A 274354-nucleotide genomic window follows, 5' to 3' on the forward strand; every position below is an offset into this window, starting at 1 on the left:
TCGTCCGGGGCCGCCCAGCATCTGCCGCGTCATCGCACCTCCCGCCAGCGTCCTCGCCACGGCCCAGCTGCCCGCCCGGAGAGCCGCCCTGCCGAGCCAAGCCCGTGGGCACGCCGGCCTGTCCGCCCCAGAGGAGAATGGCCGCGGGTCAAGGGCAATTGAGGGGACCCCCTCATGGCATTCCAGGCGCCCGTAGCGGGAACCTGAACCACCTTCCCGGCCACCCCCAGCTCCCGCCCCGCCAGGGGAGGTCCCCGCCCCTCCAGGTCACCCGGTTTTCCGTGGTCCGCCGCCCCCGGGCAGTTCCTGGCTGGCTGCCGACATGGCACCACGCACGCTCCTGGGCCGGGCAGGCAGCGGGCACAGCCGCCCTGGCCTCCGCCCGGCGTGTCCCTCCCACAGCCGGAGCCTCTGGCCTTACCGCAGGGCAGGGTCCTGCTCCCGGCCAGCGGGCAGACACCTCTGCGCCCAGCAGCGTCCTGAGTGAGGGCCCCACGGGCCTGCAGAGGCGGCAGAGAGAGGCCGTCCTGCCGCTACCCTGCTGCCAGCCGTGTAACTGCCCGCTCGGGGCTGTGTGGTCGCCGCGCCTGCTCTCACACACACCTGGGGGGAGGCGTCATCCGGCCGAGAACGGGGTCACCTGCCAAGGCCGCCAGGCGGGGCCAGGCTGGTGGTGCTGGGCGGGGTGGACGCCACTGGGCCGAGCCCCTCCCTGGGCAGAGCCGCCACGTGGGCGTGGCCCTGGCGCCACCTTATGGGCGTCCCCAGAGGGACTGGGTTCGCAGCTTGGGGGGAGCTATTAAATAAACGCCTCTGAACTGCAGATTTTCATCTGAAAATTGAGGTGGAAACAGCACTCCTGGCCATCCTGCGTGAGGCGGCCTGAGGCGGCGCCAGCTCCCTCCAGGGGCCGGAGGAGAGGACCCCGGACGCGCTGGGCCCACGGCCCGCTGGTCTGTGAGGCGGGTGGGAGCTCCCCAGGGCTGGCTCCTCGGAGAGGACGGTCAAGCCTGGTGCCCAGGTGGGCAGGGGCGGGCAGACGCGGCTGTTCTTCACGGGGAGGGGCCCCTCTGGGCCCTGGCGCTCGCTGTCGGGCCCCCCCACCTGCCGCCCCCCACCGCCCCCCACATCCACCATCCACCCGCGTTGAGCTGTTTGCACGCTGAGCCCTGGTGCCCCCAGACGTGTCCACATGCAGGGCCAAATGACCCGGCCTTCCTCTCCCAAGCCAGGGTGTCCGGGGCCCAGAGATGCCAGGGGGCCGCTGGGGCAGCCCTGGGTCCAAAACAGGGGCCCTGCAGCCTGGGGTGCCGCCTCACCGCGCCCCGCGCCCCGCGTGACCACAGCCAGCAGGCGGGGGCCCCTCCGCCGTCGCGGCAGGCCGGGCTCGCGGCCTTGGCACAGCTGGCCGAGCGGCCACGGCCACGGGTGATAGCTGCCGACAGGCGCGCCGAGGCCTGGGCGCTGGCAGAGCTGCGAGGGCCGCGGGTGGGAAATGAGCAGCGGCAGAGCCTGATGTGCGATGCGGGGACGGAAACTCGCTCGGGGACAGACACCCCTCAGCCCGCCCGCGCCGGCCCGAAACCCGGGGCGCTCCCGGCCTGGGCCGCAGGGGCGGCAGCAGGGAGGGGCGCTGGGCTCCCCCACCCACGTGGGACCGTGACCTGCTGTCTGGCCCCCGACCCCACAGGCTGACCTTGGCGGGGAGAAAAGAAAACGAAGGAAAGACAGCGGCAGGTGGACGCTTCCCTCATCAGGGCGCCGCCCGACTGGGGCCAGTGCCTGCCGCCCGCCCCCGCCCCGGGGCCACCGGGCCCCCCGGGCCCCCCCACCCCCGACCCCAATGTCCCGCCCAGCGGGGTCCCGCGCCTGGCCCGCTGCGCCTCTGCCCCGCGGGGCAGCCTCCCTCCTCCACGCAGTTCCCCGCTTCCGAGCGAGCGCGTGGCCCCCGCACAGCTGACCCCGCAGGCAGGAAGCCCCGTAGGTGCCCCGGGCCCCACAGGCGGGCCTGGGCCGGCGCTGCAGCGTGTGAGCGATCGTCCAGGTCATCACGGGCCCACGGAGGGAGCAGAGGCCGCCGCTCTCTGCCCCGACGCCACCCGCGGGGCCCGGGGCCTCCCTGCTCACCAGCCACGGCGCCGGGCTTGGGCCTGGAGACACGGTCGGGCTCTGCGGCAGGCGGCCTCACCTCCAGGCTCCCGCCCTCAGCTCGACCCGTCCCACGGTCCTGCGGGGTCGTGCCATCGGGGGCAGGGGCTTGGGGTCCCCCATGGGCCAGGCCTGAGCGGGCGCAGGTCTCCCCCAGCCTGTGGCCAAAGCCCTCCAGCCCCCACCCTCTTTGCCAAAGAGGCGTGTGTGCTGCTCTGCGGGCGCCCCTCCGCGGGGCCTGCCCCGACCCAGGAGCTAATGGTATTGACATTAACCTGCTTTAACAGGTCTGAAGTATCAATAAATCATTTTTTAGTAGCTCTTCTTATTACAGCACTTTGTTAATGTATTGCCCTAGAAGTGACAAATAGCCGGGAATCACCGCTTTCCTGCGATAGCCTTTGTCTTTGTAAGGCTTTTCTCCCCTCCTGGTAGCTCAGATACTTGTAAAGTTGATTTACAGGAGAGTGAGAACCAAGGCCAGGCCGGTGCTGGGCCCTGGCCTCATCCTCCATCACCTGGACAGCAGTCCCGGGCAGGGCCCCGCACCCGCCGCCTGGCCACGAGCAGCCGGAACTGGGTAATCTCCTGCTCTTGGCTTGTTTGTAGGGCACCGGGGGCTGCGTAGCCACAGACTTCTGGAAAGAGCCGGAATGGGCTGTTCGGAAACCGCAAAATTCACAGATGAGCAAAGAGATAAAAGGTGAAAAACTTCTGCTAATGGGCAGCTCTGAGCTTCCTGGCAGCCAGGGCGAAAAGAGAAATGCCCTTTGTACTCAATTTGTATTTGGAATGGCAGCGGAGCGGCTGGCACTCAGGCTCGGCGAACTCCTCCACGGCCTGGGTTCCACAAGGCACTACCCTGGGGTCCTCATGCAGAGCACCCCAGGGTCACCAGCCCTAGAGCTTCCTCCACGGGGGGCCCTGGGCCTGCTTGCAGCCATTGCATCATCCCTTGAGGCCCGCCAGAAGGCCAGGCCCTGGAGTCGAAGGGGCTGCCCGTCCCAGGTCTTCTGGTGGTGCAGAGCTAGGGCTGGGCCTTGTGTCTGGGCACGAAGCAGGCGGCTGCCTGCCTGGCCCACAGCTGCAGAATGTCCCAGAAAACGCTTCAGAGTCTATAACGAGTGGATGATGGTGCCTTCAGCAGATGTGTGTGTGTCTGGGGTCCCTCAGATCTGAGATCCTTCCTTCAAATCCCCAAAGGACCGAAATTACTAAGGCCCACAAGACAAGGCTGTTTGCGCCGCAGGCAGCAGAGGCGTGGCCATGCAGCGTGACAACCCCGGAGCCCTGGGTGCGAGAGGAGAGGCCAGCTCTCGGGCCGAGGGACGCCAGGAGTCCCTGCTGCTTCGGGGCTGAACCTCCTTGACCAGCACAAGGCAGCACCTGCTGGACCGGGAACAGACGTGGCTCAGAGAGGTTGAATGCCTCGCCCAAGGTCACACCGCATGGAGGTGGTGCCAGGACGTGACCCCAGGTCTGACTGTCGGGACGTGACCCCAGGTCTGACTGTCGTCATGCAGCCACGACTTCCAAGCATCTGCCCACGCATTCTTCAAGGCCAGGTCTTGGGGCCTCTTGATCTCTGCCACAGCTGCCCAACGCTGCCATTCCAGAACGAAAGCAGCAGAGACCATATGCAATCAAATGAACAGGACTGTCCAATAAAACTTTATTGACAAAAGTAGACCGTGCTCGTCCCTCCACATGTGCGGCCTCTCTGGAAGAGTCCTGGCATGGGGCCCAGAGGACCTGAGTCAGGTGACAGGAGAGCCAGGAGCCATTTCAGGCCAGGTAGGCCAGGGAAGCCGCTCTGAGAAGTTGCTGGAATCCCCCGAAGGGGAACAGAAGCTAATGGCTCAGCCAGCAGATTTAATTTATAGACTAGAAGTATTGTTCGGGGCCCTTGTGGCTGTGCAGGGCAGAATTTCAAGTGAAACCAGACTCAACAGCAACCACAAACTGAGGATTCGCTGGCTCGTGTCTCTGGACCACTGATTCGGTGGGCGGCTTCAGGCATGGCTGGATCCAGCAGCTTGCCGACAGCGTGCCTCCCTTCTGCATCTCTCAGCCCCACTCCCCAGGGCCCACTGGGCTCTCTGCGTCGCAGTGACACTGACCGCCTGGAGCTACCTCGTCCCGTGAGCATTTTCAGTGACAGCAAATAGATTTTCGGGAACTGGGGTTTAAGAGGCCAGGGAACTTTCCACCCCTTTCAATGGTCCACCAAAATATCAATCGTGAGACATTTTAAGTTATAGGAGAACAGGAAAGCGATGGCACAGACAGTGTTGGAGCTGCAGAGCATCCGTGGCCAAATCTGAAGCCTGCAGCCTGAAAACTGGAGAACCGACCGGACTGAGAGTAGTGGCCGCACACTGAGGGAACGTTCTGGAACCTGAGCTGAGAGGAGGGATAACAGAAGTGCGGAGCACCAGGCAACAGCTGTGTGAAACGGGGAAACCCTGGCCGAGCGAGAGCACGAGGCTGGACCACGGCCTCACGCCGCGCGAGAGTTAACGCAGAGGGAACGCGGACGCTGAAGCCGCAGCCTCCCTGGAGGAAGACACGGGTGGGGGGCGCCCTCACATCCGCTCTGATGCTGCTGCTTTTGATCTGACGCCAAAGCGAAGGCAACAAAAGCAGAAATCAAGCAGGAGGCCCACACGAGCCGCCCGCGTCTCCGCCGCAGAGCAGGCAGCTGCCGGGGGCAGGAGCCTCTGCGAAGCCCGAGCCAGGGCAGAGTCCACGCCCCCAACGCCGAGAAGTCACAGGGCTCGGCAGCAGGACGCGTGCGCTCCGGTGTCCGTGGGCGGGTCTGGACAGACGCCTGCCCGAGGACGCCACCGCGGCGTGAGGCGCTGCCCGGCCCGCCCGTCACCCGGGCAGAGCAGACCCTCGCACCGCAGGACGCGCCTGTCCGGAGGTAGAGCCCAGGCCCGGGCCGCGCCGCTGGCGGGTGTGAGGCGGGGCCGCTGCTGTGGGGCGGGTACGGGGTCCCCGCACACGTCGGCCGCAGCGCGCCCCCACGGCGCCCGCGGGCCCTGGCCTGGGCGGGCTCCAGCCCCAGCTCACCCCGCGCCTCCTCCCGGGCGCGCGGGTGGACCCGAGGGCCGCTGCCCACCCAGAGCTGGCGGCCGCCTGACGGGACAGCCCTGGCCGCCCGCCTCCCCACGCGGCGTCCCGGCAGGAGCGCGCAGCACAGCGGGGCGGCCGGGCCGGTGGTTTCCGCCACGAAGCTGCCCGTTCAGGTCGTGTCTGTGTCCCGGCCCCTCACGAGCAGCCCCATGACGGGGCCCGAACGTCTCCAGGAATTCTGGTCCATTTCCAAATCAACAGATCCACGGCGGGGACCGGCCCGGGCCCTCGGCCACAGCCCGAAGCTCCTCCCCAGGAAAATCACTTCGGAAAACCAAGAATCACGATGACTCGAGGAAGAGGGTCCGATCTGTCATGACTGTCGATGGAATGCAAATGACGTGAAAATCTTAATGATGGCAACGTAACCAGGGACATCGCTGAAAGGCAGGCACGACGTGAATGTTCTGGGACCGCCGGGCGACTGTGCCCCCCTGCGCGCCGGCGCGGCCGTCCACCCGAGCGCTCCCGGGCCCTCCGCGAGCCGCCGGGCTGACGCCATCAGAGCGGAACCGGGTCTCCTTGGTAGTTTGCCAGCTTTCCAGATATCAACAGATAACCCGTCGTTCTATACATCTTCTCGGTTCTGCCGTTATGAAGGGGTGTTTGTCAAGGCAGGAGGTAGAGCATTGTTTACAGCTCACTCACTTGATTGGGAACTTACAAACATGTTGACGTGTGTTCCGGGTCTGCAGCCTCGCCCGGCCCGCCAGCGTGGTGGGGGCCCGGGGTGGGCGGGGCGGGGGCCGGGCCGGAGGGGCCCGGCGCCCGGGGCCGGGGTGTCCTGAGCGAGCGACAGGACGGAGGGGGTTTGTCTTGTTACTCTCCGCGACCGTCTTCCTCTACGCAGTTGAAAGTGCCCGCGACGGCAGCGACTAATCCACTTGAATTTCAGTTAGGGCCTGGGGAACGGGCTTCTCACCGAGCAGAGGTCATGGGGTACCAGAAAGGGGCGCGGGAGGGCGCCCCGCTGTGTCGGCGCTGGCCGGGGCCTCCCAGCTCAGCGGAGAGCAGGGGCTGGGGACGTGCCCCGCGCCCGGGTCTCACGCACGGTCGTGTGCGCCGGCTCAGCGCTGCCCGCCGCGAACCTCTGGAGACGAGGAACGCGAAGGTGCGCCCCGCTCTCCCCGCCCGGGGCCCTCGCGTGGAGCCAGCGGAGCCGCTTTTTTCTTTTTTAATGTCTCCGTCTTCCCATCCGTAATTTTGTGGGGTTGACATCAGCCTCTAAATATAATTTTTTACCTTGTTTTTCTCACTTAATATGCCAGACATTTCCCGTGTTACAACAAACTCATTGTAAGCATCTTTGGCTGCATAATTTACTTAATCATTTCCTCATTACAAGACATTTAGGCGGGCTCCAATTTTGCTCTCTCACAAATTACCCCAGATGAATAAACAGTGCTCGCCCGACTCGCTGCTCCCGTCTCTGCCCCGGGCGGCACCAGCCCGGCCTCGGGACTTCCAGGGCGGCAGACAGGGCCGAGGAGGGCCCCGTCCACACCCGCGCCTGGCCTGGGCAGGCCGGCCTCTCGCCAGCGAGTCGAAGGCCGTGTGCGGTGCGGGCAGACGGCGGGGCCCGGCCCACGCGCATGCAGGTCGCAGCCTCAGGACGCGCACGCCCGCCTGGGCCGCCAAGCCGTGACAAAGAGGAGGAGCCGCCACCGCAGACCCGGGGCTGGAGAACATACAGGCGACCGGAGGAGACGCCAGCGCCAGCCCAGGCCGCACACAAAATGGCGACCAGCTAGAGCGCCTCCTCCCTGTCAGCCCCGAGAAGCCCCCAGGGCCGCCTCCGATGGGCCAGCCAGGCCCGTGTGCCCGCCTTGGAGTCAGTGACCTTGGGCTCCGATTGGCCAGCCAGGTCTCTTCCAGGTCCCGAGGCGGGTGGACTTGGGGTCAGCCCTTCCTGGAGCACGAGGACTGAGCCCGTGTCCCTGGACTCTGCTCCCGAGGGGCCACAGGCGGTCAGACGGCCCTGGAGACTCGTCCCGGGGCGCTCGCGGGAGGGCAGGGCAGGACAGGTGCGGACACTGCGGGCTCGGAGAGGAGCTGGAGGCCAGCAGGGACCGTGGGCCCGGACGTCCTCCCAGCCTGGGAGGCTGCATGTACAGGCGGGTTTAGGAGCAGGTGCAGGTGCCCCCAAGGGGCCAGGGCCTTGATGCCAGGAACGTCGCTGCCCAGCAGCCCCCCGCCCGGCTCCCGGCCTCCATCACATCCCGGCACACCTGGGTGCTGAGCTGCACCTGCCGGGACAGGGCTGGTCACCTCTCGGGGACTGGAGTCTGCGCTCCCTTCAGCTCTGGTCAGACACTGTGGGAAGGTCCCACCCAGCCGGCCAAGGAGCGCCCCAAAGTTGAAGACTGTTGGGGGCGCTGGGGGCTCCTCCTGGGCCACACACGCTGGGCAGGGTCCTGGCACTCGGGTGGACCTGGCGACGGGTGGGCCAGCCCTCGGGGTTCGGGGCGTCGGAGAGCAGAGGGCAGGGCGGGCCCCTCCTGGCGGCCGCGGTGACTCCCGGGCGCCGTCCATTAAACGGCATTATTTAAACCCTGACAGTCACTCCGACTCGGAGCCGGCAGATTAATTTTATCTTAAATCTTAAGCCAGTGGGAATGTATCAAAATGCAGCTTTTTACAAGCAGACACAGTGACAAAACAGAAATTATATCTGTGTCTGCGCAGCGTCTGCAACGCGCCACCTGCCGAGGCCCTGCTGCGCCCTCCCTCTGCCGCCGCCCGGGGCGGGGGGCAGGGCCGGGCCGGCGCCTTGGCTGGGGACCGTGTGCTGGGGGGCAGGGGCCCGGTGAGGCAGGCGCCTGCCCGGTGCAACGACCGGGGTCTCAGGAGACGCTCAGGGACAGAGCCAAGCGAGAAGGTGGGACCCCCAGGCTGGGGGCAGTCGGGACGCCCCGGGCATCCTGGGGGTGCAGGGAGACACCTGACCGCAAACCCCCCGCTCCGGCCGTGCTGGGCCGGGCCCCAGGCCTCGCTCCTCCGTCTCGAGAAACCGCTGCATTCGGGAGGCGTCTGCACCTTCACCTCGAAATTCCAAAGTCCAGAGAGCTCCAAAGTCCAAAAGATCTTTCATAATTTATTTGGTAATAAAGCCTGAGCTGAATCTCGGGAGGCCGCTTCTCATCGCTGTTTACGGCCCGGTCAGCGCAGTCCCGGTTTGCTGCTAAAATAACCCATGTGATTCTGAAGAGCTTGCCCTGGCCCCGCCGCGGGCCGTGAACACGCAACCCCCGGCGCTGCCCACCCCGCGGAGCACCGAGGGGCTGCGCCCGGGGCTCCTGCCCGAGGGGCGGCCGGAGACGTCGCCGGGCGGTGACCCCGCTGGCCGCCCGGTGCCGGGCACAGAGCTGGCCTCCACCCCCGCGGCCTCTCTCCGCCCGGCCTGGCCCCAGGGCCCCGGTGGCCCGGCTGGGGCAGAGGGAGCCGCTGAGGAGGACCCGGGACACGGCTTCATCCCCGAGGGACGGGGGCGGACCCCCGGGCTGTCTCCCGGGACCTCAGCCCTGGGTCTCGCGGCCCCTCGAAGCGGCGCCCCAGGCGGGCGGCAGAGCCGGGGGGCGCTGACTCCTCGCTCACCGCCAAGTTTAGTGAAAAGCAGGCTGGGTCTGCGGGGCCCGGCTGGAGAGCGCGCGACAGCCGGAGCCGGAACCGGCACCGGCACCGGAGGTCACTGCATCCCACGCGGCCCTTCTGCCGGAGAGGTGGCGGCTGCGGCCCGGGCTCCCTGACTCAGCCGAGGGCAGGCCTGGCCGTGGGGCGGAGAGGGGGCGGCTCGGCCCACGCGGCCCGACCCCCCCCAGCAAGGCCGCTGGCCACGCTGCTCCCCAGCGACCAGAACCTCGGATGGGCCGGGACGCCGCGTCCTGGCCGGGTGGCCGGGTGGCCCTGACGCTCGGCCGGCCCGGGAGCACCGGCTGGGAGGACGGCCCTGCGGCAGCCTGCACCCCTCCGACCTCCTGCCACCTCTGGGGGCGCCCGAGTGGGGGCCTGGACGCATCTCCACTCTCCAGCCCCTCGGAGCTCAGTCCTCGTCACGGGGTGGGCCGGGGCTGCAGGGGCTCCAGGTTCAGGGGGGCCTCCCCCCCCAGCCCCGCCTCCCCGCCGTGGAGGCCCTCGCCAGCCCCGGCGCGCTCTCGTGTCCAAGGCGCAGGACACGCAGACGCCGGGCAGCTGGCTCCGTCGCCTGCCTGGGAAACCCCGCTCCCCACGCCGCTGCCCGCGCGGCCCCCCGCGAGGACAGGCTCCCTTGGCCCCGCAGGTAGAAATGAGGCTCCGGGACTATCAGGTGTTTTCAGTAAGACGCAAGCGGGCTCGGCGGGGCGTGATGAGCTCCAGGGCCCGCGGCTCCCGCTGGGCCTGCGCTCCCTGCAGGGGGAGGCCGGTGGGGTGCACGCGGGCCCCCTCAGCCCGACTCCTGCAGCACGAGTGGCCGTGACAGGAGGTGAGTCTGGGCGTCCCCTGGCCTCGCTGTGCTCGCAGAGCGTGTCCCGGCCACAGCCTCCCGGGCCGGAGGGGCCGGAGCTGGGGGGGGGGGGAGCTGTCTCCGTTGCCCCTCCCACCCCCCCAGGGGGCGCCACGCGCGTCCCTGCCCCTGGGTTTCCGCACCCGGGGCCCTGCTGGCGGCAGCTTCCAGGTCACCTCCTCTGAGGGTCAGCGGGCGTGTGTGCGAGTCCTCTCTCCACGCCTCTGAGGTCAAGCGGCTCTGGCAGCGCCCTAAGACACTGACTTGGCCCAGAGATGGAATCAAGGGAGCATTCGAGGAAGGCTTCCTGGAGGGGGTGGACCTGACCAAGGCGAGGGACGAGGAGGGAGGCACTCAAGAGGGTGCTTCTGGAAGAGCCGGCCTCGCAGGCGAGGCCCGGGGGGGAGGCGTGGGGGTGGCCATCACGCCCGGTTCAGGGAGGGCTGTTTTCCTGGGCCTGAGTTCTGAGAGGAGTGAGAAGTGACTGACCGGGGCTCCCGCGATGCCAGGGGCACATTTCCAAAGAAGCGGAGAGCCCCGGGGCTCCTGGGGGAGGCAGCGAGCAGGGAGGGGCTTCAGAGACTCATCAGAACAAAAGGTTTGAAAAGGTTTTGACTCTTAAAAAATAATGAGACTCGGCAAATAATGAGACTCGGCCTCCCCGGTGGCGCAGCGGTTGGGCGCTGGGCTGGGAAGCTGCCCGCAGCCTCTGCAGCGCCGGTTCGATCCCCGGCTGCCAGGCGAGGGTCCCACATGGCGCGCAGACCTCTCCTGCCGCCCGCTGCTCCCCTCAGCAGTGTCCTTCGGTCCTTCTGCCTGCTCTGCGCCCCGCTCTGGCTCTGGTGGATTTTCTCACCCTCCCGCGCCTCTGATCTGTACCCCGGCTCTTGTATAAATTAAAAAAAAAAAAATAATGAGACTCTAAGTGGAAACAATAATACGTCATTTCACATGAACTAAACCAGAGAACACTGGGGCCTGGTGCCAGCAGGTAGGGAGCAGGGCGCGGCCCGGGGCTCTGCTGTGGGGGATTCGCGGGCACTCGGCGGCTTGGCCTTGGCTGGAGACGGTCAGGACCCACCAGGGCCCTGATAAGCATCAGGCCTTCGTCGCAGGGCAACTCCCCCACCAGGGGCAAGGCTGGCCCGTCCCCAGCGGGATCCCAAACCAAACACGCCTAGAAGCAGCAGCGAGTCCACCCACAGGAGGGGACGCCCCACGAGCACCCTGCACCCTCCCAGGAACCCCACATCCCACCCAAGTCCTTTTCACACCCAGCGCGGGAAGGAACAGGACCATAAACCAAACCTCGCTCCTGGGGGTGCCACAAGAGGGGAGGGAGCCGGGCCGGCCCCTTCACCTGCGCTCCAGCCGCACCCCCTAAACACAGCTGGGCCCTGGATGTTTAACCAAAAAAAAAAACCGACAACAAAGAAAAAGGAACAAGAAAAACAGAATCATGGGGAGAGGGGCCGGGTCTCGAGCACGGTTTTGTTTCATGTGCGGGAACCTGCCTGGTGGGGAACCTGCCCGTGTCCGTGACTCCGCCCCTCCCGCCCAGATGCAAAACCGTGTCGCCCCACAGGGTTCCGCACACCCCAGGCTGGTGCCCGCCTGTGCTTGCCTCCCCCGGCTCTCCCTGTGAGAACCCCCCCCCCCGACAGCTGCCCTCGGAGGTGTGGGGTGCACACCCGATGCCCCCCACCCGGCGCCCCCCACCCGGCACAGCCAAGCTCTGCTCGGACTCGTCTCGCGGGATGGAATCTTGGGGATTCGGGGCTCAGTGGACAGAAAGGCGTGTTATTCAGTGTCACTCATGCTGTTCCTGGAAGGATTTGACGGCCCCCCAAACACACGAGCCAGCGCCGCCCTGTCCTTACCGGCCGCCCGGCCCGGAGGGGCTCAGGCTCTGGGGCTGCCCCGGCTTCCTCCAGGTCCCGCTGGGGTTCGAACTGCAGACACATGCACGAGCGTCAGATGTGTCCACGCCTGCGTGATTTAAACGTCAGCGGCATCCACTGACCGATAAATTGGCTTTATGATGTTTGTGGGCCTCAAAGGGGGTTATTCAAACGCTCTTATTAAAAATAAATTTTAATTAAAAACTGAAAACATCCACAGGCATTAGCGCAACACGCTAGGAGCCTTTACATTATTATGTAAACATTAAAAACGAAAGGAGAGTGATTATTCTCGGGACAGATCTCCACACTTCAGTCACTTCCTTCCTATAAAGACCTTCACACCGCGGCGTGGTATTTTTCAGAGGAACGTATTTTTAATATGATGACGTGATCTTCAATCCTCCTCACTCTGCTCGTAACGGCTCACGTCGCGTTCTTCAATTGCTCACACCGCGGCGGGCGCTGCTCGGAGGGCGCTGCCTTTCATCTAGAAAATAGCATCTCGGTGGGACCTCAAGGGCCAGGCACGCTCGCAGCAGATTCTGTTCACTGGAGAGCATTTTCGACGCGAGTGCCTCCGCCGCGAAGTGTGTAAATATTTCAGCAGCAGCCTTGTCGCGCCGTGGCCTCGAGTCACGGCTCCTTTTCTCCACACGGAGATTTTTTTCGCGACGAAACACGCCAAGCGCGTTCTCTCGGCTCGCGATCCTGTTGAGTATTTCGCTGAGGGGAGAAGCCGCCGGGCCCCGGGCGCCTCCACCCCGTCCCTCCACCCGTCCCCTCCTGCCAGCGCGGGACGGGCCCCGGAAGCACAGGCGCCTCCTCTGCGGATTCTCCGCCTGCGTCAAGACACCCCCAGGAGCAGGACGAAGCTCCCAGTGGGGGCTCCCGCGCTGCGCCCCGGAAGGTTCGGGTCCCGCCCCGCCCGGGAGGGACAAATCCCCGGCCTCTGCCTGCAAGTTCTGTTTTCAGTCATCGCAATTTGCCGAAGATGTTCACGGACACGCGCGGCCTCCCTCGTGGCGCGCCTCGGGGACCCACGGGCTGGCCGCGCACACCTCACGCAGCACGCGGGCGGCTTGTCCGGGGGAAGCTCAGCGCCTCAGCCCGGGGCCGCCGCGGAGGGTGAGGCCGCAGTGTCCGTGACGCCGGGAGTCTGCACCCCGCGGTGTTGGGGTGCGCTGGCGGGCGTGGCGTGCAGGCCCTGCGCCCCCCAATGCACAAAGCGCACGTTCTCGCTGCGAGGCCGACGTTGCCCAACTAACACGCGTGTTTCACGGCGACAGGACGCCAGCTGGACCTCACCTCCCTCAACGAGGTGCAGACGCGCCAGCTGCGCTGGAAGCAACTGGTTTTCCTCTTTTAAGCACTTGGTGAAAATAAGGCCGCCGCCGGCGGGGCGCTGCTTCCGACCGCTCCGAGCAGAGCCCGCGGGGCCGCCGCCCCGGCCCCCGCTGTCCAGGCGCAGGCAGGCCGGACGCGCACACGCAGGTGGGAGCCGCCGCCCGCCCGCCGCAGGAAGCCCCGGCCTGCCCCCCGGCCCAGCGCCCGGAGCAGCGGGAGTGGCCGGTCCAGCGCACCCGCCAGCCCCGCCCCAATGCCCCAGACAGAGGGTCCGAGGCCGCACCAGCCCCTCCCCTGAGCAGGAGGCGCCGCAGTGTCCACCCGAGACCCTTCTCCCGTGACACCAAAGAGAAGGCGCCTCGCTGCCCAGAAGGCGGCCGGGAAGGGCAGGACGTCCTCCACGACGGATCCATGAGGCAAAGCCTCGTGCCAGGACAGGGCCCCTCGCAGAGGGGGGACATCTCCACCCCGGGGGCGCTGGCCCTGGCCAACAGCCACCCGGGCAGTCAGCCCCCCGTGACGCAGCAGGAGCCACGGGACTGAGTGGGTGCCCAGGCCCCGCCTGGCAGGTGCGGCTCAGGCCCCCCGGAGAGGCCGGCCTTGGCCCGGCGGTGACCCCGTGACGCCCTCCTGCACCTCAGTTTGTCTCCTGCACACGCTGACATCACCGCCCCCAGAGCAGATGTGGGGACGGAACGGAAGCAGGACGCGGGCCCTGGCTGGCCGGCGGCCACGGGCTTGGCGGCGGGCTCGGCTTGGATGCCGCGCCGTGAGAGAAGATGCTGTTTCAGACAAGAAGGGGCTGGTCCTTAATTGGTGCTTTAGCAGCCGGGACCAGAACCTAATTAATCTGTGTATCCAGCCGACATAAACACTCGCCACCGATAAATCCAAACGCGCTGGAGGCGGCGGCGCTCTCAAGACCGTCTGGCGCTCAGCCCCCCGGAAGACGCGCACAGCCTGAAATGCCGCTGTCGGCCCAGCGTGTGGTGTGGGGTTGCCACACGCGTGCCGCCTCCTCCAGGAAGCCCTCCCTGGCCGTTCCTCCCCTAGACACGGCTTCAGCAGGACTCCGGCCCCGGTTTCACGTCCGGGGTGGGGTCAGGGACGGGGCGAGCCCTCGGGGAGTCCGGGCCGCTGTGCCAGGGAGACGGAGCCCGCCGGGAGCCTCCGGGAGGCGGCAGGAGAGTCAGGAGGACGCTGAGGGAGAGGGGAGGAAACTGGGAGGCGCGGGGCAGAGGGAGGGGAGGGCAGAGAGGGGACAGGACAAGAGGGGGTGTACGGGCAGGAAGGGGGGAGTAGAGGGGGCAGCAGGGAGGGTGGGGCTGGGCCCTGAGCCCCAGGCGCGCTGGCTGGGCCGGGGTGACCCTCCAGTCCCCTCTGCCGGACGGGGCTGCAGGCAGGGCCAGGGTTTGCGTCCTCAGCGCCCCCGGGGGCCGCGCGGCTCGGCCTGTGGGAACAGCGCGGAGCAGGCAGGCCCTGGCCCCCGGGCTGGTCACGTCTCACGCGCCTGGGCCCGCCCCACCGCGGGTCACATGCGCGCCCAACAAACACTCGAGGAGGAGGCTCGGGGCAGCCCACACGGCGCCCTCACACCGGGCGGCACCGGCAGCCCCAGCGGGAAGTAACCTCGAGGGCGCCCGGAGCCAGCGCGGAGCCCACGGGAGCCGGCCACGCGCTGATGCCCCCAGACAGCAGCCCAGCAGTGCTGGACCCCGTGGGCCGGAGGCTCTTCTGCTTGAGGTGAATGAGGCCGAGCGGCGCGGCTGATGGGAGCGTGGCCAGCAGGTTGAGGTCAAGCCGCGTCCAGCGCCCGGGTCACCCCGTGGGAGCCAGCACGGGCCACGCGGTGTCCGGCACGCCCGGGTCGCCCACGGGAGCCAGCACGGGCCACGCCGCTCAGCGGGAGCTGGGTTTGGCCGAGGCGCCGGCAGACGGACGAGCGCAGCCCCAGGTGTCTCCTCCAGCCCGGCCGCCTTAGTCCACGCAGAGGGGGCGTCCCGGCCGGGGCGTCTGCGCAGGACCCGGGTGCAGGGAGGTGTCCAGCGAGTCCAGCCACTGCCAGAGCCCGAGGCCCGGGTCCTCCCGCACCGCGAGGCCGGAAACCAGAGGCCACCTGGGCGGGTTGGACCAGACCCCCCAGCTGCCCGGTCTGCAGCAACATGACGTAACCCACGCTCTTTCCTGGGGAGCCTGTCCGTCTGCACCTGCTCACCTGTCCCTGCTCCTGCTCACCTGTCCCCGTCACCTGTACCTGCCTGAACAAGCCTTGCTTGGAGCCCCCGACTGCGGGTAACCCCAGCCGTGTGGGGCCCGGCCGCGCCGGTCCTGGAGCGCCCTCTGCAGGTCGGGGGCACGGCGGGCCCTGGGGCTCAGGCTGTCCCCACAGGAGTCACCCCAGCAGCTGGGCCACCCTCCCCCTTGGAAGCTGGCGGCTGGAGACGCTATTTTCGTGAACCCAGCTCTCCCCAACCCGGTGATCACTTCTTTTAAGTTTAAACAGCCATCATTTTCCCTTTATACCCTTGCATTTGTTTTCCGAGAAGATGATTACCCATTCACGGCGCATTAATGATCTATTAATATGGAAAGGCTGGGAGAGAGCTGGGTGGTGAGAGAACACATTTTTATTCAAATAAATTACATGGATTTTCGATTAAAATGCTCCACTTAGAACGGACACTTTGTCACAACCCTCGCTGGGCATCTGCCGCCCGCTCCCTCCTCATCACGGCCACGCTCAACAAAAGGCCTGTTCACACGCGAGCTATTTGCAAGCCCGGGATGCCCCCGCTCTCCGCGGTCTCCTGCTTGCTCATTTCGTACCTCTCGCCTCTCGAAGCTTCTCTGCAGAAATTGATCACCCTCGGCGCAGCCGGCAGGCTGGAGGAGACGCTCCTGCGCGGGTGCTGCCTCCCCACAGCCGCCCCCGAGGCCGGACTCCTGCCGCCAGCGGCCTGTGCTCCCTCCCCTCTCACCAGGACACCAGCGAGACTCCCGGTGGCCTCCACCTTGAGGGGGGCTGCTCCTCCCGGCCCTGCCTGGGCCACGCCCGCCGCGTCCTGCAGCGACAGTGCCACTGAAGCTGGCCAGGCCCCAGGGCCCACGGCTCCCCGGTCAGCTCAGGCCTCAGACTCGTCCAGCCCCTATGTCCTCCATACAGGGGACGCAGCCCCTGCGCAGCTGTGGTCGCCTCACAAGGAGCTGCGAGCACCACATAAAACCACAAAGGACACAGGGCCTTGTCCGTACTATCGTGGAAGTGTCAGGGCCAGGCGTCGCTTCTACTTCAGACCAGGGCAGAGGTGGCATCTCCCCGGGCGATGCGGACCCGGCGCCTGGAGACCACCCGGGCAGAGGAGGCTGGACGCCCCAGGGCCCCCAGGCTGCCGCTGGGCTGGGGGAGAGGGGGGACCCCAAGGGCAGGAAGGGGTGCAGGCGGTGCTTCCTCAGCACGTGCATCGTGCTAGACACAACGTGAGCCCCGGCTCGAGCAGAGGGGACCCCGGGTGTTGAGGGTCCCGGGACAGCGTCCTTGCGGGCCCCCCGCGGCTCCGCGCTTGCCTCTGCGTGGCCGGGCGGCTGCCACCCTGGCTGGGAGGGCCCTCGGCTCAGGTCAGCTCACCCGACGGGACTCGTCCCCTGGTCTCCAGTTCCCAAAGCCCCACCACGGAGGAGTGCCCTGCCCGGCGGGCCTGCTGCTGACCGCTCTGGGTCCACGAGGGCTGGTGAGGAGGGCGCCCCGCGGCAAGACGGGGGGGGCCGGTGAGATGGTGCGGGCAGGCGCGTCCCGAGGGAGGCTGTGTGTCCAGAGGCGTCTGCGGGCAGCAGGCCGGGCGCGTCCGTGGACTCCGAGAGCCCTGGTGCCAGGCCCAGCTGCCCCCTCAGCCCTCGGCTCACTTGCAGGAGACGAATGGCGGGTTGGGGCGGCTCCATGGGCCAAAAAGTGTTCAAATGTAAAAATTAGGTCCTTCCCCCTGGCAGCCTGAGCGAGAGGCAGGTGGGTCAGGAGGGGAAGGAGCGAGGCCTCAGGTTCAGCTTCCAGAGCGCTGCTGGCACGAGGGGCTCGGCGTCTCCTCCAGCGGCCGGGTCTGGGGTGAACTGAAACTGCTCGGCTGTCGCTGCGCCCAGGCCGGGCCCGCCGGGTGAGGTCCGGGGCGGCCCTCGTGGCGGAGGCTGCCCGGGCGGCGGGCGGGCGGGCGGGCGGAGCCTCCCGGGCTCGCGGGCGTGGGGATGGCCGAGCTGAACCAGGACCGGTCAGAAGCGAGGCCGGCGCAGCTCCGCCAGGCACCTGGCAGACAAGGTGGCCGGGGACAAGAGGAGGAGGTGGGGACCGAGGCGACACCCAGACGCCCGCGCCGGAGGAGCGAGCGGACAGCAGCTCTGAATCTTGATGGTCCGTTACTTAACGCACTTCGAGAAAACACGTCCGGGGATCCGAGCGCGGCGGACCCGGCGGCTTGTCCAGGTCATCGCATCCCGCGCGCTTGGAGGGCCCCGAGAGGGCAAGCCCGAGCCAAGCTGCGCGAGGGCACACCCCCGTCCCACCCCCGTCCCACCCCCGTCCCACCCCCGTCCCACCCCCACCCCACCCCCGCCCAGCCGCTGGCTCCCGAGGCCGAGCAGAAAGGCCGGCCAGGCGGGGACAGCGCTGCCCGGGCAGGGAGGAGCCGGAGGACGCGGCGTCCCCCCAGAGCCGTGGGGTGCGGAGACGGAGGATCGCGGCTTTGAGGTGCTGAAGGCGGAAGTGGCCGCCCACCTGGCCCCCGTTTCCGGCTTTCAAGACTGAGGGCAAAGTAAAGACACAGTCAGACCACGTCTGAGCCGACGCGTTGTCAGCGAACCCCCCTGGCCGGAGGGACGGGGCAGCCCCGTGGGGCGGGGGGAGATGCTCTGGGGAAGCCTCGGGTCCTCGGAAGTAACCGGTGACGCGGCGACCGCACAACAGAGCAAACCGAACCCGTCTCCGGAGGATGACCGGCCACTCCAAGCCGCGAGTGGCCCAGTCCGGGAGGCGCGACGTGCAGATGTGAACCCCGAGACAGCGGGACTGAGTTCACCAGACTCCCCTGGCCGTGATGTCCTCGCTGGGGCTGGCGCGGGAGGCTGCCACGCGAGGGGCCGGGGTCGCTGCCGGACGCCCCTGCCAGGCCGAGAGCAGCCGCTTCAAAGAAAAGAGGGGCCGAAAAGCCAGGAGGACACACGGCGGAAGACCAGAACAGAACAAAGCAGTCGGCCCGCGAGGCCGCCGTGAGACGGCGGAGCAGGTGGCGGCGGAGGGTGAAAAGCACAAAGTGGATTTAAACTCGACTCCATCCGTTGTGTATTTACATGGAAATGGAGTCGGCGAGCGGGCGGGCACATGCGATGGCGGCAAATTAAAGTGAGATCTCAGCCCGGCGCCCCCTGGACGCGTGGAGGGAGAACATGTTAACGAAGCAGGAGCAAATCAGCTCGGCGGCGCCTGCGGGTTAAGGCCACACGGCCTCGGCCCGGTGCGCGGGGGGCATCCGGCAAGCGCGGCGCCGCCCGAGAACAGCAGAGAGGAGAGAAATATTATCACCTCAGTAGAGGCGGAGAAAACATGTGAAAAACCTCAGCACCGTTCGTGATGGGAAAAGAAAGCTCTGAGCTAAATGGAATGGAAGAAACTTCCGGAATCTAATAAGGAGGCTCTACCCAGAACACCCTCCAGCTGGCGTCGGACTTAATGAGGAAATAGCGAGCCCTCGCTCGGGGGTGGCGGGCGGGCGGGCGGGGGGCCCAGCGGTGGGGGGCAGGGCAAAAGGAGCCTCAGCTCGGTGGGTGGACGCGACTGTCACGGAAATCCTAAGGGCCGACCAATTTTTTTCATTAGCCAGTGAATGCAGCAAAATTGCACACACGTCGCAAGGTACAGAATGACTTTATTCCTCTGTGTTAGTCACGAGCAGTTGGGACACGGGTCATTTAAGTACCACAGGGGACCGGACCGGACCCCATCAGACCCGGGGCCCAGCCGCCAGGACTCGTCGGACGCCGCCCCGAGAGCTGCGAGGTGCTGTTGAGGGAAATTAATTTTCAGGCGCGAGTCTAGACGCCACGTTCCCTGACCAGGAAACAGGGCCGCTGAGACGCCAGCTTTCTCCAAACGGACCCGCGGACCCCAAGCAACCCCTGCAGGCCTCCAGCAGAACTCGCGGAGCCGTTTCACCCGGACGTGCAGGCTCCGCACCAGCCAAGAAAACCTCAGACAAAATTAAGTTGGAGGGAGCCTGGTTCCAAGATGCTCCATGAGGAGCCGCGACGCTCGTGCGCAGACAGAGACGGGGGGCGGGAGCCCAGAAACCCACCCTCCCGCCCACGCACCAGGGGCCTCGACTGACAGGGAGAGGAAAGTGGGCGCCCGGGTGACCGTGTGGGAGTCGACCTTTGGCCCTTACCTGCCACCAGACCGAAATCTTAATTCAAGGTGCAGCATCAGCCAGAACATGGAAGATGGAGCAATGACTCTGGGGGGCCGGGAAATACCCTTCAGGAAGAACACGGAGAAGTGATTACACGAAAAGCCACCCACAGGCTCGGAGAAATGTGGAAGGTGCAGCACCTGGCAAAGAGCTCTCAGGTCCAATACAGAAAGAACCGCCAAGAATCAATAACAACAAGACAAGCTCATTAAAAATGGGCAAGAGTTAAATAGGCGATTCACCGAGGCAGACACTCAAGGGCACCCACCGCTCTTAAGCTGACCAGCCATCAGGGAAGCGAAAATGAAAGCACAACGAGGCCCGACTCACACTCCCGGAAGAGCCGCCGGGGGGTGCTGGTGGACCTGGGGTACAGGACCGTCACGTGCTGCAGCAGCAGCATGAAGTGGCCAGAGCGCGTCGGCGGGCGGGCCGGAGCATGTGCTAAAATCAAGTGCACGGGAGCTGCACGGTCCAGCAGCTCCACGCCTGGGATGTGCCAAGAGAAGGTCTGTGGCCACTGAAAAGAGAGAGAGTCACAGTAACTAGAATCTGGGAAAACCCGAACGTCTGTGGCGGGACGGGTAGGCCAAGCGCGGCGGGACGGGTAGGCCAAGCGCGGCGGGACGGGTAGGCCAAGCGCGGCGCGCCGTGCGTGCGGTAGAGACTGCGCCTGTGAACCGGACGCGCCTCCAGGGCTGGGCCCGGTCGTGCCTCCCAGACAGACCTAGAGCTCCGGCCCCGCGGCCGGGCGTGAGGCGAGTCACCGCCACTGAGCCCGGAGCACCAGCGCCCCCGGGGTTCAGGGGGCCGTTCGGAAGGAGGCCTCAGGCGCTGACCCTCTGCACATCGGACGTGGGGTCCAGAGCGGGGCTTGAGGTTCCGCTGCTGGCCCCGCCCTCAGCTTCCTGGAACTAAAAGCGAAAGAGGAGGCGGGGCAGGGACGAGGCCAAATGCCCTTTTGCCAACACCCCCTCGCACCTGCTCCGGCCCAGCCCCTAGACACCTAAGGACATTCTGGCGCTGCGCCCTGGGACTTGCCGTGAGCCCCGTCCTCACCCTCACCCCTGAGGCCCAGCTCACCCCGCGGCCCGTGCTGACCTGCAGCCCCATTTAACTGGCTCCGCCAGACCCGCACCCCCGGGCCCCGGGCCGTCTGGGTGGGAGCCAGCCCTGGTCCAAGCTGGGGGGCCTCGCTCCCGCCGTCCCGCCCAGCGCCCCGCGGCTCCCCAGGTCTCGGGCACTCCCGGACCTGGGGCTGCGATTCATCTTTCTTTCAAGAAAACGGATCTAAATGTATTTGCTGCTTGAAGGAGAAGGGGTGGGTGGGGCCGCTGGGGGAGGGGCGGGGCTGGAACAAAAGGAGAAGCAAAGCCTGATCAATTGTTTCAATTTAAAGAGGCTGCAGTAAAATGGACAGAAGACGGAGTTATCTGCCTCCTGAAAATGTGGCCATAAATAAGGGAAATCACCCAGAACAAATGGCGCCAGCTGCTCAGACGGGGCCGGGAGGTGTGACGGATGGACGTGCCCGGGACGGCCGCGGGAGGGGGCGAGAGACACCCCACAGGTGCCCCGGCCCAGCGGGGAGGCCGGGGCGCAGACACTCTGGGGAAAGAGCACCAGGGCCCTCCACTCCCCATGCTGGGGTGCCCTGGGGCGGAGGACCCCCCAAAGCCCCGAGCCACGAGGCCCCTTGGCCCTGCAGGGGTCTGCAGCCTGCCAGCCCCAGGGACGCTGAGGCGCCCCCCCCACCTGGCTCCTGGGGCGCTGTTGAAGCGATGCCCCGATGTGGAAGTGTGGGGGTGAGACGCGCTCCCACCCGGCTCTGGGCAGGGCCTTGGGGGATGGAGCCCCGGGGTTGGCACCCACCTGACTGTGGCCCCGGACAAGGTGCCTATTGGGCCTCGATTTCCCCGTCTGTGAAATGGAGACAAAGATGCCCCAGAAGGACAGGGCCACAGAGGCCCCCAAGCCCCGCCCCGGGACCGTGCCCCCGAGCCTTGACGGCACACCCCGGGCGGAAGCCCAGCCCACCCCGAGCCCTCGCCCAGAGCCGCCAACAAGGCTTTCTTCAAGTCAGGCCGACGGCCCCTACCCTGGCGCCGCCGCCCGCCCGCAGCCGCCCCCTGCACACGGCCCTGCACGTCCAGCCCCGGCGCGTGCCGAGGACACACATTCAAGAGTCAGGCCCCCACGCGAGCCCGGGCGCGGCCCGTCCCGAGGCCCAGCGGGTTTCCCCACCGTCCTCTGCCCTCAGCAGAGCCGCCGGCACGAGGAGGCGCAGGCGGGCGCCCGCCCTGTCCCCAACAAGCTACGGGCGCCGGACGAGCGCACCCGCCTCGCCACACCTCTCGCGGCGCCTTGACGGGGACTGAATGAGCTAATTAGGCGAAGTGCTTGGGTTGTGACTTGTGGAGAGTCGGCCCGTGGAACGGAGCCGTCGTCATCTTTACCTCCTGCACCTCCAGCACCACATCACCATCACCGCCACCAGCACCTGCACCTCCACCATGACCAGCACCTCCACCATGACCAGCACCTCCAGCACCACATACACCATCACCAGCACCTCCAGCCCCACGACCCCCAATACCACATTCCTGACGACCGCCAGTTCCTGCTGTCGTCTCTCGGCCCCTCACGCGGGGCGGGGCGGGGCGGGGCGGGGACCCTCTGGCACGGAGTTAGAGTCTCGGCCGCGCAGGTCGGCCACACGCTGCTGCCTCCAAGGGGTGCCCCGCTGCAGACCCCCGGCGCTCATCTGTCCGCAGCAGAATTGACCCAAACAGCCTTAATGAACTTGGCGCCTCCGGATCCCACCCTCGGGCTGGCCGGGCTGTTCCGGGCCTGCTCAGCCCTGACCCAACAGGAAGGAGTCAGTCAGGAGGGCGGCGACTCACGACCCGGGGGCAACATTGATTAGGGCCGCCCCGCCCCGCCCCGCGCTGCTGAACCCCGAGACCGCTGCCCATCGGCTCCGCGCCCACCCTGTGCAGACAGGACAGCGGCGTCGGCATCCGAGGTTTCCATGGCAACCACCTGCCCATGTGTCCCCTGGCTTTGCCAGATGTTCTTCTTCACAGCCCGGGGTCTGGCCCGGCACTGCCCAGTGCCCCCCCGGGGCCGCGCTCCTTTCTGGGCCACCATCACGCTGACGCCCCTGCACCTTCTAAGCCCCGGGGCGCCCCCAGCTCCACCCTCCACACTGCCGCCGTCCCAGCGCGTCACCAGAGGCAGAGGTGACCCGCGAGCCGGGAGGCCTCTCAGCACAGCGCCCAAGCCACTCCGTGCCAACCAGCAGCCCCACGGCCCCCGCCCCGCCGCCACCTCAGCCTCTGCGGGCCCTGCCAGGTCAGGCCCCTCCGCTCCCCTCTGACGGCCGGCGCGCTCCTCCCCGGCCCGCCACAGCCCGCACCCAGCGTCCCGCAAGGCCCGGACCGCACGGCTCTGGCCTCAGGCCTCTCCTGACCCTCCACGCCACACCGGACGCAGCGGCTGCCGTTCACGAGCGTCCGCGCTCAGGACACTGCGGAAGGCCCAGCGGCGAGCGGCGCGGCTGACCCCTCTCTGGACCCGGCGGCGCGGGTGCCCGGGAAGAAGGACGAGGCGGATGCACCGTGGCCGCGCGGACGGTGAGCGCGTGGTGGACGGCGCCGGGGGAGGAGGCGGGCGGGAGGACGGTCCCGCGTGGAGCGCGGGCGCCAGCACGGGTGGCCCAGCGGCGAGGAGTGGTCACGCTCGCCGCGCACACGGGGTGCGTCTTTAAAAGGGCCGGTGCTGGCGGGGGGTGGGGGGTGTTGGAGAGCGGGCAGCGGAGGGTGGGAGTGGGGGGGTTGTGTGGATGGACCGGCGGTGGGTGGACGTGCAGGGGACCCGGTTTCCCTTCCGGGGACCCAGTGGAGACGCGGGCTCCGCTCCGTCTCTGCTGACACCGCCTGGGCTTGCGCCTATTTCTGGGATGAGAAGTGCCGGGGAGATGCGCCCCCCACCGGGGCTTTCCTTCTTGAGCAGAGACTTGACAGTACCGAGCACATCCGCCTCCGCGTGGCCAGAGGCTTCAGCTCCTCGTCTCCGTGGGCTGCAGACCGCAGGAGCCTTTATCTTGACTCCTTCCTTCAGGACAAGGATTGAATTCGCCTCTTTGGGGGGCCCCCTCTGCTGGGGCGGGGGGACGCTGAGTGGCAGCGTCAGGCAGCCCAGGGCCCAGCCCAGCAGCCCACGTCCTGGGTCGGGGTGCACCGGCGCAGCCTCGGGCGCTGACACAGCAGCGGGTCTGCGGGCAGCAGACGCCCCTCGGCCGGGAAGGCCCCGCCGGCAGGTGAGCCTCGTTCCGGGCCGCCGGACTTCGCTATGGCAACGGCGCAAGCGGGACGCGCGCTGGGTAATTGGAGGCTGTTTTTCTCGCTGCTGAAGCAGAGCGGCCGCGTCGCTGTGCCGGGGGCGGGCGCGTCGGGGAGGAAGACCATGTTCTGCGAGACCAGCTCCGCCAGGAGCAGGGGCGCCTCAGGGGCCCCCCCGCCCCGGCCTCCTGCACACACGCCTGGCCACGCGGCCCCGCGGCCACCCACGGAGAGCAGGGAGCCCGTTCATGGGTGGGAGGCGGGAGGGAGGGACGCACCCCAACCACAGCTGTTAACCAGCACCGTTTAAGCCAACTGGACACCCCCCAAAGTGGGCTCGCACTTGCCGCTCCTCCCAGGGCTTGCCACCGTGTCCTCCCTCGGTCACCGGCCCGGGGGGCTCTGGTGTACGAGCCTCAGCAAGCCAGCGCCTCACAAGCCCCAGGGGCGCCTGACACCACCTGCCTCGCTGGGGGCCCGTCCTGCGCCTGCAACACTCCCGTCCCCTTCCAGGGCACCTGCGGGCCCCATGTTTGCGTTGATGGAATCAGAGCTGCTCAAAGCGCAGGCCTCAGAGGAAGACCCCCGAAGGGAGGGACCAGCCTCGCTTCTTTCTGTGCAGGCACCACTCACCTTGGGGGTCTGAGAGGCACAGGAAGTGGGCGCAGCACAGGGGTGCAGGTCCAAGGCAGGGAGGCGTGCTCGGGAGCCCTCCCTGCGGGCTGCTCTCGTCCCCAGCCGAGTCCCCATATCTGTGCTGGCTCTGGGAACCGGGGTGCAGAGCACACAGCTGTGGTCAGGGAGGGAGAGGAGGAATCTGGGAAAACAGAGGACGGGAAGGCAGAGCCAGGCCGGTTCCTGCTGGGATCCGGGCAGCAGAGCTTGGAGGCTGCGGGGTCCACCAGAAGGCTGGCCAGAGACGGAGCCTGGAGACTGCCCGGATCAAACTGAAGGCCAGACCCAGCCCCAAGTCCAGCCTGGAAGCTGCCGTGGTCGACCAGAAGGCTGGACCCAGCCCAAGCCCCAGCCTGGAGGCTGCTGGGGTCGACCAGAAAGCCAGACCCGGCCCAGCCTGGAGGCTCCTGGGGTCAACCAAGAGTCCAGCCCCATCTCCAGCAGGGAGGCTGCCAGAGTTGACCAGCAGTCCGGTCCCAGCACCAGCCTGGAGGCTGCCGGGGTCGACCAGAAGGCTGGCCCCAGCCCCAGCCTGGCAGTCCTGGGGTAGACCAGAAGTTTGCACCAGCCCCAGCCCTAGCCTGGAGGCTGCTAGGGTCGACTAGAAGGCCAGTCCCAGCTCCGGCCCCAGCCTGGAGGCTGCAGGGCCGACCAGAAGGCGGGGCCCATCACCAGCCCCAGCCTGGAAACTGCCAGGATAGAGCAGGAGGCTGGCCCCAGCTACAGCCTGGATGCTCCCGAGGCTAACGAGAGGTTGGCCCTGCATAAACCTGCGGTGAGCACACCTGAAAGCCGGCGACATGTCCCCTAACTAAACTGCACGCTCCTGAACAGGAAGGTCAGGACAGCTCTAGCTCACAGTGTGTCCTGGGCTCAGTAGCTGAAGGCCCTGGTCTCAGCAGCACACTGGGGAGTCCTACCGCCATCCCGGCACATTTACCAGCGAAAAGGCTGCCGAGGTTGAGGAGCACAAAAGACAGGCCTCAGTCTAGGGGTGCCGACGTCACCCTGAAGGCCGGTGCCAGCCCAAACCTGGAGGTAGCCGAGTTTGACCAGAAGTCCGGCCCCATCCCCAGCATGGAGGCTCCTGCTACCGATCAGAGACCGACCTTGCATAACCTTATGGTGCCCAAATTTGAACTGCCGGCGGGTCCTGCTCCCTAACCCAACTCGCGCTCCTGAACTGAAAGGGCAGGACGGCTCCATTCCACAGCGGGCTCCGGGCTCCAGGAGCTGGTGCTCCCGGGCTCAGCAGCACACTGGGGAGTTTGACCACCAGCCTGGCACAGGGATCAGCAAGGAGGCTGCCGAGGTTGACCAGCACCCAGCACTGGCCTCAGCTGCCAGGGTCGACCAGAAGGCTGGCTCAGTCTCAGCCTGGAGTATGCTGAGGCCAACCAGAAGGGTCACCCCTGCCCTGTGCTGAGGCTCCCCGTGTAGACCAGAAGGCTGGCCTCAGCCCAAGGCTGACACTGCTGGGGTAGCCCTGAAGGACAGCCCCAGGGCCAACCTGGAGGTTTCCAGGGTCAACCGGAAGGCCATCCCCAGCCCAGCACGGAGGCTTTTCCAGTGAGATTCACTGTGATACTGGGAATCGTGGGTATGAACACACACAATACGCAGCCTACCAGCCCACCATGGACACACACACCACATGCACACGCACAGGCTTGCAGGCTGTGGGACGTGTCCCGCTTGAAACGTGGACCTTCTGTCCCCTGGAAGTGGCCACTGCACTGCCCGCCCCCCATGCTACTCTCTGCTCCTGTGAAGCCTCCGGGAGGGGCTCAGACAGCATCTGCCTTTTGTTGTTGGCTGATGTCACCTTGCCAGGGCCAGCCCTGCCGTTGTGAATTACAGCATTTCCTTCCCTTTGGGGGCTGAACACTATTTCACTGCATGGGCACCCCGCATTTGGGTCATCAATTCACCGCTCAGTGGAAATCCACTGATTTCCTCTTGGCTTTGGTGTAGCACTGGCTGAGAGCGCGGGCGTGCGACGCCTCTTTGAGATCCTGACTTTCAGTACTTTAGGACAGACATGCCCAGGTAGGGCTGCTGAGTCCCAGGCTAGTTCTGTTTTTAAATTGTTAAGGAGGGCCTCCCGGGTGGCGCAGCAGTTGAGCGCTGGGTTGCGAAGCTGCCCGAAGCCTCTGCAGCGCCGGTTCGATCCCCGGCTGCTCCCCGGCCACCGGAGGAGGGTCCCGCATGGCGCGCAGACCTCTCCTGCCGCCCGCTGCTCCCCTCAGCAGTGTCCTTCGGTCCTTCTGCCTGCTCTGCTCCCCGCTCTGGCTCTGGTGGATCCTCTCACCCTCCCGTGCTTCTGACTGTGCCCAGTGCTTGTATAAATAAATAAATCTTTTTTAAAAATTAAATTAAATTAAAATAAAAGGTTCCCATTTTAAAAATAAATAAATAGATAGATACATTGTTGAGGAGCCACCCTACTGTTGTCCAAAGCAGTCGCACCGTCTTATAATCCACCAATAATCCTTGCCAAATCATTGTCATTTCCCCACCTCCTCGCCAACCCCTGGGCTTTCACCCTGTCTTTCAGCAGCCATCCCGGCGCCCGTAACTGGCGCCTCACTGCAGCCCGGCCTCGGGTCCCCAGCACTCGTGGTACTGAGCCTCTCAGCAACAATTTGTGGTTTTCAGCGTGCGAGTCCTCCGTCTCCTCGCCTAGGCTTAACAAATGTCATTTTTTGATCATGTGTAACGGAGCATGTCAATATTTGGATCATCTGCCTAACTTTGGGTCATTTTCCCAATGACAAATGCGTAGTGTTATAAAATCATAAGGGGGTAAAAAAATCCATCAAAATGCAAAATACACACATAAATGTTAAGGTAACGTCACACCAAAGAAGTCATCGGAATGGTTTGATTCCACAATGCAATTAACCTTTAAAAACTGCCAGAGAAGATCATCCACGATTATCTGAAAAGATTATTAAAGCTCGGAAATCTCCCTTGCCCGTGTGCGCATCCGCCGGCTTTCCTCAAATTTGAAACAAACAACAAGTGACAACAGATTGACTGCGGAAGCAGATAGGAGAGTCCATCTGTCTTCTTAAGTCGAATACTGAAAAGATTTGCAAAAATGTAAAACAATGCCATTCTTGTGACCAAATTTTTCTTTATTTTGGAAATAGAGTTATTTTTCATGACCACGTTACTGGCTCATGAAAGCATGTGATGGGTTCATGACTGCACTTTCAAATTAAACATACATATTCCCAAATCCATCACACGTTGCTTCTGACAGAGTAAGAATGGACGGGCGCAGCCCACGACACAGAAGCTTTTTGAGGTCCTTGATGATTTTAAGAGTTGAGGGGACCCAGAAACCAAACACAGCCGGCCTGAAGAAACGCAGCGTAATCATGAATAATCGCTAACCGCGTGCAGAGCCCGAGGCCGCAGTGAGCTCTGCACTGAGGCAGTTCTGTGCTGGCTGCAGCCGTGTGAATTTCACCTCAATTAAAAGAAATGCCCCTGGGCCTCCCCGGTGGCGCAGCGGTTGAGCGCTGGGCTGGGAAGCTGCCCGCAGCCTCTGCAGCGCTGGTTCCATCCCCGGCCGCCGGCGAGGGTCCCCCATGGCGCACAGACCTCTCCTGCCGCCCGCTGCTCCCCTCAGCAGTGTATGTCGTCGATCTGCCTGTTCTGCTCCCCGCTCTGGCTCTGGTGAATCCTCTCACCCTCCCGCGCTTCTGACTGTGCCCAGTGCTTGTGTGAATAAATAAATGAATCTTTAAAAATAAATAAATAAATAGGAAAGGCACGTACCCTGCAGCGCTCTCTTTCCAAATCATCAGAATGAGCAGACACAAGCCAGGGGTGGGGCTGCTCGCCCGTCGCGGGAGGCCCGAGGACCCCCCGGGAGGGCCTGAGGACGGCGCCCAAGGCCCAGAAGCCCCCGCCAGGCCAGGACGCTGCTCCCACCGCCATCCTGCCATTTTCTGCAGCTTCTGCGAATGTGTCAAATAAAAGAGCCCCGACCAGTGTCGTGGCCGGAAAGGACGCTGCGCCCAGGCTTCACCTGCACGGTGGGCGCCCGCCCGGGAAAACCAGGGTGCGCCGCCCAGGGAAGCAGCAGCCCCCCGCGCCGCGACAGGCTGGCCGAGAGCCCAGGTCAGGTGAACGCTTAGCAAGCGGCTGCTTCCAGGGCAGGCCGGGGAGGCGCCTCCAAACAGCGAGGGTGGGAAGGGGAACAGCTTCTCACGGGAAACACCCGCGGCCACGGCAGCCGCTGCCCGTGTGAGGACACGACGCCCGACAGAGAAACAGTCCCGGGGGACGTGCGCCCGCTCTTGGACTTCAAAGAGCCGGGCTAGTTCCTGCCCAAGCCCTGATTTGAAAGAAGGGGACTCGCGCCTGTTCTGAGGAGCAGCCCGGGTGCCAGCGGGAGAGGGAGGTCCGGGGGGCTGGGGATCAAGGGGGGGTGAGGAGGGGCCCCCCACCAGCGGCGGACGCGTGGCCACCCTCCCCAGCTGTGGCCTGTCGCGAGGGTGCGGAGTCGCGCCGCGGGGCCCGGGCTGCACGGCCGGCTGTGGGGGCTCGTGCGGGACGGGGAGACGCCGAAAGCGATCTCGGGGGTGACGGCTGCTGCACGCGGCGGCGAAATAACCGGGACACCGCGGGGAGCCCTAGAGCGAGTCGCGCCCTGAGCCCCACCTGCGCTGGGCGCTCAGGATGGCGCCGGCCCCCGCGGCTCGTCCCTCCCCAAAGCCGCGTCAGTGACTGAAAACACGAAAATAAGCCGGAGCCGGACACAGGACGATGCTTCGCAGCTGGAAGTTCTGGGGCAACCCAGACCGCAAGGGGGTTTCCAGCCCGGAGGACTTGGGCTGATGCAGAAATAGGGCCACCCCCGGATTCTGGGGAGGCCCCGCTGGAGCAGAGCGCTGCGGAAACAGGGGCTCGCTTCCCAGTAAGTCACCCAAACCCCGGGAGCGGGGAGCTCAAAGCTGGGGCCTCCAAGGCAGCGGAGAGAAGGCAGGTGCCGCCGTCCCCCAGGCTGGCAGCAGCTCCCGGCCCCCCCGGGGCCCTGGAGAGAAGCTGGGGTGTCCCCCAAGGGCTCCCTCCCCGGGCGGCCCAGGGTCAGACCCACGGCTAGTGGTGTGGGGTTTTGTGAGTTTCTCCGACATTGGCCACACCCCCGGTTCCCACTCTATGCCGCCTTCCGACACCGTCTACACCGCCTTCCGGCCGCGGCAGCAGAGGTGGAGGCGGCCGGGCCGCTCGCCCCACGAAGCCGAGAGTGTTTGCACAAAAGTGCGGAGCCCTGAGTGAAGCAGCAGCACGGATGACGGGGGGGGGGGAGCCAGCCCCCCAGACACACGGGGACACGCACGCATCCGCGGGAGAGCAGTTCCCGGCCCAGGCACACCCCATCAATCGCATGTGCAGAGTGACCCGCTGGTCGGCTAATCCTCCATGAAACAGGACTGTGCGGAGCAGAAGAGCTTTTCAAATTTCTAATTAGCATCCAGAGAGGCTCCCGGGGGGGATCCGTGCCCGAAAGTGGCCGCTGCTTTTCAAAGAGGGATTAAAGCAGAAGAAAGAGATCCTGGAATCTGAAGGCTCCAGGACGCGCACAATGACGCCCAGGAGGTGGGGAGGCACCCGCTGAGCCCCCGGCTGGGGAGGCACCAGCCCCCCAAGGCGCCTGAAGCTGGAGAGGGAGCTGGAAATCGCCAGCCCCGGGGGAGCAAGCGGCAGGAGGCGCAGGAGCTGGTCCCTCGGGGACCCCAGGCGAGGAGGAGAGAAGTCATTAAAGACATAAGAGAAGAAAATCGCCTCTGAGATGGGGAAGGCTGCGCCGGGACCCAGGGCGCCGCCGGAGAGAACAGGCGCGGCCACGGGGCGGACTCTCCTTAGTCCCACGAATTCTGGCCACGTTTATGACTCACGTGGCCTCAGAGAGCACGAAGGTCCCGCCCTGTGGCCACACTCATCTGCGGCTGAGAAGAAAAGAGCGGGGCCCACGCGTGCCGGCGCGAGGCTCTCATCCAACCAAACCGAGTTCTATTGTGAGGAAAATAAACGTATTTTCAAAATACTCAAAAATAAGCTATTTTCAAGGCCTTGGAGAGTAGGTCACTCCATTGTCCTTGCTGGGAAATAACGATGGTGGGGTGACAACTCCGTGGAAGGAAAGAAAAATAACCAAGAGTGGCGCTGGGCATAATGAGCAACGGTGAGCAAATAGATGATTAAAATTTACAGTTATGTGGAAACAATTACTGAGAAAATGAGGCTTAATGTCACTGTTGGAAAATAATTCCCCCCACAGACAGGACATGATGCTCCTAGAGTAACGGACGGGGTGTGAAAGGAAAGTAGTAACATTCTGGAACCGAAACTCGGAACGAGCGCAGCGAAAGGGCCTGCGTGTCCCCTGCCCGTCCAGTGCCGGCATGTGGCCCCGCCACGCCGTGGCGCGGACAGAGCGTGTTTTCATGGGACTGATGAGACGCGGCCCGTCCTGAGAGACCCGGAGAGGCTGCGCCGCAGCAGGTGCACGCTGGGCACCACCTGACGTCCGGCTGGCTGGAAGTGGGGTGTGGCTGTGCACCCGGTTTCGGACACCCCCTGCTAGTGGACACCGCCCAGAGGAGCCCCTGCAGCGGCCTCAGCAGAGGGGGGCGGCTAGCCTGGGGACCCAGGAGGAGGCACAGACCCCACCTGGGGATACAGAGATGTTGGGCAGGAGGCGGTGTCCTGAGCCCCTCCCAGGCAGGGTCCCCATAGTGGGACCTCTGGGGGGTGGAGAAGCTCCGGAGCTTCCCCTGTGCCCGGCCCACGACCCAGCTTGAGAGGCCCGTGAATGGGGCGCACTGCAGAATCGGGGCGGGTGGATGCACATGGGCCCTGCAGTCACCCTGGCAGCCACACGGCACGAGACAAAAGCCAGGACCGGAGAGACCCAGTGGGCACCATCCCTGCGGCCCCCCAGGAGCAGCCTCTGGAGGAGCAGCTGGACGCCCACGCACACCAGGCCCCCCGCCCCCCAACACCTCGACACTCACTGCCTCGGGCACAGTCCAGGGTACCCGGCTGGGGCCCCCGAGACCTCTGGTGCCTGACCTTGGCCCCCCCATGCAGCAGGCAGGACCAGGGAGGAGCCAGAGATGCCCACAGTGCGGGGGAGAGGCCACACCCAGCCACGCATGCACACCACACACACCCCACACACACCCCACACCACACACACTCCTCACACACCCCCCACACCACACACACACCCCCCCCACCACACACACCCCACACACCCCACACCCCACACCCACGGGGCGCGCCCCCGCCCCTGCTCCATGCCGACGCTCCAGGAGCGCAGGCGCAGCGCAGCGAGGCTGCAGGGGCGCTCACGTCGTGGCTCCGGGGAGCAGGGGCCAAGCCAGGCCATACGGCAGCAGCGGGCCCTCCCTGGACCCTACCCCGGGCGGGGGGCGGGGCACCAGGAGGGTCGGGGCCAGGCACTGGGGGCAGCCAGGGTCCCCAAGGAGGGCCCCGGAAAGTCCCCAGTGCCGGGCCCAGGCGGGGCTTTGCCAGCCCTCAGGCCGCAGCCCCCGCCCCCCGGCTCCCCCCGACCCGCGGGCTGGGGTGAGCAGACGCGCCACCCTTGGGGGGTCAGCGTCCCACCCGAGCCGAGCCTCGTCGCCACCGGTCACCGGCGCACGATGAGGTGATCGCACGTCAGGGTGACGAGGACCTCTCGTCGAGAGCGTGACGACCCCAGGAAGACGTCCTAGTCCCCCCAGCCTCGCGCCGGCGCAACGGCACCCCCGCGCCCGCCACGGGGCACGCAAGCAGTAACTTGGCAAATCCACGGGCTCTTTTGGGAGCGGGCAGCGGGCAGCGGGCAGCGGGCAGCGGGCGGGCAGCGCAGGGGTGAGTGGGGCAGCGGCCACGGCCAGCCAGGGGGTCACTGGCGGTCCCCCCAGCCAGTGGAGCCCCGTGGGGGGCACCCCAGGGGCCCGCACCCGCCCCTGGAGCACCCTACCACTGCCCCTCGCCGGTGGGTCCACCCTCGCGCCCAGCCAGCCTGGCCCGTGAGCCTGCCTGTCATGGACGCCCGCCCCTGCCACCACCCGGGACGAGGCGAGGGGCGTGGCGGACGCCCGCACCAGCTCGGGGTGCAGACGGGCCAGCCTGAGGGCCGCGTGGCCGGGGGCCCAGCCACGCTGGACGGACAGGCCGCGAGGGGGCGGTCAGCAGAGCCGGGAGGCGGCGGCTTCACGGGCACCGAGGGCGACACTGAGGCCCGGGGCGGCCAGGCCGGACAGCTCAGGAGCCAGCACGGCTGCGGGAAGGCGCCCCAGAGCCTGACCCTGAGGGGGGCCGGCGTCCCTGCCTGCCACCCGCTGGGCGGGGCGTCTGCAGGCCCCGGGGGAGGGCGAGGGCCCCAAGGCTGGGGGCTCCAGCGGGCAGGGGTGGCGGGGCTGAGGCCACGGCCCCCCACGCCGCCTCCCCCCCGCCCCTCCCCCCAGCCCCATCCCTGCGGGGCGCCCGGGTCATCAGTGGACTCACAAAATTAAATATCTGAAAGATGTTGGGAACGTGTCTCGGTTTCCATGGCAACGGGAGCATAATTCACATTCCGCAGCCGCCCGCAGCTCATCTCCCGGCGCGCGGGTGGCCAATTATTTCTAACAGCCAGTCTGGGCCGCCGGCCTGGGCCGTCCCCGCCAGCACCCGGGGGGGCCGTGCGGCCGGCCCCGAGAGGTAACGCAGACCCCCACCGGCGGGGTGCAGGGAGGCGCTCCCCCCGCTTGTCCCTCGGTGGGGGCGGGAGGTGCCCAGGCCAGCCGCTGAGGGGTCAGGCGGGAGGGGGAGGGGGCGGGGGACCCCGCAAGGTCCTGCTGGCTGGGGCGCGAGGGCCTCAGGCCTGGCCAACCCCTGTGCCTGTCCAGGGCCGGCCCCGTGGGCCCCGCACCTCGCTCCAGGCCGGGGGCACCGCGCCGGGTCAGGGCCGCGGGCGAGGCTGCTCCCCGGGTCAGCCCCTCCCCACGCACCCCGGCCGCGGCCCCGTCTTTGTGTGGAGATGACAGAAAAGAAACATGTGACAGTATCATAAACTGCGGGGAAATGTCATAGAAATAAAACTTTTGGAAACGGGGTGGGAGGCCGGTCGTGGCGCGGGGGCGTCCGGGGCAGCGCAGGGGGCAGCGGGGCAGCACGGGAGGCCGGGCCGGCGCCCACCGCTCTCCGAGGGCTTCAGGCGGGGCGAGCCTGGGGCTGGGGCCCGGCCCCCTCCCGGGAGCGTGGCCTGAGCAGCGCCCTCGGGTGCCCCAGGCATCTCTGGGCCTCGGGCTTCTCTCAGCCGCCGGGGGGCGCGGAGGCACCCGGGGGGCTCGGGACATCCCACCTCTGGCCCGCGCCATCTCCCCGCTGCGGGAGCAAAGCCCCCCCACCCAGCAGGGCCCCACCCCCGCACAGGCCTGGGCCTTCCCTGGACGGGGTTGCTGAGGAGGGCGGCTCTCCGGACTCCCCACCCCGGCGCCCACGTTCCGCCCCCGCCCGCCTCCTGCTCGCTCCCGCGCTCTGGCCCCCACGGCCCAGGCTGCCGGGACACCCTCACTCAGGTGTCCGTGAGGACGGATTTCCGCTCTCGGGGTGAACGCCGAGGAGCCGGATCGCGTGGTGAGAAGCCGCCGCCCTCCCGTCCACGCGTGGGGTGTCCCTGGGCCTCGGCCGCAGGCGTGTCCTGGCGTCCGGCTTGTCCCCATGGCCTCTGCCGGGCACTTGCCGCTGCCCGTCCTCCGGGTGAGGAGTTGCTTGGTCTTCGCCTTTTCTGCCGGGTTGCCCGTTGGCCTACGCGAGGCTGCAGTTTGGTGCGTTCTGGAAACAATCCTCTGCCGCGTGTCTCGCAAAAATGTCCTCCCCGGGCGGCTGCTCAAACGCTTGCTGTGGCATCTCTTCAGGGGCTCCCTGAGGCGCGGCAGGCTGAGCGCAGCGCCGTGAAGCCGTCCACAGCCTCCTCAGTGCGGGTTCGGTTCCCGGCCGGCCGGGAGCTCCCCACACGGCGCAGCAGACTCTCCCGTCTCCCCGCGGCTCCCTCAGCAGTGGATCTCAGTGGATCCGCCTGTTCTGCTCCCCGCTCTGTCTCTGGGGCGTCCTCTCACCCCCGCACCTCTGGCCTGCACCCCAGTTCTTGTGTGCATAAATATATCTTCAAAAAAAGAACCCAGAAAGAAGCTCGGGACCTTCTAGCCCAGACCCTGCTGCCGGCAGCCCTCTGGGCCCAGGGCCGCCGCGGAGCCCCCTCGGTGGGCAGCTGCGGGCGGGCGGGGAATCCTCACCCACCGCTGAGGCACCGTGGCTGCGTCCAGCGCAGCCTCCCCTCTGGGTGACGGTGGCGTTTTCTAGATCACCCCTCTTCTGTGGGCTGCACACCACCCGCGCCCCGCCGGCCGCGCCGACAGCCCACCCACCCCGCGCGCCGCGCCCGCACCCCTTGCCGGAGACCGACGCCAGCCGAGTCCCCAACCGCCCGACAGCGGCGGAGTCAGCTGCGCAGGTGCTCACAGGCGTCCCGGCGCCTGCCAGGGGCGCGTCTCCCTGGCCCGATGCTTTCGGTGGAAGCTTCCGGAGGCTGCAGCCCAGCATGCGCAGGGCAGGGACCCGCTGGGAGACGCGCCCTCGCCCCCTCCTGCGGCTCACGCGGAGGACCTGAACCCCTTGCCGAAGGCGCCGGCGAGCTGGCCCGCTGGCCGGAAAGCAGGCCTGAGGGTGGGGGGCACTCGGGGGGGGGGCCGCGCCATCACCCTGCCCCACACCCCGCGGTCTCCGCACACCCACAGGCAGCCCGGCCCGGAGCGTGGGCGCAGACGGGGGTGCCGGGGAGCATGGTGTGACCGCGCCCCCCGCGACGGCCGCGCCCAGGGGCAGAAGCCGCCCTCCTGCCGGCCGGGGCAGGGCCCCCCACCCCGCCGGCCGCCCCCCTCACTCATCCCTGCACTGCGGCCTTCAGAGGGCAAATTTTAGGGTATTTTTACCTTTTTTTTTTCTTTTCAACCGTCAGCGTTGCAGCGGCGCGGCCTGCAGCTCACCCGCCGTCACAGCAGCGGCGCCGGCCCCAGGGCCGCAGGCGAGCGCGGAGGGAGGCCCGGGGAGCGGGGACCTGCTCACCACCCCCTCAGGCCGGCTCCCCACACCCCAGGCCCGCCCGCCCGCCTCCGGGGAAGGCTTCTCCTGACGCGCCCGGCCGAGCGGCTGCCGCGTGTTCCGGGGCGTTTCTGCGTCAGCGCCCCGGAGAGGGAGTAAACGCTTTCTGAAGAAATTTAAGTCGTATTTTCCAGACGTGTGTTCTGGGGATTTTAACCTTCGGGGATGCGAATGCTCCGGGCACCACGCTGGCCGCCGTCTTCCAGGGGCGGCTCCCGAACCCCGAGTCTGCTGCACCCCCGGCTTCGCTGTGTCCTCGCCTCGCTCTCCACCCCCTCAGCTTCCTCCGCGCTTGCGCGAGCCTGGTGGGCTTTATTTTGCATTTCACCCTCATTTTTTCCATCTTCTTAATTTCCATTTGTTTCCATCTTCTTAGTCCTTCAGATGCGTTGAAGGGTTTGCCGTCTCCTCACAGGCCACGCCGAGGCTCCGCGTTCTCGCCTCGCCCACGGCCGCAGCCAAGTCTTGGGCGCTCCTTCCCGGCCTCGCGCCGTGCCTGCCCCCCCACCGGGTGCACGCGCGTGTGCAGGCGCGGCGCACACGGGCTCCGGCCCCGGGCCCTCTCGGTGCCGCGGCCACCGCCCGCAGCGGCCGCCTCAGCCCGCACACGCCTCGCGGCTGGCGCTCCTGCCGGGCCGGCCGTCTGCAGACGTGCCTCGCGTGCCGGGGTCAACGCGCGTTCTGCTCGTGGGGAGCGAAATTCTTTCCACGAAGAATTGAAGATCAGCCGCTCGCATCTGAATCTCACTTGTAACCACCCGCCCCCGCCCCGCCCCACCCCCCGCGCCGCCGCCACATTCGCGCCACAGGCGAGCGGGCCTGTCCCAGCGAGCGGCCCTGTCCCGCTGTGCCGGGGCGGCCTGTCCCGCCGGGAAGCCCCTGCCAGCGTGCTGAGGGCAGGCCCCGGGGGCCCCTTCCGCCAGGCGGCCCCTCTGTCCTCGTGAACGCCCGCCGCGCACCTCGTGGGGTCCGGCCACGCCCGGCCGGTTGTCTCCCTCACGCTGACTTTCCTCATCCTCTTGTCTCCGACCTGAGCCCGAGTGAGGTTTCTCATTAATGGTGCCGCCGCCGTCTACACAGCAGGGCGGCCGCCTCCGGGTGCGCGCAGGAGCGCGCTGGTCACGCCCGGGCCTCCCTGGGCGCCTGCGGCCCCGCCGGTCCCACCCCCCCGCCCCCCGGCTTCCCCGACTCGGCTACTCTCTCCCGCTGCTTCCTTCCTCCGCTCTCCTGGAAGCCACGCGCCCATCTTTAAAATGTAGCCCCAGAATTTTATTTATTTTTATTTTATTTCTTTTTATCCCCAGAATTTTAAATTCTTAAGCTTATGTTTTCTAAGATGGTCCCAGGAAAATGGGCTGAGCTGCCCAGGGCGGCCTTGGCAAAGCCACAGGCCCGAGGGCTGCGGCCACTCTGCGGCCGCGGTCAGCGAGGGTGACGGAGAAGCCCCCCCAGGCCCGGGGGACACGCCCGGAAAGGCAGACGCTCCTCGCAGCCCCACAGCGACGGGACGAGGCAGAGGCCACCGCGCACAGCACGGGGACGCGCGGATCACGCCGGGCGCGCGGCGAGTAACACGCGGTCGTCAGTCAGGTTTTTCAGGAATTTTAATGTGAAAAAATGCCGAGGAATGAGCCCAACAAGACGCCCGAGGCAGGCCCCTTGCTGCCTGCTCCGGCAGCGGCAGGCAGGAGGTGCTGCCAGGGGGGCGCTGGGGGCCCGCGGCCACACACGGCAGCTGGCCGGGCACAGCAGGGCGGGCGCCGAGGGCGTGGGGGGACCGGGACCCGCACACCCGTAAGTTTAAAATGGAAACCACTGTGGCAAACCCCGCGCCGGCCTGAGAGTGGCCGACACACCCCCACGGAATGCCACGTCTAGAGGAACACCCGAGAGGGCCCGTGTCCCGGGGGCAGCCCAAGTGCACCCCAGGAGCACGGCAGACCGCGAGCCCCTCCTGGGGGGGATCCACGCCACAGAAAGGGACGAGAACGGCCACGGGCGCGAGGTCCTCCCCGCAGGACGGGCAGCCACCCCGCTGACACGGCAGAAGCAGGCAAGAGCAGACTACGGCTAAGAAGTCAGGTGCTGTGCCTGGGATGGGGCACCCGGAAGATTCGGGGTTCAACCTCTCCCTGGGCCCTGCTGGCTTTGCTGTCACCCACGGTCCTGAGGCCCCCGTGGGCTTCAGCAAGACCAAGCGTCCACCCCCGCCAGGCCTAGAGGCCGAGGGCGGCCTGAGCAAAGGCCAGAACTGAGACGTGGCTGCCGCAGGGCTGGGCCAAGGCCCTGACTGCAGGCGGGCAGCCCCCGAAATCCTCTGCCCCCCAAAGGGGAGTCAGGGACGAGGGCCAAGCCGGCGGCTGCTCCGTCCCATCATGCCCGTGTCTCACACCTGCTCGGGCTCGGGTCGCCCACGCCTCACGCGGCCTTCGCCATTACGCTCGCAGGAGGGGCCCGGACCGCTCTGTGCTTCCGGGATCCCATCTGGAGAGCGAGTCGCCCCGACAGGCAGGCCTGCCGAGTCCCCGACATCGGGCTGCACGATGGGGGGGCACTCAGCCAACTGGGCGGGGCCCCAGGAGACTCTTGCTGGACACCCAGGAGGGGGCTGATGGGTGCTGGTACAGGAGGCCCTGACCGGGGGGGAGGGGGTGTGTGGGGTGGGGGGGCTGGCACCTGTGCTCACGCCACACCCCACGGAATGGCCCAAGCCAAGAAGTGCTCACAAAAAGAGGCACCCCCGCCGTGCCCCCCCAGCCCCTCCTCCCTCTCTGGCAGCCGAGGCAGGAGACCCGAGAACGGCAGGGGTCAGGGCGGTGGCCATGACCGGAGGGCCATCCGGTCCCCGCCGGCCACACACCTGTGCCAGGCGCCCGCTGCGCAGGCGGGAGCCCCCGTCTCCAGCACTGTGGGGGGGCCCCACGGTGCATGGGGGTGCGGTCCTGACAGGGCCCCTCGCTTGGGCCCAGCAACAGGCACTGGCCGTGGGGCTGCGGACGGCAGGGGTCGGGGGTCAGGCTGTGCCTCACATTTCAGTTTGTGTTTTATTCTCTTTCACTCAACAGAATAGAACTTTGCGTTGCAAAGCAGGCGCAAGGGGCTGCCCCGGCGGCCCGGCGGCAGGCAGCGGCCTCTCCAGCGGGCGCGCCCTCGGCCCCGGCGGGCGGAGGTGGTCATTTGGCAAGGCCTCTCCAGGGACCCGTCTCGGCCCACACGGCTGGGCCTCCCTGGCTCTCTTTGGTATCTCGGAAAACAGGCCGCCCGCCCGGCCAGGCCCTGGACCCCATACGGGCCCCGCCTGGCCAGCTCCCGGCAGGCTGACCCCCAGCCGCTCCGGCCGGCTCATCTCTTGTAGTGATTGGGGGCGTCGGCGAAGGCGAACTTCAGGCGGTAGGCCTCGGCCAGCAGCAGGCTGACGTCCTCGTCGCCCCAGTGGGCCGTGGGCAGGTTCTGCAGGAAGAGCAGCAGCTCCTGGGGAGAGAGAGGCCGGTGACTCACTGCGGGCACCGTGCGGCCCGGGGGGGAGGGGCCCGAGGGGCTACGGGGGCGGCGAGGCCTTGCAGCCGGGAGGGGCTCCAGACGGGCTCTCTCTGGAAGTCAGGGAGCGCAGGGCAGCTCTCGGCGGTTCCGGAGCATCTGCCCAGGCGCACCTGCGGCCTCTCCTCGCCCCTCCTCCCTCAGGCCAGGGCTGGGCACGGGGCAGGGGCTGGGGCTCTGGGCTGAGGTGCCGCCCTCCTCCACCCCACAGGTGGCAGAGACCAGCAGGCCCCACGGCGCCCCGCCTGCGGGACGCAGCAGCCTGCAGACCCTGCCCAGCCGCTCCTCGCAGCCTCCTCCCGGGTGTCCCGGGCAGCTGAGGGGGGCCCACCACTGTGCCCACCTCTGCCCTGGCCATCTCTTGCCGTGGGGCCCCTCTGAGACCCCCACAGCCCACGTGGCTGGAAGGACCGCGGTGGCGCCCAGCGCGGATGCAGGACGGCGGGGCGCGGGCCTCGGCTTCCTGGCGACAGGGCTCCTCGTTCCCTCCTGGGCTGCCAGGCCTGGCACGCGGGAGGTGGGCCCGCGTCAGGTGTGCTGCTCTCAACAGACGGACGCGTGCCGCCCACGTGGGCCCTGCATCCCCCGCCCCGCCCCAGGCCGCCCCCCTCGACGACCGCGCGCTGGGGCTGGCTTGATGCCCCGTCCTCGGTCCCATTTCCTTTTGCATTTTGGATACTTTCTGGGGCCTTTAAATTGAATTCACGGAGCAAATTTCCCTGGCAGAGTGTCCCCGGGGACAGATCAGCATCAATCTGCTGTCTCTCACCATTAGAGGCGACTTACACGGTGCCAACCCAATTCTGGGCAGGTCGTAAATAAATACCGTTGGCTTTATTTTTAATCCACTTCGCTCCATATTATCACGACCTCGCTGCTTGCAAGGTGAGGAGCAATCCCCTCCCATTACGGCCACGCCGACTCCGCTGCACACTCAATTTCAGAATCTAATTTAGTCCCCGGGTTCCCTGCATGGAGGGAGAATAGAAATGCCCGGGCCTCGCAGCCCGCAATGCTAAAGAAGGAAAAATCTATCCGGATGACCTTTCCGGGAGGCAAGGAACACAGCCAAGCCCGCCCTGAAAGCCCGTTTCTCTCTGAAGAGGGCTGCCCGGCCCGCGCGGGCTACACGTCTGCACGCCTCAGCGCGCCAGCAGGGCCGCCGGGGAACACCCGGGGACGGCCAGGATGGAGGGAGGGCCCGGCCGGCCCCAGCCCCGTCCAGCCAAGAGGAGGGGCCGTTCCTCCGAAACCTTAACCTCCCCCCAACACCGGCAGGACGGAATGAAGGACCCGCCCCAGACTGGAGGAGACCCGAGGCCCGGCCCCGCGCGCGGGAGATGCGGCCTTAGGCCTTAGGCCGGGCAGCCGGAGGAGGAGACGCTCCTGCACGGGCCAGGCCTCGCCCCGGGGCCACGAACCCGTCCTGGTCACAAGCTGGGGGACCTATCCCGTCTGCCTTCACGGGATGAACAGGCCCCGAGCACCCCGGCCGCGGCGGCTGGAGTTCTGGGGCCAGAGGCTCCTCGTGGCCTGGTCAGTCCACAGAGGTCTTCGCAGAGCAGAGTCTCCCCAGCGCCAGCAGGGTGGGCGCTGCCAGCTCCTGCTCCCAGCAGGGGTGGGGAGGGGGCTCCGGTCCCGGACCCGTCCCCAGGAGACAGAAGGGGCCCTACCGGGCCACGGCCAAGGTCGGGCTCTCTCCCCGCACCTTCTCCCAGACCCGTCGCCCAGGGGACAGCGCGTGGGGGGACAGCGCCCGGGCGGAGCGTGCAGGAGCGGCCCTGGCACGTCTGTCCGCTGGGCTAGCTCCAGGCGCGAACCCAGGCGAACCCACCTCGGCCCCATGCGGCACCTCCAGGCCCCAGCGTCTGATCACGGGGCGCAAGGGCCCCCCTCAGCGCAGCGATGAGGATAACAGGCCCGGAGCACCTGTGTCCTGCGTTCACGGCGGCCGAAGAGACTGCCGCGCCGGCCCAGGGCAGACGCTGAGCCCCAGTGGGCTGGTGGCGGGGACGGGGCTCGGCGGGCTGGGGAGTCCCCGCGGGGGTGCCCGGGCCAGAGGTTCTCGAGCTGCCTGGCCCTATGGGGGGGGGTCCCGGTGCCCTGCAGAAGGGCACGAGGACCGGTGCGCGTGCCTGGCATGGCAACGCCACGCCAGGCGGACACATCAGCTGCGCCCACGCCCAGTCTGGCTGGGCCGACGACCCTCGCTGAGAATTCGACACACAAATGAGAGAAGAGCAAAGATATTTTCTTTGCATGAGGAATTAAAAGATCAATGCAACGGCCTCTGTGTGCTTTACCTCAAAAAACAAACACCCCAAAATTGAATAGAGAAATCCTATCTTGTTTGCCCTGAAAATCCTCAAACTAATTAGGGTAACAGAATGAACACCCCGCGCGCACGAGGGCTTTCTGGGTGGAACGTGGGGCGTGAGGCGGCACCTTCCCTCACCCCCTCCTCTCGTTTCACTCTCGGGGGCATCAGGGTGGAGACGCGCCAAGGATCCTCACCTCCTGCTGGGGCCCTGGGGGCGGGCGCGGGGAGGTTGGTCCAGGCACCCGCAGGGACCTGGTCTGGGGGCTTTGGAGGGAAGGGACAGTGCACCCTTGGCCATCGCCTCCCGGGTAAGGGTGGCCCCACGCCAAGGCCCACAGGCACTGCCCCGGCCCCTCTATTGCGGTCTCGCCCGGAGACCAGCTGCTGCTGAACAAGCCCGCAGCAGGGACACAGGGGTGTGGGCACTCGGGCAGGCTGCGGGGCAGGGGCTGCAGAATGGGCTGGAGGGGGCAGGTGGCAGAGGCACAGGGGCCTGGAGAGAACCCACGGGCTGCCCCCTGGCTTCTCACTTCCCTGAGAGGCTCTTGGCCTGCCCGTAGAGGGCCGATGTGAGAAAGGGCAGACGAAACCTGAACCGGACCCGCCCAGGAGGGAGGCTTCTGAGGGGGCCAGAGCCCCCCAGGTGGGAGGGCTGGTCTCCAGGAAATGGGGGCTTTTTGCGGCCACCCAGCCTCCTACCTCCTGCTTGAATGCACCTCCAGGGCTGGCAGTGCCCGGGGCCGGAGCCGTGAGGGGCACACAGGTCAGTGGGCAGGAGGTGGGCGTGCGGGAAGCGGCATTCTAACGAGGTGGGGATGCAATTACGCTTCTTGGGGGAGGGAACAGATGAGGCTCTCCAAGCCGATCTGCCTTAGGTATCAAACACCAGTAACGAGGTAATAAGGGCCTTTCAATTAATGACTTGAGTGGAAGGATCACTTTAACAGCAAGACGAATTCCCAGGCAGAAACGCACAGGGAGAGACGCTGCCAAGGCCTGGCTCCGGCTGCCCCGGGCGTCACCTCCGGGCAGGCTGGCCCGATGGAGACCTCTGGGAGGATCGGGAAGCCACGGGCGCCAGGCCAGAGGAGCAGGGCTGAGCAGAGAGGCCACCTCCCAGCAGGCAGAACAGGCCACCTTGGTGCAGCACAGGAGCTGTGGCCGCCACAGCACAGGCCAGGGTGCAGCGTGGGCATGGTGGCACCGGCCACCTGGAGCTGCTGCCCACCCCTGCACCACGGCCAGACCCCACCCCTCCCAGCCCTGTAGCCAGCAGGGGGCGCCTGGTCAGAGGCCGGCCACAAGGCACAGCCTGGAAGGGCCTGTCCATCCTGCAGGTTGACATGTCCCCCAAAAAGCCAGCCTGCAGGGCCAGGGTCTGTGCATCCCATGGGGACACGAGGTGGAGAGGCAGCCCGCGCCAAGCGCTGACAGCGTGCAGCACGCACGCCCAGCCAGGGCCACGCCTGCCACATGGGAGGCAGCCACCACCAGCACAGCAGCAGAACCACCGCAGCCCGCAGGAGGAAGGGCTGGTTCGTCAGAGAGCAAAACAGGACAGGATCAGGCCTTTCCGTTGCCTGTTCCGCGGAGTCTGAGGGCAAGTGTGCGCAGGTGCATGTGTGTGCATGCGTGTGTGTGCGTGTGTGCCCATGTGTATGCAGCAACAGCAGCTGCAGCAAGCCCCCCCTTCCGTCATCTCAAGGGCCAGCCCCGCCCTCGAGGGCCCTCCCCCCGCAGGGTAATACGCACCAGCGCCCCTCATGCTCCCCCTTCTCTTTGAGGGCCCTGAGGGGTCCCCTGGGTGCCCCCAGCCTAGAGAGCACACGGGCCCCCCGGTGTCCTCAGGCAGTGCGGCTGGCACCCTCTGGGCGGCGGCCCCAGACCTGGACACTGGCCCCGGGCCTGCGCTCCAGGCCGCCCGGACAGACGCCTGTGGTCACTGTGCTCCCTCGCCGGTGCCTGAGCTGGCAGGGCCAGGCGAGGCTGCTGCAGCAATGAGCCTCTGGGTTACGAGCAGATGGACAGATGGACGAAGGGAGCAGAGCGCGCCTCCCAGGCCGCAGAGGAGCGGGCTCCACACTGAGACCAGGTGCGGGCAGCACCCGCGGCAGACCCCGCCGCCCACCGCAGAGCAGGAAGGGTCACTGCCGAGCCACCAGTGCTGTTCGGGCAGCCACTTGGAGGGGCGGGGCTTCTCTCCAGGGCAGCCGGAGGAAGAGACCTGGCTGCCCTCCGACACGACAGGCCCTGTTCTCTGAGCCTCAGCCCCGCACCCCGAGAAGGCCCCTTGGAGAAAGTCAGGGCCCCCAGGGGCACTGGGGCAGCAGGGAGGAGCCTGCGCAGCCCCCTGCAGAAAGAGGGGTCGGCCAGAACCCCAAGGGTGGGCTCCTCCTGTCTCTGCCCCCCAGCCCCCGCGGCCCTCCCACCTGCCAGAGGCAGCAGTCAGGCCACCTGCGCCTCTGGCCTCGGCTGGAGTCCAGAGGAGCCCAGAGGGGCCGGCCCCGCTGCTCTCTGCCAGGCAGCGCCAGGCCTCCCCGTTCCTCTGAGAGCGCACCCCCAAGGAGGAACCTCCAGCCTGAGTCAAAGCCCAGTGGCCCCGCGAGGCCCTGCCAGACCTCAGGCGGCAGCTGTGAGGGTCCTGGGTGTGGCAGGTCAGAGCAGCCGTGGGGCCACACTGACCAGCCTCTCAGGCATTGATGCCCCCCACAGCCCAGCCTGCCCCTGCCTGCAGGCTCTGCTGCCCACCTGTCCCCTGCTGGGCAGGCCCCTCTCCTGAGAAGCTCGGGACGCACGCTGGGCTGCAGGAGGCCGGGGCGGGCCCTCCGAGCGATGGCCACAGCAGGCTCGAGCGGCCAGTAGGTCCCGCAGACACGCAGCCCCCGGGCCAGCAAGCGGAGGGGCGCTCAGAGCACACGGAGGCACAAGAACCCGCTTAGAGATTAGCTGCCAATTGACCCAATTTTGTCTTTGAAATGTCTTACAATGGTAAAGATGATTGATCTCTGCCTTGGCATTTCGTGACATTTGCTGCCAAAGGAACCAGAGCACACAGGCCGAGGCAGCCCCGCAGAACCCCACCGAAGGCGCCTGCACCACCACCACCGGGCCACGGGCCTCGGACACCGCCCCTGCGGCCCACACCCCGAGCTAGCCATGGACACCGCGTGCTGACCCGCACAGCCCCACATGCCGCCGCCCGGGCCGACGCAGGCGCAGCCCGGGCCTCCGTGTGCCACAGGAGGGTGGCAATGAACACAGCGGCGCCCCCCAAAATCTCCCATCATCACCCCACGAGCTAAATCCTAGTAAACATCTCTCCACGGAGAACCAAGCCGCTCTTACCTGGAAATCCCTCTCCTGCAGGATGTCTCTCCTCCAGCGCACGAGGAAGGCGGCGCAGACGTACAGGTGGAAGCGGGAGAAGCCCTCGGGCTCGGCCTGTGGGGAGAGCGAGACGGGAGGCGTGGGTGAGGGTCCTGCCCCGGCCACAGGCCCTCGGAAGGCCCAGGCCGCTGGCCCTCGAGACTCGTCCCACGGATGCCGCCCGGTCAGGCCAGCCGCTGGCACAGGCGAGTGGGCAGACGGCCCCGGCGCGACCCCAAGCGCCACCTCCTCCAGACAGCCGAGGCGGGGCCCCGGGGACGCAGGCCAGACCTGGCCACACTACGTTTAGTAGCCGACGCCGCCTGCGGCCAGAAGCTGCTTGAAAACGTGCGGCTGTTCCCGCGGGGAGCCCGCGCGGCCCCTCAGCCCGCAGCGGCCGGCGGGTCCCCAGAGCCGGGGCGGCCAGGCCGAGTCCTGTCGCGCTGACTGCGGCCGACCCCGCAGCCCGGGGCCCTCCACCCCGATATGACCACGTGAGGCCTGCGAGGCCTCCCTTGCCCGTCCGCGCAGCGGCCCGCTCATCTGCCGGCCGCTCCCGCCTGCGCCGGCCCCGGGGCCACGGCAGCTTGAGCCCCCGCCCACTCTTGGGGGCACGCCCCGCTGGCACTCACGCTCCTTGGGACTTTGTTGCCGACCTGCCTTGAGGCTTGTGCCAGAGGTGGTTTTCTTTAGGGGAAAATTGCATTTATTTCTGCCAGCGCTGCGGGCACTGCCCCCAAGCCTGCTCCAAACGACATCTCCTGCTTGGTTTTCCCAGGACGAATGAGAAATGCCCACTGGGGCGCCAAACCCACGTGGGCGCAGACGAGGCTGGACGCAAGGGAGCCTCCTGGGCCACCCGCCTCCGCCCCGCGGCCCAGCTGCACCTGCTCGTCCAGCTCTCGAAGCCAGAAGCGGCAGCGAGCCCCAGAGACAGGGCGCCGAGGCGTGCGGCGGCCACGCCCGGGTTCAGATTCGCCTCATTTCCAACAAAACTCCAAGCAGGCCTGTGCCGTGGAAGGCGATGCGTGCGCTAAAGTCGGTCTTGTGGAACAGACCAGAACGGCATGAGAAGCCCGAGGACAGGGAGGGTGCGGGCGCACAGGACTCGCGGCACCCGGTGGGGGGGAGGGGGCGGGGGGCGCTGGGCACAAGGCCCCCGCTCCGTCCTGACTCAGCCGGCCGGCAAGTCCACACACACCTGAGCCGCGTGGCAAACACACCCCAGAGCCCCCGCTCGTGCCGCACAGCCCGGGGCGGGGGGGGGGGGGGGATCGGGACACGGCGTGCGAAAGCCAGACCCAAAGCGTCAGGCGGGAAATGTAAAACTCGGCAGCCCTGACGACAGACGGTGCAGCACTCGCGTGACCAAAGGCTGAGCGCACGCGCGGGCGCCGGGGCCAGCCCGGCGCCGGGGCAGAGTCTGTGCACCCCGAGGACCGACATGAGAAACTATCCAAGTGAAAGGACAAGTTGGCAGGCAGAGCCGAGCGTGACCGGGGAAAGTGGCCACACCCCAGCAACAGGACGAAGTGCGCGGGTGTGCCAGGCCCAACCCGGGCCAAGAGGAGCTGGGGGCGGGTCAGCAGGGCCCGGGGCCCCAGGGCTCTGCACGGAGGGGGCGCGGCGGTGGCACCGGATGCTCCCCACGCGTGACCCAGGAGCGCGGGTGCCGGTAGGAGACGGATGGCTGAGCGCGAGCCAGGAACCGCAGCGGCCGCCGCACCCCTCCAGCCCGGCGCCTCACACACAAGGGAGCGCGGCTCGTCCACCCGGCCCGGCGCCGGCAGGGCACGTGAGCGAAGCCATCCAGCGGGCCGCGAAGACGCGCCAGCGCGCCGCCTGCACAAAGCCGGAGGCCCTTCGCGTGACTCCAGCCGTCCGTGCAAACGCGCCAGCCAGTGGCGGCCGCAGACACGAACCGCGTGGGCGGGAGGGTGGCCCCCGCAGAGGGAGGGCGCTGCAGCAGCGACATAAATCTTAATTTCTAAATAAGAAATCAACAGAAGTGCTGAAGCAAGACGGCAAACAAAGCTGCAGACTCGGCGGAGTCTGGTCGTGGCGAAGTGACAGGAGCGACTTCGCTTCGCGCAGCAGCTCGTCGGCGCGTTGAGGGTTTTTCATAAAGAAAAAGAAAACCCCCCGGGGGCTGATCTGATCTTTCCTGAGATGTGTCGCGCGGAGGGGCCGGTCACGTCTGGGGCCCGGCTCCAGCCCCATCGCTTCCTCGTCAATCGGGTCCCGGGCGCAGGCGCAAGGCAGCCCCTGTCCCCACCCACCCCGAGGCCCAGGGCACCCCCATCTCAGAGCTGGCCCGCCCCCCACGGAGCGGGGCTGTTGGGGCAGGATGCCCCCGAGGCCCTGCGCCCCCCACTGTGGCGGAGGCAGCCCCCGGCCTCCAGGGCACCGTCTCGGGCACCGGCCTGCATCAGGTGCCGCAGCGGAACTGGTTTTGTTGCCGGAATGACAGCCCGTGGGCCCAGGACCACTGCGCGGTTAGCTAGAGGCAAATTCCTTCTGTGTGACGCACTTTCTGGACTGCAGGAAGCCGGGCAAAGGAACAGCTCCCTCCTCGTTTTCATAATAGAGAAATTGTGATAAAAGGAACAATTTTTCACCTTTAATTGCGCCATTAAGCTTTCCTTGTAATTTCTGGCACTGAAATAAAAACCAACGGCCTCTGGCACCGGCGCGGGTCCGGCCTCGTGTGCGTGCAGCTGGGCTCTCGGCCGCTCGGGCGGGAACCGCCCGCTCTGCCGGGATCAGGAGCGCCGGCTCGGCCGTGCAAGCAAAGCCTCTGCTGTGATTTCCTGAGGAACGACGCCGGGCCGCCGGGCCGCACAGAGCGGGGGCCAGGAAGGCAGAGCCGGGGCGCGCAGAGCCAGACAGCCGCCCCGTAGGGCCCGGCAGGCGCGGGACTGTGACCTGCACGCCGCCGAGCAGCCTGGGCCAGGGACAGCCGGCGGGTCGGCCACGCAGAGGCAGAGGCAGCACTTGGACCGGACCGCGAGCTCCTGCCCTTGAGGGCGGCCTGGGCTTCGGCGTGTCAGTGATCCCCACCCGCAGCGGCCCAGGGACGGTCGCTGTGGTCCGAGAAAAGACCAGCTGTGCGGCAGACCAGCAGTGGACAGGGAAGGGGTCAGTGGTGTGGACCTGGCTCGGGAACCACAACGACCATTTCACAACGAGCCTATTTCCCCGAGGAAACGTCCCGCATCGCCTGCTTCCAGCGCCTCCGGAGTTGTCATGGAGACGTCGCCAACGGGAAGCCCCCGGCGCGGGGTCCCTTCTCCCAAGGCCTCCTGAGGTGTGGCAGCTGGCCTGGGCGAGGGCAGAGCCGGGCTTTGGGGCCTGGTCTCCGCACCCCCGCAGGGCTGGGCTGGCTCCCCGGGAGGGGCAGGGCCCGGGGCCTCGTCGGCTCTGGGCCTCTCCATCCCTGCGCTGGGGTCAACCCAAGCGTCAGAACACGCATCGCTTCTGAGCAGCCGCACGGAATGGCGTCCAAAAGCACCCGATGGGACAGAGTCGCTGGCCCCCAGGGGCTTCGGGCTGTCCAGGGGGCGTCAACGCGCAGCACCCCCGCGGGTACCCGGCCACGCCCGTGTGGGGCAGGCTCCTCTGGGCAGGTGTGGGTCCGCCCAGCGACAGCTCGGCTGCCAGCGGCTTCCCCGCGTGCTCCCGGGAGGCCCGGCGCTGCAGGAGCTCGGGGCAGACGCGACCGCGGAGCGAGGACACCGGTGTCCCCCACGAGGACGCCATTTCCCGTCTCCTCGTCGGTTCTCCGGCCGCATCTGTCTCCGCCCGGCCCGCGCTCCTGCTCTGACAGCTGCAAGAGTCTTTCAATATCGTTTTCCCTGGAATAATTTGTGATCCATCATTTTTATGGCAGCATTAAATTTTAAGAGAGAATTGAGAGGGACAGAAAATTCCTGCATGTTCCAGCCCCAAAGAAAGCCCTTAACAAATTCAGGATTTTCACTTTTACATTCAAACCTGACCCTGGACCCCACAGTGGCCTGAGCATCCGTCCCTCAGCAGGGCGGAGGGGCTGGCCTGCGGGGTGGGGGCACTGCCGCCCGTGGAACCCCGACACGTGCCACCAGGAAGGACGGTGCCGCACTCCCCTCACCCGAACAAGACAGGGCGGGGCCCACGACTCACCGGCAGCACCCAGCAGGCGTCCAGTCCAGAGCCCAGCCGGGCTGCCCACTCCCCGGGCCTCCTGGCCGTAGTGCAGCCACGCAGCCCAGGAGCGGAAGCCGGACCCCCGGGAGCGGGAAGCGGCCTGTGTCCCGCCCCTCCCCCCCACCCGCGGGACCAGGCGCTGCCACAGGAAGAGGGTCTGCCGGGAAGCGTGAGGCCGCCTCGCAAAGCCCTGGGCAGCTGCCCTCCGGGCCAGCCTCTCCACCTCTGGCTGCCGGACGCTCCGAGGCCCCGCAGCCCCTGTGAGCACAACCCTAGGGCTAAGAGAAAGGGGCTCCTGCCTCGGGAACTGAGGGTTCCCCCAGGACGCGGAAAGGCCAAGGGGACAGCTGCTCCCCACGCGTGCGGCGCACAGCCAGGGACGCCGTTGGGCAGGGGGTGCCGGCCCCACACACACACCCACGCGCTCCCGGGCCCGCACCCACCCAGGGCGCTGCTCCCGCCTCCGAGGCCGACGGTCCCTGCAGCCGATGGGATCAGAAAGCCAGCGGGAAAGCCACGCCCGCACACCAGGGCCGGCTGCTGCCCCGCAAAGTGCCGCGCGGCTGCGCGGGCTGACGGAGCAGTCGCTGGACACCGGCGGACAGTCCCGCGGGCGAGGCAAGGACAGAGCTGGCGCTGGGCCTCGCCCCGGCCCCATGCTAACTCCCGTTTCACCTCTGACTGCAAAAGCACAGACGCAAAGCGGGTGCAGCCGACTTCTGGGCCGGAAAGTCTGGGGGGGCCGGGGCCCCCAGCCTCCAGGGCCCAGGGGACAAAGGGCTGCTGAACGCGGACCTGGGGCCCCAGGGGTGGAGCGCACCTCTCCCCTGAGCCTCAGGAGCCCCCTACAAACCGGGGTGGCCCCAGCCTTGGACCAGACGGGGCAGCCAGACGAACTGGTGCAAAGCACTGATGGCGGACAGCAGGCAGTGCCCACACGCCCGTCAGTCACAGCAGCAGAAGACACCCCCGGGCTCCCCGGCGCGGCCTCGGCAGCTGGCCATGCCCGAGATGCCTGCGGAGCTGCTGGCGTCTCCAGGACGGAGTCCGGGTGACAGGGACTCACAGCCCGCGACCGGCACTCTGGCCCCGGCCGCACCGGACCAGGGGCCACAGCGGCGGGCACCAGGCCGGGCCGCCCAGGGCGGCTGGCAGCGGGGACGGCTCTGCACACAGCTGTGCCCAGCGCCCCAGCCGGCAGGGCCGGGCGGAGGCCCCGAAGCACGCCTCCCAGCGGGGGGGCCACCCCAGCATCCGCGGGACCCAACTCGCAACTAAAGTGCCACAAGCCTGTAGCGTCTTCGCTGAAACTCTGCCAGTTTGGTCTAAACACCCAGGACTTCAGTGGGTGATTTAGTCAAATGAACTCCCTTTAAAACTTGCTTTTGCAACTTTTGTTGTATTATTAGACTTTTGCCACCGGACTTATTTAAACAATGTACAATATAATTAGCCACTTAATGTCATCCACAAAATTTATGAGCCTCTATCAGTTGAAAAACCACCCCAACTGGCATTTACTCGCTCTCCAGGACTAAAAATAGGGTCCCACTGCCTCAGTGAACCACACTTGAAAAAAAAAGGTGCAGTCACAAATAATATGTCTAATTATGTATTAAACTAATTCTCGCCTTCACCTTTTGAATTTCTAAACTTCTTACCTCATGTATCATTTTAATTATTTTTCTAGTTCATTCCCAGGGAAACTGGCTGATGGGGAATTAATTAATGGGTCCAATAAAGAGGCTGCTGCATTGTTCCCACCGAATCTGAGCCCTGGCCTCATTTGCATGTCTCCTTTTGTTCTAAACAATAGCACTGCTGAGATTTCAGCATGAAATTGTTAGCTCATTAAAGAGGATACAATCATATCCATTTCCACAGATATTCATCAATTATCACATTTCGCTGCTAACATGGCCGTGACTGGCGCAGCCCCCGGGGTTCCGGCCCTGCGGGAGGGGGCGGGGGCAGTGCAGGCGCCTCAGTGCCCGCCACAGGCGCGCCTGACGGGAGGGCTGGGCGGCCAGGCCTGAGGGAGGGCCTGCTGGGAGGGGGCACCGCCGAGCACCCTGAAGGGCCCCTCGTCCGGCGGTGCACCCCGCCCAGCTGCTGAGCAGGCCTCCAAGGGCCAGCGCCCACCGCGACGCGCGGCGGGTAATGCCGCCAGGGCGGAGGGCAGGGCACGGGCAGCAGGTCGACTCCCAGACGGCGGGCCACACGGAGGCGTGGCGAGGTCCGAGGGCTCTGGTGCCACAAGCAGGTACCGTCCCTGGCGAGACAGGCCTGGCAAAGCGGGCAGCTTGGTCCCCCACTGGCACCCGACTTCTGCCCATCAGTTCCCCCACTGCTGGCCCGACCAGAAAACAAAAGCCAGGGCTCCGGCAGCCGGCCTGGGGCTGTGACAGCTAAGCCCCCCTCCCCAGGGTCCCTGCCTGGGCCTACTGGCCAAGGGTGCCCGCTGTGACCCCCTTGGGGATGACAGGCTCCCGGGCCAGCTCTCTCGGGAGGACCCAGGCAGCGGGGGCTCTCCCTGGCTTTGAAAGTCCAGCAGGAACAAGCAGCGCTGAGACAGCCACACAGGCGCCCGAGGAGCAAGCAAGCACGGATGGACAATGGACACACGGACAGATGGACGGGTGGGCCGTGTGCAGCAGGGAGAGGACCCGGCAGACGTCCCCCCACAGTGCAGGTGAGCTGGGGGGGCACCGATCTGCTTCTCTCAAGTTACTATTTCAAGTTATTAGAGAACAGGCTCCGGCCTGAGCCCTGACCCCCGAGGATGCCACACCCCTCCCTGCTCCCAGCCCCTGACCCCACCCCCAGGATGAGCCTCACCCCTAAGCCTGAGCCGTGACCTCCAAGGAGGAGCCCTGACCTTCCCCGGCTGAGGATGAGCCCCATCCCGAGGATGCACACACACCCGTCCCGGGGGCCTGACCCCCAGGGCACAGCCGCCTGACAGTACCACCCCTGCCCCCCGCGCCTCCGGGCATCTGCGACGGCTCCTGCCCAGGCGGAGTCCAGGCAGGCTCCCACGGAGGGGCCTTCTTCAGGAGGAGAGAGGCCCGCCAGGCCCAGTGTGAGGGCCGTCCCCTGCTGCCCGCTGGGCTCCTGCCCACCAGCCTGAACAAAGGCGGCGGCAGGATGTATTCATCTGCACACAATGCCTGAGCGAGCTGGCACTGAACCCATTACCCGGCTTTCTCCTGCCTCTAAGTCCTGGGGAGAGGCAGTGGCTGGCGTGAGCTTTTTAAAGGGCGGCACCTGGCAGGCCAGCGGGCCAGACGCAGGAGGGGGCTGCAGGAATCACATCTTTTTATTATCAGCACTGCCCAATCCAGAAAACCCACAACAGCTTTGCCTTCAGATTGGACGGAACCAGCAGAGGAGCGGGGCGGGTGGCGGCCTCCGTGGGGCCGTCTGTCCTCTGACTGTAGGGCCTGGCCAGGCGGCCACAGCAGCAGCCCAAAGACTAAGGCCCAGCAGAAGCCGCGTCTGGGCCGGCACAGCTCCGAGCTGGGGGCAGGACTCGAACTTCCACCGAGGGAGCAGAAGCCAAAGACACGCCAAAGAACCTGAACTCGTAACAGAGCCTCCCTCCTTCAAGAAAACACGGACACTCCTCTCAGACGCCGGCTCCTCCTCAGGCGCAGACTCAAGCGCACAGCAAGCTCGTTGTTCTAAAAGCACCGTCAGCTGCAGAGGCGGCGAAGACAACTTTAGAGCAAATGTTTGTTCCGAGACGTCATTAAAGCAGCTCGCTCCTGACACTGTCCACGAGGGGCCGAGGAAGGAGAGAGTCTGGGGTGGTGGGTGCCCAGGTGCTCCCAGTGACTGCCCCACGGGCCTGAGGACGGCAGGCTGGCCGTGCCCCACTGCAGGCAGGGCCAAGCCCACGGGGCCACGAGCCACGGAGGCCGCCCACGACCGTGCAGCCGCAGCTCTGTGCGGAGGACGCGAACTCCCACTTCTGCACGTCAGGCAGACGCCACCCGACACAGACCCGGCTGGGTCACCTGTCTCCCAAGGGCGCGGTCCGGACACCCCACAGGGACCTGGCTCTGCTCGTCCTGTTCTCTGTAGCACAGCGACCTTCAGGGCACGCGGCCAGCCCAGAGCGGCAGGGCCGCCTCCTCGTGCTGACCGGGGCCCGTCCGGAGCCCAGGCCTGCAGCGGCTCACAGAGTGCAGCCCCATGTGCGCCGGAGAGCTGTGGGTTTCACCGCACCCCCCGCAAACCTTCAGGCCTGAACCCCAGCGGGCCCTGTGAACACGAGCTCAGGGCCTGGGGTCTCGCAGACACGGTGAGACCGCGGGGAGGCCCTGCAGAGAGGCGCTGCGCTGCACCCGAGGGCCCTGGCGGCAGGAAGCCGGGAGAGGTCCGGAAGCCTCCGCCAGTGCCGGAGCCAGGGGCAAGACAGGCAGAATGTGCTCCCAGAGCCCCTGTGCAGGCAGGTCCCCACTAGACAGCACCCGAGTTTTTCTTGGACACTGTGCTCCCTGTTCTTTCAGGGGCCCCAGGAGGGCCTGTCACGCAGGCTCAGTGGAACTGGTGACCCTCTGGGCATCTCCGGAGCCCTCGGCGGCTGTCAGCCATGGGCTCTGGGAACGGGCTGAACTGTCAGACTGAGCCACGCCCACCTCCCGAGCTGTCCTGTCAGACTGAGCAGGCCACGGCCTCAGGGTGGAGGGACACAGCCTCGAGAGCCCAGCCGAGGGCCCTTCCAGGCGCGTCAGGCAGAAGGGGTGCCAGAGCAGGCGCTGGGACATCGGGATGCTGCAGACCTGGCCGGAGAAGACACGCGGGCCTGGCCAGCCCTGGGCAGCGGTGTGCACGGGCACCTGGGCCACGGTGCCAGGAGGCGAGAGGCCAGCACATGCAGCCAGCCACACACCCAGGAAGGGGCGTCAGGTCAGCCCACATCCCCACCAGAGAGGGGATGGAGGGGCACCGCCCTGTCCCATCCCAAGACCCCACGGTGACTAGGGCCGGGCCCCTAGGGCTGCCCTCCCAGCAGCTGCAGCAGCCCCAGCCCTGCAGCCCCACACAAGGCCAACCAAGGGCCTCACAGGCAGCCTGGGGGTGCAAGGACAGGAGAGTTGGGCCCTGGAGACTTCAGGCACAAAGCCTGGCTCTGAGGTCAGGCAGAAGGAGGGCCACACTGCGCCCCCAGAGCCCCCCACCCCAGGGGAGGCGGCCTTCAGGGCACACATCAGCTGGCTGAAAGGTTAGCCGGGCTGATTAAACCGCATTTGCATATGTATGCCCCTTTTTAATAGTCAAAAAATAAAAACTGACAATAGTTTCTAAAAAATAACCTGGGCTTAATGCATATTGAGCTATTTCTTTGTGTGCAGCCACTTCTTTGCTGTTGGGTGGAGGAGTCAGACACCTGGGGGGGCGCGTCCTGCCTCAGCAGGTGACCCTGGCGGCCCCGCAGGGCAGCACCTGGCCGCAGCTGAAGGAGAGAAACACCCGCTGTGTCTCACGCACTCCCTGGGGCCAGGGGCCACACACCTGCTCGGCCCCACCCCCTCAGAAGTGAGGGTCACCTCCCAGCCAGTGCGGCCCGCAGAGCGCAGGCGGGTGGCAGAAACCTCCCGGCACCTGGGGGCAGCGGGACACACACAGGGACAGCGGCAAGGGTGTCGTCCAGGACCCAGGACGGGGCATCAAGCCCGGCAGAGGGAGGCCACCCTGAGGTGCCAGCGACCGCCCTGCCCGCAAGTGCCGAGGACGCTCCGGGTCACAGGCTTCAGGAAGTCCCGCGGGGAAGGAGATTTCACTGGGCTACCCCGTCCTGCCTGCAGGTCAGCAGGGCCTGGGCACAGCTGGCCTGGCTCTGGGGCCCAGACCGGGCACCCGGGTGGGCTGGGGGGCCAAGACAGGGGCAGCGAGGTGGGTCGGAGGCACCGCTCGCCGGCGGGCGCGTAGTGTGGGGAGCACCACCACCTGTCCCGCGGGAGCACCGCTGCGTGGGCCCTGGGGCTGCTCAAACCCAGCCCGACGGCAACACCAGGAAGGAAGGTCAGCAAGGACGGCGGAGTTGCCTTTAAATGCTGCAAGGAGGACAGGCCCCGGCTCTGGGGAGACACGTCCCTCTCGCGCCGCCCTGGAACAGCCACGCGGCGGCCTGCTGAATCTTCTGGCTTCTGAGTCCTTCCCGGCTGACAGTGATCTATGTCTGCTTCCTGCAGGAGGCGGGCGCGAAGCCTAGCGCCTCAGCGCTTAATGGGCTTATGAAAAAGCATGTTGTAAGGAGACCTGCTTCTCCGGTTTATTAGATTAGCCCAATCCATCAGCTTCAGCGCCGCCTGCTTCACAGAGAGCGGTGCTGTGGCGCCTGGGAGGGGTCGCCAGCACAGGGCATGGGCTGGTGGTGCTGCCCTGCTGTGCGCCCGGCCCGCCCGCGTCGGGGTCACACTCCTGCAGCGACCCGCAGGGTGACGGCGCAGCAGCCCGCCAGGGGCCAGGGAAGCGAGGGCAGAACAGGCCCGGAGAGCGGTCCCCAGCAGGCGGCGGCAGACACGGGACCATGGCCCGGGCAGGGGACGGTCTCCCAGGGCTGCGCCCGCATCCCTGCACCAGGCCCACCTGGCAGGGAGCCCGCACACCTTAGGGCCGCCGCCCGGCTGGGTGCCTCTGTGCCAGGGCGCCGCCTCAGGCCTGTGCCGGCGAGCCACAGCCTCGAGGAGCCGCCCCACACGGGGCCTGGACGAACGGAGGCTTCTCAACGGGTCTGGAGGCCCCGTGTCCCGAGCAGGGCTTGAGGAGCCCTTAGAGCCGGCAGGTCCTACTCACAGACACCCCGTTCAGAGCAGAGGGCGCCAGCGGCCTCTCTGCGGTCCCGACACGAAGGCCCGGCCTTCGAGACATGAAAAGGGTCACGACCAGGGTGCTGTCAGCTCCAAAATGGGGCTGGGCATGGTGAGTCAACTCATGACCAATCTTAACTCCAGGAGGGTCAGCGCCCCAGAGCCGCCACCACCGGGCTGACGTAGCACCTCGACCTGGCTCAGGGCCCCGGGGCTCACCCACCCTCCGGCTCCTCAAGCTGCGACTCACCCAGCACCTCACTGGTCCCCACCCGGGGGTTCACAAGGGAGCCTGTTCAGTAAGGCTGGGCGCCAAGGCAGACCCAACACAAACGGGGAGCCACACCGAGGGCACCGCACCCACCTGCAGCCACAGGGGGCTCTGGCCTGGTGGCGCAGCCTCGGGCAGGCTGGACGGCGGTCACAGAGGGCTTCCCTTTCCACATCTGAGGGCCGGGGCCGCCCTGGAGGCCGGGGCCGTGGGTGCCACCATGTCTGTCGTGCAGGGGCACGCTCAGCAGACAACTGTGTCCACTGGGACAGCCCCCAGCGCCAGACTCCCAGCTGTGATGCCGCCTGGAGGCACCAACGGCCTGCCCAGTGCGGACGAGGCGGCAGAGGCCAGCGTGCGCTCCAGCGCCGCGGGCTCCCTGGGAAGGGGCGCGGCTCCAGGCAGCAGCTCTGGAGGCGCAGGGGGAAAGCAGCGGGATCAGCACCCTGTGCTCCCGGCCCCACCTGGCCCGGGGCCCCACTGGCCAGCAGAGACCCTGGGCACCCCTTGGGGCCAGCGGCAGCTGGGGACGCCCCAGCGAGGGCTCCAGGGCTGAGGTCTGGCACTGCCACGGCCTCCACGTGGCTGCCCCACTAGGCCATGAGGGTCGGCGCTGGCCACACAAAGACCCGCCTCCGGAGCATGGCGTGAAGCGACCTCCGTGGGACGCGCGCCGATCACCGGGCCCAAGCGCCTGCTTCCGCCAGCGAGGGGGAGACGGGGCGTCACCCGCTGCGCGGCCTCCGCCTCGGCCGACGAGATGAAAAGGTGCTAGAATAAGCACCGGGACACTCGAGGGAGCAAAGGTCGTTGTTCCAGAAGAAATGAACCCCAGCAACACTGGCAGTGAGGAGCTTTCACGTCGCACGGGACACGTCCGTGTTTCTGAAAGTCTCTACCGCAAGCAAGTCGGGACACAGACGACGTGGGCGTCCCGAGGCGGCGGCTGGGGTGGCGGCAGCCAGACACAGGGCCACAGGCTCCCAAGAGACCCGGGGTGCCACCCCCGGCCAGGGCCTGCTCCGGCGACGGGCGGCGAGACGTGGGCACTGGGGGAGGGAAACGCAGGGCGGAGCAGGGACTCACCTGGTAGGTGTCCCACAGGCGCACGGTGCAGCGGAGGGGCAGCTCCCTCATCAGCAGGTTGTTCATCCAGCGGAAGGCGAACTGCAGGTAGCGCACCTCGTGCTGGTCCAGGTGCCGGTGCACGTGCTCTGCGGGACAGACAGCACAGGCCCGGCCGTCAGGAGCGCCCTCGGGGCCCGAGAACACCCCTCCCACCCAGGGACCCCCAGCAACGCCCCGGGGGGCACAGACGGCACCATCTTCACAGACCAGGAGCTTGAAGGCTGCACATCCTCCAGGGAGACAGACGGCCTGCTGGGGCCCGCGCCCAGCCCCTCCCGCCATCTGCAGGTCTCCATCAGAGCCTTCCAGGTAGGGGCTGAGGAACTGGTCTATGCAGCTCCCAGAACACACTGCCCTGCCAGCCACACGCCCGCACGTGGCTCCCAGAGGCCGGGACAGGCTCCGCCCAGCCACTTACCTGCCTTCCTCTACCTGACCGGGACATTAACGCGTGCGCTTCTTAAATAAACTACACAAAGTGTCGCTACACGAAGGACCCCCCTTGCGCAAGCGGAGGGTCCCTGCAGGCAGGCGGCCGGGCACAACCGGGCCACCGGCCCCCTTGGAAGCGCGCCCTGGAGACCGGCCTCAGCCGGGTCCCGCCTGCAGCAAGGGGCGCGGCGGCCTCGACACGGCGGGCCTGGCGGGCGGCCGTCCAGTCTTGGTCCCTGCCAGGACCCTGCAGTTCGAGTATCGCGCACCTGCAAACCGGCTATTCGGGAAATGACTAGTTACAGAAAAGGCTTTTCACACATAAAAAGGAAGACCCAGCCTCGTGGACACGCAGCCCACGCTGGGACAAGCAGGCAGGCGGGACGGCGCCCCGCACGGAGCATGGCCTCGGGGAGCCTCCCGGGACGGCGGCCGGCCCCCGGCTCCTGTCCGGCCAGCCACGAGGACATGGTCCCCACATGGGGCAGCATCAGCGCCCGGCCCAGGGCTTGCCAAGTTGCCAGCACTGGCCGCAGGCCCCACGGACAGCAGCCGGTGGGAGGAAAAACGTTACTGGCTTGGAGTCAGAGTGCTGAACAGGTCACCGCACTACTGGGGTCCACTCACACCCGCTCCCCGTCCTTCCGCACAGTGGCAGTGACTGGGTGAGCTAAGAGGAGCAGGCAAGCGGACGGAATGGGGAACGGAACACGTATGTCTGGGACACCTGCCAGCGACGGGGGCGCCCAGCAGCGACAGGCACCTCTGCTCTTGGGTGGAGGGGGACCCGCCTGAGCACGGCCGGCAGGGGCTGGGTGCAGTGGGGTACAGGAGGGGGCAAGCTCCCCTGACCCCCAAATGTGGACAGAGGCGACCCCCAGCTCAGGCCTGGCCAGAGAAGATGAGGCAGCCAGAGTGACACGGCCAGCGCCCCGCCGGCTGCCCGCTAGCCCCTCCCCCACGCCTGTGGACTCAGGACGGCCCCGCCCCGCCTCCTCCCGCCCTCTGGGACGCGCCTGCATCTCTGGGGCCAGCACCCTGGGCACAGCCACGCTCCCTCCACTGAGGGAGCCCGTGCGGGAGCACACGGGGCCCAGCCACAGCTCCCGTGGGGAGACTGTCGGGGCTCTGCAGCCGCAGGGCCGGGGTGAAGGGGGCAGCTACGGGAAGGACCTGTGACTGGGAGGGACTCTGGCCTTGAGCCTCGGTGTGTCTGCCACCTCTGAGCGCCCCAGCGCCCAGCCGGTCTTCAGCCCAGAGCAGCGGCCTGGGGTCCGGAGGGAGTGACAGGCAGGACCGCGTCCACCGGCGGGTGAGCCCGGGCTGAGGCAGCGTGTGGGCTGGGCGGGGCCCCGGGCCAGAGCTCATGGGCAGCCCCGCGCCGGGCGCCCCTCGTGGGAACACCTCCTAGAACAAGGTAGGCCCGCGGGGTGGCCCTCGGCGGGAGGCAATGAGGAGTGGGGGTGAGCGCCGCCAGCTCTCCGACCACCTCCCAGCCCAGCGCCTGGCGGGCACCGCGCCCAGCACGTTGAAGACGAGCTACTCAACTCCAGGCGTCCCTTCCAGCTCATACCCACGGAGCTGCGGCAGCTGCGAGCAGACGTGCTCTCACTGATAAGGTAGCTTGCTTAGCAATATTTTTGGTTTTGAAATTTCCATTTCACTGGAAGGCGCGCCCGGATGATGGACGAGCCGGCAGGTGTAATTACCGTCATCTCTCAGGCTGCCACGGCGTCTGTGCTCACGCACACGGGCTGGGCGGCGCCTCACAGGAAGCCCCGCAGGCGGGCAGGCCCCTCAGGGCGGGTGCTCAGCCCGGATGCCGCAGGGACGTCCTGTCACCTCGACTGAGGTTGACAATGAGCCACGCAGCCGCGTGTCCCAGGACGCAGTGAGCAGGGGGGCCTGTACCCACAGACCCGGCGGAGGGACACTCAGCGCGATGCCGGGCTGGGCACCGCTGGGGCCGCCCGCCCAGAGGCACAGCTGCTCCACACAGACACCGCAGTGGGAGCGAGGGCCCTCCCTGGCCCGCGCAGACGGGACACGCAGGCCTGCGCCGGGCAGGGCCAAGTGGCTCTGACGAGGGAAGGCCTCAATTCCTGCATCAGAGCACAATCAAACAGCACAAGAGCCCACGAGCCCGTGAACACCTGCCCCCAGAGGTCCCTGGCTGGGCCCACCCACTTGTCTGCTCCCAAGGAGGGGCAGGGCCAAGCTGCCCCATGGCTGGAGGCCCCAACCCTGTGTGCAGAGGGCAGGACAAGCAGGAAGAAGGAGCAGATGCGGGGCAGGGCAGGGCTGGACCACGCTGGGTGGCCACGCGTGCAGGAAGCAGAGAAGGGGAGAAGACACGCGAGCCTTTGGCCATGGGGAGGCCAGCCCCGGGCCAGGGTCCAGAGTGCACAGGGGTGGGGGCCGGTGCCCACTCGCTGCCGCCAGACGCAGGCCAGCGGGCACGGGCAGAGGCCACGCAGGGCCACACGCCAGGGCAGGGGTGCCCTAGCCAGGGCTGCGGCAGGCATGGGCGACAGCGACAGCAGACGCGACGGCACCCCCATGTCTCCAGCGCGGGCAGGGGGCGCTGGCAGTGACACATCCTAGAACACAAGCTCCCGGAGCGACACGGAAGCGCGGCCACGGAGAACCAGACAGCCCCAGGCGCGTCCCTGCGAGGGAGCTGCATCCCCTCTCCCGGATCAAAGGGAGCAGTAGGCACAGTGCCAGCGTCCCGGGCGCCCAGGCCTCCAGGGGCACCAACTGCTCTGGGCCACTGGCTCGGCCCGGCCAAGGCTACGGCAGGTCACCGCAGGTCAAGCCCGAGTCACTGCCCCGCCCAAGAGCTTCCTCCTGTCCTGTCCCCCTGCGTCCCGTCGCAAGAACACACCGCGCCGCGGTCTCCCGCGAGAACCTGTCCCCGCGTCACCCTTGGTTCTTCGCATGTTACGGCCCTTTCTCCCGCAGCTACACGCGGCGTTGTCTCTGATTACGGTTTGCAGCACCTCGACGACGCGCCTGGTCTTGTTCCGGCTCCCGGATCTGTGGGCTCCCTGCTTCCACGCACTGTGGGGAACGAGCCAGGACTTCCTCTCCGCGTCCTCTGCAGCGCCAACTGCCCGCCGAGGCCGTCGGATGGCCGGCAGCTCGCCGACCCCGCCGGCGACTCTGCTGTCTCCGTCTTGCATCCCGAAAAGCTTCTACTGCTGCGCCCCCGGTTCAGGATCTCTCCTGCTCCAGGCCCCGCACGCTGCACCCCAACACTGGCCCCGGTGGCCCTTAGAGCTCTGCAGCTCCCCGCCCAGGGCCGGCCTGGGCCATGCCCACTCCCCCACCTTTGGATTCTAAATTTTGGGAACGTCTCCCTGTGGGATAAACGTGGTGTTTCACATTCCTGTAAACGAGTTGGAACATTTTACGGGACACAGTTAAGCAGTCTGGGACTCCTTTAATCCTTGTGGGTCTTGCTTTGAGGCATGGATGACACTTCACGTGGGGTCAGTGCGCCCCACTACTGCAGCAGAACCCTCTGCGCTCCCTCCTGGATGCTCAGGCGGAATGGCTCCACTCAGGCTCTGGGAGCAGACCCGCTGCCTGGTCCCACGAGTGCTGCGGGCCTCACGGGGTGGCCGCCCCTCCCCCATCCCAAGACCCCAGTGATCCCGGGGGTCCCCACACCGCCTTCTCCCCGCCCTCAGCCCAGCCACCTGGGTCTCCCCAAACCAGCTCAGCAAAACTTCCAGGGCCCTCCTGTGCACGCCCTCAGGGACGCCCCAGCATGAGGTGGGCAGTAGGGGGTTCGTGCCGGCCCCTCAGCCCTGCGCCCCCACGCCGCCGCGCAGGCTTGCCCTGCTGCTCGCGGTCTCCATCCCCAGGAGGCCCCCAGCAGCGAGGGCGTCAGGGGGCGGTGGGCAGAGCCACCCACAGGCACTGCACGGGCCTGACTCCCTCGAGTCCGGGAAGGAGAAGGGCCCGTGGGCTCCCTCTGGCCTGCACGCCGCTCCCTGCTGCTGCGTGACCACAGACGAGCACCAGCCACGTCCCAGTCTCAGGCCCAAAGGGCCAGGCAGGACGCAGCAGGGCCCTCCCCTCGGGGCTTCCCCGGCTGCAATTAAGGCCACGGTTCGTCCAAAGGCTCAACCCAGGAAGAAGCCGCTTCCAAGGGCTTCCAGTGCCGGCCGCACTCACACCCCTCAGATAGGGGGCTGAGGCCGGCCCCGGCGTGGAGGCTGGAGGGCCCAGGCCCACGCCCCCGGGCCCTCTGTGGCAGCTCATGCTGGGCCAGCTGCAGGTTGGGAGGGTTTGGGGGGGGCCCAGGGGCCCGTGAGGTGCGAGCATCGGCCTCCCCAAGCGTCTGCCTAGGCAGGAGGCGCGGACACCCCCCGATCCATCCTGTCGCACAGAGTGGGCTACAGGCCAGGCAGACCCCGGACCAGCTCCTTTCAGGCAGGGGCGGAGGCGAAGGGCCAGCTCCTAGCTGCGGGCACACGGGTGCCCAGGAACCGCTGCCAGCCTTCTGTCAACAGCCGCGCCCCAAATGTGTAACAAACTGGAAGCATCCCCCTCCCTGATGCTCTGAGGACAAAGGATTAGGATGAAAGCATCTGAGTTCTGGCCCTGCCGTGGCCCTCCCGGGGCCGGGCACCGGGCGCGCGGGTGGGGGCGGGGGTGGGGCTAAGGAGGAGAGCGTCGAGGGTCGGCAGGAGGATGGACAGGGCCGCGCGTGAGTGCGTGGACAGCGGCAAGGAGAGAAGCCGCCGCGACAGGCAGCCTGAGGCCGGGCAGAGCGCTCTGGGGAGTGATCTCCAAGCCAGACCTGAGGCCTTGATTCAAAACCCACCCGCCGCGCCTCTGCCGGCAAGCCGCTTTCTCTGGAGCCTCCGCCACACCTCGTCGGCTACCCTCGGGTTGGCAGTAAACCCAAACAACACTCGAGAATGGAGTCACCGAGGCCGTCGCGGGAGGAAGCGTGTGACCCGGTGGGGAGCCCGCCCCCCATCATGCGCCAGGCCCCTCCTGGGAAAAGCACAGCGTGCGGGTGGCAGGGACGCTGAGGGGGAGCCCCGCGGCGGGGCCCGAGCGGCTGGCAGGGCGCCCACACGGCCCGGCCACGTCACTGCCGGCGCCGCTGCAGACGTGCTCGCGGCGGGGCTGGGAGGGTCCCTGGCTGGCTGGCCCGCCCCGGCCGTGCTGATTTATTCTCTGCACTCGACAGCTAACCTCGTAGCAGCAATAAAAATATTTTCACTTGGGTGGTAATAAAGCGGAATCTAGTTTACCGGCTGTAACTGAATTCGACTTTGAAAGAATAAGTCAATTTTAACCTTACAATGGAGTCAAGGCAGCTTTCAGAGAAATTTCATTAAAACCACATTTAACCTAAATTAAGCAGCACCGGAAGGGGCGCGTGCAGGCAGTGCCCAGGTGCCCTGGGGCGCGGGGTGCTCTGCAGGGGCACAGTGCAGGCCCAGGGGCGGGGGGTGCCAGTGATGCCGCCATGCAGGGACCGGGTGGCCCTCCACGGCCCAAGGCCCGGTGGCCCACAGGGCCACTCTGGCAGTGCTACTGGCTGCGAGCCGAGTGCTACCCGGGCCCCAAGGGAGTGGAGAGGGCCCCACCTAGCTGCAGGCAGCATGTGCTGCCACCCATTAGCCCCACCATCCCTGGCAGGTAGGGGGACCCTCGCAGGCCAGGCTCGGCCCACACCCCCGGCGCCTCCCCCATCAGGGTCAGCCCAACTCGGGTTCTGGCATGTCCAGTTACAGTCCACAGCCTCCTCCCCCGGCGAGGGGCAGACCCACACGTTCGTGCCCTCGGCTAGGCTGCTGGACCCATCCGGCCCCAGGAGCTGCCCACGGCGCTCCCAGCCCAGGGCCGCAGCCCCGAGGCCCCACCACGTCACAGCCAGCCCCCTCCAGCCCCTCCAGCCCCTCCAGCCCCTCCCGGTCTCTTGTTTCCACTCCGGCTGGGTCTGACTCATGAGCCTGTCCGCCAACTGATTCTGATGATCAGGTTTTTTTTAATTCCAAGCGTCCTATCCGTTCATTTTTGAAATCTTTTGTGCACAGATACACTGTTCCCTCTTCCCTGCAGACATTTTAACTTATTTTTATTATTGCTCTGACATCACAGGGATAATTACCGAAGCGCAGCATCTCGAGGGCCTGTGTCTGCTTGACCCCGCCGCAGGCGTCCGGCCTCGACTGCCCAAGTGCACGCGGGGCCGTCCGTGTGAAGAAAGGGCCTTCTGACAGAAGCTCGCTCCTCGAGCACTCCGAGGGCCCCGGGAGTGAGGCCCGCCCAGCCCAGGTCCAAGGCCACAGGCCCTGCCCGCGCGCCCCAGCTCTCTCTGGCTCGTCCTTTCTGGGCTGGCAGCTGCCTTTGGTGCTGGGCGCATCCCCGGGTCCAGCACCCGCCTCAAAGGCGGCTCAGGGAGCTCTGGTTTCTTGTGAGCAGCTCCATGTTTCCCAGCGCCGTCCTGTCTCCTGCCTTCCTCACGCCTCTTTCCTCCTGTCCCCACTGCTCCCGCTCCTTCGTGGCTGGCTTTAAAAGCTCACACGCGGGTCCTTCAGGCACCCCCCTTGGCCCTCCAGCCTGCAGGCCCAAGTTGCTCCTCCTCTCATCTTCTCACTCCAAACCCTGGCTCCCGTCTCCAGCTCTCACCCCACGGAAGTGCTGCAGCCTCTGCCCGGAGCACAGGGCAGTTCTGGGGCAGTGCCCGGCCAGCTCAGAGCACTGTCTCACGTGCCATCTCCCCACATGGGCGCCCTGCCCGGCCAGCCCAGCATCTTCCTGCCTCCACGTGGTCCCATCGGCGCAGCAGGCCCAGGGGCCCAGAGGGCCGCGGCACAGCCCACACAGGAGCTCTCGCTCAGCACGCCCCTGAGGAGCCCCAGCCAGCCCCTCGCGAGGGAAGGAGCCGTGGGAATGGGTCACCTGGCGCCTGCCCGCATGTCCCTGGTGCTCGCAGCACCTCACCCCAGTCAGGCCCACAAGCCCAAACGTCTCCATCAAAGCCGTGAAGGCACGTCCCCTCACCAAGGCGCACGAGCCTCTCTGGAAAGCGCTGCCCTTCCCCTGAAGTACAGAATAAGCAATTTTTTCTTCTTAGCACATCCTGCTTCCCTAGAACATTTACAGTCCCGCAAGGATGCAGGCCCATGAGTTCTTCCTGCGGGAGGTGACTCGAGGGAGGGGGCTCCAGGGCGGAAGCCGTGGACATTCCTGCCCGGGGCGCGGGGGGCGGCCGGGAGCCCGCACTCTGGCCACACGCCCTGCGGGGGAGCCGGGCACGCGTGTGTTCAGGGCGGCTCGCAGTCGCGCAAGGTCTCGTTAGAAGAACAGTCACCAACGGGCTGCACAGTTTAACCCGCTACGAGGAAGGTTCTCTGTGGTGAGGAACTGACCCTTTCACCCTTTCGACAGAACAGCGGGGCAGAAACGCCCTCCTCAGAAGCCGCACTGGAAATAGAAACGTGATTTACGGAGCAGCACGGGCGGCGGCCTTCCTTGCGCGGCTGCGGCTGCGGCTGCGGCTGCTGCTCTTTTAAACAATCAGCCAGCAAATCCGCAATGTGCTTCCTTCTCGGCCGCAGCCCTGGGGAAAATCAATTCCAGCATTTCCCAAACTGCAGCGCTGGAACAAATGAACACTAAGCACAACTTCTACCCTCCACGAAAATATAAAATATGCCTTCTAAGGGGCACAAGAGAGAAAGAAGACGGCGCTCGGAAAGTGTAATTCGCATCCACTGCAAGCCGTATTTCAAAGAGCTAAATGAGACTGGGGAACAGTCGTGAAACTGCTGGAGGGAAAAAACCCAACATCAGAAACAGATCTCACCGCAAAGTTAACAATAAATGTTCATAAAGGCAGTTACATAAGCAAAAACCACTATTTTGAATAGACAGCTTGAAAAACGGCTAAATATAATCCCGAAGCAAATAAAGCATTATTGGAAGCGCAGAGTGAAGCTTCATACTGTGGAAACCGGGTGAGAAGCAGGAGACACCCTCGGAGCCAGGCCCCAACAGCCACGAAACAGTTTCTGATTCGCGTGGCTCCCCGTCACCCGTCCTCCGCCAGCCCCCACCACGCACGTGGACAGGCGCGGTGGGGGTAGGCAGCAGGGGCAGCACGGGGCGCAGGGGGCGCCCGGGGCAGGCGGCGTCCCCTGGAGCCAGCCCAGCGCGCAGGCTCAGGGATGCCAGGCCCCAGCTCCGCCTCTCCCTGCTGCCTGCCGAGCCGCACCCACTTTCCGAGCGGCTCTGGGCTGGTCTCCGTTCACCGGCCGTTACGGATGGAGGCGGAAGTCTTCCCGGCCCCCCTCAAACAGGAAAGCACACCCTGAAGTCACCGAGCACCCGCTGCCATTCTCCTGTCATGAAGACGTTAATTCGAGACTGGCATGGATGTCAGTGCTCCACGGAGAAGCCACGCCGGCACCGGGCAGCAGGACGGCCACAGAGGCAGGAGGAGAGGGCCAGAGGTCAGCAAGCGGCTGCCCAGATCACGGCCGTCCCTGGCTGACAGGAGCGCCCACCCACATTGGGGGCATCATGAGTGCAGAAGGCCCCACTGTGGACAGAGAGCGCCTGCCCGCATTAGCCGGGCACACCCCGGTCCCACCCTGTCCCCTCACCCCTGCCCACGGGAGAGGGCGCCCGCAGCTGGCTTACCATCGATCCGGCTCACAAGCTCTTCTAGCATCTTCACCTTCATCTGAATCCCGGGTTGGGCAAAGGTGTAGTTGTCCTAGAGAAAACAGAACATGCGTCAGATGCCCGCGTCCAGCGCAGGGCAAGTGAACTGCGGCGAGTGAACAGCCCGACGGCAGGACGCAGCTGAGCGTGGCAGGCCACCGGGGGCACACGGCACTGCAGGACGCTCACGCTGGCTCCTGACTGAGCTGCGTCCAGCTGCGCAGCTCCACAGAGCGGAGGACGGAGAATAAACCGGAGAGCGGCTGCGGCCTTACGGAGGGACCCTGCAGGTTGCTTATTGAAGTTCGATCCTTACAAACTTCAGAGCCGCTGCAAGTGCATCTCCGCCTCTGGGACACCCTTGGGCTGCAGGAGCAACCGCAGGGGAGGAGCCCCGGGCTGGGCCAGCCAGGCTGGCCGGGAGCCGATGGCTGTGCAAACAGCCAGCTGCAGGACTAGGGGGCAACACTCCCCAGTCCTGGGCTCTGCCTCCACATGGGGGTCAGTGAGCCCACCCCAGAATATCCTCTCCCCCAAGACACTCACCCCTGGAAAGTAACTCTGCTCCCACCTCTCAGCCAGCTGAGCCCCAGAAGGACCCCAGGAAGGCTGTTCTCTCCAGGAAACCTGCTCCCCGGGGAAGGCTGCTCCCCAGGGAAATTTACCCCCAGGAATAATTGCTCCCTTGGGGAAGGCTGCTCCCCAAAAACTGCTTTTCACACCCCCAGACAGGCAGCCGTACAAAGACTCCCCCCGGGGAGACCGACCACCCCGGCTCTGCGTGTAAGGGTGGGTGGGCAGGAGTAATCCCGCGCTCCGCCAGCCAGTTTATTTGGCTCTCACGCCGAGAAAGGACTTCAAGCTTTTCATTTAGAAGAAATAAAAGTTATTCTTTGGTCTCCATCTGCCCCTATTTTGTTTTATTTCTCAATTTGCTCAAATCCCAGGTAGGGATGATGGGTTTTCTCAGAAACTCAAACAATGAGAAAACAATGACATCTCAGCACCGCAAAAAAAAAGGCCCAAATGACTGTCAGGTGTGACCTTGGCGTCTGGACAGAGGCTCGGGAAGCGGAGACGGCCTCCGACCCGCTGCAGGGGCCTGGCGGCCAGGGAGCCGCGAAGGGCACCCAAGGACACGGCCGCTCGCGGGCTGGGGAGAAGGTGGAGCAGCCGTGCTGGGCCCTCCCGGGCGGCACCTGACCCCACCTGAGTCCGCCCAAGTGAGCACACGCCCCACGCCCCGCCCAGCAGCAGCGCCAGCAGCACCGGCCCCTTCACGACAAGGAGACGTCCCTGTTCTCTCAAAGCGGGTTTGATCTTGGGGTTCTGAAGACCGGACCGCACGGCCAGGGTGTGGGGGCCGGGGACACGGCCGCAGGACCTGTCTTGCTGAGGGGTCCGTCTTGGCCAAACAACATCAAAGCAGCGCCTTGGGGCTGGCCTCCGCGCCACGCCGACCTCCCACGCCACAAGCTGCGCCTCCTCTGCTCTTAGGAGGCAAGTCGGATCCATTTCTCAAAGGCGCAGACAGAGGAGAACTGAGAACAGAGCGTCACCGGCTTGGCCGTGGCCCAGAGCACCCCTGCGAGCGCCCGCAGCCCGAGGACTCAGGACCAGCCTGCACCGGGGCCGCAGAGCCACCCTCACCTGCCCCGGCCCGGCCAGCACCCCCTCCCCCCGACACAGCTTTCTTCTGCTGCGGCCTAACCCCCGCCGCCGGCGTGACTCGGAGCCCTTCCTGCCACAAGGGTCTGACAGATGCCCGTCTCCTCCAGCCCTGCCGGCCCCCAGGGCACAGGGCCACAGCCCTGCCCCGGCCTGGGCCTCCTGGCCACACAGAGGACCCAGGCCTCGGAGGCCCCTGCCACAGTCGCGCCCAGTCTCGTGCGGTAACACCCGAAGGCAGAGCACCGAGGCCTGGGCGGGCCCAGACACGGCCCCGAGCAGAGGGGCGGGAGGGGGCGCTGCTCCGGGCAGGGGGCATGCCCTCAGCTGGCGAACGGGCGCTGATCTTCGGGAGGTCTCTGGCCCTGCCTCACTGATAGCTGAGCCACTCCACAACAGGGTTCATGCCGCACCCCGCTTTCCCTCGGGGAGTCTGGGTCTGGTGCGCACTCGGCAGAGAGAGCTCATATAAACAGCGCTGGCCACAGCCCCTGCCAGCTCCCGGGGACACTTCACCCACACCCCACAACTCTACTCTGGGGGGACACTTGACACACCCCACGACTCCGCTCAGGGGGCACTTCACGTGCACCCCACGACTCCACTCCAGGGGCTGGGCGCCGGGGCGGGGCTTGCCTGCGCCTTCTGCCTCTGGACCCCCATGAGGTGAGCCAGGGTGTGAAAACAGCTAGAAAAGCTCAGCCCTGGAAATCACTCAACCTGGGTGGTCCTAGGGTCCCCCGACACAGACAGGAGAAAACAGGGCCCTTCTGGCCACACCAGGACAGTCTGGCCGTGAGGCCAGTGTCCTCACAGGGGCGGGAGGCGCACACCAGGCCATCTGGGACCCTGGGCCGGAGGGGACGGGGACTGGCCCTGGCCCGGCACAGAGGCCGAGGCGGCGGAGCGGGGGCCCCCGGGGGACAGTGCACACCCAGCTGCCCGCGGCAGGTGCAGAAGGCCGCAGGCAAAGGAAGGCCCCGTGGCTCGCGGGGCAGCGACCAAGCAGGAGGCCGGAGGCCGTCCTGGCGGTCCTGGAGGGAAGGGCCGAGCAGAGAAGAACCTCGGGTGGGACGGGTGACGTCAGCCTCCACGGCGAGGGCTGCGCTTCGAGGAGCGCCGGGGCTGCAGAGGCACAGCGGAGCCGACAGACGAGGGACGCAGGCCCTCCCGGGCTGCCCGCGGCCCCGTCAGCAGCCGCGTCCCTGGGCCCCAGCGCAGGCCTTTCGTTTGCTCCCACCGGCCCGCCCGCGACGGCTCCGGCCAGCTCCGCGGAGTCCTGATCGCGTCGCCCAGCACGTCAGCTGTCCCTCGAGCTCAGCGCGAAGCCCGCGCTGCAGCGTCCTCCTCACGTCCTGGGGGAGGGAGAAGGACGGGGCCAAGGGCCACTGGCACGAGCCGGGCTGGGGGTCGTGAGTCAGGCTGGCTCCAGGCTCCTGCCCGCCAGGGTCGCGGTTCTGGTCTGGAGAAGGGGCGAGGGCAGCTCCGTCAGAAGCAACTGGGCCGTGCCAGTGGGAGGCCTGCGAGTGCGAGCCTGGGGGGGGGGGGGGGTGCGGGGCGGGGACAATAAGCCAAAGGGAAGCGAACAAGGAGACTTTCTCCAAAGCTCTGGGGGAAGACACAGCTGTGACGGCTCCAAGGGCTCCCGCACGTGTTTACCTGCGGAGCCCACAGAACGACCACGCAGCCAACGGAAGCACGCGCTCCAGCAGCAGCAGCAGCAGCGAGGGGCCGCCGACCGGCCAGCGGGGCTCACCACACTGAGGGCGGGAGCAGCGTGTGTCTGCCCGAGGGGCGAGGGGCGCAGCCGGCCCCTGCACCACCTGCTCAGCCCTTCTGTAACCCAAACCTCTTTGAAAAACAAGGCCCTGGGCCTCCCCGGTGGTGCAGTGGTTGAGCGCTGGGCTGCAAAGCTGCCTGAAGCCTCGGCAGTGCCGGTTCAATCCCCGGCCACCGGAGGAGGGTCCCACACGGCGCGCAGACCTCTCCTGCCGCCCGCTGCTCCCCTCAGCAGTGTCCTTCGGTCCTTCTGCCTGCTCTGCTCCCCGCTCTGGCTCTGGTGGATTCTCTCACCCTCCCGCGCTTCTGACTGTACCCAGTGCTTGTGTAAATAGATAAATAAATGTTTAAAAAAAAAAAGAAAGAAAATCAAGGCCCTTTGATTAAAAAGCACTTGATTCATCTGGGAAAAGTTAAGAAAAAAAGGAGAAAATAAGAAAAGCTGAAAACGAAAGTAATAAACGACAGCCCAGCTCGCAGCCACGGAAGCGATGGCTCCGGGGACGCCGCCCCCCACACACGTGGACGCACCGCGAGGGCCGGAGCGCCTCAAGCAGGACGCGGACAGAGAAACGCGGAGAGACAGGAAAGACGCACCCGAAGGGTGCGGGGCACGGGGTCTGGGGCGGAGCCAAGGGCAGCGAGGCTGCTCCCCGCAGAAGACCGCGCAGACGCGACCCCAGCCCAAGGCTCGGCGCCTCTGGGCCCGGGACCCCACCGCGGAGCAGGCGCCGCTAGGCTACGAGGAGACGCTGGCAGTTTGTCCCCTTGGCAGACGGGAGACACCCACGGCAACCGCAGGCAGCAGAGACGGCATGGGGGGCTCGGGTGCGCCCCAACACGGAGGGCGCCCCACTCTTCAAGGCCACGCGGGACTCCCAGGAGAGACCAGGCAGGCCGCGGGGACGCCAGGAGAGGGGCTGGCTGCCGCGCCGGGGGCACACAGCGGAAGGGCAGGCGGCGGCGCGGACGCGCAGCAAACGGGGCAAACCTGGAGCCCCCCCCCCCCCACCGCAGCAGCTGAACTCCGCCCGCTCTGAAGACCGCAGGGCGAAGGCACAACGCCGGCTGGGACCACCGCAGCCAGGGCCGCCGCAGCTGGGGACCGGGACAGGCCAGAAACACGCGCGCCTCTGGTTTTCGGAAAAGCAGACAAGCGACCTGTTCTGGAACGAGAGCCGCTTGCCAGCAGCCGTCCGGCGCTCAGCGCTGCGAGCCGGCCGCGCCGCACACAGACGCCGCCACGCCGGGCCCGGGGCCGCACGGGAGGCCAGGCGCGGAGCCTCAAGCGCGAGACGCGGAGACCACGGCGCCCGAGGGGCGGGGGAGGAACGTCAAAAAACTGCACCACAAGAGGGAAAAAAATAAATCAGTTTCATCACAACCAAATGTTTCTGCGCGTGGGAAGACACTGCTCAGCGGGCGGCAAGTCGCGAGCGCGAGGGAGGCGTTTCACCGGCACAAGTCCCGGCAGAGGCCTGCGGTCGGAGCCGCGGGCAGGGAACCGGAATGGCCACCCACGGGCACCGCGGCAGCGTCAGACAGCCCCGGCCGGGCCATGGCACGCAGCAGGAGCCGGGGAGACCCCGCTCGGGCGCAAGGGCACCGCGGCGGGAGGCCTGGCAACCTCGGCGCCGCCGCGCGGACCGTGGGCGGCCGGAGGGAGTGGACGGCTTGCCCAGGCAGGACGTGGCTTGTACTTGCCACGCCACGGTAAAGTGAACGTTTCTGATTTTCCTTTTAAATCGCTTGCGCTGCATGGCTCACTGGCGATGACTGCGGCGGCCGGACCTAACACTCTCGCCCGCACAATCAGCTCTCCACGGCGTCGCCAGGGGCCTCGAGTCCACCAACTGGCAGTGCGATGGCTGCGCCCAAGAGCCCGCCAGGCACAGCATGGCGCAGGGGGCGGGGGCCCGGCCGCTGCCTCCTTCCCCACCCAGCCGCGGGCCTGCTCTGCAGCCGGCAGTGAGGGTCACGCTGCCCTTGGAGGGGACAGGGACAGGGTGAGCTTGTCCCGCTGCCCCGCCGGCAGTCCCCGCTCTTCCACCCACGCGCAGGTGGGAGAGGACCACGCGGGGCTCACACCCAGCCTCCGGCCCCCAGCCTCGCTGCGGGCTGCGGGCGGCCTGGCCGGCGGGCCTTCCAGAACAGGACCCTCCCCGCGCGCCACGGGCCGCTCGCTCCACCGGCCTCCCAGCCTCTCCCAGGCCGCTGACGTGCTCCATGGGAAGGGCCTCCCGCATCCGGCATGTGACGCCACCAGCAGCTCTCAGAGCTGAGTGATCCTTCCCCGGGGACAGGGAATGCAAATGACTGATTGTGAAGGCAGCGGCTCTCCCCCCCAACAGGCTGTCCTCTTAGGTAATGAACCCAAGAGTAATAGCCTGACTGCAGGGCAGGCGCATGCGAGCCGAGGCCCCGGCCTGCGTTGCTAGTGAGACCGGAGCCCGGCAGAGGCACAGGAATCCCCCCCCCCACCACCGTAAAAGCCGAAGAGGCCCCCGCAGCCCTAGTCTCTGGCTGCGACCTTCCTAGTGCCCTCGAGGAAAAAGCCCCCTCCCCATGCTGAGGCCCGCGCGGGCCTGCTCGGCCAAGATGCCTGACCCGGCTCGCCCGCCCGCTGGCGCCAGGCCGGGCAGGGCCCCCCGCGGGCAGCGCAGGAGGGCTCAGAGCGCAAACTCGGGGACAGAGACCAGCGCTGACGGGAAGAGGGAGGGAGAAGCGAGCACCCCGCAAACTGAACTTCCAGATCCGCGTCCACGGGAAGGAGCCCAGAAAGGCAGCCAGGGCAGCTCCGCCAAGCTGGACGGACACACAGGAACTGGGCCGTGGCCTCCTCGCTCAGGGTCACCCCGCGGGGGCGTCCTCCCGCCCCCACTGCCCCTGCCTCCAGGCAGGCCTCCGCGCCCTCCCACTTCCCAGCACTTGCCTGCCGAGCGCGAGCAAGTCCACGCGGGGAGGAGGCCGCGAGAGGAGGCCGCGCGGGGAGGAGGGGGCGAGAGGAGGCGGCCGCTGCCAGCCAGCCTCCCACTCGGGTGCTGCAGCCCCCGGACTTCCAGTCTTGCCCTCACTCTGAAACGCCCTCACCCTCCCTCCAGATACCCACAGCTTCCGTCCGGCGCCACCTCGCGGCCCGGGAAGCGCCGGGAAGGCGGCTGGGAGTGCGCCGGAGCCGGGCCTCTCGAGGACACGCGAGGTGAGCCCGTGAGCTGGGAGCTGCTGCTCGACCCCAAACAAGCGCCCCTCGGCCAGGACGTGAGCACTAGGCAGCGTCCTTCCCTCCGGGCAGCTGGGAAATGGACAGGACCGTCAGCTGCGGCGGAGGAAAACCACCGAGGCAGGTGCTGCCGATAACACCCGAGCGCCAAAGCCAACATCTGAGCCGGGGGTAACATCCCCCACCGCACAGGCGCAGGCTTGCCCGTCGCTCCCGGGAGCAGAGGCCACCCGCCGCACGTGGGCACGGACACCGTGAAGACCCACAGGGGTTGGCGCTCAAGCCACCCGCCCGACACGCCCAGGTGCCTGACGTCCACGGGCAGAGACAGGCACGGGCCGGACGCACGCAGAGCGCAGGCCGGGGGAGCTGAGCGACAGAGTGTGCGACGCTGACTGCGAGAAGCCCAGGGAGCCCCCCACATGGCCCCAGCACCCACGGCTGGGGGTGAAGGGGAGGCCATCGTGAGCGTGTCAGCTCCTGGACGGCCGCCGGGGCCCCGTGTGCAGACACACCCCCGCCGTGTCAGGACGGCCCCCGGCACAGCAAACCCGGCTGGGGCCAGCGCACACAGGAGTTGGCCCCGTCGGGGCACGCGGTGATCCCGCGTGACCGCAGGCGCCGTGGTCGGAGAAACGGCATTTGCAACCCCCAGTTTCACGTCATGGTTCAATCTTTCTTCCAAGAGACTGAAGAGTCTTAAGATTTGGGTAAAACAATAAACACGGGACAGTCAAGAACGCCAGGGGCAGGGTGAGCTGAGCTGGGCCCGCACACGCCCGCGGCGGCACACGTCCCTGCGACACCCCGGGGGGCCCCCAGCCACGCAGCCCGCCGGGCCTTGCCCAACGAGCCTTCCACACAACCAGCTCGGCTCATTGTTCGGGCTGAACCTCAGCGCCTCCCTCCTGAGGCCACGCCCTGTGAAGCCCGCGGCGGACGCCCACCGGCGAGGGCCAGAATGAGCCAGGCCCGCGGGGCCGCAGGACGCGCCCACACGGAGCCCACTCGGGCTGCCGCCCTCTCCCGGGCCCGCTTCGGCCCACACCAGGCAGGCCTCCTCCTGGCGCTTCCCGCTGGCACCAGGCACGCTGTGTCCAGCAGGGGAGCCCACAGATGAGGCGCAGCCCTGAATCGGACGCCCTGGAGGGGCAGGTTCCCGCACGTCTCAGCCTCGGCTGCCAGCACCACACCACCGGGTCCCGCCCCGGACCGGGGGCAGCGTGCCGGGGGAAAGGCGTGGGGGGGGGGGACAGACAGCAACTGCAGACACCCGCCCCGGCCCCGCGCCGGCCCTCGCAGGCCCCGACTGCGCCCAGGAGGCTGCGCGCTCACACGGCGCCGGCGCCCTGTCCACACGCGCCCCGGGGGCCCGGCCCACGCGGGCGCTCACCTGGATGCCGTCCAGCAGCCTGCTCATGCACCAGAACGTGTCGGCCTCCACGTTGCGCAGCACCTCCGCGGGCACGCGGGAGACGTCGGCAGCGTCCACGTCGTCGTCCTCTGCGCCGGCGGGGAAGAGACAGCACAGTTAGCATGAGGGACAGTCAGGGCGCCCGCGCCGCCTTCCTGCTCTCCCGGGGTGACACGGGTCGCTGCCACGGGAGGCTCGCGCGCCAACCCGCTGCCGTCAGGCGAGGTCAGGGTCCGTGCCCGCTAATCCTCACGATGAACAAATGGCAGCTCGTGGCCCCGCGGGCACTCACGCTCCAGCCGGCAACACCCGGCCACAGGCGGGCGTCCTCACGGGGCCCGCAAGGGCTGAGGCCGCCTCTGAGCCCCGGCTTCCAAGGTCAGCGTCCCCGCGCTTGGCTCAGACACCCCGGGAAGAGGAGCACAACAGGCAGCAGAGCTCAGAGTCATTTCCTCCCAGTACAAAACGCCTAATGAGAAAAGTAACTTAAAAAGCTTTAAAATACACAACAGATGCCTAATTGAAATGGCCTCTCAGACACTTGAAAAAGCCAATTTTAGATTCTTAAACCCAAAGCAGAAAGTCGCTATCACCCTGTACCGCAATCACGAATGCGCTGGGAAAACTGTTCCCCATTTTCTTTAATTTCGTTTACGTTCGTTTTGTATCCAACGGACACGGCCTCTCTCCAAAGGCAAACGTCCAGCAAGGGCCATTCTTGCCTGAACGGAGCAGGAAGCGCGAAGGGGCGAGACGCAGGTGCTCTATTAAAATCACCCCGTGCCCCTGTGGAGTCAGGGTGCAAAAAAGGGGGGCCAGGAGCGTGCAGCTGAGGCATGCCCGGCACCAGCAGGGAGCCCTGGCAAAGCCAGCCCTGGCCACATGCCCCCGGTGATCCAGCCTGGCCGTGGGCGGGGGAGCAGGCGCCCACAAACCCCGCTTTGTAGCTGAGGGTCCCCGCGGCCTCCGCAGCGCCGTGGGTCTGGCCAGCCCCGCAAGGCACGAAGGCTGCCGCCCCGGCAGGGAGCAGAGATGGGGCGGGGCAGATGTCAGGACGCCGCCATCACCCGCGCCAAACCCCGCAGCCAGCCTCACGCCATCAGGCCTTGGCGGGCGTCGGGAACGTTCTCGTGTCAGAGGCGGCGGGAGGCTCCACGGCCTCGCCCTCCGCACCACCCGCCTCGGGGGCTTGACGTCTGCAGCCCCACGCCTGGCCCCCAGGACGCCAGCGCTGGCTACAGGGCGGCCCCGAGGCACAGGGGGAGCCCGGCCCGGGGAGGGTGGCTCACAGCTCAGGACTATAAATTCACAGAACTCCTGGGCTCAGCAAAATCAACCGATGTTATGATCAAGTTGCTTTTAGCAGGAGGAATGTTTAATACTAAAATAAATACTGTTCGCTCCAAGGTTACGGATGACACCGCAATCCCGGCTCTGGCTTCTGTGGCGGGGCTGGGGCCTGCGCGGCGGCCAGGGGGACGCGTGACCGGCTCACACCCGCCAACCTACGGCCCGAGCTGGGGGCCCAAGCTCTCTCACAAGCAGCACCCCGAGCACACCCCAATCAGGGGCTCCAACCCCACAAAGACACGGCCGGGCGGAGGCTCGGGGGACAGGACAGTGTGGGTGAGCAGCCCCCGACGCCGTGGCCCTCACCACCCCCGACAGCATCCGGAGGGCAGCCACGCTGGCTCAGGTCCCGGGGACGTGTGAAGGGAAATTTCTGGATCTTTGGGTCCTTGTTTTCATGCCATTTTTGCAGAAAAAATGTAGACTCTCATCTGACTTGGCTGGATCTTTGGTATTTTAATAACGCTGTGAGTAGGAGTTTTTGTTAATAGGAACGTTATTTGTTGAAATACTGATGGATTCGATTAACACACATCCAGCACCGATACGTGCAGGGCATGGTGGGGTGGGAGGGAGGCGAAGCCGAAGGAAGCAGCAGCGTGAGGCCCAGAGGGAGGGACTAAGGGCCCACCCCCACCTCCCCTCCCCGCCCACTCACGCTGAGCCTCGCCGGCTCCCCGGGCTCCGCGCGTCCACCCTCATCAGCACCTGTGCACACACGTAGCTCCCGCAGAGGCAACTCCCAGGCACGTCTGCGGGGGGCAGTGGGTGGTGGGTGAGCGTGGGGGCAGGCATGGGCAGCCTCGGAGGGCCCGGCCTCTGGAGAGGCCTCGGCAGGGGAGAGGCGGCACTGGAGCCGAAACTGGAGGACAGCAGGACCGGGCAGTGACGAGAAGGCCACTGAGGAGGGTGGACAGCACCCGAAGGCAGGGCTGGGGGACACTGCTGTGGCTGAGGGGAGAGCCCGGGAGGCCACGGTGAGGCCCCAGCGCCAGGCTCCGGGCTGATGCCTCCCAGGAGCACAGGTCCCTCAAGCCCCCGCAGCCCGGACGCGAGGCTGCACCGAAGGAGGCCCGGCTTCCCCGTGGGAAGGAGTGGCCACGCCCTGCTCCTGAAGCCCGCTGTCCGGCGGGGAGATGCTGGCAGCCGCCAGGGCTCAGCGGCCACGAGCGGAAAGTGAGTCTGCTCTCCCGAGCGGTGGAGACCCAGGCGTGCAAACTGATCACGAATCAATCCGTCAAATTGATTTACTCCCTTTATCTAATTAAGTCAAAAATAATTCCTCAAAGGGTAAGCGAGTCTTTCAATCAATCAGCAGAGTGCTCCCTCACTCAAATCACTGACAAGCAACCAAGGGGAGACAGAGGAGCCGGCCAGCCTGGGCGCCGCACCAAAGGCATGAAGCGGGCGGACGGGCAGGACGTGGTGGGCGGAGGGCCCGGGTGGGCAGGCCCGGGAGGACAGGCAGGGCGGGGGGCAGCGGCACACGGGGGGCCACAGTTCACGTGAAAAAGCAGAAAGTGAGGCAGCCCGGGGGACACCGGACATACCACAGGCCACGGTGACCGCAGCCTCGCCCCGCAGCGCAAGAAGGTGCGGGCGGCCCCTGGGAAGGCCGAGGTCCCCCACGAAGAGCAGCCGGAGCCGGAGCGAGCAGACTCCGGGGGAGCCGGGCCCCACGGCTTTCCATGCGTAATTTCTGCGCAGCCGAGCTTTCTCCAGCCCCCGCCGGACTTGAGCCCATGGGCGCGCCGAACCCGCGTGGCAGCTCCAGCCGGTGCCGTGATGGGGAGGCCCACCCCCATGGGAAAGCCGGCCGCGGGGGCAGAGGCCAGCACGCGGCGCCCCTCCCGGCCCAGCCACGGCCGCACCCACAGCGAAGGAGCCGGCAGCTTCTGGGGGAGACACACGGACACTGAGCCCCAGACCCGATGGCACCCACAGGCCTGGGCGGCTCTCTCCCTCCCCAGGCTGACCAGCGAGCTGGCCGGGCACACGGCGCCCGTGTGAGCGGGACAACACATGTGTGGCCGTCCCCTCTGCTGCCCGCCCGTGCCCTGGCCGGGCCCTCCGGAGGCCTGGGCACAGGGTCAGGCACCGAGTCCTGGGGAAAAGGTCGCAGAACGCAGGGGCCGGGCACCAGACGTCTAGTCACCAGGGCTCCAGTCACCGAACTGTGTGGAAAATGGCTGGGCATCCCCCTCCAGGCCTGGGCCGGCACTGCACGGCGAGGGGCAGGCAGGCCGCGGGCAGCAGCAGGCCCGCTGGACACTCCAGCCCCGCTCGCGACCGCTGTCTGCTCACGGCGGCTCCTGACGGAGGCAGGCGGGGTCTTCGGGGCAGCGCGCCACTACAACGCGTGCCTCTTGGGGAGAATTCGGGGACCACAGGAAACTACAGAAGGAAAAGCAATGCGCCCACAGCGGCTTGTGCAGGCGCAGTGTCCCCCAAGGGACCGTGTCCGCACCCCACTGCGGCCGCCGTCACGGTGCCCGGCACTCAGGCCTGGACTGCAGATGGGTCTCGGCCGCGCTCACGGGCAGCTTCTGGGCGCGTCTGCGTCCTCGTCTCCCCTCCACGAGGACCCCGCCCGCCCCAGAGCCCCGTCACTGCCCTCGGCGCCTGGGGAAGACCCCACCCGCAGGCAATACCGCGTCCTAAGCTTCTGGGGTTCGGAGTCCGACGTGCAGACTTGGGGGACGCCACGTGCGCGGGTCTCAGTAAAGCAGCCGAGAGCGCCGAGGGGTTGTGCCCACGGCTGTCGCCTCGCGGGGCGGGGCGGGGCGGGGCGAGACAAGGTAAAAATGACTCAAGTCCCAGCAGCGAAAGAGACCCAGAGGCCCGCGCGGCCCCTCCCCGCGGCAAGGCTCACTTCATCTGGGGTCAGAGTCAGGGACGGTGGGCGAGTCTGGAGGGATGTGGGGGGGGCGCGCCTGGTGGGGATGTGGGTGGGTGCACGGCAGAGCCGGGGGAGAGCGCAGGGGCTGTTGCCTGGGGGGCTGTTGTCGCTGCGGATGGAAACGGCCCATCTACTGCCTGTTAACGCTGAACTTCGCGCCAAGGTGGCCGCGCAGGTGATGCTCACCTGGCCGAGCGTCCGCCTGCTGGTTTCCGCAGATGTGCTCGAACCAAGAGTCCCGTCCCGATGAGAGGCTCCCTGCCTGGCCCTACGTTAGCTTAATAATCAGCAGATTCTTTGGGCGTCAGAAAACATCCCAAGAACAAGGGGGGCTGGGGGACCCCACACAAGTCCCCGCGCAGCCCCGGCACTCGCAGGGGACTTCCCATGAGACTGCGCTCCGGGCCAGACGTCTGGAGCCAGGCGCCCCCCAACAAAGGCGCGGGCAGCCTTGGAGGCCAGGGCGCCCGCGCGCAGAGCGCCAGCGCCCCCAGAGCCGGCTCCACCCGGGAGCGCAGGCGCCGGCCGCGCCCCACCTGACGGGCGCCACCATCTTGCTTCATCTCTGCTAATTTGATAGACAAGAATAAACCGCGTTATTGGCTCAATTTGCATTCGCAGTGCTGGTGAAGGCCGCTTTTTTTCAACTAGTCCCTTGTGTTTCCTCCTTTGCATCCCCAATGCTTGTGCCAAAAAGACGTTTTCAACCATACGCTCGCTTTCCACAGCACAGGCGCGGGTCAGAGACCGGCGCTCGGAGGACGTGCACCCGCGCCCTCTGGACACACCGGGCAGCAAACGCGGCTTGTCCACGTGCACGCAAGAGCCGGTCTCGGCGCCATCCGTTTCTTTTGTCGGCCTTTCCTATTCCGTTCAACACTTCCAGTACTTCCAGTGCAATCTCTCGATACGTGCTCATTAACCCTGCTTCGGATAAGTCAAAATTAACAAACCACTTCAATAAATCAGAAAGCCACAATTGATACTTTAATTTTTTACAAGTAACCTACCGTGGAACGCGAGGCTGAGCGCCGCAGCGCACCGCGTAATCACACCACAACACACCCCACCCCATCCTTCACGCGCGCATTAGACCCACGGAGTCTGCTTCCAAAATGAGAAAAAATAGCTGTCAAGAGCTGCATCTTATTATTCAACTATTAAACTTTCTTAATCATCAATCAGTTTAATTGCTCTTGACACAGGTTATAAATAACATTCTGCGGTTCAGTAGAACCCTATGCGGATAACCCCTTCGCTCCCACAGATGCCGGGAAACCCCCTGGCGTTCCAGGAAGACGGACACGTCCCTCGGGGGCGCCGTCGTGCCCCGGCGGCTGGAGGGACTCTCGGGCCGTGTGACGCGCCTGGTGGTCTCCAGGGGGTCTCGGGGGTGCCGGGTCCACAGGGCCCGCAGGGGTCTGCGCAGGCACAGCCCAGAGACCCTCTCTCGGGGACTTCGCGGGAGAGGAGCGCTAGGATGCAGGACACGGCCGGGCCCGGGCCCCTTCCCGCAGCCGCCCGACGTGGGGGCACAGCCACGGGACCCTGCGCCTCGCCGCGCAGCGCCTGGGCTCGCGGAACGGCGAGGAGGGTGCGCGCTCTGCTTCTCCCGGTGCTGTTCTGTGACCCCTGCACCGCAGCTGTGCACGTCTGAGTTAACGTCGGCCTTTCCTGAGGGTGCATAGGCCTGAAAGGCTGAGGGCGTGACCCCCAACACAGTGTCCCCAAGAGGGGCCCAAGACTCCCTGGCAGGGGCCGGGGGACAAGCAGTCCGCAGGGCCTGGCGGGGAGAGGTACAGCACCCCAGCCTCCAGGGAGGGGCCACCCCGCCTGGGCAGAGAGGGGTCCAGGACAGCTCAGAGGGGGCCTGACTGACCGGTCACATGTGACTGGTCTCGCAGACAAGCAGGAACAAGCCTGTCTTTCCTGTATTTCTGGAACGTCCCCTTGTTTCACAGGTCTGTCTTCTTGCACCCCAAGGAGAAGGGAGTTACAGCAGTTGTTGAAAAAACCGCCCCAGGCCCGCAGCCCCCCGAAAGGTGTGTCTCCCAGACAACACGGGGCTCCCAGCACCTCGCTTATGCTGGGGCACACAGCGGGCGCCCTCCCTCACGGCCGGCCAGGCCATCCCCCGGGGCCAGGGTTCCAGAAGCCCTGGCGAGAGCAAGAGCCAAACCACCACGTTCTCCACATTGTGACCTCGGGCAAGAGAAGTTCATTTAAAAGGCAGAAGTGTGGCGAGTGCACGGGCCCCAACGCCAGCGAAAGGGACTCTAGCCTGGGAGGCTTCGCACGGATCCGGCTGCGTCAACGGAGGCCTCGCCACACACAAAGAGAAGACCCGTGCGTGGAACACGCGGGCCCTTGTCTGTCGCGGCGGGCCCAGGGGACCTCAGGGAGACACCACCACAGCGGCGGCGCCACGAGGACAGACCTGGGCCTCCCAGCCATGCCCACGGCCGCGTGGCACACAGCGGTGTCCCTGAGACGTCCAGTCCGGCAGGGCCTGAGGAGCGGCAGGCACCGGTGGCTCCGGGGCCGCAGGCGGTGGGGGCTGGCGCCTGACAGACACAGGGCTTCCTCCTGAGGTGGAAAAGGTTCTGGAGTCGCAGCCACGGCCCACCCCGTGGACACGCTAAAAAGCCGGACTCGCACATGCTGGCAGGCGGGCAGCGCTTACGGGACAGGGGCAGGCGGAGGGCGGCCGGGGGTCATGCAGAGCCAGTGCTGGGAGCCGCTGGTGCTGCGCTCAGCCCTGCCACCCGCTGCCTTGTCCGTCGCCCTGGCGGCCGGGCGTGCAGGCCTGGGCAGGGGACAGGTCCCGCGGCTCCTGTGCCCACTCAGTGAGATGCACCCAAGCCGCGCCTACCTGTGGCTGGCCCTGGCCGGGCGTGTGGGTAGACAGGCCTGGTGACAGGGCAGGAGCGCACGGGCGACCGCACGGACTCGGAGCACACCGCGCCCTCCTGCCCCATCACACTCGGGGCTGGCCCCGCCAAGGCCCCGGCCACCTCCCACACCACTCCCTCCCACCGCTCCCGGCTGCCGCTCACGCACGCCCTGGGGGCCCAGCAGCGGCCGGGCGGGCCCAGCCTGCGTTCCAGGTGAGCGCACCTGCGTGCCCTCGCGCCCGAGCTCGCCGTCCGCCAACCCGCATCTCACAGCGAAATTAATTTCTCTCGTATTCAACCCTGAAATGAAGTTACTGATGACAGGGACTTCATTTCTTCCTCATAATTCATTCACCCTTAAGGAAAAGTTTCATAAGTAATTAAATTGATTTTCCTCTCTACACGGGACACAGATCTATTTAGAACCGCCAAGCCACGGAGAGGCTGTCGGGCGCGGCGCGGTGGGGCGGCCCCGCGTGGCAGCCGGGCCGGGAGCCAGCACCGCCCGCTAATTGCCATGTGCTGCAAGCGCCAGAGCCAGGCCCAGGCGCCCGAGCCGCAGGGGCGCGCACACAGGGATGCGGGCCGCAGCCTCCGTGGAGCTGCCTCATTCTCCCACCGAGGCACAGTCGGCATCTGGTGGCGACGCGCCGCTGAGCCGCGGAGGACGCAGCCGAACAGCCTCTCTAATCCCCGTGAGAGGCCGGAAGCCCCGACACAAGCAGCCGTGCGGGAGCCGGGGCCTTTGGAAACCAAGCCCGCGTTTTCGCTAAGCCGCACTTCTTAGCCAAATAAGATCAGATTTTTTTCCCACTTGTCTCCAGTGGTGGAGCCGCCCTGGCTCTGGCGCCGGCCTCCAAAGCAGCCCTTTGAGATCGCTGCGCCCGCGACCTTCAGAGGCGTCTGCGGCCGAGGCGCGTCGCCCACAGGCTGACGCCGGCAGCTGGACAACCGAGCGGGTCTTCGCTGCTCCCAGCCCCTCCTCGGCTGCGTCCCCCCACAGACACGAGCCGGGCCCTTCCTGCCGGGCGGCCAGCTGCACCGTCCTCCTGCTGTCCTCCGCCGCGGGGCTGGGGTTCACTCGCTGGCCCCGAGTCCAGCACGCCCATCGGCCGCGCGGCTGAAGACGACGCCGTCCTCTCGCCGTCGCACCGCCTGCGCCTGCGCCTCCCCCTCCGTCGTCAGGCAGAAAATAACAAATTTCAAACTCTCTGCTGTGTTCCGTGAAAGGCTGGGAAAGAACAAGGACTCCAACAAAGCACCCCGGGCCTCCCAGGGCTTCCTGAGCACAACGCGGCGCTGGGAGACTCAGGGAGAACACGGGACCACGGAAAGATGGGGCGCCGCTGCAACGTGGCTCCCCCGAACCCGCATCTAGTGGATTGCCCACCCACCCTCGCCGGCCCAGGGCCTTCCCCCTCCGGTCACATATTTGTGACATTTTTGCCGCCGTCGGGAATAGCTGACACGTGACGATGACACCGCGTGGTGAGCTGGCAAAACGTTTAAGACACGGAAACGGCTGATCCGTCAGGCGTCGGCGAGTTACAGGACGGCCCGAGGGGCCCACACACGTGGCAGCTGCAAGACCGGTGGACTTTATCCTGTTTTTCAAAACCAAAGCGGAACCTGGGCCTTGGAGAGCAGAGCAGCGTTACCCACTCCCCTCCCGTGCCCGGAAGCCCAAGCGCCAGATGCACAGCCCACAGCTGGGTCGGGCGGGCGGGGGCTGCGGGAGTCCTGGGTCTGATGGCGGCGCTGGACAGGGCACTGCCCGCTCAGAAGCCGGGTCTTGCTCTGGTCTCCCGCCACCGGGCCAGACTCGCTGATCAGCGCCCAGAGAGCTTCGGTCACGCCTCTGGGTTTTCTGCGCACACACCGGGCCCGGGCCACCCCGCACGCCGCCACGGCATCTCCTGGTTGCGGCCCCGGCGCGCTGGGAAGATGCTGGCGCGACGCGCTGAGGGCAGACACCTCGTCTGGCTCCTGCCCTCAGGGGAGAAAGCTCTGCGTGTCCGCCGCGAAGCTAACTGTGAGCTTTCGTGGATGGCTCCCCCTGGACAAGAGGCGCCTGGACTCTCGCACCATGACGGGGTGAGCTTTGTCCAACGATTTTTCTGTGTCGACTGAGGTGATTATGCGGATTTTGTCCTTTATTCTGTTAACATAGTGTATTACACTGATTGATTTTCATACGCTCAACCAACCTCGTTTTCCTGGAGTGAATCCTATTTGTCACGACGCATAATCCTTTTAATATGCTGCTCTGTGAGTATTTTGTTGAGGGTTGTTGGTCACATCTCTCTTCGCAAGGCACACCGGCCTGTGGTTTTCTTTCCTTGTGATGTCTCTGTCTCATTTTGGTATCAGGACAACACGGGCCTTATGGAATGAGCTGGAAGGCACCCCTCCCTCCTCTCCTGTTCTTGGAAGCAACAGGGAAGGAGGGGTGGTAATTCCTTGTTAGGTGTCTGGTAGAATTCACCGGTGACATTACCTGGTCCTAGGCTTTTCTTTGTGAGAATTTTTGAAATGAGTAACTCGGGGTCTTATACACGCTGTCTCGTGCACGGATTGACTTGCTTCAACTGCATGCACACACAGACAACCTCAGCGTGTATCCACGTCTACATACTGAGAGAGGGAGAATGTGGAAATTGGGTTATGCCATGACGGGCACTGGCCAGTCTGAACTTACAGGACAGGCCAGCAGGCTGGACACCTACACAGGGCTGTGTGTCTTAGCGAGAATCTCTTCTTCAGGAAATCTCCATCTATTCTTGGGGCCTTCCCCTGATGAGAGGTGGCCCACACACATTGTGGAGGAAAATCTGCCTTATTCAACGGCCACTGGCTTAAATGTTCCATCTAAAGTCTGCCCTCACGGCAATACCTAAATTGGTGTTTGACCAAACCACTGAGCCCTAGAGCTTAGCCAATCCAGCACGGAATAAACTACCGTCGTCAGTTTTGGTGACTTCAGTGTTTGGGGAGCAGCCCCTTTTCATCTGCACGGCCCAGTCTGGGGCATCACCCATGGAATTCCCTAACGCGGCTCATCCTGAAACCGCGCACGATGGCTGAGCCGCCGGCCGGGCACGCACGCACATTCTCCGCGCCCCGCTCTCCCTGTCCAGCTGCAGGTTTGGAAAACTTGCTGGCATTTTTGAAGAATCAAGTTTGATTTTTCTGATCTTCTCAGTCCTTTTTCTATTCGCTACTTCATTTATTTCTGCTCCAGTCTTGATTTCTTTCATGCTTCTTTTGGCTTTAGTTGGCTCTTCTTTTTCTGGTTTCTGAAATTGAAATTGCTTACACTATGCAATTCCCTCCAGGCACTGCCATAGCCGCATTCCACAACTTCTGGTGTGCTGTGGTTCTAATTTTGCCTGTAATCTCTTCTTTCCTTATTTAGGGCTGTGATCTAAAATCTCAACATGCTTGTCAACTGCTTCCCATTTCCCTCTGTCAGTGGTAACTAACCTAACATCACCGCGACCAGGGAGCGCTGCATGATTTCCGCCCGAGTGTGGCCGCTACTGCCGCTGCTGGGTGGGCACTGGGTCAAGGGCAGAGCGTCTGGCTAGTTCTCCGCGTGCTCAGTCTCTCTCGCTCCTGGCTGTTCCGTCCAGCTTTCTGATGCGCTATTGTGAAAAAGCCACTTGCAAAACGTTTTAAAAGCCACTTGCAAAACGTTCAATGGTTTTGGAAAAGGCTGAGCTATTAAACACAAGGCGGTATTAAAATGTACCTGCGTAACATAATTACCACCACGTCCAAAAGAGCAGAGACAAAAGGCCAGAAGGAAATCAGCAGAATTTCCCAGGATGCTCTTGGGGTATGGAGCCACACTTGACTGAATTTCCCCATTTTTTTAACAATGAGCCCATCATCATCAATTACTTCAACATCAAAACGTTGTTCAAAAGAAGAGCGAGTTCATTGAGAGGCTGCTACGCAGGGATGGCGCCCGCACTGTCCCACCACGCTGCACCAGGTCGCAGCCCACACGCTCACGCACCCCGGAGCCCGCCACTCCCCACGCCCCCCGTGCAGGGGGCTGCCGTGGGTAGCCCCCTACGCAGACGCCCCACGCTTCACCTGCATAATGCGTGCAACTTCCTGCGGCCCCAGGGCCCCGCTGGATGAGAACCCGCGCTGGAGCCACGCAGAAGGTTCCCGGTTTATTTAACAGGGAAAAGACAAAGTGCGGCGAGGCAAACGCAAGCGGAAGCAAGGACGGTTAAGACGACAGACATGCAAACTGCAGTCACTCGACGAGAAGCCAGACCGCTCTTCTTCGCCTCAGTCACTCAAGACCCAATGACACCGTGACAGCGGAGAGGCGAGCAGCGCGGCACCACAGGGCCCGGCCAGCGCGCTGCTGCGGCCACCTGCACCTGGCGGGGGGGGGCAGGCGGCTCACCCCTCGCTGGTCCCACTCTGGCTACCGCTCCGGCGCCCCACACGGCCCAACCACGCCCTAACACGCCTTCTGCGCGCCGGGGTCGTGCCGACAACAGCCTGCGCTGGGAGATTCTGACTCACAAACAGGAATGTAGAAGCCAACGTCCTTCGCGTTCAGAACACGCTACGACGTTATTAAATTCGTTCTCTACCCCAGGCCCTCCCACCTCTGCTCTCCAGAGGGATGGAGAGAAAATGGCAGGGAAAACCCGGTCAATATGGGCTGACACCGGCTGACCGTGAAGCCGGCCTGAACCAGCCCTCGCCTCCCTGTGACGCCGGCCCGCGGTCGGGCAACCACCCCGAGCCAGCCTTTGGGCCGGTCGGAACCATGTGCACCCCAAAGAGCATCAAGGAGGTGGGAGAGCGTCTTTATTTCTTGACACGCTAAAAATATTGAATTAAACCAAAATAGAATTGTCTGCGTAAATTGTGTGATTCAAGGTGATAGACTAATGGCTCTTAATTTTAAATCCAATTTAACATTCTTGAAAGGAATATGACAGTCACTGCTGGAGATACAGGCTTTACTTAAAAATTACAACGTGCCTTGGGGGGGCTAGAAAAAGCCACTGCGGCATGGTTTCATGAATTATGCTGCATTATCTCAACAGAACATGACGTGCAGGAGGTAGAAACGATCTTCACAAAGATTTCTTAACGTCGGGGAAAGCTGATGTTCTAAGGTTAAACGGGAAAAAAAGCATGAAACGGAATCTGATGCATGACATAAATGCCCGGGAGGACAGGAAGACAACACGCGGGTAAGAGGATTCCCCTCCACCGCCCGGGGTTCCCGCCGGAACCCCACACCCCGGGGCTGCTTCACCTGCAGGTAAGGGGAGCTGCTTCCTGAGCTCAGCTAGAAAGGCCACGAAAACCCAAGGAGCAGACAGGCTTGGCCCCCGGGAGCCACGAGGCCCTCAGGGGGCGGGCGGCCCCGTACACCTGCACTCCGGGGCCTCGAGTGCTGCGGTGGACCCCGGGCCTGGCCCCAGCACCCAACCCCACACTTGGCCTGTGCTCGAAGCCCCTGCGTCCTCTTGATAACACGAGTATCTAATGTACTGCAATTCTTAATTACTTGTATAAAGCCTGTCTTCCGTGACAACCACAAGCTCCCGAAGGCAGAACAGGCCGCCCCTCACGGGCCTGTGCCCACGGAGGCCCGGAGCCCTCGCCAACACCCGCGGACACGCTGCCGGCTCCTCTCCCCAGCGCTATGCACTGGAGGGGGACGGGAGGGTCGGGAAGGGGGGCAGGAGGCAGACGCCTGCCGAGACAGCAGGAGCGGCCTGGCGGACTAGACACACGGGGCGCCCGCGTGCCCAAGGTCACCCGAGCTGGAGGCAAGGACTCAGCGCCCAGCCCACCCGCACGTCTGAAACCAGGCGCCAAAGACAACCACTGGTTATTAATCACAAGGTCAACAGCCAGAACACAGCGGGGCCACTCACACCAACGCTTCTGAGCCCCAGGGTGCATCCACAGTGCACGCGTCTCCCTGTGTGTGCACGCGTGGGCGGGTGGGGGTGGGCATGTGCACGCGCGGGGGGCTGCAGGAGCGCCAGGAGGGCCTGCCGGGGCCCACGGAGCCCCCACTTGAAGAAGACACAGGCTGCTTTCTCCACTGTTTCTGCACAATTACTCCACGGCCGTGTCCTCCGTCCTGGCTGGCTGGTGACGCAGGCGGACGCGTTAAGCATCGCTTGGGTCCTTACAACGTACGTTGGTGGTAAAGCAGTTAAGACAAACTTATTTACCACATTAATTAAATGGTCTATTTAACATGGAATATCAATTCTCTAATCACATCTCAGTTGAACTTCTTCTTTCAATTAACAGCTCCGAGGTCTGCTGACAGAGGTCCTACTGTTCTCGGGTCATTAAGAGCAGTTTCATTATCTGTCAAATGAGGGAGGAAGAGGCAGAACCCGAGGCTCAGCGGGCTCCCCGCTCAGGCTGACAGGGCGCGAGGCCGTTCTCGTTAGTTGCCTAGCGATGGGCCGGCCGCCTGAGACTGCGAGACTGAGCGCAAGCGGCTGCAGGAGACTCTCCAAGTGGCCGCCCGCACCGCGGGCGTCGGCCCAGAAGCCGCCCAGATGGCAGGAGCCAGGCCCGGGGGTGGGGAGGACCCAGCCGTGAACACAGATGGCCCCGCAGGAGACAAACTGAAATCCGTTTTGAATAAAAATGGAGCAACTGAGGCTCCATCGGGCCTTCCGTTCATGTCCAGTTTGTGCTCACAGACGAGTCAGGAAGCAGCTCCCCTTGCTAGAATTCTTAAAGAGCGTGAAGCGTGTTCACAGCGCGTGAAGCTACGGCACAGCCGACTGGGGCAGCGCCACGCAAGGAAGCCAGCGCCCGCCAGAGACAGAGCGTGGTGACCCGCCCGCCCGCCAGGGACAGTGCGGGCCTCTGCAGGCCCGAGACGCCCCAGCACGTCAGGGGGGGAAGGCGGGGAGCGCAGCACAAACAGCGTGAAAGAAGGTTTGACCTCAGTGCGAGCCGCACGCCCAGTGGCTCCGCCCCGGCTCCCCTCGGCTCTGCTGCCTCCCCAGCACACTGTGCTTCGCTCGGGGGTGGGAGGGAGACGCTGCTAAGCCGGGACCTCGCCTGCCCAGCCGCCGGCATGGGCATGGCCACGAGGAGGCTGGGCTGGGGCCAGGGTCACAGCCACACGCCACAGCAGCCTCCAGCTCTGCTCGCACCACGCCGTGCCATGGCAAGGCCACCGGGGCCGCGTCTACCTCGTGAGGAAAGGCACGTGCAATGCTTACCTATGTGCTCGCAAATGAAGACCACAAAGAAAGGAGTGACAAGGTCATTTATCCCCTGGACGTACCCGCTGGCAGGGTGACGGATGGCCCAGATAAATAATATCCTTTCGAAAATCTGAAAGAAAACGGAACACTGGTGAGACAGACCACAGACACCCAGCGCGTCACAGGGAAGGCGCCGCTGAGCAGGCACGCAGCACGCGCCGGCGCTGCCACGAGAGCACAGACACACACACCAACCGCTGCCTGGTCTTTTCCATGAAGTTCCACATATCTTCATTTTTTTTATTGACTGGATCAATAGGCCGTGTTTCACCAACCCCTGGGCTCACACGAGCCGGCTCTCAGGAAAAGAGGCTCTCCGCTGCCCAGGCCCGGTCCACGGGCTGCTCAGGGGCTGGGCAGGCTGGCAAAGCCCCGGGCATCAGCGATGGAGGACGATACACCAGGATGACCGAGGAGTAGGGATTGTGGACACTTGGATGGAAAGGGGCGGGGCAGGTGGCGCGAGAACGGATGCTCCGAATTCACCCAGACGGCACCGAGACTTCGTGTTCGTCACTCCAAAGCCATCGCGTCCAGAAGACCCGCTCCGCGCTCTGCCTGCACAAACCACAGAGCCCGCAGCTGCCCAGGCCGGAAACGTGGGAGCACTCAGCCTCTCCTCGCTCCGAAAACATTCACGTGCAGCTGTGGGGCCACCACCCACAGCCCCCCCATAGTACTCACGGGACGTGTGTCACCGAGCACAAGCCCGCCCTGCGCCCGGGCCCACGTGGCGCACACTCACACACGCGCACAACTGCCAGGCGCCCAGCCCGTCTCCCACAGTCAGCACCCTGCGCCCACGGCACAGACCCTTCCGTCTGTCCTTCCTCCCAGCCGGGCCCCGCCCTGCAGCCTCCCGGGAGCTGCCCACGCTGCTGCCCCTACCACCTGCCACCGCGGCTGCCGAGCGGTCATGCGTCCTCAAGCAACAGCCCCTCGATGAAGACCCTGCTGGAGCGGGGGTTAAGAAACAAAAGACCACGGCCCCATTCTGGCCCTTTGGGGGGTCCACCCAGAGCCCCTCTGGTCCCTTCTGCTGGGCGCAGCCCCTACAGAGCCTGACCACGTCGCATGGGCGGCATCAGCACCTGCTCCAGCCTGAGCCGGGGGCTCTGCCGCCGCGGCGGGGTCTCCGGTCCCCCTGCTCACACTAATGCACTGCAGGCTGGATGGTGGCGGCTCAAACTAGGATGCGTGACGTCGGCCCCAAACACGCCTCCTCGCACAGCCCCATCTGTCCCGAGCAGGCCACCCCACACCCCTAACTATCACTGAGCTGGCAGCCTGAGCCCCCACACACCCCGAAGCTACAGAGGATGGGCCGGGCCTATGGGTGAGTTTCCTGGCCCAGAGCCGACAGCCAGCTGGCGGGGAAGCTGGCCCGCAGGGGACACCCTCCGTGGCTGTTCCGAATGACCTGCGCGGCCACCACGCCGCCCCGCGCACCGCGGCACGCACCTGTAACCCAGGGGGCACCCGGTAAATATTTGTTGAAATACATTCAAACGCAGGTTTTCACGCACGATTTTCATTTTAAGTCAACAGCTTTCCTGCGAGAACTGAATTTTTAAACAAGACCAAAGACCAGAACGGCTCGACAAGGGGCCCTGCCGCGCTCTCGGCACGGACGCATAGCCCGCAGGGGGCCGCAGGGGGCTGGGGCGGCGCGAGACGAGCCAGTACAGTGGGCGGCCCCCACAGCCCCAGAGGAGAGACAGGGAGAGGGCTCCCAGGAAAGGCCCCTCAGGGACCCCAGGAGGTCCTGGAGCCGGCGGGCCACCAAGGCCGCGGGGCCGGCTGCCTGCACCAGCAGGAGGGCAGCCCTGCACCAGCAGCAGGAGCCCAGAGGCCCGGCCGCCCCCGGAGCCTCCCCGTCGGGCCAGGGAGCTGCAGTCAGAGCAGGAGAGGCAGGGCCCGCAGCGCATGAGAGCGGCACGAGCAAGGAGCCTGCTCTCGCTTGTGCTCAGAGAAGAGCCGTGCCCGGGGACGAGCCGGCCGGCGTCACCCCCTGACATGGGCTGGTGAGGAGCTCACGTTGCGGGACTCAGCAGGATGCGCTGACGCAGACAGAGCACAGCGCAGGGAACAGCACGGCGCCAGCCGTGAGCACAGCACGACGTCACGAACAACACGTAGCACAACTGGCAGGTTCCGCACCAACAGGGTGAAGTGCTGACAAAGGCGCAGGCCCCCCCAGCCTGCTGCACGGTCCCGGACCTGAGGCCCAGGGCCGAGGCAAGGGGCGGAGATGGGATTGGCCAGCTCTGGCCGTGGCCCCGGCTGCAGAGGGACCGGGAGAGACATGCCAAGGGTGCAGGAGAGCAGGGAGGGGCATGGAGGGCAGGGGCCACGGAAGGCGGAGCCGCTGGGTGACCTCCTGCTGCTGGACCTGCCCGGGCCCATGGGCACTGCCAGTAAGGGTGAGAACCGCAGCCAACATCGCACGCAGGCACTCCCGAGCGCCCTCGGCTAATGCGCATGCGCCTCCCAGAAACTCTGGGGCAGGAGCATCACCGTCCCATTTCCCGGAGAGGCAGCAGCAGGCCAAGGCAGCCGGCCAGCCCGTCCCAAGGCGAGGACCAGAGGCCTGGCTCTGCCCGGGCCAGTCTATTCCAGAGTGGACACAGGCATCAGGGCCAGGTGAAACGAGTGGACGCACGATGGGCCCCAGGCCCAGGGCTGCACGAAGGCCTCAGGGCCAGGACACCCAGCTGCCTGGGCGCCGGCAGGGATTGGACGGCAGCCCCGGCAGAGCCACCTAACCACGTGGGACAGGTGTGGAGGGGCGGGTCGGCTCCCCCACCCACACCCGAGCTCACACTTCCACGGGGACAGCCTCGTAACTGCCTCTGGGCCCTGGCGCCACGGCTGGCCGCTGGGCAGGGCTCTGCTCGGCGCCCACACACAGCCGCAGATGCGGCTCGGCTCAGAGTGCGGATCACCCACCAGCACGGAGAGCTGCCGGCCAGGCAGGGTGTTTAGATTTAACTCCACTTAATCTCTCCAAATAGCCTGAATGTGGTATTTTTAAGACTTTAATCCCAAAAACATGTAAATAAAGGGGCAGGTAGCTCAGGAATAAAACAGACGGCTTCCAGCCAGGCTGCCAGCTGACGGGCAGCGGCGCCGTCCCAGAGGCTGGCCCGGGCATCACGCAGGCACTGAGGACCAGCAGCCGGGCCAGCCCCGGAGTCTGCAAGGAACAGCGACGCCTGTGCCGCCGGGGCAGCCTCCAGACAGCCCACTCCACTGCCTCCAGCCCATCCTGGCCCCACCGGGCACTGGCCAGCATCCCCGCACACGCCCACCACAGGCCAGGGACAGCGCGGGCAGCCGCAGACCCATCCACCATCCACCCCGCCACCCCAGGACACAAGAAACAAATGCAGACTCGGCCTGAGCTGCCCCCACGCCCGCCCCTCGTCCAGCTCAGGGCCTTTGCATTGACCCTCTCTCCCGGAACGCCCTCCCAAGCGTCCCGCGGCCCCATCTCCTGAGAGACGCCTCCCCTTCCACCACGCCGAGCCTGCAGCTGGAAGCCACCCGCACACGGCCTGAAAGGTCATCCTGTCTGTCCCACCCAGCCAGGCCCTGCCGGGTCCTGCTGGAACAGCCGCGTGGAGGGTCAGGCTGGACCCATCTGCCAGGCCCCCACCCCCACTGTCCTCTGCTCCGCGCTGTGTGTCAGGCGAGCACCAGCCCTTCCTGTCCCGGCACCTGCAGGCGCACCACCCCTGGGTGTCCTAGGCCCCAGCCTCGCCCGTCTGCTGGTCTCAGCCTGGTGGCACCCCAGAGCCGGCTCCCTGGTTCCCACCGGCCAGGGCCCGGGGCACCTGTCTGAGAGGGAAACACGTCCAGGGGGAGGAGCTGGGAGCGAGCGCGTGCCTGGCCGTGCTGCGTCCCAGGTGAGAACGCTGCTCATCACTGAGGCTGCGGGCCCCAGCCAGGGCACCGGGAGAGCCACTGAGGGTCAGCGCCGGCACCCGCCAGCCTCAGCTCAGGGCACCCGCCGCGGCCATCCCTGGGGCCCTGGGTGGGGGCTCCACTGCCGTCCCAAGGGTCCCCTCCTCAGGGGCGAGGGCAGGGTCACAGCCAAGAGTCCCTTCTGCAGACCCTTCTGTGTCCATAGCAGTGACGAAAACAGCCGCCACCACCTCAGCCGGGCTGAGCACGAGGGGCCGCAGGCCGGCCCAGGCTGCCCGCCGATCCAGCTCAGTTTCCTGCCTTGTCTGTGCCGTGTGCGGGCCTGACTGTGCGCAAAAGCATTTCATGTGAGGTCAACAAATGGCCGGGAGGCCCAAACACAGCGACCTCCGCCAACAAGGGACACATCGCTTAGCAGGGTCTGCAGCCCACAGCCAGGCCCCTCCAGGGGCCACCTCCCACGTGGCCCGCGGCGTGCCCACACCAAGCCCAAGCCTGCCGACTCTCCAGGAGCAGCTCCCGCGGGCAGAAGGCGCAGCCGTGCAAGGGCGAAAGCCCACGCGACTCAGCGGGGTCTCTGGTGGACAGCAGCCGGCCTCGCTCCCACAAAAGGGCCGTCGCCCTCCCCCGCACCTCTCCCCAGACGGGCCGCACTTGGGGGGCCAGCTACACGCCCACTGGCAGGGAGGCGGCCGGCATGGGCAGGTCTGCGCTCCCCCGTGACCGGCCTGCACATCACGCCCATCCCAGGGCCCCGGCGCTCAGCAGCCAGCCGCCGCCGCGCGCATAAATGACGCGCGGTAAAAGCTGGCACGTCCCGTCGTCTTCCGTGTCCACGTAATGAGGGTCGCTTCTCCGCGGGTAACTGGAAAAGCATCTTCTTCCCCTCATTTGTGAAACTGCTCTCAGAAGCTGATCCCCAGGGGCAGGTGGCACAGTCGCCCGGGAGATGATGAACTTACCGGGACGAGGCCGGCTCCGCCCGCACGTCCTCCTGGGGGCTGCAGGCCCTGCGGGCACAACCGTCCCTTCCCAGGGCCTCGACCGAGGGCCCGACACTGGACGGGAGGAAAAGGGTGAGGCCCGGAAAGCTGTGACATGGACTCTCCATCAACAACGTCAGCCGCTCGCTTCAGTAAGACCGAAGGCCCTGGGGTCTCAGGCCCCCAGAGACGGACGGGTGGGGCGGGGGGCGCGGGGAGTCGCTCGGCCACCGGGACCCGGGAGTGCACCGCTTGGTCTCTGCCAGGCACGGCGCGAGGCAGGAGCCAGGGCCACACAGGGCGTGCAGAAGACCTGCTCGGGCGAGTGAGGAGACGCCCGCATCCTTGGCCAGCAAGGAAAGCAACTCAGGAGGTGCCCCCGCACACCCACAAAAGCAAGCTACGGCAGAAAGGTGGCACCAAGTGTAGCAGGACGTGGGCCAGCCACTCTCAGCTCAGCCGGCGGCGGCAGCGCCAGGGAGCAGCAGCTCAGGCGCAACCTTACCCCGACCCGGCCTGCTGCAGGGCCCTAACCAGAGGGGGCACGGATGCCCGCACTAGAGTCTGACATGAGGGCGCACAGCTAACTTATTTTGTGACAGCCCCAAACCGTATGCCTGCGTCTGCCAGCTGGAGGGCGGGTGACGCTGCGTGCACGATGCAGCCACGGAGCAGCGGGCCCAGGGACACACGTCAGAGGCGCGCACGTCTGTGACCCCACGAGCGCACGCGTGTCAAGTCCTACAGACCACGAGCAGAGGCAGGCCAGAGCAGAGCGTTCGGGCAGGGGAGCAGAGGGACAGAGGCTGACCGCAGAGGGACACGAGGTCCTTGGCTGACGGACGCGCTCCCCGGCCTGAGCGGGTGGCCACCGCGCCCCGAAGTGCCGGTGGATGAGGGGGCCTGCTACGCATGGGAGAGGCTGGCAGGTGGCAAGGGTGGTGGACAGCAGCAGGCCTCGCTGTGCATGAGCAGCCAGCGCACGGGCAGACTGTGTGGCACGGAGCCCTTCCTCCCGAGAAGCCCAGGCTGGGCACTGGCCCCGCACAGACGCGCCAGCCCCGGGGCAGGAAGCAGTGCGGCGCCAGCAGCCCGCAGACAGCCTCAAAGACGTGGTGCAGGGTCCCCACTGTGGACACATGTGTGGTGCGGGGAGCAGGCAGCTGCCTCAGAGCACAAGGTGAGAGCCCCCCCACAGGTGAGGTGTGACGGACACCATGACTGGCCTCACTGCCCATCGCGGGCACCTCTGAGCCCCTTCACGGCCCCAGACACACAACATGGCTGCACCTGCCGGCACCCTAAGCAGCCTCTCAGGCTAACCCCACCGGCCCTGCTGCCACTGCCCAAGGGCCAGGCTGCCTGGGATGGGCCTGGGCAGGCCCTGCCCCTGGGAGAGCACAGGGCTGGGGAGAAGCTGCGCAGGAGGCGCACCCACGGGGTCAAGCCCACGGGAGGCCACGGGCGCCCCAACCCATACCAACCATGGGCCGGGCCACCTCTGGACCCAAAGGGCCTGGGAACTCAGGCTGCGGGGAGCGGCCGAGTGGAAGACACAGGCAGGCGCGGCTCCGGGCTCCTGGCTCCGACCCGCCACCTGCAGCATCTCGTTTCCAGACACAGGAGGACAGCGGGGCTCCCCCTGCCCCGTCGTCCTGCGATCTCTCCGTCCTTGCGCTCTGATAATCCCAGCGGCTTCTAAACACGCTTCCTGCACAACGAGGCGCGGACGCCCAGCCAGTCACAGCAGCAGCCGCGGCGCAGAGCCAGCAGCTCAGCAGCAGCAGCAGTCCACGGCGAAGGCCGCGCTTCACGGCCACAGCAGAAATACAACCAAGACTGGCTCGGCTTCTAAGGCTTCACTCCAGGCGTTGAAATGGGCTAAACGCGGGGGTCCGGCTCCTGGAAACAGCCAGGTGGCAGAAAGAGGCCAGTTCCCGGCACAGCCAAGTCGGGTAAGAGCCACGGGCTGGGAAGATGGACGAAGGCCACGTCCACCGGCCCTGAGGGGGGGCGTCCGCCCAACAGTCACCTCACAGGGCAGTCTCGGGTGCGGTGTGAGGGGGAGACCCGGATAAGGGACAAAGAAGGCAAGACCAGACCTTCCAGAAGGTGAGTGGCGAGAACCCCATGATGGGGCAGATGGGGGACAAGGGGGGTGGGGGGCTGCCTGGCAAGGGGCGCACGGCCGCTGGGTGCGTGAGGCCACGGCACCCCCGCAGACCAGCGTCTGGAGGGCGGCTCCCTGAGGGCGCAGGAGGCTGTGATGTGCCCAGTGCTAGCCACGCTGGAGGGCTCGCCAGGCCCAAGCACCTCGAAACGGAGTCGGTCAGAGAGAGGCTGGAGGCGGGGACAGCAGACAGCAAGGCCCGCGCCCCGGGGGACAGGTGAGACGGGGGAAGCCTCCCAGAGAAGGGGCTGCGGGGGACCCGCACCCACACAGGATGTGCCCTCCTCGGAGACCAGAGGAGGCTTCAGGGCCGGAGGGAAACAAGACCGCTGTGGAGCGGGGAGCCCCGGGGGCGGCCGAGGGAGCGGGACCCTCCGAGAACCCTGGTGTCGCGTTGTTCATGAGCCAGGCTCGGGCCGCGCCTCAACGCGTGATTTTCTTGAGCAGACAACAGAGCCCCGCTGCGCCCGCCCCACGCCAGCCTCCTGCTCCGGCGACCCCACCTCACCTCCCAGGCCCGCCAGCTCCCGCTGCTCTCGGGGTGCACCCATCTCCCCACTTAATTTTCTCCTGGCTTCCCAGGGCTCCTTTTGCCGTTGGAGGCCTTTTGTGATTCCACTTAAATTTCCACATTTTTGGTTCAGTTTCTTGGAAAAGCGCCGCGGGCACCGGGCGGGCGCTTCGGGCGGAGGCCCTTCAAGGACGACGCTGCGGGTGCGGCGCCAGCGTGAGCGGCCTGGGGCGCGTGGTGTTCCCTTCTGTTGAAAGCCATTTAGAGCAGGCAGGTTCGGAGTGTGGGCGCCCCTCCTCCTGCCCCATAACACGCCACCCGGGACACCCGGCGGTCGCAGCCTCCTGTGCCCCGGCAGGAGTGAAGGGTCACGGATGCCGTTCTCCCCCGACTTTCTTCAGCCCCCTGTTCACTGGACAGGCGGAGGCCACGGGGCCTGTGGGACCTGCCCCTCCCTGGGGTCTCTGCGGCCTCCAGGTTCCCGGCCCAGGCTGGAGAGGCGCTGAGCTATTATTTTTTTAAACAAAGCATCGACCCCAGCGGCTGCGAGCCGACGCCGAGCCCTTCCATTGGGCTTCTCAGTTCAGTTCTCGAATTCTTTACGTCCACGCTCTCGATGACGCGTTCTCGTCTTTTGCCTACCCTTGTTCCCGGACTGTTTTTCTCATTTCCACCAGAGTAGTTAGGACTGTCGCTTTAAACCCTTGCTCAGTGAGTTCCCTAGTCCTGGTGGATTCAGATTTCCCAGAGGGCTTCTGGGCCATCTGCACGATCCTCTGTGTCTTCATGTTCAGTTCTCGTGGGTTCAGCTAAACAGCCCCTCCCCCTCACGCCGTGTGCTGGCCTTCCACGAAGATGGCAGGTTGCAGGCTGTAGCCTGGGCTGTGTGCCCAGGACCCCGGGGTGTACGGCTGCCAGGCTGAGGCCGCTGCACCTGTTCGGGGAGCAGTGCTGGGGCAGGTGGAGGGTAGGAACCAGCAGCAGGGGTCGGGAGGCTGTGTGTGCTAAGGAGGATGAGCGTCCAAGACGCCACAGCTGCAGGCGCTTCTGCAGAAGGGACCGGGGTCAACCCCTCTGCAGGGTCAGGGCCCATCATCCCCGAGAACCCCAGACTAGCACTGACCCGGCAGCCATGGTCCAGCTCCAGTGTGTAGAATCTGGGCCAGTAGTGTCCCCCAGGGGTGCGGGCGGGAGCAGAATGAACTGGGAGCTGCTGGCTCAGTTGTGGGCAGGCTGCAGCTCTGACTGAGGCATAGGAGGAGGAGCAGGTGTTTCTCGGGCCTGTTGGTGTTGCACGGGGACCCTCCGCCCTCGATGCCCAGCCCCGGGCCCAGGAGCTGCCTGCAGGCAGGGCAGGCATGGGGGGGGTGGCATTCTACGCCCTCCAGCGGGGCCCGAGGGCTCAGGCAGCAGCAGGGCCGGCTGTGGTGGTGGGCAGCAATGGTGGCCCTGCCGCGCCCCAGGCCAGGCAGGCCTGGGTCAGGTCTGCGGGGAGGAGCATGGGCCCCACCTGGCCAGCTCCGGCACCGCCTCCTCCAGCTGCAGGCCCTGGAGAGGCCCCTGGACTTGGTGCAGGGATCCTAGAAGGGACAATGCGGTGCGAGCCATGAGCTGATTGGTAAATGGTCCAGCGTAGGCCCGAAACAGTCCAATCGGAATTGCGGGTGGGCCTTGCGGAGGAGATAAGGTGGTGCAGCGCCAGCTGGGCTCTCGGATGCGGTTCCGGGCCGGGCCAGGCCGCAACCGACTCAAAGACAGGAGAGGCGCTGACAAGCTTTGCAGAAAGCCTCACAGAGGCCGGGGCACCGCCCTTGGGCGGCTCTGCTGCCGCCTGAAAGGAGCACTGAGGCCCGGCCGGGGGGCTCAGGAGTGTCTGCTATTCGTGTGGGCCAGTGGCTCACAAGGAGCTGGCAACACGGTGTTTCTGACACTGCTGCCTCCTGGTGACCGGCGCTACCGGCCAGTGCTGCCCTGCCTGCTGATGGGTGACCAGCACCGTCCAGCCACCTCTGAGGGTTGCAAACCATCCAGCGCCGCCTCCTGGTGCTGCTGCCTCCACTGCCGGTCCAGCGTGCGGCACTGTCCATGCCGACCTTCTGAGGTTGGACCCGGGCCCGCTGCTTGCCGGCTGCGAAGCACTGCAGGCTCTTGTTGAGGGGACAGCGCCATCCTGGATGAGTAGCCTGTGCTTAGGACTTCGGGATGCTGTGGACACTACCTGAAGCGAGCTGGACACCACCCACGGCCTTAAGAACTCTGTTTCCCCAGTTGCTGTTCCTGCGCCTGCATGGGTGAGAGCCCACAGAGGGCGTCTGTCCTATTGGCCCTGTCCCTGGACGGCGAGCGCCCCGTGATCGCTGTCTCAGAGTCATTTGTGGAAGACAGGCTCCCCTAGGCCCCTCCCAATCCTGACTCCAGGCTTGTGGCCGAGGGGTGCCCCTGGGGCACACGTGGCTAGGGTCCGCTCCCGGTGGTTCCCCTGACTGGGCCTGCCCGAGGCGCAAGCGCTGGCTGCCAGGGCCCAGGGCCCTGAGTCCTGCCCGAGGCGCAAGCACAAAGGGGAAGGTTATCCAGGCAAGGGCCCCGGGGTGGGGGCAGAAGGGAGGCGCCGGACAGGTGTTTCACCTAACACCGCAGCTCTTGTGTGGAGTAGCCGCTACAGGAGGCCGCAGGACCTGCCACCTCCACCGGGCGCCGCAGGCCCAGCCCATTGGTGGCCGCCGTGGTGAGCGTCACACGGGCAGCCGCAGGGCCTGTGGGGCGGCCTCGAGCACCCTGCGCAGGTGTCTCCTGGCGACCACACATTGTGGACGTGGCCTCCTCTGCCAGCGTGGGGTCGTCCCCGAGGAGGGCCTGTTTCCCATGCCAGTTGGGGGCAGCCGCCCTGTAAGGCAGCCCCAGGTTCTAAGACCCCGGTGTGGGCCTGAGCCCTGCAGTCACCAACAAGGCCTGGCGCCACCCTTGCAGCTGCCCCGGCTCGGCTGCACCGTCCCAGGTGTGTTCTGAGCGGAATCACATCGCAACGCCCCACCCTCTTCCCAGTCGCCTTTCCTTGGGCAAACGGTGCTCCTCCAGCGCCCTCCAGGACCGCCTCCGCGAGGGTTCCACAGCGCGTGTGTGGAAGAGGTGGGCCTGGCCTCTTCAGTCTTCCACCCTTTTGCTGGACTCCTGACATACCTTAAAGTGGGCAGGCTCAGGCCCAACTAAGCCACTCCACTGGTGCCCAGGAGGGCACCCACCCTTGGGTACCAGGCAACCCTTCCTGGCGGCAAAGCGCCACCAGGCGCCCAAATGTCAAAGCGGGGGTTGAAGTAGCAAGCAGCACGCAAGGAGACGCCAGCCCCGCCGAACCTTAGGGAATGATGGAAAACAAGAGCGCAGGCACCCGCCGAACGAGGAAGGCCACGGCTTTGCCAGGGGGCGCGCGCGGAGGTCACCGGGCATCCCGAGCACCGAGTCCCAGGAAGAGGCTGGGTGGGGAGAACACAGCACATCCACCACCTCTCGCCCTCATGCGGGGTGGGCTGGTGCACAGAAGCAACAAACACACACACACACACACACACACACACGTTACCTACATTGTCTGGGGCGTCTGTATCACACAGAAACAGTTTAAGAGCCATCAGCGGCTCCTGTGGGCGGTTACATCCCCAGGGCAGCCCCGCCACACCAACTGTCCTGCCAGGCCGGCAGGCGTCCGGGCGCTGACAGAGGCAGGCCCTCTGCGGGAATTTCCCGTGCCAGCTCTTACCTCCGTCACTTTGGGTTGAAGAATTAATGCTTCGGGACTCATCCGAGGGATGTCTATGTGGATCTGGGGTGGGGAGAAAGACACGTCCGGTTACAAGGTGACAAGCATTATACGGCCTGGTGACTAAAACGGGGACACTTAACAATGGCCACGGAGTTCCTCTGGCCAGGCCCTGCTCTCCCCAGAGAGAGGCGGGGCGTGGGCCGCACAGGCTGGGGGACCAGCGCCCAGCCCTCGGAGACGGGCAGCGCGGTTGCCGGGCAACGAGGCCCGCAGCAGGCCCTCAGCTATTTAGTAACGTAATCCATAGCAATTAGTAAACATTGATTCCCAGCCTCTGACACGGCAGCAATTCCAGCACGTCAATATGTACAAGTTCTCGCTGTGACAGCTGCTTCTCGGAACCAGGCCCCGTCTTTCCCGCCACGTCCTCGGAGAACCTGGCGCTTTTCAGAGGAAGCCTTTAAAGATCTCTGCTGGCGTGGGCGGCTCCCCACTGGGCCTCCTGTCTGGCACAAGTCTCAATAAAGCCCCACGCCGCAAAGGGCCACACCTGGGGGTCAGCAAGTGGCCATGCAGGCACCCAGGGCTCCCCGTGAGCAGTGCCCGTGGCCAGCGCCACCCCCACCCATGTGTACCAGCAAATAGCCCAAACCGTCTCAGGAAGACACGCAGACCTTAGTGCCCAGAAGTGGGGGGCGGTCCACATCCCTCCCCCATCCTTGCACCTGGTGCCCAGGGGCCCAGGACTCCGCCTGGCAAGGCCCCACAGTGCCGGGACCTGGGTAGGTGGGGCCAGGTGAGACCCTGGGCTCGAAGCCCGCCACCCCTCGTGGGGCACTTAAGGGGAAGATCAAGTGAGGTGGTGGCTGAATAGCCCAGAGCCGTCACACATGGCGCCGGACTCAGGGGGCGGCTGCTACACTCCCAGGTTCCCCTAAGCTCCTGCCACCAGCACTCCAGCCTGTGTGTGCCAAGCGGAGAGGGCGGTGGCACCTCGGCCACACCTGCCGGCTCATGTGTCCTGAGGCGGCCCATCGTGAGCGGCTCCCAGCCCTGCCCAGGCCACCCCCGAGTGGGCCTGGGTGACCAGGGAGGCCCGAGTGCTGCAGAGCGCCTTAGAGGGCGACACACCACATGGGCCTGTAACGCCGCCCGGCTCCCCCGCGTTGTCAGCAAAGGCGTAATGATGCTTAAAGATCAGATGAACGGGCACAAAGGGGGAGGGGAAGCAGGCCACGGCCCCCCAAGGGTCCCAGGGGGCCAGCAATGGGCCCCAGGGCCACTCCCTGCGGCAGGCGGCAAGGAGGCCCAGGGCCGCCGGCAGAGCCAGGCCTGCCACGGGCACAGCCTGCCGCACGGCCGCGCTCCGCTCTACCCACGTGGAGACGCTGGGGGTTCGTGATCACGTGGAGGCTTTTTATTACCTATCACGGTAACTGAATAAAGATGTATGCAGCCCGTTTTTAATTAACTTTCCCTCAAGAAATTCACAGCAGAATACAGCCTAGTCAATCCTGTGAGAGATGCCAACGTTCCCCTGCAGAAGCCTTTCCTGTGAGGGAAAATACAGCAAAAACATGGTCGAAACAAGCCCAACTCCACCCATTTCCTGAAACGAGTGACGTGGGGCGTGAACCGGGCACACTGGCAGGCGGCCGGGCACTGCAGGGCGGCCACGGGCACAGGGCAGGCTCTGTGGGCACCGGCGGGGCACCGGGTCCACCTTGAGGGGGTGGTGTGGGGATCCACGGAGCTCAAAAGCCTCAGATTATCCATCAGAGACAAGGCTCTTCTCCGGGCTGTTTAACGGCTCTGCAGCAAGCCCACAAGGGCGGCGGCGGCCCCGCACCTGGGGCAGGCCAACCCCTTCACCTGAGGCAGGGCTCCCAGGAGGGCCCCCAGCCCGCCGCGGCCCCCGACAGCCAGGCGCCGGCTCCAGGAACGCGGCGGCCCCAGTGTCCACGTCACAGAGATGCCGGGGTCTGAGCTCGCGGGGCTGTCCCAGCGGCGAGTTCTGGGCGCCGGGGCTGTGGGTCAGCCCGGAGGGCCCCTCCCGTCACGCTCGCCCGGCCAGCAGACTCCAGAAGTGCGATCACACCACCCCGCAGTCAGCTACACAGCACACGACGCCCACTGCGCCTTCGGCTCTTGGGCTGCGGGCTGAACTATGTCCCCCAAGTCAAGGGGCGCAGAGGAGCACTCTCAGACGCACCCCGACTGCCAAGCGCCCGGGCTGTGGGCGCAGTGGGCCAGGCGGCAGGGCCAGCCCTCCACCCTCCTCGGGAGCTGCCCCGGGAGGCGGAGCCCCGGGAGCTGTCGAGGCTGCAGCTCAAACACCCGCTTCGCCACGGGAGGCGGGCCTGGGAGAAGACAGCGCGCCGAGGAGCGCTTCGCCTTGCTGCTTTGCAACACTTTTCATTTATTAGAAAGTTAAAACCTGTGACCCATCAGGGCGGTGTCGGGGGAGACAGCCGCCCCCGAGCCCGCGCCAAGGCGCAGCCAGGTGACGGAGGCAGGCGCCCACCTGTCGGTACGTGTCCCGGTGCGCCTCATCATCGCGAGAGCCGTAGTAGTGCTCGACGAACGTGAAGTACTCCCTTTGCTTCCGCTGCAGGGTGGCCGGCCTGCGCTCGGCGTTGGCGGGGAGGTAGCCCTGGGGAGGAAGAACAGGGTCGACGCGGTCAGCGGCAGCACTGCTGGGTGTCTGCAACAGAAGCTCCAGGCCTCACAGGGCCGGCCGTGCTGCAACCCTCGCGCGGGTGGGGAGGGGGGCACCACATCACCAGGGACGAGGGGCAGGCTGCTCCCAGACCCTGCAGCCTGACCGCGCGGGGCACCCGCTCCCGCAGCCGCCAACAGATCTCGCTCCTCGGACACAGGACGGGAGAGCGCGCTCGCCCCCGCCCCCACGGCCCTGCACGGGCCCCGCGCACCATGTGGGAGCAGAGTCTAACGGGTGTCAACTCCAGCACAAACCACCACACGCGTGGGCGTGTGTTCCAGGCACACAGCAGCAGACACGTGTGTGCACGGGGCCCGTGTGTGCGCACACACGCTCCTAGGCGGATGCCCGCCTCTCTCCCGCGGCTCCGGGGCTTCGGGCTGCGCCAGTCCTGATTCGGAAGGCGGACACGGCGGCAGAGAGGGCGGGCGCCGGGGCCGAGAGGCACTCAGAGGCCAGTGCTTTCTAAATTGACGTCACTGAAGTCCCGGATCAAACACGCAGGCCTGTCCACGTACACGGCCCAAGACGGGGCAGGGCCGACAGCCATGCACCGCTAAGCCCAGGGGACGGGGCCTCGCCCCACCCCAGAGCTCCCTGGGGACGGGCCACTCACTGCAGGGCACCCGCACTCCCTGGCCACAGCAGCGAGGCCCCCGCGCCGCTGCCCCACACGCAGCCCCTGCTCCTCTGAGCAGAACCCAGCGGTAGAGCGGCTCCTTGGCCAGTCGAGCGCAAGGCTCTGGGGGTTCCAGCTGGGGCTACACGGACAGAGCTGGTCAAGGGCCTTCTGGCCCAGAGCTCGCCGTGCTCTGGCTTCCCAGGGTGCACACCAGGAGCAGTCTCGGTCACAACGCAGCCCAGGGGGCCAATCTCGGCAGGTCCGTTCCCAGGGATGACACCACGGGCACCGGCTCAGGCACAGGAGGTGGGCGGAAGCGTGGCCAGGTCCCGGCAGCTGCCCGGTCAGCCCCTCTGTGACTCCACCCCCAGGGCTCCTGCTGCTGCGCGGCCTGTCCCCCTGGCTCCTCCCTGGCTAAGTGTCCAAATCTCCTGCCACTTCTCAGTCGGGCCGCCTGGCCTACTGGTGAGGGCCACGAGCTCGGGAGACGGGAGCCCCGAGCTGCCACGGCTCCAACGTCAGGGCTTAAATTGTCACGAATTCCAGCTAACAAAGGCCGTTCTTTCATACTTCCCGCCACTGGTCTCCCTGGTTTGTCCTACCTGGCCGCCCCTCCTCACCCCAGGGGGCCTCCTCCCAGGACACCTCTCAGTGGCCCGAAGCCGGACCAGTCAGTCAGTGCTCAGGGGGCTCCGGCTCAAGGCTTCCGCACGGCAGGCACCCCACGCCTGCTGGGTGAGTTCAGGCGTGCGCAAGTGAGTGATGAACACGCCTGCGGGGCGGCCTGCTGTCCAGAGCACCTGGGGCCGCGGCAGACCTCCTGTGCCCCGCTCGCCCACGCCCCCGCCACCCCACCCCATTCTCACCCTCGGCCAGCAGTGGTGGGACCGCCCACCCCAGGCCGCAGCCCGCCAGCCCCACACAGGCCTAAGGCCCACCCAACCCTCTGCTGTGCGGGGCACCAGGATCATGTGGACGGCAGGGCGGGGGGCCACCCGTGGCCACGCAGGGATGCCGGGGGAGGGGCTGTGTGCCTGCAAGGCACAGACGTTCCCGCGCGTTCCTGGCACCTCCACCAGCATCTGCTGTGCTGCAGGCGACTCACACGTGACTCCACATACGCTCACGCTGTTGGAGCTGCTTTTCAATGGGCACAGACCGAGGAGCGTGTGCGCACCCACAGCAGGCTGGCTCCCCTGACGGGCCGGCTGGCCACGGGGCCTCCATCCCCCCCACACCCCGGCTGTGACCCAGCAAACGCGGTCCCATCCCGATCTCACCAGGGAGCACCTCCTCGGCCGGCTGCTGGCACGCGGGCTAGAGTGCGGGGGCCACCCCGGGGCCGCGTGGGGCGGTGGCTCCCACCATCACACACGACGTCTACGCACAGCCCATCTGCGTCCACCCAGGGAGCCAGCCCTGCCACCCACGCTCCCGCCCAGCAGGACCCACAGGGTGCTGGGATCACTGTGTCCAGACCCTTCCGAGGGAGAGTGCTGCCTGGGCGCGGGAGCACGGCCCATCTGCGCCCTCCGCTCCCCATCAACCAGCTTCCCCGCACACCCTGAGGGCAGCGGCCCTGCGAGACGCAACTTCTGACCTGCACCCAGAGTGATGCCAGCCCACGCCCTCCGCAAGGGCACCTGCGGGCACAGCCGCCCCACACCTCCCCACGAGGCCCCGCACTCGCGCCTGCGCACACCGGCCAGCCGCCCTCACAGCCCAAGCTCGGCCGCCCGCCCAGCCGTGCCGCCACCGCCCTGCCCAGGGTTCTGAGCGCGCGGCCTGAGCACCACTGGTTTTCTTGAGGCGAGCGCACGCTCGGCAGTGATCCGTGAGCCCAAAGGGCATGGGGACGGTCCCAGGTTCTCAGTGCTATTTCCCGGTCGCCCAGGCGAGGCAGCCGGCACCACACCTTCACAAGTGGGGTGTCTCCGTGAAAAGCGGGAGTCCCGTGAGGCTCATCCCTTCGCCAAGCAAGGTGAGGCCACTGCCGCACTGGCCCGGAGAACGCGCCGTCCACAGGGCACCCCTGACGTGGGAAGCAGCAGCGCACCTAAGGCAGCCGAGCACCCCGGGGCCCGCCGGCCCTCCCCACCGAGCAGGGCTGGCCTCGCCCCTCGCTCGCGCCCACAACCCCTCGGCCTCTCCTGAGCCCCTGGGCCTCTGCCTGGGCCCCTCCGCGCTCGGGACCCTCGGAACCTCGGGGGCCAGCAGGGGAATGGCGGCGCCCTGAGGAAGGTCACACCACCACAGGGGGCGTCCCGCAACAGCCTGGCCGCTGGGGGAGCAGAGGCGCAGGGCAGCAGCCCAGGGAGAGCAGCCTTCAACCAGGGCAGTGGGCCCCACGGAGGGAAGCCAGGAAGACTGCGGGCCGTTTACAGGGTGCTGGGGGACAAGGACCCAGAAATTCTCCCTGTCCCCAAATTTTGATGCAACGTGCCGAAGCGGCAATCCCAGAAGGCAAGCGTGTGAGGACGGGCGCACAGGCGAGGAAAAGCCCACACGGACTCCTGACACGCCCGTCCCCGAAGGAAAACACACAGACGCGAGTCGAGGCCTTTCGATAATTAAGCAAGACTAGAAATTATGCAAATGAAATAGATTCGAGTGTGCGATGAATTTTAAATGACAGAACTACAGAAACCTTAATTGCTGTATTAGCATGCTACAAAAACACCAATCATAAATGTAAAACAACGCACGCACACACCGACGCGGAAGCCGTCCCGGGACGCAGGCATCGAGGGGCCCCCGCCCCGCACCCGCGCGCCCCCCGTGCTGGGAGCGGCCGCATGACGCCGAGCTGCCCGTCGTTTCCAACCATCCCAGGCGCCGTCGCAAACGCGGGGTGTTTAGTTAGCGTAGTTCAAAGTGTCTGCAATAGTCACTTAAAAAAGAGCCAGAAATGTGATTCTCTACAGCACTAATTTTTAAACCCTTCCTGCCACGCCCGCTTGGGAATGAACTGCGAAGCGGCACGAGGAGCCTCAAAGACACGTTCCAGACAGAGTAGCTGTGGCTCCGGAACGACGAGAGCCAGTCTCGTCTCTGCTCGTCAAGGGGCGCTTCCCACTCAGCTAGTGTGGCGGGGCGCGGCCGGTGGGAGAGGAGGGTCCTCACGCTGCCTCCGCTCGCTGGCCCAGGAGGTCCTCTGGCCCCTGCGCCCCAGCCTCGGCCGCGGCCTGGAAGGAGTGGCTGGGACACCCTGCCCCACCCCGCCCTCGCTGAGCCCACCAGGACCTGGCCCAGGCCCCATGTGCCGCCCCCAGGGGGTTCCCCGCCCTGGAAGCCCCTGGGCGGGGGTGCCTGGAGCGCCCGCGGCCCTGCTGCTCAGCCAGGGTAGGCACTCGCTGACCTGCAGAAACGCTGAGGGCCAGTACCCCGAGACGCTGACTGGCTTTGTGGGGCCAGGTGTCAGGCTCTGCAGAAGCCCCCAGGGACTGGGAATAAAGCAGGGCTGAGCACCCACCGCAGAGACGAGCTGAGGGGCAGCCCCGTGGGGAGGCCCGTTCTCTGCACCCTCGCCCTGAGCACCTGCTGGCCCTTCTCCACCACTTTCCACAAGATACTTCGAGTGAGGCGCCTGAGGGAGGCGTGAGAAACACGTGCTGAAGCAGGGCTGCATGACGAGCACCCTGCACAGTGCTCCCCAAAACCTCTGTCAGAGAGACAGTGGAGGCCGCAGTGCAGGCACTGGCCGTGTGTGAGAGACAAAAGACCCCACCCTACTCCCCTGCTCGGAGACCCCCAGAAGGACACACAGGGACACATTCATTTACTCCATGGAAGGCCAACGGGCCATCTGTCACCCCCTCATCCGGGGTCTCGGTGCCATGACCTGCAGGGACTGAGAACAAAGGGAGAAACAGCAGGACAAAGCGAGGCCCCGGGGCCTTTCAGGAACGCAGAACTCAGCAGAGGGCTGGGGCGTAATCGCCCAAGCATCCCACAAGCCACCCCCAAAAACTTGCACCCTATCTCGGAGGACACCAGCAAAACTGGTTATAAACATTTAAAATTAAAAACCCCAAACAAAAATACAAGCGATTGCGGCAGGTCTAATTTTAATTGCATGAGAATATTTGATCAATAAATATTCACCGCTCAGAGCCGCATCTGCATTCTGGATTACGAGGCACTAAGCTGCAAATTTATTAAGACTCATTAGCAAGAAGTCTTTTAAATACTGAAAGTCAGACCCAATTTAGAGTAAATGCTCCGAGCTCCCTATTGACTGAGCTCCAGAAATCATTAAAAAGGCAGAGGAGACTGTCGATGGCCAGCTGACACCTCAGCAGCGCCAGCTCCGCACCACCAGCCCAGGCCCAGCGCCCACCCAGCCCGCTCCGGGGTCTCGGGGACGCGGCCGGCCGGGGCCACCCCCTCGGCCACAGAAACAGGCCGCTCTGAAGTGGGCCCGGACCCAAGCTTGTTCCTTGTAATCATTTCTTAAAACCCGCGGTCAGATATATGTCTTGCTATTGATTCCTCGGAGTTGAAATGTTCTGTGCTGGAATCCTTCTATATCACAGTTTGAAAATATTACAAAGATTTGCTTTTAGTAACAAAAACAAAGAAAAGGGAGCATTTCCGCCCCCGCCCCCCCCCCCAGCCTTGTAAACCAAGCTCCAAGCACAGGAAGGGCGATGGGCCGTGTCTCCGGCCTCCACCGGGCAAAGGCCCACCCGGGTGCGGGCTGGGGGGTGAGGCGGGCGCCCCGGGGAGCCCGCGACGCCAAGGGGCCCAGAGTCACTTACTGAGAGCAGCTTCCAGGTCATCGGACGAACCGGCTTGGGGATTCCCGACCAACTCAACTTCCGCAATTCCTCTGTCAACAAAAAGAAGACAGTCGTTAGCAAACTCCCCAAGAGCCTGAGCCTCTTCCGCCGCATTGTGGGGCAGTGAGCCCCATAAATTAACCGGAACAAACCTGAAGGAAAGCAGCTCGGGCAACGGCCGTGCTGAAGGGACGCAGTTGCTAGCATCACGCTCCACCCAGCTCTGGCCCTCGACAGCAGCGGTTTGCCAAGGGCACCCGTGACCCTGCACACCCTTTCCCGGGGTCCGCTCCTCCCCAGCTCCCCCGCCTGTTCCCCAGCTGAACCACCTGCAGGGGGCTCCCCCTCTCCCCAGAGGTTGGCCCTCGCCAGCTGGAGAACCCCACGGCAGGTCTGGCGCTCACGGGGACGTGTGTGCCGAGACGGGGCTGAGGAGGCCGGGACCGTATCAAGCTCAAGGGCACCAAGTCGGCTGCTCAACAGAGGCCGACAGGCAGGAGGCCAAGAGGACACAGCTGAGGGCGAGAGTGAGACGCCCCCGATTCCGCCTGACCGTCCGCGTGACCCTGGCTGGCTGGAGAACAGTGCCACGTGCAGGAGCAGCGACGCCCGGCCAGCCCCCCGGGGCGGAGACGGAGGCTCCTTTCCTTCAAGTCGGGGACCCCCCATTAGGTGCTTGTCCCAGAGCCTGGAGCCATGATGAATGCCAGGCGCGAAGGGGATGATTAAAGAGAGGACTTTGGTAATACAATCAAGAAAATACAAAGTCCTGACATCTCATCTTTTTCCAATTACTAAAGTCTAAGTAAAATAAGTGCAGAATAATTGGGCCATAGTTCCAGCAATAACTCGCATTTTACAGCAATCTCAGAAAATATCAAATCTTCCCTGGCTCCCTGAGGATATTATGAAAAGCAAGCACCTAATATCTGAACACCAATAACGTGGTGTTTACCAGCCCCGGCCCCTGCCTCCCCGGCTGCGGAGTCTGCTTTTCTGACGACGGCTCGGGAAGGAGGCGGCAAGGGCCCTGCGCGGGAATGTTCTCTGGGCCTGTGCCCCCAGGAAGAGCCGCACGAGCGGGGCCTGAACGAACACCGCGCGGCGGGGCCGGCTCTCCACGGGCTCCCGAGTCTGCAGAGCGCGCGTGCACCTGCCCCTCCAGGCGACGGGAGCTGCCAGGGCGCTAGCCCCGCTGGGAAAATGCGGGGCGCTCTGGGCGAGGCCAGGCGACAGTGCCCTGCACCCCGTCTTTCCACCCACCGGCTCCCACTGTTAAAAAGGCTTGTCGTGACGCAGGCACCTGTGGCCCGCACGGACAGGGCCGGCGGGGAAGCCCAGCAGATCGGAACCCGCGCGCTCCTCGGGCGGGGCCCCCAGGGGCGTCGGCCTCCAGAGGCGCGGGGTGAGGATGGAGCGTGTCCGCGGCCAGCTAGACGACACCAATCAGGCAGGTTTCTAAATACTAACATAGTCACACTCGCCAAAAAAGCCCCTCGACTATCTACACAGGCCGTGCGAGCCGGCCGCGGCACGGAGGCCCGGGCAGGGGAAAGGCCTGCGCCCGGCCGCTCTGCAGGGAGGCCTGTGGGTGCGGGCGCGGGCGCGAGCCAGGTGCGCGGGGCGTCCCTTCGAGGCAGCACGGCCAGAAACCACCCGAGGTCAGGGAGTGACCGCACCCCAGGCGCCATGCCCGTGGGAACACCGCCTCGCCTGGGTGGCCGGGGCCAAACTGCGCTCAATTCTGCAGCAAAAGGAGCAGTAAGCAGCGCGGGCCGAAGCACCCAGGAATCCGACGCACCACCCGGGTGGGGCCAGGGGATGGCTCGAGGACAAGCCTCGCCTGGCAGGCGGCCTGCAGTGTGACCACAAAGCTCAGGACCCACAGCCTCTCCCTTCACCTCCGATGCTTCACCCACCGAGCCAGCTTGGCCAGAGGGGCGCCCCCCCACACCCCACCCTGGCGTCAGAGGAACCACCTAGGAGTGCCCCAACCTGGGCCAGTCAGGAGCCCAACTCGTCGCTGGAGGGGCAGAGCCCAGGGCTCTGCTCGACTGTCCTGCCAGTGCCGCGCATTGACCAGGGGGTGCGCACGGAGAGAAGCCGGACAGTCTCCCCGCGGCCTTGGTGAGCGGGCTGTCCTTTAATGGGGGGGCATGTTTCCTCCCTGACCTGTGACGGATGCAGAGCATGGTGAGTGCCCCAGTGGGACGCATGCACAGCCTCTCCCTTTGCTGGGAGAGCGCACCCTGCTGCCACCTGTACCCCAGCAGGCGTCTGCTGGTGAGGCCTGCGCACCTGGCGCCGGCTGCTCCCCAGTGAGCACAGCTGGGAGCGCAGGTATCAACGCAGTCAGCTGCTCGCAGACACCTGGGTCCTATCTACACTCCCGCTACAGCAGCTGCTGGAACAATCCCAGGGCCGGCGCCTGGTGGGGCGGGACAGCCGTCCGAGGGGTCGCGCGCCACACGCTGCCCTCCACACGCCGCAGAGCCCAGGGCCGCCCACGCCCAGCGTCACCCCCCCCAGGACTGAAACGGTCCCTCGTCGCAGCATAACGAGCAATTGTATAGAGACTAAAGACGCCGAGCGCGGAACAGATTTTCATGTGCTCATCGGCCGTTTCTGCACCTTTTATGAAGTTTATGTTTGACTCTTTTACCCACCTTTTTATTGGATTGTTCATAATTTTATTATCAATCCGTGGGTCTGTTTCTAGTGATTGATTTTTCCTCTGATTCGGGGTGACATTTTCCTGTTTCACTATGTGCCTGTTACGCTTTTATTGAATGCCAGATGCACCAGTTATCAGTTTACTGCCTCTGTGATCACGGCCCTGGGCCCTGTAAATATTTCTCCTTGGCCAGCTGGCACGATGTTGCCCTCTCCGTGGTGAGGGAAGGGGCACGGGGAAGGAGACAGGAGCTGCGCCAGGTCTTCTGCCCAGCACAGCCCCGGGAGCACCATCCAGCTCAGCTCCTGCAGCCCGCGGCTCGCTCCCCAGCACGGCCCCTGTGGGGTGCGCGTCCCTGCCCCGCCCTGCGATGCCCCTCCTCCGAGGGCAGGCCGGGCCGGGGCTTCTCCAATGTCCAGCCACTAGAGAGCGGGGCTCCCTGTCCCCCGGCCTGCGGCACGCGACGGCCACTCTCAGCAGCCGTGGGAGTGGGCACTGTCGGCTCGCTGCCTCCTGGGACCCTGCCCCGGCTCACAGCATCGAATCAGCACCGCAGTCTCCAGGGGCCACTCCGCAGACCCCTCCGGCTCCAGCTCCGCAGCCCTCGCCCGGCACTCCCACCGCCCTGTCTCCACCTCCCGCGGCCCACCCGATGGCTCAGCTCCACGGGACTCGGGGGCAGGCAGGCTCCGGTGCCACAGCCTGGAAGCCGCCCCCGTGAGTGGAGCTGACCCAAAGCCCCGCACGTCCCCTCCCCTCGGGGCCTGTCCCGCACGCCCGCCCGCCCGCCATCATCTGAAAGCGCTGCTTCAGGGCCTGGCCAGGCGTCCAGCTGATGGGGCAGGAGCGAATGCCCGCAGCTGACCCTCCGGGGCACAGCGAGGCCACGACCCCGCCACGCTGGTGGAGAGCGCTGTCCGCCTGTGGGGCTCTGCCTCCGCGGCCTTCTCTCGTCCTCACGACATCTCTGCGAGGCTCTGGCATCACCGTCACGTTGCCGCAATAAAATGAGTTGAGGGTGCTTCCTCTTCCTCTTTCCCAAAAAAGAATTTTCAGGGAACCGTCATCATTCTTAAACGTCTGCAGAGACGCCGCTGGCCCTTGGCTCCTGAGGTGAAGGCTTCCTCGCAGACTTTTTTTTTTTAAGATTTATTTCTTTATGCACACAAGAGCTGGGGTGCAGGCCAGAGGTGGGGGTTGGGGGATAAGAGGATTCACCAGAGACAGAGCAGGGAACAGAACAGGCAGACTGACTGAAATCCACTGCTGAGGGGAGCAGCAGGAGAGGCAGGAGAGGTCTGCTGCACCATGTGGGTAGCTCCCTGGCTGGCCGGGAATCGAACTCGTGCTGCAGAGGCTGCAGACAGCTCCACAGGGTTGTGCTAAACCCCATGCACCACCAGGGAGGTCCTTCCTTGCAGATATAAATTTTAGACTCAACAAGAGAGCAGAGCCCACCGTGTGCTCTCAGGCCGTGTCTTCAGAGCACAGTCCGTGCCCGGCAGGCCCGTGACCCAACGAGAGGCTGAGGCCCGGCCTGGCCACCCTTTGCGGCATGGGCTGCGGCTCCACCGCGCTCCTGCTGCTGGCCACGGTCCCTCTTCCTCGCCACTGGCCAGATGGACGTAGGTGTTTCCACTGATCATTTCAAAGAACTGATTTTGCATTTTGTTGATTCTTGCTCTTCTTTATCCATTTACCAGTGTATTGATTTCCAGTCTTACTTCATTTCCCTTCTTCCAGTAGGTTTCGTTTAATTTCCTCCACTTTTCCTAACTTCCTAAGGTGGCAGCTGTGATCACCGATTCAAAACACTCCTTCCTCTCTGACATGGCATTGGAAAGTACAGATTCCCCCAGCACTGGCTGAGACGCACCACACCGGTTCTGATGTGTGCTGTCATCACCATTCAGTTCAAAATACATTTTCATTTTCCGCGTGATTTCTTCGATTCCTGAGTTGCTTAGAAGCACGGTTCTAGTGCCCAAGCACCTGAGGGCTCCCTGCGCATCATGCTCTGGATCGAGCCTGACCCGGGGCTGGGCAGACGACAGTGACCTCTGTCCTCCGGGGCCTACTTGGTGACGGCGCCACGTCCGTGCAAGGAAGGCACGGGCTGGATGGGGCCCTTACCAGTGGGCTCCAGCTGCTGGTGTGGTCAATCACAGCTTCGAGACACACCGGCCGATCTTTACATTCACTTACTCTCTCAATTACTCCGGGGAGGGGGGAGGGAGGCGGGTAAATTGTCTGCCTATGAGGTGACTGGGGCAGAGACATTCAGGGGAGACAGGCCGACTGAGGGATTTGACCCGTCTAGCCTGAGCATCACGCCCCACTCCTAGCAGCGCCCTGTCGCCCCCACGCCCACACTGCGCTGTCACAGCAGGCCGCTCTCCACAGTCTGAGTCTCGGCGCAGAACGCCCGAGTCTGGCTTCCCTGGCAGAGCTTGGGCCTGTGGACACTGGCTCCGCTGCAGTCACCAGGCCTCTAAAAAGCTAAACTGTGAGGAGTTTAATGAGCAGAAAGCGAACGTCGTGCATGGCTCTCCTTCAGCAAGAGTGGACATGCTTTCTGAAAAATAAAAATTTGAAATATCTCATGAAAACAACACCAACATCACAATTCCGTGCTCAGCGGCGCTACGAAGGCTTAGCTTCTCCAGGAATTCCCCCGGGAACTCCTCCCGGGGAAGGAACCCTGGGGATGGTCCAGGAGGCCGCGCGGCGAGGGGGCGCAGTGGCCGGGAGGCGAGGGGCCTGCTTTGAGGCGCACAGGGCCGCGACCAGCTGCGGGGCCGGGGCAGCCCGGCTCTCTGGCGCTGAGTCCCCTCCTCTGGAACAGGTCACAGGGCTTTGCGGGAACAGCACAGCACCGAGGGGGCGTCCCCAGCGGGACACTCGCTGCAGCGGCTGAGCCCGGCTCTGCGGCCCTTGCCATGTCCCGGCAGCACAGTCCGACCCGCCCGCAAGGCTCCGCGCTCACTCGCCCCAGCTGCGTGTGGGCTCAGGTCGCGGCTGAACCAGACATTGTCACGGGATGGCGTGTGCAGGAGCTTGTCGTTATAGGCAACTTTTTTTCCAAAAACCAGGAACAACAGAAAAATCAACCCATAATTGAAGGGTGTTTCCCAGCACTCCTCTCTTTTCACTAGCTTTAATTCTAATTTTCTGAAAATTTTTATTAAAAATCTGCCAGAAGCCCTGACAACAAGCGCGCGTCCGGCCCACCTGCTCCGAGCGAACCCACGGGACGGCAGAGGCTGCGGGCCGGGAGGGCCGGCGAGCTAGGCCGCGCGCGGCGGGAGCTCATCAATCACCCGTCTGCCAGCACCGCCCCGGGGGCCGCACCACTGACCTGGCCCAGAGGCGCCAGCGCGGCTGCCCACACAGCTGCAGGCCATATGGGCGTGGACCCCTCCTCTCCCAGGGCAAGGCCCGTCCCCATGCCCAGGGCTCACGGGCGAGGGAGGACGGTCACGGCGGGAGCAGTGCTGAGGACGGGAGGGGGACCAGGCCAGGCTCCCGGGGCCGCAGCTGGAGCGGCGCCTTCTCTCCGCTGCCCAACCTCACCAGCACAGCGCAGCAGCACCGGCCAGCCAGGACGGGGCACGGAGAGGAGCGAGGGCAGTGGGCGAGGGCGCCAGCCTCGGGGAAGGCGCAGGCGCTGGCTGGAAGCAGCCCGTGGAGGGCAGGACCCCGGAGGGCTGGGGGCGCTGCGGGCAGGAGACTCCCTCCGGGGAGGCCGGAGGCCCCACCCCCAGAGCCAGCGTTACCCCAGGTGAGCAGCCCAGACGAGTCTCACGCCACCTGAGCGGTCCCCCAGGAACAGCCCGGCTCCCCACGGCGGCCGCCCACCGCAGAGCACAGCAGCGCAGCACCACGAACGCAGGGTGCCCAGAGACAGACGGCCGCGGGCACCTGCGTCCCCCCCGAGAAAGCCGCAGCCTGGGAAGGGCGCAGAGCACGCGCACAGCGGGCTGGGGCGCCGAGTCCTGAGTGACGACGGCCTTTCCACCCCGGGCTCCCGGAACCCCGTGATGGGCAGGAGACCCGACTAAGACAAAGGCGCAAGGTTCAGGCCGAGGGGCCACGGCGCGCGGGTACGCGCAGCTCAGACACACTGGTGCAAGCGGGGGTCTACCCCAGGCACACGGGGTACAGCGGGGGTCTACCCCAGGGGCGCAGCCCGGGCGGGGGTCGGCTCCACAGTCTAACCAGTCCACAGCGGCTTCCCTGCTGGCCCTACACCTCCAGGCTGGTCCTCACGGCAGCCAGCTAGGAAAACAGACACGATAGAGTGGAGAGTCTGGGATATCAATAATAGAAAATACAAACAACCCAATTAAAACTAGGCCGACGACTCAAAGCAGATGTTTCTTCAGAGAAGACAGCCCGGCAGGCGGCGGGCGCGCGGGAGGACGCTGGCTTCACGGGAGGCCGGAAGCGCCGCGCCCGGTGCACCACGCGCGAGAGGGGCTCAGGGCAGCTCGGCGGCGACAGCTCGGGGGAGGTCCCAGCTCATCGCCTCCTTACTGGAAATCCTCACCCCCTCTGAGCCAACAACCTCGTGTCTGGAAATCTGCCCCAAGATGTAGCCCCAGGGTGAGCAAGCACCTCTGCCTCAAGACGCGCGCAGCCCCGTGCTCGCACTTCGGGAGACGCTCTGACGCCCAACGGGGCGGAAAATCCACGGAAATGCTGAAGGGGACACGGGGTCTTGAACCTGCGTCGAGAAGCCAAGTACAAGCAGCCCCAGGAGCTGCACAGGCCCGGGGAGGAGCCCCCTCCCGTGAGCCACTTCTCCAGGCCCAATTACACTGTTTTCCCTTCAATACCATCGATCCCGGCCAGCGCTTCGTGGCATTTAATTAATGGCAAGACTGCTCCTATTTCATGCTAAAAATCCAAATCCTTTCAAGCAAATGAGAAGCTGGAGGTCTGCACCTTTGCTCTCCAGAAGGACCCGCGGAGCACAGCCCTCGGTGTCCCACAATTTCAGCGCTTAAAGCAAATAAATCGGTGCACACGGGGCGTATGCCCGCCGGGGACTCTGTCTCCTGACAGGAGAGTGTGACAGGTCGGGTCGGCAAGGGCAGTCGTGCTGAAGCGCGCCGTCACGTCCACGGGGCCACGCCCTGGAGAAGGCCGTGTATGCCTTGGCCGGACCCCGGGCTGGCCAAGCCTTGCCCGCACCAGCCAATCGGGGGTGGCCCGGGCCCACCCACAGGCCCTCACTGCCCCCATGCCCCTCAGTGTGGGGGTGTGAGCGTCAGAGCTGAAGCCCAACACAGGCCCAGGCCAGGCCCCGCTCGGGTCTCCGAAGCAGGGAGGGGCCGCTACGGCGTATGTTTCTGGACTCCGGGCCTTGCCTGTCCCAATCAGCCAGAGTCGCCATGTCCCTGACTCCAGGGCAGGCGCCCCGGGCCCCGGGCCTGGCTCTAGAACACCAGCGGGGAAGCACCTGCCAGGAGGGCTCCGTGAGTGCCGTGATCTTAAAACAGCAGCGCTGTGGGGCCTCTCCAGAAAACACTGAAGCAGAGGCCCGGGCGTGGTGTCTGGGGCTTGCTGTGGAATGCTGCGGCAGAGGGACGGGCACGGGGACAGTGGAGATGACAGGCAGGACCCCAGCCCGGCTAGGGCAGGTGGGCAGCTTCAGGTCTGGCCCTCACACCCCCCATGTGGCCTGAGCTCTCGTAACACGACTGTTCCGAGCACAAGAGAAGGCGAAGGAGGCGCAGACCCGCTGACGTGACAGGCTGCCATCCTGCCTGGGGCCGGCGCTGCGATGAGCCCTCACCCCAGCCTCGAGTGGCGCCCCCACCCCCGCAGCGGGCTCCCCACAGGTCTCCAGCCCAGGCGGCGGCTGTCACCAGGCCCCCGTGAACATCCCAAGGGGCTGCTCGCACCCCCCATCACTGACGGTCTGGCCTCCACCCTTACAGGGCAGCGCTGGGTGCTGGGTGCGTGCAGTGCCCCATGGAGCCAGAGGAGGGCCAGGAAGCCTGGGGCACTCCCCAGCACCGCTCCCCGCTCCCCCCACCCAGTGCCCAGCTCCCACCATGGTGCCCAGGGGCCAGATAGCCACTTCCTGCTGGGCAGGTGGATGCCTTTTTAATATGTGTTTTCCCCCAAGCTGGTGCCCAGAGCCCTCGGCAACAGCCCGCTGCGGCCAGCCCGCTCTGCCATCCAGGCAGCCCTTGAGCTGATGCCGCAGCCTCGGCGGTCCCCTCCTCAGAGCTGGGACCCAAAGGCACGGTGCCGCCAGCTCTGAAGCCCCCGCCTGCCACCAGCACATGATCATCGTTCTATCACTTTCCAATAAAAGAGCCTAATATTTTGAGCATAATGATTTTAAGGAGCTCAACAATTTCTTTGCATGCATTATTCATTTTGTGACACAAAACTGTTATTTCGCTGAGATTACTGTAAATCGCTACGTGAAGAGCCAGCTTGCATGAACAATTAAATGATAGATATGATAAACTAGATTTATAAGCTTTATGTGCCTGTAACATAAATTCCTTGAGTGATTTAACTCGGCAGAGCTAGAAACTTCCTCCCAGAGCCCCGCTCGCGGAGCCGCAGCTCCCCCACCAGCACGTCACAGAAACTGACTGAGGCCTGCAAGAAAAATATTTAATTAAAGGCTTAATATTACTATGGTAACCACAGCAACTTGTTTCAAAAATGAATAATAGCTCTGTTAGGTGCTTCATTAAAATTTTTTCAACCAAACACTGCCCTTAATCTTCTCAATGGAACAAAGGTGCGCTGGGAGGGCGTGCCGGAGCAGCAGGGGCAGCAGCCCCGCGCATGGCGCAGACGCCCCACCTCTGCAGCCGGGAGAGGGGTCTCGGCGGCGAGGAGGAAGCGGGTATTTATCCTAGAGGAGCCGATCAGAACGCTCAGCACCCAGCCGCCCTGCTTGGTTCTCCGCCCTCCACAGAGCGACCCTGCATCACGGCCGGCCAGCCTGAGGTCCACTCCAGGGCAGGCCGCCAGAGCCCGGCAGCCAAGATGGAGACAGAGACCCAAAACCACCTCTGGTGACCTGGGAGGCCCCAGGCGGCCTGGACGCCCAGCCCGCTGTCCCCCTGCTCTCCCTGGGGGGCAGCGTCGCGCTCACAGGGCAGCCTCCGGGCTGGGCCATCAGCTGGGCCAGGACCAGTAAGGTCATCGCAAGCGCCCCCGTGACCGCTCAGCACAGGACTGCCTCGGCCATCCCTCCGCCGGGGCCCCCCTGGCTGTGCAGCACTCCGGGCCGGCCCATTGCCCCGGGCAGCCCCAGCCCAGCTCCCAGAGGCACGGCCCTCCCTGGTGTGGGCCCAGCACAGCCACCGGCCACAGCTCACTCGCTGGCTCTGCGCGGGCGCCACTGCACGCCGACTGGGACGGGCTGTCACCACTGCACGCCTAGGGCCTTCGCAACAGCGGGGCGAGAGGAGCAACGCAGCCCACAGGCGCCCTGTCTGGGCAGTGGCTGACGGCGGACTCACTGAGCTCTGCTGACCGCGGACACTGGCACGGCCAGGAGACACTTGTGGGCAGCCCCCCTGGAGCAGACACACCGAGTGGTTCCCAAAGGAAGCACCAGGCCCGGAGTGTCCACAGAGCAGCCGGCCAGCCCCGCCCCACAGTGCTGGGAACAGAGACCGTGTGGCTGGGCCAAGACTGGGCAGCCCAAACAGGTGGCCTGGGCTGCAAGGCCCTCGGGGTCACGCAGCACGCCAAGGGCGAGACAGGCGGGAAGCAGCCACGGGTGCTGCGGTGGGCCTCGTCCTCCGGAGGACTGGGCACCGGCTGCTCTCCATGGGGCGCCCTGTTCTCAGAGGCAGCTCCGCTTAGAACACGACGCGGTTGCCCCATCAGACAGAGGGCGCCTGCGCCCAGAGGACGGGTGCCCGGCCCCCACAGGCCCGGTGCGCGCCCAGCTGCCCTCTCCAACGGATCCTGGCGCCGGTGCCCTCCACACCGTTACCTGAGATGGCTCCTCCACAGAACTTTCCAGAAGAGTCCCCAGCGGAGGGGTGAGCCCCTCCCGGCCGACGACTGCTGAACAGCACAGGCCGCCCCCGGCACCGCAGCCACACAGGGCTCGCGCACGCAGGCCGCGCACTGAGGGCGGCGACTGCTGCCCGGGGAGTCCCAGAGCAGCCACGGCGCGTCTCTGTGCCTGTCACGCGCAGCCAGAGCATCTTCATCCGCAGAGAAGCTGTCATCACCATGGAAATGAAGGGAAGGAGAACCCGCACCACAGGGCCGCGGAGGGGCCTGCGGGGGCTCCACGCCGCTGAGGACTCCGCCAGCCGAGCACGCCTGGCTGACAGAAGCCTGGCCCGGCCCTCCCCCGGGCAGCCCTGCCGGAGCCCGGGCGCACAGGGCTCCACACGGGCGCCACAGAAGGCACCGGCAGGACCCTCCAGGTGAGGTCTGCGCCTGACAGAGCTGGGGTCACACAGGTCACGCGCTTGTCAAAACTCACCCTGCTGGACTGCCATGAGGTGTGTGCATTTCAGGGGGTAAACTGTGCCTCTAAAACAAGCAAACCCGGGCAGCGGTGTGCACGCCTGAGTCTCCACGGGCAAAGTGACATTTGTAACTGACTTTAAAACGCATTTTCTTAAAAAGATCGATGGGAGGACAGCGAGCGCGGGCCCTCGGCGGGGACGCACTGGCCGGCCGCCCACTGCCTGCGCAGCGGACACACTGTGCAACCAAACGGCAAGAGAGTGCGGCCTCAGCCCTAGGGGCCCAACGTCAAAGGACGGGCTGCCTCAGACTAGCCACGCCGCCCCTCAGCACCTCTCAAGGGCCCCCACGAAAGCAGCCTGGGCGGCTTATGGCTGTGTCAGGAAATGCAAGCCGCGGGCTGGCCAAGCTGCGAGGTCTATCCCGTCACTTAGAGCCGTCCCTGCTTGTTTCATATCACAGAGCCACGTTACAACGCGGCGTCATCTGCGAGGGGACAGGGACACCTGAACGCAGATTAAGTAAAAGGCCACTGGAGGGCCTCCCTGGTGGCGCAGCGGTTGAGCGCTGGGTTGCGAGGCTGCCCACGGCCTCTGCAGCACCGGTTCGATCCCCGGCTGCTCCCCGGCCACCGGAGGAGGGTCCCGCATGGCGCGCAGACCTCTCCTGCCGCCCGCTGCTCCCCTCAGCAGTGTACTTCGGTCCTTCTGCCTGCTCTGCTCCCCGCTCTGGCTCTGGTGAATTCTCTCGCCCTCCCGCGCTTCTGACTGTACCCAGTGCTTGTATGCATGAATAAACAATCAAATAGATAAATAAATCTTTAAAAAAAAAAAAAAGGCCACTGGACATTCGCAGGGCACGTGGCAGAGCAAGTGAGGGCAGAGGCCTGGCCCTCCCTGTAGCCGCAGCCTGCACCCTGCCCCAGGCCCTGGCCACTAGCAGGCAGCGGCTATCGCACCCACACCCGGCCCACCCAGCGGCTGACCCCTGCGCCTTGGGACATTCTCCAGGCCAGCCCCACACTGCTGCCCTCCTCTGGGCATTCGACTTCCCACATGCTCGGGGGCACCCCCAGCTTGAGCGGGGGGGGGGGGGCGCTGAGCACTGGCAGGCGCCCCCAGCACAAGAGCCCAGGCCTCCCGGCAGCACCGGCACAAGGATGCAGCCTGCGGTGGGGGAACTGGCCTCTACACCACCGGGGCCGCCGCTGTCCTCTGGCCCACCCGAGGAGGGGCTGGCCCCACGCCTCCTCCACCCACAGGTCAGGAGGCAGGGCCTCTGCACACTGGCCTGGGCGCATCCCACCCAGTGAGCGGGTGCCTGCCTTCAGCGCGTTCTCCGTCGCCCGTCAGCTTCCAGAATCAGCACCACCGCCCTCGTGGGCTTCAGCAGAATCAGCGCAGAGACGAGTAGCTGCTTGTAAGTGACCGCTCCCTCGAGCAGCCATGCTGGTCAGGGGACCCCACTTGGATGGCAGTAACTGGGGAGCACAGCTGGAGCACAGCTGGTGGGTAAGCGGACGGGGGCTTCCCCGAGGAGGGCACAGGCGCCTCTCTGGACCCACCCCACCCACGGCCTCCGGCCTGGCCATTCCTGAACATGGTTACGCGGGCGTCCTGCTCAGACGCGGCCCCCCTCGGGGTGCCCCTGTCACCCAAGACACGAGTCCGGGACAGCCACGGGCAGGCGCGGGCAGCGGGTCCTGCTGCAGGAAGCTCTGCCCGCTCTGCCCGCTCTGCCGCAGTGCCCGGGGCCGGCCTCCGAGGGGCACGATCAGCGTTTTATCGGGGATTTCCTCTAAAAGGCAAATGGAGGTTCCCGCAACATGACCGTGTGCATGAATTCTGATTGCATGTGCAGCTTCTGCCCAGAGCCCAGCGGGCGCAGGCAGCCATGAACCGAGGCCCACAGGCACGACGCCACCCGGGCGCGCCTGGGAAGCGAGTGCTAAGGACCTTTGCTGTCAGCACGTGGGTGTGGCTCGCCTGAAACAAAGTTTCACCCTCTCCCAGACGGGATCTCGAGCTGGAGGTCGGGAGGCGTGGCCCCACAGCAACACCCTGGCCTGGCAGACCCCACCAGGGCAGGCCGATCGCTGGAGCCCGGGCAAGGGCTCTACCCTCTGGGAGCCTCCACTCCCGCCACCAGTCAACAAAATGGCAGCCAGAGTATCCACCTCGGAGTCTGCCTGGCAGGCCCTGTACCAGGCCGTCCGCTGCTCTCGAAGGCCGCGGCCTGACGTGGACACCGGGGCCCCGGCTAGCCCCTCCTGCCGCTGCCCTGCCTCTCTCCCACAAGCCACGGCATCGACCCGTTGCTGGCCCGGTCCTAGAGACGCTCACGTCTCTTACATCTGTGCTGCCCTCACCAGGATGGCTGGACTCTTGGCATGTCTCGCATGGACCCAGTGTGGCCCCTGCACACCACCTTCCCCGTGGCCACCAGAACAGACTTTCTAGGAAGCATCGACGCCTGGCTAGCCACCCTCTTGTGCCCAGAGGACAGGCTTCCCAATAAGGGAGCCAAGGTGGGCAGAGCTGGGGCACCACCCTCCGATGCAACGTGGCGCCCTGCCACAGCTCCAAGGGCACCGGGAGCCACCCCCACCCGGCAGCCACCAGCACCTGGAGCACAGCACAGACAGCGTGTCCGCACGGGGCCTGCCCTCCGGGAGCACAGCCACAGCCCCTCAGCCCGGCACGGAGGGCGAGGCTGGGCTGCGTGGGCACGAGGTGTGTGTGCACCTGCCTGTCGTGCAGCGGGGCCTCCCACCACCCGCCCTGCCCACTCCACACTGGGCCCGGCCTCTCCAGGGCAGGCAAGCCACAGCCTGTCTCTCCAGAGACGGCTGCCCCTGAGGAACGGGCTCCCGTCCCATTGCGCCCCGCGCCCCTCACATGCCGCGCAGAGCCGGCGCTCGGTCTGCCTCTGGCCGTTGCTGGTTTTGTTCCAAAGCAGTGACACAGTCAGTCCTTGTCAAACCGTTTCCGTCTGAATTCGTACAGTGACCTTCCGAGCGCCGGCCCCGAGCAGGAAGAGAGCCGGTTCCGTAGGGCAAGCTGGAGACGAGCGCGCAGCCCAGGAGGCGGCCGGGCAGAGCCTGGGGACGCAGGCCACCGCCGGCGCTGAGCACTCCCCCCACAGCACGGGCTCCTGAGGTGCTCCTGTTATGGCTCGGCCACTCATACATCGTGCAGGAAGACGGTCCAGCTTGGCTCCCTCCGGCCTTGAGGACGCCGTATTCATCTGGCCACACTGCTAACTGGACAAGCCCCTCACCCGGCGGGACGCACTCTGGCTGGAGATGCAGGAGTCCGCTTCTGACGTCACAGCGCCGCCCTTTTTTTTTTTTTAATATATAGGTAATTAATTTATTTATTTATACATGCAAGCCCTGGGTACAGTCAGAAGCGCAGGAAGGTGAGAGAATTCACCAGAGCCAGAGCGGGGAGCAGAGCAGGCAGAAGGACCGAAGGACACTGCTGAGGGGAGCAGCGGGCGGCAGGAGAGGTCTGCGCACCATGCGGGACCCTCCTCCGGTGGCCCAGGAGCAGCTACAGATCGAACCGGTGCTGCAGAGGCCGCGGGCAGCTTCGCAACCCAGCACTCAACCGCTGCGCCACCGGGGAGGCCCAGCGCCGCCCTTTTTGCAGGACCCCACTCACGGGGCTCAAGCGGGGCCCCTGGGATCTCTGGTGCAAGAGAGGGAGCCGCAGACCTCAGGACGGGGAGAGGAGCTCCCTCTGGCCTGGGAGGTGGAGAGCACACTGGATGGGCAGGGGAATCCGGGGGGGGGGGGGGGGGCAGGAGAACCCCAGCTGCAAGAGGGGAAGCAAGGAAGCTACAGGCTGGGTGCCAGGGCAGAGGGGTATACCAGGAACCCAGCTCCCTCCCTGCTCTGGGGAGATGGTGGGCACCACCCTGGGTCCGCCTGGCCCTGGTTCCAGCCACTTGGCCTCACTGCTCGGCGTGAAGAGCAGCTTGTGCTGGGCGGCGGTGGCAGGGTCTGTGTGGCGGGCAGCGCCCAGAGCAGGCCGGGGTAGTGGGCACGTGTCTACTGCGTGGGGCTCTTGTGTGGGCACACGTGTGCACATCTGTGCACCTGCAAGGCACAGTCAAAGGACGGAGGTGAGCCCACATGGCAGCTAAGGCCAGGCAGGAAGGCTTTGGCCTCGTGTCCCTGGCTAGGAGACTAAACTTTGCACCCCAGCTCCTGGAAGCCGGCCGGAGCCTGTGTCAGCCAGGCCACACGAAGAACCGCAGCGCAGCCGACTTTGCCCACAGCCCCCACGTTCAGTGGGCGAAGGGAAGCAGCCTGCGCATCTGGGCCCTGCGCATCTTAGGCCTGGTCTGGCCCAAGGCCACCGCGCCAGTCACCTTCCAAAAGCCCCCGGAGCAGAGACCACCCATGCACGGCCACGCACCCTGAGCATAGGTGACCAGGGCGACAGGGTCTCAGTCGGTGGCTCTGCCCTCCAGGCCAGTCGCCTCTGCCACCCAAGGCCGTGGCAGCCCTCAGATTCAACACGCTGCTGCTTGGGAGCGCCCGGTACGCATCCAAGTATAACGGGGGTCCCCAGGAAAAGAGGAGGTTCCAGCTTCCCTGCCCCACCAAAGGGAGGGTGGGGCTGAACAGGGAGGAGAAGCAGCCGGAGAGGCGCCTGGGGGAGGAAGGAAGAGGAGGGAGAGCAAGAAGGGCCTGAGGAGGCACGAGGGGCAGAGACACGTGAGGGAGCCGCGCTGGCTCCTTGGTCCGGCCTGGGGGAAGCAGACGCGGTGAGAGACGCGTGGGGAGGTGGCAAAGGCAGCGTTGATCTTGATTTTGCTCTTTCCCTCCCAGACCTGGCTGGCTGTTTCTGACCCTCTTCTGCGGGTCCCCGCCAGAAGGTGCTCTAGACTGAGGCAGCTTTCGGGCCTCGCTCTGGGTGAGCCCTGTTTGCTGGACTTTCACCCACGAGGGGACGGGCAACTCTGGGTGCCAGATTTGGAGACTCTATCCTCCCCTCGTCTGTGCTGCATGATGACTGTACTACAGTTCCTTCCCGCTAAAGGCCTATGTTTTGCCTTGATGCAGCAAATGGTAGACCTATTTAGAGCAAGCAGGCTTTGGGGTTCTGGGGTGCCCTCTAACAGAAGTGCTGTCCCTGGCAGGGGAGGGCGGCCAGGGCGAGTCCCGGGGCTGAGGGGTAGCATGGATGGGGGATGGTCCACTTCAATGCACCACCGGCACCACGGCACAAGGCCCACGGCCTTCTGAGGGAGGCACGAGGCAGAGTGGGGGGCACGCCCCCTCCCCTAAGGTCACCAGTCCCAGCCGCACCCACCCTCCAGGCAGGGCAGGAGGCGCGGGGCGGCACAAAGCATCACTGCACAGTGCCCTATAAATAGATCCTGAAGAACATTTTAACATAATTTGCTTTCCAGGCACAAAGAACATGTCAATCACCCCCACAACACGATAAAGGCAAGAGTCCCTGTTGACGGCTTTCTGGCCGAGAAGAAAAACAGATTTCACAGTGAGCTAATCCGTCTCTCGCAAAGAGGGGCCACCGAGGCTGGTCTGCGCTCTCGTGAATTCATTCAACAACCACCTGAGTGCCAGCACACGGCACAGTCAGACACGGCCCCCCCTTCACTGCAGCCCGGGCGGCGGGGAGTCTCCCGTGGACTGACAGAGGCCGGGGGCAGCAGTGTGCAGGGCACAGCACCCACCCATTGCCTGCACGGGACAGGCCGTGCCAAGGCCTGCTCGGCCTCCACATTGCCACTCGCACGTGGACCACAGGCCAGAGAGTCTGACTCACAGAAAGATCGCTGTGTCCTCAGAGCCAGCGCCAGAGATGCTGAAGAAATGTCCTCCAAATAGGGCCTCCCCGGTGGCGCAGCAGTTGAGCGCTGGGTTGCGAAGCTGCCCGCAGCCTCTGCAGCGTCGGTTCGATCCCCGGCTGCTCCCCGGCCACCGGGCAAGGGTCCCACACGGCGCACAGACCTCTCCTGCCGCCCGCTGCTCCCCTCAGCAGTGTCCTTCGGTCCTTCTGCCTGCTCTGCTCCCCGCTCTGGCTCTGGTGAATCCTCTCACCCTCCCGCGCGTCTGACTGTGCCCAGTGCTTGTGTAAATAAATAAATAAATCTTTAAAAAAAAAAAAAAAGAAAAAAGAAATGTTCTCCAAATAAATGAATAAATCAGTGAGTGTATGGCCGAGTTAATGAGCTACAGAAAAACATGAATAGGTAATTAGACTAAGAAATGGCTGTCACCTTGTTAAAAGTGCCCACTGACCTCAGAAGACTCCAGAAAAGCCTGAGCAGAAAGACCTCGGCCAAGCAAGCCAGGGTGGGGCACAGCAGCATCAGGGGCCAGAGTGGTGACTGCACTCCAGGCAGGACGAGACCAAGGGTGCGGTGGCGTCCGGTCAGCAGCCACCAGCACCAGCGCTCGCGGCTGGGCCCAAACGTGTGACACGAGGCGGCAAAAGCAGGGAGCGGGCTCGGGCCCACAGAGGCGCCGGGACTCGCTGGACATGCCCGGGGCGAGGCAGGGCGGAGCTGCTCCTGATCCCCCAGCCCCTCAGCAGCCCCAGCTTCCCGAGCCGGGGTCCTGCGGGGAGGAGAGCAAAGGGGCTGTATGACGATCTCACAAGACCCTTCTCCACAGACCTGGTACCATTCCAAAGAGTTGAACATTCTGGAGAAAAACTATAAACGTGCAGTCCCCAGAGGGAACCCTGTCCCCACTGCGGGGGGGGAATGGTGGCACCCCACCCACCGAGAGGCTCAGGGAAAAGGCGCACGTGCACGCACGCACACGCATGTGCACGCACACACACTCGCACACGCTGAGTGAGGAAGCGTGCAGAACGCAGATGTGGTGAGTCCGGTTAAAGGCCGATCGGAACTGCTGGTGTTAACCTTACAGCTGCTCTGTAAATCTGAAATTTTATCAAAATGCAAATTGAACAAAACTATGGATGAACCATCTCTGGGGGAGGCTGGGGAGAGCAAAGGGCCTCCCCGTTCTGTGACTCAGAGGCTGTAAAACGTGCACCAGCAAAACGCAAGTGCGCCTCAGAAGAGTGGCCACGGGGAGGCCCAGCCTGGACACGGCCGCCCTGGGCTCCCAGCCGTGCGCCTCACACGCCACCTGCTGGCCGAGCGGGGCCCTGTGCCTGGCCCAGGCCTCCCCTCCAGTGCAGGCCCCGGCCCAGGGCCCCAGGACCTGGCCGCGTCCACCCTCCTGAGCCCTCATCAGCCAACAAAAGGCCGGCACGGAGGGGCCCGGACCAAGGTGAGGCGGGACTGGGTGAACGGGGGCTGCAGAGGGCGTCCCTCAGCACCAGGCCCAGAGGAGCGCGGGCGTCCCAGTGTTCCACACCAGCCGGCCGGCCAGGCAGGAAGGCCCCGAGGTCGGCGTGAGGTCACGGGTCCCAGCCCCGGGACCACCAGGGAGCAAGGACACCCGGGCAGCCCCGAGGGGCTTGCCGAAGGGCATGAGACTGCCAGAGGGCACACGTGGGATTCAGGAGCGACAGAGCGGACAGCTGGGCAGGCGGCTCCGAGGGGGTGACCACGCCAGCACCTCTGGCAGCGACCGTGATGACAAGCAGGCCGGTCCCAGCAAGCCACTGGGCAGCGCGAGGGTGGAGGCCGAGTCGAGAACAGGTCTCTCTTGGACACCAGACGGCCACGCGCGCCCTGCCCCGGGACTCACCGAGGTCCGTGTTGGGGCCAGCAAGCAGCTGCCTGAACTTGTCCAGCCGAGAGGCCACTCTCTCGCTCGCTGCTGAGCTGCTGCCGGCGCTGGGGTCGGACGGCCCTCCCAGGGCGACGGTGGCCGAGTGCGGGAGCGACTGGGACCTGTGCAGCGGGGCGGCGCCACGGGCGCTCTCTGCGGGAGAACAGAGGGTGAAGCCCTGACCGCGGCCCCGCTCAGCCTGCTCCCGTGGGCACCCTCCCGGGCACTTGGGCCTGACTATGGGCAAAGGGATGACACCGGCCACTGCTGCAGGCTGGGCAGTTTCTTGCCTAGTGAGACAGGCCCATGGGAGCAGGCTGTAGCGACCCCAGTCCCCGTGGGGTGGGTGTCCTCAGGCCCTCGGGCGTTGGGAGGGGAGGGCATGCGGCGCTGGGTCCCCCGGGGCTGAAGGTGGAGGGGTCCACCGAGGCGGGTGAGAGGTGAAGCGGGTCTGAACCTCCAGCTCTCCAGGGGTCCCGTGAGGGCGGTCCCCAGGGCACGTGGGAGCTCGCGGCCGCCTGAGCCCCAGGACTCAAAGGAAGCCAGAGGCCGGCAGAGAGATGGCCCACGCCTGCCGCGACAGCCCGCCCACCTGCGGGACAGGTCGCGTGGATCTCGCTGACCGACTTCACCAGCCGCAGGTCCCCACTCGGGGCGGCAGGGGGTTCAGCCGGGGGCGTGGGCTCCAGTGCGGGCTCAGGCGAGGGCTCCGGCTCAGGGGCCCCCTGCAGCCGCTGCTCCTGCAGCTGGCTGTGGTTGCGCAGGACGCGGTGGGCCGTCTCCATGACCACCTCACTGTTAAGGCTCTCGGTCGCCATGGCCAGGAGCTCGTCGTCATCCTCGCCCACGTCCCAGGCATCGCTGGTGTTGCTCTCGAACTCCTGGAAGGTGCTGACTCTCTTGGCCTTGACCGGCGTGGCGGGAGCCTTGGGCGGGGCCCTGAGCAGCCTGCAGGCAGAGGCAGCTGTGACTCGGGAGGCCAGGCAGGCCGTGCGCACCCCAGTCAGTCAACGCCAAAGCCTGAAGACGTAGCCGCAGCCGCTATGAACCCCCCTCCTGAGCAGGCCTGAAGACACGCACCGGCGTCCGCACAGGACCAACACGCGTGAGGACCAGCGGCGGCAGGTGCGTCCCCAGGGACCCCCCTCGTTCTGCCTAGGGCCAGGACACCAAGTTCCCCCACAGCTGGCTGGGAAATACAGCCCGGGAGGACGAGTCACCACACTGGGCCCCCAGGGTCCACTTGCCCGTCCAAAGATGCATCCCGAGGGCCGCACGGCGCTCGCTGGCCTGGCGGAGGGGCCAGACACGGGGAGAGTGCAGCAGAGGCGAGGGAGGCAGACCAGGTGACCTTAGCAGGCCCCAGGGCCGCCGGCTTGGGGTGACCTGCTCTCCGCTCAGGCTCCCCGCCAGCTGGGGCAGCCCGTCCACTGACAAGTGTGGAACGAAAGGGCCCCCCTCCCCACAAGAAGCCCAGGGAGCTGGGGTCACCACAGCCCGCCCCCAGCCCAGCTTGAGCAGCCGGGAGCGCGCCGAGGCCTCACTTACGTGCCATGCAGCAGCGGATCAAAGGGGGGGTGCTGGGCGCCATACACGTGCTGGATGCTGTGGAGAAAGGGAAGACGAGTCACGCTGTGGTCAGCTTCCCCGCAAGCCCACTGCTGGGAAAGGCCCCAGTCCCTCAGGCGACTGGGGAGCAGCCCTCCGTCGGGGGCCACAGCCGCTGCCACCAAGCCGGGGTCCCGAGACCCATGCGGAGGGGGCGAATGGCACCCCAAGGCGGTTCAGCCCTTCCTGCGAGGGCCCAGGCGCCTCCACAGAGCGCAGGCACGCCCGCCGGGGCCACTCCGCGCCACCGCAGCTCACCCTGCATGCGGACGGCCGGGCACGGGCAGGACTGGAAACGACAAAAGCAAAAGGTCTGCCCCGACTGCCCCCGAGCCACACATCTGAGGATGCAACGAAGACATGACTCCTAGAGGCCGCGGGGGGCTGCCCTGGACGTCCACGCGCCGGCACGTCCGGGCCAGTGGCATGTCCGCCAAGCGGCTGCTCTGCCCTCGCCCTCCTCCCGGCGGACGTGGGGCCGAGACGGCGCGCCGGGAGCCGCGAAGGCGCCGGGCCCGGCAGGGGCAGGCCGCGAGTCCGCGAGCAGGAGGCGCGCCGGCAAAGCCCGGGTGCAGACTGAAAGAGCAGGGCCACCAGAGCGCCGCGAGGGGCCCGGCGCAGCCTCGCCGGGAAGGGGGACTCCTGCGGATCCTGGGGCCTCTCAGCTTGAGCGCGGAGCCTCGACCCCGAGCCCGCTCCGAAGACAAGGCTGACGGCACACACAGGACCAGCGCGTGTCTGGTTTTGACGAAAGGGTCGGCCACAGCGGGCGGGCACAGCCGTGAGCGAAACGGGGACGAGCGCGCAAAGCCTCAGAGGAAACGCACCCTCGGCGGCGTCCTCGGCGGCACAGAGACGTGAAGCAGCACGTCGCCGCGCGGACGACAGCGCCCCATCCCGGCTGTGTGACGTCACAGGCGGCGGCGCCGTGCGCAGCCCCCGCCGTCCTCCCGGAGCGACGCCGCAGGACGCCCCCTCGCGCTCAGGGCCGTTTTCTGAACCAGAACTAGGCCGGTGACTGACCGGCCCGGCCACTGGCCTCGACCTGACACATACGGGCGCGCCCAGATGTGCAAATAAGTTTCCCCAGCAACTCAGAGGCCCCCGGAGAAGGAATGAACGCTTCTACTGTGCCCTCCGCCACCGCCTCACCCCACCCGCCCCGTCAGCGGCTCTCTCGTCACCCACCCGAAGAAGTGCCCAAAGGCATGACGAGCTTTAAGGAGTGGCCTGGCCCACGCCGCCTGGACGCACCCCACCCCCCACTGCACGGAGATCAGGCCCTGGCAGGTCCGCGGAGGCGCCTGTACCAGGCCCCCTCGGGCTCACCCTTGCACCCCCGGGCAGGCCTGCTGACAGGGTGCACCCGCGATTCAAACGCAGCTACCCTCCCTGCCACTCCTCTCGCGCAGACAGCTGAGCAACGGGCCTTTGAACTCAGGAGTCAGGTTCCAGAGGCGGACACGCCTCTCCCGTCCAGATGCAGGAGCCGACGGCCTCTCCCTGGCCTCGCCGGGCCAGGCTGGCAGAGCTGGCTGTGACATCACGCTTGGCTGACACAGGCAGCGCCAGTGCGCAAGTGGCTGGTCCTGGGACAGAAAACCAGCCCAGACCGAGACCAGCCCCAAAGGGAAGACACAACGGCTGCCGCGGCCAACAAGCCCTCCCGCCGTCCCGGGCAAGGCAGGTCCTGCCCACCAAGCGCCAGGCAGCACCACCCACCAAGCTGAGAGGCGACCACACAGCGCCAGGGGCCCGAGAAGGGGCGGCCTGTGGGCTCTCCCTCCGCCTGGTGAAGCCGGTCCCGACGACCCGACAGGAGGGAAGCACCGGCCTGGGCTCGCTATAGCTGCAGAACGGCCCGCTCTCCTCACCCCGCCGGCCAGAGCCCCCTCCACCGGCCTCACCACCTGCAAACATGCTCACATGGGAAAGCGAGGCGGGTGGCGGGGTGCTCTCCAGGGCTGCCGTGTCTCCAAGGACTGCAGGAACGTGGAGGGACCATGCCTGCCTCGCCACACTGGTCACACCCACATCCTCGGCCCTGACCAGCGGCTGAGGCTTTCGGCGGCGGTCCAGAGCCCACCCACAAGACAGGAATGGGCATCCCTTGTCACGCCTGCGCTAAGCCCAGAGGCAGCAAGCCTCGCCGCGGCTGCAGACTGCAGAGATGTTTCCAGAGAGTAGGCGCGGGTCAGAACCTGCATCACGGCGCAGGAGAGAGCCGGGCCCAGCCAGGGCTGACCGTGGAGGTCAGACCCAGCAAAGTCAAGCCCAAGCGCCGTCTAGCCAGAAGGCAGGTGGTGGGCAGTGACCATGCCAGCCCGGCCGGGACGCATGCCAGGGCAGGCCAGACCCTGGCAGCGCCGGCGTACGCCAGACCTGGGAGGCGGGAGGCGGGCCCGAGAGTGAGCTAGAGCTAAGCGGGCCTGCCGTGGGCCAGACAAGCGCAGGGCTGTGGTTTTGGGCAGGGGCCTGGGCCGCGCTGCTGCTGCTGAGAAGCTGCCCCGGGAGGCATCCACGGAGCTGGCATGGGCAGGCCCGCACCCCCAGGTGGGAAGGGCATCCATGCTGTGGGCCTGCCAAAGCCCCTGGCGCTGCAGGCACCTCCCCACCAGAGCACTCAGGCTGGAGTTTCCACGTGAGCCCCCAAGAGGAGGAAATTAGGAGCAAACCAGCTGGATACTCAGAACAGAAGTCCCGCAAAGCACAGGGCCCTGGAAGTGGGACGGGCCCGGCTGCCCTGTCCCCGGGGCCCGAGTCCTCTGTGGGGAGGGAACGCTGGGGTGAACCCAGGAGAAGCGCCTCGTCTCACCTAGGAAGTCCCAGGACACAGGATCAGGGGCACAGCGCTGCAGTCCCCCACCCCGGCTGCAGTCCCCCACCCCGGCCCGGCAGGCGGCCCGAGCTGCACGAGCCCAGGCCCGGCCCGGGGGGTGTGCACCACTGGGCCGCACCTCGGCTCGGCGTAAGCCCCCGTCTGTGAAGGCGGCCACGTGGCACCCAGGCGCCGTGCAGACTGAGCGGGTGGATGCCCGCGAAGAGCCAGGCGCAGGGGAGACAGGACACCGTGGCGAGGACGTCACCACGAGGCCTGCGCCACCTCAATTCTGGGGTGCAGCACGAACACTTACCCTGGACCCCCACTCACAGCCCTCCCCAAATCCCTGGACCCCCGAGAGAACCACGGGGCTATAGGGGTCGGCGCTCCCCGGGGCCGAGCCTGGTGGCGGGGCCCTCCCCACCCTGTCTGCAGGACCCTGGGTACCTCCAAGTGCGGAGCAGGTTCTGCGTCCCTGCTGCACCCCAAAGGGCTGCACAGGGCCAGTCCCCACACCACCCGGGTGGACCCAGGAGCGGACGCCGAGCGGCAGCCAGGGCACAGCAGAGCCGGCCCACCAGGGGTCACCGCCTCGTCCCAGCTCGTGCAGGCCGGGCCGGGCCCTGGCACTTCGGAAGGGGCGCGGGCTCCCGGGGCGGCCCCTCAGCTCCCCGGCGGGCTCCGCCCTCGCCCTCAGAGCCCGGGAGGCGGGCGCACCGGCCGCTCCCACTGTGCAGAGCAGCCTTCCGGGAAGCCACGTCGCTGCCTCCGCCCCCATTTAGAGTTAGCCCGGCAGAGTCCAGACCCGCGGCGCCGACAGACCCGTGACACGGAAAATGTGACTTTTAATTTTATTTTATTTTAAAATAAAGTAGCTTATTTTAGAAAGTCTCCAGGCAAAGCGAAGGGCCCTTAACAACGTGAGGAAACCGAGCCCGCAGTGACGGCCGCGGGCACAGCACGACCGTGTCCCCGACACGGCCCCCCACAAACCCAAGTCAGCGCAGGAGCACTCCTGGGCCCCCCCGGGACGCGGAAAAGCGGAAGGGCCGACACCGACTCTCACCCCACTGAACAACAAAACCCGCGCGAGGAGGCAGGCGAGGCTCGGGGACGCCCGCGCGTGGGGCGACAGCCGGCCCTGCGGACGCGGGGCCCTCAGTCCAGCCCAGTCCCTGGGGACGGCAGGCACCTGGCAGAGGTGTCGGTGAGGGGCGGCCCACCTGCGGAGACGCGGGAGGCCCGGCTCAGGGGCGGGCCCTGCTGGAGGCGGCCGAGGGCTGGCTGCAGCCCTCCCCTCGGACGGGCCTGGGGGCGCCGCAGAGCAACGAGCGCAGACTGAGCAGCGCGTGTGCGCACACACGCACACACACACGCACACACACACGCACACACACAACCAAGTCTTTGTCTTAAAGCCGTGGGTCAGGAGCCTGGCTGGGCGGCGGGCTGGAGTCCAGGTGTGGCCAGCTGCGCTATTTCCGGAGGCCATTCTGAGGAGGCCGCACTTCCTGCTCACGCGGGCTTCAGCGGAAGTTTCTGGTCATTGTGGGACCAAGATCCCTGTACACAGGTCAGCTTCCGGGTGTCCCTGGTCCCCAGCGGGGTCCCACCTCCATCCTGGAAGCCACCGTCAGAGGGGTCCACCTCACGCCGACTCTCTGAGCGCTTCTAAGTGCTCACAGGGTGACACAGCCACCAGCCGAGCTGGGACAGCCTCTCCAGGGCAGCTGGCCGGCCCTTAGTCCAGCTGCAACCTAACCCCGCTTCCTCACAGGTCCTGAGGCTTACAGGTCACAGGGGCCCCAGGACACGAACACTGCAGGGCCATGACTCTGCCTCCCGCACCCCATCCCTCAAGCCAGCCCCTGGTGACCACCTGGCACAGGTGAGGCCCACCAGTTCCCAGAGCCCAGCCCCACAGCCCCAGCTGCCTCACCTCCGCCCTCCCATGCCCCCCACCCCCAGCACAGAGGATGGGCAGGACCAGGGAATTACCCCACAGGACCCTGAAGACCCAGTCTCTGCGGCCTCTTGAGTCCAGCTTGCACCTCCCAAAGCCTCCCAGATGCTCCCTGGCCTGCCACCTGCCCCAGCCCGCCCGGCCCACCTGTGTTCCACAACGCACGCCTGGCACCACCGCGGGCCCTGGCGCCTCGCTCCTAAAGGAACGACCGTCCCCTCACTCCCATCATCAGCTGATGGCAGAGGGCGGCCCTCCGAGTCCACGGGAGGGCAGGCTGCCCCGGCAGCCCTGCCAGCTGGAAGCTGAGGGCTGTGGCGACACGGGGACTGGCCTCTGGCCAGCTGGCCCCCACACCCCAGCCTCGCCACATTCAAGCCGGGCCTCTCTGGCCGCTGTCCCACCTACAAACTCTTCCCACGCCTGGCTGCGGCCGCCCCCAGGTAAAGCTGAGCCCAAAGGCCCGCGTCCTCACACCCCGTGGGCGAGGGCTCCAGCTGGGCCCTGAAAGGGGCGTGTGGCAGGAACACTAGCGCAGCCGCCGCAGCCACAACAGCCACAGCCCTCGGGAGCCGGCCGTCCGCACAGGAGCCAGCCCTCTCCTGGCCCTCGCCATCCTGTCGTCTCCGTGACACGCCCAAAATCCAGCGGCTTCTCGCCACACTGGTGCAGGCCACCAGGCCCTCACAACCTCCTAGCAGGCCTTGGGGGCGCTGCCCCTGGGCCTGCCAAGCCTGGAGCCAAGGCTCACCAGCTAAACACCAACGTGTGACCGCCGACCACCCCAGGAAGGTCACATACAGGCTGACTGGAAAAAGGCCATCCTGTGAGCTCCCCAGCCGCCCCAAGCAGCAGCACGGCCGAGACAAGACCCCAGGAGGCCAGGGCACTCGAAGCAGCAATGCAAGTCTGTCTGGTGGCCTGACCCCTCTCTTTGCCCCACCGCCTTCAGGAACGGCCTCGAGCAGGTCTCCAAGACTCCACTCAAACCCTTACCCACAACCTAGGAGTTGCTCTCAAAACACCTAAGACACAGCACATGGTCAAAAGCAAAGGGAAAACAAAGCCTGTCTCTGCGGACATGGGCTCTCAGAGAACAGTCATGGCCAGTATGAGTTCCCTGTGGCTGTGGTAACAAATGGCCACAAACCTAACGGCTAAAAATAAGAGAATTTACCCTCCCTCGGCTCTGGGAGCCAGAAGTCCAAAATCAAGGTGCTGGCAGCCCATGCTCCTCCTGGAGTCTCCAGGGAGAGCCCCTCTTGGCCCTCTAGCTTCTACTCCCGGGGCGCCATAGCCATCCTCTATATCTTGCCCATACCCTGCTCCAATGACGGGCCCTGTCGTCACGTGCCATCTCCCCTGTCTGCCTCACCACCCACATTTCACTCTTCTAAGATCCCCAGTTGCTGGACTCGAGCCCCCAACTCAAGTACAACCTCCCTCACCCTGAGCCCCCGGCTGACCACATCTTGCAAAGACCCTAGTTCCCAACAAGATCATAAACGTCCAGGCAAAAGTGAATGGGGGGAACACATCACCCCAAAGCAGTCGCCAACCCGAAGTTCAGTCCACTGTACATCACACGGCGGCTCAAGTCTTCCATCTCAGCTACTTGTTCAAAATGAAAGTTTATCTAGACAGAGGAGGCACCAAAACCCCAAAATCTGAATGTAACACACAGAATCTCTACCGCCACGTGTGCCTATGCTGGGGGCACCTGCTGCTGTCCCCACTAGGACCTCCTATCTTGGCTGTTCCCGAGCTGTCACATCTTCTTGGACCACGGCAGGGGTTTTGACATTGGTTTTGATGAAAGCATCCATCGTCCCTCATTCACAATCCTGCGGAGTAAAGGGGGACCTTTGGAGGCCCCCTCCAGTCTCAAAGTCACCTACTAACTCCCGGACCACTCAGAAAATTTAAGGTTTCTGTTTTGACGCAACGAGATCCAAAGCGTGAGAGTCTACCATTCAAGCGAGGCTGTTTATCAAGCAATACTTAGGAATTCACGGGGTTTATGAATGATTCTCCTCGAAGTCACTGCAGTTACAGCAATTCTTCATTCTCAGCACTGCACACTTCAGTTTATAACACTGCGTTTAGAAATCCTGGAACTTGTTTATCACTGATCTACTTTCACCAGCGCTGATTTTATCCTCCGTGTTTTCCTTCTGACGCCTCCGTGTCCCCTGTGGCCTGGTCAGGGTTCTGCAGTGCCAATCAGATGAGGACTTTGGAGCTGTAAAGCTTGCAGGGTCATTGTAAGCATTTAATTTAAAAAAAAAAAAAAAGTAACTTGTTTCCTGCTGCTTACTCGAGATAGGAGTTGGCTTTGAGGACGGAAAGTGGCAACTCACAAGAGCCTCAAATCCTTCCCCTGCCTCGAGGCAAGAGCTGCGGCCGCGAAGAACAAGGCGGCGAATCAAGTGGGCCGGAGCCGCCACACCCCCTCCGGGAAGCCGACTCCCCGCCGCTCGCTCCCCCCAACTCCTGACCCCACGGAACCCCCGACGCGCGACTCGGCCAGACGCCCCCCGCGTCCCCAGGGAGCCCGGGGCGCAGTGGACCCGCGGGGTCCGCACAGCCCTGCCGGGGCTGCTCCTCCCGCCCGGGCCCCGCGGCCGGCCGGCCACCCCCGCCCCCGACGCCTCTCTCCCCCGGCCCGCAGCCTCCTCCGCGCCCCGGCTCGCCCCCCGGACCCCGACGCCACCCCCCGCCCGCGGGGCGACGCGCCCCCCTGACCTCCGACCCCTGACCCCGGCCTGGCCCTCCCCGGCACACCCACCTGCCCGGGACCTTGCTGTTGCTGCGCTTCCAGAACTGCTTCCTGGCCCCGTCGCTGGCCATGGCCCCTCTTCATCCCTCAGGCCCGCGGCCCCGGCGCCCCAGTGCGGCCGGCCGGCCCCGGCGGCGCTCTCCGTGCCCCGGGCGGCCCCTCAGCGGTCCCGGGACTCCCGAGCGCACAGCCCAGAGGCGCTTCCGCCTCCCTCCGGAAGTTGTGCCTCCGCGCGCCCGGAAGTCCCGCCTCCGACCCAGGCGCGCGTGGCGCAGGGCGCGGGTGTGACGACATGAGCGCGCGACGGGGCGCGCTGGGCGGGGCGGCGGGGGCGGGGCGCCGGGGCGCCGGTGTGGGCGGGACACCGGGGAGGCCCCCCAGAACCGGGTGCTCAGCCCGCCTCCTGCCGAGGCCCCCTGTGTGGTGCGGGGGGAGAAGACAGCGGGTTTCGGAGGCTTCATGCTGGGCGACGCAGGGGTAACCTGGGGACCCCCAAAACGTGCACCGGTAAAATGGGGTCCTGCACCCCAGCACAAAGGCAGGCAGACTCCTAGTATTAATATGAAGGAACTTTAATAGAAATGATGTGCAGAGAGAGGGAGGGAGAGAGGATATTTTTCCCAGTAAATCACCCAAAGCCGCCCATGCCGCCGTGGCCCCCCCAACATTTAGGGGGCGCCAAGCAGCCGCTGGGGCCTGGAAACTGACGCCAGGCTAGGGCACTTTCTGGCCGGGAAACACTGAAGGAGGCGGCCAGGCAAGCCTGGGGGGGAGAGCAAAATCAGACACGTGAAGATAACTGCCGCCAGCCGTCGCCCCGGCCCCGCCGCCCCGGCCCTGCAGGACCAGGGGCTGCCCCCGCCCTGCTCTGGGCCTTCCCCTGGCCAGTCAGCGCGCCCCCGCTCCCCAGCAGCCAGTCCTGGGCACACCTGCCAGTTCTCTTTTGAAATAAACATCTGCTGTTAGCCTCTGGCTAAGCGTCTCCGGGCCGGGTTGGTGCTGACAGGCGGCAGTGGCCAGCACTCGCCCAGGCAGGCGTCACTCGGGGGCCTGCGGGTATCATGGCGGCTGCCTGCCTGCCGGGGCCGGTGAGGCGTCCCACGCTGCTGTAGCGCCCTGCGCCTGGGCCCAGCTGTGTCTGCCTCAGCACACAGCTGGTGAGACTGCAGGCGGGACCAGTGTCTTACCCCCCACCCCAGCCCCGCTGGTCACTAGAGGAGATTGTGCCAGCCTCGGGGAGCCCTGCTCCGACACCCGAGCCCCTGCGCCCGAGAGTTCCCGTGGCCCCTCTTCCCAGTGCCCTTGCGTCCCCCAAGCCACGGGCATCACATCACCCCCTGTAAACCTTACCTAGTGGGTGGGACTTAGCTAGGAACTCCTATGCCCTAACAGGCAACTTGCTATTCTGCACCCACCCTCAGTGTCAGGGGCGCCCTCTGAGCGCAGGGGACACAGCAGCAGGCAGCAAGGTGCACCCTGTGTGCTGGCGGCCTGGAAGAGGCAGGTGCTCCTCAGGGCAAGATGTACACAGGGAGGTGCTGGGGACAGCCTGGGCCTGCGGGCAGGGCATCCTCCAGGTCCTGCCCCAGTGTTTTCTGCAGTGCAGTCACCCACCTGCCCGCTGGCTAAGCTTAGCTTGGAGTCAAGCCTTGGAGCAAGGCCTGGCTGCAGATCCCCTGCTCTTGCCCAGCCCATGAGCACCTGCGGGACTGACTCTTGCCTCTTGCTAGCTTGGGAGGGAGAGGGGAGGCGCTGCCTGTTCCCGGCTGCTCCGTCACCTGCGTCTCTAGGTGGCGCAGAGGGACACAGAGACAGGGTCCGGCAGGCAGGAACCAGCCTTGGTCAGGCATAAACACAGAAGGCCACGGGGAGGAGCCTGGCCCACAGGGCGCCTCAGAGTCTGAGCCGAGACACGGGACACCTGGACAGCCTGGGAACCTGGGAGCGCCCCGCCTCAGGCCGCCGGCACCAATCTCAGTTTCCCAGCAGCTGGCCCTGTGCCCTGGGTGGGGCGACCAGGGAGCCCAAGGTGGCGGTCAGTGTCAAGCAGGGGCAGAGGCCCAGGCCAGACAAGGTGGACAGTCTCTGCAGGGGTCCCTGACGCCAGGCAACTCCCAGTCGCCGTGGCTGGCAGCACCCACACTGCCCAGATGCCTGCTGAGGGCTGTGCTGGGGCAAGGGGCCCCACCCCAGTGACCCGGCCACCTCTGAGCCACTTGGTGAGCGGCAGGCTGGGTCTCAGGACATACTTGTCAAAGGAGGTAGAAATGACTGGAAAGAAATGGAGACATGGAAGCCGGGCTGCCTTGCCCCAGAGGGCTGTGCGGGGCCGGAACCCTGGGGCGCTGCTGGGCCAGCCTGGCAGGGCTCACCATCGAGGGCGGGACCCGTCTCTGCAGCTGGGCTTTCAGAACCAGCCTCGCACCCAGAGCGTCTCCACTGGGGAAGGCCTGAGGCCCAGACACGTCCTGTTCCCTGACCGACGTGCTCAGAGGGGTGTGGGAGGCAGGGGCAGTGGCTGAGCGAGTCCCAGCCCACTCGGGTGTCACCTTGCCCATCTGTGAAGCGGGGCGGTGTTCACCCATCCTCGAAGACGGGGAGCAGGTGGGATAGGAGTGGAGGGAGAGGGGCACAGGGGAGCTGACGGTCCTCCCCCGATTTCAAGCCCCAGCTGGGCTGCAGAAGCCCCTAGAGGCTGCCATGGGGTCCCCGCCCAGCTCACTGGAGCTGTCAGAGACCACAGCGGCTCCGGGCTCCCGGCCAAGGTCAGGGCTCCGAGCACCTGTCGCTGGCCCCGCGCCCGCCACCCCGCCCGCTGTTTCCGCATTTCCTCGTTTGCTCTTGTCCGTCGCTGACCCCAGACGCTCCCCCACGGCTGCCCGCCTCGGCCACACCCGGCGTCCGACCAGCGGGCATGCTGCCAGGGCGGGCAGCAGCCGTGGGCACCAGATGGGCCTGAGTCACCACTCCCGCCCCCGGGGAAGGCCGGGCAGACAGGACTCAGAGGTGTCGGCAATCAGAGGGCCCAGCAGCGCGGAAAGAGGAACTGGCCATGGTCTCCCGCAAGGAGGAAGATGTCAGAGCTGCCCCAGCCCCCCTCGACACTCACAGACGCAGGGCCGGCCCCGGGGAGCCCTGCTCCAGCCAGCCCCCGCCCCCGCGTGCTCCCGCGGCTCCTCGCCCTGTGCCCTTGCGTGCCCCAAGTCACAGGCATCATGTCACCCCCCTGTAAACCTGGGGACGGGGTGGGGATGGTCGGCACAGGCCCCAGCTCCTCTCTGGGCCTCCCCTTCTGTGAAATGGGGCGAGAGGTGGGGTGGTAAGCAGGGCCCGTGTTGTTGGGGATCATGGGGCTAAAAGCTCAGCCTCTTCCTTGCCGTGCAGGCAGGGTGGGAAGTTCCGAGCAGATGAGGGGCCCAGGGTCACCCTGGGAACCAGACCTGGACCTGGCAGATGGGGCCCAAGTGATCGTCGCTGAGACCAGGCCCTTCCGTCCACCCGGTGGCCTTTAAGGCCGAGGGTCATTCCTGAGGCAGGACGCTTCCAGCCCAGCACTTGGCCAGCGCAGCCTGCTCCTGCCTCCCAGGCAGCCCTCGGCCCAGGGAACAGGCAGCCGAGGCCTCCCCGCTGGCCCGGCCCGCCCCTCGAGCAGGTGCCCAGCAACTCTGCCTTCCCGCTCTCCACGGCCTCCTCGGTGGGCTCCCCCACCCCCGAGAAGGCCAGTGTCCCTCCCGGCTCCCCGGAGACCAAAGGCGGCCTTCACGAGCGTGGCCTCCCCAAGACGCAAGCCTGGCCGCGACGATGGCTTCCCATTTAATTACTTTGGGACCAAGGTCGTCCTGTACTGCACCCTGCTCACTTCTGGCCTGGACCTGCCTCCGTGGGGGTCAGGGGCATCTGTAGGGGACCCCCGAGACCCTCCAGGAGTACTTGGAAAGTCAGTTTACGCAGCTGGGAAGCCCCACCCCACTTCTCAGCCGCAGCTTGCGCCCTCAGGCCCATGGTCCCAGGTGTGCTCCTGCCTGGCCAGACTGCCCGGGGCCAGACCCTGCCCCTCCTCCAGGGTGACTGGGAGGGGGCGGCCTGGCTAAGGAGCGGCCCTTAAACATCCCCCCAGAGCTCTCCCACTGCTGGTGGGCGTGCCTGCAATGCAGGCTCCTCCGAGGGGGGCTGAAGGGGGGTTCCCTGGGGAGACAAAGCGAGCTCTGTGCCTCTTGAACCCAGCCGCCCAGTTCTGCTGGGTCCACGTGTCCCCGGAACAGAAGCAGCACGCGCGAGAGGGCCGCGGGCGCCTGGCGTGGCCCTTCTGCACCCACTTGTGCGAGGCAGGCTGAGGCCTAGAAACGCTCCACAGCCCAGCCCCCAAGCCCCAGCTAGTGAGTTCAGTGGCGGGAAGCAGCCCCCAAGGGGAAAGAGGGAGGCCCGAGGGAGGCTCAGAAACAGGAGCCTGCAGGGAGCCTCTCTGGACACTCCTCTCCCCCTGGGCCCAGGTGCCAGGCCAGGCCTACTGTGGGCAGCAGGGCACGGAGCCCGAGAGGGGCCAGCGTCCTGCTCTGCCTCCCTGCTGTTGCCCGTGGGGAAGCACACTGCCCGGGCCTGGCCACTGGCCTGGACCCCTCTTCAAATGTGGGGGCCGCACGCCTGCTGCCCCGCGCCAGCAGGAAAGACCATCTGCCACCACCATTTACATTCAAGGGACGCAGGACTGAGGTGAGGGAGTGGCCCGCGCCCCCCCAGGCTGGCCTCGGGCCTGGCCTGGGCTCTGCTTCCTCCCACAGTGTCTGCGAGGCTGGATTCGGGGTGCACAGAGCGGCTGAGGCAGGTTGACCGCAGCCCCATGCTGACGGCTCTAGGCCAGGCCCGGGTCAGACCCCTGCCCCTCAGCCAGCACCAGGTGCCCCAGGCGCAGGTGCAGAGTAGCTGCAGGCCCTGGACCCCTGACCGCAGGGGACAGCTGAGTCAGGGCCTCACCACGCGCCCCCGCACAATGCCGGGTCCACCTGTATCCAGAACTCCCGGGGAGTGTGGGAGCCCACAAGGCCTCCCTGCCCACCCCACCCTGCTGACCCAGCGTCTCTGGGGTCCCTGCCACTCTGCCCCAAATGCTCTGGCTCCTGGCCTGTGGACCAGCAAGAGGCAAGGCTGGGTGTGGCCCCAGGAGCAGGAACCTGCCCGCAGCCCCTCCCCCAGCAGGGAGCCTCACGGTGGAATTTTCCATGGCAGTGATTTCCGCAGGGAGGCTGTGGCCGACTTGCTGGCCCCGGCTGGGCTCGGCCTCCTCGGCACCTGCTAATTGGCGCTACTGTTCTATTTCTGCTCCAGGCCCAAATGAGGTCACCCACAGGGTGTCGCCTGCGGTGAGCCAGCCAGGAGCAGGCCCAGCTGCTGCTCCCTGCCCGGAGCTCCGGGAAACACGCGCTGAGATGTCTGAGTGGACAGACTCCCAGGGCTTGGGGCCACGGTGCCCACGTCAGGAGGGCCTGAGCGGCCGGGCAGCTCCTGGCTGAGCTGGCTTTGGGTGTCCTCCGCCACCCGGGGCAGGCTCAGGCCAGCACAGAAGCCCGTCCTCGGGGCCTCCAGCGTGCCGGGCCACAGCCTTGCAGCTGCCGCTGGCTTCCAGGCTTCCAGCGTAAAAACTGCCAGCGACACGCTTACAACTGTCTGTCCATCCCACGTGTCCACCCAGCACGGGGCCTCTGGGGCATCGTCCAGGGGCCATCTTGTTCTTGGGCTGGTTGACCCCCCACGGAGGCTGGTCTCTAATCGACGTGCAATTCACAGCATTTACAGCTGTTTGGCTTCAGCTGGTTTTGGACTCGGCGCTCGTCCACTTGTGAGGGCCTGCAGCGGCTTGTCCACTGTGCTGAGGGCCTGTTGCTGCTGTGTCCGTCCCACAGAGGGTGCGCCCCACGTCCAAGCAGGCCGCAGCGCCCCCGGCTGGGCCCAGGCCTGGCCCTCCTGCCTGCTCCCTCCCTGGGCCGAGTCAGGTGGGCCTGGCTCCTGGGCCTTGGCTAGTTCTTTTGTTTTTTAATTGATCTCAAATATAAAAAGGCAAATAAACCCACCAAGAAGAGCGACCAGCTTTCCCGCAGTCTCAAAATCGGTTTGTAGCTCCTCCTGCGCGGCGGGCACCTCCGCGTGTCCCAGCAGCCCGGGCACAGGCTGGTCTCCCTGCCCCACTGTCCCACCCCACACACTAGGGTGGGCAAAGGCCTCCTGCTGGGTCATGGCTGACACGTGGACGGGGGCCTCCCAGGGCACCGTTCCCCCAAGCCTCCAAAGCAGGACGTAGCAGCCCCCCACCAAAGAGAGACAGGACCGCGGGCCAAGCCAGCGGTGCATGCCTCCCACAGCCTCCCTGCAGGGCCAGGTCCCCTGCCCCGGCAACCTCAGAGGCTCCGCACTGGGATGCTCCGTCTGGCCATCGCCCCTCCAGCCGCAGGGGCCAGGAGACGGGGTACCCCCCTCCCCCCCGAGCTGCCCCAGATTCACCCAACAGGAATAGGTCTCTGCCCCACGAGGACAACACCCCGGGCACCGCAGACCAGCCTGCTCCCCAGCTGGAGAGGCAACCCAGAATGTGGCACCCCAACAGCCAGCAGTGGAGGCAGCCCTGGGAGTCCTGCGGGCCACGGGCAGGGTCCACGCCAAACCCCAGCCAGGCTTGGGCCTCCCGGGGGTGGCACAACCCACGGCTCCCAGGTGTGCCAGCAGCCTGACAGGGCCCCTTCATGTCATCGGGGCTAACCCCACCTGACCGGCCCTGCCAGCTGGAGCCACTGCCCCTGAGGACCTCCCTCCACTGTGCAGGGCCCAGGGCCGTCCCACCTGGGCAGGTGAGGCCTCTGGCCTCCAGCAGTGCTTCTGGGTGGGGCAGCATGTCCTCCTACAAGAGCAGGACAGGCCCTTGTGCCCAGAGGATGGAACACCGGGTCCTGGGGTGGGATGTGGGCAGGGCCCGCTGAGGGCACAGGTTGCAGCTTGTGCATCTCTGGTCTTACGCTGCAGCCCCTGCGCCCCCCGTGCCTGGCTGCATGATGTGAGCCTTCAGGTTGGCTCTTGGCCTCCATCTTTCCACCTGTGAAAGGGGCAAGTGATGCCCGCGCCCGGCTGTTTGTGGCCACCCACGCGGGGGGGACCGAGACAGCCAGCCATGCCGGGACCTGTCGGAGGCTCTCCTCGTGGAAGGCGGAGGGCGGCATCCCTGGCAGCTGGGCAGGCGCCCTCCCACCCCACCCGGCAGCGTTCTGACGTCAAGTTGCGCAGCTGACTTCCTGGGCAGGAAGCCGGGGGAGTTGAGGGGGGCCATCCAGCCAACCAGGCCAGGGAAAGTGGGCCAGAGGCCACGGAGAGGCCGGGGCCTGCAGCGCTCTGTGGGCAGGAAGGGCCTCTGGGCACGGATGACCCAGGGGGGCGGGTGGGTGTTGGGTGGCTAGACTGTGGCCTAGACAGCACCTTGGGGTCCAGGCAGACCGGGGTGGGCACAGCGCAGGGCAGTGGTGCCAGCTCACACAAGTTGGCCAGGCCACGGGAGGCCTCCAGCCAGCAGACCGGACCCAGAGGGGAGCAGGTGGCAGGGAGGGCCTGACTGATCGGGGCTCCAGGCCGCTGGACCGTGTTCGTGCCCACCTGGCAGCCCGGCAAGTCCAGGTGCTGTGGAGGACTGGGCCAGCTGTGTGCACCAGGCTGGCGGCGGCCGGGCACCCCAGCCTCTGCAGCACCGCAGGTGGCAGCAAGGCCGGGCACAGGGCAGCCCGGGGGAAGCCCCACCAGGGAACTGCCAGGGCGCGTGGCGACACCGAGGATTAGGCCAGGAGAGGTTTCCAAGGAAGACACATGGGAAGGGCACCGTGGCCAGAGACCAGCCAGGCAGTCTGGCCGGGCAGAGTGTGAGGTGGCCAGGGGGCCCCGCGGAGCAGGGCACACAGAGGCTGTCGTCCCGGGGCCCCTGGAAGGCTCGGGTTGGCCTTTGCTACTTCCCAGCGGCCCCAGGCAGGCCCGGCCCGGCCCCCAGCAGAGGAGAGCGGCCTCTTTCTTCCGGCACCCCAGGGCCTGACCCCGCCCAGCCCTGTCCCCCCACCCGGCTGTCTGCTAGAAACAGCGTGCGCTTCCTGACCCTCTCCCGGGACACGAGGGCGCGGGCCTGGGGCGGCCCCCAGCAGGGCCCAGGGCTGCAGGCCTCCCTGGGCAGAGGCCCCCGCGCTGTCCCGAGGTGCTGAGTCCCAGGGGTTCCTTTCCTGGGTTCTGGTTCACAGAGGCGGGCGGGGCTCCAGGGCGCGCGCCGGCAGGTCTGGCTCCTCCGAGGCCTTGGCCGTGGCCCGCGGGGGCTGCCTTCTTGCCACCTCTGCGGTCACTGCACCCGCGGGCTCCTGCCCAGCTGCCCTCTGCTGGAAGGCCCTTGATTCGAGGGGTAGGGCTCCCCCATTTAGCCTCATTGTAGCTTGTAAGAGCTTCAAATTCAGCCACATTCTGAAGTCCTGGGGCCGGGGCTCCAACGTGTGACTTTTAGGGGCCCCGAATTCAGCCCTCACGGCCCGCAGGGCGCGTGGGGGAGGCTGAGGTCGGCCCTGACCGCGTCGTGGAAGGAAAGGCGGGTCCGGCCCGGGGCCCCCCGCTGCCGCGGGCGGCGTGAGCGCATCTGGAGGCTTCAAGGGGCGGCGGGTCAGCAGCGGGCGAGCGAGAGGGACGCGCGGGAGCCTCCCGGGCCCACCCGCCTGTGCCCCCCGCGCCCCGACTCCCCAGCAGCGGGGCCTCCCCGGCCGGCCTCCCCGCTCAAGGCCGCCCAGGCCTCCTGCGCCTCAGGCAGACGGCGGGAGGGGGAGGCGGGGAGGCCGGGGAGGCCGGGGAGGCCGGGCGCTGCCCCCCGCGCACGGAGGCCGGGAAGGCGCCCAGGGTGGAGCGGCCCCGGCCCCCGCCTGCCCCGGCCCGCCCCGCCTCACCGGCCGGGCCCGGGAGCAGCGGCTGAGACACGACGCCCCGAGCCCGCCGGGCGGGAGGCCAGGCCCACCCTGGCCGGTGCAGGAGGCCCGCGGGGGGCGGGGGGCCGGCGGGGGCCGGGCGGGCTGGGCCTCGCGGGTGCAGCGCCAGGACCGCCCAGGACGCGCCCAGCCCCTGCGGCCCCTGCGCCCGGACGCTCCCCGGGGCCGGCGCGGCCACACGGCTCTGCCTCGCTGCCGAGTCCCGGCGCCTGGACCGGCCTGGGGGGCCCCGGCTCCCGGGGACGCGGGGACACGGGCTCTCCACGCCCGGGGGGCCGGCCTGGGGGTGCAGCCCGCGCCCCGCGCTGGGCTCCGCGCTGGGGGCAGCCGAGGGGCGGGCCGGGGGCGCCCAGGGCCGGGTGGCTCCCCGAGGCTGGTCTGGCCGGGAGGCGCGCCCCGGGCCGCAGGGGACCAGGCAGGCCCCGCCCCCCGGGGCGCCCCGAGCCCCGCGAGCAGGACCCGCGCCCCGCGCGCCCGCCCCGGGGTCCCCGCCCCCCCCCGCCCCCCCGAGCGGCCCCGCGGGTGCCCCGAACCCCGCGCCGCGCCCCCCCGCCGGGCCCCCCCGCACCCCCCCCGACACCCCCGCCCCCCGCGTACGGGGTGACGCAGCCGCCGCCGCGCGCCAGCCCCGCCCCGCGCCCGACGCCGCCGCCGCGACCGGCTCCGGGGCCGCTAACGGTCCCGCGCCCCGCGCCCCGCGCCCCGCGCCCCGCGCCCCGCGCCCCGCGCCCCGCGCCCCGCGCCCCGCGCCCCGCGCCCCGCGCCCCGCGCCCCGGCCGGCCGCCCCCGCCCCCGGACCCCCGCCCCCCCCGCCCCCCGCCGGCCCCGCCATGGGGGCGGCCGAGCCGCTGCGCGCCGCGCTGTGGGTGAAGCGCCGCCGCTGCGCCGTGAGCCTGGAGCCCCCGGACCCCCCGGACCCCGCGCGCGCGCTGCTGCGCTGGTGGCCGAGCCCGGGGCCCGCGGGCGGCGCGGACGGCGCGGGTGAGTGGCGGGGGGGGGCGGGGGGGCGGGGGGCGCGGGGTCCCCTCACCCCAGGCGCGCGCCCCACCGCCCTGCGCCCCAGGCCGGAGCCGCCGCGGGCCCGGGGACCCCTGGGGAGGGCGCGCGACCGCGGGGGGGCGGGCGGGGAAGGTCGCTCAGGGGAGGGGGAGACACCCCGCCCCTCAGGCGCGGGGGGGGGCGGGGGGCTGCAAGCTCGGGCCCGCGTGGGGGGGGCCGCGCCCTGGGATGGGGGTCAGGGTGGCCGGGGCCGGCGCAGCCCGGCCGGTGCTGTGACCCAGCGCCCGCTCCCCCAGCCCGTCCCCTTTAGGGGGGGCCACCCCGGGGTGCCGCGCGGAGCTGCCAGGGAGAATAGCCAGGCCAGGAGGTGGCGCTGGCCGGGCTGGCACGGGGGCTCCGCGCTGCTCTTGGGGGGGGGGGTGGCCTTCCCGGAGACCAGGGAGACGGGCGCCGCCGGGAGGGGTCCTGGGGGCCGCCAGCAGGTCTCCCTGTCAGCCTCCCGGCGGGTGACACGCTCCACCCCGGACGCCTCTGCGGGCACCGCCGGCCTCTGCGTCACGCTCGCCCAGGAGGGCTCATGCCCGCCGGGCAGCTGCGCCTGGAAGAGGCCGAGCCGGGAGCTTCTGTCGCTGCCCCCCGCAGGGGGTGGAGCTTGGTGGGTCCATCTCCAGCCGCCGGGTCCGGGCAGCGTTGCCTCCTGCAGGCCCGAGGGGCTGCGTGGACGCTGGACAGACCCACCGGCCAGCTGGGGAGGCCACCGCTTCTGATTCCCGGTCGCCGACCACGTAGGAGGCCGCAGCGCGGCTGGGCTGGCCTCTGGCTCTCGCTGGCTGCTGGTGTCCGGCGGGGGCCCTGTCACCCCAGCCTTGAAGGGGCTTTAGCGGAGCCGCCCTGGGCCTGCTGACTGGCGGAGGGCAGTGTGGGGGCCTGCTGGGGCGCCTCCGCCCGAGAGCGGCCGCCGGGCCTCCATGCTCTCTGGGTAGCATGGGGGGACACCGCTGCACCCCAAGCAGCCAGGCCCGATGCCGGGTGCACTGTGGCTGGAGGGGGCTGGGCCAAGGGCTGCTGAGAAGGCCTGGGAAGGGTGGGGAAGGCGGCCGGGTGCGTGGGCGGGTGAGGCGTGGCCCCTGGGTCCTCGCTGTCTGGGCAAAATCATACCTGTTCTCCGCCGTGAGACCTGCAAGCGTGAGCCCATAGCTGGCGAGGCGGGCGAGGTGCTGGGGCAGGCTGCACCCCAGCCTGGCCCCCTCCTCCCTCGGCGGCCCACACGTGCCGGGGCTCAGCCTGCAGGAGTGAGGGGGAGCACGTGTGTGCACGCGTGCGACGGACAGTGAGTTCCGTGTGCAGGACACTGCCGGGTTTAGCAAGCGTGTCACCGTTCCAGCGGCACTTCCAAGTCACAGGCGGCTCCAAGGTGGTTCCTTTCTACTCACAGGAATAATTCTTTTTTTTTTTTTTTTTTGCATTGAAGGACTGGGGTGCAGGCCAGGGATGTGGGGGGTGAGAGGATCCACCAGAGGCAGAGCGGGGAGCAGAGCAGGCGGATCCACTGAAATCCACCGCGGAGGGGCGCAGCGGGGAGACAGGAGGGTCTGCCCCGCCCTGTGGGCAGCTCCCTGGCAGGGATCGAGCTCAGGCCGTAGGGTGACAGCCTGAAACTCAACCCCTCGGCCCCCAGGGAGGCCCTCACAGAAGCAGTTGGTGTTGATTTAATCGAATTGAGAAACACAGGAAAGGCACGGGAAGCCGAGCCCAGCCTTCCACCGTGTACAGGCGTGAGGAGGTTGGGGAGACACACCCCGCTTCCCTGTTGCTCTGAGACAGGCCTTGGGAAGTGGGCGGGTGGAGGCGTGACCCCGGGACTCAGCCCCCGCCTCGCTCACCCACCAGCCTGACCCGGGGGGCCTGTGAAGGGCCTGGAGGGGGACCCGTCTGTGTCCTGCCTCCTGGTCTCGCTCCGGTTTGGGGCCTGCTCACCGCGTGTCCACGGTGCCTTCCTGGGCCAGTGACGTCGCCCCGTGGGCCGGCGCCCGCCTGGAGCCTGCCGCAGGGCTGCCCGGGAGGGTCCTGCAGCGCCTGGTCTGCGCAGACCCCGGGGTGGGGTGGGGCGTGTCCGCGGCGCTGCAGGCACCTGGCTGAAGGCGGTGAAAGCGCCTCGGAACGGAATCAGACGGACTCAGGATTTTTCAGGTTAAAAATTATTTTTTGCAGAGTGTCGGGGAGCGTGCCGGCTGCAGCGGGAGACGTCCCCTGGGTCGTGTGGCCGCAGAAGCTTCTCGCGTGTGATGCCCTGGCGAGGGTGCCGAGGGCGCTGCGGCCGGCGGCGTCGGGGGGTGGAGGAGCCGGGCCAGGCAGGGTCCCCCGCCCACCGGGCCTGGCTGCTGGCGGCCGCTCCGCCCGGGCCCCATCTTGGACTTCGGTGAAGCTCTGCCGCTCGCCGTGACTCCCCCCACTTTGGCTGTGGGTCCCCTTCTCTCTGCTTCTGGTCTCTGCCTCGTCGCCCCAGCGGCCCCTGGGGCAGAATCGGCGTCTGGCCGGGGTCGCGGTCCCCTCCTCCCGCCGTCCGTGAGCCTGGCCGCGCCGAGCGTGGTGAGGGGACGAGTGTGGGGCGCCGGGCGCGTCCGGGCCCCTTGCCAGGGCCTGCGGGTGACTCCTGTGCTCGCCCCGCCCTGCCCGGCCCCCTGGCGCGCGGCGGGCTCCTGTGCCGCTGGGGAAGGAGCGCTGTGCTCTCTCAGGCTTGCGCCCCGGGGTGGCTGGAAGCTGGGTAGTTTGTGGCGGGGCCCTAAATGCTGCCTGATCCAGACACCAATCCCACCAATGCTGGGGGGCTGAGCGTCGGGGGCCCGGCTGCTGGGGTGCGCCCTGTCTGTGCCCGTTACGAAGCCGGGGCTGCGCGGCCGCCCTGCCCGCCGGCCAGCTGGCACCCATCTTCGTGTGCGCTTGTCGCAGGACGCCTGGCCAGTCCCGCTCCGGGGCTCAGGAGAGGGGACCCCGGGTTTGCGCCCCAGTCGCCACAGCAGTGGGCGGTCGGGCGGTGCTCGTCAGGTGGCGTGGCCGCGCACCGGCCTGGGGACTGTAAACGTTCCAGATCGTTCCAAGGTTAATTACTGGTTCCTCTAAAGTAGGTCAGCAAACTTTCTTAAAGGGCCAGACGGAGACTGGCCTGGGCCTGAGGGCCGCGCCTGCCCAGCCCCCTGCGAGGCCGGGAGCGGCCTCCGGCGGGGGTCACCGCGGTGGGGGCCTGCGTGCAGCGCAGCTCAGCTCACAAAGCAGCTGTGGCCACACCGGCTGCGGCGTCCCCCCCCCCCCACGCTAGAGCTCCGTGAAGGCGTGACAGAGTCGTGCGCTGTAAAAGCAGCCGGTCCAGATGGTTAAAGATACTTTGACCTTCAGAACAAACCTGGCCGGTGCCCCGGAAGGTGGTTGCTGCCATCCCGGGAGCCCCGCGTCGGGCTCTCTCCCGGGCACCCGGCGCAGGAAGCCGGCTCGCAGGGCGGCTGTGCACCTGCTCCTCCGCGCAGCGGGCGCCGGAGCTGGCCTTGGGCCGGGCTCCCCCCTGCAGCCGTCTCGGAGCCGTCGGCCCGCGTCAGCCAAGCCTGGACGACTGCAGCGGGAGAGCGGTGCGGGTGCTGTGCCGCCGCCCGGGGGAGGCCGGGGGAGGCCGGGGGAGGCCGGACCCCAAAGGTCGGTGCGCAGCGCCCGCCCTGCCCTGCGCTGAGACCCGCCTCCCTTGCTCGTGGGCTCTGCTTGATCCCGGGTTGCTAAGCACGGCCGGCCCGGCTGCTCCCTCGGGCCTTGTCCCCAGCACCGGCCTCCGGGCTGGCATGGTGGACAAAGGCGCCGCGGGGCGGGCAGTGTGGCTGTGCTGGGGTCAGGCGGGGCGGCAGCTGCCGCCCCAGAGGGGCCCGGTGTGTTCGGGGGTTTGCCTCCACCCCCGGCCCCTGGGAAGCGGCCCGTGCTCAGGGCAGCTCTGCGGTCTCCCGCCTCTCGGGGCCGGCCCGCAGGACACCTCTGCCGGTCTCCAGTCTCACACGCAGGGCGGGCGGGAAGCCACCCGAGGCTGACGCGGGGAGCAGCCGGAGGCGAGCGCGTCCACAGCCCCGGGTCAGGCGTGGCGAGGGGCTGCCCAGGGGCTCTGCAGGCCTGGCCTGTCCTGCCCGGCATGGTGGTGGCTGTCCCGCCCGGCGTGGTGGGCTCAGGCCGTGCACGCATGGACGCCTCTCCCCGCGGGCACATGCGGGGTGGCCTCATGTTACCCGCAGAGGCCCCTGGTGGCCCCCCTGTGCCCCGGGAGCCGGCTGGAGGGGAGGGCGCTGGTGCCCGGAGGCTGGTGGGTCTCGTGGTCTGGGGGGCCCTTGGCCCCCCGGGAGGTCGGGGCACGATGTGACATGCGTGGTGCGAGCGTGGAGCAGGCTCCGGGGGGGCGGGTGGCGGGGGGCCAGACGCACAGGCGGTGCCCGGACCCTCCCACGGCTGCGGCCCCCAGACATGTCGTGGGGGATGTTGCGCTTCCCTAGCTCGAGTCTGAGCCCCGCAGGCAGCGTGGCCTGTGGCTTCTAGCGCATGGACAGGCCGGGCGGGGGGCAGCGCCTGACCGGGCGAGCGCTGTCTCCACAGACGCCTGCTCAGTGCCCGTGTCTGAGATCATCACCGTGGAGGAGACGGACAGGCATGGCTGGCGGCGCGGCGGCAAGAGGTGGCAGCGGATGGGAACCCCGTACGCCTTCACAGGTGACCCCCGGCCTGCCCCACGGGGGCTCGCAGAGGGGCTTCGGGGCCACCTGCGTCCAGGGTGGGCCTTTCCAGAAACCGCCCTCTGCTGCTTCCCCCAGTTCTGCTTTCACAGCTGGTCGTTTGGGGCTTGGTCGTTTCCTCTGCTTGGGGGGGAGCCCTGGGAGGCGGGGTCTTCTAACGCACCCCGGGAACAGCAGCTGGGAGCCCCGCGGGCGGGCGCCTGCGTCGGGCCTGTGCTGATCGGACGTGGCTCCCCACAGTGCACTGCGTGAAGAGGGCGCGGCGGCACCGCTGGAAGTGGGCCCAGGTGACCTTCTGCTGTGCCGAGGAGCAGCTGTGCCAGCTGTGGCTGCAGACCCTGCGGGAGCTGCTGGACAAGCTGAGTACGTGCGGCCGCGCTCCGCCCCCTCCCCGTGCGGCCTGCGCCCAGGCCGCCGCCCCGCCTGTCTCCCTCGGGTGGCTCTGGAGGCTCAGAGTCCGGGGGATGGTTCTCGGCCGTAGGCGCCTCCCTGCGGCTTTGAGTAGTTCATGACACTTGTTTCGGGACGGGTCAGCGTCTGCTCGGACTGAGCAAAACAGAGACGAGGACATCAATGCGGGGAGAACACCGTGGCCAGGGCCTGCGCTGGTGCCCCAGGGCGCTGGGGAGCTGGGAGCCGACCCTTCCGCCCTCGCCCGCGGGGTCCAGCTGCCCCGCCCTCGGCGAGGGGCCGTCACCGCTCCCGGCGTGGGGAGGGCACGCGTTAGCACTGCGCTGTGTCCACGGCCCCTGCCCAGGTGGTGCCGGCGGCCGCGCTCCCGCCCGCCCGCCTTGACCTCGGGTTCCGTCCGCTGCCCTTGACACGCGCTCGCTCTCGCCCTTGCAGCGTCCAGGCCCAGGCGCCTGCTGGTGTTCATCAACCCCCAGGGCGGGAAGGGCAGAGGCAAGCGCATCTACGAGCGGAAGGTGGCGCCCCTGTTTGCGCTGGCCGCCGTCAGCACGGAGGTGATCGGTGAGGGCGTCTGCCAGCCGGTGGCAGCGGGTGTGGGCGTGGCGCGGAGATACCCAGGGGGTTTTACCCGCAGGAAGGTTTTTAAGCCAAATACAGGGCGTTTGTTTTTCCACCAAGCCCGCACGAGAAGAGCAAGAGAAGGATTCAGTCTTTTCTAGCCAAGTCTTAGCGTAGACGGTCTCCAAGGAAACAGCCAGGAAACGAAAAGGCAGAGATGGCGGGAGAAGCCCTCGCGGGAAGAGACACGAGGGGTGACTAGGACTTAGAGGTCGTCCCGTCAACAGGCGCTGTCGCCGCAGAGGGTGCGCGTGCACCCTTGTCCCGGGCCGGCCTGCAGGGGCCTCGGGCTGCCTCCCCAGGGAGCCCGGCCTCGCGGCTCCAGAGGGGCGGCCCCTCCCCGTCCCCCGCGTCTCCCTGGGGAGGCAGCCGGAGGCGCACAGGGTGACGCTCGCCGCAGCCCACCGCCGCTCTCGCCCGGCAGACGCGGGAGCCCTGCCCCCACAGTCGGGAAGCGGGAGGCGGCCGCCCTCCGGGGCTCCCGGGCTGTCCCCGCGGCCGTGCGGTGGGGGCGGAAGGGCACAGCGCCGCGTTTCTGCAGCGCCCGCTCGGGGGCAACCCACAAGCCCGCTCTGTGGCTCCTGCCACGGCCGCGAGCTCCCACTTTTGTTTACATTTTGCTGTTTTCTCAAGTGCTCGAAGCGACCAGGCCGTAAGGAAAGGCTGTAAAAGCTGCCCCGGCCCAAAAAGCCGCCAATGGCCGGCAGCTCAGTCCCACCACGCGGTGGCTTCCCGGCCCGGCCGAGGGGTCAAGTGGGGGTGGGGGGGCCCTCATGGGAACCCCCTGAAGACCGCGGCCGCCTCGCCACTAAGCGAGGACTCTCAGGGCTGACCCAGCTCTACAGCTGGACCTTGTCCCCCCAGTCACCGACCGCGCCAACCACGCGAAGGAGATGCTGGACGAGGTCAGCCTGGACAGCTACGACGGGTGAGTCGCGGGCTCTGCTCTGGGGGCGAGCTCGGGCCCAGCGTCCCCGCGGCATCTCCACGCCGTGAAAGGAAAACACACTCTTGTGGAACGTGAGGGGCAGCGAGTCGGGGAGTCACGCTCGCCGCCTCCTCAGGGATGACCTTCCCGTGGGAAATAGCCGCGTGCTCAGGTGGTCACTTCCGAGTCCTTCAAACCCGCGGTGCAAGCGCCACCCCCTCTCGGCCCTAAGTATTTCAACATGTTTCCCCAAAACAAGGCCGTTCTCCTGGGAGACAGACAAGGCCTGGGCCAGAGCCACCCGACGGACCCCGGGGGCGGCTCTGGGGTTAGCCCGGACTGCAGTCTCCCCGCCGCGAGTGGCCTCCAGCCCTTGACCACAGCGCTGGGCTCCCGGGAGAGGAGAGGCCCTGGAGGGCGGGAGGGCAGGTCCAGAGCGGCGGGCTGCAGACGCGAGGCCCGCTGAGCGGGGAGGGCAAGGACGGCTGCGGGGTCCAGCTGCGGGCAGAGGAGCAGGGCCCGGTCTCCGCGTGCTGGGGACTGAACACCCCGGCAGGGCCCGGGCCAGAAAGGGGGACGCGTGGAGGGGCCGGGATTGGGGGCAGCGCAGCCCCTGGTGTGGCCACGGTGGGCCGTGTTGGGTCAGGAGCGGCGGCCACTGACGAGGCGGCCAGCGCGTGGGGGCAGGTGGGGCCTCACCGCGCTCCCTCCGCAGGGTCGTCTGCGTGGGCGGGGACGGCATGTTCAGCGAGGTCTTGCACGGCCTGATCGGCAGAACGCAGAGGAGCGCGGGCGTGGACCAGAACCACCCGCGGGCCTCGCTGGTGCCCAGCCCGCTCCGCATCGGCATCATCCCCGCCGGTAGGCCCCCCAGCGCTGCGCGAGCCGCCCCAGAAGCCCCGGCCCGCCGGGTGATGTGACACGCGGGGCTCTCTCCGCCTCAGGGTCCACGGACTGCGTGTGCTACTCCACGGTGGGCACCATTGACGTGGAGACGTCGGCTCTGCACATCATCGTGGGTGGGTCCCGCGTGGGGTCCCGCCCAGAGGGCGGCCCAGTCCTGGGGAGCAGCCCCTGCCCCGTGCCGGGGGCCCCGTCCCAAGGTCCCTGTCTCGGTGTTCCCCGTCCCGCCCGTGCACTCCGTCCACACTCGGCCCGGGCGGCGGCAGAGGCGGTGCCGCGGGCGGGCGTGGACGTGCGCCTCTCCGCAGGGGACTCGCTGTCCATGGACGTCTGCTCGGTGCACCACAACGGCTCGCTGCTGCGCTACTCGGCGTCCCTGCTGGGCTACGGCTTCTACGGGGACATCATCAAGGACAGCGAGAAGAACCGCTGGATGGGGCTGGCCAGATACGACTTCTCAGGTGCTCCAGGGGCCGCCGGGTGGGCACGCAGGGCCCCTGGGCGGGGCGGGGCGGGGGAGGGGCGGCCGGGCGCCCCGCAGCCTCCCTCCCGCAGGCCCTTCGCCCCACGTGTGGGCTTGCTCGGCCGCCCCCAGGACGGCCGCGACGCCCCCGCCCCGCGCTCTGTTCCAGGCTTGAAGACCTTCCTCTCTCACCACTGCTACGAGGGCTCCGTGGCCTTCCTGCCCGCCCGGCACACGGTGGGGTCTCCGCGGGACGGGAAGCCCTGCCGGGCGGGGTGAGTCTGCGGCGCCGTGTCCCCAGGGCAGTGCCGGGGTCCGCGCTCAGCGGCTGAGGTCTGTGGGGGCTCGGGGACTCTCGGGCGCCCCCCCGCCACGATGAGTCTGTGGGGCCCGGAGGGGACCCGAGGGGCCAGGCGTCAGCTCGAGGCCACCTTGTCCGCTCGGGTGAGGGTGGCGTGGCGACGGGAGGCTGGGATGTTCTCTGAAGCCCTGTCCCCGCCCCGCTGGAGCCCCTGCCCAGTTAGCCCTAGCTCCGCGGGGGCGCTCCCTCAGCTTTGAAGGCCCAGCCGCTTCCCCGTGCACCCCGCTGAGGGGGCAGGACAGCCGGGCGGGGGTGCCGAGGAGAGGGGTGCCCAGCGGGAGCCTGGGGGCCACGGTCTCCCTCCACCGTCCTCTGCTGCGGGGGCCCGGGGTGACAGGCCGCAGCCCCCCTCAGTGCCCCGCGCCCAGTACGCGGGACAGGAACCCAAGATGGCCTTGGGACGCGCCATCCAGGGCCACCGGCCCAGGCTGTGGCTTGTCCCCCGCGGCGCCGGGCGCCTCCCTGGTTCCTCTTCCGCGTGAAGATGGAGGCCCTGGGCTCAGACGCTCAGGGCCGAGGTGGGCACTTGCTGCCGCGCGGGCTGGGCTGGGCTGGGGCTGCCCGGCGGGACCCCCCTCCCCCCCGCCGGTGTCCATCGCTGTTCCTCGGCGGCAGGGGGTCTCCGCTGACCCACCCGGCCCCGGGGCGTCCTCGCTAGCCCGACTCCGGGCTCAGGCAGGGCTTCCGCGCGCTCTGCACCAGCGGGCCTGACCGTGCGCGTCGCTCGGAGCGCAGAGGAGATGCTCGGTGCGCGCGTCTGTGAGAGCCGGCCCGCCGCGGCCAGGGACCGAGCTGCTTCCTGGCGCAGGGGTCTCGCCCTCGGGCCACCATGGTCAGGGGCTTCTTGCCTTCCAGGTGCTTCGTCTGCAGGCAGAGCAGGCAGCAGCTGGAGGAGGAGCAGAAGAAGTCGCTGTACGGCCTGGAGAACGCGGGTCAGTCCCCGGGCCCCTCCCCCTGATCCCCATGCCCAGGGCTCGCCCGGCCCCCAGACCGGCCGCCCCACGGCTGCCCCAGGGGCGGCCGCCGAGCGCCCGCTGCCCCCCAGCTCAGGAGCCACCAGTGGAGGCCGCTGGCCAGGCCGTGGGGCGGGGCCGTCCCCGAGCCGCGGCCGAGGCGCTCCCGCCCGGTGTCTGGTGGGGGGGTCGCAGGCTCAGAGCCACGTCCAGGCCGGCGGCGGCGCAGCCCAGGGGGAGCCGCGTGTGCGGACCCGGCGCGGGCTCCCCGGCGCGCCCTCGGCCGCAGGCACCACCCTCCTCCGGGTGGTCTCTCGGGCCGAGCCCACGGCCACCGAGGAGCAGGCGGGGCCGATCCCCAGCGGGGGGTGGCGGCGGTCCCCTCGCCCCCGCTGACGGGGTCTGCGCTGCAGAGGAGGAGGAGGAGTGGAAGGTGGTCTGCGGGAAGTTCCTGGCCATCAACGCCACCAACATGTGCTGCGCGTGCCCCCGCTGCCCCCGCGGCCTGTCCCCCTGCGCCCACCTGGGAGACGGGTCGGCTGACCTCATCCTCACCCGGGAGTGCTCCCGGCTCAGCTTCCTGCGCTTCCTCATCCGGCACAGCAGCCCGCGGGACCAGGTGGGCCCGCCCCGGCAGGGCTGCTCCGCGGGGCGTCCCCGGGGCGTGAGCGGAGGCGCGTACCCCAGCCCGCTCCCGGCCTTGCGCACGAACTCGTGGCACCGGCAGGCGCCCGGCCCCGGCCCCCCATCACCTCCCAGAGCCCCTCCCCTTTGCACGCCTGCCCGTGGGGACACAGTCCCGGAGCACAGGGGCCCCGAGGCCTCGCGTCCTCCGTCTCCGTCGCTCTCGTATAAACCCCCGGCGGGACAGTTTGCTTTCCTCACGCAGCCAGGCCGGAGGGGCCCGGCCCCCGAACGCCTCTACCAGGCGCCCGCCGCGGAGCCGGACAGCCCAGCCGCCGCCCGGCCGCGGTCTTAGAAAAATTTAGGTTTTCTGCCTTCAACTGAAGGCGCGGTCGGGGGGCTGCGTGGCGCTGCAGAGCGCGCTCGGGGGGCGTGGCGGCCCTGGGCGCCGCTCGTGGACGGGCTCGGGCCAGTCGAGCTGGTCCCGGGCCGTCTCGTGCTGCTGCCGGGGCCGCGGGGACAGGTGCCCCCAGCTCAGCCCTCCCGCACCCCTCGTCCCCCGCAGTTCGACTTCGCCTTCGTGGAGGTGCACCGCGTGAGGAAGTTCCAGTTCACGTCCAAGCCGCTGCCCGAGGAGGACGGCAGCAGCGACTTGCGGGAGCGGGGCAAGACGCGGCTCGGGCAGATCTGCAGCGACCCCGCGCCCTGCTGCCGCGCCGCAGCCCACAGCTCCTGGAACTGCGACGGGGAGGTGCTGGACGGCGCCACCCTGGAGGTCAGGTGAGCGGCGCCGCGGCTGTGGGCGACGCGCGTCACTCGGGTCACGCCCAGGGCCGCCGCTTCTCTGGTCCCGAAGCCCCTCGGCCCGCGCCCCGACGTTCCAGGCGGTGTCGGCCCCGCTCCCGCCCCCCAGGCGGAGGGACTGTGGGAGGCACCTGGCTCTGGCTGGCGTCCAGCCTACGGGTCCTGCACGCCGAGCATCTAGTGTCCGGGCGGCAGCGGGAGGACGCCCTGTCCCCGCCGCCCCGACACTCCCTCTGGTCCCGCCTGTCGTCACGCTGCTCGTCCTCTCCCTGCCGCCAAGGACGCTTGCCTCCTGGCCCTGTGCGCCCCCTCAGCGTGGCCTCTCCGCCCTGCGCCCGCCGCTTCCTGCTTAGCACAATCGGGGCGGCAGTGACGGCCACAGAGGCCAGTGGCGCAGAAGCCTAATAGTTCATCTGCCCCGTAGCGTGTCCCGCACCCCTCACAGCCGTGGGGGTCCCGCACAGACGCCTCCGTGTGCTCCCGCTGCTGGGGCGGCAGAGCGGATCCAGGCGGCTTTCTCCGCTCGCGGCGGCGGGGGGCTGGGCGGAGAACGGGTCTGCTGAGGCCCGCGGGGCCGCCAGCCCCTAAACAAAGCAGCCCCTGACGTGCCGAGCGCTGGCCACTGCCCCTCTGCCGTGACCGCCGCGGGCCGGGCGCCTGGGACACGCGGGCCTAACCGCGCCCCTCGCTCTGGGCAGGGTCCACTGCCAGCTGGTTCGCCTCTTTGCGCGAGGAATCGAGGAGCCTCAGAAGCCAGAGCCGCAGAGCTGAGCCGCCCCGCGCCGGGCCCGCGAGCTCCTTACGGCGTGAGCGGTTGTGCTGACATACACCTTTGAATTTAGACGTCTATTTTTGATAGCTGGATCTTATTTTAGAGAAAAACTCCCTTGTCCACACTTGGGTGAGCAAACGCGGCGTCTCCAGGCCCGGGAGTCGTCGGGCCTTTCGCTGGCTTGTTCTCGGCAGGGGGCGCGTTTACTTTGGGGTGCTGGCCTCTTAGATTATAACGATGCCGACAGCACGGGTTTCCGAGTGGCCCGGGGGGCTCATGCAGCAGCGCAGGGACGGCACCTAGCGCCGGGCCAGGCTGCGCCACCCGGCGGGCGGGGTCGGGCCGACAGCTCCGCGGGCGCCCAGTCCTTGGCCTGTTCCGGGAGCGCTGGGTCCTCCGCCTTCGCTCAACCGTCACCCCAGTTTACCTTGAGGGCATTGCCGCTCGGTCCGTCCGGCACCTGCAGCACAGCAGCCTGCTCATGGCGCTGGAGCGCGCGGAAGCCCTCGGCCGCGAGCCTCAGCCGGCACCGAGGGTCTGAGACCGTCCGCGGGCAGCGGGGTGGGGCCTGGGCCTGCACGCTGGCAGCTTGGCCCACGTGGCTGGAGTCTACTGTCGAAGCCGATGCCCGCAGCGGTGTGCGCCCGGCCCACAGGGACCCCTTGGCAGCAGCCTGTGAGTTGGTGGGCGCGCTCCGGCCAGTCCCCACACAGGCCCAGGCGTCCCTGCTGGCCGGCGCGGACTCTGGACTTGCTGGCTCTGCCCTTCGCAGCCACAGCCGCGGCGCCCTCCTGCCCGTGTCCCTTCGCTTTCCGCGGGAGGGGGGGAGGGGGGCTGCACCCGGGCCTCCGCGGCGCTGTCCTGCTGTGCCTGCTTCCACGGCTTCCGGCAGCTTTCCCAGAGCTGAGAAGCTCCTCCTCGGCGGGCAGGGGCGGCGGGGCTTCAGCATTTGTCAGGCCTAGTCCTGAAAAGCTAGGATTTGCTCACAGCGGGGCGTGTTATGACGTATTCATGAAATTCCTTATTTATCATTCAGCCCCACCTGGGGCAGAGACGGGCAGTTTTTAATCGGCCACGTTATTTGGGCGGCTGTGCCAGTTGTAGGGCTTAATGGTAGGTAGCTGGAGGGAAAGTGGGTGCAGAGAAGAGCCCACATGGGGCCTCTGTTCTGTTTGCTCCTGGCGGGGCAGGGCCGGGGCCCGTGGGGGCTGCTTCTGGAGCCTTCCTGCAGCCTGCACCCCTGGGATGTTTCTGGAGTCAGCCAGGAACCCCCTGCAGCCTCGGGAAGCAGCTGGCGCCACAGGGAGCCTGGCCCTGGGGCTCGGCTGGCAGGCGGCGCTGCTGGGGCCGGGGGCTCCTGGGACCCTGAGTAGTGGCCGACGACCCCCCACAAGGCCCTGGCGCATGGAGGGATCAACCGAGACACCAGGACGGGGTTAAGAAACCAGAACGCTGCCGGCTTGTGCCCCCAGCTGCGTAGGAGGGGCCTGAGGCCGTCTGGGGGGCAGGGGCAGGGGCTGGGCCTGCAGGCAGCGGGGGTGTGTGGGGACCATGCTACTGGGGGGAGCGGGCGGCCGGCGGTGCCCTCCACGGGACCCGGTGCCATCTCCTTTCTGATCTTGCTGGATTCAAGATTGGAAAATGGCATATTTGACCTGAGATGTTTGAAAAAACAAGAATAAAGTCACTTTGGGAAGAACGTAGCTTTCATTTTTTACACAGATTCCTGTTACCTCCTCAGCAGGTGCAGCGGGGGAGCAGGCACCGGGCCGGAGGCAACCCGCCCCCACGGTTCCCGCTCCTCCCGGCTCGCTCGGGTGCCGGGGCCGTCTCATGGCCCGGCCGTCGGCTGCTCGTCCGCCTTTCCCCACCTCGGGCCCAGGTGCGCCCGCTCGGCTCACCCACCCCTGCTCGCGGGTCCTCAGGGCGGTGGCCGCGCCCGCGCCAAGCACCGCCTGCTCCAGCCGTCGGGGCCGCACGTGGGGTGCAGAGCCGGGTTTACCCTGCAGTGGGGGTGGGGGCGGGGGGGCAGCTGCAGAGTTTAGAGAAGGAGCAAAATGAGTGAAGGCCGAGGCCCCAGCACCTGCACCCGGGCCCAGCTTGACCCCCGCCCCCCAGAGGCCGCCCCGCACTGTGCCCGCGAGCAGGGCTCAGAATAAGCCCCCCAGTGCTGCTCTGGCCTGAGGGTTGTGTTGAGCTGAAGACAATTAAGCAGCAAATGCTGGGCCGACCGCTCACCTGGAAGCAGCTTGCAGGTCCCCTGGGGGTGCCCCCAGCTGCCTGGACGGAGAATACTCTCAGTCACCGCTCGGCCCCCGGAGGGTCGGCGCCCGTGGGCCTCCCCGAGATAGCCCTGACTCCCGCCAGGCCGCCCCACAGAAGCCCCCACAAGCCTGGGCGGCGTCACCCTCAGGCCACACCCCTTCCTTGCCCACCTCCCTGACAGACGTGCCCCTGGGGACGGCAGGTGCGCCTCCTGCCGGCTGCCCGGGTGTTCACGCGGGTCTCGCCGAGCCCGGTGCAGGGCAGCGCCCCCTACGGGCAGGCCCCTGTGGTGCAGCCTGGCTCGCTGGCACCCTGAGGCGGGCCTAGGCAGGAGGACACCCCCCCCCCTCAGGCGCCGCCTGGTTTGCTCCGCCCTGAGGGCCCCACTGAGGGTTCCCCCACTGGCTCGTCCTCTTTCTGCGCCTCTTGAGGAGCTTGCCCTCGTGACAGTCCGTCAGCACAGGCGTCCCTGAGCCTAGAGCCCCTCAGCAGCCCCCGGCTTTCCCCTCCCCTCAACTTCAGGTTTCTTAAGTCTCCTGTTCGAGTCTCTACCATGTACCAGCTGGGTGCCGTGCTGTCGGGGCGCCCACCCATGGCGCGGGCCACCCCCCCCCCCCGCAGCTGGCGGGGAGGCGGCGAAGCTCCCCAAGTGCAGGGCTGAGTCCCCCCCCAAGGTGGGTCTTCCGGGCCCCCCACGGCAGTCCCTTGCTACCAGTGGGCAGTGCAGGGCAGCAGGACGGCCCGGCCACGCCCTCCCATCTGTCCACTTCAGTCCATCCCCAAACGCGGCTGGGCAGGGCGCACGACACCCAGCTCAGGGCTCCCGGGCAGCCTCTGTGCCCTCTCCCCACACCCTGCCCAGACTGGCACGGGGTGGGGGCTGCCAGAGCCCCTCAACGGGGCTTACATCACTTCCACAGCCGTTGGGGGTCAGCGTGGCCTCAGACAATGAGCACCTCGAGCGCTGGGGCTGGCCAGGAACCCTGCCTGGCCCCTCTCTCCCCCCTACCCCCACCCCGGCTGACCCTGGGCTGGCGCGTGGGCTGTCGGGTAAAGGGGAGCAGGAAGTTTATTTTGGCGAGAAAACCGCAGCCCGGGGCTCAGTCACGAGCGCTGGGGGCGGGGATGTGAGGGGCGCCGGCTCCCGGGCCCGTGTGCCTTCACCGCCGCGTATGTCCAGCTCCTCGGTCGGCCAGGTGGACAACGGATGACGCCACCCAGGAGGCCACAGGCTGGGAGTAGAGCTGGCTCCGGGTCGCGCTCCCGTCTGCTCCCCAAGGGGCCTTGGGGCTTCGGGCGATGCCAGGACCTGCACCCCAAATGCGGAGGGGGCTGCTTCGGCCTCACCCCTGGGCTCCTAACTCACCCCCAGGGGTGACGGCCTGCTCCCCATGGCCACCCAGTCAGGCCCCGGAGGCCTCTCCCTGCCGCCGGCCTCCTGTCTTCTGGCCCCAGGACCGGCCCCGCTCCCAGCCCACGCCCCAGCGCCCGTGGCTCTCCAGCGCAGCGACCTGGCCCCGGTGGGGGCTGCCCGCCGGGGTGAGCCAGGAAAGCCGAGGACCCCCGCCTTAGCACAAAGCATTTCAGGTTTATTTAAATAAAAATTATAATTTATACAAGACTTTTCTTTAAACAAACAAGGTTTCTTAAAAAAGTCACGGTCGCCCTCGTCAGCTCTGCGCGCGGTGCGGCCGCGGGGGCTACTTACACGTCCCGGACGCGGAAGGCCGGCCGTGCCTCCCAGCTCCGCGATTAGGGGCAGAAACCGCGTCTGCCCAGATGGACACGCTCGGTCAAACGCAGGGGCTCACCCGCGGGCGCGGCCTCACTCCCCCCGCAGAGGCCCTGGTCCCGGGGACCCGCCAGGGGCCCCCCTCCCGCCCCGGGAGGGAGCACGCGCCCGCCTGCGGCCAGTTTCCATCTCCCCGTCCACTCAGAAGGGCCTCGAACTCAACCACCCGCTCTGCCCGCCCGCCGCGCTCCAGAGGCACAGCACCCCGGGGCCCAGCAGGCCTTGCGCGGGCACGCAGGGAGGGTCCGCTCCCGACCCCGGCGTCTTCAAGGGGGTGGGCCCGGAGCCGCCGGCGCCCTCGGGCTGCAGGGGGCGGGATGCATGGGCCGCTGGCCGGGGAGCCCCCACCCTGCTCCTCGGGCCCGCGGGGTGACCAGGGCCGGCACCGCCCATCCCTCCCTGAACCAGCAAATTAGAATTAGAGCAAAGGTAAAAATGACATCTGAAAAATGATACAAAAATAAGAAAAGCAGCCTGCTCTCTGTAAAAAATAGAATCTTCTGTTCGTCAAAAAACGACTTCAGCGATGCCCGTGGGGCTCGGACAAGCCGAGCGGGAGGGCGCCGGGGGGGTGCGGGCGGACCCTCCGCAGGGCTCGGCCTGTCCAGGGGGCTCTCGGCGGCCCCTGCGGGAAGACTGCCAGACACCGGGGTGTCTGCCCCAGCCTTGGGGCCCTGCTCAGTCACCCCCAGACCTGCTGGCCTCCCGAGCGTCTCTGCACGGCCCACACGGGCTCGTCGCTGCGTTGTGCACCCACCTGAGCCCCAGGGACCCCTCACCCCAGGCGGCGCCACCTGCAGGCCCTGTACTTCTGAGTGCCCCCCAAAGCTCGGGGCCCCCAAAGCCCGAGGGGACATTCTGCTGGGCCCCGTACCATGAAGTGTTCAAGAGATGTGCTTCTGCCAACCCCCTCTGCAGCCTGGTCAGCTGCTGGTGAGGCCGAGGCCGCAGGAGGCTGCGGGGCCTCTGGACGAGCAGCTCCCCGTGACCCTGTCACCGCGTCCTCCCAGGGCTCCAAGCGCTCAGCTATGGCTTTGGTGTGCGGGGCGCCCGTGCAGCAGGGCGGCTGTGCCACCCCCCTGCCGGCCTCCGAGGACCCTCTGCCCTCCGCCCGACATCCTCACTGCCAGAGGGCCCGCCCCAGGTGTGCCCCGCCCTGCCCTGCCCTGCCCCGCTCCACAGGAGGCGCCCTGCAGAGCGGCGCAGCAGGGCTCATAGCTCATCACCGGGCCCCGCCGCTGCCCACGGCCAAATTGTTAAAAAAAAAAACAAACTCCAGCCGTGCCCAGGAGAGCCCGCACTAGCTGTCGCTGCCCGAGGCCGCCGCCGTGATCTTCATGTACTGGCTGAAGATGGTCTCGAAGGCCTCGTCCCTGTGCACCATGGCGCCAAACACCAGCGGCTGCGGAGACAGGCCAAGAGCTGCAGGCCGGGTCCAGGGCCACCCCCGGCCACTGACGTCCCCTCCCCTGGCCACCCGCCTGGCACTCACCTTCTGGGTGGACGGCGTGGACACAGCGATGCCCATGCCTGACCCGGGCAAGACGGACAGGACCTTGTACTGAAAGACGGCAGGACGCCGGTCACCCGTGCTCTGCGGGCCCCCCCCGCCCCAGGGTGTCCTGCCTGTCACAGGGTGAGGGCAGCCGCACAGAGCAGCCCTGCACGTCCCTGCCCCCTCCCCCCGTCCCAGTGGGGACACCCCTGATACACCACCAGAGTCCTCCTCCACAGGAGTCCTGACACGCCAGGCGGCCCCAGACCCACCCACCCGGGCCTGGGTGCACAGAGTTGCAGGTGGGCCTGGCCTCCCTGCTGAGCGTGGGCACCAGCCCCTTCTGGGGACACTGCACCCCTACGTCCACCCTCTGACCACACTGGAGGGAGACTGGCTTGGAAACTTGGGGTACAAACAGCAGTTGTTGCATGGAGGCCGAGCAGGCCAGGCCATGACCACGCTCCATCCCTCCCCCTCTGTGGAGGTACAGGGGCTGATGTGCGGCTGGCCCAGAGAGGAAGTGGGCTCAGGGCAGCGACACCCACGGTGCTGAGGGCCTGGCATGGGCCCTTCTGGAAGGGGAGCCCTAATGTGGGCAGGAGTCTCCAGGGGGCAAGGCCCACCTTCTGGATGTCCGTGATGTCCACCAGCCGGATGACCTTGTTCCTCTTGGACGAGCCAGACTTGGAGCTCTCAAAGCACAGGTAACTGCAGGACAGACGGGCGGGAGCTTGAAGACCAAGGGCCCCGGCCACCCAGGCCCCCGGGGAGAGGGCAGCCCCCGGTGCCAGGGCCCACGACTTCCCCAGGAGGGCGCTGGCCTAACTGATGTCAGCTAGGGCACCTCCGGGGGATGCCCCGGGGGCTCCCACCCATCCTGACCTTGGCTGATGCCGAGGCAGGGGCTGACACGGGGGAGAGGGTGACCTCGGGCCCCCAAGGCTGAGGACAGCCCCCACGGGCCTGCTCAGCACCTCCCACACCAGGGGCGGCCCCCAGCAGGGCTGAGCCACGCTGCACCCCAAGGGGGGCTGAGCACCCAGCACAGCAGCACCCGGCATGCGCACCGCAATCAGAGCACCCGCCACCCTTGGTGGGGCCACCGGGCCGCAAGCAGCCGCGCCCGCCCCGCGCTGTGGGGAGACGCCTGGGCGCCGGCGCGGCCCCACTCACTTCTCGGTCACATAGAGCACCCCGTTCCGGATGTAGTCCGTGGGCATCTTCCGGTCCCGGTTGATCAGGCAGCAGCGCCAGCCGTGCTCGCACACTGGGGGCGGGAAGGGCTCAGGCCCACACCCAGGGGCGCCCTCTGACGGGGGCTGGGGCCCACCCACCGGCCGCCCAAGCTGTGCCGACTTCCGGCAGCCCCCGGGAGAGTGGGGCAAGGGTGGAGCTGCCTGTGGGATCGGAGAGCAGAACCCGCAGGGGCTGAGCCGCTTTCCAGATGTGGGGGAGGTTCTGCTGTAAAACCATCTGAACGTTCTTGCGGACGCTGGGCTCCTCCCCGCACCGCGGCCTCCAGGCCAGGGGCGCTACCTGCCAGCGGGCGCTCGTTCTCCGTCAGGTTGAAGATCTCGTGGAAGTTGCCCTTCTTGGCGCCGTGGAAGCGGCCGGCGTCTTCGTCCTTACTGAGCCCGGCGGGCGCGCTGGACACGTAGCTCCGGGAGGCGGCCGTCTGCAGCTGTGGCGGCACGGGCGTCAGCCTTGCGGGCCGGCGGCTCCCCGGGCGCCCGGAGGGCCCACCTGCACCGCCAACGTGTCCTGGCTCAGGGCGCGGTGCCACGGCCTCCTGCCAGCCTGGGGTACCTCGGCTGCCGCCTGGACTTGCTGCCCAGACCTCGGAGCTGAGGATGGCGGGGGCCAGCTCGCACCCACAGAGCCCCCCGCCAGCAGCGCGGCACCGCCCATGCTTGTCCGGCTGCCCAGGCCTGGGGTGGGCCTGGCTCACAGCATCTGCGCGCAGATCCGGGGGCTCGGCCGGGTGGGGTGCTCTCCAGCCCAGCCCCTCCGCCCCGCATCATGCGGCTTTGCCCGCGCTGGTAACGCAGAGGCCCCCGCGGGGCTCTCAGCTGTCTCAGCACCGCGGAAAGGCAGGAGGCACTGCCTCGGGGCCCGGCGCGGCCCTGTGGTTGGGGGATGCCGTGGAGACGCTCACCCTGCGGGGCACGGCGGTGCTGGAGCGCTCCTTGAGCTGGGGGTCTGTGGGGAGGTTCTTCCAGATGATGTAGGGGGTGTCGTACTTGGCGCGAAGCCGCGGGCAGCGTTTGAAGATGAAGTCGATGAGGAAGAACTTGACTCCGGCATAGAGCCCTGCGGGGGCGGGGAGCCAGTTCCGCGTGGGGCGGGCACCGGCAGGGCCGTCAGGAGAGGGTGTGGAGGGCCCCGAGGGATCCGTGTCATTATGCCCCCAGGGCCAGCCCAGGTTTTCCCGGTGAGGGCTCAGGGGGTGCCAGTGACACCCCAAGCCCACGGACACCCGGAGGAAGGCGTGCTGTGCCCGCATGAGGGAGCATGACCGAGTCTCCCCTCTAGTCCTGCAGGGCCGTCCCCGGGGCCTCCTGGCCCCAGCACTCACCCACGGCCAGCCCCACCAGGCGGTAGGGGAAGAAGCAGGAGGTGAGGAAGGCAGCCCACAGGGCGACGTACAGCTTCTGCGTGATCTCCGGCTGCACCCACATGAACAGGCTGGAGAGAGAGGAGGGCTCAGCGGTGCCCGCCCGCCCGCCCGCCCGCCCGCCCGCCCGTGGGGCCCAGGACTCACTTCTTGATCTTCTCCAGGATGTCGGCCATCTTGCCAAAGAGGTTCTGCGTGAGAAGGGGCGGCGTTACGACAGCGCGGGGGCCGGGATCTGGCCGAGAGGGCGACAGGCCAGAGCCGCAGGGCCCGGGCAGCGGGGGGCGCCCCCACCAGACCGACGGGAGCAAGAGGCCGACAGGCAGGCTAAGTGGGGGCCAGCTGACAGCGGATGGACAGGCCTGAGTTCGGGGTGCTGGGCCCCGGGGGCTGGAAGAAGCCAGCACGGGCGGCAGTACCTGCGCCTTCTGGGCGACGTCCAGCACCAGCTGGAACTTCTCGGACACGGTCAGGTCTTCCTTGGGCGGCTCCTTCGGTCAGAGAGAGAGTTTCCGCTGACAGAGCGGCACAGAGGCGTCCGGCGACTGCGACTTGGCCAGCCGGGGCCGTCCCTGGAGGCCGCACCGGTGTGCGTGGGGGCCACCCCGGCAGATACCCCCTTGGCCCCCGGGGGTGCCGGGTGCCGGGCAGCGCCGCAGGCAGGAGCCGCACACTCGACAGACGACCTCCAAGGCCCCTCACGCCCACCTCAGTCAGGGAAACAGCCCAGGCAGGGGCAGGGCTGGCCATGTCCGGCCTGTGAGGGTCATCCCGCTGGACCCTCCCAGGGCGGCCTCCTGCAGGAAGCCCCGCCCCACCCGGGGCACTCAGGCAGGCACCGGTGCGGCCGCTGGGGGCCCCTGAAGCCGCCAACCGCCCTCCGGCCCACGCTGCCCGGGGCCCCACAGAGGCCAGTCTCCCCTGAACAAGGCCCAGCGTGAACCACTTGTGCCCCCCGGTCTCAGCCACAGTCACTCACCGCAGCTGCCCCCAAAGTGGGCACAGCTGTGGGCCATGGGCCGTGGTGGCCAGCCAGGTGGTCTCTGTGCTGCACGCCCGCTGGCCGGCCGACTACCCCCGCCCGGGACACTGGGGGCTGCAGCGGCCCGGCCTGCCTCCCCTGCAGGAGGGGCCCGCGTGTGGGCAGGTGGGGGGCCGGGCAGCTGGGGCTGCAGTCGGGGCGCCGGCTCTGCGGGCTGGCGGCCCTGCCCACAGGACTCACCACCGCCTCGGACACCTCCGGCACGATGCTCCACTGGATCCTCCAGCCCCTGCGGGCAGGAGACAGCTCTCAGGATGGCGGCGCCGGCGGGTGGGGCTGGGGAACCTCAGTCCAGCAGGGAAGGGGTGCCCCACAGTGCCGGCCGAGGGACAGGGGCTGCCCTGGACCAGCAGTGTGCCGGGCTCCCAAGGGTGTGTCCTGCCTGGGCTCCCCGGGAGCAGGTCACGGCAGCCACACCTCGGCCAGCTGCGCCAAGTGGCGGCCAGGCCCTCGCCCGTCTAAGCCTTGCTTTTCTACGTAAGAAAGCTTCGCAAGAGCCGCCTCAGGCAGACCCGAGAGGCGTCGAGAAGTTAGGGTGTAAACGTGCATTTTGCCACAGCTGGGTGAAGCCGGGAGCAGGAATGCAGGGCCCCCCTCGGGCCTGGGGGAGCCCGAGACCCACTGCTGGGGCATGGGGAACCCTGGGGTTCTGGTTTCCCAGAGTCAGCCCGGCCTCGAGGTCAGGGGGTGCCTGGAGGGCACTGCAGAAGCCCAGGCGAGGGCACGCGAGGCCCAGGTCACCCAGCCTGACCCTAACTCAACCTGCACCCCACGCCGGGCCCGAGGCCACAGAGCCCCACAGCTCCCGGCACACCACCCCAGTGGGGACCCCTCCTGCGGCAGCACACCTGGGGGAGCCCCGAGGGTGACCCAGTGCCAGTTGCCACCTCCCCTCCTGGGCCGGGCCAGCACGTGACGGTGGGGGGCACAGCCACGGCCCCCACCACCCACCTGGCGATGAGGTAATTGAGGGACAGCCTCAGGATGGCCAGGAACAGGAACATGGGGACGGCCCAGCCATGCCACACGGCGTTCATGTACACCTGCGGGCCGGGGCGGGGGGTCAGGGCGGCTGCGCCTCCCCTCGGCTCCTGCCAGGCTGCCCGCCAAGGGTCCCGGCCCTGGGTGAACATAGCAGGCCAGGGAAGGGCCACAGGGCTGGGGGGCAGCAGTGTGGGGAGGCCGCTGGGTGGGCAGGGGGCTGCACGCCCCGGAAGCAGGAACAGGGCTGAGCCCCACAGGGGACCCGCTGGCCCGCGCTGGGTCCTAGCCACGCGTGAGCCCCGCACAGTGGGTCAGAGCCCGCGGCCAGGGCCCCTTCGTGGTGGGCCTGCCGCCCAGCATGGAGGCGGGTGAGCTCAGGGCGCGGAGGGGCGGTGAGTGGGTGGATGGCACCCGGGGAGATCTGCGGGTGGTCTTCGCCCCTGGGGGACGCGGCCAGAGCCAGTTGGGTGCCCCGCGCCCCTCACACCAGCCAGCTGGGGCTGCTGGGCTCGGAGAGCACAGGCCGGGGCGCACCCTGGTCCCTGGCCGGCCTGCACACCCGCCCGGGGCGCGTCTCGGCGGGGAGGCTCCCGCCCCAGAGGCGCCAGGGGCGCTCCTGGCTGGCGGGCGGCAGGCCACCTCGCGGAGGGAGGGGTGGCCCAGGGGCGCGGGCGGCACACTCACGGTGAAGGCGATGGCGGACGTGTAGACGGAGTACCAGTCAGATAAGGCAGAGAGGTTCTTCACGAAGCTGGTGACCGGCTTGGCGCCCCGCTCTGGCACACACGGGCTGCGGTCAGGCAGCCCGGCCCGGTGGGCACGCGCAGGAGCAAAGCCCACCCGAGCCCGGCGCCTGACCACGCGGCCGGCGCTGCCCGGGCCGCCCCCGAGGCCCGCGATGGGGGACCGGGCCCTCTGCCAGGGCGGCCCCGAGGGCGCGGACACCCTTTTGGAAGGAATCCCATTGCGGGGAGATGGCTGAGCCCCACCCGCCCGCCCCAGGCTCGGGCCGCCCCGCCCGGTACTCACTCAGTCGCCTCATGTTTTCCGTTAACCTGCGAGAGAGGGGGCGGCGACGTGACCACCAGCGCCGGCAGCACGGCAGCACGAGGGCAGCACAGGGACCCCAGGGGCGGGAGCCGCACCCCAGCACAGGCCTGCTGCTGCCTCCTGGGAGGAGGAGCGTCTCGTGCGCGGCCCCCCCTCCCTTTGGGCCCCCCCAGAACCAGACTCGAAGGCGGGGCCCACCCGGGGCACCTGCACACCCTGGGCTGGGGCTGTGGCCCTGAGGGCTCCCCCCAGGAGGAGGCGCGCCGCGGTGTGGAGGGCGGCGCGGAGTCGCCCAGGGCTGGGCAGGGCGGGTGCTCACAGCGGCCCCACCCACCCACCTCCGGGCGCTGAGGGGCTCCTCCGTCTCCACGGTGCTCTCCTCCGGCTGGAAGCGGAAGTCCTCCACGTACTCCCCGAACTTCTCGTAGAAAAACTTCTGGAAGCGGGAGCAGAGCCCCTGGCTCCGGCGGTCTGTGGGTGAGGCCGAGCCGGGTGAGGACACCGGGGCCGGGAGGGGCACCAGGTGACGCCGGGTGGGCTCAGCCCGACCCACGTCCGTCACGCTTCCGTCACGCCGCCGGCAGTGGGCCCTGGGGCGCGTGGGCAGCCGGGCTGCGCCGACCCCCGCTTCCCGGCCACACTGGTATGTCTGGGTCTGCCGGCCGGGTGGCAGCTGGGGGCCGGCCAGGGCAGGGCAGGTCTGGCACGGCCTTTGGACAGCCGTGCCCTCAGGACGCAGAGGCGCAGGACTCTGCGGTCTGTCTGCTCTGCCGCCCGCAGGGGGCGCTGTCCAGCCAGTTAAGGAGTGGATGGCACACATGGTCTGCACCAGGACTGGAGGCTGGTGCAGAGGTCAGGGGCGTGGGCAGGGCCTGGAGTGAAGGGTCAGCAGGCCAGCCCGGCTCCTTGGAGAGGCCGCTCACACTGGGTGACTGGTGGGCTGTGGGCCCAGAAGGCCGTCCACACGGACGCTGGAATTTCAGCCCCACCACCCCCAAGCCACCCCTGGGAGGGCAATGCCGGATGTGGACGGGGACAGAGAGCACGAGTCGGCGCAGGAGGGGCTGGGTCCTGGCTGGGGAGGGCGGCACATCGACCCCGCGCTCGCCTGGTCACGCACAGCGACGGGCGAGACACGGCGGCCCTGCCAGCGGAGCCCGGGCCACCCCCCGCCGCCCCCAGGGGCCTACCTGCTCCGTTGGCCGGCGCCGGCCCTTTCGGGGGCTGCTGAGCCACCTGCTCCTCGGTTCTTACAGAGGGGGGAGGACAAGGGAGACCTGGTGAGTGCTGGGCCCCGAGTCCAGCCCGTGACAGCACGGCCCCGCCAGCTCCCGGGCCACCTGCCCCTCCTCGGTCCTGGCCAGCGCGGAGTGCCCTCGAGACAGGCGTGTGTCCTGGCTGTGAGGGCGCGGCGTCAAGGCCCTTCCTGCCCGCTCGGAACACGGCTCTGGCCGCATGTGGGCCGGGGCCGAGCACGGGGTGGCCGGTGCGGCGCTGCTGCTGGTCTGACAGCTTGTGACAGGGCAAGTCCCCACCCTGGGCGCTGCCCAGTCACCTGGCGGGACAGGCAGGCCCGTGGGTGCGGGTGTGCTCCAGCAGGGGCTGGGCCAGCAGGTATCCAGGGCGTCACGCCGGCGACCGGCCCTCCCAAATGGATGTGGGCCCCAGAGCCATGTGCACTCACGGCCAGGGAAGGAACAGGAGCGCCCCAGCCCCGGGTCCTTCGGAGCAGCCCCCGCAGCATGCAGCGGCCACTGGTCAGCCCCGCAGGCAGGGTGTGGCGGCGGGTGGGAAGGTGACCCCGAGCAGGCGCCTGGGCCAGTGCCCCCCATGCCTGGTCAGCAAGGGCCACCCCCCACCCTGGGACTGAGGAGCCCGGTCCAGGGGCAGGCGGCCGCAGCGGTCACCTGGCGTGGGGGGCGGGCTCTGAGCCCTGCCCACCCAGAGGGGAGGCCCAGCGGCTCTCACCTGGCCCGCAGCACCTCCTGGACCTTCTGCTCCAGCTCCGCTCGCCGCTGCCGCTCCCGCTCCAGCTCCTGCCTCAGCATCTCAGCGTTGGTCTCCTCCCGCAGCTTCCGGAGCTCCTCCTCTGCGGGGGACCCCAGGTGAGCTCGGGGCGGGGGGCACCCACCACACCTGGCCCGCTGCTCTCCAGCCCTGCTGGGAGGGGCACCCCACAGGCCAGACCCCACATCGGCAGGACCCAGAGGAGGACAAGGCCTCTGCGCATCTCCCCCAGGGCCGGCGTCTGTCCCTCAGGTCTCTCCCAAGCGGGGTCAGACCTTCCAGACCGGGCCTCCCCTCGGCGGTGCCTCCCCTCCAGCCGCCCAAGCGCCTCTGCTCACACGCAGGGGTCACCGTGCCTGCCCGAGGCCGTTCTGTAGGCGCTGCCTCCACACCCGCTGGCTGGACCCGTCCACCGGCTCGGGGTTCACTCCCAGAGCCCGGCCGCTTGTCCAGTCTGCCCTGCGCACCCAGGCTCAGACCTGACCCACGTGTCTCCAAAACTGATGGTTTTTCCCCAAACACGGCCATGCCGAGCCGTCGCACAACTGCCGCGAGGCGTGGCCAGGCGGACACCCCTCAGCTGGGGCTGCCACCACCCCGCTAGGCCCAGGGAGGGCGCTCAGGGGGGCCGGGAGGGGCAGGCGGGTGCGAGGACTAGCTACCCGGGCTCCGGCGACGACTGAGCGCTCCTGGGGCTCTCAGAACCCAGGACCAGCCGCCATGCCAGGCTGGGCCCCTGTCTGGGGGGTGGGCCCTGGGCACATTGGGGTGGGGAGGGTCTGGCCTGCAGCACGGGGCACAGGGCTGTGGGGCTTGGGGAGGAGGGAGTATCTGTCTGGGGGTGAAGCTGCAGGCTCCAGGGGAGACAGTGCCCAGCACCCCAGGAGGCGTGGCCAGCGAGGACACGGCCCGCTGACTCTGCCCATTCCCACCAGGGTCACCAGGCCCCCCAGCGACCCCGCGCAGACCCTGAGTCGCACGTGCCGAGGGAGGGGAACGGCAGCTGCGCTTCTGGGGCTGTCCTGCCTGACGGCTCCCGCCCATGCGAGTGCCCCCAACGGGCAGCAGCCGAACGCTGGCGTCTCTGAACGCCTGGCGGACACCCCAGGCCCCTCCTGCAAGCCAGTGCGGACTGTCTGAGCCTCTGCACCTGCGGGACGGCCTCCCCCCAGGCCATCTCACCCCAGGGCGAGGGCGGATGAGTGGGGAGGGAGCAGAGCGGGCGCCACACCTGCGGGGGGCGTGGCCCCAGGGAAACCGGCCTGCCCCACCTGAGTGGGAGATGCCCGGGCCCAGAGGAGTGTCGACCTGACTCCCTCGGGTTTGGCTCCTCCTCCAAGTGCCCCCTCCTGCAGCTGGGGACCCCAGCCAGAACCAGCCCGAGCGGGCACTCCAGGGGCTGGCGGGGAGGAGCTCGGTCAGACGGGCACCCCTTTATGGACCCCACGGCCACTGCTTTCTAAGGGGCAAGGCCGGGTGCTCCAGACACAGCACTGTGTGGGCGCATGTCACACGGCGCCACCCCCAGGGGCCGGCCACACCCCGGCCCCCACCACACCTCCCTGCGTCTAGGGGGAGGAAGGGCAGGGCCAACAAGCTGAGTGGTGGCTCCGGGCACCGGGCTCGCGGGGGATGCCTGCTTGTGCCCACCCGTAGCGGGGCGCAGCTCCCCGCCACCCTGCTCCTGGAAGCCACGGAGGAAGGAACACGCTCGAGGCTATTCCTAAACCCGCAAAGCAGAACTCTGGAGCAGGGGCCTCCTGGCACACGGCCCAGCCGCAGTCGAAAATAAGGCCGACGATGACCCCTCAATGAAGCCGGGCCCCGGCAGGCGCACAGCCCAGGAGAGCTGGGGTGTCGCCCAGACAGGGGGGCCGCTCGGGCCCCTTCCTTCAGGGGCTCCCTCCACCACCTGGGTCCTTCCAGCAGGGAGACCACGCCCTGCCCAGAGCCGCTCTGGGCTCCCGGCTCGCAGGCCGACTCCGGCCACCTGCCGGGCGCCCCTCTGTCAGGGGAGGGCAGGGCCGCCAGAATACCCGAGGGCCCCAGGAGCACCCGCACCCTTTCAGACACACGACGGCCCCGGGGCGGAAGCGGCAGTGGAGGAGGGACAGGCTCCCCACTGAGGCCAAGGCGCCCCTCCAGCGCTGGGCTCCAGGGGGGCCGGGGAGAGGCGCCTGCAGCGGGGGCCGAGCTCGTCCGTCAACAGGGCGCAGGCGACGGCTACGCTGGCCCTAGCCTGAGAGGGACTCGGCCAGGGACCTGCCAAGGACCTGCCCCTGGGGCCGGGGCCAGGGGGCGGAGGGGAGGACGCATCTCAGGGGAAGGGCAGACCACCTCTCCCCCACAAAGCCTTCGGGAGACGGACAGACCGTGACACCGAAAGGCAAGCGGTCACGTGGGGGCACGTGGGGGCACCGTCCCCTGCACACGCGTGACCTAGAGCCACAGACTGCTCCAGACAACCGTGAGAACGAACGCACGCTTCACACGCGTCGTGTCCGGCAAGCGGCGCCGGGTCCTGACGTCCCGGAGCCCACCAGCAGCAGGGCGGGGCGGGGCGGGGCGCGCGGGGGTCGGGTCAGCCTGGAGAGGGAGGGGTGCGGGCCTGGCCGCCTGCTGGCCGCCAGCCACAGGACAAGGACCTGCAGGGGGCCCAACAGGAGGGCAGCAAGGGGTTCCTGGGGGCTGGGGGCAACAGCCTGGGGGGGCATCTACGACACTCAAGGGAAATAGTCTGCTGCTGGGACACTGGACTTGTGGCTCTTGTTTTCAAAACGTGACGCGCGCCTGCTGGACTCTCACGGGCGAGAGGAGAGGCTGCTGGGGGCGGGGGGCAGCGATGGGGAGGGCTGGGAGGGCGGGTGGAAGAGGCACCGAGATGGGCTGTTTCTGCGTCTACCCGACTTGCTCAGGATGCAGGAGGCCACAATGCCCCCCACCTTTGCCAGAGCCACGACGGCCACTCCCACGGCAGGAGCGCCCTTGGTACTCGAGGACACCCCGCATCGGGCCAGGCGCCCTGGGCTCCCCAGGGGCTCGCTCCTGCCAGCCCTGCCCCACCAGGGGACGCCCTCGTGGGCCTCTGCGCCCCCCACAGTGCCCAGGGCCCTTTCTCGGGCACCAGCTCAGTGTGGGCACGGCTCTGGGCCGGGGCCTCGCGTAGCCGTGACAGTGCGTCAGGCCATGCCCGCCGGTAGGTCAGGCAGCCCCTCGCGGGCAGAGGGTTTGCCTCCCAGTGGGTGTCTCCTCCCAGCCCCGGCCTCAGTGTCCGTGCGTGTCGAGCAGGGAGGACGAGGGGGGAGAGCAGGTCTGCGAGGCCCAGCGGGCCCTTCCCGAGGCTGCTTGTCGGCCAGGTCCCTGCACACAGCGCCCGCCACGGGCCCCCTGCCTCGACCCGCCCGCCGCAGACTGAGCAGAAATGGAACCCCAGACCCCTCAGACCCCTGACTTCTGAGTCAGCTGCTGCAATGCGGCGCCCCAGGGCCCGCAGACGCCGCCTCCCAGGACTCCCTGCGCCCCGGAGCGTCAGCCGCAGGCGGGCTGGTGAGGCAAGGGGGGCTCGCGCCCAGGACAGATGCGGCCCCGCGGTGACATCCCCCCGGCCGCAGCTGCCCCTGCCAAGCCCAGAGCCGCCCGGCCCAGCCGCGCCACCCGGCCGGACTCACGCAGGAAGTGCTTTTCCAGGAGGGCGATCTCCAGGTGGCCTTTGATCTCGTTCAGCCGGTCAGACTCTGTCCGGGTAAAGTCCTGGATCCCCGCAGCCATGATCAGGGAGCCGGGGCCAGCCTGGAGGGAGACACGGGCAGGCACTCAGGAGCCAGGGAGGCCCCGTGCACGCCACCCCCGCTCAGCCCCAGCCCCCAAATCCAGAAGGGCCGCCTTGAAACCACAGATCACCTCGGCCTTGCCGGCCGGTGGCAGAAACACCCCAGAGAGTGAGGAAGACCCAGAGCCCCATGGGGCCACCTGCAGACACAACGCAGGAACAGACGCCCGGGCATGCCCCGAGCACCGTGGGCTGCAGGCCCGACCCAGGCCACAGAAGCAGGGGCCTCTGGGCGGCCACGGGCCTGTGACTGCTCAGCTACAGGCCGCAGGGGGCGGGTAGGGTGGGCGCATCCGCCTGCCAGCCTGCGTAGACCTATTCAGATGGGCCCCTGAGGCACGTGAACCCCACTCCGGGCCTGGCCTCGCCTGCAGGGGCCACCAAAGCCACGGCCGCCTCCGAGCTGCGAGGGAGGGCTTGGGTTATGGGCGCCTGCGTGAGGTGTGGCGTCCCACTGCTGGACACCTTGTGTCACCCCAGGACACTGACTGTGCGCCCTGCGGCAGCCTGCTGGGTCAGTGCTGGGGGGCAGCTGGCCAGGAAGGTGGAGGCAGAGCATGGAGCCTCCATGCTCCTCCCAACGGAGGCCGCGCAGACCCCACCCTTGGCCAGCCCCAGGACCCTGCAGGTGGCAAGGCCCAGTCTGCGCCCGGCGGGGTCCTGGACCCCTGGCTGGTGGTGGGCTTCCTGCAGCCTTCTCCGCACGTCCCGCCAATGTCCAGGCTCAGGCTGCGGCTTCAGCATCTTCTCCGCAGAAGCGCGACCACCCAGAGAAAACCAAGGCGGGCGGGGAGGATGGGGCAGGACGAGCCGGCAGGGGCCCGCGCGCAGTTCCGACGCCCGGCCGAGGGGCAGCCAGCACAGAGGGTGCCAGGCCCGCGCAGGAGCCCCGGCCAGGTGCACTCACGGGGTCCCTCAGCTCCTCGCTGTCCCGGGGGGCAGTGCGAGGGATCTTCAGGGGGACTTCGTCTGCGCATTCGGTGTCCGAGGCGGTCGGAGACTCCGCTAGGTCAAGGAAGTCGTCTCTCTTGTGACCTCTGAACCTGATTTTGTCCAGCCTCCTTAGCATGTTCAGCACTGAGCTTCTCTGCTTTACCTTAGCATGACGGTCGGGGTCCCTGCAGGGGAAGAGAGGGTCAGCGTCCCCTCCAGCTCAGGGCGCTGCCCACACAGCTCGGCCCTTGGTGCCGGCCCAGTCACATCCTGCCTGCAGGGAGCAGCCAATGCAGCTTTTCAGGGACACCCCACTCCCCACCGGCCCGGCCTTCCAGGCGAGTCTGCCCTGGTCCCCCGAGGCAGAAGGAAGCCAAGGTTCTCGCCTCTCGCGGGCGCATGGGTGTGGTGCCGAGGGCCAGAGGGGTGTCTGCTGCTGGCCCAGGCGCACGCCAGCTTCTGCAAAGGCCTCTGCCTCCAGGAACGGGGAGCTCCAGCTTCCCCGAAAGGGTCAATAAACTTAAAGCTCACAGATCAACAAAAAGGGGACCTTAAGCTGATGAAGCCTGGGGGGCGGGTCCACGGAGCGGGGGACAGAGACCGGAGCAACAGAGCTGAGACCTCGTCTGCTCAGGCTCGTGAGGGGACCGGCGAGACTCGAGGCACATGGCCCCTGCAGAGCCAGGGTCCTCACCACGCGACAGTCCCAACAAATTGCAGGGCCAGGGGGTCCAGCCGAGCGGAGACCTCGCGGCCAGGAGACATCACCGCCGCACGGCCCCGAGCCCCCCCCCGCCCCCCGCAGGCATGTCCAGGAGCAGATCCGATGCCCGCATGGGCCGTTATCACTGCGGCCAGGAGACCTGGGCAACACCCCCAGACGCCCTCGCGCAGCGCCTCCTGGCTCGGACAGCAGTGTCGGGCCCACTCCCTCCTCAGCCCAGCGGAGGGGCTCGCGCCCGGTCACTGCCGGCAGGAGGACGGGGGCCCAGCGGCGGGCGGGCAGACGCAGCACGTGGAGCACCACTCGGCGGCGAACAAGAGGAGCATGCGCCGTTCCGACAGCACGGCAGCCCGCCCTCCCTGGAGGGGAGGACGCGGAACAGGGAGGGGCAGACAGAGCCCCGGGACGGCCCTCGGGAGCTCGGGACAGACAGCGCCAAGGGACAGACGCAGAGAACCAGGCCTGACCCTGGACCCGAGGCTGGCGGGGGGTGGGGGTGGCCCAGGCCGGGGCCAGCGCCAACGGCGCAGAGTTAACAACATCCACGCACGGGGCGGGGAGCCGCACCCCTGCACCAAGCAGCATCACAAGCTTCGGTCGCCTGACGGAGCTGCCAGGACACCCCAGCCCTCGGCGCCCTTCACAGCGACCGAGGGTGAGGGGATGCGGCAGGCTCGGAGCCCTGGGGTCCTCGCTGCCCCGGGCTGTGGGGCTGTGCGAGGCCCCTGGGGCCCTGCTTCCTTTTCGTCAGCCCCAGCAGGCAGATGAGGGGCCACTGGGGGGAGCGGGCGGAGCTGTGTCCAGCCTGAGCCGGGGGCCTGGGAGCGAAGGCCGAGCAGTCTCACCTGCGCCCCCAGCCCCGGCTCCCACCGCTGTGGTCACCCCCGCCCCAGCCGGCCCTCCCTCCACCTGCCAGCTCCCGCCTCCAAGCGCCCACCCCTCACTCCCCACAGCCGAGGGGGGCCCACGCCGCAGACACCCTCCCCGGAAGCGGCCCCCCCGCCGGCCCTGGGCAGAGGCCACTCGGCACAGACCTGCCGCCCTGCTGCCCACCGCACTCGGGGGGACACCCTCATACCTCCACGTGGACGGGGCCTGGACTGTCCCTGCGTGGCACCCAGGCCGGCTCAGAGAGGGCACAGCGCGCCAGGGGCCCAGGAGGACGCTGGGCCGGGCTGGGAGACGGCCGCCTCCGCCCGGGCACTGGGCAGCCGCGTTCCGGCCCTCCGCCGCGGGCCTGAGTCCAGCAGAGCTGGCCCCGGAGCACGCAGCACGCTGCTCTAGAAACCCGCTGAATCGCTTCTGCACACAAAGGCGGCAGTGTCCAGGACGCCGGGCCGGCCAGCCACAAAAGGCTTTATCTCACGCCCTCCCCCCAGCCCGAGACTTAAAACAAAAGTGGTTCCCGGTCTCCAGGCTTGCCGCGGCCCGGGAGGCACGGCTCGGCCCTCCCCGCCGGCCCTCCGCTGCGGCCCAGCTCCGCGCCCAGACCCGCGTCCTGCCTGGCCCTGCCCGGCTTCCGCGGGCGGCTCTGACCCTGGGTAAACAGAGGCCATTTTCCCACAGCAGGCGCCCCTGTCCCAAACCACACGCCCGGGGACCCAGCTGTTGAGCAAGAGCTGTGCGCCGCCCTCAGCCGCGGCCCGGGCTGGTTCCTGCTGACTGCCTGGCCAGCAGCCGGCCTCTTCCTCTGGGAGGACAGCCCCAAAGCCTCACGGCCGGGTGGCGGGAGGGGCGGCTGAGCGTTCAGAGGCTTTGCAGGGGACACGCGGGCTGGGGGAGGCGCCCACCAAGCCCCAGTCTATTCGGCACCCCAGCGGCCCCCACCCCAAGACTCATGGACGAGAGGGGCCTGTCCAGGAGCCTTCTCCCTCGTCCTGGACTTGGGTCTCAGTCTTGCCAGATGGAGATGCAGGGGCCACAAACGCTCCTGGCATAAATACCAGAGGGCGCTGCCAACCTGGCCTTGTACCTGCCCACCTCCCAGGAGCTCCACTCTGGACCGTCCACGGCCCGCTGGTCATCTCTGTGGCAGGGGACTCGGCACAGAGAGCAGCGTGTCCAGCAGCTGCTGCAGCCCAGGCCTCCCCGGGGCCCCGCATCCCGTGACTCCAGGCTTCACCGCGACCACAGCCGACAGCCGGGTCCGAGCCAGGTCCCTGTCGCTGCTCCCCGCCCCCACCTGCCCTCTGTCCGGCCGGCCACACGGTGCAGGAGTGTGGAGGCCGGAGGCCTCCTGCCCAACACCACCCAGGGCAGCCCCTGCCCGCCCCTCACCCCCGCTGGGCCCGAGGGCCGACACTCCAGGTGTCCCCACCTGAGCGGCTCCTCCTCCAAGCTGACCCGCTGTCGTGCGTCATCCCGTCTGGTTTGGCTCGGAGTCCCGCCAACACCCTGCTTGGGGCCAGCCCTGCTCACCTGCCGGCACCCGCGGCCAGCGCGGCCCATCCTGGGGAGCTCTCGGCAGGCTCCACGGCCGCAGGCCACCACGGCAGGGCTGCACACACGGGGCAGGGGGCGCAGCGTCGGGGCCACGCCAGCCCCACAGCTAGGGAAGCGGGTTCCCTCTCCAGGAGACAGTGGCCGCGGCTGGCCTGCCGCAGGGACTCGGCGCTGAGGCCACCAGGGACGCTGTTCTCAAGCCGTGCTGGCCGCCACCCTGGAGTCCACGAAAAGTCATGAGAAATTTAATTCCAAGGCCCCAGCCATCTTGTGCTTCTCCAGGAGGACGGAAGCCGGACCCCCCAGCACGGCCTCCAGGGCTCTGGGCCCCGCTCAGGCCAGGCCCAAGCCCCTCTGCAGGGGCTGCACCACAGCAGGGAGGGCACGGGTGGCAGGCCGGGGCACAGCAGGTACGGGGTCCACACCAGGGTCCTGGGGGGCACAGCGGGAGGGGGCAGGAGAGCAGGCAGGGTCTTGCAGAGTGGTCACCCCCTCCCGTGTGAACCGGGGTGGTGTCCGTCCCCTTGAGGTGGTTGGGAACATCAGCCGCCCCCTAACCCCTCCCCCCAAGCAGAGGGAGACAGGGACAGCGACGGCGCTGACGGGCCAACGCTCCGGGTGGACTTGCACAAGTGGCCGCCAGGCTCGGATGGTGCTCCCCGGGGGGCGCTCCCCTGCGGGCACTCCCCTGTGGACGGTGCACCGCGGTGACTGCGGGCGAGAGCTCAGTCTGCAGGTGCGACAGGGGTGAGAGGAGACGGCCGGGCCAAGCCTGCATCCCGGTCCCGACAGCCCTGGCCTCTGGGACTCTGCTGGCCACTCGCATGAGCCCAGGTCTTCCCAGCAGCCCCGCTCGGGGCCACACGTCCTCCTGGCCGCACATGAGGCTCGGCCGTGGGTACGGACGGGGTCGCCTCCGCACCCTGGTGCAAAGCACGGCTGGGGGGTCCTCCGTGGGCAGCCCCAGCCCGCCCTGGCACGGCCACATGGGCCTTTCCTGCAGGAAAGCGAGCCCAGCAGGAGCACCCACAGTGCGGGGCCGCGCGGACCTCGCTTTACAAGCAAATCACCCGAACTAAGCGCGCACACGAGACCCTGGCAGGAGCCCGTTCCCAACTCCCTGTCACTCGGGCCGCCGGGACACGGGAGGAGGCAGCCGAGGCAGCTGCAGGAAACCCTCGGGTGTCTGGCACGATGTGGCTTCCCGCCCGGCCCCGGCCACTCCCTGGGAGCGGCCGGGCAGCGCCTGCAGCGGCCGGACCTGGAGTAGGTGCCCTTTGGCCTGTGAGCGGGGCTGCTGCCCAGGGGCGGCAGGGGCCCCTGCGGGCGAGGCCGGGGGGCTGAAGCTCAGGGCCTGGAGGCCGTCCTCACTCCTCAACTCTGCCGTGGATGAAGCGTGTTTACGCCACAGCGGGCGTGAGCGTGTGCGTGCGAATGTGTGTGTGCGCGAGCGAGTGTGCGGAGCATGCACCGGGCTGGGCCGTGGCATCCTTTCCACCCCGGTCCCCAGGAGACACACCGTCCGCACAAGACCCTCAGAGGGCAAAGCCCTGGCCGCGGGGGGCCCGGCAGGCCGGAGCACCCACCCCCCTCAGCTCGTGCGGGGACAGCGACAACACGGGAGGCGCCAGGCCGAGGGGGGTGCAGTGGTCACGGGAGGACAAACCCCAGTGATTTCAGGAGCGGAGGGCCCCGGGCGGCGCTCCTGGAACTCCAGTCCCGAGGCGGCGGCGGGCACAGGCAGGGTCCCCGTGTGCCGCTGCATTTAGATACGCCCGGAGAGAACGCAAAAGCGCCATCCGTGAGTCTAACGTGGGTCCACTGAAAACCTCCAGGAAGGTGTCAGGGGACACGAGGTGGGCAGGCAAGGACCACAGGGCCGCGGGCAGGCCAGAGGGCCGTGCACCGGACGCCGGGCAGGCCTGAGCCTGGCTCACAGGGAGGCACCAGAGCCCTGAGCATCACAGGCCTGAGGGGCTGGCAGGACGGCCGGGAGACCAGGCTCCAGCTAGGGGGCGGGGAGTCCGGCCACGTGCGGCCAGTGCCAAGGGCAACGCTGTGGAGGCCACAGGGGACACGGGGAGCAGGCGGGAGAAACGCCGGGAAGGAGCCGCCTGGAGGAAGCGGGGCTGGAAGGTCACGCTGGGGGCCCTGGGCGGGAGCTGATGTTCTGCCCCTGCTGGGGGCTGTGAGCTGGGGAACCCCGGGCCCGAGATGGGCAGAGACGGCCCATCCGAGCACCCTGGAGAGCCCTCTCACAGCGCGAGGCCCCCTCCCCAAGACCCGCGGGGCAGGGGCTTGGGCGCAGAGCCCGCCGCCCGGCGCCTCCAGGCAAGCTGAGACCTGCGGGAGCCGCCTCCTGGCAGCCCTCCGGGAGAACGGGCGGGTGCGGGCGCGCCAGGGACCCCCGGGTCTCTCTCCAAGAGGCCCCACATGGGGAGAGCCCGGCCGGTCACTCCCCGTCAAGGCAACTAAGAAAGACGCGTGCACCGGCTTCCGCCGGCACCTCTGGCCGCCCAGCTGCGCACCTGGACACGCCTGCCCCCGTCCAGGCCGCCTGCCGCCCGCCCCGCCTAAGACTCTGCCGGGCTCACGTTCCACGGGAGACGCCGGCCCCTCGGCCTCCGGCCAGGGCCCCACTCACCGCACCATCGCACCCCCGCGCCGTGGGGCTTCAGGCGCTTTCTCCAGGAAAGCACGGCGCTCACGGACACAGCGCGCAGGCGGGGCAGGGGCCAGGGACGGGGCTAGAGGCCGGGGGCCGGGCCGAGGGCAGCTCCGTCCGCATCCAAGGCGATCTCTCCACGCGCCTCTCCTGCCGGAACCGCCGTGTGGGCCTCCCCTCCCGGCTGGACCCAGGACTGGCGGCAGATCCCCAGGGCAGGGCGGGCCCCATGGCGAGCAGGCCGGGAGCTGGCTGAACCAGACGGACAGGCTGGCACAGCGAGGGGGTCCACCCCTCCCCGCACGTGTGGGCCCCGAGCCCTCCCACACCGCACCCCAGGATCCCCGCCGCAGGCCGGCAGATTGGCTCGCGGCCGCCGGGTCAGGGCCCCCCTCTGCCACCCAGAAGGGGGTCCGCAGGCCAGCTGGCAGCCCCCGCCCCGCCCCCAGGCGCCGCCTCCACCCGCCTGTCACCGCGAGGCGGGGCAGCTACCGCGTCCTGCCCACTCACCCCCGTGCCAACTGCTGCCCTGGCCAGCAGCCGAGCCAGGTGAGACGCAGCCTGGGCCCCTCGCAGAGAGCCGGGGCGAGGGAGGAAGCCAGCGACACCGCCCGCACCTCCCCTCGGGGCGGGGCTGTGCCCGGGCTCGCCTGCCAGAGCACACCGAGTGACTCCCTGGGGTGCGTGCACGGGAGGGCGTGTGGCGGGGCGACTGCTCCCCCCCCACCACGCCCGCTCCTCAGCTCCCTGGGTCAGCCGGGAGGGGGCGACGGGAGGAAAAGAGGCCCCGTCGGGGCCAGGGACCTGGAGGGGCTGCCCTTCGCACCTGACTGCAACTGGACGGGCGCCCCTGCCCAGCAGGTGACCACGAGCCGCTGCCCTGCACACAAGCAGGGGCCGGGGACAAGAGGGCTCCAGCTGACCTGCCTGATGGAGCCCGTGTCCCCCTGGAGTCCCCCACTTGGGCCCGGGGCTGCTGGCAGCCTGGACTCAGACGCTGCTTGCTGCCCCAGGAGCACGGCCCAGAGCCCGCAACGCGGGCGGGGCCCTGGAGTCACAGCCCGGGACGCCGAGGCCGGGGGACCTGTGCCAATGGCCTATTTTCCCAGCGCCTCTCGGATCAGCCCAGAAACCCGAGGCAGGTTCTCTACAAGCCTGAGGCGCACGGTCTCTCCAGGCAGCTTCTGGGCCTGCCGCACGCTCGAGACGCGGCCTGGCACCTGCGGGCTCTGGGCCTGGTCTGGGGGCACACGCAGCGGGGCGCAGAACCCACCTCCCTCCATGCTTTGCCCCACAGTAGCCCCTCCCAGCCTGGACAGGTGCTGTGGGCTGCCCAGGCCACCACGGCCCCTAGGTGACCGGGGACACCTGTCCTCCCTGGGGCGTACCCCAGCGACGGCCCATCCTCTGCCCGGGCCCTGGGGGCCTCCTCCCCAGCCCCCCTCTGCCCGGCCCCATCCCTCCTCCCTGCACAGCTGAGCTGAGCCCTGGCCCAGAATGCTCTCCATCCCCCGGCCGTGCCTACCGGTCCTTCCAGTGCCGTCAGAGAAATCAGGGCGGGAGCTGTCAGGCCGGGGAGTTGCGGGACCCGGCAGGCGGGCCTGGGCGTGGGCGGCCGGGGCCTCGGTTTAGATGGCATGAGGGTGAGGGCCCGGCTTCTTTCCAGAGGCGAGCTCGGGGCGCCGCTGCACCGACAGCAGCTACGCCCGGGCGGGAGGGAGCGGGCCTGGCTGTGCAGACGGGGCCGGGCACGGGGGTGGGGGGGGCGCCGCACAGGGGTGTGAAGCCGCGTAACCTCAGTGAGCAGATAAGCAAGCAGGAGAGAGGGGCCTCTGTCCCTCCTCAGCCGGGGCCGGGGGCGGGGGCGGGGCCCTCCCAGGGCCTCCGCGGGGACTGACAGCATCACCCCACTCAGGCTTGTAAGTGTGGGGCCCAAAGCATCCGCCCTCCATCTCTAGGCACGGAAGTGAGGTCCTGGGGGGGAGAACCTCGGAGAAGGGGGATTTCACGGTCACGTCCGTCCAGGCCCAAGGGACGGAGAGGACAGTTACCCGCTGGGGCCTGGCAGCTCCGGGCCCTTCCCCAGCGGCTCCCCGGAGACAGACACCGCTGGCCACGCCAGGTGGAGGCCCGACACCCAGGGCTTCCTTCCCCACCCTACGGCTGGGGCTCCCCACGCGCAGCCAGGACCGTCAGGGACCCCAAGGACCTGGCACGTCCCGAGCCACCCCCAGCCGCGCGCCCCAGGGAAGAGCGGCTGGGCTCCAGCTGGCCTGCGCGCCCGCCTCTGCCCTGTCCTGTCCCCACCTCCTGGGGCCCGACCGATGGCCTGGGGGACGGGGGGGCGGAGAGAGGATGGGGAGGGGGTTCCGTCCAGGTGCACCGCGGAGCTCAGATTCAGGGTGTGCAGCTACAGGCTGAGGACACTTGGGTGCCAACCCGACCTTCGCCCGTCTCGCTGCTGTGGCTGTCTGCGCGGCAGGGAAGTGCCAGGAGTTGCCAGTTGGCGGCCGGCCCCAGGCCCTTCCCCTGCCAGACCAGGTACCCACGGGTGCCCCTGTGCTTCCAGCTGCCTCCCCTCCCGGCCCGTGCGGTCCTGACAGCACACTGGTGCCACCGCCCACCCCTAGGCCCAGCTCAGCCCAGGCTCTGGATGCGGCCTGGACGAGGCCAGCTGCCCCCCATCCCGCGCCCCTCCGGCCCTCAGGCATGGAACAGGCCGCCCACCTCATTGCCCAGGGCCGCCCCGGGCTCAGCTTCCTCCCAGCAAACAGTGAGTGACCGCCTGGTGCCTCTGCCGCTGCCGGGCCTGAGGGCCGGGCTGGCCCTGAGAACGTCCCTGGTCTGCCCCCTCTGGGTCCCCATCACGCCCCAGCCCGCCCCACGCAGGCGCTCACACCTCTGCGACTTTCGGACGAACAGCTGCGTGAGTCACACCTGTGAGTCACACCTGGCCGCGTTCTCAGCAGAGGCTGTTGAACCAAGCGCCCCGTCCCTGAGGGCGCTCTTTGGCCAGGTCGCTCTTTCACTAGATCCAAGCACAGCCTGGGACCGGGCGGGGCGGGTGGCAGGTAGCGCTGGCCCCGCGACCAGCAGGCAGCCCGGACCTGGAGCCTGGGAGGCCCGTCCAGCCCAGCTCGCGCGGGAGCGGCTGCCACTGCTGGGGACAGGGTGCGACAGGATGCAGACCCTGGGCGCCCAGGCCAGCCCCAAGGACAGGCCCAGGGGGCCCCAAGAGAGGACACGACAGCCGCGACTCCGAGTCTCTTGGACGTGGCCCTCCACCCCCACGACTCCCACGGCAGGGCCAGGCGCCGCCGTGGGCTGATGGACCTGGCGGTGGCCCCACCGTGTCACGTAGCCTGAGTCCGAGCGCTGAGGCCGGTGTGTTTCCTTTTTTTTTATAAGCTCTATTTATGCACACAAGAACCGGGGTACAGCCCAGATGCGCGGGAGGGTGAGAGAATTCCCCAGAGACAGGGCGGGGAGCAGAGCAGGCAGATCTACTGACACACACTGCTGAGGGGCGCAGCGGGGAGACGGGAGAGGGCTGCTCGCCATGCGGGTATCTCTGCGGCCGGCGGGGATCGAACCGGCGCTGCAGAGGCCGCGGACAGCTGCACGGCCCTGCGCCAACCGCTGCGCCACCGGCCCACGCTGCGTTTCCTTTAACCACTCGGCCTCTGGAGGTTTAGCGCCGACGCCCTGGGCCGGGGAAGGCGACGGGCGGGCCCTGGCTGTGCCAGGTCCAGAGCCCGAGCGTCAGGGCCTCGCTCCCACCTGCGGCCAAAGACCAAGACACCCCGGCCAGGCTCCCCCACACAGCCGAGGCCGTCGCAGGCCGGGGAAGCCCGAGGAGCCGGCCGGCCGGAGGGCCGCCGGGACTCGGCCAGCGGTCACGGCGACGGGGTGGGGCGCTGGGCGCGCGAGGACCTTACGTGAACAAACAAAACCAAAGGCCGGCTCAGCAGCAGCCCGGGAGGCTGGTTCTCCGCGCAGCAGCGTCCGGCCTCGTCAAAGAGAAAGGAGCCGTTCCCCCTCGAGGGCCTGGCGGCAAGACGGGCAAGCCGCGAAACCAGCCACGGAAGGAAGGCCCGTCAGGAGCAGAAATACAGGGTCCCGGGCCCTGCAGCTGCAGCCCCGCGCCAGACGGTCCTCCTCAGGCCAGCCGGGGAGCGCGGGAATGTGGGGCCCCTGCCCCCAGGAGCTCAGAGGCAGGCGGCAAGCGGACGGCCACACACAGGACGCGGCCCTGACTTGGAGGGAGCGGAGGGCCAGAAAGGCTTCCCGGGGGAGGTGACCTACACGCTACGGTTGCGGGGATCACGGAAGATGAGGCGAGACGTGAGAAACAATCCGCGGCCCCCGCACGGTGGGTCAGCCTGGGGAGTCCAGAGGGGGCCGCGGTGAACCCAGACCCCTGGGCGGGCGGGGACACGGAGCCACCGAGAGTCCCGAGGCGGCCGGGCCGCTGGGGCTGGGAGGGGCCGCGCCGGGGCCACCCCACCGACAGAAACATCTGGAGCTGGAAGACCCCGAGGTGGGCACGGCCCGACCGCTGCGGGGCGGGGCAGAGAACGGGGGAGGGTGCCGGAGGGCGCGCGTTTCTTCGGGGCGACGGGACGTTCTGAAGTTAGACCGTGGCGCCGGCTGCACAAGGTGTGATTCTACTCCACGCCCGAGAGCCGCGCACCCGCAGCGGGCGGAGCCTCACACGACCACGATGCTCAAGATTCAAACACAAGCCTCGCGTGCCCAGGCCAGCACCCCTAGCTGGGCTGCACCCCCAAGCAGGCCCTGGGGCCAGGAGCTGCCGGGGAGGGGCGTGAAGGCAGAGCTGGGCACCCGCCGGCAAGTGCATCATGCGCGGCCCTGACCCCCCCCCCCCGTGGCAGCGCCGCCGCGTGGCAGGGAGCGCGGGCCCCCAGGTGCCCACCTGCCTTCCCGGGGGGCCGCCGGCAAGGCCACCGCGGAGCACGGTGCGCAGGGAAGTGGACAGGCAGGACGGCAGGGGAGCGGCCAGCAGGGGGCAGTGCCTCTCCCAGCGGGGGGCTGCGGGCGGGCTCCCCAGCACGAAGGAGCAGTGAGGTGCCTGACAGGGGTCTGGGTCCCTGGGACGGGCGCCCCACCAGGCAGGGAGAGAAGGCGGGGCCCTCTCCCCGGGGCGGGTGCCCCCAACCCACTCGCTCTCTGGCGGGGCTGGGGAGGGGTCCCGCCGCCTCCTGCGCCTGCACCCCCCCGGGGAGGGCTAGAAGCAGCGCCTTTCCCTCTGCTCGTGGGGAGCCCGACACGGGCGGGAGGAGTCTCCCCAGGGGCTGAGTGCCGCCGTGGCCCTGAGGGGCGCGTGTGGATTCTCCCACCGCAGCTGACTTGGGTTTGCTGGCCCGGGGGGTTCTGGGGAGAGCCGCTCACACCCCGCCCGCAGGGACAGGGGCCGCGCCAGCCAGCACGGAGGCGGAGGGAGGCGAGCACCCCCACTTCCCAGAGGGGAGCCAGGACCCAGGTCAGCGACGCCTCCCCTGGGCCGAGCAGGGGCAGCGCCCTTGTGGCAACACAACTCAGGCCCCCCGCACCCCCATCCTCCCGGGGCCCTGCGCTCTCCACCGGGGCTTCCCGGGGTGGCGGGTTGGGTGAGGCCAGCAAGGGCCGGGGCCACCCCGGGCTCCAGACCCTTGGCCGGGACCCTCACTTACGAGTGACCACTGAGACCACAGCGGCGGCGGCCCCCACGAGGGACAACGGCTGCCCGAGGCCGAGTTAGGCACAGAGACCCCAGGGGCCCCCGCCTGGGGTGCCCGGGCCCTCTGCAGGGGGCTGGGGCCCAGGGCGAGCCCAGCACCCGCCCGCAGGGCTGGACCTTCAGCCCACAGCAACGCCCGCTCCCAGCCACCTCCGGAGGCCTTTGCTCCCACCCGGGCGCACCCTCACATCTCACGCCAGCCGGCGCGCCCTGCACAGGGGTCACGGGGGAGCCCGGCTGCGGCCCTGACCCCGGCCCGTGCGGCTGGGGGTGTCGGCCCCCCGCAGAGACGCCTGGCAAGGAGCTGAGCCCTCAGAGGGGGCCTCCCGCCCCTTCTTGTGCACACGGCCGCGCCCAGGACCCGCCCACGGCACCTCGGAGCTCCCGCCACCGCCTGACAACGCCCTTCAGCGGCCTCACGGCGGGAGCTCCGCCCGCTGCTCAGCCACGGGACGCCCGGGTGACAGGAGCGCGGCTTCCCGGCGAGGGGACTCGGGCCTGCGGGAGGTCGGCGCAGCCCACCCGGCTCCTCCAGGCCTAAGCCCAGAGCGGGCTGGGACCAAAACGCTCCGTCCCCGGCCTCCCCCGGCCCGGCCAGCACGGGCTGTCCAGGAGCGTGTCCCCGGCTCAGCCAAGGGAGCCTTCTAGGTTCTGCCCAGGCTGCTATCGGTGGAAAGGCCACGGGGATCCGGCCTAAGCCCACCCAGGGCCCCGAGCCCCCGAGGCTGCAGCATCCCTGAACCAAAGGCCCGCAGGCTCCCCCGGCGGCCAGGTCCACCATGGGACCCCGGCCAGAAGCGGCCCCCCAGCCAGCGCCCGACTCCAGCCGCTCCCTTCCCACGCCCGTCCCCCCGTTTGGCTTCAAGTTCTGTGAGGGCGGGAGGCCGGGTAACACCAGGCCCCAGCAGCTCCGCACAGGCAGGCGCCAGACCGCGGCCCCGACACGCAGAACGGCCTCGTGGCCCTGTCTAGGGGAGCGGTGGACACACAAACATCTTTCCAGGGGGCACGTCCCTGGCAGCAACGGGCAGCCCAGAAAGGCTCATGGAGTGCCCACCGGGCCCCTGGGCAGGAGACCGCGCCCCCGCACAGAAGGGCCACGCACGGCAGACGAGGGCCAGAGCCCCACAGGAGGGGACCCCGAGACAGCGTGGCTGGAGCCCGGGGGCACAAGGCGCAGCGGCGGGGCTCTCACAAGTATCTGCTTCCAGGGGGAGACTCGGGGGCACATGGCGTGAGCAGAGATGGCGGGACCTGTGGGTCACCCTGCAGAAGCACCAGGGGCGCATCCACCCTCCAACTACTCGGGCTCCCCCAGGGCCGGCCCGGCCTGTCACCGGCACGAGGGTGGGACGCGGCACCAGGGCTGCCAGGGCTCGGGGCTAAGCCGGCCGGACCGTGGGCTGCTCGTCCTGCTTCAGCCTGTCCTCCGGCAGAGAAGGCCAGCAGGGCGGGCGGGGCTGCTGAAGGTGAGGCCCGGGAGGCTCAGGAAGGCTGGGGTCAGCGGGCCGGCCACCCATCTGGCCCCGGCACCCTCTGGGCTGGAGAGAGCAGATAAGGCAGAAGAGGCACAGGGGACTCAAGGGCCAGTGGCTGGAAGACCACCCAGTTCTTCCTCTGTGGGGGGCCCCTCCCGCGGGAGAGCAGACGCTGCTGGATGCCGCTGGACCAGCTGCCAGGTCTGTGCCTCACACCTCCTGACAGTTTCCAGGAAACGGCTTTCCTGAGCGCGAGCCGCCGCCGGACAGCCGGGGACGAGGGCCCACCCCAGCCTCGCCCAGCAGCCAGCAGCCGAGAGGCAGGGAGGGCAGAGCCGCGCGGGGCGCCCTCAGGTCTGGGACGGGCCGGCACCCGGTCACGAGCTCGCGCTGCCGGACTGGGGGTTCACAGGGCCTCAGTGTTGGGCCAGGGCGGGGAGGGCAGGCAGGCCGGGGGCTCGGGGGTGTGCAGGCGGGAGGAGGCCCCACAGGCCCGGGCCCACGCAGCCCTGCCCACACAGACCAGGCCCTGCCAGGCGCAGGCAGGGCAACCGCCGCGTGGTCAGAGGGGCCTGGGCTGCGGAGGGCAGCTGGGCACGGGGCCCTGGGGAGGCTGGTGCGCCCGAGCCCCGGCCCTGGGTGCGCGCGCGGCGTGGCGCCCTCCTCTGATGCTCCGCCAGCCGAGCCTGACCCGAGCCTGACCCCTCCTCTAGCCGGTGGGGAAACCGGGGCACGGGGGACCTCAGAGCCTCCCTGCCCAAGGTCACAGAGCGGCACCCCGGCTCCGCAGAACCAGCGGCCCGGCCCGGCGGTCCGGCCCGGCGCCCCACGCCCGCGGGCCAGGGCTGCCGGGAGGCGCTCCCCGCTGCCCCCGGGGGATGGCGGGCAGGGGGCCCCGCGCCCCCAGGCTGGCGGTGCCCGCTGGGCCCACGGGGGCTGGCGCAGCCCCAGGCAGGCCCAGCGGGCGGGCTGACCGGGCCTGGGCCCCGCGGCTGCTCCGGGGGCGCGAGCCCGCCCGGCCCTCCCCGCCCGGCCCCGACAAAGAAGGGCGGCCGGCGCCCGCCGGCCCGGGCAGGGCGGCCTCTGGGGCGGGGCCGGCGGCTCCCGGGTATCGGGGAGCTCGCGCCCCCGCCCCCCGGCGCCCCCCACCCCCCCCGCCGGTCCCGGGGCGCGCGGCGAGGCCGGCCCCGCGGGGCGCCGCTTACCCGGAGCGCAGGTCGGGGCCCGCTCGCATCCACGCGGCGCCGCGGCGCCCCCTCGCCGGCCGCCGGCCGCGCTGCACCTGCCGCCGCCCGCCCGCCCGGGAGCCAGCGGCGCCGGCAGCGGAGGAGGCGGCCCCGCGGGTCCGGCACGAGCGCGGAGGCGGCGCCAGGTCGCGCGCTCGCTCGCGTCACGCTGCGCGGAGCCTGCGCGCCCCGGCCCGGCCTGCGCAGCCGCGGCCCCGCCCCGCCCCGCCCGCCCCGCCCGCCCCGCCCGCCCCGCCCGCCCCGCCCGCCCCGCCCGCCCCGCCCGCCCCGCCCGCCCCGCCTTAAAGGGGCCGCCCCGCCTTAAAGGGGCCGCCCCGCCTTAAAGGGGCCGCCCCGCCCCGCGACCCGCCCGCCCCGCCCGCCCCGCCCGCCCCGCCCGCCCCGCCCGCCCCGCCCGCCCCGCCCGCCCCGCCCCGCGACCCGCCCCGCCCCCGCCTTGAAATGGCCGCTCCGCCCCGCCCCTGCCCCGCCCCTGCCCCGCCCCACGCCTTAAAGGGGCCGCGCCCTCGCGCCCTGGCGGGGCCACGCGCGCGCTCGCGAGCTCGGTCACGCGACGCCGCCTTTGTTTGGGTGCCCACGTGCGCCCCCGCCGCCCGCACCCACGCGCACGCGCGGCCGCTCCTCCGCGCGCCCGGCTCGCCGCGGCCACGCGGCCCCGCGCCTCGTCCCCGCGGCCGCCGGCGCCGCCCAGCGCAGCGCGCACCCGCCCTGGGCACCCACTCGGGCCGCGCCGGGCACCCCCCCCCGGGCCGCGCCGGGCACCCCCCCCCGGGCCGCGCCGGGCACCCCCCCCCGGGCCGCGCCGGGCACCCCCCCCCCGGGCCGCGCCGGGCACCCCCCCCCTCCCGGCCGCGCCGGGCACCCCCCCCCCCGGGCCGCGCCGGGCACCCCCCCCCCCCCCGCCACGCCGGGCACCCCCCCCCCCTCCCGGCCGCGCCGGGCACCCACCCACCCGGGCCACGCCGCCCCCCCCCCCCCCCCCCCCGCCACGCCGGGCACCCCCCCCCCCCCCCCCCGGCCGCGCCGGGGCCCCCCCCCACCAGGGCCGCGCCGGGCACCCCCCCCCCCCCCGGGCCACGCCGGGCACCCCCCCACCCCCCCCACCCCCCCCGCGCCGGGCACCCACCCACCCGGGCCACGCCGGGACCGCCCGGGGCCGCAGGGAGGGTCGTCCCGCCCGGGGCACCGGGGCGCCGGCTGGGCGTGGGGCAGGTGCCGTCCCGCGCCCAGGGGCCGCGGGGGAGGCCCTCGGAACCCACGGCCCTGGCACGGGGAAGGGACGCGCTGCCAGCGCCCTGCCCAGGCTGCGGAGGGCGCTGCCAGGGTCTGCCCGCCTGCCCGGGAGGGCGCTGCCGGGGCTTGGGTGGGGGAGGAGGGGAGACCATGCAGAAGGCCCGGCTGCCCACCGAGCCCCCGCGCGCCTTTGGGCTGGGCCCTCTGGGCCCTGCCCTGTTTCTCCTGTCTGCAAAGGGCTCTCCCGCCCACCCTCCCTGCCCTGCCCTGCCCAAGCCCACCCGCCCTGGGCATCCCACCCAGTGAATCCAGCCCGCCCTACCCACCCTCGCCAGCTCCAGCTTTGCCTGGGAAACTCCACCCCAGCTCAAGGGCCCTCGAGACCCAGGGCGAGATTTAGGGGCCCTCTTTTGTCCCTCCACGCCCCACTCCCTGCCTGCAGAGGCTGCCCTGGCCAAGCCCGGTGGGGCAAGCGCCAGCAGGGGCTGTGCTTCTGGCTCGGGTCCTGCTGCAGGATGGGGACCTGGGAGTAAGGGGGCGGGGTGCTCGGGGTCCTCAGCCACCACGGGTGGGTGGTTTCATGGCCTGGGGGCTGCAGGGGTGCCAAGGCAGCGTCTGTTGACTGGCCTCCTCCAGGATGAGTGCCCCTTGGGCCTCCGTCACCTTTGTGACAAGCTCCTGGCCCTCCCCAGGGCTGGTGGCAGGACCTCCTGGCCCCTCCAGGCTGCCCTGCCCAGCTGGTCTTCCTGCCAGAGGAGCCAGGTCTGGTGTTTTCTCCCAACACAAGTTCTTCCTGCCCTGGGGGACTCATTTCTGCCTCCTGGTCCCTGCAGCAAAGCCACCAGCTCCAGGAAGTCCTCCGCGACCTGCCTGGCCAGCAGTGGAGCTGGCCCCACACAGCCAGGGGCCAGGGAGTCTCACGTGGCACCGCCACCTCCTGCCTCCTCCCCTGTGTTCTGGTCTTTTCTCCCTGCTCCCCCTTGAGCCCAGCTGGGGATGCTCCCACAAGGAAAGACCCAGGTAATTCACAGGTGCCCCCTGGCCCCAGGACCTCGCCAGGCCGCCCCAGGACCTCACCAGGCCGCTCCAGGACCTCGCCAGGCCGCCACGGCCCACTTGTTCTCAAATGATGAAAAGGGCCTCAAAGTAGCCGAGGGAATGGCCTGCTCATGGGGAGTGCTTGAAGGCCCCTGCCCCCAACCGCTGCTGCTACAAGTGCCAGCCCCTCCCACCTCCTCACACAGGGTGGGGTGGGCAGGGAATGTTCTGGAGCCAGGAGAAGGGAAGGAGTGAAGAGAGGCTGGAGAGCCCAGGGCCACTCCCTCCCATAAGGCCAGCCTGGCCCCCAGGCCCCGCCCAGTGCCCGCTCTGCTGGGAGGGATCCCTGCCAGGTGGGGGCAGGTGGACGGTGGGCTGGCATGGCTGGACAGTGGCCAGAACAGCAGGGGGGTGGCGGGAAGTGGGAGGGGGTGGCCCAGCTGTGAGAACCGCAGGGGTGAGGTGGGTCACGTGTGAACTAGTGCCTGCCTGCGGGGCTCAGTGACCTCAGGGGTCACAGAGACTCCGCCAGCCGCGGCCTCCCCAGGGCCATGCAGCCCAGCGGGGCTCCACAGCCCCTCCCTCCTGTCCTGCTCTGGCTGTGGGGCAGCCTTCCTGGGGTGCGGGTCTCCCTGTTTCCTGCCCCGGGGCCCCAGCACTTAACCAGACCTGGGCTGGGGGGGGGGGTCTGGAGGCCTTGGCTGGGCTCTGGCTCCCGGGGTGGCCCCTCACCCTTCCCTTGCCTTGGACGCCTCCCTGGGCCCAGCCACCCTGTCCCCCCATCCCAGCGCCAAGTCCCTGCGGGTTTACTTGGGAGCCTCCCAGGCACAGGGTGGGGTGGGCAGGGACTGTCCTGGGGCGGGGAGAAGGGAAGGAGTGGGAGAGGCGGGAGAGCCCAGGGCCACTCCCTCCCTTAGGCCAGCCTGGCCAGTGGGGCCACACCTGCCCTCCAGCGCGGAGGGGCCGGGCTCAGCAGCACTGGGCACGGGTCCCTCTCCACAGGCAGGGCCGCCCTCACCCGCCCGCCCGCCTGCCCCAGAGGGCAGCGCCCCTCCCCGGAGGCCCCGAGTGGTCTCCCGCCCGCCCAGCCCAGCCCGGCCCTTCCAGCCGCAGGCCGCGCCCAGGGTGCCCACCAGGCCGGGCCAACTCTGCCCCGCCAGCCCTTTGCACCGACCGCCAGCCGGCCCCAGACCCCGACCCCAGCCGACCTCCCGGGAGGAGCGCTCGGGCTGCGCCCCCAGCCCGGGGAGCCCCCGCCACTGCAGCCTCAGACCCGCGGCTGGGGCTGCGCGGGGCCGGGAGGCTGGTGGCCCCGGGTGGTGGCGGGGGACGTCCAGGCCAGAGCGGACACCGGGGCACGCGGGGAGGCAGCCACTGCCCCCCCACCCCCCACCCCACCCCCCCGCTGAGCGCCAGCCAGAGGGCCTCCCCACCCCCCAGCGGTGGGGGGGGACTGGCTTCCGCGCCTGGCAAGAGGCACCACCTCGTGGCATGTGGCGTCCTGTGGGCATTTCCTATCGGTGCAGTTAAGGGGGTGGTTGCCGGGGTGAGAGGACCTGGAGAGATGGAGAGAGGGCGCCCCGCGGTGCGCGCAGGATGGGGGGTCTTGTCCCGCCACCCCTGGAGTCTGGCGAGGTCCGCAAGTGTGTGCGCCCCTAGTCCTGGCTGCAGGGGTCCGGCTGTGAGGGCTGGGCCAGGGCCCATCACCTTTGGGCACTTCCTCCCACAGGGCTCAGCGGGGAGCCCCCATCACACCAGGGGCCGGAGCTCCAGCCATGAATGACTCAGGTGCTCAGGGGCCGGCTGCACCCCGCTGAGGCCCTTGCTTCCCTAGTCTGCCAACAGCCCCCACCCCTCAAAATCTCCTAAGGTCTCAAAGACCCCAGAGATCTCTCAAGACTCCTTGGGGACCTCCATGACCCTCCAGGCCCCTCAGGGTCCCCTAAACCAGCCCACAGTCACCTAAAGTCCCAAAGATTTCCCAAGGTCCCCCAAAGCCTCTAGAGCCCCAGGGTCCCCCAGGGCCTGCCAACCCCCCTCCCTGTCTGGAGGCCCAGGGCCAGCCCCGACCCGCCTCCACGCAGCTGCTCACGCTGTGCAGGAAGCCTGAACCCACCGAACAGCCGCAGGCGGAGACACGCCCGCCAGCCGCAAACCCGCTTCCCCTGCCCGCCGGCGCCCGGCGGAGCTGTCGCCGAGAGGAGAGGCCGGGGCCGCCCTGCTGGCTGGAAGGACTGGCCTGGGCCTCCAGGAAACCCGGTGGGCACATGGGTGCTCTCTGACACCCAGGCCCCGGGCTGTCTCACGGGCCCCAGGGCTGGGGAGGAAGAGCTGGGGGCGGCAGGAGAAGCCTCCCCGCTGCAGCTGGGTGCTGACGGGGCCAGGGCTGGGGGCCCAGCTGGGGCAGGCTGTGTGCCTCCGGGAGTGCCTCGCTCTCTGCCAGAGCCCCGCCTGTGCCCGCTGAGTGGGGCCGGAACGCCACTGGGCAGTTGCGAGTCGCTGAGCGTGTACAGAGCGTTGGACACAGGGCCTGGCCCACAGTGAGGGGTGCCTGGGGCCCCGGAATTTCATCCAAGCCTCCATCATCACTGAGCAAACACCCGTGGGTGTACTGCCAGGGCTGGCTGTACCCGTTGGCAGAGGTGAGGGGGAGGGTTCAGCTGGTGGACACGGCCACATGCCCTGTAACCGGCAGCGGCAGCTGGAGGTTCCAGGTTCAAAGGGCATAGCCTGTCAGACTGGGGTGGTCAGGGTGGGCTTCCTGGGGGAGGGGCCGTGGCAGGGCTTGCAGGCCTAGGCTGGCGGCAACGGGCATGAGTGTGTTGCCTGCTGACCAGCTGGCCGACCTGCAGGAGCTGGAACGTGACTGGTACCGGGTGTGCTGGGACCAGGGATCTAAAGTGACCTCCCTGCAGAGCCGAGGTGAGCCCTCAGCCCACTTACCCTGGTCACCTGGCAGTTCTCTGCCTGTTCCTGATGCCCCGAGGGGTGTCTGCGGCCACTCTGGCGGGGGGGGGGACTATTAGGGGGCTTGGTGGCCTCCTGGCATGGCTGACTGCTGAGCAAGGGTCCTGACCTGTGAAGCAAGACCCCTGGGGGCCGGCCAGCACCGCCCCCGCACAGTGCCTCGGAGACGTCAGTTATTCAGGCCTCAGCCCTTGCCAAGACACTGTTAGAGCCAACTCAGGAGCCAGGGCCTGCCCGGGCAGGGAGTGCACCCAGAAGCCGGGAGCTGCACTGACTCCTGGGAAGGCAGCCAGCACCCGCGCCAGCCCGCCCGGCGCACCCACTTCCCCAGCCAGCTGTGACAGCCGCTAAGCCCCGGCATCACCTCCTCGGCCGGCCAGAGGCTCTAGCCTCGGGCCTCCCTCTAGGACCCGGATGGGCGAGGAGCCACGCATGCGAGGAGCCAGCTCTGCCTGGCTCTAGCGGCACGGGGCATGCATTGAGGCTGGCAAAGTCCGGTGCCTGCTTCAGGCGCGGCTGCATCCAGGGCTCAAAGGGCTCTGCCTCTCTTTGTCTTGGCTCCATCCCAGGAAGGTTCCAGGTCAATATTCTCCTGACAGGAGGCCTTGGCCATGTGCTCCCTGGACAGCCGGACCCCTCCCGACGCGGCTCTTTCATGCCTCCCTCCTGGCCTCCTGCCCCTTTCGTTTTTTCTCCTTGTCTCTTTGCTGCACCTGGGACGTTTCTTCCGGCTGATGCTCCAGTTCACCAGCTTAACTTTTCAGTATCTATATTTTCATTATAACCCTATTTGTTTTCTTTTTTAGAAAAGATTCATCTATTGAAGCCTACAAGAGCTGGGGTACAGGCCAGAGGTGTGGGGGGTGAGGGGATTCACCAGAGACAGAGCGGGGAGCAGAACAGGCAGACTGACTGAAACCCACTGCTGAGGGGAGCAGCGGGGAGACAGGAGAGGTCTGCTGCGCCCTGTGGGTAGCTCCCTGGCCAGGATTGAACTCAGGACATAGAGGTGACAGCCTGAGACTCTGGGGGCTCCCAGGGAGGCCCAGATAACTTTGAGGCTTTTCACAAGCCACATCGGCTCTGCAGTCTCGGGATCACTTTAGAATTCCACTTCCCAGTGGGAGATGGTGTCACAGGTCACTTTGCACCAATCTGTCACAGGCCTGGGCAGTGAGGTCAGAAGCGGGAGGCCACGGGCTGGGTTTCTGGAGCTCAGAAGCAGCTGTAGGCCTGGTAGGGGGGCAGGCAGCAAGTTGAGGGCCCGGGTCAAGGGAGAGGGCAGTCACACAAGGCCTGGGGATGCAACTGTGCCAAATTCTGATGCCGGGGGGGCAGGACAGCCAGGTCAGGGCCCCCGCGAGGCACTGGACCCCAGGAAAAGGAAGCAGAGACTCTGGCTAGGCCCCTTGTAGCCCTGTCGCCGGAGGTCACGCAGGCTGCACCATCCCCCCCAGCACCCGGAACCGAGGGCGGGGCAGGGGAGGGGGTGCCCGCAGCTGTGACTGGACTTGCCTGTCTTGGGCCCATTCTGCAGGCCACTTGCGGGTGGGGCCGGGCAGAGACGCTCCACCGGGCCCGTGGGGCACAGGGAGGCCCCAAAGCATGCAGCCTGTTCTGCTTCCTAGAGGAGCAGACTCGCCGTGTCCACTTCCTGGACGACCTCTTCAGACTACGTTTTGTGAGGCCTTGGCTGGATGGGTGACAGGTCATGTGCTCCTATGTCCGGTCCTTGGAGGAGCCTAAGTTGACAGTGGCAGCTACGCGTGTGTGCTTGGAGTGCGCGTGTATCAGTGTGCGTGCTTGGAGCGCGCGTGCATCTAAGTGTGCGTGCTTGGCGTGTGTGTGTGATGGAGGACAAGAACAGCGGGGGCAGAAGAGATGAGCATAACCACAGCCGCACTTGCGTAAACTAGCATCCCGAGGCTGGTGAGGCGCAGTCTGAAGACAGGGAGATGGAGCCCTGCCGCGGACCAGCACAGCAGTAGACGATGAGGCCACCTCAGGGTTGAGAGAAGCGTGCAGGGTGGTCAGGGCGTCGGCGAAAGAAATGACACACAGACACACTTCAAGAGTGAAAATCTGAGTGTAATTTTCTTTAAGTTTGTGACTAGTATATATATGTTTTCTAAAAGCACAGGAATGAATATCAAAGAAATTAGCTTGCTCATGGGCTCAGTCCATCACCATCAGGGAGGTGATCTACATAACAAGCAATGACCATTATAGAAGAAAGGAGGAAGTTTAGAAAGACAGATAAGGGATTAAAGTTTGTAGTTCTAGGAAGACGGGATAGGATTTTTAGCATTCTTGTAGTGGTTCTTGGTGGTCGTTATCTATTGATAAGCTTCTGCCTTTTCAGGGAACTTCCACTGCACTTGCTCTGCTTCAGGCTGTTCTCCCGCTAGGGACCTTGGCGAAAGCCATTCCTAAAGATCACTGCGGGGGGAGGTGCAGCAGGTAGGGTTTTGCTGTTCTCCCCCTGCGCGCTGGTTGCCCAGCCGGACCTAGGGACGGTTAGCCCTAAAGGTCACTGCAGGGGGAGGTGCAGCAGAGCCCGTTGTGGAATCCCCGCCCCCTTCAGACTCCGCCTGGTTACCCAAAATCAGCACCAGCCGACAGCTCACAGGGGCGGCCCCTCACAAGCAGGAGAAGACTATATGGGGGCAGTCTCTGCCCACCCATGCCCATGCAGCTGCCTCTTTTCACCAACTCTCTCCTCCGCAGGCAGCAGCTCCTGCCTGCCCGTGACCTGCACCTGCTGGGGTTCTCTGCACGGGCCTCCCTCAGGGGAGGCCGCTCTCCTCAAGGCCGCCCGCCGGCAACCACGCAGGCCTCGCCCCGCAAACCTGTCCCTTTGGGGCAGCTCTTCCTGCCCGCTGGTGTCTGTGCGAGTGTCCTTTACTTTTCTGTCCCTTTTCCTAATAAACCTGCCCTTTATTTATTTATTTATTTTTTTTAAGAAAGACACTTTTTTTTTTTAAAGATTTATTTATTTATTTATTTATTTATTTATTTATTTATTTATTTACTTATACAAGCACTGGGCACAGTCAGAAGCGCGGGAGGTTGAGAGGATCCCCCAGAGCCAGAGCGGGGAGCAGAGCAGGCAGAAGGACCGAAGGACACTGCTGAGGGGAGCAGCGGGTGGCAGGAGAGGTCTGCGCGCCATGCGGGACCCTCCTCCGGTGGCCGGGGGGCAGCCGGGGATCGAACCGGCGCCGCAGAGGCCGCAGGCAGCTTCGCAACCCAGCGCTCACCCGCTGCGCCCCCGGGGAGGCCCTAAAACTGCCCTTTAAACATAACCAATGTCTCTGACTCGTGGAGAAGCTCGAGGGAAACGTGCCGCGCTGCAGAAGGGGCGCCCTGGGGATACCTTTCCAGAGTGAGCCCAAGGACCCGCCCTGACTCCAACCACATCACGTGTGTCTAAGCGCGTGTGCTTGCAGTGTGCGTGTATCTGGGCACATGTACGTGTGTGTTTCTAAGCATTTATCGCTACATGCTTTCTCCCACCCGTGTCTGTGCGTGTTCCCACGGTGGGTGTGCGCGGGCCCGAGGAGCAGCTCTCAGATGCCGGGACTTCTGTCCATGAGGAGGACGAGAGGAGCCATCCCGGGGGCCCAGAGGCCCCGCGCTCGCCTGTCCCGCCTGACGAGGTTCTCTCGGGTGCGAGCAGCACCCCCGCCCGTGCTGCTGGGCACCCGCTGCGGCCGCCCGTCCTCCTCCGGCCCCGGCCCCGGCCCCTGTCCCGTCGCCTGGTCCCCGGACGCACAGTGACCGCCTCCCGCCGTGAGTCCTCATGCCTGCGGGGTCAGGGCAGACTCCTACCCCCGTCTGCACCCCCAAGCTCACCCCTCAGCACAGCCGCCACAAGCACCCTGCCCGGTCCCTGCAGCCCCACTTTGCGCAGCTGTTCCTCGGCCGGGTCCGCCCGCCTCCACCCGCTGAGCGCCTGTCCACGCTTGCGGCCACCCTGCAATCCACACGCCAGCCCCCGGGACACCTCTCCTCTCGACGCGGAGACGACGCTTGTTCTTGCTTTCAACTTACCACGTGTCTTCACTCGCTTTCCTCTCTGTACGGGTTTGATTTCTCCCCTCAGGCGCCATCACCGTGAACCTCCCACCAGCGAGCGCCCAGCTGTCACCACAGCCCCCTGCGCTCTCCCCTCCCGTCTGGACCCTCCCTCCCCGGCCCGCTGACCGTCAGGGAGAGCACACTCCCTCCTTGGCGTGGCCCCGGGGGCTCCCTGCTGAGGGACACAGTGGCCTTAGCCCTCTGGGGCCTCCTGTCCTCAGGCCTCCACACGGAGTCAGAAACGTGTGTAGTTCGAGCCCCGTGGCGTGGAGCCGCCGTTCCTGCCCCGCATCCCACGCGGGGCGGGCGCAGAGGGGAGCGGTAGGGCTGAAAGCCCGGCTCCCTCGGGGCTCCTGGCCTGCAGAGGTCAGAGGGCGAAAGTGGCCAGATCCGCTGTCCTGGCGGTCGAGGCTGATGGACCTCGCGGCCAGGGCAGCGTCGGGCCCTGAATCATGCCCAGCAGCCAACAACCAGCTGGGACGAAACTGAAACTTGCAGGAGCGGAACGCCCCGCCAACAGCCGCCCCTCGCCCTCCGCCCCGCCGGCGGCCGGGCCCGGTGCTGGTGCCGGGGTCAGCACCCCGCGCCCGCCCAGCCGCCCCTCCCGCGCCCGGAGGCCACCACCGCTCAGTGGTGAGTCCTCGTCCATCTTCTCTCCTTTTGATCAGGGCGGAGCTGCGGATCTCGGCAGGCTCGAGGCCCAGTGGGCGGACATGCCGCCTCCTCCAGCGGGGACGCCCTGCCCCCCTGCAGCCGGGCAGCCCCGCCCCTCAGGTGCCTCCGGGCCCCTCAGGCCAAAGGGAGGGGGTCTCGGCCGAAGCCCGCTGGCAGGGACCTCTCTGGAAAGCCGGTGTCCTCCACGGGCCTCTCGACCAGCGAGGCTGCTGCCGGGAGCTCCCCAGCGCTGACTCCTCGTCCTGCCCCCGGTGGCCCAAGTGTCCACACTTCCTGGGATCCGGGAGTCCTTCCGGCCAGACGGCCTCCCCCCCGGGCCCGCACGCCTGCAGACCGTCCGGGCTGCCCGTCCCCCCACCCGCGGCGGCCCCGCGGCCTGGGCTCTGTCTCCCACACGCCCGCGGCGCGGCCGGTGCTGAGTGCCGGGGCGCCCTGTCGAGATAGCGGGCCCTGCCGGCCAGCAAGCCGGCCTCAGCCGCGCCCCGCCGCGCCCCGGAGGCGACACCGGTGTCCCCGGATGGGGGGCTCACGCAGGGGAGACAGAGGGGCCGGGTCGGCGCCCAGCTTGGGCCGGGCTGGGGGACCTTCTGTCTGATTTTGTCAGGCTGAAAGCTCTCGCCGGGCTTGGGGGCTGCTTTTCCCCGTGTGGACCCCCCATTCCTCGGCACCCAGACAAGCCTTGCGAGTTGAGCAAGAGAAATCAAGAGAGAGGGGTCCTCCTGGGCACCCTCTTCCCAGAATGGGCCGTGGGGTGCTGGGAGAGACCTGAGGGAGATGGGGCTCCCCAGGGGTGCTGCACATGGGGGTCCCCAGAACGCGTCACCCAGCCCTCCGTGGCTCCCCTGCGGACCCTGAGGCGGGAGGGAGAGGCGCGGAGCGGGAAGGGGCGACCCTGTTCTCGGGGCACAGGTGTGTCCCCTCCTCCTCCTCCGCCGCCAGCCCTGCTGACCCCCCAAGCTCCAGCGCAGCGCCGGCCACTTACCTCTCCCTTCTCCAAGGCCCCATCAGACCCGGAGCGTGCCCCCCGTGCCCGCTCCACCCGCCGGCACCGCCCCGGAGGCCTGGGAGCACGCACACCGCGCCCCGCGTCCGATACAGGAGACCGAGTCCTGGCGGGGCCGCGCGGCCCCTGGCCTGGGGTGTGCACGGGCAGGCGTCCCAAAGGCGGGCCCCTCGTCCCTGCGGCCTCTCCCTCTGTCGCCCGGAGGCCTTTCCAGATGGCCTTGCCCCAGACAGCCCCCTGTCCGCCCCGATTTCCTTCTTCTGAAGGCATGCGCCTGCGTTTGTCCCCGCCCGCCCCTCCTGACCCCACTCTCCCCGCAAGGACTCTGCTGTGCGCGGCTGCTGAGGCACTGGGTGGGCACTGAGGCTTAGAGGGTGGGCACGAGGCTTAGAGGGTGAGCACTGAGGCTTAGAGGGTATTGAGTGGGCACAGAGGCTTAGAGGGTGGGCACTGAGGCTTAGAGGGTGGGCACGAGGTTTAGAGGGTGAGCACTGAGGCTTAGAGGGTATTGAGTGGGCACAGAGGCTTAGAAGGTGGGCACTGAGGCTTAGAGGGTGGACACCGAGGCTTAGAGGGTGGGCACGAGGTTTAGAGGGTGAGCACTGAGGCTTAGAGGGTATTGAGTGGGCACAGAGGCTTAGAAGGTGGGCACTGAGGCTTAGAGGGTGGACACCGAGGCTTAGAGGGTGGGCACAGAGGCTTAGAGGGTGGGCACTGAGGCTTAGAGGGTGGGCACTGAGGCTTAGAGGGTGGACACCGAGGCTTACAGGGCGGACACCGAGGCTTACAGGGTGGACACTGAGGCTTAGAGAGACCTTAGCTCTAGGTTTAGCCACGGGGTGCCCCTGCATCCCTGCAGCCGGGGTCAGGAGCTCTCCCTGGAGAGCAATAGTGCCCGCTCAGCCGGCCGCCCCCGGGCCGCTCCAGTTCTTCGCCCTGAGCCCAGCAGAAAAGTCCCCAAACAACGTCCCTGCAGCCCCCGATGACAACCAGACCGTGGTCAAATGGCAAAATAAGAAAATAAGGAATGTTTCCAGAAGGACTGTGGCAACAGGTGCTGGCAGGCGTGGGGGGCCGGCGGCCCGTCCACCGCTGGGGCGCAGGTGCAGTCCTCTCGGGAGCCAGCACCGAGCGGGGGCTCGAGGGCGGCACAGGCCACCAGCCCCGGGGAGCAGGGGGACGGGCGGGCCCGCCTCGGCTGCACGCGGCGAGCACGTGTGCCGGGGGCCGGAACAAGTGCCGTGAAGAGGGAGAGTGACGACGACAGCGGCACGGGTGTCTGTGGTGCACCCCGGGGGGCCCTGAGCACCCCTGCCAGCCCCTCTTGGCCTGCTCCGGTACCCTTGCCCTCGGGAGCCCCTCAGCCCGCCACCTGCCCCGGCGCCGCCCTCTGTGTCTGGCTGCTCGGGGCCAGAGCCGGCCCCTCCGTGTCTGCCAGCTCGGGTCACTCTCGGGAGGCCGCGCCGTGGCCACGGAGCCAGGCTAGGCCCGTTCCTGGCCATGCCATCTGCTCACGGGCTGCTCGGCAGGTGCTGGGCGGGAGGGAGGTGGCACCTGCCATCTATGCGGGGCATGGACCGTGCTCGGCCACTAGAGGCCAGTGCAGCCCAGGGTGGGCCCGGAAGGGCTGCCCAGGATGGCTCAGAGGGCCTGGAGGACAGGCCTGTGTCCCTGCTCCCTCCCAGCTCCCAGGGCCGCAGCTGGGGACACCCGAGCCTTCCAGCGCTCTCCTGGATCCCAGGCCTGTTGGGGGGGGCCGGTGCTGGTTCTCATGAGCACCCCAGGGAGCCGGGCGCTCCGGGACCCGCACCAGAGGCCCAGGGGCCCGCGCCGCAGTCCAAGGCCTGGACGCTTGGAAGTGGTATTTGACTTAGACAGGTTCTGGCAACTTCCAAGCAGAAAGTTTTCTGTTCTGGCAGCACTGCCTCCTTCCGGGAGCCCCGTGCCTGGAGCGCCGGCCGGGCTCTCGCTCCCTCCACCGCCTGACCAGCCGGAGCCGCCTTCCTGCCCCAGGCTCCAGCTTCCGCAACTTTCCACAAGTCAGACCCCACCAGAGGGGGGGTCACGGGGACGGGAGAAGGCCGCGGACGCCCGTCCCAGAGGTTCCCCCCCGAAGGCCAAAAAGAGGGCACGGGCCCGCCGGGGCTTGCTTCTGGGCCTGGAGGCTGGGTGCTCGGCTGCGGCTGTAGAGCCGCCCAGGAATGCGGGTATGGGGCTGTGGGGGGCCGTGGGGGGCCGTGGGGGGCCATGGGGGGCCGTGGGGAGCCGTGGGGGGCCGTGGGGGCCAGGTCCCCCACACGTCTCTCTGGCTCCGGCCCGGCCGAGCTGTGTTTGGAACATGCTCAGCAGCATGTCTTCGGCTGTAAAGAAACTATTTTAAAAAGTGCTGCTTCCCGGGGGCGCTTCTGGGGCGGGGGAGAGGGAGGATGCCCCCAGGGCCCCTCAGAGTCGCTGGGTGCCGTCGGGAGGGAGAGGGCTGCTCCTGGGGTGCCCCAGGTGAGCAGGCAAGTCCCTCAGGTGTGGCCGGCTGGGGTGGCCGGACCCCTGGGGCTGGGGGAGGGCTGCACCCCCATCTGTCCAGCAAGGCTGTGCCCGTGTCCCGCACTCAGTTCCACCCCTGCCCAGGGCAGCGAGGCGGCTCCTGGGCCTCGGCCGGTGCCCCTGAGGACAGCTGGGCGCTGCCCCCACCAGCCCCTTGCGATGACCTCGTCGTGCCTCCCCGGCCAGGCGGCCGGGCCGCTGCTCTCTCGGGCAGAAGGGGGCCGCGCCCCAAGGTCACGCGCTGCGGCGGGTCGGAGGAAGGTTCGCTGGGGCGCCCCGCGCAGGTGGGGCTCGGCTGCCCGCGCAGGGCACGCGGGAAGGGCGGGGGCCGCGCGCGCACCCAGAGCCCGCGCCCCGGCACCGGTCGGGACAGGCGCCCCGCCCCGCCCCGCCGCGCCCCGCCCCGCCGCCGGCCCCCGCTCGCCCGGGCGCCCGGCTCCCCCGGGCCCAGCCCCGCCTGCGCCAGCGGCCGACGCGGCTCCGGCTCCGGCTCCGGGACTGGGCGGCCGCGCAGGTGCCTCCCCGGAGCGGCCCCCGCGCCCGCGTCTGAATTTTCAGAAACAGCAAGTGGGGGCGCGAGCCCGAGTGGCGGAGCCCCGCCTGCCCCTGGCTCTCGGGGGCCCTGCGGACCCCACCTGGCCGGCGGGTCTTCCGCGGGGAGGGGTCCTCCCGGCCCCCGAGACACGGGCTTCCTCCCCCCGCCCGCACCCCGCTTCCCGGCGGGCCCGTGGACACTCCCGGCGGAGGGGCCCCCGCTGCCCCGCGGGAAGGAGGCGCCCCCGCCGCGTTCCCAGCCCCCAGCCACGCTGCCCGCCCTGCGTCACAGGGCCCCCAAAGTGGTGAGCGAGCGAGGTGGCCCAGCGCCCCTTCTATGGGGCCATCGGGCCTGCGGCTGCCCACGCGCCCCGCTGCGAGGCCGCGGCGTTGCGCCCCAGATGACCGGGCGCCCGAGCCCCCCTACTTCCCCGGGGAGGCGGCGGCTCCGAGGTCCCTCCCCGCGGCTCCCCAGGAGCCCCGGGGGGGGGTGTGAGAGTGAGCCCGCGCGCCCCGCCCCGCCCCCCAGTCGCCTGCGGGGCCGGCAGGCCTGGGGGGCGCCCCGGGCGCGAAGACCCTGGGACCCGCCGGCGCGCGCGAGCGCTCAGGCGCGGCTGGCCTCCCGCCCGCGCCCCAAACCCCGAGCGAGCCCGCCCTGCTCGGCTTCGCGGTCAGAAGTTGCGCCCCGAGCTCGGGGGCGCCGGGGGTTCGGAGCCGGGAGGCGCTGTCGGGCGGGCGCTTCGTCCCCGGCCCGCGGCTGGCGACGGTGCTGGCCCCCGGGTCGCCGCGGCCCCGAATGGGGGGCGCGTCCCGGCCTCGCTGCCCGGCGCCCCCGCGCGCCCCCGCCCCTTCCCGGGGCCCGCACGAGCGCCCGGGCGGCGGCTTCCGAGGACGGTCCCGCCGCGGCGCGGGCTCGGGGGGGGGGGCCGGGGCCCCCGGGGGGAGCCAGCGCCCCGCCGGACGCGGCAGCCGGGCGGGGGACCCCCGCCCCGCCTCTCCCGCCGGCTCCCTCGCCCCGCCCCCCGCGGAGGCCGCAGGGCAGTGGGCCGGGCCCCCGCTCCCGCCCGGCTGCGCCCCCGCGTCGCCATAGAGACCCGCGGGCGCGCACCCCGGGCCGCTCCCCCCGCGGAACAATGCGCGGCGGCGGCGGGCGGGGCGGGGCGGCCGGGGGCGGGGAGAGCGCGGAGGGCGCGGGCGGCGCTCGCCGGGCTCTGCGGCCCCGGGGTCTGCGCGCGCGGAGCTGCCCGGCCCGCTCGGAGCGCGGCCCCCGCCCGCCGCTTCCCACGCCGCGCCGGCCCGCGCGGGGCACCTGGAGCCGCCGGGGCCGGCGCCGCAGGTTGATGCGCGGCGCCCTCCGGGACGCGCGAGGAGCCATCTTGGAACCAACTTCGCCAACTTCGGCAAAGTGCTCTCGCGGTGGAAGCCGCGGGCGAGGCCGGGCGCGCGGCCCCCGGAGAGCCCGCCGGGGCCCCCGGGAGGGCGGGGCGCGGGTCTCCCCGAGGGCCCGGCGCCGGGCGCGCGGGGGCCGCCGCCGGGGCGCGCCGGGCGGGTGCGCGGCCGCGCCGGGTGCATGGATTGTGCTCGGGCGCCCGGCTCGGGCTCGGGCTCGGGCTCCGGGCCATGGCGCCGCCGCCCGTGCTGCCCGCGCTGCTGCTCCTGGCCGCGGCCGCCGCCCTGTCCGCGCCGGGGCTGCGGGCGGCCGCCTGGGAGCTGCGCGTGCCCGGCGGGGCCCGCGCCCTCGCCCTGGGGCCCGCGTGGACCTACGCGCCGGACGCCGCGCGCGCGCCGAGGGAGCCGCTGGACGTGAGCCGCGAGGGGCGGCCGGCGGGGCAGCGGCGCGGGCCGGGCGCGGGGCCCCGGTGTTGCGCGCGCCTGGGGGGGCGCCCGCCGCCGCCGCTCGTCCGCCCGGCGGCCCGCGCCGCCCCGACGGCCCTGCGCCTCCGCCTGCGCGCGCGCGCCCTCGGCCCCGGCGGCGGCGTCCGGCCCCGGCCCCGGCCCCGGCCCCGGCGGGGACTCGCCCCGAGCGCGGAGCTGCGCGCGCGGGCGGTGCTCGCGGTGCCGGGCCCGGGCGCGGCGCGGTGCTTCCCGGCGCGCGGCGGCGAAGGGGCCGCGCTGCACTCGGCGCTCGCCGCCCTGACCGCCTTCCCCGCCTGCCGCTGCCCCGCGCGCGCCGGGGCCCGCTGCCCGCGCCGCCCCGTCTGCCGGGCGCCCGGCGCCTCGGCCCGCCTGCGCCTGCTGTGCGCCCTGAGGCGCGCGGCCGGCGCCGCGCGGGTGGAGCTGGCGCTGGAGACGGCCCCGGGCACGCGCCCCCCGGCGGGGCAGGGGCTGGGGCCGGGGCCGGGGCCGCCGCGGCGGGCCCGACGGGGCGCCGGCGGTGGCAGCACGAGCCCGCAGTTCCCGCTGCCCAGCTACCAGGTGTCGGTGCCCGAGAACGAGCCGGCGGGCACCGCGGTCATCGAGCTGCGGGCGCACGACCCCGACGAGGGCGAGGCGGGGCGCCTGCGCTACCAGATGGAGCCGCTGTTCGACGAGCGCTCGGGCGCGTTCTTCCTCATCGACCCCGCCACGGGCGCCGTGACCACGGCGCGCGAGCTGGACCGCGAGACCAAGGACACGCACGTGCTCAAGGTGAGCGCCGTGGACCACGGGTCCCCGCGCCGCTCGGCCGCCACCTACCTCACCGTCACGGTCAGCGACACCAACGACCACAGCCCGGTGTTCGAGCAGGCGGAGTACCGCGAGCGCGTGCGTGAGAACCTGGAGCTGGGCTACGAGGTGCTGACCATCCGCGCCACCGACGGGGACGCGCCCTCCAACGCCAACATGCGCTACCGCCTGCTCGAGGGCGCGGGCGGCGTCTTCGAGATCGACGCGCGCTCGGGCGTGGTGCGCACACGCGCGCCCGTGGACCGCGAGGAGGCGGCCGCGCACCGGCTGCTGGTGGAGGCCACGGACCAGGGCCGCGACCCGGGCCCGCGCAGCGCCACGGCCGCCGTGCACATCGCCGTGGAGGACGAGAACGACAACTACCCGCAGTTCAGCGAGAAGCGCTACGTGGTGCGCGTGGCCGAGGACGTGGCGGTCAACACGCCGGTGCTGCGCGTGCAGGCCAGCGACCGCGACCAGGGCCAGAACGCGGCCATCCACTACAGCATCGTCAGCGGGAACCTGCGCGGCCAGTTCTACCTGCACTCGCTGAGCGGCAGCCTGGACGTGATCAACCCGCTGGACTTCGAGGCCATCCGCGAGTACACGCTGCGCATCAAGGCCCAGGACGGCGGCCGGCCCCCGCTCATCAACTCCTCGGGGCTGGTCTCGGTGCAGGTGCTGGACGTGAACGACAACGCGCCCATCTTCGTGAGCAGCCCCTTCCAGGCAGCCGTGCTGGAGAACGTGCCCGTCGGACACTCGGTGCTGCACATCCAGGCCGTGGACGCGGACGCGGGCGAGAACGCGCGCCTGTGCTATCGCCTGGTGGACACGGCGGCGGCCCCCACGGGGGGCGGCCCGGCGGCGCCCCGAGACCCCGCGGCGGCCCCCGCCTTCCCGTTCCAGATCCACAACAGCTCGGGCTGGATCACCGTGCGCGCGGCGCTGGACCGCGAGGAGGTCGAGCACTACAGCTTCGGCGTGGAGGCCGTGGACCACGGCTCGCCGCCCATGAGCGCCTCGGCCAGCGTGTCCATCACCGTGCTGGACGTCAACGACAACGACCCCGCGTTCACGCAGCCGGTGTACGAGCTGCGCCTGAACGAGGACGCGGCCGTGGGGAGCAGCGTGCTGACCCTGCGCGCCCGCGACCGCGACGCCAACAGCGTGATCACCTACCAGCTCACGGGCGGCAACACGCGCAACCGCTTCGCGCTCAGCAGCCAGAGCGGCGGCGGCCTCATCACCCTGGCGCTGCCGCTGGACTACAAGCAGGAGCGCCAGTACGTGCTGGCTGTGACGGCGTCGGATGGCACGCGCCAGCACACCGCGCAGGTCTTCATCAACGTCACGGACGCCAACACGCACCGGCCGGTCTTCCAGAGCTCCCACTACACGGTGAGCGTCAGCGAGGACCGGCCCGTGGGCACGTCCATCGCCACCATCGGCGCCACGGACGAGGACACGGGCGAGAACGCGCGCATCACCTACGTGCTGGAGGACCCGGTGCCGCAGTTCCGCATCGACGCGGACACGGGCACCATCTACACCACCACCGAGCTGGACTACGAGGACCAGGCGGCCTACACGCTGGCCATCACGGCGCGGGACAACGGCATCCCCCAGAAGTCGGACACCACGTCCCTGGAGATCCTCATCCTGGACGCCAACGACAACGCGCCGCGCTTCCTGCGGGACCTCTACCAGGGCTCCGTGCTGGAGGACGCACCCCCGTCCACCAGCGTCCTCCAGGTCTCGGCCAGCGACCGAGACTCGGGGCCCAACGGCCGCCTGCTGTACACCTTTCAGGGCGGTGACGACGGCCACGGGGACTTCTACATCGAGCCCACGTCCGGCGTGATCCGCACCCAGCGCCGCCTGGACCGGGAGAACGTGGCCGCCTATACTCTCCGGGCCCTGGCCGTGGACCGGGGCAGCCCAGCGCCCCTGAGCGCCTCCGTGGAAGTCCAGGTGACCGTCCTGGACATCAACGACAACCCCCCGGTGTTCGAGCGGGACGAGCTGGAGCTGCTGGTGGAGGAGAACAGCCCGGTGGGGTCGGTGGTGGCGCGCATCCGCGCCGACGACCCCGACGAGGGCCCCAACGCCCAGATCATGTACCAGATCGTGGAGGGGAACGTGCCCGAGGTCTTCCAGCTGGACCTGCTGAGCGGGGACCTGCGGGCCCTGGTGGAGCTGGACTTCGAGGCGCGGCGGGAGTACGTGCTGGTGGTGCAGGCCACGTCCGCCCCGCTGGTGAGCCGGGCCACCGTGCGCGTCCGCCTGGTGGACCAGAACGACAACCCGCCGGCGCTGCCCGACTTCCAGATCCTCTTCAACAACTACGTCACCAACAAGTCCAGCAGCTTCCCCACGGGCGTGATCGGCCGCGTGCCGGCCCACGACCCCGACCTCTCCGACAGCCTCCGCTACACCTTCCTGCGGGGCAACGAGCTGCAGCTGCTGCTGCTGGACCCGGCCACAGGCGACCTGCAGCTCAGCCGGGACCTGGACAACAACCGGCCGCTGGAGGCCCTCATGGAGGTGTCTGTCTCTGGTGAGTGGCCCGCTGGGGTGGGGGGCAGGGAGGAGGCCCCCCGGGGCTGCCTGGACAGCCCCCGGGACTGCCTGGGGCCCTGCCTGGGGATTCGAGGCCTCCGGTCAGCAGCAGGGCTGGCTGCCGCGTGTGGACCCTGCTCCTCGCGGCCCCGGCCCCGGCCCCCTTCCCTCAGCGTTTGCTTGGCGCGTTCCGCGGCGGCCGCGCCTCCTGACATGTGCTGTCGCCCTGGCGTCGGGGTTATCCGCGTGGCCGGGTGCTGATGAGGCTGCGCCCCTGTCTGGAAAGATCAAAGGTCACTGCCGGCCGTGGGTGCCAATTAGTCCCCGGTGGGACCGTTGGAAATTGCCGGCTGGGGCCTGAGTCACGCCCGTGCCGTCTGCGCGGGTCTGCCGGGCCGTGCGCGCCGGCTGTGTGGGAGCCTTTGAACAGCCTCGCCTCATTTGATCTTGGCTTCGGCTCCTGGACGCGGGCTTATAATTTGGGTGTTACCGCGGGGCCTGCCCGGGTCGGTGGTGGAGCCGGTGAGGGAGCCCCACCTGCCCTCCCAGGCGGGGTGACCGGGGCCGTCGGCTGGCCGGCCGGCAGCTTGGCAGGGAAGGCCCAGCTCTCCAGGTGGCGGCCCTGCGGGCCAGGCGGGGCGGGGGCCGGGGAGAGGCCCCGCAGCGGGCGTGGGAACTGGGAGGCGGGAGAGAGAGGGAGTTGGGGGAAGGGCTGGAAAACAACTGAGGTGCGTCTGGCGCCTCCTTGGGGGCCCGGGGCCCTTGACCCCAGAGGCAGGGGGTGGCCTTAGTTACAAGGCCAGTCTCCCCAGGAGGCCGCGTCTGGCTCTTTGAGACGAGTGTTCAGACGGGAGCGGCCGGGGTGGCTTCGGCTGCCGGGCTCCTGACCGGGCCTGGCCTGGGTCTGCGAGGGGCGGCTGCCCGCAGGCCTGGGCAGCGCGGGCCCTGCAGGGGCGACAGGGAGCTGTGAGCGCGTGTGCACAGCCCCGGGCCATTGTCCTCTGGGGTGGATGTTCCGCGTGGCGGTCTCTAGGGAGTCTCCTTGCAGAACCCCTGTGGGCTCTCATTTTGCCCCCGTCGCTCTGTGGCCGCCGGCCGAGTGGAGGGCGTCGTGTCCACGCCAGCGACTTGGCGCTCACCCTTCCTGCCCCTTGGGCTGCAGGGGGCCGGGCCTGCTGGAGCCGGACGCCTTGTGAGCCTGGAGCAGCGGGAATGCGAGCCCCGCGCTGGCGGGACGGCGGGGTTTCGGGCAGAGTTCATGCCCAGAAGGCAGTACCCGGGGCCTCTGGTGTCCCCGGTGGGCTGCGGCCTGGAAAGCAGGGCCCGCGTGGGGGTCTCGGGACACTCGCTGTGTGAACAGCGCGGGGCTCCGAGGCCGTCCCGGGTGACTGTGCGCCCCCGGCTGCAGGGGGCAGGTTCCCAGCTCTCCCTTCCGAGCCCTGTGCCGAGGCTGCTGGGAGGCCAGTGGTGCTCCCGCCCCTCCAGGCACACGCACGCCAGGCTTGGGGTCCGGTCCCGTTCTGGGGTACATGGCCAGGGAGCCGGCGCGCCTTGCGTCGAGCCTCGATGCAGAGGAAGCCAGACCCGCTCGCTCGGGCCCCGCGACTCAGTGGCCAAGTCCGCCGGGGCGACGGCTCGCTCGTTGTCCTCGTCCTGCAACCTGGACGCAGAGGGTCACGGAAAGCCCTGGGATGAGATCCCCATGTGAGGTGTCGTCAGCTGCCCCCCACTCCCCACGTGCTGCGGCAGAGGGCGAGGGGGTGCCCCGAGAGGCCTGCAGGTTGGGCCCCAGCTGAGCAGGGACGAGGGCGGCCTCCGTGTGGGGCCTCTGCTGTCCCGGCCTGGGCGCCGCACACAGTAGGTCTCAGCAAGCACCTGCGGTCACCGCGGGGCCGGGAGCGGGGCCGGGGCACGGGCAGCCCCCCGCCTTCTGGGCAACCTGGAGTCCTTTTTTGTTTTTAGGTTCAAAGAGCAGCTTTATTAGAAAAGGGAGCAGGCAGTAAAAGACACTTGCGTAGACACAGGCGGGCAGGAGGAGCTGCCGGGAACCCGGATTCTGCTGAGCCCAGAGAGCCTCCGGCCCCCGCCCTGCCCCCCCCCCCCCAGCCTGCTGCTTCCCTTTCTGGCCGCCGCTGCTGGGCGTGCGCGTGTAGGTGCGTGCACACACACGTCCGTTACCTTCCTACGATTCCAAAAAAAGCCTAATCTAAGTGACACCCGAGCGCGATAAGCCACGGTGACTAACGCCAGCCCAGCCTCGCGCCCGTCCGCTCTCGGCGATCAGGACTCGGGCGGGGCGGGCACCTTTCATCCGCGGCGCCGAGGCCGCTGCCCGCCCGCCTGGGTGTCTGCCCCGGGCCTGCAGCGTGCGGGTGGCGCGGGGCTGGGGGCCGGGCTGGGGTCTCGCTGCACAGAGACCCGGCCGCCTCCCAGAGCTGGCAGCCTGTGCCGGGCAGCGGCCCCGTGGGCCTCAGTGTGGTCGTCCTCCCGCCCCCGCCGGCCTCCTCCCCGCGAGATTCCGTAGGTGAAGGATCAGCTCCGTCACTCCCGCCCGGGGCCAGCCGGTGCTCCCTGCCCCTGAGGCTGGGCGCAGGGTCAGGTCGTGGCCCTCCGCGGGAGCTCCCCCGTCTGTCGGTGCCCGCTGGTCCCCGGGGAGCTCATCTGGCCTGTGGGCTTCTGCCCAGCCTCACACAGCGCCCGTCTGTGCGGCCTGAAGGTTCTGTGTTGCTCAGGGCCTTCCAGGCTGAGACGGGGGTCAGGACGTGGGCTGGCCCTCAGCCGTTGGACCTCGCTGGATGGGACATTGGGGCCTGTTTAAATGTCGGGGCTTCCCGGTCACCTGCCCCGCAGAGCCCCATCGCTACGCCTGGGGGCCAGAGCAGCCTGCCGGTTGTGGAGGCTGCACCCTGGGCGCCGAGGGTGAACCTGTCCCCAGGGGCCAATGGGGCTGCTGTCCTGTGGGAAGGACTGGTGATTGGCGGGAGAGGCCTCCTGGCTTTACCCGCTGTCTGGCCACGCGGCCCAGGGCGCCCGTGCCAGGCCTGCCCAGCGGCTACAGCGTGGCGCCTCGGGACCCTGTCTTCCGCCAGCCTCGGGGCGGCACCTTGCTCAGGCTGGTGCTAGCTGCCCTGGCCAGCCGTCAGCTCCCGCAGGGGGCCGGGCAGGTGGGCGCGGCCAGGCGGAGCAGCGCGGGCATCTGGGCGGAAGTGACTTGCACTTCCCGGGCGAGGATCCCGGGCGTGTCGCGGCAGCGCTGCAGTCGCTGAGCTGGGGGGAGTGAGCGGTCTCCGTCACCCCACAGTTATGTGGCGGCACGGGCGGGCGCTGCCATTCAGAGCCTGGGCCGGGGGAGGACAGAGGCGGGTAATTGTGTCTAATTACCAGGCCCCGGGGCTGCCTGTGACCCGCTGGGTCCCTCCATCTGCCTCTCGCCCTTCCCTGCCTCCCAGGCCTCCTCTTCGGGCCTCATGGGGAGGGGTGCGCCCTCATGCCTCGGGGCCCCAGGGGCAAGTGGTGCTGTGGCGAGTCAGCCCCGGGCCCTGGGATCTTAGCCGCTATCCGGGCTGGCCCTGGGCAAAGGCACGGTCAGTGTTTGCTGAGTGGATGCGTGATGGCAGGCCGCAGGAACAACATAGCCGACTCCGTCCTGCGAGCTGACATGGAGGAAAGCTCTGCTGCGCCCTGGCTCTGCCAGGGGACTGCTTGGTCGGGGGGCCGGGGGTGCGCAGGGGAGCCCGGGCTGCGCCTTAGGGCTGTTCCAGCGCTGCCAGTGTGGACGCAGTGGCTGGGTCCTGTGCCGTCCGGCCTGCGCGAGGCCGGTGGCGATGGCCAGGCAGGGCCACTGGGGAGGCCGCTATGTCCGGGCAGCCCTCGGTGGCCGTCTGCTGCTGGCAGAGGTGGCCGCCGTCTCGTGGCCGTCTCCCCGCCAGCATTGCCCTGGGACGCGCCGCTGCCCATGCTCAGCAGCCCCTCCTGGGAAGCTGCGGTTCGAATGCTCAGCCCCGCTGGGCCCCCACAGAGCCCGAAGGCCAAGGGGCTCTTGGGCTAGGGTGACCCCACTGGGCAGCAGCAGCGCTGCCCAAAGCCAGCAGGACGGGTGGGCCAGGCAGAGGGGCGTCAGGAACACTCAGGATTTGGCAAGTAGGTGAGGCTCTCGGAAGGACCAGGGCCGGCGCGGGCCCCAACAAAGACCACAAGCCCCCCGGTGCTGGGAGCCCTGCTCCACCTGCAGTGACGCAGGGGCCCCTGAGGACGCTGCCGCGGGGGGCAGGTGGAGAGGCTGGTGGGGCACCGGGCAGGGTCCTGGGTCCTGCGGCCTCCTCATGTGCGGTGGAGCAGGCGGGGTGGCCCCGAGCATGGTGGGGTGGGGCTCTCGGGACCCCGCCAGCACCCGCACCTCTGCACTGGCCCCTGAGGGGACCCTGGACTGTGGTTCCTGCCCCCCCTCAGGCTGTGGCAGGCGTGGGGGCAGGATGGAGGCCCTGGACTGACTGTGGGGCCTCCTGGGGCTCCTGCCGCTGTCCTGACGGGCTCCGCTGGGGTCGGCCTGCGCTTGCCGGCGCAGCCATGGGCTTTGGGAGCCCGGGTGGGGCGCGGGAAGGCCCCGCCTCCCGGGCCTTGGTCCCCAGTCCTGGGCATCTTTCCAGAGGGTTCTGGGCGCATCCCCACCTGGCCGGTGGCACCGGGTCCCTGAAGCTGGAGCACAGCTGCCGACTGGTGTGCTCGCGCCCTGTCGTCCTGCCCGGGGGCCGGGTGCAGCTCGAATGTTGGGTGTTCTAGGAACGTCCCCCTGGAGAGGCAGCCTGGGGAGGGTGAGGCCCGGAGGGCGACACCCCCAGGACTTGTTGGGACTTGGGTGTGGGCCGGGGAGAGGGAGCCTGGGCCGCACCTGTGGGCTGTGCCCTCAGGTGAGGACTCTGCTGTGTGCAGGGCCGGGGCCCGGGCCGGGGGGTCACCCCTGAGTGTGGAAGGGAGCGTGTGCCGTCTGTGGCCTCCTCCCTCGGCCACCTGGCCAGCAGACCTGCTGCCCACCCAGGTGCCAGGTGCAACTTGTGCTGGGGTGGCGGGGCGGGGAGTCCTGGGTGGGGTGTCCGTCTGGAGGTGCCATGGGAGATGTCAGTGTGGGGGCGCCAGGGGAGATACCAGCCTGGGGGTGCCAGGTGAGGGTGCCAACCTTAGACCCTGCCTGGGCTCTTGGCCACCATGTTCTCTAGATCCTTCCGGGGCAGTGAGCGCCTCTTTGTGGGGGCAGGGGACGGGGAGGTAGACTAGGTTTAGTCTAAGAAAAAACCATAAAAGTCTCATCAGCCAAAAAAAATGAAACCTGGAAAAACTTCAAATAGTCGTGAGTCCGCAAAGTGGGAAATCAGCACTTTCTGCCGAGCCGGCTCGTGTTTTTCTGGGGTGTGGCCGCACCGGCTTCCGTCCCCCAGCCCGGGGCGACCCGGCCGCCCTCCTGCCTCTGGAGCCCGCCTGGGCGCGGGGCTGGGGTGTGCGCCTCCCGCCCGGCGCGGTTCTGGAGACCAGTTCTCGGGGTGTGGGCTGGTCCGTTTGGCGTCCCGGTCCGTCAGACTGCTCAGGTAGCTCTCGGGAAATCTGTGCTGCCCGGGGCGGGCGAGCAGTGCACGGGACCCCAGGGGGGCTCGTGGGTCCCGCCCCGCAGGTCTGAGCCGGTGACCCCGCCGCGTGTCTCTTCGGGGGAGCGCGGGGCCCCTGACCCGGCTGCAGCCTCCCGCTCCTGCCCCTGAGCAGACCGATGCGTGCACGTCGGCTCACACGGCTGCCTCACTTTGGTCCCGCAATTCCCAATTTTCCCTCTTCCCGGGACGACTCTCCCCAACTTGATCTTCGAGTCTGAACCAGTCTTGCCTGCCGTGGAGGCCCTGGACGCGTGCTGGCCTCCAGCTGCGGTGTCGTCCTGCACGGGCAGGGCTGCGGCCTCGTGAAGGCCCGAGGTTGCTCTCCATGGCGGTTGAGGCCACTTCCCGTGGCCCACACAGGTGACGGGCTGGGAGTGCAGGCCGACACCCCACCGCAGGCCCCCACCCCCAGGTGCCAGAGCCTCAGGCCTCGGCTTAGGGGGGCAGCCCCTCGCCGCCCCCGGGCTGTGTGGAGGCAGCGGCAGGCGCCTGGGGGTGGACGTGGGGGCCACACCACTTCCCGGGGCTCCACCCAGGAGTGCAGGCCTGATCTGCCGGGGAGTGGGTCCTGTCCCCGCGAGGCTGGAGCCAGAGGCACCACCAGCTGAACCACCAGCTGAACCCAGCATGTCCAGAGCCCCGCAGTCTCCAGGAAGGAGCCTCTCCTGAGTGGTGGGACAGCAGCTGTCCAGCTGGAGTCCCTCGGATGCTGACCCAGTGCCCAGAGGGCAGGTCAGGTCCCTGAGGGGCTGGGAGGAGGTGCCTGAGGGCCCCCTGGGTGTGGCCTCGCCCTCCTGTCCCCTGGCCCTGCTCTCGGCCTGAACCACCTGGTTTCTGATTGGGGTGCGAGTGCCCATCACTGGGGGGAGGGGGCCGTGACGCTTCCGGCTGGTTCCTGATTCCTCGGCCATGGGGTGGGGACACGTCGGTCACTTTCATTTTGAGACAGCCACGAGCCGCCCGGGTGGCGGGCAGTGGTCACGGGGCCACTTCCAGCGAATGGACCCGGGGCAAAGGGCTGCGGTGCTTGCGAAGTCCCCCGCAGGTCAGACGCGCAGGTGTGGCCCAGCCCGGCCAAACCCTGGCGCCCTTCCCGCCCCGCGGAGGGGGAGCCGTCCCTGGCGCTGGCCTTTGTGTGGCACCGGGCAGGCTGCCGCTGTCATTGTCCTCCGGGTTACTCATCAACCACCTCTGCCCAGGGGCTGCGGTTGCCGTGGTTACCGCGGGGCTGTGAATGTGATCTGGGCCCTGGGGGAGGGCCGGGCTCTGCATGAAAGGGAATCTCCAGTGGGCGCTGAGCCCTGCCGGGCGCTGGCCTGTGCGCTCTGGGCAGCCGGGGACTAGGCTGTGGCCAGGGGCCAGGCTGGGGTTGCCTAGGAGAGACTGGACCCCGGGAAGTCATCCTGGGGACCTGTGGTGTTCTGGGGGGCCCAGGGGACCAAGGCTCAGGGAGGGGCAGGCAGTGGAGGGGCTGCAAGCCCAGGGTGTCAGGAGAACCCAGGAGGGAGCTCCACACTGTGGACTGCCTGGAAGGCAGTCGAAGCCCAGAGGTCGGGGCTGGCGTGGGACCAGCACCCCGTGAGCTCCCGAGTGGACACAGCAGCCCGGGCACCTTGCTGGGCCCAGGAAAGGCGTGAGGCCGGGGGTGTCCGTGTGTCCAGGGGAGTGAGGTGAGGTGCAGCATTGCTCACGACGGCCAGCCAGCCAGGAATAAGCTGGTGAAGGTGGGCGGAGACAGGCGTAATGAGAAACTCAGGAAGATTTAAATAAAAGAGGGGATTAACCACGCTCTGGGCAGACTCAGGCCCGAGAACGGTGTATGGATTTAGTGCAGCGCCAGCCAAGCCCGCGGGATTTTGGGGGGGAATTGGAAAAAAGGTACTGGCCGATTATGAAATTTATATATAAGTGCACGCACGTTTGCGGGTGAGTAACGCAGCGAATGTCACGTGTACGTGAAGTTGTGGGGAAGCGGCAGCGTATTCTCGGGGAGCAGCAGGGCTCGGCCTCTGGCAGCCGAGGCTCGTGAAGAAGCCGTTGTGATTTCGTGGGTCCCTCTGCCCCCGCCCGCGCCCTTCCTGACCCAGACATGAAGTCTCTGCAGTGGCGCAGCCCCTCCTCCATGGCACAACCCTCGTTCCGTGGCACAACCCTCGTTCCGTGGCACAGCCACCTTCTCCGTGGCACAGCTCCCCCTCCATGGCACAGTTGCCCCCTCTGTGACATAGACGCCCCCTCCGTGGCATAGTCCCCCTTCCGTGGCACAGCCGCCCCCTCCCTGGCACAGCTCCCCGTACCATCTAGCACAAGTGCAAGGCAAATCTCACCCGCGGGGCATGGGGGGTGGGTTCCCCAGCGAGGCCTTGCAGGACGGTGGCCTTTTCTGTCCACCCCAGGACACGGCGTGCACACACACACACTAACGCGCACACAGAACAAAGCATGGGGCTCGTGCACAAGAGCTCACACATGTGCGTACATACCACACACACTCCACTAGCACTGCTGTGCACACTCTCCTGGCACCTTTCCTGTGGCCAGTGAGTGTCCCCCATGAGTGACCCCTGTGGTTGGAGGTTGGGGGCAGGAGAGGTTGGGCTCCTGCCTGGACCTGGCAGCAGTGTTCGGCCATCACCCCCTCTCTTCAGCCCCCCAGCCATGCCCCTGTCCCTGCGAGGGCCTGGGGTGCCCCCGGGGGTGAGAGCCCTGCCCCACTGACCGACAGCATGACAAGAACAGAGGCCAGCGGGAGCAGGCGCTGACCATGGCTGGCTCCTCGCAAGCCATCTGTGCTTCCTGCCTACAGCACCCCATTCAGGCAGCCCCGCACCCCATTCTCACCTGGACACTCCCGGCATCCCTGTTCTCAAGCTGGACACCCCCACGGTGTGTCCCACACTAATGGCTGTAGCCCCGTCTGTCCCCCACCAGGCTGGGGGGCTTGAGGGCAGCACCATGGCATTCCCTCTCGGCACCCCCAGATCTGGGCCTGGCACCGAGGTGGCTTGTTGAATTAATGACCAACGACAATCAAACTTCTTTGCGCTAGAATTACAGATTAAGATCTTGAGGGAGATTTATTGCACCAGGTAATTTTTAACCGTAAATGAGTTGTGAGCGCAGTCGGCGGGCGATTCCTGCAGAACTTACTCCCTTTTCAGGCTCCCGGGGGCTCCTTGGAGGGAACTCGGGGTGCGTGTGGTTCTGCCGCCGGTGACAGCAGTGACCCTGCCCCGGTGCCCGCGCAGGACAGCGCGCCTGTCCCCGGCCGGGGCGTGTGCGAGGATGTGTGCGTGGGGTGTGTGTGCAAGTGCACAGGTGTGAGTGTGTAAGTGCCAGAGCAGGATCGTACCTGGGGGTGTGTGCGTGAGCAGTGTGTGAGTGAGTGAGGACGTGGCACGGGTGTGCATGCGGTGTGGGGGCGTGGGGCGCGCTCTGCCAGAGGACAGGGATGGGACGTGCAGGAGGTGGGAGGAGCAGCGCCTCGCGGGGGCAGGTGGCCCGGCTGGGGACGCAGGGACAGGGGCTGGGGGGGCGTGGGGCGCGTCTCCCAAGCTTCCGTGCAGATGGCGTCCAAGCGGGTGGCTCTGAAAGCCTGAGACGGGGCCGCGGACCAGAGGGGCCCGGGATGGGTCAGCGTCGAGGAAAAGCCCAGCCGGCTCACAGCAGGGGATGGCGCTGGCCCTGGTCTGCCCTGCCCGGGCGGGGGTGGCCAGGGAGAGGGGCCCGCGGCTCCGGACGCCGACCTCAGCATCTGGGCGCGGGGAGGGAGGCCCGGACGGAGCCAGGGCCAAGCCCGGCGCAGGCGGACACTGCAGGACGCGGCCGTGGGGGGGGGGGGCGCCAGCACCGCACTCCCCTCGCGGGACTGTGGCACGCTTCCCCGGGCGGGGTGTCCCCCAGCGGGGTGCCCCCCAGCGGGGTGCCCCCTCCGTCCCCAGAGCCCCCGGCTAATCACGGAAAGCCGCGCCTTCCCCGGCTAGAGTCACGCGCGTGCGGCCTCTGGAACTGGACGGTGGGAATTTTCTTAGCAAATATTTGAGCAGAAGAAGCCGTGCTCGCTCCCCGCTCCCCGCGCCGCGGGCCGGCCAGTTCATAGACGTCTGGGCCAATATTTGATCTTTCCGCGGAAGAAAGTGACTCCGGCCACGCCCGCGGGGGCGGCCAGGGCCCCGGGAGCGGCGAGAGCAGCTGTCGCCCGCGGTGGGTGGCCGAGGGCGGCCGAGACCCTGCGGTGGGGCTGGGGTGGCCCCAGGCAGCACCCTGGTCCCGCAGGTGAGCCGCGGCGAGGCTCCCCGCCTGCCCCTCTGACTTGGGGCGCACACCCCCGGCTCGGGCTCCCGTGCGCCGCGTGGTCCTGTGCGAGGAAGCCGGGAAGGGGCTTCAGGGCCCCCGAGCGGGGACACGGCCCCCCAACCCCTCCTTGGGCCCAGCCCCTGGGGGAGGCTGAACCTGCAGCGGGTCCCGCCCCGCGGCCCGCCCACCCCCCTGGGTTTCTGAAGGTCCCGGGGTTCCCTGCCGGGTGCCGCAGCTGGGCGCGTCAGGCCCGCGGGGGTGTGGGGGCCGGGCCGGAGCGCGGACGGTTGGGGTCCGGGCGGCTGCTGCACCTGTGCTCAGGTGTGCTCGCTCCCCGGGGCACCGTGTCTGGGGCTCTCCTCCAGTCCCTTTGTTGTCGCTCTTTGCTCTTAAGTAGCTACAAATTATCGGGGTTAGAACCCTCCTCGCAGCTCCCGCTCCTCATTAAGCCTCCGCACCTAATAATCACTCTCTCTCCCGGGTCCCGTGCTCGCCCAGGGCCCAGTCCCGGCGCAGGCGCTGCCCCTCTGTGCCCCTCGTCTTGGGGGGGTCGGTCGGGCCCCTCCCTGGGGTGAGAGCAGAGGCTGGGGGCCGGCAGTGGCGCACGCTCTGGGGAGACCCCACCCCATCACGGGTGGGGAAGAGGCTCAGGCATTGCCAGGCCCCGGAGAGGGTGGGCGCGGTGCCCTCGAGACACCTTGATGGGCCTTGGGGACTTGCTGGTGGTGGCCGATGGCCCCCCACTCCTTGGTGAAAGGCTCCCAAGCCCTCCCTGATCAAGAGGAAAGGGACCGCAGGCTCCCCGGGGCGGGCGGCTTTTTAAAAACACAGTCCCCGGCCCCCCGGGGGTGCAGGGGTTGAGTCTCAGCTCTGTGAAGCTGCCCACAGCCTCTGCCGCCCAAGTGCAATCCCCGCCAGGGAGCTGCCCCCACGGCGCAGCAGACCTCTCCTGTCCCCAGGGCTCCCTCAGCAGTGGGTTTCAGTGGATCCACTTGTTCTGCTCCCCACTCTGTCTCTGGGGAGTCCTCTCAGCCCCGCACCTCTGGCCTGCCCTCGCGCCCCCACGGCCCTCGCGCCCCCACAGTCCTCGCGCCCAGTCGCACCCTCTCCCCTCCTGGGCTCCCCCAGCTCTGTGGCGCGTGTGTCAGTCCAGACGGCACCGGTCCCCAGCCCCCGTCCGCTCCACAAATCTAAAAGCTCTGAAAGCCCAAGTGAATTTTGGAGAAATTCATTTGGTGGCAAAACTTGCCCCGGGCTCCCGTGAGACGGAGGACACGGGTCCTGCCAGCGTGAGGCTCGTGCGTGTGGCCGCAGGCAGAGTCCGTGTTTGCCGCGGGGCCTGCTGGTGCCTGAGATGGCGAGCGCCGCGGACCTCTGCCACTTCAAAGCATTCCGAATTCCACAACCACCTGGCCCCAAGGGTTTCAGATAAGGGTGGGCCATTTTCACAGCTGCGTAGTATTCCCTCGGGTGAACACACGCACCCCTGCACGCACGCACACTCGCACGCACGCACACGCCCGTCCTGCTTGATTCACCTCGGATCTCCCTGGTGGAGGAGGCTTGGCGCTCCCGGGTGTGCGCTCCCTGGATTTGCTGGCCCGGCTGTGGGAAGGTCCCGCTCCCGGGTAACACCAGGTGTCTGGCGGCCTCCTGTGTTTCTGGGCCCTGGCACATTCGAGGGGCCCTGGAAGGAGGTCAGGGCACCTGGAGGGGGGCTGCCCCGGCATCCGCGGGAGAGCCCCGACCACCCCTGGCCTCTCTGACCTGGACTCGGAAGCAGTGGGCACTCAGCCCGCAGCCGGGGCGCAGGGGCCTCGAGTCCACGTGTCCCCTGGCCCCCGCTCTCCGTCAGCTGGGCAGCGGGTGGTGCTCGTCCCCCTGAGCTGGGGCCACCAAGGGCAGGAGGACCAGGTGTGCCCTCCAGCCAGGCCATCCTGGATACTTGGGGTCTGAGCCGGCTGCGGGGAGGGCGGGCCGGGGTCTCCCGGTGGCTGGGGTGGAGGAGGGGGCGCTGGGCCCTCGCTGTGGGAGGGGGGGTCTCTGGGCCAGGGAGCGGGCACGGCGGTGGCCAGATTCCCGCTGACCGTCCAGGGTCCACGGGGACTCGTGAGCAAGACAGAAGTGATGGGAGCTGGGGGGGGGGGTAGGAGGGAGAGGAAGGGTGGGGCCGGACAGTGGGGTGGGGCCGGCTGGGGCCAGCCGGGAGTGACGCCCTCCTGTGCCCACAGACGGCGTCCACAGCGTGGCGGCCCTCTGCACGCTGCGGGTCACCATCATCACGGACGACATGCTGACCAACAGCATCACCGTGCGCCTGGAGAACGTGTCGCAGGAGCAGTTCCTGTCCCCGCTGCTGTCGCTGTTCGTGGAGGGCGTGGCCACGGTGCTGTCCACCACCAAGGAGGACGTGTTCGTCTTCAACGTCCAGAACGACACGGGCGTCAGCGCCAGCATCCTGAACGTGACCTTCTCCGCGCTGCTCCCCGGTGGCGCCCGTGACCGGTTCTTCCCCTCGGAGGACCTGCAGGAGCAGATCTACCTGAACCGGACGCTGCTGACCGCCGTGTCCACCCAGCGCGTGCTGCCCTTCGACGACAACATCTGCCTGCGGGAGCCCTGCGAGAACTACATGAAGTGCGTGTCCGTGCTGCGCTTCGACAGCTCCGCGCCCTTCATCAGCTCGGCCGCCGTGCTCTTCCGGCCCGTCCGCCCCGTCCATGGCCTGCGCTGCCGCTGCCCGCCCGGCTTCACTGGCGACTACTGCGAGACCGAGATCGACCTGTGCTACTCCAGCCCCTGCGGGGCCCACGGGCGCTGCCGCAGCCGCGAGGGCGGCTACTCCTGCGAGTGCCTGGAGGGCTTCACCGGTAGGTGTCCCCGGGGCGGGGGGGGCTGAGGGGGCATCCCGGGGCCTGGGCTTCCCCGTGGGCATCCCCTGGGGTAGACGTGGACCATGGGGACCCTGGAGTGGGCACAGGCTGTGGGGGTGCTCAGATGGGCGTGGGCTGTGGGGCTCCCTGAAGTGAGTATGGCTTGCGAAGAGGCTGGGGGGACACGAGCCGCAGGGGGCCCCTAGGGCAGCCAAGGACTGGGGGGCCAGGGTGGGCAAGGTTTGGGGGTCCCACAGGTGGGCACGAGCCACGGGGAGTCCCAGGCCACCTCTGCCCTGCGCGAGGCACCCAGTTCACACCCTAGAGCTCCCGGTGGGGCCTCTGCTCCTCCCCCTCTGCCTCGAGTGGCCCCCAGGGCCAGGCCGGTGTCCAGTGGGGCAGGAAGCCTGTGGGGACGGCCGCAGGGGTGAGTCCCGGGTACGGTGCGTTCACAGAGGCTCCCGAGCAGCGCAGCGGCTGGGTGCCCGGTCAGCGCGCGCGTCTGCTCTGCCCGTTGGGGGTGAGCCGAGGTGGTCCGGGCTGCCGGCCGAGGCTCGTGGGAGCAGGTGGGGCACCCACACTCTGGTGGCTCCGTCCTGAAGACTGTGGAAGCCAGGAGGACGGCCTGGCCTGGCCTGGAGCCCGTTCCACCTGGAGCGCTGGGGTGGGTCACGCTGGAGACGTCCAGGAGGGAGCTCGGGGCCGCGTGAGCCTCGCGAGGACCCCGCGGGGGGAGGGCGCGCCGGCTGGAGGGGCCCCTAAGGTTTGAAAGCTCGTTTTCATCGCGGGAGTCATTTCTGGGAAAGTAACGACCGGGGGAGGGCGGAGTGTGTCATCGCCGGCGGCCCACTGACCATCTCGATTGGCCTGGGCCTCCCTCGAATGTCTTGGGCTCTGAAATGACCCTGCGCCGAGACAGGGCCATCAGGCGGGCCCCCCGCGGCCGCCCCTCCCCGCTCTGCCTTTGAAGCCTCCTCCCGGGCGGAGGTGATTTTGCTGGCTGATTCTCGACGAAAGGGCCCTGTCGTCGCCCGGGTTTTATTACCTGCTCCCTGGTAAGCCGAGCCCCGGCCGCTGGGGAAGCTGGAACGGGCCCAGGCGGCGGGAAGGCCCTGCTTCCTGCGAGCCGGCCAGGCGGCCCTGGGGGGAGGGCGCGTTTCAGGGGAGCAGCCGCCCTGCAGCTCTCGGCGTTTCTCAAACCCACCCTGGCCCTGGAGACGCTCGGGCGGGCTCTCTGGACAGGGAGAAGGCTCTGCCCGGCCGGGGTGGGCGGGGGTCCGCAGCCAGCCCCTCTGAAAGGGACGTTCCGTGGCCGTGATGCCTCCCGGCTCTGCTCCCGCGGCCGAGCCCATCGGGCGGGACAGATGCTGCCCCTTCCTCTCTCTGCGCCCCTCAGGGCCGCTTTGGCACTGGCCCCGCATGGGCAGGTTTGGAAGGTTCCCAGCTCCTGGACAGTGTCTGTGCCGCCTGTCGGAGGGGGCGCCCACAGGCGGAGGCTGTCGGCCATCCTGCGCGCCCTGGCGCAGCCTCTCCCTCGGGGTCCGGTTACTCCCGACTTTGCTCTTGGACCCGGACTCTTGTCTCCGTCCCGGGGTCTGGCGGCCCTGCGGCCGTCCCCTGCTCCATGCCCAGCTGCCCAGCCCTGCACGGCACGGGGCCCTCGGCCGCGGTGGCCATGGTCACTGCACCCGCTTGGGCGGTGTTGGTGACGCCGGCCTGGGCCCCGTGCCTGCTCGCCCGGGTGGACGGCGCCGGCTCCGGGAGAAGGGCCTCGTGGGCGCCCCCCATTGGGAGCGCCGTCCAGCCGCGCCGGGTCCGCAGCCCGAGCGCTCATCTCCACTCGGGCGCCGCCTGGCCTGTGGTTAAAGCTCAGAGAAGGCGGACCAGAGTCCTTCCTCAAGGAGCACTCGCTTCAGGTGCTCGGACGCCTCCCGCCTCCCCTGGCCCGACGCTGGCCGCCACCATCCCGGTGTGCAGAGTGTGGCCCCAGGCCCGGCCCGGCCGAGGTGGCGGCTGTGCCCTGAAAGCCGGGGGTCCTGCCTGTCACCCCCCTGCCCCCAGCATCCGCCGTGGGGCCTGGGAACCTGCGGCTTCCACTGCAGTGACCGTCCTCCAGGGCCAGTGATCCACACCCTGGCTGGGCTGCGTCCTCCTTGGTGTCACGACGCAAGGACACCGAGTGAGCCTGTGTCGGCGGAGGGCAGACCCCGTGGCCTCCGGGCCTGCAGAGGGCCTGGGCCCATAGGATCCAGCAGCCTCCTGGTAATGGGGCCTAATCAAGGGTCCTCTGCTGTGTTCCTGAGCCCCCCGGCGGGTCTTTCCTGCGCTGCTTAATTCTGGTGGCCCCACGTGGCCCTCGGCGCCACTTGGCTCAGGGCAGCTTGTACCCCCCCATATCACACCAGCCTCTCCCCAGTGTGCCCTGGCCCAGATGCCCCTCTGGCCGCGAGGACGCCTGGCCCAGCCTGCCCTGCCCGGCTCTGTGGAGCATGTGCACAGGTGCGTGGGGCGAGGATGCCAACGCCATGTCCCCAGGCCTGGGCGCAGTGTGACGTCTGAGCGGGTGACCTGGGGGGCCTGGGGAGCCGGGTCTCTGCAACTCCCACTGCGCCCCCCCCCAGCCCCTTCCCCAGTGGGGACACACAGGCTCTTGGTGGAGCCCTCGGCCGAGGCCCCACGAGGCGGGTGGTGAGGAGATGGATCCCGGAGCCGGGTGGGCGGTGGGGGAGGCCCCTCTTCCTGGACATCTGCCTGCCCCGGGCCACTCTCCCTCCTCAGCACCAGGCAGGAAGGGGCCTGGAGCCTGCCGTGTGTGCGGGCCCAGAGCCTTCATTCCAGCCGAGCCCGGACACGTTGCTGTTTGAGATTTGGCACTGTCCCCCGCTAGCTGATAAAGTGGGGCACGCCCCTCTGCAGCCTCACACACCCGCCAGGCTTGCCTGCACCCCGGCTGCCTCTGCAGACCCAGCAGGAGCACGCCCACCCCTCGGCGGCCTCCAGCCGCCCTCCCGCGGCCCCCACTGCTGAGGCCCCTGCACTCCCTCCCCCAGGGTGCAGCCAGGCCCCCTCTGTCCCACCTGCCTGTCCTCCCAGAACCAACACCCCAATGTCCCTGCGTCATCCGAGTGAGTCCGCTGGGCCTGGGGGTGCGCCCTGGCCTCGGCTGGCGACCCCTGCCGTGACCTCGCCCGAGCCGCCTCTGAGCAGCCTCTCCTGGAACGGGCCAGCCTGTTCCCGGGGTCGGCGGAGCCTGGCTGCAGCAGGCTGGGGCGCGGGGCCCTCGGGTGCGGAGGCAGCATGGACGAAGGTGTCCAGACCCTCCCTCGGCCCCCGCTTCAGGCAGCCAAGATCTGGCGACCCCTGCACCAGCACCTGTTACCTGGGCGACCCCCAGGCCCCCGGCCGCCCCCGTCCCCCCCAGCTGCCCACCTGGACACTTCCCAGGCTGGGGACCGGGCGCTCTCTCTCCAGAGGATCCAGGCCCTTTTTCTGGGGGACTGTCCCCAGAAGAAGATTCCTCCTGACCCTGGTGCCCGTAACAAGGGACCCCTTGGGGGCTTATCACAACAGGCACCGTGGTGTGGGCGGGGCTGTGCTCCCCGAAGGCCCTGAGGGCCCTTCCTTCCCCCCACCTGGTGCTCCAGGCCTGGGAGAGACCTTGGTGTGACCAGGTAGCAGCACAGGCCCCTGGCCAGGCTGCAGACACCTTTTTCGGGGCCCCCCACTGAGCTCACTCCAGGGGCAGTGCCTCAGCACCCCCTCCCGTGGCTGTGAGGGGAGCCCCAGCTGGGCTGCTCTGGGCTCAGGGGCCGGTGCTGCCAGAACCTTCTCTGCAGCAGAGCCTATTATTCAGGTTAGTCGGGTTTCAGCCCTCAAGGGTATAGGTGGCTCCTGGGGGGGAGGGGGGTGCAGAATCCCTTTTTTGCAGCTGGAATGCCTTTTTCATTAGTATTTCTGAAAATGGGTGTGTCTGAAGTTCTGGGAATTTGCTTCACAGACGTTAATGAAGTCGCCCTGTGAGGGCCCCAGGAGTCCCAGGTCCCCGTGGGCAGGGCCTTCCCGGCAGCTGCGCCCCAGGAGCAGGAGCCTCCTGGGACCGTGTGGAGGGGCTGGGGGCCTGCGAGGCGGTCACCGCGCGGCCACAGTCAAGGTCACAGACACACCTATTTCTCTCCATCCGCTTGACACCGGCCTGGGGGCTCCAGGCAGACACAGACCCGCCTTGGGGGAGGAGCGGGGGCTCCCGTGGACACACAGACCCCCTTGGGGGCACCTGCAGCCAGGGACTGAGGCTGCTGGGCCTTCCCTGTGCTGCTGGTTGGTGGGAGGCCAGGGTCGCGTCCGCAGCGGCTGAGCTTTCTCCTCTGAACCCGTGTCCCCCCAGACAAGGCACCCTCTCCCGGCTGGCACAGCCTCCAGAAAGGGGGAGGCCCCCACGTGGGGCCTGCAGGGCCATCCCCCGGGGCTCTGCTGTGCTGGGGGTGGCGGGAGGGGCACCTCAGGCGGTGCAGTGAAGGTGCCCTGCGGGGGCAGGAGGACGGGTGATTTCTGTGCCGACTGTTCCCACCGGCCGCCCCTCTGCCCGTGGCCTGTCCATGCGCCTGCCCCGCGCGCTCCCTGCTGCCGGCGCCCGGGGCCTGGGCTCCTTTCAGGCCTCCTCTGGAGACGCCCGCCCTGCGGAGCTGCAGGCCCAGCTGGGGCCCGGCGCCCGAGGGGCCGTGTCCACTCCCGGTGCGTCCTGTCCTGTCTGCGCAGCCTCGGGTTCCCTGCGGCCCAAGGGTGCCGAGGGTGCAGCCCCGGGAGGCGTGGGGTCTGAGTCCTGCCCGGGTGTTGCCCTCACTGGGGTGGAAATTCTCGTTTTTCTAGTTCAGACAATTCGAAAGGAATTGTCTCTCTATTTGCTTTAAAACTTAAGATGCCAAATCTTCGCATGCCCTTCCGTCTGTGCTGTCCTGCCCTCCCCGTCCCCGGGTCTGGGGCCGTGCCTCCTCCCCGGGCCTCCTCCCCGGGCGGGACACTGACCAGCTGCACCTGACGCTGGCACCGCACCAACCCCCAACCCCAGCCTCCCTGCTCCCCCCAACCCCCAGCCTCCCTGCTCCCCCCAGCCTCCAGCCTCCCTGCTCCCCCCAACCCCCAGCCTCCCTGCTCCCCCCAACCCCCAGCCTCCCTGCTCCCCCCAGCCTCCAGCCTCCCAGCGCCTCCAGCCTGCAGCCTCCGCCTGGGTCCTTTCCGGGACTGAGCGGTGACGTGACTCCACACCCGGGTCGTGCCTGCAAAGCCAGCCTAGCACCCCCCCCCCCCCCCGCCGCGGACCAGCAGCACCCCCCCCCCACACTTTTTCTCCCCGTTTCCCTTTCTTTAAAGCGCGTCTGTGTTACGTGCGGGCGGCAGGCGTGTGCTGTGTCCCCGTCTGTAAGGGGCTGTGAGGGTCACACGCCGGGTGTCCGAGGGCCACCAGCACTGGCCCGGTGAGGGGCTCGCCGGGCTCCGTGCCGCCCTCCCAGCCCCGCGGGTCACCCCTCCACGGAGGGCCGCTCTGGTCCCGCAGCCAGGTCCCCTCGCCCCAGCCCCGGCCTGGTGAGGGACAGCACGTGGCCAGGCCACCCCTGAGCTCTCCGTGCTGCATGAGGAGCCAGCGGGTTTGTGAGGCAGTGGCAGCTGGCGGGGTGCAGGGCCCGCGGGGTCTCTGTGGCTGTACAGATGCGGGGGCACGGGGGTGGGGACCTGATGACTGGGGGCGCTGGGAGATGGTGCAGGGAGGGGGAGGAGCCTGGCTCTGGGTTCTGGGGTCACCTCCCTGGACAGACGGCGGGACCCCCCAGGCTTGGGGGCCTGGAGATAACGAGGGGCGAGTGGCTGGGGGTGGGCGCCCCGGAGTTGCCGCCCTGGCTGCAGCTGCAGGGGCGGGGAGGGGAGGGAAGGTGCCACCAAAATTCACTCCGATTGTAGTTTTAGGACAGACGGGCGCTGGGGTGTGTGGGGTGTGCTCCCCCGAATTCCACGCCCCTGGGCCGCCCGCTGGGCCTCGCCTGGAGCAGCTCGGACGTGACGGGTGGGCCTGCTGCGGGGCGGCCTCGGCATGCTGGGAGGGGTGGGGGCGGCCGGGCCCCGGGACCTGGGCCCCAGGCTGGGGAGACAAGTGCCAGTCGCTGCGAGCTGCAGCTCCGGGCAGCGCAGACCACGCTCTGCCGGGGCTGAGGAGCAAACGGAAGCTTCGGTTGAAACGAGCCGCGGCTTCCCGGGTCGGGCTGAGCGCGCACCTAACACGGCGAGGCCTCCGAGGCCGGGGCAGGGGCCGCGTGTTGCCCAGGCCTCCGCGGGGCGGGGCCGGTCCACTGTGCGTGCTCCAGAGAGCCCCGGGGCCGTGGGGGCACCCCTGCCCGGGCCGCCCCCCCGAAGCCGAGTCGCGGGCAGGAGAGCCAGGTGCAGGGTCGGGCCCAGGCGTCCTGGCGTGTGGAGCTGGGGGTGGGGCCGTGGCCAGCGGTGGGGGCGGGGCCTTCGCTTTCTTCCCCGCGAGCGTTTGACCAGCTGGCTTAGAGCTTGGGGGGCCGCCCCTGCTTGCCGTCACGGTTTGGGGAGCGCCCCCACCCTGTGTTCTCACGGCTGCTCCTCCTCGGGAGGGCACTGAGCCGGGCCACGAGCCGGAGGGCGTGTGGAACCCACATCGCGCGGCTGGGAGGGCGCTGGGCGCCCGCTTGGGGCGGTGTTGGAAGCCTCAGCACCGGCCCGGAGCACCCACGAGCGTGTGTGGGTGTGTGGCTGGTGTGGCTGCTTGTGTGTGCGTGGTGTATACACACGCGTGTGTGCGTGGTGTGTACACAGCCCGCCCAGCACGCTGGCTGGGCCCAGAGGCCGTGGCAGGCAGGACCCTGGGCGGGCGAGCCGGGGCGGGGGCTCAGGAGCGCCCGTCTGAGCAGCGTGAAGCCTCTGCTCGCACCGGGGCAGGCGGCCTGGCTTGGAGAGCGGAGTCCGTGGCTGTCACCGCTCCGGCCCTGCGTGGTCCGGATAGGTTCAGAGCAGCGTGGCCTGGGCTTGCCCCCTTGTTCCAGGGCCGGGATCCCTCTGCGTTCCAGTGCGTCCCCTTAACAGCCAGCAGCTGACGGAACACCGGTGGGCAGGGTCCTCATTTGTGGCTCTGTCAGCCACAGGAGCGGGGAGCCGGGCGGGCCTGTGGGCTGGGGGTGGCTGCTGCGGGGGCCACATCAGGACCCAGAGGGGCTGGGTCTTGTGGGCCTCGGTAGAGGTGGCCGGTCAGCTTGGGCTGCCCAGTCGGTGCCCATGAGGAAGCTTCTGGCCCCTCCCATCACTGACGGACTGGGGAGGGCCCTGGAGGGGCCAGTGGGAGACACAGACGGGTTTGGGAGCAGCTTTAGTTGGGGGGGACTGTGAGGAGGCGGCCCTGGGTCCTGGTGCCCAGCGGGCAGCCCCCGGGGCTGTGGAGTGCTGACCGCCCCGCGCGGGCCTCTTGAGCTCACTGAATCCAGGGGACGCTGTAGGAGCCCGGCCGGCCGGGGGGCGCTCAGAGCAGGCTGGGTGCTGAGGTCGTCCCTTGCTTGGGAGTCGGGGGACCCGCGGGCCCGCCCGGGGCCGGCTGGTGTGACTGGCTGCCCGGCCCCGCGTTGGGGAGGGGCTTCCCGGTGCCCACGGGCCCCGTCCCCAGCCGAGCGGGCGCCGGGGGGCAGGGCTGCCCCCGCTGCCCCGCGTGACGCGCCTGTGTCCCCAGGAGAGCACTGCGAGGTGAGCGCCCGCTCGGGCCGCTGCGCGCACGGAGTGTGCAGGAACGGGGGCACCTGCGTGAACTTGCTCATCGGCGGCTTCCACTGCCTGTGCCCGCCCGGCGCGTTCGAGAGGCCCTACTGCGAGGTGACCACACGCAGCTTCCCCCCCGGGTCCTTCGTCACCTTCCGGGGCCTGCGGCAGCGCTTCCACTTCACCCTGGCGCTCACGTAAGTCCCCGCGGCCCTGCCCCGACCCCGCCATCTCCCTGTGGCCCCCGCCCGCGACCTCACGCCCTGTGACCCCCACCCGTGACCCCCGTGATCCCGCCCCATTATCCCCCACCCACGATCCCCTCTCCATGACCCCCGCCCGGTACCCCCCATGACTCCCCCCACGACCCCGCGCGGCCCGTCTGCTCTGCCCGCCCGGGCCTCCCCTGTGCGCTGCCCGGACCCCGTCCTGCTGCCCTTTGCGTGGGCCCCGAGCCCGTGCTGTGGGCGGCCGGTGCCTCGGCACGTGGCTCTGTAGCTCGCGGGTGCCGCATCGCCGCGGAGCGCACACGGGGCATCCTCAGGCCGGCCGGGGCGGCTGGTCGCGCGGCGTCCCCCCTGGAGCCCAAACGGCCGGTCCGGCCGCTCTGTCCCACCCGCGGAGCAGTGGCTGCTCCGTCCACGTCCTCTCCGGCCCTTGGGGGCGTCCCTGCGTCCCGCTGCTGTCCAGGTGCACCGTGGCACTGCCGCGCTTCGGCCTGCACTTCCTGGGGACTTTGAGCTGGGTGGGGCCTCCGCGCTGTCGTGGGTTTGGGGCTTCCGCGCCGTCACAGGGTGAGGGAGCCCCTCACCACGCACAGACCAGGCAGAGGCTGCACAGACACCCCCAGAGGCCAGCCCGCGGGAGGGCCCGCCATGCCCAGGCTCCCTGCGCCTCCGTGTGGCGTCCCCCGCTGGGGCCACTGCTCCCCGGGGCCTGCTGGGTGGGGGCTGCGGGGTTGAGGGGGAGCACCCTGGGCCCTGATTGAGTGACCTGGAGCTGCTGTGGGAACCTGGGAGGCGGCCACACTGCTGCCCACCCGCCCCCTATGGCAGGTTCCGGCCAGCGCTGGGCAGAGTGCCCCCTCGGGTGTTCTGCTTGGGCACTAATGGGCCTGGCGCCACAGAGTGGACCACGCTCGGCTGTGGCAGGACTTGAACTGGCTGGACCAGTCTGACCACTTCCTCCCCATAGACCCCGGCACTGAGTCCCCCCGTCACCCCCCAGAGCGCGTGGGCATTGCACACACAAGTCCCAGCCCACCAGTTGGGCCCCCGGGCAGCAGCTGCCCGTGTCCCAGGCCCTCGCCCGGGGCTGGCTTTCCCCAGGGTTCCACCAACCCTGACATTAGTTTGAGGCTAACCCGGATGAACCGCCCGGCGCCCAGCGGGCACGGTGCCCGCCGCTGTCTGGAGCACCGTCCCTGCCCTGGGGCCCACGTCCAGTGGTGTCCCCCCTTGTCAAGGAGCGTGGGGTACATGCACCCCAACTTCTGGGGACCAGTCCTGTGTGCCTGGCGGGTCCCGTGTGCCTGGTGGTGCCCGGAGCCCAGCCCCCGCGGGTCCCGAGGCAGCAGCGTCGCTGCAGCGTCACCAGGGCCTCCCGGAACTCGGGGGCAGCGGCGGCTTTGGGGCCTGGGAGGGCCTGGGCTCGTGGCTCCCGAGGGGCGCGCCGCCGTGAGAAAGGTGGGCTGGGCACCCGCGAGCGGCTTCGGTTTCAGGAGTTTCTTTCTCGAGGCTTCTCCTCTTTCCAGTTTCTGTTTGCCAAGCCTCTCCCCCTCGCCAGCCTTTGTCCTCTGCTTCCCGGCCCTCGCAGCCCGGCTTCGGTTTCCAGCCTGCCCCTCGGCACCACCCTTCAGACTCTCCCTTGGGCCGGGACCCCCTCCAGCGCCCCGCTTCCAGCAGCCCCTCCACGCCGACCCCCACGGCCAGGGAGGCCCACGCGGGACCCCAGACTCGGCGCCGGCCCGCTGGGCCCCCAGTCCCTTCCGCGCTCGCTGCAGCCCCGGCCTCCGCTTTCCCGCAGCATCTCCTCGTCGCCTCCCCGCGGCCCGCAGGCGCCCGCGTGCTCTGGAGCTCACGGAGCGGGGCCGGGGCCTGAGTCCGGTTCACAGCTGCCCGCGGCGGGGCCACAGCCGGGCCACAGCCGGGCATTTGCCCCCTTGGCCAATGATGACAGAGACGTCGGCCGGCGCTGCCTGAGCCCCAGCCCCAGGGAGCCGGCGGCCTCTGGTTCAGGGCGGCTGTCGGGGAGCCGGCGACTTGGGGTGTCTGCAGACCCCGTCCTCCCGGGGCCCTTGGGGTGAGGGGCCAGCTTCCTCCGGACGGTGGGGTGGACAGGCCCTGTTAGGGCTCCAGAGAGCAAGTGCCACGACCCTCCCCGGGATCCACGCTCGTGTGGATTTACTGTTTTATTTTCTCCCCCACCTCTTATGCCCCTCTGACCCCCTCACCGCGCCCCCCCGTGCTGCAGCCTCACTGTGTCGTAGAATTGACGAGTCACAGCGGCCTCTGCTTTCCCACGTCGCTGCCGCGCCCATGTCCAGCTCCCGGCCTGCTCTCTGCCCTGGCCCACGGGCACCTCTGCTTGGCTGCTGGACACGGCCGAGCAGTGTCCATCGTGTGGACAGACCACGTCTCCCGGGCCCGACTCAACAGTGGGCCCTCGGGTGCTTCCGTGTCTTCACCGCACGTTCTTAGAGACGGATACCGCGGCTGGACCGACGGGGTGACGGGGTGGGAGCACGGCTGGAAAAGTGGGTTCGGGAAGCTCAGAGCCGTGAGCCCTGCAAGCGACGGGGAGAGAGACGGTCCTGGCAGAGGCAGCGGTGGAGCAAAGGCCCTGGGGCAGCAGAGCGCTTGGCGCCCCGAGGTGGCCGCTGCGTCCCGGGTGTGTAGCCAGGTCTGGTCCTGGACAGAGGTCCCTGCATATGCCCCCTGCGCAGACAGCTCTGGCCAGGCCGCCGCTGCGCCGTCCCCTGGGACCCGTGTAGGTGACCCTCACCTCCCACAGGCCGTCGCCCATGGAGCCTGGGCTGCGGCTTCCAGACAGCCGCACTCCCCGGGTCTGGGTTGTCAGGTCCTGATGTGAGAAATCTGCAGGGCCCAGCGTCTGCCCGCCAGGCGCGTCCACCCACTGCCTGTGCGTCCACCGCAGACCCTCGTAGCGGCGGGTGTGACGCAACCCCTTGGCCCCGCAGGTTCGCCACGCGGGAGAGGAACGCCCTGCTGCTCTACAACGGCCGCTTCAACGAGAAGCACGACTTCATCGCCCTGGAGGTGGTGGACGAGCAGGTGCAGCTCACCTTCTCGGCAGGTAGGGCCTCCCTGCAGGCGGGCCTTGGGGCGCTCCCGGGCCCTTGTGGTTAACCCCGCCATCGGTCCCGCACCATTGAGTGTGCTGACCCTCTGATGCCCCCTCCCCGCCTGGGAACTGCCCTGGGAGGGGGCCCAGAACACACGCAGGCGTCCTGGGCGTTACTCACAGGCCGGGGGGCGGAGGTGGGGCCCGGGTGGAGGCGGTTCTGGAGCCTTTTGGGGACCGTCAGAGGGACGTCTGGCCTTAGCGGCTGCCTGACCCCTGCCTCTCTCTGGCCCGGCGCAGGTGAGACCACCACCACCGTGGCGCCGCAGGTCCCGGGGGGCGTGAGCGACGGGCGCTGGCACGCGGTGCAGGTGCAGTACTACAACAAGGTAGGGCGCCCAGCTGCGCAGCCGGTCCCTCTGCCCTGGGGTGTTTACGCCACACAGCTGCTGGCCGGGGGGGCGACGTGGAAGGGAGCGTTTGCTGGAGGGGTGGGTGATATCCCCGTGCTCCGTGTCGGGGTGGGTGTGCCCCCGAGAACGCCGGGTGGGCACCCAGGGACCGCAGGTCACCTGCCCCGGGGGAGGGCGCAGAAAGAGCTACTCACACAACGCCTGGCCGGGCCCTTCCTGCGGCTGAGGTTCCAGGCCATTCAGGCTCGGCCCGAGCGTGGCTGCCCGCTCCCGCCGGACGTAACCCGAGTGCCGGGGTTCCTGGGAGGACGTGTGCCCGCCGGGCGTCTCCGGTGTCACTCATTCTGCCCCTTTCTGGCTAAGGGAACTGTTGTCGCTCTTGTGTCAAAATGCCCGGCTTCCTTGCCTGGTTTCGCAGGCCGCGCGGCTCCTTCCCGGGGCTCCGAGGGCCGCCCGCGCGGGCAGGAGCTCCCCATGGCCGGCCGCCTGCCCTCCGGCCTCCGCTCGCCTGGCCTGCTCAGGGGGCCGAGACGCCGGGCGCCGTGGCCCCGGGGGGGTGGGGGCTGCAGTGTGCAGGCCGGTGTGGGCGGTGGGGTCCCTCGCCCAGACTCCATGCTGGGGCCGCACCTTCCTTCCTGCCCGCGAGGGACACTTCTGGGCGGCCCGAGGGCTGGGCTGTGGGAAGTGGTCAGCCGGGGTTTCTTGCCGCCTCAGTGGCTCCGTGGGCCGGAGCCCGGCTTGGCCTCCCCACGTCCCCACTGCCCCTCCCTGCTCTCCAGCCCCGGCAGCCGCCCACCGGGAAGCGAGCCTGGGGAGCACCCGAGGAAGGAGGGGCCCCTCGAGGGGGCCGTAGGTGCGGGTGGATCCCTGCCCTCCCGCTCCTGGCTCCAGGCCGCTCAGCGGGATTAGGCCTTTCCGGGAGCTCAGCTGCTTCCTCTCTCGCCCGAGGCCGGAAACCCAGCGCCCTGGCTTCTCCCACTGGCGGGAGATTGTGCCCCCCTCCTTCTCCAAGGCCGGACCCTCTCTGCTGCCCGGGCCGGGCCACAGGCCTGCTGGGAAGAGCGGCCCGGGCCGGTGGAGGCCTGAGCGGGGCAGGCAGCTCTGAAATGGCCAGTAAGGGCCAGTTGTTCTGTCCCCTGACGGGGCATCTAAGGGGTATCGGGGCCAGCAAGGAACCTGGAAAGGGGAGGAGGAAGCCACTGACTTGGGGCTGACCTCAGTGCCAGCCCGAGGCCCCGGGCCCCCCTGGTCGCCTTGGGCTCCCAGTGGCCAGGCCGGCCAGCAGCCAGCGGACGGGGGTCCCGTAAGGTCTCCACAGGGAGGGGCAACCGCCGACTGCCTCTGCCTGGTGACCTTGGAGGAGGCCCGTGGTGTCATCGCCAGTGGAGAGGCTGAGGGGCGGGCCCTGGAGCTGGGTCTCCCCAGTCAGGGAGTCTCACAGGCAGGCATTTTGCACCCCGTGTGGAGGAGCCCCCCACCCCCTGGGGTTTGGCCAACACCACCTCCATGTGAAGGCGCATGTCCCCCCACACCAGGCGATTGCTGCTGGGAAGGCCCCCCGGGGGCTCTGGGCTGGTGCCCGGGTGGCTTCTCCCCAGAGCCCCGGTTTGTCCTGCTCAGGGGCCTTTAGGCTCTTTGGGGCCCAGGAGCAGGTGGGGGGAGCTGTGCTCCCGGGGGGCTCTGACGGGCACCCCTTGGCTCTCAGGGGTGCTGTTTGAAAGGACGGCCCTGCTCTTGGCGGGAGCATGACCGTGTGCCTGGCGCTGTGGGGCGCCTGTCCGGATCACGCGGGGCCCTCCGCGGCCTCAGGAGCGTTGGGGGGGCGTGCAGACGTGTGGCGAGGAGTTTAACAAGACCCCAGCTGTGCCGCCGCCTCGGGATCTCCCAGCCGGCCATGCCCTCCTGCCCGCCGGTGTCCACGGTGCCCTCCTGCGGGCTGGGGAAGGCGTGGACGTGCGGTCAAGGGCTCAGGACGTGCCTAATCTAGTCGCCGGGCCTCGGGCCTGCTCAGGGTGTGGGCCTCGGCCGGGCCAGGGCTGGGGTTCTGGGGCTCGTGAAGAGTGAGCCCAGGAGGAGGGGGTGGCGGTGTCCGCGCCCCTCAGCGCCCCATTAGCCGTGGCCATATGTTTTGCTTTTTTCATTCCTTTTTCTTTCGAAAACTTGAAGCGAGCTCTCTCCTTTCTTCTGAGACGACTGGCGCAGCCAGCTCTCCGCCAGGGCCTGGAGCTCCCGGCACCCGCTGCAGCCGCGGCGGAGTCAGGGGTGAGCGAGGAGGGTGGCAGGAGGCGGGGCCTGGCGGGGCTCGAGCTTATTTACAGACGGATGGATGAGGCTCCGCAGGGGCAGAGCCGCAGGTGGGGGGGGCTGGAGCGGCCCCCGCCTTCCAGCGAGCGGAGAGGGCTGGAGAGAGCGAGAAGAACACGCGTCTCGGGGCGGGCCCCGTCCTCTGTCTGGACGCGGACGGCCAGGGCCTGATGCACCCTCCAGGCGAGTCCTGGAGAGTCCAGCGCCCGGGAGGGGAGGGCGCCCCACCGTGGGGACCCCGGGGCTGCAGCGGGGCGCCTGCTTCCTTTCCAAAACAGCCCGTGGGAGCCTAGAAAAGTCACCTGCTCGGGGAAACAGCCATTTCCGGGATGAGGCGGCCCCGCCTGGCCTTTGTGTCCCTTGCTGGCTTCGGAAAGTTGCCGCGGGCTGGGCCGCGTCTGGGGGTGGGGGGCTCCACCTGCCCAGCCTCCCAGCCCACCCCGGCACCTCCCCCAGCCTGCAGCCCCTGCCCCCACCCGAGTGACTGGGCTCTCAGGCCCACCCACAGGAGCGGGAAACCGAGGCACAGCAGGTGGGGGGTGGGACCCCAGGGCTGCCCCCCGCCCCCCACCGCCTTCCCAGCCCCGCTGCGCTCTGTCCCAACCAGTTCCGCGCCCACTGGCACTTCACCTCTGGGGGTGCCGGCGCCTCACCCCCCGCGCCTGCGGGGACGGGGTGGGGCCGGGGGGTCAGGGCCTGGAGAAGACAAAAGGTCCAGACTCGGGGGACAGAGAGGCGCCTGTTGGGGCCCCAGCCCCGGCCTTTCAAGAATGCAGCGTGAGTGTGCGAGCGGGTGTGGGCTGGCGAGTGTGCACGTCTCGGGAGCCTTTCTCTTTCTTCCCGGAGGCTGTTAAACGGGAAGCAAAGTCTCCAGGAGAGTCAGACAAAGAGTTTATGGGATAACCCGAGCGAGGCTTGGAGCCCCGGGAAGCCGCACGCGGCTTCCTCTGTGAGAACCGCTCCAGTCCACACAAGTTTGGGCTTAGTTTATATAGGCCGGAGCCGTGAGTCACGGGCATTAGGGACGCAATTACTCCCCCGGGGAGCGTTTGGGCCTAAAGCTTCGTGGTCGCCGCCTACGCGCGGGTGCTGGGGGCCGATCTCTTCTGTTTGAAGACGGCTGTGGAGGCGCCGAGGCTTCTTGCCCCGCCGGGGGTGGCCCAGGGGGCCGCATCACCGTAGGCAGCGACCCTGCAGGGCGCGTGCTCCTTTGCAGTCTGTCCTCGGGGCTTTGTGGAAAGGTGACCCGTCCATCCCGCAGCCCAGCGAGGTTGTCATCACGAAGGCGTCTGTCCTTTCTCTCCTGGGACAGTGAGGGCGGAGCCCAAAGCCCCTCTCTGGCCCCAGAATTCCCCCCTGGTGTCCTGGCTTGTGCCTCTGCAGGAACCCCCATGCCTCTGGGGGGACCTTGGTGCCTCCGGAGAACCCCACTAGGCTCACAGATTCCCCTTCCCTCATCCAACTGGAAATAGCCAGAGGTGGGGCGAGCGCGTCGCGTGGGTGCCTGAGCAGCTGCCCACAGAGGTCCTGCGCGGACGGAGGGCCCTGTTCTGTGTCCTTCGTCGCTGGAGAAAGGCCCCCAAGCAAGGCCACACAACCGCCTCTTCCCAGGGGACGGGGCGGGGGCTGTGCAGGGCCGGTCAGGAGGGTCCCGCTGGGCCCCAGTTCCCTCCCGTGCGCCCAGAATCTTCTGTGTGGCGATGGGCCTGGCCCGAGAGGGGCCGCCGTGGCAGACAGGTTTTTCCAGAACAAAGTCATCCCACAGAGAGCCCCGGTCGCCCATTCCCGTCCCGCACACGGCCCGCCTTTTCCTGAGTGGCCCCACTCCGGCGGCCGGCACCGCCACAGCCGTCTGAAGAGCCCGTGTCCCCCCGTGTCCCCTCGCCTGCCCCGAGGCCTGGTGGCCGCTTTTGCTGAAGGTTCTGCTTCCCGCGCGGGGCGGCTCTGTCCGCAGGGCTGGGGCTCCTGCAAGCTCCCCGGGCGTAAGTGCTGTTTACCCTCTCCTCGGCGCGCCTCACCCGGCCCCAGAAATGTAAATTACAAGTTGCAGAGGTATCAGGCGGCGCGGCGGGCGCTTCCCCGGGAGGTGCTGGCGTGCGGGCGTCGTGACAGCCCCCGCGGCCGCGTGAGCGCGAGCCCGCGCGTTTCCTCCGCTCGTCCGCCGCGCCCGGCCTCAGGGACGTCCTTGAGGACGTAGCCGAGCCGGCCGGGGCTCCCCTGGCAGAGGCCGAGAGCGGGCGGCTGCCTGACGAGGTCCCGGTGGTGCCAGGAGCGCCGGGACCTCTCACGCGCCGTGACTCCCTGGCGGGTGCAGCACCCCTGTCTCACCGTGGCCCCCACCCGCAGCCCCGGCGAGCCCACCGAGGCCCGGGAAGGATGCCGTGGCGGGGTGCCCGCTGGGGTAGGGGGCTGGCGGGGCGAGGCTGCCAACGGCTTTCTCGGCTCTGTCCACGTGCCCCGACCTCCATCCCGGGCAGGGGCCCTCGGGGCTGGCGTCTGCCCGGGCCGGGCCAGCGGGACACACTGACGTCGCCTGCGCTTCTGCTCGACAGCCCAACATCGGCCGCCTGGGCCTGCCCCACGGCCCTTCCGGGGAGAAGGTGGCCGTGGTGACCGTGGACGACTGTGACACCGCCGTGGCCGTGCGCTTCGGCAGCTTCGTGGGCAACTACAGCTGCGCCGCCCGCGGCACCCAGAGCGGCTCCAAGAAGTGAGCACCCAGCCCGGCGCCCACCCACCCCTGCCGTGAGACCCACGGGCGGCCCTGGCGCCCACCCGCCCCTGCGTCCACCCCACCCCTGCCGCGAGACCCCCTCCAGGCGGCCCCGGTGCCCACCCGCCCCTGCTGTGAGACCCCCGGATGGCCCCGTGGTCTGGGCTGCACTCGGCATCCTCCCCGTGGCACCGCACCCTCGGCTACTGCCCGCCCCACCTTGAGGTGGGAGGCAGAGGTTGCCGTGACCTTCGGCCACGTGGGGTCTCTGCGCCGGCCGGAGCTGACGGGCCTCTGCACCCAGGTCCCTGGATCTGACCGGCCCCCTGCTGCTGGGGGGCGTCCCCAACCTGCCCGAGGACTTCCCGGTGCACAACCGGCAGTTCGTGGGCTGCATGCGGAACCTGTCGGTGGACGGCCGGAACGTGGACATGGCCAGCTTCATCGCCAACAACGGCACCATGGCGGGTACGGTGGGGTAGGCGCCACACGGGTGGGCAGGCGCCGCCCTGTCAGGAGACGTCCCGGGCCCAAGCTGGGCGCCCCCATGGCTGTACTTGGGGACTGGGCTCCTGCCGGCCAGCACGGCCCCTCCAGCCCAGCTCCTCGGGCTCACCGCCAGGGGCCAGGGCCGCGGTGGGCCTAGCTCTGCCATCCCAGCCCTCTGGCTGCGGCTGCGCTTGCCGGCTCTCCCTGGGTGCCGCGCAGTGTGGGGGTCGGCACAGCCCATGGCAGTGGGAGATGTTGTGCTCCCCCCGAGACCCTCCACCCCCTGTGCCCAGGCTGCGCCGCTCAGAGGAACTTCTGCGAGGGAACCTGGTGTCAGAACGGGGGCACCTGTGTCAGCAGGTGGAACACCTACTTCTGCGAGTGCCCGCTGCGCTTCGGCGGCAAGAACTGCGAGCACGGTGAGTGCCGGGCGCCCTCCATCGCCCCAGAGGCCTGCGCCCCCAGGTGAGGGCCCGCGGGGGCACGCGTCAGGCTGGGCTGGGGCTCTGGACCCCGTCTGAGCCGGTGCCATGCAGTGGGAGTCTGTGCAGCTGGAGGAGCCGGGCGGGGTGGGGTCCTGCCCTCGGGCACGCTGGTTCCCAGACCCAGCACCCCCAGGCCTCCTGGCCGCCCGCCCGTTGGGCTGTGTTGGGCATCAAGGGCATCAGCAGGTCAGAGCCTGCACTGGGGCTGCCCGCCCGCCCCTCACCACAGCGATGGGGCTTCTCGGGGGCCCAGCTGGCCTATGGTGCGTCCTCCCTGAGGCCTCGGCACTCCAGCCTATGCCCTGCGGGCCAGCTGCGGGTCCACACCCGACTGCTTAGGGGAGGCTGGTGCTTGATCCTGCTCAGAGCCTCGAAAGGGTCAATGAGGCAGAAGCAGGAGGGCGCTGACCCCACCTGGCGTCGAGGCAGGTGACTGGAAGGCGGACACCATTCTGCCCTGGTCGGACTGGCCAGTTACTCCCTGTGTGGTGGAGAGCAGCCCGGCCCTTCCAGGCCCCGAGCGGCCGAGGTGGCCAGCTCTGTCCAAGGCCTCTGGACAGGTCACAGCCCCCCCCTGCTGCTGTGGTGGGCAGGAAACTGGTCGGTGGGGCCACGGTGCCAGGATGCCACGCCTGCAGTTCCTGTTATGAAGGTCACGCGCCTGCCCGCCTTGCCAGGGAAAACAGCTGTCAGCAGGGTCACAGGGGCGGGAGACAGATGTCCGGTGCTCAGGGGCTGGGTCCCCCCACGGGCAGCCCCAGGGGAGCCTGGCTGTGGCCAGCGGGTGCTGCCCGTGAGACCCGCAGTGACTGGCCCTCCCCCTAGCAAGAATTGGGGTGCACCTCCAGCGCCCATGAGTCCCCAGGAGTCGGGCTGGCAAGAGAAGGGGGCTTGTGGGGACTGTCCAGTCCTGCACTGCCCGGCACTCACCGCTTTTCCACGTGTCACAGACAGGGTGAGGCAGTACGCCCCCCAGAATATCTGACTGTCCTCACTAGACAGCACTGTCCCAGCTCGGAGCCCACCCCAGGGCCCCAGGGCAGGCGTGTGAGCTGGGCGTGATCCCCACCAGTCTCCTTCTGAGCAGGTCAGTTACGGGGTCGAGGGGCTTACACTGACCGCCAGGCGGCCAGCCTCCGTGCAGCCCCCGCCACACAGCTCCCCCGTGGCGGTGGAGGGTGGGCAGGCAGGCGGTCCGCAGGCCCCAGCCCGCTCCTGCCACTGAGCTGGGCCGTCCCAATCCTCTGAGAGGCCCTCGCTGTGCCCGTGAGCCCCCAGACAGACCCTGGCCTCACTCCCCAGGAAGGTCACGTGCTTCCTGGGGCCCCTGGATGCGGGGGGGCGGGTGCCGGGGAGCCAAAGTCCCTGAGACCAGCCTTGGCGTTAAAGGGGGAGAGGCGGCTCTCCCCACTGCCCGGCCTGTCCCCGGGCCCCACTGACTTCAGGCCCGTGTGTCCACAGCCATGCCTCACCCGCAGCGCTTCAGCGGGGAGAGCGTCGTGTCCTGGAGCGACCTGGACATCACCATCTCCGTGCCCTGGTACCTGGGCCTCATGTTCCGCACACGCAAGGCGGACGGCGTGCTGATGGCGGCCGTGGCCGGCGCGTCCTCCCGGCTCCACCTGCAGGTGAGCCCGGCCCCTGCGGCCGCGTGCACAGGAGGTATCTCCAGCCCCCGAGGACCCGGGTGCTCATGGAGTGCGTGGGCGAGCTTTTCCAGGGGCCTCCAGGCGCCTGTCAGCGCCGCGCCCTCACCCCGGTTCACCTCCCGACACAACGGTGCCTGGGGCACGCCTGAGCCGTGCCGGGTCTGGGGGAGTCCGTGCCAGCTTGTTGATTCCTCTTCCCTGTGCACTTTCCTTCCTTGTGTGTCCGTGTGTGTGCAAGCGTGTCCACGTGTCTCTGGGTCTAGCTGTGCGCGTGTGTTATGGGTCTGTACGCAGGCCTGCATGCACGCCCATGGCTCTCCGTGTGCACTGTGATGGGCCCGTGTGCACGTGTCTGTGACCCTGCACCACATACGTGCCTGACACGATTCTCCTGTGTGCACGTTTGTGCTGAGCCCCGCCACACGTGCCTTGTGTGTGATGTTCCTGTGTGTACGCATCTCTGATAGATATGTGTGCACATGTGTCACCGTGTTTGCCATGGTCCTGTGTGCACACGTCTCTGATAGATGTGCGTGCACACATGTCATGGTGTCTGTGACATGGTCTGGCGCACATACGTGTCTGTGCTGTGTTCAGCATGTACGCCCTGTTCCTGTGTGCACGCGTGTCTGTGGTATATGCGTGTGCACGCGTGTCTCTGTGTGTGACGGGCTTCTCGCTCTGGGCCAGTGGACCGTGGACGTAACTGCAGATGGGACAGCTGTGTTGGGTCAGAGACACCAGAGGGGAGAGGACCCGCTGGGCCTGTCTTAGCTCAGCTACTTGGGGGGTCCCCCCACCGGCTCCTCACCCTTGTCCTGCAACGTTCCTGGGCCTCTGCCGCCGGGCTGTCCACCTGGAAGCGCGGTGTGCCCAGCGCCCCGTGCACTCCTAGCTGGAGGTCGGCGGGGAGGCTGCCCCAGGGCTCCGGCAGGCCCCGTCCCCGTCAGGACAGGTCCCAGGAGGCTGCCTGGAGGTGTGTGGGCTCGGGCCCCCGCTGTCAGCCCAGACCGCAGGTGGCGAGGGCGGCCGGGCACGGGCGACGTGTCCTGTCCTCCTGCTCTGCCAGCCGGAGCGTGCCGGCGGCCGGGAGCAGGCGTGGCCGGCGCGGTTCTGCCCGGGGATGGGATTTTTCTCTAGTGGGTTCATTGTTGGAACAAATTAAATTGGCTGTTCCGGTTCAGGCGATGAATCGGACCTTGTCCTTTGGCAGAGGGTCTCTGTCGGAAAAAAGTACGCCTGCGTGGAGCCTCACTGACGCCGCGGGCGCCCTTGTTTGAGTGATGACGTGTCGGGGAGCTAATCCGAAATGGAAGGTTTTTTTTTTCTTTTTTGCCAGGGGCTGCAGCCGGCCCCTGGCCGGAGAAGTCTGGGAGGTGAGGGTGGATGTAACTGTAGTTGGGGCAGCTGGGGTGGGAGGCCCTCCGACCCAGCAGCCACCCGGACGGCTGCCCAGGGCCATCGCCAAAGGTCACACAGATGTCGCGGGAACATCCCGCGTGGGGGCGCAGGCCCCTGCAGGCCCCGTGGGCTCCGGGGACGACAGCGAGTGCTCCTGAAAGGTCCTCTCCACGGCAGCTCAGACAAGCCCCAGCCCCGTAGGCACCCAACAGCCCAAGCAATTTGTGTAATTGCTCCCAGGCGCCCTGAGCGCCTGCATTGTCGGTGGGAAAGCTTGGCGGCTGTTCACGCTCTCTCGTAAATCCCCTGGCAGGGCTGAGGTGGCAGGCCGTCACCCCGTCCTGGCTTCATTCAACAAGTATCGCTTTTGTTTGGAGACAGATGTCACTGTTCTTGCTCTGCTGGCCTTGGGGTTCTGGGAGGGGATGGGGGAGAGAATGGCAGGGGGCACCGGCCTGCGACTTAAACCTGTGGAGCAAAAGGAAAAAGGTGTGAAGAGGCAAAAGGTTATCTTCTTCGGTGGACTGTCAGCTGAGACGAAAGATCCAAGTACATTTTAGTTGCGTTATCTTTACACTCAGCTGGATGCGGTTCTGCTGCCCGTGGCACTTTAGAAGTGGATGTCTGAGGTAGGAGCGGGTGGTGTCTTGTAGCAGGTCGTTCTGTTGTGCTGGCATAATTGCAGGTCAGAGGATGCAGGGCCGTGATTCCAGCCCTCGGAGATGTGCTGAGGCTTGCTTCCCAGCCCGGCATTGAGCCGTGTGTGTGAGAAGCCCGCCGTGCCGGGAAGGGGCGCGGGCTGTGTGTTCTCCCTGTGTCAAGAAGCCAAAGTGTGTTAATTACGGTGTTCAGATCCGTGGGATTAACTTTATTTCTGGGACGTATTCTCAGGATGCAGAGAGATGAGATTGTGGATTTGTTGCTTACTCTTTTTTTTAATTCTGTCAAGTTTTGCTTTATGGATTTTGAGGCTGTGTTATTAAGCGCCTACAAATGCAGAAATGTGTTCTGGAAAATCAACTTTTCGTTACAGAAATCCTCTTTGTCCTCTTTATTTTTAAAGTTGACTTTGTCTCTTATCCATGTGGTTACACCCGCTTTCTTTTGGTGGGTGTTCGCACGTGCTGTGTCTTTTTCTGTCTTCTTAGCCTCCACCTTTCTACAGCCTTAGGTTTCACGTGTCTCTTTTAAACAGCGCCTTGCCACGAGTTGGGTTTTAGGGGTTTTTTTGGGTCAACTCTAGCCTTTAGTTGAAGTTCTCTTTGAGCAGGGGTACCTTAAGCTAGTGACATGCTGTTCTCTGGTCTTCCTTACACTGGGGCTGGACTCTTAGCTCAGGAAATACCACGGTGATGACCTTGGTCACCCGAATGTGCTTCCCGGGCCCTTCTGTGGGAGCCCTGGCTCTTTGTCCAAGGTCTCCATCAGATGATCTTCCTCTCTGGCTTCCCTGCGGGGCTGTTTCCTCTGCTGCTTGCTTCTTGGCTTTCAGGCTGTCTGGCCCCGCAGGTACTTGGGACACTGGCAGCACCTGGAAAAACTGCAGACAGTTAGAGACTAGGATGATGGTCACCAGCCCTGATGTTGCTCCTGGCTGGCAGCCTCTGCCCCAGGCAGCCTGAATCCGGGTTTTACCCTCCAGCGCTGCCGCCTAGAAAACTGCGTCCAGCAAATACTCCCACCTCTTCAGAACCAGCTGGCAGCCCCAGGGGAAAGCAGACGCCAAGCCCTTGGGCCGGCCCTCGGTCGGGGAGGCGAGAGCTCTGTGCTGCTCCTGGGCACACGTTCTTACAGCACCAACATCTTAGGCCAGCGTCAAGCCGATTTTGGTTTTTTGATCCATGCACTGAGACATGGTGGTCTGAATCTTGTCTCATGAAGCCTTATTTTGTGTACCCCAAAATAAGAGCATGATTGTCTTGGGGGGGTGTCCTGGTGTCCAGGTCCAATGGGCCTTGTGTTGACCGGGCAGAGCGGGCACTTTCCCCAGCCCCGGGGTGTGTAGTGAGCACAAGAAGCGAGACTCCGCCTGGTTTGAGGCTCCTCCTCCATCAGCGCGGGGTGGGCCTGCCTGCGAGCGACGCGTCAGTCCGTGCGCGTGGCCCCCGTCCTGCAGATCCTGAACAGCTACGTCCAGTTCGAGGTGTCCCACGGCCCCTCAGAGGTGGTGTCCATGAGGCTGTCCAGAGCACGCGTGACCGACGGGGAGTGGCACCACCTGCTGATCGAGCTGAAGAGCGCCAAGGAGGGCAAGGACATCAAGTACCTGGCGGTCATGACCCTGGACTACGGGGTGGACCAGGTGGGTCATCAGGCCCGTGGGAACAGAGGGGCCCTTCGTGAGCCAGGGCCCGCCAGAGCCCTTGTGGATGGGGAGGCGCGTCCGGCCCGGGCTGGGGCTCACCTCCCCCCTGTGCTGGGGTCACCGGCGTGTGTACCTCATCCCCGTCTAGATGGCCGGTAGCCGGCCCGCTCCCATCTGCGTGTCCCTCATGGCTGGCAAGTCCAGAAACCCTTTGTTTTATCAACGCTGTCTTGAGTGACAGCTGTGCACTCAGCACCGGGTACCCCAGCCTCAGAGCGGGCGGGCATGAGGGTGGGTGACCAGGGGCTGGCGCTGGTGGCCGCTGGTGTCGCCAGGTGGCCTTACGAGGCACCCAGACACTTCGGGGCCCCGCGCGGTTCCTGGGCGCTCTCCTGTCTGGGCTCAAGGCCTCCCAGTTCTGACCACTAAGGGTTCGCCCCGCGGGCACGCTGCCTGGGCTGTGGGCCGGGCCAAGCCCTTCTTAGGTTGCCACCACGTCCCCTTGGCCTGCTGGGTGCCCACAGGGGCTCCTGGGTGGCGAGCTGGAAGGCGTCGGTGCCCCCGCAGGCCCCCTTGGTTGGGCTGGGGCTGAGCAGATGCCGTGGCCCGCTGGAGGCCGCGGGTCCGCTCGGGAGCTCGCGGGCCACCAGGAGGCGCGCCCGGTGGTGGACACGCGGCTCCGTGTGCAGGACGCCATGCAGATCGGGAACCGGCTGCCGGGGCTGAAGATGAGGAGCGTCGTGGTCGGGGGCGTGTCCGAGGACAAGGTGTCCGTGCGCCGCGGCTTCCGGGGCTGCATGCAGGTAGGCGGGGGCCCGCCCGTCTCCTCAAACCAGTAACCTGCGCGGCAGCCGACCCGACCTAAACCCTGTCCCCCGCCCGTCCTGCCCATCGCTCCCTCGTGCCGTGCCCCGCCCCACCCCAAGCCACCCGGGCCCCTGCGGCTCCGCCTGGTGTCCTGACCCCGCGCGCACCTGTGCACGGCCACCCGGGCCCCCAGGCGGGGGTCCAGCTGCAGCCCCCGAAGCCCCCCGCCTCCGCCTCGCCTGCAGGGAATTTGCCCCTCACCTGCCCCCACCCGTGGTCCTGTCTCCCCACCTGGAACCAAGCCCGCGTGTGGCGGAGTCCCCGTTCCGCCGGCTCCCGCCCCTCTGCCTGTCCCTGTCGCAGCCCCGCGGGCCGGGGAGGCCTTGCTGTGGACACGAGCCCTGGAGCAGGGGCCTCTCATCCCAGGCCTTCGGGGCCTCCAGCCCCAGGGCCGGGTCTGACGCCGTCCCCACGCAGGGAGTGAGGATGGGGGAGACGCCCACCAACGTGGCCACGCTGAGCATGAAGGACGCCCTCAAGGTCAGGGTGAAGGACGGCTGTGACCTGGAGGACCCCTGCACCTCCAGCCCCTGCCCCCGGCACAGCCGCTGCCGGGACGCCTGGGACGCCTTCGCCTGCGTCTGTGACAAAGGTGGGAGCCGGCCGGCGCCCCGGGCCCCTCAGCGCGGGACGGTGCCGCTGGCTTCTGAAATACAGAGCCGAAGCGGGGGTCGGCGCCCCCGTCAGCTTTCCGTGGGCCTGCAGCGTCGGCCCCTCTTAAAACGCCCGTGTGTGCCCGCTGACGGGGCCCGCGGCCGCCGAGCCGCACCCTGTGGCACCGGCCCGGGAGGGTGGAGGGCAGAACGTGCACACTTACAGTCGCTGCCTCGGGGCGCCCCCACAGCTCCCGCCCCCCGGGTGCCCCGCCACGTGGGTGTCCAGCCTCTGCGCGGGCAGTGCCGGCTGGGCGTGCCCTGGGTGACGCCGGTCTGCCCTGCAGGGTACTTCGGGCATAGGTGCGTGGACGTGTGTCGCCTGAACCCCTGCGAGCAGGTGTCGGCCTGCGTGCTCAGCCCCGGCTCCCCGCGGGGCTACGAGTGCCAGTGCGCGGCCGGCCGCTACGGGCCGTACTGCGAGAACAAGTAAGAGCCCCCGGCCGCGCCCTTCCTGCGCGCCCCCCCACTGCCACGCCCTGCCCGCGGCCCCCACCCACACTGCCGCGCCCTGCCCGCGCCCCCCCACCCACACGCTCCCCAGCCCTGCGGCACGTGGTCACGGTGGCATTCGCAACGTGGCGCCAGAGAAGTGAGACCCCAGCTGGGTGCCCGGGTGCGCCGCGTGGGCATGTTCCCAGAAGCACGCGTGCGCAGGCAGCGGACCCGCTGGAGACACGTGGTCGTAAGCGCCACCCCCCAGCTGGGGCTGGTGTCCCCGTGCACACCCCAGGGAGGGGGTGCTTGGCCCTTCACATGCTGAGCACTTGGGGGGCTGCCTCGGGGCCAGCGGTCCCTGGCCAGTGCTGCCCAGCCCGGTGCGGGGCCTTGGTCCAGTGGCACCAGAGCACATGCCGGGACCCCACCCTTGAGCAAGCGCGGCGGGAGTGCGGGGAGCGGCCCGCGGTGACGGTGGTCCGGGAGCACAGGGCCGGGAAAGGAACTGTCCCGCGGGGCTGCGCTGGGAGGCAGGGAGGCCTGCTGGCTTGTGGCCTTGGGGCCGGCCTGGGTCCCGGGAGTTCCCGCGGGGCGCCCAGGGGGCAGGGGCCAGCTGGAGGTCAATGCAGGGTCCCTAGTCCTGGCCAGGATCTCCGCCCGTCATTTGTACACCCTTTCTGCTGGCGGTGGTGTGGAGGACCCAGCGCTTCACGCGGGGCCACTGGCAGGCGCAGCGATGGCTCGGGGGATGCCAGGTGGAGCCTGGGAGGCCTTCGTGCTGTTGCTGGCGCCTGGGCTCTCTGCCAGGGCTGGGCGAGGCAGGACTGGGCCTGCCGTCCAGCCGTGGCTTCCAGGAGCTGACGGGGGCATGTGGGACAGAGGCTGCTTAGAGTGTGCATGGGGACGCGGTGGCGGTTCAGTCGGGACCGGGGGGCGCACGGTGCTGTGGCCCCTGGTCCAGGAGCCACTGGCAGGCACCCCGTGCCACAGACGCCCTGAGTTGGGAGGGTCGCCGGCGGGGTGCACTCTGCTGTGTGGATGGGGGTCCTGCCCGGGGCAGCGCACATGGGGTTGGTTCCAGTGAGTGCCCGCGGGCCGGGCATTATTGCGGGCAGCAGGCTGTGACCTCAGTTGGACGCCCCGCCCCGCGCTGGGTGGGGGACCCCCTCCAGAGAAGGAACGAGTGAGCAAACTGGTTAATTAAAAAAATTAAGTTCTGTGGTCTCTGATTTGCTCCGCGGTTTGGTACCCCAAAAAAACCCCAAACCAGCAATTTCATAGATAGAACTGCCCCAGGCGGGGCCCCCGGAGCTGGGAATGCGCCCGGGAGTTCTGAGCGTCCTGGCAGTGGCCCCGCAGAGGGGCAGCCGAGGCCACGGGGGAGGGAGGGACTGGAACCTGAGAAGCAAGGCCCAGGCCCCAGAAGGCTCCTCTGGCCCCACGAAGAGCCCCGGGTACACTCTCCTCCTTGGGCATCTCCCTGCAGGATCGACCTTCCTTGCCCCAAAGGCTGGTGGGGGAACCCTGTGTGCGGACCTTGCCACTGTGCCGTCAGCAAAGGCTTTGACCCCGACTGTAACAAGACCAACGGGCAGTGCCAATGCAAGGTGAGGCGGTGGGGAGGGAGGGGGGCGTGTCCACACGGCACGTCCCGCACAGCCAGAGCCCGGCACGCGCACACATGAGCACACACAGCCCGGAGCCCAGCGCACACGCGCGTGAGCACACCAGGCCCAGAGCCTGGCATCCCCGCACACGTCGGTCGCCACTCGACTCTGGTCCTTCTGACGACCAACACGGAGGAGGCCTGTGAGCGTGTCGGCGTCTGCACGCGCAGCCCCCACAGCCGCGGCCGCCCTGGGGATGGGGTGCGGGGCGGCCGGGGGGCCCAGTGCCCGCTGAGCCTGAGCTGCTCGGACCTGGCCTGGAGCCGCCCTGACCCGGCGCCTCTGCTGCCACAGGAGAACCACTACCGGCCCCCGGAGCAGGACGCCTGCCTGCCGTGCGACTGCTTCCCGCAGGGCTCCCGCAGCCGGGCCTGCGACGTGGACACCGGGCAGTGTGCCTGCAAGCCCGGCGTCGTCGGCCGCCAGTGCAACCGCTGCGACAACCCCTTCGCCGAGGTCACCGCGCTGGGCTGCGAAGGTCTGAGCCGGCCGGGGCACCCGGCTGCGTCCGGGACGGGCTGCTGTGTGGCATGCGCGTGCCCGAATGCCCCCGGGCTCGGGGGGGTGCTGGGCAACCCCGGGGCTGCCTCTGGGGCCCTCCGGAGGGTGGGTCACGCCGGGGTCACTGCCGCGGGCAGGGGAGTGCGGGGGTCTGCCTCGGGCAGGTCTCTGGCAGGCAGAGCCCTGCTGCACTGAGCCGCCTCCTGTCCGGCCCCCAGTGATCTACAGCGGATGTCCCAGAGCCTTCGAGGCGGGAATCTGGTGGCCCCAGACCAAGTTCGGACAGCCGGCCGCGGTGCCCTGCCCCAAGGGGTCTGTGGGTGAGTGGGGAGCTGCGGGGCGGGTGGCGGAGGCTTGGGCTTGGAGCCCTCACCTGGGGCAAGAGGCCTTTAGCCAAAGGCTTGGGCAGAGCCGAGGGCCGTGCAGACCCGCAAGGAGAGTCTTCGCTGCGCATGCGTCGGGGTCTCTGGGGGTGGCAGCCAGGGGTGCACCCTATAGGGGGGCAGCCGAGAGATGACCCCTGGGGCCGTGGCTCCCACCTGTGCCAGGTGCCCGTTGCCACATCTCGCTGCCCAGACGTGCCCGACGCTGCCCGACCAGCTTCCCCTGGAGCCCGCACTAGCCCAGACGTGGCTCTGTGCCCCGCCCCCACCCTGTCCACCCGTGGGTGCCTCACCGTGCACGGCCCTGGGGACCCCGAAACCTGTTTGTGAGCTGAGGGCCGAACTCGCTGGGCGTCGGCTCACTGGAACCGTGTTGCCTGGCGGCTCACGCCTCCGCCTGTCCCTCCGCCCCCAGGGAACGCCGTCCGGCACTGCAGCGGGGAGAAGGGCTGGCTGCCCCCCGAGCTCTTCAACTGCACCAGCTCTTCCTTCGTGGAGCTCAAAGCCCTGGTAGGCGGCCAGGGCTGGCAGGTGGGGTCTGTCGGGGCCCCGGGGCCCTGTTTGTGAGCTGAGGGCCTGCCCCGGCCGTTGGGCTCGCCCCCTCCTTCCCCTCGGGGCGTCTTCCGAGACTGTTTGGTGGCGTGGACGCGCCGTGGTCTGCTGCCCTCCCCAGCCAGGGGCGCCCTGAGGTTTGGGGATGCTCAGTTTCCGGGTAGCTGGAAGGCCTGCAGCCGCCGGGCGCAGCGCTCACGGCCCGGCCCTTGCAGAACGAGAGGCTGAGCCGGAACGAGACGCGCATGGACAGCGACACGTCCCTGCGGCTGGCCAAGGCCCTGCGCGGCGCCACCCAGCGCTCGGGCGCGCTCTTCGGCAATGACGTGCGGACGGCCTACCAGCTGCTGTCGCGCGTCCTGCGGCACGAGAGCCACCAGCAGGGCTTCGAGCTGGCGGCCACGCGGGACGCCGACTTCCATGAGGTGGGGCCGGGCCCTCGGGTCCTCTCCCCGCCACGCAGAGCCCTGGGGGCCCCGCCCCGCAGAGCACCAGGCACGCCCCAGGCTCCCCACCAGGCTTAACTGCTGGGTTGGGTCGGGGCACACAGAAAGCCCCCCGCAGGGCTTCTCCTTGACGCGGGGCCTCCTGCCTTGGCGATTAAACACCAGCTCCGCTCCCCGCTGCCACCCCGGGGTCCTGGCCCTGGAGCCTTTCTCGAATGCGGGCAGCCAGGCTCTGGGCAGCCCCCTCGCGGACTGAGCGCCGTCTGTCTGTCTGGCCAGGACATCGTCCACGCCGGCAGCGCCCTCCTGGCCCCGGGCACGCGGGCCGCGTGGGAGCAGATCCACCGGAGCGAGGGCGGCGCCGCGCAGCTCCTGCGGCACTTCGAGGCCTACTTCAGCACCGTGGCCCGCAACGTGCGGAGGACCTACCTGCGGCCCTTCGTCGTGGTCACCGCCAACATGGGTGCGGGCGTGCCCCGGGGCTCGGGGGGCTAGGGCCGCGCCGGGGTGGCCGGAGACGGCCCGCAGCTCTGGCCGTGTCCTTGTCCGCGTGGGTCGCGCCGGCCCTACCCCGTCCCGCCCTGCATGTCAGTCTGTCCGCCCTGCGGGTCTGAGGCGGCGGCGCAGGCTCAATTCTGTCCTGGAGGACCCGGTCTGGCCAGGCGGGCGGGAGCGTCGGGGGTCCTGGAGGCGCTGGGGCGCGTGCAGTGTGCTGACGCCGCCCGTCCCCCAGTCCTCGCCGTCGACGTCTTTGACAAGCTCAACTTCACGGGAGCCAGGGTCCCGCGGCTCCGGGACGCGGGGGAGGAGGTCCCCAGGGAGCTGGCGTCCTCCGTCGTCTTCTCCGCCGACTTCTTCAGACCACGTGAGAAGAAAGGTGAGACCTGGCGCGGCCCCGGCCACGAGGACAGCCGTGCCGGGCGAGGGCCTCAGCCTGCGGGTGGCTGGGACCGGGCTCCCGAGGGCCTGTGGGCTGGGCGTGGCCGGTCTCCCTGGGTGGGCGACTGCGGAGGTGTGGACGCGGGAGAGGGCACAGGCGGCCAGGAAGGGTCAGCTGGAAAGTTTCAGGGCGTCTGTGTTGCCAGCCCCGGAGTGGCCCGTGTGCCCCCTCCTTGGCCGAGGGGGAGCCGAGCGGCGCGCTCCCCCAGCAGGCAGGGTGGCGGGTGGCGGAGTGGGGCCCCTGACGGAGGCCCTGGCACATGCGGGGATCCCTGCCCTGTCCCCAAGGACAGGCCACGCCCACAGCCGTGCCGCACCTTGGGGCCGCCTTGCAGCCTTGGCAGGTTTGCCTGTGCGGTGGCCGGCTCGGCGGCGTGGGGTTGACTACCCTGACTCGGCGAATGGTGGGGTTGGCCAGGTCCCTCCTTGCGGGGCTGACCAGGCTCCCGGGCTCCCCTCTGGGCAGCTGTGAACGTCTGCTGGCCGCAGGGCTGTCTGGGAGTCTTGTTCTCTGTCCTCTTGGGCGCCCCTGAGGAGTGGACAGCTGGGCCTGGGTGGGTCCTGGCTGAGCCCTGGGAAGTGCCGCCTGCTGTGTCCGCAGCCCTCGCCGGCTCAGGAAGCCCTGGCTGAGCGGACAGCGGTTTGCTGGGGGCGCGGTGTCCATCCTCAGGCCATGCTCCTGTTGCAGAGGGCCCCATGGTGAGGCCGGCTGGCAGGAGGGCCGCCCCGCAGCAGACGGCGCGGCCAGGGTCCGGGGCCCAGGGGGAGGCCCCATTCCAGAGGCGCAAGCGGCACCCTGACGAGCCGGGCCAGTTTGCCGTCGCCCTGGTCATCATCTACCGGACCCTGGGGCAGCTCCTGCCCGAGCACTACGACCCCGACCACCGCAGCCTGCGGTAAGGCCCGGGGGGAAGGGTGTTTCCAGAAGCTTCTGAGGCTTACACAAGTCAGACCCCCGGCCGCTGGAACGGGTGGAGGAGGGGGTACTGCGCCCACAGCCAGCTGCCGAGGCCCCCAGCCCTAGGGCCGCACAGACATGCCGGCTGGGAAAGCTTCGTAGCCCCATGGAGATGGACACACCCAAGGCCTCACGTCTCCCTCAGCCCCTCCTCCAGACCCTTCCAGGGCCTGTGCTGGTCCTGGTGGCTGGTGGAGACCCTCACATGGGCGGTCACTGCTCAGCCCCTGGCCCAGCCGCTCCTGCGCCTGCGGTCACATGTGCCCTGGGCCCCTGTCCCCCCGTGGCCCCCCCCTTGCTGTTTCTAAACCTGCAAAGCCCGCCTGAGGCCCGGCCACGCGTGGACACCATGGTGATGGGGCAGCCTGTCCTGCGAGCGCGGGCCCGAGGCCCACGGCGGTCCCTCCCAGACACGCTGTCCCTGCGCCCTGCCCCGCGCAGGCTGCCGGCCCGGCCGGTCATCAACACGCCGGTGGTGAGCGCCGTGGTGTACAGCGAGGGGGGCGCGCCGCTGCCCGCGCCCCCGGAGCCGCCCGTGCTGGTGGAGTTCACCCTGCTGGAGACGGAGGAGCGCAGCAAGCCGGTCTGCGTGGTCTGGAACCACTCCCTCAGGTGCGGCGGGAAACGTGGGTGGGGGGCAGGGCCTCAGTTGGGGTGGCATGGGGCGGGGCCTCCGTCCGGTGGGCGGTGGGGGCGGGGCCTCCATCAGGGAGAGTGATGTGTAGGAGTGGGGGAGAGGGTGGCCCCCTCCGCCCACAATGTGGCGGCCCTGCTAAGCCCTGTGGGAGCCCCCAGGGCCCCCCGGCTGTGCGGCCGGCACCGGCATGCAGTGTTCCCGTGCCCACCCCCCCACGCTGGACGCTGGGCTGGCCTGTCCTTTGCAGAGTCCATTCCTGTGGGACATACGTGCCCCGCCCCCCGCCCCATGTCCCTGTCCCTCATCCGGGGTCCTCGGGGCTGTGCCGGCATCGAGTGTGTGGCTCGGCGGAGACGCCAGGCCCGTCCCTGCTGTGTCCCGCACTGGCAGCGGGCAGCCCGGGCCTGGGTGCAGAGGGGGAGCCACCTGGGAGCAGCTGCCAAAGTCTGCCGGCAGGCGTCAGTGGGGCGGCTGCGGGGCTGAGTGAGGGGGGCAGTTTCTGCCCCTTGATCATCCCTTGCTTGGGGGGCTGACCCCCGGGGCTGCGGTGCTGGCAGGCGCGTGTCCCCCTCCCCACTCCGCAGCCAGGTTTGCGGAGGCTCAAGGTGCAGCTCTCCCAAGCCGCGCAGCGGGCTCTGCACAGGCCCCGGGGAGCATGGGGTGACCATGGGGCCCCATGTGCAGGCGGCCCCGGAGCCCCGTGCAGTCGGAGGGTGGCCTTGCGGGGTGAGCGAGGCGATATTTCCTCGCTCCTCCGGCCGTGCCAGGAGCCCGAGTACCAAGCGACTGTTTTAACAGCCAAGCTTTCGACAGGAGGGCAGGAGGGACAGGAGGTGTGGCCTCGGGGGCAGGAGAGGGCCCCCTCCGGCCACTGCGGGATGGTCCTCGGGGTGACCGGGCCCTGGAATGGGCGGCCGCCTGCTCACCGCCCCTTGTCTCCGCAGCGTTGCTGGGTGGTCGGCCAAAGGCTGCGAGCTGCTGTCCCGGAACCGGACCCACGTTGCCTGCCAGTGCGGCCAGGCCTCCAGCTCGGCGGTGCTCATGGACGTCTCCCGACGCGAGGTGGGTGCCTGCCCGCGGGCCCTGCCCCCTGGCCGGCTCTGGGATCAGTCCTCGGACACGCAGGCCGCCCCGGCCCCCCGCCCCAGCCTCTGCTCCTCCCGGTGCTGCGCACTGAATGACCAGGCCCGGCAGGAGTCGTGGCTAGAATTTCCATAACAAAACCGCCTGAGAAGGGTTTGCAGACAGGCCAGGCTGTAAATTAAAAAGCTGTGATGGCAGCCCCAGCCCACCCTGAATGGGAGCTCCTGGGACACACACCCCACTTCAAAGCAGGGTGCGCAGCGGGCTGCCAGGCGATACCTCTGCCGGGAGGGAGCGAACTGCTGGCAGGAACAAAGGCAGCGCGGCCTGGGCACACAGGCGGCCCCAGCACAAAGGGGTTCCTCAGGTGTCCCCAGGAGGGCCCGACGACCTGTGGACGGGGCCGCAGTGGGGCCAGCAGGGGGAGTTGGGTCCCTGGGGTGTAGGAATCAGGACAAAGATCTGGAGTGACCTCGCCTGCCCCTCCTTTGCTGGAGGCCAGACTAGTAGCCTGCCCAGGCGCTCTGGTCAGCAGCCCGATCCCTGTCCACACTCCCGAGAGGACGGGTCAGCCAGTGGCTGCTGACGGGTACGGGGCGCCCCTGACCAGAGCTCCCTGGCAGGGGGCTCTTCCCAGCAGGTCGCCGGGTCCCAGCCCCCATTGTTAGTGGTCTGTGTCCAGGGAGAGGCGTGTTTGGGGGCGCTCTGGTGGCCAGGAAGCCGGGCAGCGCCAGGCTGACTCCCAGGCAGAGGACGCTGACGTTCTGGCGGATGAACAAGCAGAGGAGGACTCGGGTTCCCCACTCCTCAGGGCGCCTAGGAGCCAGTGTCCAGCCCCGCTGTCGGCGGTGCGCCCCCAGGGCTCCCTGTGGGCCTGGTCTGGAAGGAGCTGCAGAGGCCCGAGCCTCTCAGGTCTCCATCCCGCCCAGTGCCGGCTGCCAGGTGCCCCGAGCCGCCCGCCCCCGCTCACAGCGCCCCGCAGCCCGCTGCCCCCGGGGTTCCGGACGCCCTGCTCTTCCCAGGCCCTGGGCCGAGGCTCACTTTGCAGAAGCTGGGGAGGCGGCCGCGGCCCTTGCCGCCGGACACTCGCCTTTGCGAAAACGGACAGTCCATTGGGCTGTCTCCCAGCTCAGGTTTTGGGGGGGCAGGCCCAGCGTCCCGTGGACACCAGGAGTTCTGGGAGATGATCTTTTCCCCAATTGTATTGTTTTTCTTTGTGGCAAAATGCACGTGACGTGACTTCCACCCTCACCCATGCAGCGGTCGCCACCCCCTCCAGAGCTCCCGGCGCCCAGACTGCCCGTCTGGACTTGCCCCGGTGGGCGCCCGGTCAGCGGCCGCCTGGTGCTGCTGCGCCCACCCCTCGCGCACGGCCTAGGGGGGCAGTGTCCCCACCGCCGGAGCCACGCTCACTCTCTGCCCGCTGCCCGCAGCACGGGGAGGTCCTGCCGCTGAAGATCGTCACCTACGTCGCGGTGGGCCTGGCCCTGGCTGCCCTGCTGCTGGCCTTCGTGCTCCTGGCACTGGCGCGGGCGCTGCGCTCCAACCTGCACAGCATCCACCGGAACCTCGTGGCCGCCCTCTTCCTCTCGCAGCTGGTCTTCGTGGCCGGGATCGCGCAGACCGACAGCCCGGTGAGGCCCGCGCCCGCCCTGGGCCGCCTGGCGTGTGAGCCCCGGCCCCGGCCCCGGCCCCGGGCGGGGGTGTCCGCTGTGCTTCAGCAGGGGGTCGGCAGCTCATCTCCCACCCAGTCAGGGGCCTTGTCCTGCCCCCGGGGGTCACGTCTAGCGGGCGGGGGGGCGCCACACGCCACCTGGTACTTTCCCGGCGTGGACCTGAGTGACTTCCTGGGGAAAGTCCTGCTGCTGTAACTGGAGCCTGGAGGCCCGACATGAGACGCGCACGTCCGTGGGTGTCTGCTTGGAGTCGCGCTCTGCGCTCTCGGAAAACCTCCACCCGCCTGCTCGTGGGGGAGACGGGCGCGACGCCTAGGCCAGCACCTAGCTGGTCCCCTCCTCACGACCCTGCGCGTCGTCCCGTTGAGCGTGGCTGGTCTCCGTCGAGGCTGGAGCCTCCCAAGTGGGAGGACCTAACCTGGGGGCTGGGTGGTCCCTTCCGCCCCGGGGCGGTGCTGGTGGGCACTTTCGGGGGTGGGGGCTGTATGCCCCCCAGCAGCCCCGGAAGCAGCCCCGGGAGCAGGCCAGCACCGGCTCCATCTGCACCTCCCAGACGCCCCAGGACCTCGCCCCAGGTCCGGGGCCCCGGACGGGGACGTGGGGCTCCAGCCCCACTTTGCCTCTCCCCAAAAGATGGCACGTTCCCTGCAAAGTTGCGTTTGGGGGTCACCCCAACTCCACTGCCGGGTTAACGTGGAAACTTCGGAGTCTGTAGCTGTTGATCTAAAAAACTGCCAGTTTCTTTACTAGCAAAACTGGCCGATTCCGGAAGAGCAGGGGACCCCGGGATGCAGGCAGCGGCAGGACGTAGGCCGGGCCCCGGAGCCAAGAGGGGACCCTGCTTTCATAGCGGGAACGGGGCAGCCGGAGCCGAGGAGGAGAGCGAGGCCCAGGGTGGCGGCTTCTCGTCGGCCGGGCTGTAGCCTGTTTGGTGGAGTCCCTGGCGGCCGGGCGGGGTGAATCTTTCCTGCTTCAAAGTGTTGGGGTCTCCTTCCTGTTGGGGCGCACGCATGGCGGGGAGCCAAGCGCCGAGGGCTTCCTCTACAGGCCCGCCCTGTTCTGATTTGAGTTGAGGTTTTCTTCATTAGCTCTCCTGTAGCCCGTTAGCTCAAGTCGCTGGTCACAAACCCGAAAGGAGCGCGTTGAGCGAGCCCCTCTGCGCGCTCGCGGGGGGGGGGGGGGGGACAGGGACGGGCGTGGCCCTCGAGGGCCCACAGAGCCGACTGACTGTGCCTCTCCGGGGGCTTGTCCCGCCCGGGGGAGCTTGTCCCGCCCGGGGTTGTGCTGCGGGGGCCCCGCCCAGCGGGGAAGCGGGTGGAGACTGGCCAGGCAGCGCTTTCGGGGCTTGCGCGGGGCAGAGCAGACGCTGGGAACCGCCGGCAGGACTCAGGACAGGGCTGGCCGGCGGCGGGTCCCCCCGGCAAGTTCTGCCTGTTTTCATGTGTTTCGAACTCTGGTCTCTGACAAAGATAATTGACTGACTCGCCAGTTAAAGAGAGACAGGGCTTGTCCGCGTGGACACCGTCGGCGGCTGTCGGAGAGGGACGGGCAGGTGACAGCAGCCGGGAGGAGCCGTGGAGGAAGACGGGTTCCCAGACAGGCGCCGCCGACAGGGACAGAGGCGGCTGCGGCGTGTTTTTGTTTTGTTTTTTTTTTTAAGTTTATTTATTCACACGTGAGCTGGGGTGCAGGCCAGAGGTGTGGGGGGTGAGAGGACTCCCCAGAGACAGTGGGAGCAGAACAGGCGGATCCACTGAGACACACGGCTGCGGGGAGCAGCTGGCGACAGGCGAGGTCTGCTGCGCCCTGTGGGCAGCTCCCTGGCCGGGGATCGAACCCGTGCTGCAGAGGCCGCGGATGCTTCACGGTGCTCTGCCTACCCCCTTGCGCCACCAGGGAGGCCCCGCGTCGTGGTTTCTAAAGGAAGGTCCGTTGACTGGAGAGATGCGGGTTCTGCACGCGCGTCCCTCGTCAGGCGACTTCCCCACACACCCGAGAGACAACACGGCGGGTCTTGACATTTTAAGGTTAAATGAGTCATAACGAGAAATTGTTCATGGCGACGTTGCGTGTCGGGGCGCGCACGGCTCCCTCGGGCAGCCTGGAGGGTTCATAGTCCGGGTGCCGCGGCAGGAGAGGGCGGGCAGGCGGTGACGACCGCGTGGTCTAGCGTGAGCTTCGGTCAGAGGACACGGCCGGGAGGCCGCGGGGAGCCAGGGCGCCGGGAGCAGGCGCCGGCGAGCCAGGACCGGGCGGGGGACAGGCAGGGGCACAACGGGCCGAGGAGCAGCCGCGGGACCCACCGGGTGCGAACGCAGTTGGCAGCGAAGCAGCCAAGACGCACCACGGCGACGTCACGTCCCGTCACGTCACAGAAATAGGCGCAGCCACGCCCCTGCGCGTGCGGGGAAACCTGATTGTTTCGGTGAATCCAGGGACCTCCCTGGATAAAGTCACATCCATTCACGGTCGGGAGGGAGCAGCGAGGGAGGGGCGGGGAGGAGGAAGAGCCTTTCGCCGAACCCAGAGCGGGCGGGGCTCTGGCCCGCGACGTCCCCGGCGGGAAAGGGCCGGGGGTGCTGGGGACAGGCCCTCCGAGGCCAGGGTGCGGCGAGGACGCCCCGGCCGCCACAGCGGGCGCGCGAGTGAAGGGCGCGGGCGCCACGGGGAGGACGTGTGTGCTGCCCCCTGACCAGGCCCTCCAGGGGCGAGCTGAGCGGGCAGCGGTATCCTGTGTAACTTTCCCTGCCGGCACCTCAGAGTCCGGGCCCGCCACGTGGAAATGCCACTTCCGGCGAATCTCGGAAGCCCGAGGCGCTGCTGCCTCCTCGCGGTGCCCGCGCCCCCAGCCCCCCCCCACCCCCCGGCCGGGCCACGGGCGCCTCTGTTCCGCGCCGGGCGCCTGGGCTGCGTGCTGTCCCCCCACCCACCGGCCCGCGGGTCAGATGGGGAAACCGACTGACCTGATTCCTCGTTGGGGCCCGCGGGCCCGGCAGTGGCGGCGCATCCCCCCCCGCGGGTGTCCCCCTCGGGCCGGCGGGCTGACGGGTGTGTCCCGCAGTTCCTGTGCACGGTCATCGCCATCCTGCTGCACTACGTGTACATGAGCACCTTCGCCTGGGCCTTCGTGGAGAGCCTGCACGTGTACCGCGTGCTGACCGAGGCCCGCAACATCGACGCGGGGCCCATGAGGTTCTACTACGTCGTGGGCTGGGGCATCCCGGCCATTGTCACAGGTGAGGGCCCGGCAGCCGGCCGCCGCCCCCTCCCTGCTGGCCAGCGCCCCTGGCGTCCCTCTTGCACACACACGGGACAGCCCCACCTGCTGCGGGCTCCTGGGGGGCTGGCCGGGCCTGCGGGGTCCGCCTGGGGTGGAGACGGTCGGACGCCGCCTGTGGCGCAGGGCGGGTGGGCCCGAGGGACCCGAGGTCCGAGGGTGCCTCGCCCGGGCGTGGCTCTCACTGTCCCGCCCCGTGTCCAGGACTGGCCGTGGGCCTGGACCCCCAGGGCTATGGGAACCCCGACTTCTGCTGGCTGTCCCTCCGAGACACCCTGATCTGGAGCTTTGTGGGCCCCGTCGGCGTGGTCCTGGTGGTGAGTGCCGGGCTCGGTCTGGCTCGGGACGTGGCCCTGGAGGGTGGTGGCGTCCAGGCGGGCTGGTGCCTCGGGCTGGCCCTGGGCTCCGGCTCTGGTCCAGGTCCATGTGACCGCGAGGGGCTTGGCGTCGGCCCGGGTCGGAGGGTCTCGGGGGCCGGTTCCCATCCCTGTCCCCCAACCTGGGTGGGACCGAGACCCTCAGGAGCCTTGGGCTGCGACCCCCGCACCGTGTGCTCCTCAGTTGCCATTTTGTTTTTCTGCAGGTCAACACGGTCATTTTTGTCCTGTCCGCGAAGGTTTCCTGCCAGAGAAAGCACCACTACTATGACACGAAGGGGGTCGTGTAAGTCCGCGCGGCCCGGCGGCCCCACCGGCCCGGCCTCCACCGGGAGGGCACAGCAGCGCCAGGGACGCCTGGCCGCGGGAGTGGAGGCCGATGGCCGCCGTTAGACAGGGTTGGACAGCGGGGGGGCGGGGGCTGGACGCTGTCTGCGTTGTGCCAAGTGTGCGTCCGAGCAGCATGTGCACATGGTGGGGGGCGGAGGGGGCCGGCCACGGCAGGCCAGGCAGAGGCCGAGCGGCCGACTGGGACCCGGGAGCAGCGCTGCCGCAGGACCCGGCTGGGCGCCCCCCAGGGCGTTCGGGGTCTCCGAGGACGCAGCCTGACCCCCTGCCAGGCCCTGTTCCCCGTGGTCGGCGGTTGCCTCCCAGTGCCGTCCCGCCAGTGGACGCTCCGTCTGTCTGTCTGTCTGCTCCCCCGTGTGAGCTTAGCGAGGGTTTGGAAAGGAACGGGGTGGGCAGTTGGGGGCTGGGGGAACAGGTGGCGGGGGTGGGCGGCGCCGGGGGGCGGGCGCCGGGCGAGGTGCTCACGGCCGCTCCCCGCAGCGCCCTGCTGAGAACCGCCTTCCTGCTGCTGCTGCTGGTCAGCGCCACCTGGCTGCTGGGGCTGCTGGCCGTCAACAGCGACGCGCTGGCCTTCCACTACCTCTTCGCCGTCTGCAGCTGCTCGCAGGTGGGCCTGGCCCCGGCTCTGCCCGGCCCGCGCCGCAGGGCGCTGCTGCCTGGGCCGTCCCCCTGGGTCCCGGCGCTGCGTGGCCAGCCCGGCCCCGAAGGCCCACGACTTGGGGTCCAGGCTGCATCCTTGGGTGTGGGCGAATGGGGTCACCCCAGGATTGTGACTCGAGCTTAACAGCAAGGGTGAGGGGTCCCCCCACTGAAAAAGAGGCTGTTACCCCCAACTCGGCCCTGCAGAGCTCGCCCGGGGACTGCACCCCTTGACCTCCTGTGCCTGTCAGGCCACCAGCCATGGACCCCTCCCCCGGCAGCGTCCCCAGAGATGGTGACGGTAGCCACAGGTCACCCCAAGGGTCTGTGGCGGCCCTGGCTGCGTCCTAGGCGGCCCCTGCGGGATGGCCCCTGCCCCTGTCCCGGGTGGAGAGGCCTCTGGGGCTCTCGGCTCCATGGGGACGCCGTCCTCAGGCAGGTGCCCACGTGGCAGCCGAGGCAGCACTGACCACCCCTCCTTCCAGGGCCTCTTCGTCCTGCTGTCCCACTGTGTGCTCAACAGGGAGGTCCGCGCCCACCTGAAGGGGGTGCTGTCTGGAAAGAAGCCTCACCCTGACGACTCAGCCACCACCAGGGCCACCTTGCTGACGGTAGGGGTGCCGGGACCCCGTGGGGCCTGAGGCCGGGCCGCGGGGTGTGGGCAGAGACGGGCTCGCTGGGGACGGGTGTCCGCATGGCCCTGACCGGCCCCTCCCCCCAGCGCTCCCTCAACTGCAACAACACCTACTGCGAGCAGCCGGACCTGTTCCGCACCGCCCTGGGCGAGTCCACTGCCTCGCTGGACAGCACCCTCAGGTCAGGCCCCGTCCGCTGGCACCCCGGGCATCGCGGCTCTGTCCCCAGCCTGCGGGCGCCCGACGCTGTGCCCTCCGGCCAGCCACGCCTGACCTGCCCCCCGCCCCGCAGGGATGACGGGGCCCAGAAGCTCAGCGTGTCCTCCGGGCTGGCGCGGGGCGGCCTCGGGGAGCCAGACGCGTCCTTCGCCCCCCGGAGCAGCAAGAAGGCCCACGGTACGGTGCCCTGGGGCCGCCTGGGCGGAGGCCCCGCCTGGTCTGTGCCCAGCCCTGGACCCTCGGTCATCGGGGAGCAGGCGGCCTGGGAGAGGGGTCTGTGGCCACCTCACTCCGGGAGGCTCCCCAGGGCCCCCACTACCCCCCGCCAGGCCCCCCCGGCCCCGGCCTGACCCCCTGCCGCCCGCAGGCCACGACTCGGACTCGGACAGCGAGCTGTCCCTGGACGAGCACAGCAGCTCCTACGCCTCCTCACGCTCCTCGGACAGCGAGGACGACGGCGGGGAGGCCGAGGACAAGTGGGACCCGGCCCGGGGCCCTGCCCACAGCACCCCCAAAGGTGAGCCGGCAGGTGCAGCACAGCCACGGCAGCCAGGAGGACGGGGAGACGCAGGCGAGGCTGCCGGGGGCCTCTGGGGACCCTCGCCGCAGGCGCCCTCGAGGCTGGCCGGGTGCTGGGGTGCAGGAGCTGGGCCTGTTTCTCCCCCGGAGGCCTGGGAGTGGGGGTCGGGGTCTTCGGGGTTCCCGTGGGAGGAGGGACGGCGGGAGCCTTGTGGGCCGCAGCTCCAAGCCGGGGCGCTTGTGTTTTCAGTGGACGCTGCGGCTGGCCACACCCCGGCCGGCTGGCCCGACGAGAGCCTGGCCGGGAGCGACAGCCAGGACCCGCGGGAGGGGCCGGGCCTCAAGGTGGAGAACCGGGTCAGCGTGGAGCTGCACCCCGAGGCCCCGGGCAACCACTGCAGCCAGCGCCCCCCAGACCCGGAGGGCGGAGCCCCTCCCAGGCCCGCGGCCGCGCCCCCCAGCCAGCCCCCGGAGCAGAGGAAAGGTGCCGCGGCCTGGGCCGGGCCGGCGGGGGGCTGGGGTCGGGCTGGGGTCCGGGGTGGGCTGCAGCCGGGTGGGGGCCGAGGGGCAGGGCTGCGCTGGTGCCAGCGGCCGAGGGGGCCGTGTGGCCCGTCCCTTGGGCTGAGACCCAGGAGGGGAGCCCCGTGGTGCGGCGGCGCGGGTCGGGGACCCTGTCCCTGGGGCAGCGCCCGGCCTGACGGCGGCCGCCCCCCTCCAGGCATCCTGAAGAACAGGGTGGCCTACCCGCCCCCGCTGAGCGACAAGACCCTCAAGTCGCGGCTCCGGGAGAAGCTGGCCGGGTGCGAGCAGAGCCCCGCGTCCTCGCGCTCCTCCTCCCCGGGCTCCAGCGACGGGGGCCGCGCCCCCGACGGCGCCATCACCGTCAAGAACCCTCGCCGGGAGCCGGGGCGCGAGCACCGCAACGGGGCGGCCATGAGCGTGCGTGCGGGGAGCGCCCAGGCGGACGGCTCCGACTCCGAGTGAGTAGCTGCCCCGCGGCCCCCGCGCCCCGCAGCCTGGCCCCCGGCCCCCAGCCCTGCCCCTGTTCCCCAGGGGGCCGGGCCGGAGGACAGCAGGGGCCGAGGCTGGGGTGGGGACTGTCCAGGGAGGAGGCTAGAGGACTAGAGGACTCCAAGATGCCGTCCAGCCCGGTGCCCCCGGCACAGCCCCTGCCCGACAGGCGAGCTGTGGCCCGGCCCCGTCCTGCCTTTCAGGGGGGCGGGCTCTTGGGCGCCCCCTCTCTGGAGCCCCCAGGGTGCTGCTCCTTCCCCAAGTGGGGCTCTGCTTCCGGGCGACCTCGGACCAGCTTAGCTGCTGGCTCCCCCGGGCCCGGCTCCCAGGGACGCGCCCCCGCTGACCCTCGCCCCCCACGGCTTCTTCCCACGCGCAGAGGCAGTAACGAAACTTCAATTTGACCATCAGGAGACCATGAGACAAGCACGTCCCCCCCAGCTCTCCGCTGCCTCGACGCGCCCCTGGACCTGGGAGCCCAGGAGGCCGCCGCCCGCCCAGTCGGGCAGGCCCGGGGTGGGGCCCCCGAGACTGTCAGGGCTGACGCTCCCACGCGAAGCCTCGCTGCCCCCAGGGGCTCGGGCCATCTGACCCTGCGACCAGCAAAGGCCCGGGCGGGGGGGCAGGACCGCAGACGGCCGAACCGCGCGGCCCAGACCGGGAGAGGACCCACCAGCGCGCGTGCGGGGCAGGTGGAGACTGAGGGCCGGCCTGCGCGCCTTCTCCTGCAGGACAGCCCTGCCCGCAGCCCCGCGGCCATCGCGAGGCCCCTGGGCCTAGAGGGGAGCCCCTGGCCGGTGGCGAGGGGCAAACGCCATGTGCGCGTAGGGCGAGGACGGCGCAGCTCGCTTGCGGGGCCCTCTGGCCAGCTGTGCAGGAGTGGACCGCGCTCGGGGCTGGACCTGGGAGTGGGGCCCCGGGGTCCCTGCCCGTCCAGGCGGGCAGGCGTCGGAGCAGGGCGGGAGGTGCCTGTGCTGCTCTCAGCCATTAGCGAGGTGCCCGTGCCGCGCCGGCCGGGCCCTGGAGACCAGCAGCAGTTGGCTTCTGAGGGGTTCACCCTGCGCCCCATCTGCCTCGACGGTGGCGACCCAGCCAGGGCCCTCTGGGATGGGCGGCGCCCTGAGCAGCCCCACGCGGTCTGTGGACCACAGCCGTCCCGCCGTGATGGACACCCTGGCCGCTCCCAGCGCGCCTCGCAGGCCCCGCTGAGCCCCGGGCCTCCCTGGCCCCGTCCCAGGCGAGGCGCCGCAGGTGGGGGCTCTTTGTCCGCGGCGCCTGTTCCCGGGGGGATTTGAATGCCCCCACGTCGGGATTCAGACAAGTGTGGGGGCTGCCGGGGTGTCACGTTCCCTCCTGCCAACTTTCTGGCGCGTTTAGCCTCAGGCGCTCCGGGCGGGCTGGGGTCCCACCGCCGTGTCTGGCCAATTACTTGATCCTGCTTCAGACGCCAATTGTGCAAAGGGACAAAGCCCGGCGCCCCTCTCGGCGACCAGGCTGCGCTCGGGGAGCTCGTGGGGGCCGGGGGTGGGGCCGGCGGGCGTCCGCTCGGCCTGTGTTCTCCGTCGGCCCAGGTCCGTGGGCGGCACCGCGGCTTCCCCAGGCGGGACCCCGGCCGGTGCCAGGCGGGCGATGCCGCGGGCCCCTCCCGCACGCCTCGGAGGGGACCCCGCCGTCAGGGAGTGACCGGGCTGGCCGCGGCCCCCACGGGAAGCCTGCCCAGAGCCTGGGCGCCCGCTGGGAGCGCGGCAGCGAGCGGCCCCCGGCGCGGCGGCACCTCAGGAGCCGCGAGTTTCAACCGGGTCGGAACCTTACCAAAAACCCCGTCGGTCTCATGAAGACGGGCAGCCGTGAACAGGCGCGGCCGAGACGGCGGGGGGACGCGACGCTGGAGGTTTTGTAACAATCGTGTATTTATTGACGTTCGAGTCACCGGGATCGCCGCGCGCGAGGAAACCGCAATAAATTAAACGTCGGACTCTGCCTCGGCGAGCTGCTCCCCCCGCGCGGGCCCGGGGCCCGGGGTCGTGCGCTTGCGGGGGCTTCCACCAGGGCTCCCCACATCGGGCCGTTGTTAGCCGCGGCCCGGACGCCCCCGTGTCCACCCGTCTCCGTACTTGGGTTTTCTCGGCGTTTCCATTCCAGGAGGGTCGACGTCCGCCTGGCGCCTCGTCACACTCGGGCATCAGCGCGAGGCCGGGTGGCCCCCCCGCCCGCTGACCGGCTGCGCCCTGTGCTGGTGTCTGGACAGCGGCTCCCGGCCCCGCCTGTGCCACCCTCGCCTCCAGGCGCCCGGGTCCTGTCTGGCCCCTGGCGAGTCCTCTGAGCGGGCGCGCGGCCTCTGGCCTGGCCGCCAACCACCTTGTGTCCCTGCGTGAGGCCTGCACGGCGCGGCTCCTGCCGGTGACCCTGGCCACGCCACTGGGTCAGGCCGCAGCCTGCCGCTCGGGGCCGGGCCTTGCGTGGTGCACGTCCGGTTCTGTTCTTGGCCTTTCCGGGGGGCCCGGGATCTGTCCCACACGGCTCCTCTGGGGTGAGCCGGGGCCCCGTCCACGCCTGCCCTGCCCTCCTCTGGGTCCCTGCGTCCAGCACCGGCACCGTCTCATCCCCCTCTGAAGAGGCGGGGGGCCACCCGCGGGTCGTCCTGGGAAGAAAAGTGCCCACAAATGCCCCATTCCCCACACCCACCACCTCGCCGCTCGGTGCCGCCTCTCAGCGCGAGTCCGCGCCCGGAGGCCCCTGCCAGGAGGACGCCCAGCGGGAGGCCCGCCTGGCAGCAGGAGCACCTGGTGCCCGCAGGGGTGGTGACTCGCAGACAAGGTGGGCCTGGGCCCGTGCTCGGGAGGGGTCAGGACAAGCAGGAGCCTGGTAGCCGCAGCTGCTTCTGAGCACTGTCCAGGCTGCTGGCGTGTCCGCTGGCGTCCCCACGCACACGCGCGCTCCCACCGCGCGCTCACACCTGCGCAGCCGGCTCCAGCCAACAAGGGGCTCAAGCCAGCGAGGCTGCAGGGGGCTGGGGCCTGGCGCTGGACAGTGCCGGGTTGCACAGAGGAGGCGGCCGAGGCTGGCACCGAGCGGGGAGCCCCAGCGCGGTGCGGGGTGCAGATCTGTCTCCGGGAGGTTTCCCTGGAGAGGCGGCGGGTGGGGAGGGAGCAGGTGTGCAAAGCCACGTGTCTCTCCTCGCGGACGTGGCTGGCAGCTGGGGAGGGGAGCACGTCCCTACTGGTCAGTCCCGCGCCCCTGTCCTGCCCTGGAGTCTGCTGCGGCCCACAGCGGAGAGGCCGGGGCCCAGGCCAAGCATGTGGACGCGTGGTGCCCCCTGGCGGGCGGCTGACCTGCTGGTCAGCCTTCCGGACTCAGCGGCGAGCTGGGACTGGGCGCAGCTGAGGGCAGGTGTGGGGTGAGGGGCGGGTCAGGCTTTCACGCTGCCGGCCTCTGTGGCCATCACCTGCGGCCCCGGTCACGGGAGGCGCTGGGGAGAGGGCGCAGACAGCGGCTGATGTGGGACACCTGGAGCGGCCTGCGAGTGGGTGCACCTGCGCGGGAGGCGGGGCCGCGGGGTGTGGGGGCGAGGCCTCGAGGGGGGGGAGGGAGAGCGGGCCGCAAAGCAGCGGGGGAGGCCTCGCGAGCGCTCGGGAGAAAGGCCGGTGGCCTGGGGGCCCCCAACCCCTGCCCGGTCGCCAGCTCGCTGGGCACGAGGCGGCAGGACTGGAGGCGGACGGCGCGCCCTCGCGGCTCTGAGGTGGGTCAGGGCAGCGCGGGAGGCGGGCAAGGCCCGGGGCTGCGGGTCGCGACCTCGCAGGAGAAAGGGACCCTGGGCTCGGGCCGCCCAGTGCCGGCGCAGGACAAGCCAGGACAAGCCGGGGGGGACTCGCAGGTCCACCGGAGGCGGGGAGCTGGGTGGCTGCCGCCATGCCCCGGGAGGGAGAAATCAAGGGCAGCCGTGGGCCTCGGGCCTCAAGCAGCCCCTGGGCTGCCCCTCCCCCAGGGCACGGCCCGGAGTGGCAGCGGCCCCTGGGAAGGGCAGAGCGGGCCGGGGCGGGCGTGAGGCCGCCTGGCCGGCCGGGAGGACACCCTCGCAGGCCGCAAAGCCCCCGGTCAGGCCAGAGCTGGGCCGAGGTCGGGGCCGAGCCCTTGTTGGGCAGCCGAAGGACACTGCGGGCGCGGGAGCCTCTTGAATCACCGCAGGCGACGCCCTGACCGCCGCCGGGCAAGGGTCAGGCGCCGGGGCGCGCGGCCGGAGCGGGCCAGAGGGGCCACGCGCGAGGGTGCTGTCCGCGGCCTCCGGCCCGCGCGCGTGTGCCCAGGGTCCGCGGGTCACGGCGGCGGCTGTCAGCAGCGAGTGCCCCGGGACCGGGTCCCCCCCAGTCCCGAGCGTCCCCCTCCCGGAGCGTGCACTTGGGGGGACGCAGGGTGTGGCTGAGGCCACAGCGGGAGCAGGCCAGGAAGACCCCGGGCCAGGGCCTTGGGGGACCGAGGGGTGGCCTGCAGGGCCGACTCCTGCTTTCGCGCGGGCTCAGCTGTCCCCAGTCTTGCGGCTCGGGGCTGCGCGTTCCACTCGCCAAGGGGGACCTGTGGGCAGGCCCACAGCGAAAGCCCGAGGGGCTGGGCCGAGGGGCCGGCGGGCCGGGCGTCTACGCTGCTGGCCTCTGCGGCCTTGATTGCGCCGATGCAGAGGGGCCCTCGGGCCGAGGGTGGCACCTGAGCGCGCGCAAGGGGAGGCACCTGGGCTGGGAGGCGGGGCTACTAGGCTGCCTCACGGGGGTGGGGGGAGGAGAGACCCCACGAGCCCCAAGTGTGCTGACTTAATGGGGGCCCCGCCTCCCTGTACCCCAACCGACTTCTGCCCACCACTGTCCTCCCTCCCACTCGTGTGTCTGCCACCTGGGTCAGCCCAGTGGGCAGCGTGGTGGGTCCCCCACAGGGCGGCAGCTGAGACCTCGCTCCCGGCCCTGCCCCACCCCCCGCCCCGCACTCCCGCCCAGAGGGACTCCAGGGACGGCCCTGCCGCTCGGAGGCCCTCGCTGGGCTGCCACGCCCGGCCCGCTCAGAACAGGCGCCTGCCCCGGCTCCAGCCTCCCCTGAGGTCCGCGTGGACCTGCCTCGGAGGGGTTGCGGCCTGGCCCTGCGGTGCCAGAACGGCCGCTCAGCCCCGGAGCAGGGCCAGTGACCCCAACCCCAGGCCCACCCGGGGCCCAAGGTCCCGGAGGTCCCGCCTCTGGCCCAGACCTCGCAACCACAGGGCCTACTGGAAGCAGCAGCAGGGCGCCGCATCTGAGGCGGGGCAGGGAAGGGCCCTGGGCGGTCAGGTGGCTGGTGCGTGGACACCGCCCTCCTGGAGAGGGTCTGCCCACCCGCAGCTCCTCAGGGCTGTAGGGAGGCTCCTGGCTCACGGCAACAGCAGGGCCCGCGGGCCAGCCAGACCCAGCCCCCCGCCACCCCCACCGCGGCGTGCGCGCCTGTACCCCCAGCCCACACGTAAAGCCCCGGCGCCCGTGGGCACCTGCCAGAGGTGGGCCTGCAGGGGCGCCCCAGTCCCGGGGGCTGAAGCTTCCTGAGCAGGGCCAGTGCCCAGAGGTGGTTCCTCCGCCACAAGCCACACAGCAGGGTGGTGGCCCCCCCCACCCCAACAGGGGCTGCCAACCCCAGGACCACGGGGAACCGATGCCTGTGGCCTGGAGCCACCGGGCACGGTCGCGGCAGACATGGCCGTGTGTGTCCCCCCCAAGCCGCGCCTCGCAAGGGACGGGGTGGCCCACTTGTCCCTGCTGGGTCAAGGCCAGTCGCCCGTCCTCTGCCACTGGGACCTGGGTGGGAGGACAAGGGGTCACTGCTGCCCCCTGCCCTTCCAAACCACTACGGGGGCCGGTGCCGTGGTACCCTCCCCGCCCCCCAGCCTCCAGCAGGATCCACACCCCGCAGAGAACAGAGACCTTTATTCCACCATCCCCGCAGCCACACAGCCCCGCGCAGGCCCCATCCCCCGGGGCGAGGGGCCAGGCCCGCTCCGCAGCAAGTCCTCCTGCCGGGCCCCGACGGGGAGGCGTCAGGGCGGCTTTCCTGGGCCTTCCTGCTACCCGGCAGCCTGGCAGCACCCCCGGGGCGGCCCGGGCCCCTGGCAGCCTCTGCTGGGCTCCGCTCCTCGTCGGCTCTTAGGCCCTCAGGGGCCACTCGGGCTGGGTCACAGTGGGGGCCCTGAGGCTGGGCCGTTGCCCGGCCCCTCCCCGGAGCCCTCGGTGGCCGCTCTGGATCGGCTCCGGCCTTTCTGGAGCGTGTAGGCGGACGGCCCCAGGCGCAGGATCTTCCCGCTGCCCAAGCACTCCTCTCCCTTGTAGAGCACCGCAAACTGCAAGGAGAGGCGGTCACTGCGCCGGGCACCACTGCCGCGGCTGCCGGGGCGGGGCGGGGCGTGCAGGAGCCAGGCTGTGCTGCAGCCGGAGGCGCCCGCGGCCCCTGCCGCCCAGAGGGCACCTGCCAGCCACCCGGGGACACGCCTGCGCCACGCGGGGCTCGGGCCAGGTGCCCGGGCCAGGCGCCCGTGAGGGGCTGCAGCCTGTCCCGCCTCCCAGCCCGAGCCCTCCCCGCACTGGGCGCGGCCCACTCACCTGCCCCAGGGCGAGGGCCCGCACAGGCGTCACAGCGGTCACCCACACGCTGCCATCTTGGTTGAGGGTCAGCACACACGGCACTGGTAGGGGAGAGGGGCCCTGGGTGGGGGCGCGGCCTAGCCGAGCGGGTCAGCCGGCCCCAGGAGGCGACAGGCACCAGCGGGGGGCGGAGAGCACTCGGGGCGCTTGGGCGCAGCTGGAGGGACGTGGCGGCACGCGCGGGCCGCGGCATCTGAGGCAGGAAGCTCCCCGCCCGCGCCCGCCCGGTCACCTAGCGCCATCTGGTGGCGGAAGCGGAAGTGGCACTCCATCATCTTGTCCCGCACCAGCGCCGCGGGCGGCTCCTCCGCCACCCAGTGCACGCGGCCCGTCCGCAGCAGGTCTCGGTACAGGGCGGGGTGGTCTGTGCGAGGGGCCTGAGAGCGGAAGGCCAAGGTCAGGCGCCAACACCCCGCCCCTCCTCAGGGACGACCCCGACAGCAGACGAGCACGGGGGCTGGGGCGAGAGCGGGGCGCCCCTGTGGGCACACTTAGCAGAAAGCAGAGGGGCAGAGGTGAGACCACGGGCAGCCCCTCCCCGGGGGCTCTCAGCAGGGTCCCACCAACACCAGCGCTGGGGGAGAAGGGCCGAGGCGCCTTCTGGGCCCTGACTCTGACCCCACGCACCCCGGCCCCAGGACCTAGCAAGCTTCCGGCTGGGGCACGGGCAGCGGAGCCGGCGCTTCAGCGCTATGAGACGAGCCCACGCAGGCACACGTGTCCACTGCTGACCCATCTGGCTCTCACAGCAAATGAGGCGACGCAGAGGCCGCCGGAACCCTGGCCCAGGCTCAGCCCCACGGCCTGAGAGGAGGTTTCCGGGTCCATGCTGGCACCCAAAGCTGGCCCCTACGTGTAGGGGTCTCACCGGGCACCCTCGGCCCCACCTGCACCGGTCCCCCTACCCGCGCCCTGTGTGGGGACCACTCCAGAGCCCGGGTGGCCACTGTGATCCTGGCTGGGCCCCAGGCCCTCCATGCCACCGTGAGGCGGTGGGGCCTGCTCCGTGCAGGCCCTGCCCCAGACCCTGAAGCACCCCCAGCTCCATGGGGACCGCCCTGGGGAGGGTCTGGCGTGAGCAGCGCACAGCAGAGCCCGGGAGGTGCCCGCACTCACCACAAGCACGTCGCCCGTGGCGCTGTCCTTGTCCACCACGTACCAGGGCTCCCGCAGGCCACCGAGGTTGGCTCTCTGGCCCAGCGTGAACAGGAACCAGCCTGTCAAGACGGGCTCAGTGAGAGGCGAGCGCGGCCGGGGCGGCGCCAGCTCCTCCGAGGCATCCTGCGACCCCCACCCCAGCAAGCAGGCCGCGGCCTACGGAGTAGAGGCGCCCAAGCCGGCCCTGCTGGAGCAGACCAGAGATCGCGCGGCTGTCCCCTGCTCCGCAAGCCTGGCCCTGGCTGCACGCTGGGCCGGGAGTTCGCACAGGACAAGCCATCCAGGCTGCCCGTGGTGAGACACCCCGCCTTGGACACTGGGGCCCCAGTCCCCCATCCGGGTTGTGAGCTCTGTGCCCAGCTCGGCGTGCAGCACCCCAAATCAGAAACCCCAAACTTCGAAATCGCCCACTGCCTGCCATCGGGTGGCGTGCGCTGTGGCCTCCAGGAGACGGCGACCTGGCTCCCAGGGCAGTCGGTTGACCGACAACGCAGAGCGAGGCCCCTAACCTGAGGAGACCCCTGGCCCGAAGTCCGACTGCGTCCCCGCACCCCCTTCTCTGATGCAGGGGCGAGGGGAACACAGGGGTCTTAGTGAAACTCGCGCAGCTGGAGGCCGCCCTCACCTTGGTGTGTCCCCAGGACGCGCCCGTCCTCCACAGACACGAACCTCCCGGGCCGAGGCTGCAAATACTGACACACACGCGGCGTCACCGGGGGCGGCGCCCACAGAACCCCACTCCGCCCCATGCCGCAAGGACCACTCACCTGCAGGATGAAATTTTCAAAATTTCTTTTCCCCACGAAGCAGATGCCCATGCTCTGCAAGGACAGGACGGCGGCCGTGAGGGGGGCCGGGGGGCCTGGCCGCCACACCCACAGCCCGGCCCAGAGGCCAGACGCTGCCCTGGGGCTCCGTCTAAGGCCCCGACCTATGCGGCCACTGAGTGTGGCGCGCCAGCCCCTCCACTCCCAGCAGGCGCGGGCCGCGGTCAGCCCGGCCCCCGGGAACAGCACGGAGGCTGCTTGAGACCTCGGGGCACCGCCGGGAGGCGGGGGAGGGGACAGCGCGCGCGCCCACCACCACACTGGCCACCAGCTCACGGACAAAGGCCCGGCCCAAGGAGACGGCCACAGCTGCCTCCAGCCCCAAGCTGGTCAGGCTGGGCCACCAGCCCCACCACAGGCCAGGCGCTTGCCTCGGAGGCCTCTGTGCCCGTGCCTGCCCCCAGGCCCTCAGCTGCCTTCCTGGGCGTCTACCCAGTCGAATGCGGGGGCTCTCACCGGGCCTGTCCTACCTCCTCTCTCGCCCCGGGGCGGGGGGTGTGTGTGTGTAAACGCAGTCTCCACCCCCCCACATCTGGGGGAATCACAGGGTCCACACCCCTTGAGCCCTTCAGGGTGCAACGGGTGAGCCTCAGCCTGGGAGCCGCCTGCTTGCAAGGTACAGTTCACGGGCACTGGGCTCACAGAGGGCTCTTGGAAGCAGGGGACACCACGCTCGCCCCTCCCTGTCCTCAGGCCGCGGCAGAGCCGTGTGGTGGCGCCATGCCCCCACCGATTGTGCGGGCCTGGTCTCACCAGCTGGCCCGCAGGCCGAGCCAACACCCGCCCCCCAGGACCAAGGCTGCCAGGGCGCGAAGGGGCTGAGGAGGGGGTGGGCGGGTGGGGCCCCAGCTCTGCTGCTTCTGAGGCAGCACCCCTCTACCCGCTGCTCCCGGGCAGAGCTGCGCCGAGACCACAGTCCCCTCCCGGGGGCGCACACACCTCTCTCTTCTGGAGCACATGATGAAGTCTATTCTCAGCTGCTATTTTCTTTACAAAATCTTTGGTTAATCCCCCCAGAGGGAAGAGGGTTCGCCGCAGGGCATCCTGGGAAACCTGGCTGAGAAAGAAGGTCTGGTCTTTAAAGCTGTCAGCTGCTTGGAGGAGTTTTACCGCTGCCAAGAGTAAAGAACAAAACACGTTATAGGAACGAGACCACACACGGCCCCTACGCGAACGGCTCTGCGTGCCGAGATGAGCCCGGGGCTGGCGGCGAAAACCCACCGCCCGAGGGGCAGGTCGGGAGACACTGCCACGGCTACTCAGGAGGCGCCCCCCCTACTACGGCCTGCCAGGGAACAGGCAGGGAAGGCGGCTTCCGTGCCAAGGCAGGCACTCGAGCTCTGCTTTCGGTTACGGCATCTTCAAAGCCGAAACCCCGCGCGAGCAGCCTGTTCTGAGGCGCCGGGGAACGCGCTGCACTATCTCCAGCCCACCTGGGGAAAGTGGGTGAGGCGACCGACAGAAGCCCCCAGGAGCCGCGGGGTGGGGCGCCCTCAGCGCTCTGCCCTCAAGCGTGTTCTGGTGTTGGGGCGAGGTGGCGTGTGCGGGGCGCAGGCGAGGAGCCCGCGGAGGGCAGCGGGGCTGAGAGGCCAGCCCCAGGCGCCCCAGCACACGCGCCTGCAGGCCACGGTCCCATCCAGGCCTTGACTGTCATTGTGGAGACAACCCCGTTTTACAGGAGGCCGCGGGGTGCAGGGACTCCGCACTGCCTGTACACGCAAAGCCGGCCTCGCTCAGTGACGGGATCTCCCTTCTTAGAAACTAACCCAGGCAGACGACCAGGTATGCGCGGAAGCCCCAGGATACCGCCGCTCCTGACGGCGCCCAGTTGTTTCAAACAAACCCCCAGTCGACTGTTCCTGAGAAAGGCCAGCGAGCCCAGGCCACGGAAAGGAACTGACATCTGACAGGGGACGCCAGGAGCCCTGGTCCCTCACCCTCACGCCCGCGGCCAGCGAGCTTCACGCCCGCGGCCCACGCACACTGGTCAGGCCCCTGCTGCCCCTTGTGACTGACTTGCCCCACCCCCCAGGGCAACTGAGCAGGAATGGAAGGTTCCAGGACACCATAAGACACACGAGCTCAGACCCGGCCATGTGAACACCAGCACACACAACTCTGCAGCCGCGCCAGACGCCCACGCACAGCTCCACGCAGGGGCCTCTGGCCCGCTCCCTGCTGTGACTCCCGAGTGGCAGGCTCCGCCCTCAAAGTCCTGTCTTCCCAACGTGCTGAGGTCCCCTGGGGAAGGGTGCCCGGGCGGGGCTGGAGGCCACACCCCACAGGCAGGCAGGTGACAGTGGGAGTCCGGGCTGCACGGGCACCCGTGTCCCTCTGAGCTGCAGGACGGGCAGTGCGGTGGGGGGGGGGATGACAGGGCAGCCAGGGGCCCCTGCACACGCGGGCTCCTGGGACCAGTGCACCATCTCGGGACCTGCAGCCCCACACAGGCTGAGCCACATGGAGGAGACCCCAGCAGGGCCTGGACGCGGACCCCGGCCCTGCTCTCTGAGCTGCCCAGCCCGGGGACCTGGCGCCCTCTCCCGTGAAGTGGGCCAGGCGCCCCACGCTTCTGAGAGGAGGGGCGTGCACAGTGCAGCATGGCCGGGGTGCGGGCGGCGGCCCTTGCGGGAGGAGCTCCAGGCTCTGGTCCGTGTCTCCCACCGCGAGCTCTCT

General features: G+C 68.3%; 5 protein-coding genes across 13 annotated transcripts in view; 2 read left to right on the forward strand and 3 right to left on the reverse strand.

Annotated features, from left to right (window-relative positions):
• Positions 1-38711: 38711 nt before the first annotated feature.
• On the reverse strand, positions 38712-136516 carry TBC1D22A (TBC1 domain family member 22A; the record flags this gene model as incomplete). Of its 8 annotated transcripts, none has more annotated exons than XM_084254502.1 (13): positions 38712-39121; positions 44853-44948; positions 57234-57361; positions 66384-66459; positions 74468-74577; positions 88879-88993; positions 100269-100331; positions 102796-102924; positions 108376-108446; positions 127251-127427; positions 127867-128213; positions 128823-128879; positions 136455-136516. In XM_084254502.1, 13 exons carry the CDS (start codon positions 136514-136516, stop codon positions 38993-38995), a joined length of 1560 nt encoding a protein of 519 aa, XP_084110628.1. In that variant the 3' UTR covers positions 38712-38992. The 8 variants fall into 8 exon arrangements, with proteins under 8 accessions (XP_084110628.1, XP_084110629.1, XP_084110627.1 ...); XM_084254503.1 differs by having other exon boundaries at positions 100278-100331; positions 127867-128222; XM_084254501.1 differs by having other exon boundaries at positions 127867-128222.
• A 9737-nt stretch (positions 136517-146253) lies between these two features.
• On the forward strand, positions 146254-158012 carry CERK (ceramide kinase; the record flags this gene model as incomplete). Its single annotated transcript, XM_084254509.1, has 13 exons — positions 146254-146404; positions 151040-151153; positions 151417-151539; positions 152023-152148; positions 153070-153133; positions 153849-153994; positions 154078-154152; positions 154345-154497; positions 154669-154774; positions 155716-155792; positions 156227-156432; positions 157003-157217; positions 157940-158012. 13 exons carry the CDS (start codon positions 146254-146256, stop codon positions 158010-158012), a joined length of 1629 nt encoding a protein of 542 aa, XP_084110635.1.
• Positions 158013-163370: 5358 nt separating this feature from the next.
• GRAMD4 (GRAM domain containing 4) lies at positions 163371-190310 on the reverse strand (the record flags this gene model as incomplete). Its single annotated transcript, XM_084254499.1, has 19 exons — positions 163371-163472; positions 163563-163631; positions 164192-164276; positions 164742-164835; positions 165105-165249; positions 165724-165878; positions 166144-166253; positions 166330-166373; positions 166602-166673; positions 167405-167453; positions 168176-168267; positions 168893-168984; positions 169238-169263; positions 169597-169729; positions 170449-170507; positions 171227-171347; positions 174934-175054; positions 176002-176212; positions 190282-190310. The coding sequence occupies 19 exons, from the start codon at positions 190308-190310 to the stop codon at positions 163371-163373; spliced, it is 1809 nt and encodes a 602-aa protein (XP_084110625.1).
• A 15704-nt stretch (positions 190311-206014) lies between these two features.
• On the forward strand, positions 206015-263453 carry CELSR1 (cadherin EGF LAG seven-pass G-type receptor 1; the record flags this gene model as incomplete). The annotated part of the gene is made up of 35 exons (XM_084254498.1): positions 206015-209600; positions 221769-222407; positions 230137-230359; positions 233362-233477; positions 233766-233854; positions 238735-238892; positions 239200-239363; positions 239678-239803; positions 241331-241497; positions 245036-245221; positions 245914-246027; positions 246509-246683; positions 247032-247173; positions 248669-248789; positions 249144-249327; positions 249569-249670; positions 250149-250243; positions 250501-250710; positions 251011-251194; positions 251465-251608; positions 252359-252566; positions 253070-253258; positions 254210-254327; positions 255782-255982; positions 259086-259260; positions 259506-259618; positions 259885-259964; positions 260507-260633; positions 261151-261276; positions 261387-261481; positions 261593-261696; positions 261887-262036; positions 262289-262522; positions 262757-263018; positions 263429-263453. 35 exons carry the CDS (start codon positions 206015-206017, stop codon positions 263451-263453), a joined length of 9132 nt encoding a protein of 3043 aa, XP_084110624.1.
• Positions 263454-268965: 5512 nt separating this feature from the next.
• The window catches only part of TRMU (tRNA mitochondrial 2-thiouridylase), a gene marked incomplete at its 5' end in the record, with an annotated part of 19445 nt that continues 14056 nt past the window's right edge, over positions 268966-274354 (reverse strand). Inside the window, 7 exons of one of the 2 annotated variants that reach the window (XM_084254511.1) lie at positions 268966-269392; positions 269652-269734; positions 269926-270070; positions 270810-270910; positions 271477-271543; positions 271619-271672; positions 272618-272790. In XM_084254511.1, the coding sequence (XP_084110637.1) occupies positions 269228-269392; positions 269652-269734; positions 269926-270070; positions 270810-270910; positions 271477-271543; positions 271619-271672; positions 272618-272790 (788 nt within the window). In that variant the 3' untranslated portion in view covers positions 268966-269227. The remainder of the gene's footprint in view (positions 269393-269651; positions 269735-269925; positions 270071-270809; positions 270911-271476; positions 271544-271618; positions 271673-272617; positions 272791-274354) is intronic. The other variant, XM_084254512.1, reaches the window with a different exon arrangement.

This window comes from Talpa europaea (genome assembly GCF_964194135.1).
Source record: "Talpa europaea genome assembly, chromosome: 15".
Taxonomy (NCBI): Eukaryota; Metazoa; Chordata; class Mammalia; order Eulipotyphla; family Talpidae; genus Talpa; species Talpa europaea.